This window comes from Leptinotarsa decemlineata, unplaced genomic scaffold (genome assembly GCF_025532065.1).
Source record: "Leptinotarsa decemlineata unplaced genomic scaffold, Ldec_3_MD MMD2_tig00026354_RagTag_RagTag, whole genome shotgun sequence".
Lineage (NCBI taxonomy): Eukaryota > Metazoa > Arthropoda > Insecta > Coleoptera > Chrysomelidae > Leptinotarsa > Leptinotarsa decemlineata.
Genome location: NW_027412702.1, coordinates 5,921,297 through 6,165,089, shown reverse-complemented (window position 1 = coordinate 6,165,089; position 243,793 = coordinate 5,921,297). Strand labels below are relative to the sequence as shown.

Sequence of the window (243,793 nt, the reverse complement as noted above, 5' to 3'; positions counted from 1 at the left end):
AATTTCGTTAATAACTACCGGTTATAGTTTTATAAATAAACCTGATAGTGCTACAAACAAACGCCAAATTGTTTAATTTTTTGTCATTGATTTATTATTGCTCATGACTTTGTTGATATCAACAAAAATATGTTCAATGAACTATCACTGGTGTGAATCAAATCAATTTTCAACTAACGCCAGCCAGTAAATCTAGAGACAGATCTGAATATCGTTGTGTAAAATCAAATCTTGGTAAAGTCTCAATTGCGCGGCATTCAATACTTGTTTTTCACATCTAAAGATCCTCCGGTTCCAAGGTCGAAAAGTTTCCGCGGACAGCGTATAAAATATAAAACCACAAAACTATTAGACTCAAATCCGTTTCGATTTCTGCATTAGGAGATTATCAGTTGACAATTAGATATTAGTCCACAGTAACACCGCGGAAGTTTGCCAAGGATACCTCTTAAGTGCGTGCGTTGATAAAGTATATACTAAAAATGGTGAGTCGATATGAAAATATATATATGTTGTTGATATTTTTCCAGAAAACAGAACTGTAGGTCGTCATATTCATATTTTAACTTGTGGTTGTAGACCCAAATTTTATATAGGTCAAACGGGGAATACTTTTTTCATAGGAATTAAAAACCATGAAAGTATAGACCAATCGAATATGTTCAAACCATGTTTTGGTATAGGGGTATCAGTTCATTTATAACTTTCTTATGTATCGCATGGGAAAAGTTTGAAATTAATTTTTTAATACTTAGAAATCAATGAATCAATAGATTCTGAACATCTACCCAATGTCCAGGTAGAACTCAATTGGAAATTATAAGTTTTTGAGTAAGATCTGAATGAAAAAACCTGGTAGTTTCAATTATCTACTCCTCTTAGGAGTATCAGTTTGATTGGTAGAACTGTAACAACTTCTAGCGCAAAATGATTCTGTAGAAAACACTTTTTCTTTACCCGAACAAAAAACCCTTTCTCGTTAGCATCATCAGATGATACAAAGTGATGATATATCATATCCTGATGACGCACACTTGGTTAAAGAAACGCACATCGAGAGACAGTGTCTTTGTTCTGACATAGGAAAAGTGTTTCCTTTAGAATTATCTGTAATTGAATAATGATTATGAAAGTCATAATTATATTCATTGAGAAGCACTATGTAATAAATACGTTTGAAGAAATTATTGTATTATGAAACACATGGTGTTCTCGAATACAAGAAAAAAAAGAAATTTTTCAAAATTTTGTGGGTTTTACTTTCAATAAAAACTCATTTTATTAGAAGAAATGTGAAATGAGAGACCTGTTTTCCAGTTTTTCAATGCTTTATGTTAATTTCTGTCAAATTAATTAAACAATTATTCATTTTTTTTATATCATTGCAGTAGCAATGACTAGAACAAACTCGAAAGCTTTTGCGTCTGCTCTAGAAAAGGATAAAAAAAAATATGTCTTCCTTCAATGTTCTAGCTGAAATGACGACAAAAATACTTTCAGTCCACTTTCCAAAGAGACCATAGCTGTAATTGTATAAATTACAATTTTATAAAACCCATTTATGAAGTATTTTAAAAATATGTTTCTTTTTTTAAGTTAATGATTGTCTTTTTCACAAAAAGTAAGTGAAAATGAGATTTCTGTGTGACACTGAGACAATTGGCACTTTTGTGAAAATTGATTTGCATATAACCTCTCATTTTGCATTATATTCAACAAACATCTGAATTGAACAATAAAGAGAAAAAAATTGCTGAAGTTAGAGTCGTTACTTCAATTTTTAATGACTTCTTTATCAAGTTCTTCAAAAATATGATTTTCAAATACCTAACTCAAAAGTATATATAGCCCAAAAATCCCTTAAATATTAATTCAAGTACCTACTTTATATCTCATTTCGTTTTGTGAACCAGAATTAATGAATTTATTGTTAACAAGAATGAAAAATTTATTATTCTTCGGGCATTGATGATGTGTCTACTTTTATTCTCAAAAAGGTCTTATCATGTATAATAAAGCCCCTTACTTATTTGATAAATTTTTTACTCACTTCAAAATCCGAAAAAGTATGCCAATTTGTAACGTATGCTAAGGATAACGTCAATTCTCCTGAAAATTACAGATCTGTTACAATTCCATGTAGTTTTCAAAAATATTTAAATATGCTTATTTGGATTGATCCATGAAATTTATTGCTAAACGGCATCTTTCAGAGGAATAAGTCGACATTCCAACCGGTTTGAAACACGAATCGTAATATTTCACACCAGACAGAAAACTTTTCAGCAAAAAATTTACATATGCGAGACTCCAAACTCTCCTAGTTGTATTGGACATAGGACATATAATCAACTTCCCGAATATGTTAAAGAAACAAAGACATCATTTCATTAAAAAATAAATTTAGTTATTTTCTATTGGAAAAATATGTTTCCTCAATAGATGAGTATTTTGAAGAAAAGTTTCAATATTAATTTGTTCTTGGTGAATGTATTTTCATGTACTTTTTTGGGAAACTTTTGTTTTGCATGTACTTTATTTCCTTTCATTTTATTTCTGACTGACTACTTCTATAGCTATCATGTCAAAGGGAAAATTATTATTATCATTAAATTCATGCAAGATATCTTGGAGAAGTCATTATTGAAGATTTTTCTCGTTAATCCAGCAGAATATTATTCAATATCCATCATGGTATTGGCCGGGAAAGTACTTGTTTTTGGCAAGCATTCACCAGAACCTAACCTGTAGAAAATATTAATTTCCTCGAAATGTTTTGAAATTTCTATTTCAAGTTCAGTTATTCTGTTCACCCCCGTAAATATCGACGCAGTTTATTACATGATTTCCTCAACCCGCAGAATTGGGCTAAAACGAATATCTGACCCACTGAATATTCTATATGAACGCGTTTATCAAATAGTTCAAGTTAATTTGGACATGAAAACATATTTTGTTTGTTAAAATTAGCGGGAACTTTCACGAGAAAATTGTTCGCAAATTTCCACCTAAAGTCATTTTATGTGTGTCGGAAACTGAAAGTATATCCTGTTAGATATAAAACCGCTAACTCGGTTGGTGAAATGCGCGTCGAAAAGAGTATTGCAATTTTGATATTTGGAAAAAGTGCTTATTTAAAGCCAGACGCAACTACGGATAGACATGATGGCTAAAACAAGACATAATGTCTTTCATAATTAGGGGTGTCTTTCATAATTTGCGGTAAACTATAGTTCAACTAATTTACCAAATTCTCTCAACTGGGGAAAAGTCCAAAAGATATTGAATGATTCGAAGGAGAGAGTAATATAAATCATGAAATTATGAAACAACAAAAATTAATTGGCGCTCCAGGGCGACTTCATTGATTCCAGTGACGCATTTGCTTTTTCAGCTGCACCCGGAAAACCTGCAGCACCACATCATGTGAAGATTTTGATCTACCAATGTCCTCTCTTTCATAAAACAAAATGTAGGGTGTCTCCAGAGGCTCCAATAAATTCAAAACACTTCGTGACACTACTTTCGTCAAACTCAAACCAGTCCGTTTCGTCTTTGACCAATGCCTAATAATGACCAGATTCAACACCAGAACCACAGTGAACAATGACTGCATGAACATTATTATAGTGGTCTGCTAGATTGAAGTGTTCATCTACTTCGAACTTTCGTAAGAGTTTGGTGCATCCGTAAGAGGTTGAGTTATGTTTGAAGATCATCAACTGTCATTATTAGGTTGACTGATGCCTCAGTTATACTTGTTTTCTTATAATAGTCAATTGTTTTGGCGCATGTTTGGCAATACAGTTGATCATCACCCGTTAAAATTTCCATTTTCGGATAATTTGATAATAAGCTTTGCACGGACTGGTTATCAGTCATATTAGGCTAGTTGAAGTTCCAGAAAATCACATTTACTACAAAGTGAACAAGTGAGGATTTCTCCAGCAAAAGATCTACAAACAGAAGACTAGATAGACTGTACGGAATCATATAATCCAGAGCGGTAAGGAGTATTGATTCTGTTATTTTTTTGCTCACGAAGAGTATTCAACAAGAACCCCAAGAATTAGGAGCAATCCTTTTGTCCTAACGAGTATCTTGTGGACTTCAAAGACTTCAGGAAATCAGTTGGTGGGAAAGATGATACATTCTATCGAAACTGCAACTGCATGAACAATTGTTTGAGTTTGATGAATAAGTAGGAAACATTCTCGTTCTCGTTCATCGTTAAAACCTTGTTCTTGAAATTGTTCGTCATTAACAACACTTGTAAAACGCTATTCATGTAGCATGTGTTTCCTAAATTATCCAATCCAATTTTCTTCCCAAGATTTTCAGGACAACTGTCTACTGATTTGTAAGGAAGAACATGTTTCGCAGAATCTGTATCAGAATCATTTTTCAAGCTACAATCGATCGTTCCAAGAGATGAAGGGTTTCGTAGAGGTCTCGATTCGGTTCTTGTTTCATGAAGCTCTTTCACTGAAAGGTAACCAGAACCACAAGAATTGCAGCTCATATCTGGGGAGCAAGAATGACTTGAGTCCATTGACTGCACTGAAAAAGAGGAAGGAAGGTGGGTCAATCACTTGCGAATTAACCTTGATAGGGGACTGATAAATATCCACATATCTCGGTTTGTTTCGAAGAGATTTCAGTTACATACAGAAATGAGAACAATGCATAATTTCATCAAAATTATGTGAAGGAGGAATAGTTCCAAGGACCGAAGCAGCCTTATCACCAAAAGTTTCAACTGCTACTAGATGGGACAGATAGTTGTTACCAAGATTATGGTATTTTTTTCGTTGCTGCTGCAGTTCCAGCAAACTTCAAACTTTCGGCTAGATTGGAAGCCGCAACCGTGTCAACGCAAGTGAAATCCCATATCACAGATTTACCGTATTTCTATGGTATGAGAGACATACCATCTGTGCGTTTACCATTAATTTTTGTTGTTTCATAATTTCATGACTTGTATTACTTTCTTCTTTGAATCAACACTTAATAAATAGTATCGGTATGAAAGATATTGAATATCCTTTCTTAGATGAAATTGGAGAAATTGCTGAAGCCTTTTTTGTAGAGAAAGAGACGTTGCAAGTTTGCTGTAATAAATAAATCTAATTAAGAGTTTATGTTGAAGGATATAATCTGACTCTCAAAATTATTTGTATTATAGGAAAGTTTCCGATTCATTATTGAAAGTGGTTTTAGGAATACATCCCCTTTACGTTACTGACATTCGATGGGTAGTTCTGAATGAACCAAGTTTAATATTCTGTTTGAGTTGTATATTCCTACTACGCCACGCATTGGTCATGTATCATGTATAAATCTGAAAACCCACCATGTTGAGTTTATACTCATGACCACAAAGTGAGAGTGCTTCAAGAGGAACGGAGGAAAGGCAAATTTAACGGAATAATTTGGCAGATTCTAAAATTGTATATTAGTTTCTGTGGAACTGAACGTATGTGTTGAATAATACAACATATTAGTTGTTCAAACGTAGTTACATTGTGGTAGCACCAATGAAATAAAAGTATGTACCAACTTATGGAAAATGTTATTTTTGCAGTTCAAATGAAAAGTGATTAATTCATTAGAGATGCCAATAAGTCTGAGACGTTGCAAAATCACTGCCAGATGTTCCAAATTCTACTCATCAAGTGAAGCTATCAATAATTTCTCTATGAATTTTTAGATGAATATTATAGAAAAAATGCCACTAGTCTCCACACATTTCTGAATTGTTGAATGGAACGAATGAGCATTTCTCCAAGGCACTCCCTAACAGATTTTTCCGAGAGGTACCTCCAGATTAATGACTCGATTGTGAAGGGAAACACAATCTTGTTGCGCACATTCATGTAGCTGCAGCAAATATCAAATTTTCCGCAATTATTTTAATGTTGGATTAGTCATTAGTCATACAAAAAATTGGTGATCAGACGGTGGAAGTTAAACCGTAATGGATATAGAAACTTGATTTTTCTATTGAATTATTGTACTTCATACAATCAAATGAAATACGGAGTTTTACGAAATAAAATACGTAAGAAAATTTTTTATGGCAAACGGTTTCATTGAAAAATATACGATACTGACCATATTGAAAAACAATAAAATTATTAGGAGTGAAAACTAGGTAAATATGTGAATACTACTCCTAACGATTTTGTATCTAATCAATAGCATAGATTGCTGAGGAGAGTGGTGTGATGACTGCTACGTAGGTCCTTCCGAATTATTTTTTTGTTTCAGTACATATGATTTTTTTTTCACTTATTTTATTTTTGTTTGTTTTAGTTTCATTATTATTCACCATGTTGTGATAGAGATTATAACGTTCGAACCCCAGAGGTCTAATAGAGGGACAAGGTATTACATACAATAAGATGTGCTTAAGTCATGAAGGGAAAAAGCTAACGACATATAATTTCATCCACTTTAATTCCACATCGTTTACAGCACGTTTCAACCTTTTACCTTAACTTGGGTGGTGTATCGCTTGCAACGATATTTGTATTTTTAATCACCCTAACGCCACACAGTCCTCGCCACGATACAAAATCTTGACTTTGGTGGGATATCCATGCTTGTATTCCGATTCGGAGTTGAGAATGTTCTTTGTATAGATCATACTGGATTTGCATATTTTTCATAGTGAACTACTTTAGTATTTGTCAAACCCTGTTACTTGATACCCATATTGAGAAATTTTCTGACCGCGGCCATCTTGTGTTTGCATCTTTTCCAAAGTGTACTACAATTCTACTAGTCAAGCCCTGTCATTTGTTACCCATATTGAGGAAGTTGTGAAAAAATATGTAATCCGCCATTTTGTAGCTGCGGCCATCTTGTATTTACAAAGATACATAATTTGTTAAATTGTATTGTCATCAAAACTGAATGTGTGTACCAAATATCAGATCAAACAGTCAACAGGAAGGGGGTCAAACCTCAATTACCAAATTTGAAGCAAACAAACAGGGCAATCTAAATAAAACTATTTAAAAATATTCAATATTCACCTACAAGCTACAACTAACTAACTTACTCAATCGGACAAATTTATATTTTCAAGGTGAATGTGAAATGCCATTAAATTCAATTTGGTGATGTAAATATACGAGAACAAATATTGATTGTCTTTTTTGACCCACCCGGTTATCAAACAAATTAACTAATATTTTCCTTTGTTGAAAGTTTGTGAATAATTAATAAATTCTTGATGATGTTTGCGTCAATTTGCATAAATAAGCACTTATCATTTTAGTGATTTGTAGGAAAGATTTTCAGAAGCAAATTTAAAAGAACTGAAAACAACAAACTCAACTCAGTCTTTTACCGTATCTAAAATAATTATTAAACCAAAGCAATTTTTTATAATACACAATGCAAAATTCAAACTTTGCTTGCGAATATATAGTAATACATTTATCATTATCACTAAAATTTGTTAAATCCCTCGTCGAAGTTTGTTTCTCAACATTGGATGTTCAAAAACGCCTAGTTATATAACCCGAATATGTTTTTTCAGGTTCAAGAGACAGAGACTGACTGCTATCAAAAATGCAGTATTCGAAGTCCGTGTGAACATCATTTGCAAATTATTAAAAGCGAACTTGGTGAAAATGATGAAAGATTCAGAATTACTGAAAATATTTTGTTCCATTGGATGGATTGCCAGCCTCATTTTCCCAAAAACTACGGTAAGTATGTGTTATTCTTATTGGTGAGTTTTGGTGGACACAACTCCACCAATAGCCAGTACCAGCACAGAACCATGAATGTAGTTTCCATAGTGAAACTGTCATACGATTTAAAAAACTATGGAGAAATGCATGATTTTGTTATTCATTGACAATATCACCAGTTTCATTAAAATCATATAATGTTTCGAATGAAGACAAATAAAAATTTGGTACCATAAATTGTTGTGTATTACATTCGTATCACATCGATAACTTCTTCATTGTTACAAATAACTATTATATTATTTGTAACAATGAAAATGATTATGAGATTTTGCAATTGATATTAGTTTCAAAACACCACAAAGGAATACAAAGAACTAACTAACACGTATTCAAAAAATACACTTCAATGCAAGATTTCCACTTGAAAGTTCACAAAACCACTATACATGTTTCGCTATACAATAGCATCTTCGGGCATCACAATACGGGCATTGTGACAATACGATAATAATATGATACATACAACGATACTCCAATTGAAAAAACAGTATATTATTGAAAATGATTTTTAGATATGTATGGCCACCAAGAACTGTCAAAATTCTCTTTATAATTATTTAAAATGCATTGATGACATTATCAATAAATGATCATTCCGGTGGAGATAAGACAAGATGTTATAAACAAATCGAAACGATATATTTTTAGAAAAGATTAGTTTTAAAAAAATCATTTATTTCGTTTTCTAATTGAGTAACGGTTCATTTTATTGGCTTTATACTAATAGAGAATGATTTTAAATTGTATATTATAATGTATTATATTCATGAAATACTATGTACCTTCTTGTCACTGATTTATCAAACGAGATGAGTGTAGAAAAAATATTATTCAAAAAAGGTTTAGAGTAATTCGACGTGTCTGCTCTTTAGGACCGTATTAATAAATCCTCTCATTTCTTCTGTATGTCGTTCTTGTGGGTTGATAGTATGGGATATCTCCAAAAAGCATACTAATTCAGAGTCACTAACTCATATCGTTTTTATTTTTTCTTCTACAATGCACAGACTCAAAACTTTAGCTTTCACCATTCAAGCCAAATGAACAAATTTCAAAATATAAATTCAACCTTCAAAGGGATTAACTTTTATGCTCCAATAAAGCTAGCTTTTATCAAACCAAGCATCAGTTATTAATAGTCTCAATTGGGACTGAACTAGTTGTTAATTCTGTCTGTGAAAATGGAATGTTCGTTATTTCTGGGAAAGAACTGAAGGTGCAATTAGCAATTGTAGAATATTCCGTCTTTGATCCCTTGCTGCTGTATTATGAATCAAGCGAAGAAAGAGGGAATTTTCATCAGTTGAATAAGCCCTGAAAAATAAGTAACTGTTAGAGAAATATTTAACAATTTGTCTCCGATCTGGAATTCTCCAGACAGGCCTTTGAGGTGATGAAATTGCGCAAGGAGGGTCGCCTGAAAGCATTTACATCGGACCGGAACCTGTCATTAGCATCGCCAAAGAAATATTGAATAACTGAATCAGCTTCGTTGAGAAGCTGAACTTATTTGGTTGACTTTGAATAGGCACGAGCTACAATAAACCCTCATGCGTTTTAGTGGATGGTCGAATAGACCCACTCACTTGGAACCTACCTTTACCTAACCTAGCTCTTTCATTGATGGATTCTTCGATAAGAATAGAATTTATTTCAGAAACATGAAAACATGTTCTCGGAACACATGACACCAAAATACAAGTTCAACACACACTTAATAATAATCGTCTTTATTTTTTCCCAGCTGTAGTTACACTAATATTCAAATAAATTACAGAGATAATGTTATTATCTACCGAGGCTTTGGCTAAATATTGGTGGCACTCTAATACTAGTCGTTACCTGAGGTAACACGTTGCCTGTTCAAGGCTAATAGGGCTTGTCTGCTATCAGTGCAGATTGTTATGTTTTTGCCAGAAATTCCTTTCCTGGTTATTTCTTTTGTGGCGATTGAGATACCACCCAGTTCTGTTTGAACCCCGCTGGTATTTTTTCCCATTCCCCACTTAATCCTGAGGCTTAGTGATCTGGAGTACACTCCACATCTTGAGCCGTCTGTATATATGCATATTGCATTTGTAGCATCTGACTCAGTGTTTCGTTTTATTTGTATTTTGTAGGGTTTATTAAACACAAACCTGGGTTCAATTGCATCCCTAGTTGCCTGCAGCAGAGGTTGCCCAGTAAGCGCTGCGAATAAAGACGATGATGGGAAAGCTCCCCTGTTGATTTTTGCTTTAGGTGAAATAATGAACGAAATCGACCATATAAACAAGAATCTCGTAGAAATCGGAACCATATGAGGTCCAAATTTATCATAAAGAAGTACAAATATTCAACTGATTGAATAAAAAAGTATAGAAAACTATGCCTAATATAATGCCTGAGAAAAATTGCTGTCGATTACTGATATTTTTGAATTACTTTGTTGTATTTATGAGGTCTGTTTCAAAAAAAAATTCCAATGCTGCTCTTCCTCATTTAGCATACTTGAAATTTTTTTTTCAGATAAATCTGTAGTTCGTAATTTTTTACGTGGGAGCAAACACAACATGGACAGGGCGAAGCAAAAGTTGGAGTATCATTTCAAGGCCAAATCGTATTTTCCTGAAATATTCAGTCGTAGGCAAGTGTCGAAAGATCTTATTGATACTCTCAATGCAGTGTAAGTATTTCACTGAAATTTTTTATTAATATAGGTTATACTAACAAAGTAAAAAACCCATAACATAATGCACTATCCCAAAGTTCCCAATGAAGAAATTGCTGGATCCAATTGTTCCTATCAAGGTAAATTTTCAGTATAGAGATGTACAAGTAAAAACTGGTTTAAAAGTTTCATTTGTGCTATACAATAGCGTGTCTATATATCAGCGGCGGTTCGTCAGAGGAGGCAAGGGATACTTTGCCTCCCCATAAAATATGAGGCTATTCATCGCAATAAATTGAAAGATATTGACAAATAATTATGATTATTTTTTTCTAAAAATACTTGGGTATCATTACTTTACCATTAATTTTTAATATAAATACATAATGTGCCCGAAAAAACACTATCACTCACTACGTAGTACGTACCACACTGTATCCTGCATCAACAAACCTCAAATGCACCGCCCACGAACGAATAACGAAGAAACCATCAACCCAAAACAATGAATGCCATACGTTGATACGTTGCAAGGGAGCCAAGCCTCCGACCGCTTTAAAAACACAAACTCCGCGAGACCGATCTAGCCAGCGACATACGTCCCGATTTGTAATTTTAGTTGCAGAAATTATAGCGTTAGAGGAGGCTAGCCTCCAGTTGGTCTTCGTTAGTGTACGACTGCGTTTGTTTTTGATTTAATTATTTGGACGGAACTGGAAAATATTTCGGTATATCGTTTTAGTGTTTATTCAATTCACCTTTCAAAATGCGGGACTCTCACAGACTATATTGAACTTGAGTGACCGCCGATTAATAATAATTTGCGGCTGCCTTGTGAATTCACTTAAACAAACCAGATTTAACCTTCCTTCCTACCCCATCCTTCCTTTCCTTTCCTTTCCTGGCAAGACACGACTCTCACCTCCCCGTTGGTTCTTGATGGACAATAAAATTTACTTTTAGACTTGTTTTTATGAGCATAATTAAGTACTTGTGCTTATAAAATATTTGTAGCAATTTTTAACAAAACTCTTATATTAGAAGAGAAAAGTATTATTTATTGACTGACAAGAGTTCATTTATATTAAATAACTGAAAGACAACCCTTTTTCCTTGTTTTTGTTTTTTTATTGGTCAGTTTTATAAGTATAATTTTAGGCAATACACAATTTTTGTTTGCATTCATACAAATATTACGTATTTTGCTTTAAATAGATGCTGTACCCCAAAAAAGTTTCTCCAATGCACGAGCCGTAACTTCTATATATATATAGTGAAAATCTCACAATAATTTTTTTTTAATACGTTATGGATTTTCATCATGTATCGGCCGATTCCATCACATATTTTTCATTTGTGTTTCGTTTTTCTTTTCAGAAAAATGACTCCTCTCCCTAAGTTAACAAAAGATGGCAGCAGAGTATTCATTCTTAAAATTTCAGAAACAGACAGCGACAAAATTGATTTTAATCTGATTCCGAAAGCATACTTCATGATATGTAAGTAAAAAATATACTGCTCTGGTTGAGCTACTGTAGGTAAGTAGAGAGTGAAATGAAAAACTGGAACCTCTGGTATAGAATAAATCAAACATTTTCATCATTAGTTCGACTACTAATGACGTCAACTTGCTTGATAAAGCGTGCTTTGAGAAAAGAGTTACCTTTCTGGCAATAGCATCTAGGTTGTATATTAAACTTGATATTCACCATTAGAATCTCGTAAAAGGTAAGAGATAGAGAGTGAATTTTGTGGCAATTTTGGCTTTTTGTTCCAAATACGTCAGCTTTTAGATGATTTTTCGATTGATTTATTCTGCTTCTATGTGAAATTCATTTTGTAACGATATGTACTCACAATTGTATTCTTTCAAATACGGCTCAAAAACAGAAATTATGCTAATATGCTGAATTTGATGAAACATAAAAACTACTTTCAGAATTCCATTTTATCTTTTCTAATTTGTTTCGAAACCGGTGAAAATTGTTTGTATACTTTGTGAAATATTTCTAATCTCGAAAACACGCAACTTTCAGTAACTCTCTATCTCTTACAGAATTATCCGATGGTCCTAATTTAACTAATATCAGTAACATTAATGAAAACATCATGAACCAGAGCTAGAATGTACTTTCGGGTATGTGGTATGTTTAGTGAGTTCCGATTTTCTGCATTGATGACATAATACATGAATTCCTCACTTTTGAAATTTCGTTATCCGGCAAAACGGTCGACTGAAAAACGTATAATTCTGCAGATATTGAAAAAAGCCCTGATTTTCTTTCATACTACAAATGATGAACAGTTGCAGTATATAGTGTGAAAGCCATATGGAATAAATTCATTATTTCGGTTACTGTACATATTTAAAAAAAAAAACAAAACACGTCAAATGTAAATTATAATTTGACATTCTTCAACGTAAAAATGCCACCCCTACCTTCAACCCCCTTCAAATCACAGGTACAACCCCCAATTTTTTAAATAGGAAGTATAGGTTTGTGATATATCGTCTGAAAGGTCTTTTCATTCTTTATTCAAAAACGTTATCGCTTTGGAATTTATTGCAATAATCAAGGTAAAATAAATTTAAATTATTTGGTTACCGAAATTCGATAAAATACACTCAAAAACTGAAATGTAATGCAAAACGTAATTGAATGTAGAATACGAAAAATAAATATGGATGTTAACGAAGTAGATGTTCAAAATGTTCACCGCGAACGTCTTGGCAACATCCTAATCTCAAATAAAACTGTCTTCTAACATGCTTTAACATATCAGGCGTGACCGACCTAATAGCAAGCGTTATTCGTTCTTTCAAGTCATTCAAATCTGAAGGTTCACTTTTGTACACTTTGCTCTTTACTTCCCCCCAAAAAGAAATCTAATGATGAAAGATCAGGTGATCGCGCTGGCCATTCAATCGATCCTCGCCTCCCTATCCACCGATTAGGAAATGTTGTATCGATGTATTGCCGGACATTAACTTGGTAATGTGGTGGTGCTCCATCCTGCTGAAATCATATCGTATTCACTGGAACTTGAGGGGTTTCCTGGATCAGGATATAAATCTGCTAAACTTGGAATGAAATCATTTTGATTGAATTGAATTGAATCGCAATTCAAGTTTCTCTCAATGAAAAAGGGACCAATTATATGGTTTTCTTTAATCCCTGCCCAAACATTAACCTTTTGAGGGTATTGCGTTTGTTCTTTTCTCATCCAGTGAGGATTTTCCGTTGGCCAGTAGCAGCATTTTTGCCGATTAGCATGACCGTTAAGAGACAAAGTACACTCATCAGAAAACATAACGGCTTCTAATTAAATGATATTGTTATCAAACATGTCCATCATTTGCTCACAAAAATTAGTTTTTTTTATCAAAATCGTCTTCCAGGAGCTCTTAAGTAGGTATCATTTTATAGGGATGCGTTTTATTTTCTTTTAATATGTTTACTATCGATGTATTGCCGACTTTGAAAGTAGTGGATGCCTGTCTACTCGATGTATGTGGGTTTTCCTGGAGCTCGTGCATCACATCTAATTTGAGTTCAACACTTATTGCATTGCCAGATTCTTTTTTATCTGCCCCACATGACCAAGCTCGCGAAACTGCTTCTCTATTTTGCTTGTTGTTCCTTGAGATATGGGCGGTTAATTAGAAAATTTCTCATGAAATAGGCGAGCTACTTCCTGTTGTGTTCGGGTTTTATTTCCGTAACTAAGCATTTGTAAAACTGAGAATACTGACAACTAATATATTGTAACATACAAAACAAGTTGACAACGCGTTAATTATTTAGTTTTTCAAAGGATACCATCTAAAAAGAACATTGCTATGGTTTTTGTTTTTGCTTACTTTCGCATCATCAATACCTCAACATGAAATAAGTTTTGAGTATATTGCAATAAGTTTTGAGTCTATTTTATCGAATTTCGGTAACCACATGATTTTAATTTATTTTATCTTAATTGTTGCAATAAACTTGAAAGCGATAACAATTGTGAATGAAGACTGGAGAGACCTTTCAAACGATATATCATAACTTATGATGCAATGTTTGGCACCTTTGGTGTAGTATTAAAACTTTCTCCTTGAAGATGATCACGTGTTGATCGAAACACGTGTCGAGGTGTTAAAAATAACGATTTGGTGTTGGGAAATGAAAACTGGGGGTTGTACCTGTCATTCGACGGGGCTGAAGATAGGGGTAGCATCTTTCCGTTGATGTAAAATTATAATTCAAATTTGACTTATTTCGGGATTTTGTTAAAATATGTACCGTAACCGAAATGATGAATTTATTCCATTTGGCTTTTACACACTGTATAATATATGCCTGTCTACTCGATGTATGTGGGTTTTCCTCAAACTCATGCATCACATCTAATGTGTCACCAAGTGTTCTGGCATTGAATTTAGTGGAGCCACTGGAGACACCCTACATTTTGTTTCATGAAAGAAAGGATATTGGCAGATCAAGATCTTCAGATGATGTGGTGCTGCAGGTTTTTCCGGGTTTTCCTGCAGCTGAAAAAACAAATGCGCCACTGGAATCAATTCAATGTTTTTAAAGTATATGCACATATATATGGACTTGGATATTTCTCAGACTGCATGCATTACTTCGCTTTTACCAGGTTGTTTTTGACTTGTTGCTAGAATTCAATAGCGAGTCTACTAGTAGTTTAGTATATAGTTCAACAAACAAGAGAGTTTTTATTTTGCATACGTGGTTTATTAGCAATAAAACGCGCTGAGGCTTTTAAATTATTATCACATGATTCCGAACAAATACAAGTAGGTATTGTAGAGCTGTTCACGTGATTGTATATGAATCACTTTCTTCAACTACTCTTTAGAGCCACGGTAGTCCACATAGAGCAGTCATTTCATCAATCTCAGATGATTTCAGGGTTAGACCCTCAAAACGTACTGCGTTTCTCCGGTACTTAGAAGAAATGGTCGGAAAAGCAAATATAAACGCTCTGATTAATAATGATGAAAATGATGGTAACATAATATAATAGAAAAATATGTGCATGTCAAATTTTAAAAATAATGTGATAAAAAATTATTTTGATTTTTTTCAGATGATGTTCTTCTGAGGAATCCAAATCCAGCTGCAAAGGAAGTGGCAGTATTTGATTGTGAAGGAACAAATGCAGCTCACCTTATGAAACTACTGGGAATGCTGAAAACAATGATCCCTTTGTTGAGACAGGCATACGCTATGCGACTCAAAGAGCTGCATTTTATAAATGCTCATAGTGGAATTGAAAAATGTATTAGTATCGTTAAACCTATTCTACACCCGAAAGTGAAAAATAGTGTAAGTTTTCATGAAATAACATGAATTCGCCAAACCTATACTTGGTCGCCTCCTTTTCAAGTAATGTGCTAGTCTCGATCAAAGTTGTACATGAAAAAGCAACCATTAGGAGATGCCTGCATAATGATAAAAAATTCTGGACTACAATACAAGATGGAAGTTTTCATTCTCTGTAATACAATTATGAAAGATTGGATTTGAGATATGCACTAATAGGTAGCATGAAGGACTCCGATAGCATAGATGGTAAACAGGAAGCTGGATTTGGATCCCAGTCGACTTACATTTTTTTCCACTATATCATAATTATATTACAGGCGATAAAACTTTTGTATTTGTGTTCGGAATTATTTTCAGTCAAACCTGGAATTATTTTCAGTCAAACAACGAAAACTAAATGCAGGTACTTCTAGTGTAAAGAATCTATATATCCTTGAAGATTGTTCAGTACTAAATAATTGAATAATAATCCATGTACTGCTCAATTTGGGGATTATTTGTCTTGAGATTTAACAGAACAATTCACTGCATACCTACTGTTCCTTCATAGGTTTACAAAAAAGTCCGAGATGGAATATGTCTATCTTTGAACGATAAATACCCATTTTAATGTTTGAAATAATGCTCACATATGGAAGGTGTTCTGTCAAATATGATACTAATCATCATCAAATAAATATGATACTTGCATTGAACATTGGATGCACATTTTAATTTCCCTTTACATCATACAATTGAAATTAATTTCTTAGATGTCGAAAAATTTAAATTATCGCGTGGGAAAATAACCTGAAGCTGTTTGACTAATTGGCAAGCCACTGCAAGAAAGGCCGTAATTTCGATTTTTTGTAGTGTTTTCTTTAGATATGTACCTGCTTCAAAATCATTATTGGTAGCTGTGAACATACTTTTGAGTGAAGTTCATAAAAAAGGTAATTTTAGTATTAGTTACTATTACTGCTCTCGATGAGGCATTATGAGACTGGAGGTAGTTGCAATTGAAGGATGAACGTCCACTCCCTATATCTTCAAAAGCAGCCCTTCAGGTAGAAACCGAATTGCTTTTTGGATGGAAGATAGAGGGATACCACACCACATAACTTTCTTGATGGTTCTTCAATGATCTGGGATTGTCCCATATGTTCCAGGCTATATCCAAACATTCTAGAATGTTTCATGACGTTCTGAAATGCTTTTAAAAACTAAAGAATGTTCTGGACTATTCTAGACATATCTAAATGGTGAACATTCAAACCCAAATGTTTTCAAAGCAAGCCCTTCAGGTAAATACGGGAACCTTCTTCACGGACGGGGGCTAGATAGCTACCACACTATATAACTCCATTGAACATACTACAATGATCCGGGATTTCCCCAAAAGTTCCAGACTATTCCCGAACATTCCAACAACTATTATGGAATTTTCTAAAGGGCTGAACTTCCAGTCTCTATATCTTAAAAAGCACACTCTTCAGTAAAAACGGGAACGTTTTCCATGGGAAAGCTGATGTAACAAACAGAAAAAATTAGGCATAAATGTTTGCATCTGGCAATTTTTTACAACTCATACATCATTTGGAATTCATGAACTATAGCAATATTGAAAAATTAAATATTTTTCTGAGATATCAATATTTTTTCAGATCATTTTTCATCAGGATTCGAAGAGCTTGCTAGATCATTTTGGTAGAAATATCATCCCAATCAATTATGGAGGCAAGGCAAAATATTTAAATGAATTGACAGAAGACTGGATAACAATTCTCAAAGAAAATGAACCTTGGTTTAAGGATCAAGAAAGTGCAAAAATTTGTGAATCTGTGATAATGAAACCGCAAAAAGTTTCCTTCAAAGAACACGTGGGTTTGGAAGGTAGTTTTAGGAAATTAGAGATTGATTGAGGAAATGTTAAAAATTATGTAGGAAGTATGAAATACTTCAAGAGTTGTGTTGCATATGTATTTATATTTTTTATTTAAAATGTTGAATTCAATTTTCTTTGTTTCATTTCTCTACGGTTTTTGATTATAAGGCCCTACAGAAATTGAATTATTATCGTACGACAAAATTAGTTTAGACATCCTCTCATTTTTTCAAGAAATAGTTTTTCAAGTTTAGATGGAAATATAGTAATTATTTTAATTGCGTCTTTAGTTTAAATGTCTCAAAAAATTGTCATGAATTATATCAACTGATACCAAAACGACGATTCAAGTGATTGTCTTTCAAGGATTGACTGAATTATTTTTCAAAATTATTTAAAAGGGTGCAGACGAGGAGTTTAAAACTAGCTTCTTCACCAAAGACTTTCAGGAGTTCATCTGGAGTGCAAGTAATCTTGAAAAGATTTTTGCATTTCAGCTAGCATTCTTTTGAAAGATGTATGTTTCAATTCGATTTCGAACGTAGGAAGTGAACCTATAAGAAAAAGAAATTTGTTTGAATTCGCTGTTCATAATCAAAAATAGTGTTTTCAGATGACTTTTTTCCAGTTTCTATCTGAAAGAAATTTCTGTCCCTGACCTACACATATTAGTAGAGTTTTTCAATATATTTGATACAAAAGAAAATTATTTAATAAATGGGTAAAACAAAAAGTGAGTGGTTCGTGACAATGGAAGTCTCAACTTGTGAAATTCACCAAGAAGCATTGTCAAACACATTATAAACCAAAATTTACTGTTCATTACTCTCTAACCTACCTAGTACATATATACTTTCCAATGTTCCTGAAATACTACCCGAGAACTTGAAAATGCGAAAAGAAGCACATTAGAAAGTTTTGAAACGATCTATAATTGAGTTAGATTGACACATATTGAATGTATAAAACATGCAATGGGTTGTCATATGACAGTCGAACCAAGAGTTAATCAATGATTGATTGCGAGTATAGCAGGGAATTACAGCACACAGTATGACACATGGCAGGGCTGAGATCCGCTGCGCAAACGCACAATTTGTTTTTATATAGTTTACTTTTTCAACTCCATCAGTACCTCAATTTGGCAATCAACGTTTGTGTGTACTGTAAATGGTTGAAATATTTTGTTACAATTCACAAATACAATTTTACACCATTAGTTAATTACAAACCTATAAAAAATGTAAGGCAGTATAGAAAAGAAAATCATTAATTAGACAATTTTCATTTTCCACAAATATATATTACAAAATAACTTTAAATACAACAACAAAAGGAAATTGACAGCTTCCCATATTAATGGAAAAACACAGAGTAACTATAAAATCATAATCAAATTATTATTGATAGTCTGTCAGTGAACACACAAATTCACTGCTCCAAAACTATTACTGATAGTAGGAAAATTTCTGTATACTTCAACATTATTTCAATTTCAACTTAATTTTAAACAGTCTTGTTACTTTAAGCTATACAGGGTGTTTTTCCAAAGTTCGCAATTATTTTTGATTCACAAAAATCAAAAACATGCCTCTCATACAGCAGGGTTCAATTAATTATACAATAATCAAAAACGCCGTTCCCTGTCCCAAGATGAACATATAACTGTTCAAACTAATCAGAGATAGATCCTGTTTAATAGGAATCATTTGAATAAACTGACAAGATGAATATCATTTAGATTCAATAAAAATATTCGCATTGAAGAGTAAGCAGTCTATTTCTACATGAAAATATGTATACTCATCAGTGAAGCCAATAGGGCGGTTTTTGCACAACTAATTCATTAAATTTTTTTTTCAGTTTTGAATAAACATCATATTATCAGAGAGAATAATATTCAAAGTTTGAAATGAGTTAAATTTTCCTTTTGCACACTAGTGGTATTTTTTGAGGAACTTAAACATGATCTGAGATATATTAATATCAAACCAAAAGACCATGAACATGTAGGAACACCCATGAAAACATGTGAGATTCATTATTCTTGATATTTCATTCAAGAATGAACAAATTCGTTATTCTGAAATGATCTCTTTTGCAAGAATATTGTCAAATCCACATAAGTAAGCTAGTAAAAATGCTCTCTAATTCAAAACCCTTTCTCAAACAACTATAATCAAGTACACCCTGTATATGAAATATACATCAATATTATATTCTACATGACTAGATTATAGAAAAGTGAGTAAATATTTATACAAAATACTTTCGCATAGTACAATCTTTCTGTAAAACATTTATCAAAAATCCCTATTAACATTACAACAAACTAAAAGTTATGTTTTTCTTTGGTAAAAAAACATGTTATAAAAGTAAAAATTGTTTTTTACCGTTCGATAATACGCTAGTTGATGAAATATAAAAAAATTCTGACCCTTATGAACTTGTAAACTAATGCAAAATAATGACTGCAACGTATACTTTCCATTGATAGTTTCGATACTCCCAAAAACTATCAGTACTTCCGAAACTGAAAAAGCTGTTATCACAGAAAATAAATGTCTTAAATATTAAAATTTCTTTTAAGTTTCGAAGTGCTTGTATATTGCAGTTACGTAACTCATAACATGCTGCCAATCAGGGCGTTCCAACTGGATCATATCGTTGATGTTCTAAAAATAAATGATTTCATTAGTTTTCAGCAATATATAGATATGATAAAAAATAAATCTCAGCAGTCAGATGAAGTGAATCAAAATAGAATCATTAAAATAGTAAAAAACAACCATGAAGTTATCACTTGAAGAAGTCAACCCTATGGTAGATATTTTTTTACTCTTTTATGCGAAGTAAAATAAATGCTTAGTGAACTCTGGGCCTCTAAACCATATATCAGTTGATCTTAATTATCCAGAGCTAGGAAATTGTACCACAATCGAGTTCGGGCGGTTATTTCTTTAGGTTAAGAGAAAATATGGAAGTTTTCGTTTTATGGTAACGACTAAAACCTGAGTAGTAACTTCCTGAATCAATTTTCAGTCCATGAGCTACAGGAAACCTTACACAATGAAAAACAAAAAACAGTGTCGATTTACACAAGCCTTAGCTGATTTTGCTTTGAAAAATCTTATTATTTTTGGAGACTTTAAATATCCTGACATTAATTGGAACCTTATTGCCCCTGTGGATAATAACGCCCAGTCTTCTCTTTTTAACTATACTTTTATCTCATCAAATTTTTCTCATCTAATTGGTCAGCCAATCAGATTCAGAAACTATAACAACCCATCTCTCCTTGACCTTTTTCTCACAAATGACAACAACTCAAGTCAATACTGTTTCCTTTGAACCCCCTACTGGTACAAGTAATCACTGTATTATCCTGGCAACCTCACAAATTCCTCTGAGCGTACATCATGCAATGTTGACAAAAAGTATTTGAACAGTTATATCCAGAAACTTCAAATTTGTAAATTGACCCCATTGAACTGTCATAACAAATTAATTGAATAGTAACATATCCAAAACTTTGGTCTTGCTCCTTCAATTCACTTCGGAGCAAAAATACAAATCCTAAGCCATCACTTACCAGTGTAGTAGGTATTCCTACACTCTCAGCTGCCGTGAATGCTAAAGAAAAGTTTCTCCTCTTCTCCTGTGGAGTCAGGCTGTCATATGGAATTCTATCAGGTAAATACGTGTGCAAGAGTGCACACAAGGCAAGCCCATCATTCCAAGAACTGCTAAAATTTGTGATATCTATATTTCTATAGCCAACGGTCTTATTTTGACACCATTTCAATAAAGCATTACGTTTGGAACCGCCATTCTTCACAAGCCCATTCAGAGGATCCTTTCTTTCACCTGAAATGTATTTATAGGAAAATGAAGAAATATGTGTTCAAATATTGGATGGAACAAAATCAACCTCAATTTAACCGAATCAACTGAATATTATTCATTATGTTCCAATTTTTATTCAGTTAAATATCACCAAGAAGACATGAAAACTTACTGAGATCGGAGTAGCTATTCCTTCTTTGGAAATCAATTCCCTTCTGCAAAATCGACTCTCGATAGCCATCCTCTGTTTTTGGTTTGATTATTTCAGTCTTTCCCATAGATTCTGAAAGAAAAACGTTATTATTATAAGATTTTTGGTTTATGTAATCGGAATTTGAAAAAAAAATGTTTTTCATATGTTTGCACAAATTTTCCAATAGTCCCAAAATAGATACCTGATGAATACAAATAGAAAACCAGAACCTAAACATAACATATTTATGATTCAGACAGCGCTATTTCGACCTGCCATAAGTCACATCAGTGGCGTTAGGCTGAATCACAAACGTCCTTTGAGGATAGTAAAGTCCAGTAATGCATTTGTGGTTCACCATAGCATAACTGATGAGACCTATGGCGGATCTGATTTTCAACTTGTTGCCTTGCAATGAAAGACGGATGACGAATCTTGTCGGATGTCAATGTCGAAGCCTGATATTCGGGGACTAAGTTCTGTGACGATCCCATAGGTAGCGTCTTCATAAGGAGAGATGTCATCCCTCTCACTTACCATATAAGAAGTGGAAGTGTTACTTGTCGACATTTTATTTTTTTTTTAAGAATTTGAAACCATGTGTGAACCATTTCCCTAATCCCACTTCAAATTTTTTTACGATGTTCATCAGAATCTCAGGTCGAAAAAAATTGCTGATTCAAAAAGTCGAAAAAATAGCAAGTTTTCACCCAAAATCTTCATTGATTCTTTGTTTGTTGTACTGTAAACATTCACATAAGTATGATTTACCATTAATTACTCCTTTATTCCAATCTCTATTCAACTTATTAGGCTGTTGCTCCTTCAATGGTGTCTTAGCTTGGGGCACACTGTTGTTTATTTCAGACCAATCGGTCGACCTTAATGGAGAACCAGGAGATGGTGTCGGTAAAATTGAGGGACTAGTAGGACCTCTCATATCAGAAACTGAAGAGTTCACAGAGGAGGTCGAGCTGCTACGAGAAACTGTGCTTGCAACTGGAAAAAAGCAATGCATGAGATTTATATCAAAACATTGAATGATGTATACGAGGTATTCAAATAATAACAGGAATTTTCGTTTTTTGAATAAAATATTCATTCATTCGTCTACATTGATGTTGTCGCTTCCAAAAGAGTCCCTATTAGATATAATGCACTTGTGCCAGTGCTTCTTCTAATCCTCGAAACACTTCTCAAACTCGATCTTTGGGATAGCCTTTAGCTCTTTCAGCGACGTACTTTTAATGTCATCTATTCTTGTAAAACGATGGCTCTTCAAGGTTCTCGTCATTTTTGAAAATAAGGAAAAGTCACAGGGAGCCATGTCTGGCAAATATTGGGGTCAAAAGTTAACGAACGAGCAATGAAGTGTGACAGGTGCACTACAAGCAAATTATTTTTAAGGAAAAATCTTCAAACCCGTGGAATTTTAAAATTCCTGTTAGTTTCTGTACATGTAAATTTCACAGTGAAATATTTTTCGATATGTTCAATTAAGGAAAAAATTACAAAAAACAATACTATCTTGACCATGTAATGAATCTGATACCTTTTATATGAAGAGTTGAATACATACACAAAAGATACTTACTAGTTTTTGGCAGCACTGGTTTACCCTGACTCTCTATGGTCTCAATTAGAGATTTCACAGACTGTCGACTGTTTTGACGAGAGAGGGCTATATTTTTTCTTCGTAGCGCAACGTCATCCCCTGGGAAGCTTGTTGGTCTCAAAGGAACAGGTTCACTTGGCACTGGAAAATCGGAAATAAATGATCTCTTTTTCAAAAGTAATCATAAATGAATAGTATCGTTTTTTCCATTTACGGGACTGCCACTAATAATTTATAAATGAATTTTGAACTGAATTTATTGGCAACTAGATAATGAACGATAATACTTGTTTCTCTGCCACTAATAATTTATAAATGAATTGTGAACTGAATTAATTGGCAACTAGATAATGAACGATAATACTTGTTTCTCTGCCACTAATAATTATTTATAAATGAATTGTGAATTGAATTGATTAGCAACTAAATAATGAACGATAATACTTCTTTCTCTGCCACTAATAATTTATAAATGAATTGTGAACTGAATTAATTGGCCACTAGATAATGAACCATAACACATGTTGCTCTGCATTTATTTTCAGAGATATTGTACATTATCACCTATTTATCTTTCCACTAAGCAGGTGCAGCTTAATCCCATGTCATTACCCTGGCCTGAAGGTGCCAGGGTAATGATTGCACACGGATTGCATTGCCTTAAACTTTTTATCGTTATTTTGTCACAAAATTAGGTACAGTGTAAACTCGATCAGGGTTGTTTAATGAAGTTTGACATGTTTTTTAAATTGGCCTGTCTGTACAGGAGTAAAGCGACATTTTCAGGAAAGAAGGGGCTGCAAGAATAAAAAAACGTGTGCGTCTCAGGACGCCCGACAGAAGTGATAACTAAGTTGAACTATTTAATATTGAAATTGTTCAACTAGAGAAAAGCTTTGGTTATTACTTAAACTTTTATGTATATTAATATGATAATGTAAGGAAAGGTTATTTATTAATAAAATCTTTTATTAATTATTTTGTGTATGAACATATATTATAGCTACCATAAGCCAATTGTTATTTTTGTAGGATTAAATAACGATACTAATAATGTACATACACTGAAGTAGTATCATAATTTTTAAGCTACGTTTCACATAATAAACGAATATTATGTTCTTGCTAAGATTTTTATAATAATCATAAACACTAGGAGAGAGATCGAGAGATAGCGAGAGAGAGAGAGAGAGAGAGAGTTGACTTTCAATCACCAACTTATTTCAGCGTTAAAAACAGTTTTTCAATCATAATTAAACGATTTCTTATGTTCCCTAGAATTTTATCAAATGTGTAAACTCATTCTTGTATTGTTGTAAAATTTTTTTGAGTGGCACTTCAACTCGTAATAAAATGTAGAAAAATCGCCAAAATTACTTCTTCCATCATTGACTAAATGAACGCCATAGCTAGGTAATAATAACTTCCTATTAGTAGACTTGGCTCCAATAGTTCGACGTGTTACGATGACGTGACATATTGCTCACAACAGCACGACTGACCGACCGAAGTTCCGTGCCCACGCGAGATACTTCTTCGTCGCGATAGAGTGAGGAGAAAGGGAAGCCAGACATACTGATGCGTTACGTTACAAAGCGGTTTACCCCCATAAGAAGTTATCACTTCAAAAAGGCATCTTTCTAGCTGTTTTAAAATAATTAATTTGAAAACAAATCTTGTTCGATTAATGACATATTCATTTTGTAGAAATTCATATCGAATATAGGCTAAAGAAAATAACTTTTGTCTGGTTTCTACCAAGTTTTTTATGTGTAACGACCTGTAAAGTAAACTAGTGAATGGTTTACTTGAGTATGGTTTAACAAACCGAAACCGGTAGTAACAAATAAAAGTTAGTAGAAATGAGACGAACGTTATTTTCTTTATCTTATAATGAAAACGAATCATTACTGGACGCTCGTATTACTAATTATAATCACAAAAAAGTTGCTTTTCGTGGTTTTGCATTAGCAAAATTTGTGACACTTTCACTGACTTCAATTTTTAATTCAGATTCAATCCTGATAAATGATAAATATGTTGATCGACTTCGCGACAGTGTTGATCAAAGGTAATTGTCAATTATTTTCACTTTTAAAAATGATCTTTCACTGTGAGCTTCTATTACTGGAAATGTGAGGTAAATTCTGAGGGTTGTGGACAGATTCGGTGACACATAAGTTAATTTATTAAGATACAAGTAATTTAAAATAGCCAACGGCAAGCGGCACAGCGCATACTGTATGGGTATGCGTTGTAAGCAAGCGGCTACAGCTGACAGACGCCCGCGCTGGATGTTTTGCAATGCACCTAATGTTTCATCTCCGGTTCATCAAAAAATTAATTGAGAAAACTTTCATTCAATAAATATTTTTTATTTCTCTGAGTAAAAAATTGCTCCATACACACAGTGAAGTTGTAGTTGATTCTTGCAGAATCTAACATCCTGTATACACACAATCGCAAATTTACCTGCCTAATGACCTATCTCGACCTATCTGGTTTCCGAAGCCAGAAGGTGCGTTTTTAGCCGCAGTACTCAAGTTCAGTGATTGTTTTCTGGTGGATACAATCGTATGAGAAGTGGTACGCATCTCGGTGAGATAAATTCTGTCTTGCGACTGCACAGAGCTTCCTTCGGGCTCTTGGGGTGGTGACGCAGCCTCCCGTCACCTGCTGTCAAATGGCCCGGTAGCTCCAAGAGTTTTCCGCCTCGATGGCAAAAGTAATTGGGCGGGAAAGGTAATTTTATTTTTATTTATTTATACAAAATATCGCTGTTACATCAATTGTTTTACAACAATAGTTTTGTTCTAACGAACACTTGGTTTTACGAATCCTATGCTGAATATTTGGTTGTCGTCTACACAATCAAATGTGTCCAAAATTTATTCCAGAGCTGACTGTAGAAATTTTCAATATAATCAAATATGCCCATTGAAAATTAGTAATATCTTTTTCCTATTTCATATTCAGATAAATCGTAGTGGAAAGTTAAAAATAGATTTTCCGAAGAAAACTACTTTAACTGTATTATATTTTAACAAACAAGATACACAAGTCGACTTCCACTGAAGAAAAACTTGAAATTGAACAGTGAAGGGCACTCAAAGTTACTCTCGAACAGAGACTCTTGTCTATTTATATCGCAATTTTCATGAATTTTTTTAGTTTTTCACACAGAAAGAAATCACAAGAATTTTATTAGTAAATTGAAATAATTTTACCATCAGCTATGAATAACTATAAATCTGCCAAAGGAATTTCTTCGTGAAGAATCTACTATTGAAAATTTAAAAAAATTCAAAATCATATTTCAAATTTCCATCTTTTGATCCATCTCTATATTTTTCAACACATACTGCAAACTTAATTTGGTTTTTGGGTTTGAAGACATTCAAGGACTTTCATGAACAAGTTGAAATTATATATTTCAAATATTTACACCACCGAAATTCATCTCTCAAAAAATTTGAAGGAACTCCTAGAGTACATTTTGAGAATGAAGAGAGGTTAGGTATGTTTAGCAATGATTTTCCTTCTCAGAATTTCGGTGAGGTGAATATTTTCTCAAAATAATATTTTATTGAAAATATATTTGGACTATTATAAAATCTGTACAAAAAATACATTACTATTGGTAAAATACAGTATAAAATCTGAGAATAAGGACTTCATAAAAAAACACATGACTATATTTATGAATTATCATTCTTCGATCCTTCGGAAGATTTTGTCACCAATCCAGTAGGACTGCTTCTGGCAATTTCAACATTACTCAACCTGTCATTCGTAGATGCTTTTCCAGTCACCTGTTTATCAGTCTTATTATCAGACTTTGTTTGAAGATCCTCAAACATTTTCTTAGCAGCTGAAAAGCTGGGTATGCTACTATGATACTTAAGTTTTGCATCTATTTCAGGTTCGCGCTTTCGAATAACATCTTTTTCCTTCTTTGTTCCAGGAGCTGAGCTGAAAATTTGAAAAGTTTTTTCTCTTTCCAGGGTGTTGTAATTCGAATAGTGTTCTTTTTCAAAGACGGGTTTTGTTCCTTCATCTAACGGTACAAAATCAACAATTTTTGGTTTCGAATCTGTTCCGTAAATAAATTTTTTTTCGGCGCTTTCAACTTCGTCAAAACTTTCAGAGTCGCTAACTTCACCTAGGTAAGTGATGTTGAGATATCCTTTCCTAGACTTCTTTCCACTGAATTGTTCCATTGCTAAATCTTCTGGAGTCTTGAACAACTTTAGGTAAGACTCATCAAAACTCGGGGCTTCCATGTTGAAAAGATTAACATCTGATACATTTTCAACAAATGTATCCTCAACATCCTTTTCTGAAGGTTTAGTTATATCCAATTGTTCTGACTTTCCGGCAATTTCTATTGTGGAGTAGATGGTTGAGGTCTGAATATGAAGCAAATGAAACCAATTAGATGCTAATTAGAAACATGAAAACGGTACCAATCAATCTCGAATAATCTTTAGCTAGATATATTTTTTACTTATTGATATATCAATCACAAAGAGATATGGAAAAATTTATTATTGAAAAAAAACATCAAAAGGATCTTTTTTGGGTAAAGTTTTCACAGCCGTAAGTTGAATGTAAACTATGGTTATACAGACTAGTACCTTGGGGTTGATCATGCTCCTCTACAAACAAACAATATGAGGAACAGATGTCCATTGAGTCTCAGGAAATTAGGATAATCCTAATATACATACATTTTTCAACATTGTCGCATATGAATACAAATAATTCCATTTATAGGTGCATATCACTATTTACTGGAATTGAAGCATTGTCTTCACTCCGTGTATACATTTAGAAAACATTAATGGTAATTCATAAAACCTAACAAGAGTATCTTAAACACTCCGAAGTTCACAATCATAATACTAGAAATTACAGCTCTTGTTCGAAATAATTCCCTAAATTTAGAGTCAGAGTATTCTTTAAAAAAAAACACCAAAAAAAGACCATGGTTTCTGTATGATGGTCAACGGCTGGTGTGATTCACTATAACTTTCTGCAACCGGGCCAAACCATCACAGCTGAATCCTATTATTAGGAAATCGATAAAATGTACCAAAAATTGCGTCAACAGTAGGCGACCCTGGTCAACAGAAGAGGTTCAATCCTGCTCCATGACAACGCCTGTCCGCACGTTTCACAAATCACCGTTCGAAAAGTTAACGAATTAAGCGTCAAAGTTTGGCTTCCCCCACCATACTCCCCAGACCTCTCGCCAACTGACTACCATCTTTTCAAGCACTTCGATAACTTTCTCACCGGTAGAACCTTCACCAATCAGGACCAGGCAAAAACGGCCTTCGTCGACTTCATCGAACCTCAAGCACGCAATTTTTATGCTGACGGAAATTATCGACTTGTGCTAAGTTGGCAAAAGTGCGATAATAGTTTAAAATAGACTCAAAAACGAACAAAACTTTTGGAACAACCTAATAAAAGTCTTCTTAGAATTCAATGTAGAATAAAAAAAAATCAATACAGTTTATTGTATGATTTTCACTATAAAAAGGTTTTACAAAAACCGCGACACGTGTTTCGCTATATCAATAGCTTCCTCAAGCATAAACTGAGATTAACTTCTAAATTACAACCATTTTATACTCTAAGCTAGTTGCTAAATAATGAATCTACCTGAAAAGGTCAGGTATGAATTCATTAACAATATCAATAATTTTTTTTTCGAAAGTATACCTGTAAATATACCTAACTATTTTTACCTGCAAATGAACAGATTCAATAATGACGAATGATTCAATTCAGTCATTCAGATGTTGAGAGTTTTTGAATTTGTTTATTTCCATACTCTCCAACAGTTTAAGTTCCAAACCTTTCTTCTGGAAATGGAGGGGTTTGTATTTATGGTTGAACTCATGTCCCTCTGAGATTAAATGACTGGCATGTATGGAATTTATTTTTCCATTCTGAAAACTATATTTGTGTTCCTTTATGCCAGCTTTAAACGTTCTTCCAGTTTGACCTATATAAAACATCGGACATGACCCACACGATAATTTATACACTGATTTTTCTGAAACTGAACTTTTATCTTTGTTAGTCTTAATGTGCATACCTAGGTTGTTGTTGGTTTTTAAAGCAGTATTTACACCTTTGTTGTCCATAAAATCTAAAATATTTGTAGTGAGTTGGCCTAAGTAGGTTAAGGTTCTATAACTTTTATCCTCTTCTCTTCGAATTGGGTAAACCTCTTTCAAAGCTTGACTGTATAACTTTTTTGATAATAGAGAATGTATCAGACCTCTATCGTAATCATTGTTGACGGTCAGTCTGTGGATCATACTGTTGAAAGCTGCTACCTTATGCTGATATGGGTGAGTGGATGAATTATGAATTAATATCTGTATGTGCCGGTTTACAATAAATTGAAAAATCATATTTGTTGTTAACTTTTGTTATTGTCAAGTCCAAAAAATTTATAAAGTCGTCCTGTTCCTTCTCCATTGTAAATGTGATAGAAGGGTGGAGAGAATTGATGGACTTCAAAAAGTTTGTCAACTGTCTGTTCGTTCCTGTGAAACATACCAGGATAATATCAACATATCTATACCAATACGCGAAACTTCTTACCAGTGGGTTACTGTGTATTCTTCTCTCCAAATCGTCCATGAAAATCTCTGCCAGAATAGGACTAAGTGGGTTTTCCATTATGAGACCTTTGCAGGCTGAGTAAAAAGTTTCATTGAATTGTAAGTAATTCTGTGACAAACACACCGTAAGCAAGTCTAATATTTCATTTTTCACTACCGGATTGATAGAGTTTTCGTCCAATAGATTCTCCACTGGAGTAATCCTTTTGTTCGGAGATTTACTGGGAAACAGATTCTTTACATCGAATGAAATCAATTTGGCATTATCCGGGAGTGTAATATCTTGAATTTCATTGATCAAATTCCTCAAACTGAATGTTGATTTGAAATTGGTGTGGTTATGAATAATTGCAATGAGTTTTTCGGATATTGTAACTGAAGCAGCTGTGACGAAAGAAACTACCGGTCTTATCGGGTAGTTATCTTTGTGTAATTTCATCAACGAATACAATTTAGGTGGTTGAATATTTGAATATGAATATTTTTCAAAGTTTCCTTGACTTCTTTCTGATATAAATGGGTGGGGTCGTTTCTGAGACTATCCTACATGACAGCATTTAGAAAGTCTAAAGTCTTCTCCACATATTCTTCATTGTTCATGGCTATGACATTCAGCTCGAGTAAATACTGCTTTAAAAACCAACAACAACCTAGGCATGCACATTAAGAATAACAAATATAAAAGTTCAGTTTTAGAAAAATCAGGAGTGTATAAATTATCGTGTGGGTCATCTCCGAGTTTTATATAGGTCAAACTTGAAGAACGTTTAAAGCCCGCATAAAGGAACACAAATATAGTTTTCAGAATGGAAAAATAAATTCCACATATGCCAGTCATTTAATTTCAGAGAGACATGAGTTTAACCATGAATACAAACCCCTCCATTTCCAGAAGAAAGGTTTGAAAAATTCAAAAACTCTCAATATCTTATGTACGATCAAACTGAATTGAATAATTCGCCACTATTGAATCTGTACATTTGCAAGTAAAAATATTTAGGTATATTTACAGATTTACTTTCGAAAAAAAAATATTGATATTGTTAATGAATTTATACCTGACCTTTTCAGGTAGATTCATTATTTAGGTACTAGGTTAGAATATTACTGGAGTTTTTTTTTTCCAACACCAAATCGTTATTTTGAACACCTCGACACGCGTTTTAATCTTCCTCTTTGAAGATGGTCACTTGGTGATCGAAACACGTGTCGAGGTGTTAAAAATAACGATTTGGTGTTGGGAAAAAACTCCAGTAATATTCTTTACTACACCAAAGGTTCCAAAAAGTGCATCATAAGTACGAGGTTAGAGTATAAAATGGTTGTAATTCAGAAGTGACTCTCAGTTTATGCTTGAGGAAGCTATTGTATAGTGAAACACGTGTCGCGGTTTTTGTAAAACCCTTTTATAGTGAAAATCATACAATAAACTGTATTGATTAGTTTTTTTAATGTGGATTTTCATCAAGTATCGGCCAGTTAGTTCTATTCAATTATCAATGTAGAATGAAAAAATTTAATGGAAAAACATTTCATTCGAAAAAACATAACTTTGATATACAAATTTCAGGGGCACTCTGTATATATGAAAATGATTTTGAAACATGGCACAAGTGATCTGCATATTCGTCTAGCTTCCAGCGATCGTATCGTGATTTTTTACTTTATTTCTTCTCTCAGTGACTCTTTCCAAATAATTATTGTATTGTGAATGATGTTGAATAAATTATTGTCCATTTTTTGTTTGTTTTCGGCATTTAGAAGGCCATTAAAACGCTATAAGTTTGCCCATTCAACTGAATTCGTAGCATCAATAATAACAGAGTTGGCAATGGTGTCGACTCAATTGGGAACACCCTGTATATAGTTTTCAAACTGGGAGGTCACAATGCATTTCTGCCAACTACCCCTGAATATGTCCACTGCAGTTATGAGAAAAACGTTTGAAGGCAATCTCTTCATTGAACTACAGCTACTTAGCTTGGATAACCATAGTTTCTCTTCGATATCATATTGTCCATAAATAAATTGATTTTCGATTAAGTAATGAACATGAATATAAACTTCCCAGTATTGTGAACAATTTTATGTGAAAAACTTTGAACATTAGGATTCAATCAGAAATAAAAAAGATAATAAGAAAACTTTAAAGCGAGGGAGAGTTGTATTTATTACTGAATTATGTAGTTTCTAGCATAAGATTTTATTCTATTTTTTTTTTTTACTTTTCCCTTCAGAAAGGACTTCAGCAAGTCACTTCTAATCCGAGTTCAACTGCTATTGATTGGTACACGTTTATAATGATAAATTAATACAAAATGAATTCTGTAAAACACTTACCCCACTCGCTACGTCTTCTTGGTCATCCACCTCATCCTTCTTTTCAATATTACTTGTAGTCATAATTTTTCCCAAATCCTCTTGTACTACTTCTTGCAATATTTCTGCAGGTAATTTATGAGATTCGTGGAGTCCCGGAACTTCTGTGATCTCTTTTTGGGGTTCTATGACCGATATATGAGGCACGGTATGTTCACTATCACTGAAATTTTTCTGATTTCCCAACATTTTTGTAACTTCTATGTCCTTGCCACTGTCAACATTGTGAGAGATGTCACTTAATCTGACATTAGGTTCACTGCTTGCTTGATCTTCTGATCTTGGAACAGGCAGGGCTTTTTTTATGTTCTGAGAAAAAGATGAAAATGAACTTCTGCTTACACTTGTATTTCTTGATTTTAAATTGTTGATTGCGTGAACCGGTTGAACCTTTTTTCCCTTATCCAAAGAGAGTCTTTCGAAATGTTGAGCAAAAGATTTAACAACCTTGGATCCAGACGCAGGTCTTTTTTTTCGCATCTGAACTGAGGTCTTATTTTTTTCAGAATTTTCTCCTGGCACAGGTTCAACTTGGCTATTGCTTTCATATGAAGTAGTAGTCTGACCTTTCAACTGGGGCGTTGTCCTGAGTTGTTCTGTGTCGTACGATGAACTATTATTTGTCAAAGTTAACCTTTTCTGTTGTTTGTCATTAATTACATTTTTACTTAATATCATTGGGATTTCTTCTTTTTCTTTATATACCATTTCTTGAGTTTTCTTTGCATTTATTCTGCTCCTAGGACCCACTGAGCGGGTCATCATTTTAAGCAAAATGGATTCCAAATCATCAGGTTTCTCTAATGGGTTCGAAGTTGCAAGGTGTTTCTCATTCGTTTTTTCAGAATAATCTTTGGATGCAGGATCTGCTGAAGGTAATTCAATAACGTCTTTTACTTCCTTGATGTTTTTGTCACTTGAAGTGAACAGATAATTTGAAGATTCTGAAGAAATTTTTTCAGGCGATGTAATAATTAGATCTTCAGAATTTTTCTTATTAGGCCTATTTGACGATGTTAGATGGTCACTACATGAAATGTCATCCAATGGAAAAGCTATAGGAAAACTCACAGGAGAATCAAGAGTTAGTGTTGGTAAATCTTTCTGCTCTTCTGAGACCGAATAATTGTCTTTTTTGGCCAATTCATATGAATCTGCTAAAACATAGACATCTTTAGGTTCGTTTTTGTTTTCTGTATCAGAATGAACATTTTGAGTCTCGTTCATGGAGGGAGTATCATAAAATGAACTAACTGCAGATTGGTGTGAAGTTTCAAGCTCAGTGTCGTTGATTTTAAAAACTTCATCATTATGATTCAACACCTCCAATTTTGTTAAGTCTTGAGATGTTGGAAGATTCTCTAAAGAATAATCCATGGATATTCTTTTGATAAACTTAAGATCATTTTCATTGATATCAGATAACGGCCTTGAAGGCCTTTGCTTTTTTTTCGCCTGACAAATGAGGCTTACTTCTTCCTCAGTTAAAAACTCCCCATCATAAAGTTCTTTCCAAACTGAAATTTCTTCCGAGTTTCCTATTTTCATAACAAATTCAGGGGTATTGCTTGCTTGATCATTATCAGACGACTTTTGAAGGTCAACTTTTTCAGGACTATTAGTAACAGAATCAACTTCCGATTGTTGTTCTGAATCTTTGCCCAAACTTGTGTATTGTGTTAACCTTGTATCTGGTATAACCATACTTATATGATTCTCTTGTTGATGAGAAGATAGAGGTGTACTTGTGTGTAAATGTGAAGGAATTGGTACTATTGCTGAAATACCATCAATAGGTAACTCTTCTTTCAGGGGGCTGTTAATTTTGTTCACCTGAACTGAATATGGAAGAAGATTGCCAGAAATATCTGCAACCTCATGTTTATTTGTTTGTTGGTTGGAAATAATGTGTTCTTCAAATTCAGTGCCTTCATTAAAGCTGGAGACATTTACATATAACTGAGAAATCAATGGAAGTTCATAACTAGGTTGTTTATCTTTGGTGTCCTGGGTTGTATTTATTTCATCAAAGGCTTCCTGCTGAGTCTTATCAAAAGGAGTTGAAAATCTGTCGACTTCTGTATTTGTTGTTTTGGGTTCCATAATAAAGCTCTGGATATCGTCTTCATCTTTTATATGTTCTTGTGGATTACAAACTTGTACATCGGAAATGATTGTGTTCTCCAAGTAGACCTTTCTTGGTTTTGGGACGGGAAAATTTAAGGGCGTAACATTTTCATCTCTTAGTGTAATGTTATTAGTATCTCTAAGTTGTTTATTTTGAAAATTTTCAGCAGCTGAAACATGAAGAGAATAGTCTGATGAAACATTCTCTTTTCCAGATGATTTACCTTCAGATTCTTTGATTATAGTCGAAACTCGAGTATGTAAATAATTTTGGAATATATCCTCCATTTCTTTATCAATTTTTGTTACATTTTCAAAATGTTGCTCTTTGTCTAAAGATTCCATACCACATGTTCGTCTAAGAGTAAAAACATTTCTGGAAGTATCAGAATCTGAATCATTTCTTTCACTTACATCAACTCTATGGTCATCAGTTGAAAATCTGTTTTTAATTTGTTTCACCACATCTTTATAACTGAGCCTGTAATTCAGTGGAGGTTTGACACCAAATCTATTTTCTCTCAAAATAGCATGATAATCATATTCAGGGCTAGTTGGTTCATTTTCAACATATATTGCGTCAGTGGTGTCAGAATAGCACTCTTTCAACGTTTCACTGCCAAAATGAGTATTTGTAATATTTTCTCCATTATCGTACAATCCTGGAGTATTAGTCTCAATTTTTTCAGAAAGTAGATACATTTCATCTCCAAGATTTGCATTTTTTTCAGAATAAATAACCTCATGTTCTCCATCGTCGCGTGTAACGAATTCACTTGAAGTTTTATTATTTTCAATTCCATTATTTTTATCTTCGCTGATCAGCTTATGAATAACTTCTAATTTTTCATTTATCTTTTGAAATGTTTCATCATGATCATTTTTCATATCATAAATTTTGGATGCCGTCAAAGCAGATTGGATTTCAATTTCATTTTTCTTTATATTTTTATTTGTCTCCTTTTTAGTCAAAGAATCATATTCTGGTTTCTCTATAGTGTAAATCATTGCGGTCAGGTCTGGTACACTTGGCTTACTTGAAATATCAATAGCACCTGTAGAAATCTCATTAGGGTTTAACAATAGAGTATTTGTAGGTGATAATCTATCTGTATCTGATTTAGTATCAGTTTTCAATTTTTTATTTAAAGTTTCATTGTAAACCAACGAATCATATTGATTCGACTTCATAACTCTATTTTCAATATCAATGAATGATCTCTGTTTTGTTATTTTTGTATCCTCAGATTTACTACGAGGAACATCATTTCTGACAATTTTCCTGATTTTTTCTTGCAATAGATCTACTTTAAGGGAGTTTTTCTTAACATCAGATATTTCTGTATCAGCTCTGTGTTTTACTTTATTCAACGTGTCATAGTATGTCAAAGATTCATCATTTTCACCAATTTTACTTTCTTTTCTTTTTTCTGTTTCTAGTTCTGCTTTTATTTTTTTAGAAGTCCCATCCCGTTTACTTTCTTGATTGGGGTTTGAAAACATACTGTCTTCTTGTTCTGCATTAGTTCCCAAAAATGTGTGGAAATATACTTTTTTACAACCCTCAGAATGATATTCAGCAGACATATTATCTTCAATACCTAAAGAATTATGAAATTGATCTTGCTGACAACCCTCAAAAAATTTTGGATCATACGGACCAGTAAGACCTGTGTCAAGATTAAATTCTGCACTTGAAAAATCGCTTGAATCTAAAGACGCAACTTCATTATTGTATTCATTATCAAATGCTCTATTAGTACCAAATCGAAAGCTAATGTCTTCAAAACTTTTACTATTTCTCAAAACATCGGTGGTGAATGTAGGGGATGCAATATCTGAATTTCTCCTACAAACTTCTGTAATATCAGCATCATGTAATATCTTCTCCAATTTCGGGTTGTTCAGTACGGATTCATATGTGGGTATACTTATTGGCAAATTTTTAGCTTTTGGTAATTTCTTTAAGGGGTATTTTTCCTCATTCAAAGTTTGTAATAGCCTTAAGGCAAATTTCTGCTCCTTGGTAAGTTCTGAATGAGGAATATCTTTGGGAATGGATTTCACTATTTTCTCTAGAGATGAATAGTTCAAATCGGGAGTCAATTTTCTTTCTTTATCTTCATTTACTACAACAGCAAAGTCGGAATATCTCAGATTAGAAATTGAATCGCTGGGTACAATACTTGAATCTCTTGGTTGAATGGACAGTAATATGTCTCTTGTAAGATCCTCAGCCTCAAAAGTTCTATATAATGAGGAGTTATAATCAGTATCGTCTAAATCATACAAATCATCGCAGCTCATGCTACGGCCAATGAGGGATATTCTCTTCCTAGGGCTTAATCTGTTCACATCTTCACTCTTTCCTCTGGCAGTTCTGTCTATACCCTGAATCAAAGTTCTGATTTCGGGAGTATCTTTGGCAAAAGTCGCCATATCTTCTATCGTTCTCACATTTGGGTTTCTGACAATTTCAAACAATTTAGGATTACCAAGAACAGAATCCAAGAGTGGTTTGCTAATAGCAAGTTGATCTTTGGCTTTTGGTGCTACAGGTTTTATTTTTAACAGCTCGTCTTCATAAATAACCTTCAGTTTTCGAATAACTTTCTGTTCCTCTGTTAAATTTTCGTCAGGAATATTCTTATCGATTCTCTGATTATATGTATCAAGGGATTTGAGTAGAGTTTCTTCTTCTACAGAGAGCGTCTTGAGCTTTTTCTGTTTAGATGGTTTGATTTCTCGTTTCTTCACTGGGCGTGAGAATGCATCAAGCGGAACTTTATTGGATTTTGGACTGCTTGTTTGTACCTTGTTACTGTCCCTTCTCTTTTTTGGTTCGACGATAATATTTTTACTTGGACGTTTTATCAGAATATCCAGTTTTTGATTATTTTTTGAGGACAACGTGCTCCTTGTCGTCCCTCGTTTTATTGATTCGCCTGTTTTTATACAAAAAAACAGAGTAAGGTGAAACAACCCTTGATTTATTTCTCCATCACTCACAACACAGACACAGAAAGCGAAATACTGAAGATATCGCTACAACTTTCAAAGCACATAATTAGGCATTGACGACTTCACGAATAGACCGTACCACAAACAATTTCGGTTTAGTTGTAACTTTGACGAACATTAATACAACATTTCTATGCTCAGACTGACAAAAGCCCAAAAAGGAATGACCACTTACCTTTCAATTTCTCAATTTCTGCTCGCAATTGTTTCTCTCTGTCTCTGAAGGCCTTGTTTTCCAAAATCATTCGTTGCAACTCCTGCTGGGCTTCAGTTTTGAAATCATTTGCTACTCGCACTGAAGTAAGCAAATCATCTTGAAACTTTTCCCAATCGGCAGTCTGGATAAAAAAAATGTAATTCAATAAACACCATTAATATTTGTGGTTTAGAGTTTTTAGACTATCGTTGGAATTTCTTCTTCTATCCACCTCTGAAATGACTCAAACAAGAAACATTCTTGCACTTGATATTTCAAAATAGTTTGGCCATGCCTGGTATTAAGATTTACTAAACTAAATCCGTGTTAGGAATCACACGTTAAAAGGTAAGACCTCGTTAATCCTTAGCTCGCACAAGTTTCGACTTCTGAGGGTTGTCGTTCGTAGGGGTGCGACAGCTGGTTAACGGAAAAACAGATTTTTTTAAACAGATTCAACGTTTATTCGGGAAGAGATTCCAAGAGACAGAGGCCTACAAATCCAAAACCACAAACATTTTCAAAATATGGACCCGAAAGCCTGAATTTGTACAATCACTATTTGTGATTCAAAATAATTATGGACGAAATACCCAAACGAATGAAATTCTGGAAACAAATTAACTTATTGCACAAATAGTACCTAATCTACTGAGAATAAATAATTATAGCTATCGTTTTCCTAATAACAGTTCATAAATAGCCAGACACATCCAAACAAAACCAATTATGCACTAACCTCTGCAGCTATATGTTTTTTTAGCTCTTCTAAATCATTCTCCAGATTCTGATTTTTTCTTTCAGCTTCACTGAGATTCCTCTGGGTTTCGGAGAGAACTGAAGATAATTGCCTTTTGTCTTCCAGTTGACACTGACTTTGGACCTTTTTTGGAAAAATAAATAGAAATAAATCAAATACCTTTTGCCTATTTTGAGGTCATACCTGTAATTCATTCAAAGCTTCTTGGAATTCTTGAAGTTGATCATTCATCACATTCTTATCTTGCTGAAGTTTTTCACATTTGTACTCGAGATCAGATTGTGTAGTTTTAGCGTTATTTCTTGTGACCTGCGAAATTACATTATTATTATCTTTATTTTTACCCACCTCTGCATAGTTTTTAGTAGTCTCTGACCTATTTATACTTTTATATGGAAAATGATATTCAACTAACCGAAACTTACGAGTTGAAAGTCTAAGCTATTAATGAGTTGAGTAGGAAAAGAGAGGTAACTTAAGATCAAGTGTATTTGAAAGAATATTTTGAGTCAGTATAAATTGAAAGATGCTTCAACAAATCCATCCACCAGAATATATCTCATCTAACCGTTGCTCTACTGGAAGAAAGTAATGTGTTAAGAGCTTCATCTTGTCAAAAAATGGAGATTTTTCCCAGAAAATATTATTGTTGTCTAATTTTGATGCTACTGTGAATTCCCGGTTATTAAAAATAAGGAGAGGACAGCCGTTTCGAACAAAATTTTTTTCAGTTAACTCATTAACATATAAGAATAACCTTATTAATTGTGTGTGTAGTGAAAATGAATTTTTGTAGGTTATATTTTTTTTTTGGAAACAATATATGTACGTTATGATAATATAATATTTATTTAATTTATGTTGTAAAACTCATGTACTTAAAAACTGGGGATTTTCGTATTTTTTTAATGAACCGCTTCGGCAGATAGGGGTTTCATTTGATCCGAGTAAAGTTGACCAGAGCTTTACTAAGATCGCACAAGTTTCGACTTTTGAGAGTTGTCATTTAATTCTAAAAAGTAATGTAGTTCATCAGAAATAGAAATTGAACCACTCTCCAATTAGGCTTTTCAAATTGTTTAACATATATAATAGATACAATTTTAGAGGACATCCTGTATTTCAGATGGAAACTGATTCATCCTATAAATTAATCTCTTCAAAAGTTAACACATGAAATCATCTTACCTTACATTCCTCTTGTAGGATTGAAACTTGTTCCTTCAATTTTTCAATTTCATTTTTGCCAATTGCCAATTGTTCTTTCAAATGAGCAACTTCAGATTCAAGGGCGTCTTTTTCCTTTCTTGCATTATCGAGTAGTTCATCCAATTCTGATTTGTCACTCAAAGCTCTATCTTGCTCTAATTCACTGATCTAAAATGAAGCAAAGTTTTAAATGAAAACCAAAACAGCAAAAAGAATTGAAAAGTGCTAATAAACCCATCAATTTACCATTATGACACACTCATTCAATTCTTCCAAACGTAACTTTATAAACTGTACAATTTTCACTTGAAGTGCACCCTGTTTAGTACAATATTATAAAAAAATTTGACCAAAAAGTCATGCATTCATAATGTTTCTAAAATCTACAATTATCTCTTCACATAAATTGAACATTCAAAAACCTATACTGTGTTCTGAAACACTCTCTTCTAAATATGGTTTTTGAAGCCGTGTTTATTAATTGACTCACCATATCAGTATATTATTCTTGTTGTTATTGTCATGCTTGTTTTATTTATTTGTTTCATTATGTATTAGACTAGTTATATATATTGTTATGGTTATAGTCTTGAACCATAATCATATGAATTATGGTATTATACAGAACGTTTTTTTGACTGATCCTATTTTTACTGGGAAATTGTAACATTTGCAAGTTCAAAATAAACAGAACTTGCCTATTTGAGAAGCATTTTTTCTAAGATCGCAACTATCGATTGCCGGATTTTGTTGGCTCTACTACCTCCATTTCAAATAATATGAAAACAAGGCAAAGGAATCCGGCTGTTTCTGTTCGTTATGATCTGATATGAAAGAATTTTAAATAAGTTCGGTTCATTGGATACCATCATCCCATTTTTTTCAACTTTTTTCACCAATTTAAAAAACCATCATAACAAATTCAATCATGTATTTCTCTAGAATTCTCTCCAGGAAAACATCATCAGAGTAAGATCATACAATTCTCCATCAGAGATGTCTCAAAAAAGTACAGAACAATATTTTTCGAAAATTAAATATTTCTTGAAAATTTACAGGAAATGCATGCATTTTTTTGATATTTATGCTTATTTTTGCAGTTTTTCAGCCAAATATTGCAAAAAGGTTTCATAGTGAGCCATGAAGTAAAGGAATATTGATATGCCTTTTATATTTGCAAGCTGTTTGAGAAAGGCTCAAAAACAAATATTGAATTTGTTTTTTATATACAATATGAATAAGAATTTCATTTAGTGAATAATACGTATGAACCCATTTGATGTAACTTATGTATTTGTGTGACTTGTTCAGATCCCACAATGTAGTTGGGATGAATAAACTATAAGTAGCATCAATGGATTACTTCAATATTCATTTGCCTCAAACTAAAATGCATCTTAAATTCAACAAAGTTTTTTGTTTCAGTACGACAACATATGCTATACAACATTATTCATCTCCTTGTTTAACATAATATTATTGAAATGAAAAATAACCAAAACAAATAGAAAATTGTCAAAGATTAGGTTGATTTTGTCTTTGAACTGTAAGGCCTTAGGACCGTAACCTCAAATTACTCAAAAGGAGGTAGGGAGGTCATCCATCAGAATTCATCAGCTTCTTATCATGATGGATCTGTACCGATTGATTTCAGCGATGGATATACGAACGAGTCATCACTGATGAATTTAGGAATAATTAAAAGTCAATTGATGTACATTAACTTACAAACAGTTGATTTTAAAAACTTGCACCATCAATTATTCAACATTTCACTAGAGGTACACAAACATTAAATGGCTCTTGAGACTCAGAGTGACATACATGAACACAACCAATGAGAAATCCTCGATTTCGGCAAACTTTCTCTAAAAAAAATTCTTTAAAATTTTTGTGCATGTTCTGTACCTAACCTCACATGTCGCAAATGTAATTTACATAATGTGAGCAAATAAACAATATGTCTAACAATAATCCTCTACGATTTTGTTGATAGGAACATGAAGTCATACATAGTCTTGATTATCACAATAATATATAAATAATAAGTCCACACAGCTCAGTTGAGATATTTGACAATATCATTAAAACCTGAGTATATGTATGAGAAAAAAATATGTGGAAGGTCAATATCTAGTAAAATGAACTTTTAATCACTACTATACCAGACCAGTTTCAATCATCCTACCAGTTATTTTACACAAATGGTTGAACTATTTTTTCTAAACAAGCACTTATGAAATGTTATTTGCTTACTCACCTTGGTTCTTGCATTATCTAACAGATCCGTCAACCTATTAATTTCAATCTGTTTGGCGCTACACTGGTCCTTGGCCTGGGCCAATTCCTGGTCTAAGAGCTTGTGCTCCGCATGTTTAGCATCAAGGGTGCATTCTAAAGTTCGCACGCGATCTCGTAATTGTCCGATTTGTTCGTCTTTGGAAATATTCCCTGCTCTACTTTCCTGAGTTTCATTAGTGAGTTGCTCTATTTTGACAAGAAGGGCTTCCCTTTCTTCTTGGGCAGATTTTAGGAGATCAACAAGCTTTTGTTCACGTTCTACTGCTGATTCGTATTGACCTGTGTCGTCCTTTTCTTGATACAGAAGCTGCTTCAGAGATTCCACTTCTGATCGTGAATCGTTTAATCGTTCGGTTTGCCGACAGAGGCTGTCGAACATCAAGTTTTTCTCGTCGTTGAGTCGTTCGTTCTCCTGCTGAAGCTCTGTAAGTTGGCGTTGTAGATCTGTGAGCTCTTGAAGGGTGGCTTGAAGTTCTTCGTTAGTGCTTGAATTGATTTTAAAATTAGAAATTTTTGAAAACTTTCAAATTACAGTACAGAAATTGCTACAGCTAAACATTGCTAATGCAACAACAACAAAGTTTAGGTTTCTAGAAATACTTATTTTCATATATCCATAAAATAAATAGTTCAGAAAGTCTATTGAAATTATCCTTGAATCAATTTAAATTAGTTTCTTGAATATAAATAAGTCTGTTGAATTCCAATAAAAATGTGATGTTGAAAAAGCATATTTTGTGCAAGATTTGCTGAAGCTGAATTTCTATCACCATTGATCTACACATTTGTATAACATCCTTTTCATTATTTGTACAGTAAGATATTCATAGAACCAAAAAAATTATCAGAAATGATTCGGAGAAAGAATGAACAGACATTTTTTCAAAACATAGTTGGTCAGAATTGTAGCTATACTCACATACAGAGGTGATGGCTAATGAAAATATACTGATCATCGTACTCACCTATAATGAGTTTCTTGCATTTGATTTATCTTATCCTGCAAACAGGCAACGGAAACTTCACTGACATTACTAGAAGATTGCTTATCCCAATCAGGAGTAGTACACGTTGTATCAGGGGCACTTCCATCTTCAACAATCTGAACATAAATAACAAAATATACAAAATTATCATATGAGAGAAGGTGATATGCTTGTCAGTTCATTTGACACATATTTCAGATGTCATTATCGACAGCTAATTGATTGTGGAATGATGTGGATAGTGTTATGGTTCACTTGTGAATAAACAAACAATTTTTACGATTATCAACAAATAAAAGTCATAGACTCAACAGTCACAAAGATTTTATTTTTGTGCACATAGTTATCCAGAGCAAGATGATATAATAATTTCACAAAACAAATAAAAGCCCGATTGTCCAACTCTAAGAAGTGTTTTTTGGAAAAAATAAGCCAGTTTTATTATCTGTTTGCTCAAATCCAATTCTTAAATCTTTGATACCGACTCAAAAGGGTGAAACCAAATGTAAAAACGAAATTCTCCAAACTTTTTTTAATGAAACATTTCATGATCAATTATAAAAATTCTATGTAATCAGTGTTTGCAAAAACTTTAGCCACCTGGTAACAGTGAATAGCAGACTGTCATTCAGTGAATAAACTTCCTAAGAGTGAATTTGGGAAGGTTGAGAAAATATTTGAGGATCCTGGAAAGAGTGCCTGGAAAGTACTAGGTAATTTGTAACGTAAAAATATTTTCATTATTTATGAAGATTAAGAAACTGAGAATCCGGCTGCAATTGTAGGCTCCAATGGAACTTGAAAATAAAATTTAAATCTTTGATAGAGAGGTATACAACCAACAAAACATTCATACACTTACTATTTTTTCAGAACCATATTCTTCTATAGAATGGTTCTCATTATTGATTATTTAAAGTAAAGAATAAAATATCGCCAGGTCGTGAAGAATTACTTGCATTCGTTTTAAAAAAAGTATTAAACAGTAATCGAACCATTGACGTTTATTCTGAATCTATTTTTAGAAATTGGCAAATTTTGGGAGGATTCATTACTAAAACAAACCTTTTTCTGAAATTTTCAAACATGAATTTCTAGAACATCAAGCATTTTTTTAAATGAAGAAAATATCCCCTCCAGATGTCAATATGGTTTCCAGGGAGATAATACATCAATACCTACAGTTTATGATTTTTTTGATAACCTAATAAATTATCTCCATAAGTGAATATTATTGGAGTTTTTTCCCCACACCAAATCGTTATTTTTAACACCTCGACACGTGTTTCGATCACCAAGTGATCATCTTCAAAGAGGAAGATTATAGTTTTAATCTTCCTCGATTTGGTGTTGGGAAAAAACTCCAGTAATATTGAATCACATATAGGTTATGCAATTGCTTTTTGGGGTGCATGCAATAAAAATTTATTACAGATGATCCAAGTTGTACAAAAAAGAGCCATTAGAGCCCTCTTCAAGATTAAGAGTCGCAAATCGTGCAAAGAATACTTTAAAAAGTCACCAAATCCTCACAGTGATCTCTATTTTTATATTGGAAACATCTTGTTTGATTCATAAGCACCGTGATCTATGTAAAGAGGAGTTGCTCTGAAATGGATTTAATCCTTCATTAAGTGTCATTCACAATTCGTTAGTCTCCCTTCTTCGTATATGGGAGTACCGTAAGGTTCTGTTCTTGATCCGGTGTTGTTCATTTTATATATTCACGAATTATCCACCTTCAACTGATAGTAAATTGACAATATCTCATGAAAATCAAACTGTGTTGGAAGAAACGTGTGAGTGATCCTCAACCAGTTAGTTAACTATTTTGTCAGCATTTTCCTCTTTTTCAAGGCAGATTGAACAAATGGCGTATAGATCAAAACTCCTCAAAAGATACCAAAGAGTATGAATATGACCAATAATAGGTGGAAATAATTAGGTTTATTAATAGATTCCTGGTGGGACAGTGGCCGTTTCGGTTGGCGTGAGTGGTTTGTTTCACTCATTCAATCGACCGCCAGGTGAAACGGTGGATCGAGCTACGAGGTTAGACGATAGATTTTCACTGCCTTACGTCCAACCCATACGTAGGAATCGTACGTTAAAAGGTAAGACCTTGTTAATCCTCGGCTCAGAAGTTTCGAATTTTGGAGGTTGTCGTTCGTAAGGGGACGACAGATGGTTAACAGAAAAACAGATTTTCCTTAACTGGAAGGATCATTACAAGTCGTTTATTGCTGAACTATCTTTCATCAACTATATATTAAGAAATCTTAAATTGGTTTCAACTCAGTCACACTTGACTGACTTGTATAACGAATAAGTGGAAATCTACCCAGATACGGAGTGGGATTATGGAGAATTTCAATGTTGTCTTCTGAAATCTTTATTTAACAAATTAAATAATGAGGTGCATTGCTGACCTTAAAAAAAAGAATTGTGTAGAGATACCTTCAGAAATGTGAATCTCTTGATACATACTAGTGTGGGCTTTGGAAATATGCATTATAAAGGTTAATACAGTCAAGCTGCTGGAAAATAATTCCATGAAAATCAAAAGATAAATAGATAAGTACTATTCTGATCATTTCCATATTGATTCCAATTTAAAAGCCACTGGTAGACAGCTGTTTTAGCTTATTGGGCATCGTCAGTACTGGGCAGGCGGTCCTCGATTGAAGACAAAATGTGAATAACCAAGAAAAGTACTTAATAATAATAACTGCGTAAACGCAAGTGAGACATAATTGGAACCACCTATTGGTGTGACACCCAAGTCAACTTGCCAAGTTTTTATGTCAGTGTTGGTGGTTTGACCAATCAACCAACCAATCAACAACTGCGGTAGCAGAAATTTGGGAAGCTAACCTGGAATACCATCGGAAAACTAATCCACATGTTTCTAGAAATGATATGAAATTGGGAAAGGTTAATGCAGTCAAGCTGCTGGAAAATAATTCCATGAAAATCACAAGTAAAATAGATGTACTATTCTGATCAATTCCATATTGATTTCAATTTAATAGTACTGACGATGCCCAATAGGCTGAAACAGCTGTCTACCGGTGGCTCTTAAATTGAATTGAATCATCAGAATGTATATTTATATATAAAAGATCTGTATATATCCAAAATTTTCATTTATGAATTGAATTTTTGTATCTCTTTCATTAATAAATATTCGAAACTCAAAGAATTTCAGATTGTCAAGAATTTTACAGTTTCACATTACTTGAGGAACAGAAAATGTGCTAAATGTGGAGTACTGTACAAAGCATGTTAACAAAGTTCAAATTAATATAATAAGTCAGATAAGCAACCCAATTAATACAGAGACTCATCAAAATATCTTACATACTCATAATGAGGTTATAATTTATATCTTATTATTGACTTTGCTGAATTCCTGATCGAATGACAGTTGAGAAATCATCAACATTGTAATTAGACTCAGTCGCTATCTGAATGAAATAATTAATGGACATGGTTATATTTATATTGTACCTTGTTCTTGGATGGATTTTTCATGCAATTTCTAGAACATATTCAGGATTGCATGTTGAAAGGTTAGATCCTCACCTTCCCTTAGTTGTCCTGAATATGTCTGGAAGTTGTTCATAGAGAATAGATGACTTCACCTGAATTATTTCAAACAACGATTTTAGAATAGAGTAATTATGCCTTTTTAAGATTCAACTTACATTTCCAGAATCCATCTTCAAAGTCAAAACAAAATTCTGTTCATTTAGGAAAACTGACAACTACATGATAATACGTTCAAATGTCAACAAATCAATTATTGTAGCTTATCAATTGCAAGATCTCTACCAAAAAGATATTTCGTGAGGAACCTGATCACATATATAATCCTATTGACAGCTGTAGTCCATTTTTACGGTTTTCTCTTTTCAAGGTTTTGAAAAAATGATTTCCCAAATGATTTCTGTAACCTTACGATAGTAACTTCAGAAAGACAAATGATATATCAGATGATTCTGAAAATTTTAATGAGCATTCTTCACACTCATAGTAGGATTGAATTGTCATTTCATTCAGGTCATGACTCTGTTTTATGGGTACCATATAATGAACCATCCCAGAAATAGGTTCTAATTCTTGAAGAGTGAACACACTTTCAATAGTTTCTGTACTCAATACATTATAGAATATGTATAAAAAGGAAAGTTAATATTTTGAAAAAAATATCAGAGCCCTATGAGCGCATCAGTGTTGTCCTATATTTGATTATAGGCTTTTTTGCATGTAATATGTGCATGTGAATGAAATATACTTTGAAAATAATTTTTATCGCTGAGAGCAGACATTTATTTTTATAACAAACAAAATTTAATATGGTAATTGCATTATAATCATATGATTAGTGGGTAAGGTAATTCATTGCATCATTGTTTTCAAGGCCTAAAAGCCTTATCTTATGAACTAATATTTACAACAAAGTGAACTATCAAACTGCACATATTTGCCACTTTAAACTTTAGGTACTACTTGAAAAAAATTAAAAAATTCAACGCCGATACATTAGTATGTTTCACAAGTTTTGTCCGTTTTATTGTCATGTGTATTTTTTGAACTTTTTTATTTTTTGTAACCTTTTAATAACCTAATATTTTGATCACTTTACTCATCTTGTAAAAATCGAAGAATGCATACCTCCTAGATCATATTATTAATTATTATGATTTGAATATAAATTATAATCATTAATAACCTTGTAACTAACAGATCATCATCTTTGTTACAGGTAGGGAATAGCTCTAATACTCAATCTATCCCTAACAGAAACAAAAGATGAATTCAGAATTAATGTGTTTCTCCATTGAATTATTCAGAGACAGAAACAAATTAGTAGTTACTCACATTGGTAGCTATAGATGCAGGCGCTGAAGAGCTGTGATGGTGTCGATGAGTATTAAAGAGCAGTTGCTGCTTTTCGTTGTCGGACAGCGGTGAGTGGGCAACATCTTTCAACCTTTTCCTGAGCCTGCTATTCTCTTCTGAGAGCTGCTCCATTTGAATGTTGGATTCGTCCTGAAAAGACTAAAAAAAGTAGTTACAAAGACGAATTGTTTCAAAAAATCTGATAAGTTGCCTAGATCCTACCGCTAAGCTGTATGCAGGTTTGATCCCTGGCCGTTTCTGAAGATTATAAAAATATTCGGTCCTATTTGAAATGGGAACTTGTATGGCATGCTCTACGCGAGTACGTGATAAGGGTTGCTCACCTCAATTTCAATCCAGATTACTAAGTAAAATTCTTAACTCAGTTTGAACTTTTGAGTATTGCTGTTAATAGGGATATGAAGTTGTCCACATCCGAAAGTTACACAGAAAAAAAGTAAAAAAATAATATTTTTTTTCTATCAGTTTCTTGTTGATTCTTTGGAGTTTTGAGGACTGTCATAAGAAGTGAAAATGGGGTGTTAACAAAAAAATCAGCATGTCAATTAACTGATATGATATTGTCCATGTCCATAACCATGACTAGTTATCAAGTATTAGTTTTTCAGACCTTCATTTGTAGACACATAGTGAAAAAATTCAATCACAAATATTTGAAATAGGTTGATTAGTTGAAAAAACATTGCTTGAGCTTATCTGAATATTTTACATTTAAGAAATAAAATATCTAATGCTGACTTCTAGCGCTATTTCCACGTACATTAGGTTTTAGTTGAAGCAGTCATAATTTGTAATACTTTTTTCACTAGATATTTTGATCAACATTTACTTTATGTATTCGATTTGAATTTCAATATTGGCATTGTATGTTTATTGCTAGAAATTGGCCTATGTAATTATAAATCGGACTATTAAAGCATTTTTATTTCAAACATGGGAAAGAAATGAATTTGTAGAATAATTTAGTCTCTAACTATACACTAAATGTACTTTCATACTTCTAATTACAAATAAAATGTAGGATATGTATGTGAATATGATACAAATGAAAAGAAAATTAATTCGATTCCTTCATTCACATATGCGAAAGTCACATTACTATTCCCAGTATTAGTGATTGAAACCACATTATATCATACAATGGTCATGTTTGTTTCTCTCCAACTAGTTCAGTAGAATATTAAGAGTATTGATAACAGACTGATTTCTCAGAAACATTGGTGCTGTTGCGAGTATGAAGTCATAATCATCAAGAACTATTAGAGGGATTGTCACAACAAGTTTGTAGTTAAACTTCATGCTAATTGGAAACAGAAGGCCTAGTAGAATGCATTTCCGGATTTTTATATATTTTGACAACTTCTGAATATTCTCAAATTGCCTTTTCGATAAATCTATGTTTTTATGTCAGATTGAATGATTATTTCACTAAGGTTCCTAGTAATTCAGGAGAAGAATAGATCTGGGAATCACAGTTCAAGGAGAAAATTAAAATATATTAATTGATTTACACAATGCCTCAAGCTAGTAAAAGGAACAAGTGTTAACCTAAACACAATCACAAAACATTCCAATAGGAATAGGGGTCACTTAAACATCATTGAAAATGAATTTTGATTTCCTTTCCAGTGCTGATTAGCTTTTGAAAATCAGCCAACTCTTAAAAAAAAAATCCAGCACATTATACTCCAGCTCCCATATCATTTTATGTTTTTCATACTTCTGTGAAATCAGTTCCAGATAAGCCATTGAGCCATCACCATACTATTTACGTCTTTCAAGAATTATCTGTCGCACACAATCCTTACCCCAAGTAGAGAGGATTGAATTCTCCAGGTAGAGGAAATACTAAGAGCAGACAGCTCTTGGTTCAGAGATGGATCAAACACACTTTCAGGTCCTTACATTCGATGTGCCAGATCAAAGATAGCAACCTCCAACGACCCTACGCGATCCTACACTTCATTGATTTGTGTGTGGAAAGATTGGCACCAACCAACTTCTCACATACATCAATAAAACTATTCTCGGGGAGCCTTGTGGCTTTGTAATCACTTGGTTCTCACCAAGCAACGTTCAATGTCAAAGGAAAACTCTGGTGTAAATTACTGGAAACATCGGGCCTGGGAAGTTATAAAGCTGCGGACTACCTTGCAAAAGAGAGCACTTCAAACGTTTTCATAAGACCAGAACCTGTCTTTGGCATCACCTGGACTTTAAAACTTCTGGAAAAATCAACCAGAATTGGCCCATGCCAAGGCATTTACACATTCTTCAAAATATGTCATTAGCCAATTATGAGATTACGGCATGGATGACCTAAGTTATTTAACAGGCCTTTTTACAGCCCCAACTCCCGTTGAAAGTTGGATTGAGCTGAAAGATCATTCACCAAATGTAGTTATCGATTTCGTCAGAAGATTGGATTTATTCAGTCGAGTTTGAATAGGTGTGAGCCACAATAAACACTCGCGGATTGCAGTGGAACTTCGAACAGACCCACTTTAGAATTACCGAACTATTTGAGAAAAATCTTGTTGAACTATACTCTAACCCCATCAACAAAAGCAAATAGTGTCCTTATCATGAAATTATAGTTTCGAAGACATTGCCGGTGTGTTACTTGGAATTATAGACTCACCTTCAGTTTCTGAATTTCCTTCTGTAAATTATTCAATTGGCCCTTTTGTTCACCTAGTTGCAGAGCCAAATTTGTCTTTTCCTGGGCCATTTCCTGTAGTTGCCGCCTCAGATGAAGTAATTCTTCTTCTGCCAAAGAATCCACAGAAGGATAGGTATTCTCACCGACATCTAATTTGTTATTATTTTTATTGAGACCTGCAAAGAGTAGAAACATACAATCGTACAGGGAATAGGATCATCGAAAAAGAGAGAATAAAACTGTTGATTTCCTGTGAGTGTAAGAAAAAAGCATTGAAATCATATCGAATATACAGACAGTGGTAGGAGAATTTCTGATTTTGAAACATATTAATGTCTATGTGACTTTATAACCAAATTTGAATAAATATGATTTGAAAACCTTGGGAAGGTGAATAACCTGCTCGGAGATTTTTTTTTAACTTCACTTCCTAAATTAAACATCAAAAACTATTTAATTTAATAAGAAAAGAAGTTTTTATAACAACGACTTGATCGTTATAATTGCTTTTACGGTAGCGATAGCCTAGCTATTTCACATGTCAGTTCACCTTCATCAAAAATCATAACTGAGGTGTCGTTGGGTTCGTTACATTACAAAAATTAATTTGCGCTAAGTTGCACCAATAGTTTAAAATTTTATTTTAATGAAGGGTTCATTTTTTGCGAATATCTTAAAAAGTATTGCCGTTATTAAAAATTTGAAAAATATCTTCAAGAGCAGAAAATCTACTAAAACAATTCTCGAAACTACACCACCTAAATTTATATGTTTAATGGAGCGTTGAAAATAAGGTAAAAACGAAGAGTTTTGGCCGCGAACGCGATTCTCGATTCGATTGTTTTATAAAAAAAAATGGAAAAATTTAGATACTTGGACAGTACTTGAATGTTTTTAGCAATTTTCTTCTCAATTCCAAATGGATGGTGCTAGGAATCGCACGTTAAAAGATAAGGTCTTATTAATCCTAATCTCATAGAAGTTTCCACTTCTGAGGGCTGTTGTTCGTAAGGAGTCGACAACTGATCAAATCAATAAGCTGCGGAAAATAATTAAAGAATCAGGAAATCTCAAAAACTTCAAACATTTATTACGAACACTCATTTTAAAATGATACTTTATATTTATTTATTTATTTATTTTTCATTTTTTCTAATTTCCATATACACTCTTTAACATTCGAAAGTGCAATCTTTTGTTATAACAATTTTAAATAATTTAATTTCTTCTTTCATCATTTCTTTGAAATCTTCAAAACATTATACTCTTAGTTTCTAAGGTATATCATATTGTAAATTAGGCCTGGCTATTTGAAATAAATTTAAATACTTTTTTATTTACGAAAGAATACGTTCAAGATATGATAATAATGTGATCATTTTCAACCGAATCATATGCAGTGAATCATAAATCAATAATTTTGATATCATTTTTAAAACATTTATGTGAATTTGTTTGCATCTACTCGTCATATATTTTTGAGAATTAAATTTTTTCAACTATGCAAATACTCCATAAAATCCATTGTGAGACACAAGGTTTATAGTAGGAGTAGTTGAAAATTAAAATTATTGCCATTTAACGAACATTATCAATCTTCTTAACCAAAAAGAATACTAATGAGTTTATATGTGTGTCAATTTTAAAACTTACAACTTACGAACGAAAGCTGATATTGAAAAATGCTTGAAATCGTTTCTAGGATAGTAAGGGAGAACTAAAGTGACATGAAAGAGAACTCACCCCCATCAACCCCCTAGGCCCCACCCACCAAAACACAAAAAGTTTAAATTGCAAACCCCTATTTGTGATACACCATTGAAAAGACTATAAAAAATTATATCTAATGGTATAAATAATAATTGTACAGGGTGAAGCAATAATTGTGAAACTTTGGGTTAAATGGAATATTCAATGAGATTTTTGTTGAGCTGCAAATTTATTAAAAATGTCAATTAAGTAAATATCCAAAGTGTGTTCCGTTGTTTTGTAAACAATATTACAGCCAATTTTCAAATTCTGCACGAACTTTGGCAAATGTTGTTCTAGTAATGGCGCGACATAATTGCGTAATTCTTTCTTGAAATTCCCCAAGTGACGCAGGTTGAGTTTTATAAACAACTGACTTGAGGTGACCCCACAGAAAAAAGTCAGGTGGCGCCAAGTCTGATGACCTTGGTGGCGCGACATGTTTGCGTAATTCTTTCTTGCAATTCCCCAAGTGACACAGGTTGAGTTTTATAAACAACTGACTTGAGGTGACCCCACAGAAAAAAGTCAGGTGGCGCCAAGTCTGGTGACCTTGGTGGCCACTCAATGGGACCTGTTCTTCCAATATATTTGTTCGGATAATTAGTTTCCAACCAGTGCCTAACTGGAGCTGCCAGTGAGGAGGTGCTCCATCTTGTTGGAAGTGCAGCACAATTAAACGGTGACGGTGTTTTCCAGCATATCGAGATAAATGTCGCCACTCAAATTGCCTGGTATGAACAAGGTACCAATTATAGCATTGCCTAATATTCCTGCCCAAACATTCATTTTTTCAGGATACTGAGTGTGACCTTCTCTGAATCGATGCGGGTTCGCATCACTCCAGTACCGACAGTTTTGTTTATTTACATTACCATTCAGCATAAAAGTACATTCATCACTGAAACAAATGTTTTTTAACATTCTCGGTTCAACGCGAATTCTTTAAGTCATGAGTTCACAAAACTCAATTCGTCGGTCTGGATCATCATCGCCTAGTTCTTGAAGAATTTGTGTTTCTTACGGGTGAAACTTATATAATTTCAACACCTTTCTAACCGACTCATGTGAAAGTCCTGTCACTGCAGGTACAGATGCAGTAGGTTCCATTGCAAAATTTTCAAGCACCTCAATTTGGGTAGCTTCATTCAGGAATCTTGGGGCATTCTTTTTTTTATTTTGCACTGATCCCGTTTCTCTAAACTTTTCAACTAAATTGCGGACGTACACGTGACTTACATTTTTGTCCGGATGACTTTCATGAAATATTTGAGCTGCTTTTAAATAAGACTTGTTCTGGGAGGCAAATATAAAAATTATCTCCACGCGCTCAGGTATACTGTAAACCATCGTGACAACTACAGCTGAATCACAGTACAGATCGTACAAATGATGACAACTAATGACATTTAAAAGTCTCAAACAAACCAAATATTATTGACTCTGACAGAACCCAAAAACCAGATCTTTCCAACTTGTTTTACAAAAACTGCAAATTAAGTTTTCATTTAACAAAAAAAGTACCGACGGACACTTATCATTTAAAATAATAGTCCGGGAGGTAGCATTACAAATAAAACATGGTAAGCCGGCTGATATTAAAGTTCATGCAGACTTTGACAATAGGCTGTATTATTGTTTCCAAAACAACGGAACCCACTTTGAACATTTACTTAATTGACATTTTTAATAAATTTGTAGTTCAACAAAAACCTTATTAAATATTCCATTTAAGCCAAAGTTTCACAATTATTGCTTCACCCTGTACAATTATTATTTATACCATTGGATATAATTTTTTATAGTCTCTTCAATGATGTATCACAAATAGGGGTTTGCAATTTAAACTTTTTGAGTTTTGGTGGGTGGGGCCTAGGGAGTTGATGGAGATGAGTTCTCTTTCGTGTCACTTTAGTTTCCCCTTAGAAACAATTTCAAGCATTTTTCGATATCAGCTTTCGTTCGTGAGATATAGCCCATTGTTAGTTTTGAAATTGACACACTGTATGTGAGTTACATTAAAGTAAACTTGAAAATTCTAAAATCCAGAACCCTTAGAAGTATTCAAAAAACCTCAAGGACTGAAACTGCTTAAAATTAATTGTTCTATTGTCGTCACCACCAAGTTATTTCTTTGCGTTGCATCGAAAAATTGAAATTGATTCATATGCAGAATTAGAATATATTTTATAGTTCTACTATAACTATTCTCCAACATCGCAATCAATCTTCTATTTGACAAAAATCAAAAACTTATTTGTAATATAGAACATTCATAGGAACTGAAAATGAAAAACTTTGAATTTTAAAAGTTTCGAGAACTTGATTTGTTATCGTAATAAATATGCTCATTCGGGTCAATATTTGTAAAATTCATTTATATCCAACTATTTGGTTTCAATCCATTTGAGTGAAAAATATTTGGCTGAGTGAATAATGATTTCTGGTAACCTTGACCACCGAAGTATTTTTAGCCGTGAAATCGATAATACGGGCTCCTGGGCCACATTCTCAAATGTCTTCTACGTAGCATGTGACAAAATGCGATTTATCACCCTCCTTTGAAGTGACAAAACGAATAATTGCCACTGTGTCGTACTGGATAAATTCAAAATTGAAAATGGGAAGAGAAAATTATCTAGTCCTGCTAATGTATTGAAGTCCATGTGTAAATTTTCGTATAAGAAAAAATACATAAAAGCAGGGTCGGGCTGACCATATGTCGGAATTGCATTTGCCAGCTGGCCCAATCCGACTCTGCAAAAATTAGTTTTGTTCTCGAAGTAAAATTAGGAGTAGTTTTGAAGATAAGTTACTTTTTTGTGTTCGATAAATATTTTATCATCACTCAATGAAAAAATTACCTTTTTGAGAACCTCTAACAATTGATATTATGATTTCTCCATTAATTACAATTGGGAAATACTTGAAAGTTTGCTGAAATGAGAACGAACAAACTTAATCATTTGCAATCATATATTTGAATAAATATCTTGACACCAAATAATTCCGTATTTTTTCCATAGTTTGTTCAAATATTTGAACTGTCTACCAGATACAACATATTTTTATTAAATTCCAACACAGACAAATATATCCCTAATGTATTGTCTATCATGGCTTCTTCATTGTCATGTTCATGGCTGTTTTTAAAATAAAAATAGGCTCTAAAACAAAAATGTTTGGATTATTTTCATAGAACTCTTAAAGTTGAATAAAATTTGTTCAATGGAAAATATCGATATTTGCAACACTTTAGGAGTTATAAATAAAAATAGACTTTCCTATATTCGTCGTTATTTCCTGTTCATAGTCGCGTCAAAGAATATGTAAAATACGCAATCTATGGAAGTCCTCAGAAATTGCTTCATATACGATGTTTTTTTCAAAGTTTGTTTTTTTATATTAACCTTTTGAAGCGGGGACAGAAAAGAATATTCCTATTTTGCATAGCCCTTTTTATTTATTTTTTGTTAATTATCAATAATAATATTGGATATTCACGTAATAATTGTGGCACCTAACGTAAAGTTGTTTTTAATGGATATAATAATGACGGAATAAAAGCGTTTGAGATGAATCGTAGATAACGTTTGTTTTGAAAAAAGTTTCTTCATGATTTAACAGAAAATATGGAAAGTTTTTATTAGAAATCTTCCTTATGGAAGTTTTTCACATTTTTTGTTTAAAAATAGTAAAGTAGAAAACCAAAAAACTTTATCCTAAAAAAGCATTGTATCAATATTCCCTTTTCGATATATAGTTACATTTTTTATTGGAAAAAATTATGCCTTAAAAGAAACATTTACAGAAAATAAATGCAGGTGGTTTCGATTGGTTTTGATTAGTTACCGTTTTGCCAACCGCATTCTTCAGGAGACATTAGATCATTATTTTGCTATTGTTGAATTTGCAAGGAAAACTCTTTTGATATGGTATTTTGTGTTTTCAGTAATAGTTCATGAAAGTTTCAACTGATGTACGTTACTCCTGAAACATGTTTTCACCATCAGGTGCTTAAGTAATCAATAACACCAACACATTAATGCCCTCTACTATGACAACTACTATCTTGAGTTGATTGTATAATCCTGAACATTTTTAGAGAGATTTCGAGCTAGTAGTTCCATTCGATGATGACCTAAAGGCAGGTATTATTGAAATAAATAATCGATCAGAGTATAACTTACGTATCTAAAATTTCAATGACTCTAATTCCATCATCATTATACCCATCAAAAACAACTTTAACGTTAGTGCCATAGGCCATAATCTGAATTTTTTATATACATATCATACGTATTTTGGGAACGAAAGGTTTTGGCTTTCTAATTCTTCAATTTATAATAATAATAATGATAATAATAATTATAATAATAGATGTCTTTATTACCAAATAATAAAAAATAAATTACATTTTGTTTGTGCAGTTAGGACGAGATTCAGTTTGTATTTAATATTGAGTATTGTACAATATGAAATATAATTCAACAGTTAACATACATCTACTATTCCATCTAACCCCATATATACGTATCATACAGTGCATTTCTTCAATGTCCCCCCTTTTATTTTTTGAAGGGGTCAACTCAAAAAATTGAAATTTGGGAAAATGAAATTAATGCATGAATACTTTATTTTGAAGTGAAATTGATAGATGAAACTGGCGACTGGGCACCATCTGGGAAAAAAATTAAATGGAAAGGGTAGTCATGTGACACATTTTTTTGAAGCTCCTGACAAATGCTTCACAACCCTAGAATATAATGTAAATATTTTCAACTACTACAAAATGGCGGAACTTTTAATAATAGCCTGAATACATTAACATTTAACTACATACCATGAGGTAATAAGATTGAGGTCAGTTCAGAAGATGCTCGAAATGGTTGCCTTAAACTTTTCGACATATGAACAGCTTATCCGACATTTCACGCCGAACATTTTCGAACACAGTAACGTTAATATCTCTAAGAATATTTCATCAGTTCGGACCTCCATTGTCTAATATAATATAATCTACAAATATTCATTATTCTCTGCCTTATATCCAATATTGAAGCAGGTTTAATTTCGTAAACCTTTTGCTTAATAACCCCATAAAAAAAGTCCGAAGGTGTCAAATCTGGCGAGCGGGCTGGCCATTCTAGAGCACCTCGACGGCCAATCCAACGATCGGGAAAAATAGTATCTAAATAGTTTCTTACTTGCCTGGAGTAATGTGGTGGTGCTCCATCTTGGAATACAATATCCATAATGAATTAATTAGGATTCGCTTTGACGATTTCAGTGATGAGAGGGTCAACAGTAGTTTCCAGCATATTCAAATACAGTTCCCCTGTTAGTTTTTAATCAATAAATAATGGTCCTACAATCAATGGTTTCCCAATATTCCTGCCCAAACGTTAATTTTTTCTGAATATTGGGTATGTGTTTCCCGGAAAACGTGAGGGTTGGTGTCACTCCAATAACGGCAATTTTGTATGTGAACATTGCCGTTTAAAAAAATGTACATTCGTCACTAAAACAAATATTGTGGAGATAGGTAGGATGCCTTGCAATGGTTTCCGCCATGATTTCGCAGAATTCTGTTCTTCGATCAGGGTCACCTTCAGGTCAGAATAAAGTATTCATGCATTAATTTCATTATCCCAAATTTCAATTTTTTGCGTAGTCTCGTTCAAAAAATAAAAGTGGGGGCGATTCAAAGAAAAGTACTGTACTTATATCGTATATCATACGTAGGTACTGTTTAAATCAAATGTATAAGTCTGTCCCCGACTTAATAGATTTATGATTTCAAAATAATAAAAAATGGAAAGAAAGCATAAACATCGAAGCTGTTTCTGAGAACTTCTGAGAAAAATTAATTCGACTAACTTTGGAGTCATAGAAAAATTATAACCAAATGTTCAGCACTTTTTTGAGAAGAACAAAAAGGTTCCATGAACTTTAATGGTAGTCTTTTTTTTATAAAAAATCTGGTGTGCTGGTTCTCATAAGAGACAATGTGTTCTAGTTTCTGTTTAGAAGTTGTTTAAATAAATTTGCTAGTGTGCCGCTAGGTTAAATGTTACTTTTCGTTTGTTAAACAAAATACATGGATTTGATCAAAACCATTACCAAAAAACAACTACAAATGCACTAACCTTTTTTATCATGTTTCTTGTCTCCTATTTTGTCTATTCGATCCCTGGACGCACTTTTTCTCGGCTTGGCTCCTTTGCTGTTCTTCTGATCGGCATCTATATTAGTGATCGACGAGGTTCTCGACAAATTGTCCCCCAAATTATGTCCTTCTAGTTTGGAGTTCTGACCTCTACGGAATATTGCTTTGATACTCTTCATCTTATGTGTTATAAAATAAGGCACTCTTCTGGTCGATTTTATTAAAACTATAAGGCACTGCTACGTTTAATCAACACCAATTGTTCAATAGGCACATTTATCAGTCTCGAATGTTACAGAGTCGTGATTCAGTCATAATATTATTACAATTCGTGAGCTTGTGAGCTTAGGTAATGTCTTTCTATAAAATCCTTATCTGATGTTTACCTGCAATATTGATAAATATATCAAAACATAATTTGTTACTACCTTACTGTGTTCTCATTTTGTTTCGCTCTAGAAAAGTAAACACAATTACTGTATTGACACAATCTTCAAGGTGGACAAAATAACTTCATTTTATTTTTACCATCTAGATTCAGATAGTTAACAAGAAGCATTATGTATTTTTATTCGTGTGATTTAAAAAGACATTTGTTTTCGAAGGATTGAATCTGTTGATGCCAACTTACTACATATTTATTATTAATTCATTTCTGTGAACAGTTTAGGATATTTTCCAATATGGAACGATGCCGCCGTATATTGATCTAAACGAAGTTTCAAATGAAATTTCAATGATGATCTCGACAATAATTTAATAAACTTTGTTTCAACTTTCAAATGTCGCTTTGAAGCCATCGAGGCTAGAAGTTCTGTCGAAGTCGATAACATTATTCTCGCTGCTTCTAGATTGGTGGGGAATCATCGTACACTCGCGCGCTCTTAGCCACGTCACGCCTGGTTTATGGCTACCAATGGCGGCCGGCGTTATTTTCTTTCGGGCATAATTTACAACAATATCATAAATTAAAAAGAGGTTTGATTGTGCCATCATGCTGAATTTGAATGAAAATGTAAATTGAAGAACTGCAAAAGTATGGAGCCGCTCTGTCTCGAAAATACGAGCAAGATTTAAGCACCGTTGAATTCTGCCAGAAATTCAACGTTTTTAAAGAGAAAGAACTCCCCTTTCTTTCGGTGATATTGAAAAGGCTAACAGTTGCTATCTCTTGCAACATATCTATGCGGATGCTTTGCAGGATGCTTTTCCTAATATTTGTATTGCTCTGTGAATTTACTTCACGATTCCTTCTACATCCGCAAGCTGTGAGCGAAGCTTTAGCAAACTATAATTATTTAAAAATTATTTGCGATCTTCCATGAGCTAGGAACGCTTATCGAGTCTTGCAATCTTAGCAGTAGAAAATCGAATTGCACAAGTTAAATTATGACAAGGCCATAGATTCATTTGCTGAACAAAAAGTTTGAAAAGTAAAATTGTAATTTCAATACACTATATGCACTAATATATTTCGTTTTGATTTTTAGTATACATACATATTTTTATTTTGAATTATATCCTGTGCTAAGTATAAAATATATGTCCTACACGTTCATGTCTATATATCTGTAAATAAATAGGCGCAACACAGAAAAAACAGCGATGGATGCATTATTTCTGGTAGACCTATGTCCAAATATCAATCATTTGGTGAATGTAAAAATAAATATAAGTGGGTGGAGGCGGCATTTTTCTGTTTTTGCCCCGCCTAAAAGGAGGTATTTTGACGACCCCGCTGCTGGCTGCATTGCTCAAGGTACAATAGGGTACAATAATGCTAAGATTCCTGCATACAATCTTGTCTATTGATATATAACTCAAAAGAAAGAGGTTTCGCCAAGGTACATATCGAATGTTCATCTGAGTCGAGCTAAGGACTAACGAGATCTTACCTTTTAACGGGTGATTCCTAACACGGGTTGGACGATAGCAAGTGAAAATCGAGCGTTCAGTCTGGGGCTTGAACCATCGACTCACACATCGGCCTATTGACTGAGTGACCAAAGCACCCACGTCGAACTGCCCGGCAACCGACCAACCAATATACTACGTTTTTTTTTCGAGTACCTTCTCGAGATATATCTCGATATCGTTATTCTTGTGTGCAAGAATGTACATTTAATATTAATTTTCTCTATTTTTCTTGATATGACCCCTTTTATGAAAGATTATTACACAGAGACTATCTATTAATCATTGCAATAAGTCTATTAAACCTCAAACCGGGTTTGGAACAATAATCTCGTAGTAGAAGATTTTTTATACACAACCGTTTTCAGTTTCTAAAAAATATATTATTATTTTGAGACTGGTGGAAACGCATTTCATGAAAAGTATATCGCGAACTTGAGAGAATTGTTACCTTTGAGGTAAATGAATCCAATGAGAATCACTTTTTCCAAGCCCAGCACTGTTTCTCCATGCGGGTTTTCCTAACAAAGTTAACATCATTTCCCGATGATAAGTACCAACTGAGTAAACAAAACGTGCATTTTCAAATTTCGCAAAATGTTTCTGAAAAACTGTGTTTCGAATTCGATTTTTCATATTCAGTGATTAAAAAAGGGCCAGGGGAGCGATTAGCACTCACTTTATAACCAATAAAGATAAATAATCATAAATCTATTCAATAAAATATATGCTGCTAATTATCGTTCTGCTCAGCCCTAACTTGTGCATTTAGATTCTAATTTGAATTTCAATAAAAACAAAGAATGCATTCAGCGTAGCGAACAAGCCGAGTTATTAAAATATTTTATATACATCTAGTTATGAATGAAAGAAATTTTATTGCTGATATGGAAGGTCAAACAGTAAATAATATTTCTTTTCGTGGTAACTAGCGTCAATTATAAAACTAGCTTCATTTTCTATAATGAGCCTATTACAGACAATTATCTACAGAAAAGTTGTACCTTTTGGAAACGAGTATTTGAAGACTGAATTATACTTGCCCAAGAGTATAGAGACTCGAAATTTATACTACTCAATAGGAGGCAACACTTTCTGAACTAAATAATCAACCTTTTTCTGAAAACTAATAATTTTTGAAATATTTGATTTTAATTTTCAGAATACATCTTTATTTTAGGAGAAGTATGATTTATTTAGAGAACGAGACCGGAAAGTTCCAATGACGTTTTACAAAATCTTTTTTTTTCAGTGGTAATCTGTCTGTTTAAAAAAAATCTGTTTGAGATCTGTTTTTCCGATAACCAGCTGTCGCCTCCTACGAACGATAACTCTCAAAAGTCGAAATTTGTTGCGAGCTGAAGACTAACGAGGTCTTACCTTCTAACGTGTAATTCTTAACACGGGTTGGACGACAGGAAGTGAAAATCGATCGTCCGGCTTTGCGGCTCGAACCACCGGTTCACACAGCGGTCGATTGAGTGAGTAGAGCAAACCACCCACCTCAACCGATCGGCTACCGTCCGATCAATATCAATAGAATGTCATATAACCCACGTAGAACACTTGGTTTTATTTTTAAGATATTCTTGAAAGAAATCATTAGATAATAGAATATGAAGTTTCCATTACCCAGCAAGGGATTAAAGAGGTCATATCTACCGTGCGAGTTGTAGCGAGCATCAGTTGATACGTGTTGAATACATTTATTGGTCAACTTATACACACACTCACTTAGAATGTGCACCACATCATCCATCGAGTGTCAAAGTAGGGATCGAATCTGCATTCACAATAGCGGTGATTTCATGAGTTCAACTCACTGACTAACCGGCTACTAACCTACCAATTGGTCTGGTAATGAATGTACTAATCATGAATCTTTTTATTCCTGATTGAACTGGCACATTTTACCATTATTGAAAATGTGTAATCTCCATTTTCAAATTCCAAATTTGCAGATTAGTGGCATTAGTGTTCATACTCTTTCGTTTTTCTTTCATTCGAGTCAATGTGTTTTTTCTTTAATACATGTTTGCGTTTAAATACATTTCGGCACAGTCCTGCCTCCGATATATTAGATTTTTTTAAGTGCTCAGAGTAGCATAGCGTTGCTTTTAGCGGCATAAAAAAAATTCCCAGATCTCCTGACTATTTTACGTGGGGCTATTTCAAGAATGAGATTTATAAGCAGCTCTATAATGATGAAAATATACCTCACAACGGTGACTGGGAAAATTGTATTGAAAAAAATTGATGAAATGAGTAGTGTCTTTGTTTGAACCTCGTTAATCCCTAGCTCATACGAATATTTACTTCTGAGGATTATCGTTTGCGTTTTTACACTCAAATTAACTCAGATAATGACCGTCGATTCGAATAAGGTATTTGATATTTATTTTTGGTACCCTCTAATATCTCCTCAATTATTCAATTCACAAAAAATAACTTTCACTTTTATAATTTTAATACTATGCGTGTAACAAAAATTACATACAGGGTTTTCTATTAGAAAATATTCTATTTCAGTCAGAACAGATATGGCTGTTTTGTTTTACCTTTCTATTATTTTATATAATATTTTCAATATTCTTGATTTGATATTATGGTTACATATTACAGGTTCGGACTTCCATTTCTGAAAATGGTGTAATATTGATATACATATATTAGGTATATTTTTGAAATTGCCTTTACCAAGAAAAATTCAAACATTATGGTTAAACTTGTTACACGAACAAAAGAATTATAGGTGACTTATAGACCGATCACTAGCTAATACTGTCAATTATTGGTATTCAAGATGAAATGAAAACTTCAATTTATTAAACGCAATTTTGTAAATGTGTATCACACCGTAGTCGGTCTAAAAAATAAATAGAGCGAAACAATATATGATAATGGCAACAATCTCATCACATATAAATTTTTCAACTACGTCGTGGAACACTTAAACTACAATTAGTCGTGACTAATTTGATGCTTCCATTTTTATCCTTAGATGTCAGATATGACGAGTAATGTTTATTCTCAGTGAATGTATCGATAGTATTCTCGGAAAGAGAAAGATAGTAAAGTTGAACAATCCGATCGTTGGATGAGGCTATCGTAATTATATTTGCAAAATATGTAGATCTAGATAATAGATACGGATGAAGTGAAAATTGAAAAATTAGCAAACTATTTTTTCCAATCCAAATATGATCAAGAAAAAACCAAGATTTTCGGGAAATATATGGTAACGAATATGAACATTCACTTTTGTAGAATAGAATCGTTCAAGGTTTGCAGTAATACATATATGTCACGCAAAAGTATAAATTTCGAATGCTTCTATGGCTTAGCAATGAAAGGTTTTGACCTTCTAGTCTCCATTTTTAAACAGAAAAATGTGAAGAAATGAAGAAAGCAATTCATTTCAGAATAAACTTTTTACAAAGATGTGTACAGCTGCCGTACTGAGTCATGACCGGTGAGAAGCCCCTCCCTCAAGATGTGCAGTAGATGTGTAGAAATCAGTCTGTTAGATTAATGAGCCGTAAACATCCATACTACATAAAATTGCAAACAAAAGTTTCTATTTCTTTTTCCTAATAGTTTCTTTGTCATTCACCGACCCAAACTTTACGCAGTTACGATTCCTCCCACTGACCATGACTCAGTCCGGTAGCTGTAGATCGTACAAAGAAGTAACTCCCAGAGACAAACTGGAAGAAAAAGCCCTCTTCACTTCAAATGATGAATATACCGACCAGTCTAACTGATGAAACTACCGTGTAGCAAAACGTGTCTTAAATAAAATTTATTGTGAAAATTATTTAGCTATTATCAAAAATATTTTTCTGTTCATCCATAATCAAATGTTATACGTATATTTTAAAGATCTAAGAATAATTATTTGTAAATAATGTTGAAAAAGCCCTGCTGGAATAAATCTAATGTATCGTCGGGTATAGCTGATGTACAGGTAACCTCATTTATAAAGATTGCTGGGGTTATTTAGGTAGAAATCTTGCACCTTGAACATCTAACAATCTCAATTTGGAACAGCCCACTGATGAAATCTCTTTAGTAGGTATGCCGTTAAGGCTGCCGTAGACTCCGTAGAGGATATTACAGATAATGTTCGAGAGGTACGATACTAGATCGTAACATTCCAGCCTGGATAATCTGAGAGGATCATGCAGGAAATATTCTCCCTGAAATATGTCAGAGGAGAGCTACTTTCCCAGCAACACGTACGTGTTGCTTACCTGTCTGATGAAGGCAGTCGCAGAAGTACTGCCGATTCGGTTGCAGTGAATTATTGTTCACGAAAAAATTCAGGCCCTGATAACAGAGCACATACTGCATGCTACGCTGAAGACTATATTTGGTACACTCCCATTGCTGCATGCTGACCTGACAGATCACTTACCAAATGAAGTAATCAGCTTCGTCAAGAAGCTGAATTCATCTGTTTGAGTTTGATTGGGTTTGAACTACAATAAACCCTTGTGGATTACAGTAGTAGGTCGACTTGACTCACCCACTTTGGGCGTATCTACCTAGTTAACGCGCGTGCCAAACATGGGTAGATGCCTTATAAATATCAAGGACATCAGAAGTCAGAGATTTTTTGTGTTTGTTAATTGCACCATTCCAAGGATTGGTGATGAAAGGTGTTCATCAGTTGATTTTTACTCACGGAATCTTAAATCACTTAAAATGTTGAACCATTTCGTATATTTGACGGAACGGTGATTTACAAATTCACGATTTTCGACATCATCGATAGTAAATAAAAAGAGAAGTGTCGAATTTATTGAAACTTTTCTTTCCTATAGCTCATACAAGCTAATAAGCTTAATGTAGTTCTTCTCGGCCATCAGACCACCACGATATTCGTGGTGGAGTTTTCAGCTCCGGGTGAGACGGTTATCGTCCGAAAAGAAGAACAAAAACAGATAAAAAATCGAGATTTTCTCTTCAAATTCCACACACACTCCAGATCACTTTGTTGAGATTGTTGTTCTGATTATTGGAGTCTTTGATGGAATGATGCTCCTCTAAAGATCATGCCGGACAAATGCATTGCATTAGCTTGGGACATATAATTCTCGGACCCAATGGTCACCTACCTCACGGTATAGCGTGCCTTCCCAAATGAATCAGGGCTTCGGAGACGGCGTACAACCAGCTTGTCTATCGAGGAAAACATAATAACAATGTTTACTGCCCTTTGCAAAACTATAAATTGAGCAGGACGTCGTATATGTGAACCAAAAATGGGTCGATGCAAAATCTGAACCACGGAGTACTAGCTTTGATGGAAAACAAATCAGCAGAAACTTCAAGACGTTCCCAAAGAATCTGTATAATCTTAGTCATGAGCTTCAAGATATTCATATATCTAGTGTTGTTTCTGATCGTTACTGAGAAAAATAGAGCTGAATTTTTAATTCATTTCGGATATTTTTATATTGAATTATTGTTTACATAGAACTTATTTCCAGCTCCTAATGCCCTAATGAATTTTGAAATAATTATATTTTTTAATCACAACCTACAATCTAGAAAATTAGTGGAGCGAAACTATAAATGGTAGTAATAATTTCATATCAATTATAACAGTTATTTTGTTTCATATTTTATGAATGATACGCGAGTGGAACACTTAAACTGCAATTGGCCATGACTAATTTGATATTTCTATTTTCATCCTTCGATATCTGATTATGATGGGTAATGTTTATTCACTGTGAATATATTGCTAGTATTCCTGGAAAGAAACATTCAAATGAAACGGAGCGGCCGTTCACAGAAGCCCTGCCGTAAATTACATTTATGGAAAATAGACCACATGTTGATATTTTTGTGGAAAAAAACCTCTCTACTTGATTATCGCGTATGCGATACTTGAATTTTTTAATACCTTCGGATTTGGTTTGACTCATTATATGAGGGCTGTTCAAAAAATAGGGTGAGTGTTCAAATTTTTCGAGTTACGTATATTCGATTAGCGATTTTTTTATTATTATTTTATGTTAGTACACTCGTCTCGTGTTGGGCGATTATCTGCTATCAAAAAAAATAATTCAAATAATTTGTAAAAAATTTCGTGTGAAAATGGAATTGAATGCTCAAAAACACTATAAATGTTGACAGTGGCATGAGGTTATTATACTCTGAGTAAAAAAATCTTTACAAGTGGTAGAAGCTCTTCACAGAAGGTCTAGAAGATGTAAATGACGAAGACGATGAATTGTTATGGAGAATCGTCGAATCACTATAAGAGAAGTTGTCGTGAGATGTCGCCATATAGGTTGGCTCAGGCCATGCCATTTTTTTTAAATTTCAGACATGATGCGTGTAGCAGCGAAGTTCGTTCCAAAATTGCTGAATTTTCACCAAAAACCTCGCGTGAGCATCCCTCACAAATTGTTGAATGACGTCAACAGCAATCCAGATTTGCTTAAAAGGATCATAACTGTTGACAAATTATGGGTACATAATTATGACATCGAAACCAAAATCCAATCGTACCAACTGAGGAGCTCAGGAGAGCCAAGACAAAAAAAAGCATGCCAAGTTCAATCTAACGTTAATATTTTGCTCACTGTTTTTTTCGATTACCGTGGCGTAGTCCACCAGGAGTTTTTGCCACATGGTCTACGGTAAATAAGGAGTTTTATGTGCCACTTGCGAGAAGCAATACGAAGAAAATGTATTGTGGAAAAACATTTCATGGCTTTTGCATCATGATAATGCACATGTACACCTGTCATCGCTTATTCTTTTTTTTTGGCCAAAAAACAACACCGTTATCATGCCTCAGCCATCATATTCACAAGACTTGGCTCCATGCGACTTTTTCGTGTTCCCAAGATAGAAGAGACCCAAGACGCAAGACGGCGTTTTGCGATGACTGAGGAGATAAAAACCGAATCGCTGACAAGACTCGAGGACATACCAAAAAGTGCATTCAGAACTGCTTCGAGGATTGGAAAAAACGCTGGCGCAATATCTGATAGGTGCTACTTCGAAGGGGACACAACAGAAACTAGTGAATAAATGAATTATTCACCTTATTTTTTTAACAGAACAGTATATTGAATAGAATCAAAGTCATGCTGTTTCTGCGAAGAGATTCATTATAGAAATAGCGGTTCAAATGTACTCTCTGGAGCCATAGTGTAAAAGTGCCAGCTTGTCTACACAAAAAAAGTAAAAATAAACATCAAAATCATTGGAACAGTTGTAAATCATGCCCTAAAGAAAATAACGCCGGCCGCCACTGGTAGCCATAAACCAATTGTGACGTAGCTAAGAGCGCGCGAATGTACGATGTTCACTGCCGCTCTAGATGTAGCGAGAATAATGCTACAGACTTCGTTGGAATTACGGCGAATTTTCTACCGCCTTCGATTACGATATATGCCACGAGCATATCGACACAGTCAAGTTGAAGTTATAGTGCGGTAAGTAAGGCGATACACATTCGAATAATAGTTGAAGTTTTAGTTGAAGTGTTTGTCGCATTTAAAGTTAAATAAAGTTTGATTATTGTTCAGTGTAGTCAATTATTGGTCAACCCACCGGGAAAAACGTAACAGAACTAATTGCATTTCCATTATGCACCTATGTCCATTTGCTACATAGTTCTGAGACAATAATCCAAAGTGTTGAGATGTCATACTACAAAACAAATTAAGGTAGTTTTGAAAAGTGTGCTGCATCATTATTAGCTTTGCGTTTGACGAAAAAGGGGAAGTTGGAACAGTAAATTACAATATTATCATCAATATTATCAGAATTTCTTAACGCCCCTAGCGGTTTGAAAAAATACGTTTTATAAATCATTTAAGTTGCTTTGACGAGCTTACTATGAAACAGCAAACCGGAACAAGCTCCGAAATCAAATCTCAATCAAAATCATTTATTGCTTTCAGACAATCAGTACAATCGAATAGAAATCGTAAATTTCACGCTAAAGAAGATAAATTCATAGAATGCTCGTTTTTTTGTCAACGACATCGACAACTATCATTAGAGTCGGACACACTACAACGGCACCGGTTCACTTTGTATCTTTATTTCTAAGCTTCAGATGACTCAATGGCAATAATCACTGAAGGTCTGAGACGAAATAAATAATTCACAATTTAGAACAGTGATGTGTCTCAAATTACTGCCAATCATGCACCGTTGCCGATAAAGACGTGATGAATGGTTGTTCAAAGGTTTCTTAATTTTGTGTTTCACTCCAACTTCACATTTACGAAATGACAACTGAGAAAATAGTGGCACGGTAGCATTAAAAATACTGTAACGATCATTGTAGAAGTGTTGATTGATTCTGACAAAATAAAACCATAATTTAGTTTGAAAAATGACGGAAACACAATTTGACGTTTCTAGTCGTTTAGTTTTAAATAATGAGACAAAATTGGTTTGGTTAACTGAGTATATATAGATTGTCGAACGCTTTTCTTGTAAATCAAAGATGAGGAAATTCGACAGAACTTTTTGCTGTCAGAAACTCTGGAAAAACCCACAAACTGAAGTCCATGCAAATGGAATCGCTGACACCATCTAGTGCTACAACAAATTCTGTGAGGTGATTTATTTTTTAAAATCTACTGGCCATCAAAATTTTGGGAAATTCAAAAAGAATGAGAACCAGACGATACCTAACTCTCTATTTTATGTGAAATTACAGAATTTTGGATTACTTTAACCAAAAAGGGCAATATACAGTGTATTCCAGCTAAAATTTGTCACCCCCTAATTTGCAAACTCGTGAATAAAATTGAAAATCGCCCAAACTCGTCGATTTTTATTTCAGGGGGGAACAATTTCACCAAATACATCATCATTAAGTTGTCAACCCCCTCATCACCACCAAGACCCCCTACTTCAGAATTTTCAATGGTACTACTATACTTGTGACACATCATTTTGAAGGGAGTTCAATCCCAAATACATCGGTGTACTGAAATTGAGGATCGATCAAGTGTCATTGAAGTTTCAATGAAAACTTAGTTTTATCAAGATATTTTATTTTTCATCACCTGAGATGTTATCAAAAGAAAGCTTCACTGTGGGTACGCCACTGTATTGAAAAATAATATGCTTTCATAAATAATAATTCAGAAGGTGAGACAGACGTTTTCATGAACAAAAATTGTCGCCATGTGTTTTTTTATACGCATATCGTTGTTTAAGCATCGGTATATTGATGAATTCGATACATTTCATTAAAAAATTTGAAAACTTTCGAAAATGGTTTATACTATACATGAGAGAATATCCATTGTAGCTGCGTATTTTGAAAATGGACGATGGGCTCGAATTTTCAATGAAATTCATCAGTACCTGATTCAATTGATGAATAAGTTCATGGAGTCGGGATCAGAGCTGAATAAAAAACATGAACGAGAGAAGCCTATGAGAAATGAAAGGGTCACTGTTGCAGTTATAGGACATGCAGTGATGGACAACATTCAATCTTTCAGACAACTTGAGATTATTTCTGGAGTTTCTAAAAGTAGCGTACATGAATTCTGATAGAAGCAAAATTTCATGCTTATAAAATACAGAATGTACAGGAATTAAATGAAGATGATCTTAGACGTACAGAGTTTTGTGAAATCATGAGTCAATTATTGAATGGTGATAATATTACCTCTACAATGTGTGCGTTTCTGATGAACCTTCTTTTTATTTAAATGGACATGTGAACAGGCACAACTGCATATACTAGAGTGACGAAATCCCCATAGGTACAAGGAAACTCATTCACAAACTCCCCATGAATTGAATGTTTGAGTTGGTATTCTGGGAGACCATATTATAGGTCCATATTTTATTGATGGTAAACTCAACGGACAAACTGATACAACTGTGAACCGCATAATCACTCAGTTACTTGAAGACGATGATAGTCTACTTGAAGATCAGCTCACCTTTCAACGAAATGGAGCTCATCCACATTTTGTTGCACCTGTACGTCAATTTTTAGATGAAAATTTCTCAGGAATATGAATTGGAAGGCGAGGACCAATATAATGGGCGCCTAGATCTCCTGATTTATCATCATTAGACTTCTTTTCATGGGGTCTTTTGAAATCCAAAGTTTATATTATACATCCAAATTCTTTTGGTGATCTACGCAAGAGAATTGTTGTGGAGTGTTGTGAAGTGACTCCAGAAATGTTAAGAAATGTGCTTTTCATATGATGATTATATTTTAGGTGATGAAAAATAAAAATATCTTGATAAAACTTAGTTTTCATTAAAACTTCAACGACATTTAATCGATCCTCAATTTCAGTACACCGATGTATTAACCGATTCAGACGATGTATTAGTCTGGAAGCTCCATTGGACTAGTTGCATTTCGGAGCTAGAGCCTTCCTCTCTCTCGAGAGCGAGAAACGTGAAGCTCCGCGTGTGAAAGGGCGCTTAGTGTCAAGATTAAACTCAATTGGTTCCGATTCATTCGACTACGTTCATATATTTCGAAATTTTGTTTACTCCAAACTTTCACTAACACGAGAAGCATAAATAACGTTACTATTGAAACTTGCACATAGGTATCGCATATTTACGATTTCGCCATAAAAAAAACAAGCACGTCCCCCGCAATTTCGCCGTACGTCTCATTTACATTCACAATACGGTTTTTTTGCGTAGGCAGCCTCCTCGACAAATAACTATCGGCGCCAATTCCATTGAATTAACGGAAAGCTATTACGATGGAATAGTTGTCGTTTTTCCGTGATTGGACTATCAATTGTTCTTGAAATTATTAGTCTCGGTTCTAATTTCCGAAATTGGTGCTAAAGAAACTACGAACATTGTCGTTCATTATTTCGAAACAATGATACAGATACCTCACGTACAGTACATTTCTTTAATGCTCCCCCCTTTTCATTTTTTGAACGGGTCAACTCAAAAAATTGAAATTTGCGATACGGAAATAATTCATGAATACTTTATTTTGAAGTACAATTGACAGATGAAACTTTCAAGATGGCGTCTGGGCGCCATCTGGGAAAAAAGATTAAATGGAAAAGGGAGACTTGTGACACATCTTTTTTAAAGCTACTGAAAATTCTTCACAACCCTAGAATATAATGTTAATATCTTCAACTACTACAAAATGGCGGAACTTTTAAGAATTACCTGAATACATTGACATTTAACTACATAATATGGGGAAATAAGCTTGAGGTCAGTTCATAAGATGCTCGAAATGGTTGCCTTGAACTTCTTGACATATGAACAGCCTATCCGATATTTCACGCCGAACATTTTCGAGCACATTTTTTATAAATATTCATTATTCTCTGCCGTATATCCAATATTGAAGCAGGTTCAGTTCCGTACCCGTTTTGCTTCAATTAACCCCATGAAAAAATGTCCAAAGGTGACAAATCTGGCGAGCGGACTGGCCATTCTGTAAAACCTCGACGGCCAATCCAACGACCGGGAAAAATAGTATCCAAATAGTTTCTTACTTGTCTGTAATGTAATGTGGTGGTGCTCCATCTTGTTGGAATACAATATCCATATCGAATTCATTAGGATTAGCTTCGACTATTTCAGTGATGAGAGGGTCAACAGTAGTTTCCAGCATATTCAAATACAGTTCCCCTGTTGAATTTTGATCAATAAATAGAGGTCCTACCTGCCCAAACGGTAATTTTTTCTGGATATTGAGTTGTTTTCCGGAAAACGTGAGGGTGTGGGTCACTCCAATAACGGCAATTTTATCTGTGGCTATTGCCATTTAAAAAAATGTACATTCGTCACTAAAACAAATATTGTGGAGATAGCTAGGATGCCTTGCAATGGTTTCCGTCATGATTTAGCAGAATTCTGTTCTTCGATCAAGGTCATCTTCAGTTCTCACAAACATTCGCGACGGAATAAGTAGACTGTTCAGGATTTACTACTATTTCACCAATAATTTGCACTTGCTGTTCTTCCGGAATGGACGAATGACCTGCGGGCTTTTTGTTATGTACACTACCGGTATTTGTGAATTTGGATACAAGTTCCTTCAAATATTTTATACAGATAGGACGATTCGGAAAACGTTCATTGAAAATCCTTTCGGTCTTGTGAAAGTTACGCGTCGCACCGTAAATAAAATCCGCTTCAATTTTTTCTTCCAATGGACGAAAATTGACCATTTTAGAGATTGTTGAGGTGGTACCTTTCTACTAGTAAAACCGAAAACTAAATGGGTTTATTCTAACTGAACAATGATGTTCATTGTCATACTGACATTTTTTGTCGTTTTTATAAACAAAAAATAACTTAACAAACATTATCGGTTTGTTGGATTTGCCATATGGCAGATGAAAATGAATATTTCTGGAAATATCGATATTAATGTGTTTGTCTTCAGGAAATTATTAAATGTTCCGCCATTTTGCAGTAGGTGAAGATATTGACTTCATATTTTAGGGTTGTGAAGTATTCGTTAGGAGCTTCAAAATGATGTGCCACAAAATCTCCATTTCCATTTAATTTTTTTCCCCTGATGGCGCCCAGTCGCCATCTTGAAAGTTTCATCTGTCAATTTCACTTCAAAATAAAGTATTCATGCATTAATTTCATTTTCCCAAATTTCAATTTTAGGAGTTGACCCGTTCAAAATAAAAGGGGCGAGACATCAAAGAAAAGCACTGTATAAGTTTTTCTTACAGGCATACATAAGTTTTGTATGAGTTCTGTTCCTTTTGGTCGAAATAAAGTGTTCCGACAGGAATATTTTCCAAAAGATGTCTCCCTTCAGTAAAGGATGAAATTAGGGGTGAACTATTCATGTAGATTTCATATTTTTCATATTTTCTAAACATGTTATGTTACGTTATGTTATGATTTCATACTCATTTTACCATACTATAAAAAAACTGTTGAAAAGATGTGGACCACAAATGTATTCCTTCACTCTCAGCACTGGATTAGATTATCTACTGCTTTCACCACTTTTCGATTTTGAAATTTGATTGATGCATTTTCTATCTTAAGTGAATTTAATGACTTCAAATGTTGACAAAATCAATTCAATTCTTCACTCCAATATATGACTACATTTAGAATATGTTTGCATTATAAACAGTGTAAACACTTCAGATGTAATTCGGCAGGGAATAAATTAACATAATAAATATGTGTTGAAGCCCTTGTATTACACACTGAAAATATTGGGTTCGCGACATACATTCCTAAAAATAAATTTCTTGGTAACAGAACAGAGAAAATTTTCCGCCGAAATTGCGAGCATAAACAGACAATAAAAAGAAACACTTGAAGACGTTTTTATCTGATGATTTATGTCAATATAAATAACTTTTTTCTACAGAGAGGCACCATTGAAATCCGCAGATGAAGGTTGAGAAACAATAAATGTATAAAAAGTTCAAAAAGTAAAACCAGCGACTACTGAAAAATCAAGCTCCAAAAAGTATCAAACAAAAAAAAAACACCAATCAGGAATTGTCATGTACAAACTATTCAAATCACACGTAACATATATTATTTAAATTATATTCATAGTGATGGTCAGAGAATAAATGTGGTGGTATGCTGTTCATTCAAACAAAACAATTAATTTTAACACTAGTAAGGAATCATCAGCTTTAGACCAAGTAGCATATGACAGGTGTATGAAGTTAGTTTGGAAAATTCAGAAAATTTAAATTCAATATTATCAAAGGATTGTCCATCAAATGACCATGGAAAAAGTTTGTTTGTCCACTTTTCCATTAATGATTAAATTCCATAAAAAAACTGTGCTAACTTTACACCAGACCAAATTTTTATAATACATCTAAATGAAAGTGATCCATCGTTAGTCCATGTTTCTACATAGAACATATTCGTTTGTCAACGTAACAGAAAAACTATCTGTAATCAAACATTTTGCCTTTTTTCATTTTCGATTTACACATTTCTGAGAATTTTCATTTCATTCTACATCGTTCTTCACCAATAACTAAAGCCTTTGCCAAACTATGAAAACGTTTTATAAATGGTTACTTGACAAGATGCTTTCGATTCTTCATCGTAAGTCCACGTTAGCCAATAGCCAGAAAAACACGTATCCGCGGTTTGCCTTTGTTTTTGACATGAATCTCGCAGTTAGGCATGGCTCCCTACGTGGTCATGTTGAATTCATTCCTACGAATTCTAGGTCTTCTAACTGAAACCACAAATGAGCGGTTGGCTCCTGTTGGTGACTCCGTCGATATATGTTATGTTCTATTTTTGGTAGCAAGGTGTTTGCATCTTTGCACTTGGTTGCACCGCACTGATTAGGACAATACTCAGAAACACGTGTTCGAGGTTTACCTTCCTTCTAGTCTATCTAATCTTTCTCTTTCTCTCTCTTTCTCTTTCTCTTTCTCTTTCTCTTTCTCTCTCTCTCTCCCTCTCTCTCTCTCTCTCTCTCCCTCTCTCTCTCTCTCCGAAATTCGGATTGACCACGTCTGAAGTTTTTAGTTGTTCGACGTTTCGGCTTCGGCTTTGAGATCATTTTCACAAACAGGAAAGTATGGCTACAGTGAGGTCTCAATCTACCACTCAGGTAGTGACACGCTTTGAGGGTTTTGTGACTTGACGCCGGGTCTCAATCAGGACTATCCTCGTTTGGGAAAGTGCGTTCAGATTTTAATATTCCAACTTAAGAACACTATTATTAATAACTCACAGTGTCACATTAGATTGTGACAATGTTATTTAAAACGAATGGTGGAAAATAAATTCAACTTAGGTGTCAATGTTTGATTTCGTATCACCGTCTGTAATGGTCACATTCCAAAATCAATGACATTTTTTACTAGTAATGAGTTAACGTTAGGGTATTGAAAATAGAGCCTGTTTGTTATCAGTAAAAGAGCTACACTTTCGAATTAACAACCTTGCGTACATTCTTAAGTACTCTATTTATTGCTGAAATATTAGCTTTGCAAAAATAACATATAGGACTGGAGGATCTGAGATCTTGGTCAAGAAAAAGATTGCAAAGGAAACAACGCTGGAGTCATCCATTATTTCTCAACTGTGCGACGAATGTTTGACACAAATAGCAGACTCAATTTTCAGAAATAACGATTAATTTTTTTCCACTCACTTGAATGTCATTAATTTATGAGAACTTTCATACATTCCACCTTCTTAATTGTGTCGAATTTCAATATATTTGATGGCTAATATTTTCTTACACAATTCAAATATTTTGAAAATGTTACTCTATTTTCCAGTAAAAACAAATTTATAAAGAAAAAAAGAATTGAAACTTTCTATGTTTTTTACCACTTTAATTTGTAACTAACGTTACTGCAATTTCGTCAAACTTATACATAATGCATAGATGCATTATACATTTTAATGAATAAGTTTGAAAATGTCCTTGTAGGACGAAACTGCAGTAACGTTAGTTACAAGTTAAAGACAGACACTTTCAATTCTCTTTTCTTCATTATGATTTCCTACCACGTAGTAACGGCTACATCCATCAATTTATTAAAAACAAATTACTTTAAAAATTACTTCACTTCCGAAACCTAGTTAACATTATCTAAAGGTTCACTGCCGAAGAATGAATTAACTGAGGATAAAGCTAGAATAATCAAGAAGTGACGTTTCCTGTTGCTTATGAGGAATGCTAAGTATTCGAAGAATATCAAGAAATATCGGAACGATTTGAAACGAAGGTATTTCTAGGACAGCCATTAGGACAAGTTAAATAATTAACCTAACACAAATGCAATCAAGCGTCCTCTCAGCTCGATCGAAGACTAAACTTTCAAATTAATTAAAGCAAAGTAGGTAACCCGGCAAAATAAACATCAGGTTTACTGAGCTTTATATATAGGTGTTTTAATCACAGGTAGAAAGTTTTAATTTGAAGTTAGTAATTTTCGAAGAGATTAATGGAACTAGATATACTTCTAAGCTGACTGTGAATTGGTTCACCACGTTCAAATTATATATCCACGTTTATTGGTATTCAGTGGTGATTAGAAATGATTATTACATCATGGATGTCTTGATGCTCCATGACTTAGTTTTTGTGACATATATATTTGGTTTCTGTTAAACAGGTGTTTCCCCACTGTATAGTACAGGGTTATTGATATAATTTGATAAAGGAATTGGGCTTTTAACCAATCTGTGATATCAACTTTTGGTACTGCGTTATTTTGAATACTAAGGAATACCTCGGTGGCTGTTTTCAATTAAGTTATTAGCGAGGTCGCAGACTTCTTTTAGAATATGGTGAAACTAGCTTCTTTCCACCAAATATCAAATTAATATACATATTATTATATTTATCTTTTTGTTTTCATGAAATTACTTGGTTATTCACATTTTGTCTTCAATCGAGGACCGCCTGCCCGGTACTGACGATGCCCAACAGGCTGAAACAGCTGTCTACCAGTGGCTCTTAATTTGAAATCAATATAGGAGTGATCAGAATAGTACTCATTCATCCATTTATGTTTTGATTTTCATAGATTTATTTTCCAGCAGCTTGACTGCATTAACCTTTCTCGATTTTATATAATATAATAAATAGAATTATCTATAAATTTTGAAAGATCAAGAGAATGTTTATATAATTCATTTAGCTATTTCTTGACGTGGTTTTAAAGAAGGAATATATCTGCGCCTATACCTATATAGCTGTGTCTGAACAGAAAACATTTCGCTATTTGACGTACTCGGTCAAACATTTTTGTATTTTGTATGTAATTTTACTACGTGCCAACTGCACACGTGGTGTTTTTTTTATTTTTGGAGTTTTAGGGTGTGATCTGAGGGAAATCTCTCCTATTTCGGGAATGGACAAGAGCAGATTATTTTTTCTGTTCAAATACATAACGTCAACTATTTCGGTTATTTAACATTAGCATATTTTTTGAGAGTCTTCATTTTTAAGACTTTTTTTATCGAATTGCAGTTAGTGGTTCATTCCTAAACCTAAACATTTATTTTTTATTCATTTTTAATAATCCTTTCTGGAGAATTCTGAAGTTCTCCAATCTTTATACAGGTCTATTCAAATTTGAGTTCAGACATGGGCATCTCGTATAAAGAGATAGAGAGCCGGTTAAACTTTATGGTGCTGACGAATTATACAAAAAAAATCGACTGTTGCTCAGTTCTGGAGATATACGGGAAAAACAAAACATTCCAAAATTGCATTTTTTTATGTATCTTTTTAATTTGCACAGATGAAGAAAATCCGTTTACACTTTGCCATTGAAACTTTTGATGTACTATCAGAATACATTCATAAAACTTTCATACAGGTTGTCATCAAACTTGGGGCATCCACAACTTCTGAACTATATTTACCGACCAGTACTTTTTGTATCAATATTTTTATTCATAATGTTCATATAATATCGTGATATTTATTTTTTCCGTTTGAGTGTATACGGAATTACTTGGTCGAGTTTTTTACGATTTCTTGTTGCTTTTAGTAGATTTTTCATACCTATTTGTTGTTATTCTGTTGTACTGAACATTTGAAAATATTTTTTTTCCAATATTCTCCAGAAATTCAGTAATTTGATGATCATCAAATGAATTTACATTTTTATTATCACGGTCCTGATAAAAAATCCAATAGAAGTAGTTCTTACTCTTTGATATTTCCAGTGAGATTTTCCGACTTCGTGATATGTCCAAAAACTGATTATTTTAATCAAAATCCTCATTCAAAGCTCTTATGAATTTCATGAGAGAAGTTGCGTAATCCAAAAACTAATAACAAAAGTTCAGAAAAGTACTTACTTAATTATCAATATACTGAAAAAATAAACTTCTGGGTATCGGTTTTTGTGAATGATATTCAAAATTTATCAGGTTTCTGTAAATGTATTTACAGAACGAAAATGAAGCAACACTAGACATTACTACATTGAAACCTACCATAGTATCATCAGCTTAACACGAATACTGTGTAGGGTCTCAATTGTCCTTTAAGGATAAGCAAGCTTTTGGTTATAAGTCAACATAAACATCTTCTCTTACGACACCTCTTCTACGGAATTGGTACAAATTCATTAATTGAACATCCAAGATCGACAACGATTCCAATGGTGGTCTGTCGAAGGTCAATGTCAATGTCAATTTATTTAATAATAATGAAACTGTTGGAAATATCCGCCCTATCTTTGAATTTGAATAAAACAAAGGGTGTGCGATAACATCGAAATTTTTTAATTCGTTCGAAAGACCTATTGATGCCATGTGTGGAATATAACATCGTTCAAATGTCCGTCGCAGCTCCTTTGGATGAAGCACATCTGAAACGTCCAATTTTCCATGACTCTAGGGCATAAATCAGGCTGAATTTGACCGATGGCATGGGTTATGTTGACTCCGAGGACCGCTGTGGTTTGTTACTTATTTGCATAGAACTGCGACTTGAGAAAACCCCACAAGAAAAAGTCTAACGGAGTCAAATCGCACCATCTTGGTGGCTAGTTCACATCACCTCCACGTGAGATGACCATGCCCTCAAATCGCGTAGCGCCGTCCTTTTACGGCCTGGCCACGGGGATCGGCGGTGCGTCGAAGCGACGGGTGAGGTGACCATTCGCGCGGCACCGTTTGCAGGCCACGAGCACTCACGTTCGCCGTCGCGACCAATAGTCTGACAGCGAAATGTCTTTATCGAAATAATCTCGATATTGCTTAGAAAGTGATAGTTTTTTGGTTCAAGACCTGATATTTGGAAGAGATTGTGGATGATTTGAATAAGAATCGGGGTTTAGATAGAGAATTCCACAAGAAGTACGAGAAATACAGATTCAATCCAGAAAAATATTTTGGGTATACCAGAATGGGTATTGAAACCTTCGATTATATTCTTATGAATATTCAATCATAATTGGAAAAAAAGTTAATGCGAATAGAAGTTTAAGTGCCGCTGAAAAATTAAGATATGTATTTACCTATCTGTACATCTGTATCTGTATAGTAGGGAGGGTGAGTGTAAGCCCTAGCACTTAGGCCACTTGTGACTCATTGTACATCCTCCCGAGGAGTTGTCCTCCTAGGTCATCGTCCATCCTGTCCTTTCCAGGAAGGTGGACAGGTCGCTGGGAGACATCTCCTTTATATCGGCAGGTATAGGCCAAGACTCGCCAAACACACACTCTCTTATTGACTCTTATTTATTTAGCTGATCATATTTTGGAGAATTACCTATATTATTCATCAGTATGAATAACTTTTTCGAAGAAAGTAATGGTCGCAAACGGATTTTTTATAACAAAATTTTTTTATAACAAAATTTATTTGGAATTATCTTTGCCCAAAATATTATCAGCTAATTAAATGTTACCCTATATATTAATATTTCACGAAATAAAAACACTTTCAGATAACTATGTTATTCATTGAAAAAATCTAAATTATATGACAATAATTTTTCGTACATCTAAAACAAGAAACAACTTTCAACTTATACATGACGGTAGAATGAATAATGAATTTCCAACTTTTTAATCGGTGTTCATTTTTCGCGGAGAAAACAACTAAACTCGTTTGATCACTGCACTATTCGCCGCGACTGCCGCTCGACTTCGTGGCTCGCGCCGTACTGATTCATGCCTTTGTTTAGTTCGCTCGCCGCGCCGCAAGTCGCCCACGCGGTTCGCTGGGTACATTTCGCCTGTGTGTTTATTTCAGTCGCTAGACGCTTTGCCGTTCGCACCGCGCGAATATTCGCATTGGCGAATGTCCCGTGGCCAAGCTGTTGAAACCACATGTCGTTTGTGTCCAGATCATCCAAAGCCAGAATAAGCTGGTAATCATCGACCTATTATGGTCGCCGTTGATAGTGATGACCTGGCGCCTGGCCAACGTTATTGTCAAATAAATATAGATCTATCTATAAGACGCCGCCAGCCCGATAATTCACACCAAACAGTGACTTTTTCGGAATGTATTAGACGCTCTTGGATCTCATGCGGATTGGTATCGTCCCAAATTCGACAATTTTGTTTGTTTATGCAACCATTCATCCAGATATGGGCCTCATTGCTGAAGACGATTTTTTTATGGAAATTAGGATCAGTTGCCAACTGCTCCAGAATCCATTCATACGCCGATGTCTATAGTCGTTTACCCCCAGTACCTAGTTGAATTTTGTACGGGTGCAGGCCTAAGTCACGATGCAAAATTCGGTCTGCGAATTGCCGAGTTCTTGGGTGCGACGCGAAATCGACTGCCTCGGATTCACTTGCTCCCTCTCACAGACAGCAGCTATGTTTTCGATAGATATTGCGTTTCATCGACGAACGGGTATTGGTCGATCGTTTACTAAATCAGTCGACTCAAATCCAACACATTGCGAATATTCCTCTCGGTAGGACGATAATGGCGACCGTAAAATGGGCGAAGCGCGCGGTACGTTGCCTAAACAGAACACCCATTTTGATGAAACAATTTTATTATTTGCATGTGTTGTTGTATACTATATCAGTCCATGGTGTTTTGGCAAAACAGACTGAATAAATGACAACATATTTGATAGGTGTACATTCGACAAGATGGCCGTTATCAATTGTCAAAGCTCGGAAGTCCCTCTGTTGGAAAACCCTAAGGATTTTCGAAACTCAATTTTTTTTGTTCATTTTCAAAACCAAAAGAGCTGAAGTCGAGTTTTTGGTATCAATCAATGGTAGGTACACGAGAATAGGCAACTTTGTGACAATTTAAACAATTTTCTATCTCTTATCGATTACGAGCTCACATTCATTAAGTCGAATTTGAATAGCACTGTATATTGATGAAGAAGAAGAAAGCCCTAAACAGTTTTTTTCACAGTGAAACGGTTCATTTCTAAACCTTAGTATGTAACTGGATAAGATATCAATTTTTTTCATTTCTAAATAGTATACAATATTTAACAAGTGATTCTTGTTGCCCCACAGAAGGGATGGGTGTCCCATACAACATACAAGTGTCGATAGATAGGGGTGTTATTATTATAAGTTCCGCATATAAGACCTATTCGTCTTGACATAACATTTCAAGAGGTATTTCCAAAGTTTTTCGAGAAAATACAATTTCCCCATGTTTCGACAGAACTATCAATATAAGTATTGTTAAACACCTCAAAATGTAATAAGCGATGATAAGATAAGAATGCAGGCATGTATCTGAGTAATTGAATTCGAATTAAACAGGTGAATAACCACAGGAAAAACAATTACCTTTTCAATAATAGCCATGACGTTTTACTAATGCCCTACAGTTGTGTTTCACAGAAATTACAAATGAAAACGTTAGCGGCGTATGGTTTACCTTTACGTTCGACCTCATAAACATATCATTTTCACAATTGAAATTCGCACGAATCACCGCAGGTGCCTATGCGTCATGGAATTTGTATATTTTGCAACGTTTCTGTTCGTTTAAAAGTGCACCGTTTGCGAGAAACATGAATAAACATGAAGGCAAAGTACCGGGCGATTTGTAAACGGTTGTCGATGAAAATGCTAAGATATTAAAAATTGTTATCTGAAATGAGATACACATATCGGAAAGGTCTAGGAATATTTTTATAAAGACTACATGTAATGAATACGTTGAACGAAAGTAATTTTTTGTGGTGGAAATCAAATATTTGATTGACCTTCTTTGGGATTTTTCACCGTCAACAATCTAAAGGAAATATTAAAATTATAATGGAGAACTTAATGCAGATGGCAGATGTAAAAAATGGCAAACTTTTTAGTTCATCCCATAAGTTACTGCGTGGTTTCAAAAGTTCTATTTATCAGTTCCTTGTCGTATTTGATAATTTTGCCCATAAAGAAAATATACTGATACTAATATTAAAGTTTCGTAGGCTAAAATCTGAATCCGTCTTCAGAATCTGCAAAATTTAGCCACCGAAACGCTAAATGCACACACCGATTTTGGACGGCCGATTTTATACCGGTCGTCCAAATTCCAATAGTGAACCACATGTGGGTACGGGATCTGACACACACGCCAACCGGTGATCGGCGTCGATCACCGGTAAGCATGTGTGCCAGGTCCAGTTGCCACATGTGGTTCACTATTGGAATTTGGACGACCGGTATAAAATCGGCCGTCCACAATCGGTGTGTGTGTGCATTTAGCGAAACGCTAACATAAGTATCTGTATAATTCCTTAGCTTTTTTTGATAGACAGAAATAAACATTTTTCTTTGTGACGATTTACGCATTACGAAAGTCCTCCATTAAAGTTTTTATATTTTTCAGATTTTGAAACGTGAAAAAACCCAAAAAAGGTCGATAGTGATAACACTTTTTCCAAACCAGATACTAACTTGCATCATCATCAGATGATACTAACCTGGTTTGCGAAACGTTCGCCTAGAGATAAGGTTTTTGTTCTGATGTGGAAAAACTAAATCGTAGGATTAATTTTACGCCAGAGGTTCCATTTCTACCTGTCAAATTATAGAGACTAACACAAATCAATTCAGACGGTTGTTCAAATTATGTTATTGATACAACTAAGTTTTTTTAAGGACAAAACACAAGCACTACAGGAAAATTATTGAGGCGCTCTAAGAGCGGTGCCTGTGCGAAAGTGGTTATTCACATTGGATTTGAATCGCTGGAGATTAAATCCATCCAACAGTGTTCCAAACTTTTGAGAAGCGGCTTTTGCAATTCCAGCAACACGATTGTGCCAAGATATATTGGCGTCCATTTTAACCCCCAACAAACTTATCGAAGCAGAAGGTGGAATTGGAAGGCCTCGTTTAGTTTTGACCTTTGAAGGTTTTCCTTCGTAAGGAAGCGACATCCAGATATGGATGTCATCGGGTAAAAGTGTGGAGACAATCTGGAAATGTGAAGCGTTCATGTCCAGAAATTCCGAGAGCTTTTTGACAGGCTCTGGACCACAAAAAAAGTTTTATCTTTGTTTCACGAGTACTAACCTTCGAGGCTGGACAGTACTTTTTTTTGTGACGTGACCCCCCACAACAAGTTATCTTATTTCTCTATTCATTAATTTTGAGAGGTTTTCCAGTCACTAGTCAGTAATAAACTTTAAATTTTTCAATTCTGCTTTGGTGAAATATAGAATTCTACATCAAGGAGAGTCTTTCAAGACAGTTTCTGTGACTCCTGGTGACTTTCGACGTTCCAACATAAATTTCGATAGAGTGGTATCTTTGTATGTAGTGCATATCGAATCCTGCTTCTTACATTACTCATTTACATAGTAGATAGTTCCCACAAAACTTTGATTTGACGTGTGCTCAAATCTGTTCCATTTTTGTCACTAAGCAAAGATGACCATTTAGTATCTGGTTTCAAACCCCGCACCCTTGCAAATACTCTAAGACATATCCAGGATATAAATTAAATTTTGGAACTTGTCCTAAGGTATATATTGGTCAAACTGGCCGAACTTTTGGAATTGCACCCAAGAACATCATATGAGCTATGTAAATGAGAAAACAAGTTCAACATATTCAAATTATCATTTAGAAGAAAATCATATCTTTTAACAAAAATTTTCAAATATTGCATATAGAAAATAAAGGTTTCAAGCTTAATCATTTGGAAGCTATGGAAATTAATAAATTTAAAAATTCAAACATTCTACTGAATGACCAATTGGATTTAAATAGATCACCACGTTAAGGTGTTGTTTATGAAATATCCAGGATGAACTTGCAATTCACTGTTGAACTAACATAATGCATCAATCTCGTGATGGAGAGTGGTGATTTGTCATATAACAAAGTAGATATTTTTTGAAACTTGGATAAACTTTGCTTCAAAAATTCAGTATCACTATTGATCGATCAAGTAGCAATTTGATTGTGAGATTTTCACTGAACAGCAATACTAAAACCGTGTTGCGGTTTTGTGAAAATTTGACAATGAGTTACTTGAATATTACTCCAAATAGGAGCAAAAATATTTTCACGAAGGGACTACTTTCTTTGCTACTTTCAACTTGCAGCACTGCATCATTATAGGCTCATTGCGTTTTTCCTTTTTCTTTTTTTCTTTTTCATGACATCCATTCCAAAAAGCATGTTGCCTGTATTATTTGTGAAGGACCTTTGGAACGCAATGGCATTTTGATGTGAAGGAAAACATATTTACGGAGTATCCGAAAACTCAGGGAGAAAAAAAAAAGAATATATTATCATTGGTTGAATGGAGAACCCAAGGTATTAAAATGGTGTATGATAATATCCACGGTAGGCAATAGGAACATCAGGAAGGGTTTAACTGCATCCTCGGGAAAGGGTTGTTATAACAACGCATATAGAGAAGTTCTGAAAGATTTGTTGAAGAGGACTCTCAACTTTTGTTTCTAAGCGAGGTGGAGATTACCACTAAGGCATGACGGTCAATGTCTTCGAATAATGGTTCTTGCAATTAATATTTTTGATTCCTAGAGATTTAGTCATTGGAAAGGACAATGCAAGCATAATTCTCGTTGAAAGAGAAACTGTCAACAAGAAGATGGCGCAGAAATGACATATTAAAATGTCTGTATTCAAAAAACAAAAACCTTTCAGATATGTCAATAAAAAGAAACTTCCAAAATACAAAAACCTCGATATCAACATAAGTTTGAAAATATGTAATCGATGACCTTACAGCGACTTCCCTCTTATCAATGTGAATTGAACGCGATAGAGCATTGTATAGAGTATGAGCATTGAGTATGTAAAAACTCAATACTTGAAGAAGCGTTAAAGCAATGCACTAAATATTTCTGGTAAAAATGTGTTCATCATGTGGTTAAGGAAGAAGAAACATATGGAAATTGTACTACATTTCTACCATTGAACTAATAATAATACAGTTAAATGACACTTATTTTAAAATACAAAAGTTAAGTACTTCTTCATATATATTGAGAATTATAACCTGTTTCATATTTTTCACTTTCTTTGAACATTTTCCAAACACAAATTTGTGACATAACATTTGCGACAAATTACTCGGCAAATAACCTACAAAATCATGTGAATGTAGGACTTACCTATACCTGTGTTGAGAAAAAATACCTATTCTCAATAAAAAATATGTAGGAATAAAGATAATTAATTCGAAGTAAGTATTCTGTTACTGTTCTGCATACATAATAATATTATGTATTCTTTTATTACAGCACCACTTTGAAAAAAAGCCACCAGCTTTCAAAAAATTTTTCGACAGCATGGGCTGAAAAAAAGAACAATGTGTATAAAATAATTGAGGGGTTTTGAACTGTCATATGACAAAATAAGTGTTTCAAAAACTGATAAAAAACAAAAATCGGTGAACTGGCGCAATGGTGGAATGATCAGCTCACCAGATATTTTGTCACGAGAATATATGTGGTTGAAGAAGATTGATTCTGTTACCCAGCTGCATTACGAACAGCCATGATAATCACTAGGCGACTATGAGACTTATCAACATAGCATACCCAGAACAGGAGACTAATGATCATAGTTGATGATTATGACACCCAAATAAAATAAGAATCAAAACAATTCTATGGAGTGAGTAGTACACCAAGGATTCATTGGGTAAATCCATGTTGAGAACCAATCTTTTGTTACTATTTGATAAAGCTTTCGGAAAAAGCGATACACATGTTATATGAAAAAATAAAGTTCAATCTACAGTTGAAAATATTTTTCTATATGGTAAGTGATCTCGTTAGTGATTTAATAAGAAAATTAGTTTCTTGAATTCCTTCACAAATGGCCCGTTTTGGACTCTACCTATATTTCAAATGAGCAATTAATTATCTTGATGAATACTTTTCGAACACTTTCATTGGGGACTACTTCCTTTTATATTTCTCTAATAAGAATTTGGCTAGATGAAACAATTCTCAGTAATAAATGATTATCCCATAGGTACTATTCGAAAGATCTATGTCGCAGATTAGGACACGTTATTGAACAACAGCATTTTTAGTTGTTTCTCTTTGAGATTGCCACCTGAGTATTTTATGATATCAATGTTTCTTGATGTTTTATGAAAACTGAAGCGATAAATTATACTCCACATAGAGCGAAACAGAATGAGTGTCACAATTTACAATCATATTACATAGTAAATTAACCAAATCAGAATAATTTACGAAAGTAGGTTGTATATAGCAGAATATCAACGTAGGCATAGAGAGAGATCTTTCAGACACGTTGTTAACTCACTGCATTTCACTCGAAGACATCGTCGTCAGAATCAAAATCACCGGTGTACTCTTTAATAAACCTCACTGTAATCCGAACATATCGACGCATAGGATTTACGTGATTTTCATCGATTAAAAAACACGCACATAAACAATAAACGTCAATAGACTGATGAAAACAAACGACAAACGCACGTCGTACGAACGACCACCTTGCAAGGCTCACTCGTTATTTCAAATTGTGCTATCAGCGAACGGCGTTCGAACAGTGGTGGGGGGCTTCACTGAAAGACGAGGTAGAATAACGTTCGATCAAGGACAGGGGCGTACCGTGTCTGCGGACACTGGAATATCATCTTTACGGTATGGGAACATGTGACTACGATTTTAGGATGAGATGAGTCATTCAATTCGAAGTGAAATCAAAAATGTAATGGTAATTTTCACCATTCTTGTGAAATATCAAATTTTTGTGATACAAAAAACTGAATATCATTTTTTTTCTTATCGTCATACCACCTCATTATCAAACTGGAGTGTTTATATATATGCCTCTCAACGTTTTGTCATATTAGACAGATTCTAAAACAATTTCAATAGTCACATCAACATTAAAGTTGAATTTCATTAGTTCGGACTTCCATTGTCTAATATAATATGAAATGATTTGAAATATCTAAAAGAACCAATACAAATGGAAAAATTAAAAAGAGTAGCTGAAAATAACAATTATATTAAGCAAAAAAACCTCAAAAGAAATTACAATTAAATAAAATACAAGTAAAAAATAGAACAATTAAATATTGTATTGGTTTCTTAGGGATTTGAAACCATTTTATATAAAAGACAATCGAAGTCCGAACTAATGAAATTCAATCACATTCAATCACCTTCAAACCAACATTGAAGTTACCGAATATACATACGTATTCTTGTCCGATGATCATGAATCTAAAGTCAAAATTTTGTTATCTGGCGTATTATTAGAAATACGTCCACTCAAAAGTCGAATCTGTTGAAAAATCGACTATATCAGGAACTCACTTCTGGTTATGAAAAGTCCTGAAAAGACACACTGTCCTTTAACCATTTTCAAATTATCAAACAACAAAACATTTTATTCAACCAAAATAACCATTTTTTGAAATGGTGTTCTGAACGCTTTTCAAGTTAGCAATTGTTAGCATTATCATAGAAGGTCAAAGTCACTAAATGAAAATTGTGTTATCATTTCTTTTTGAACGATAAAATGATGAAAAAATTAAAGACTATGCCGTCAAAACTGAGTTTTGAGGTGATTATTCATATGTTGTTTTGGACACGTAAAAATGTGTTTTGACAATCGCCCAGAATTTTCCGTAACATGTCTAATGACTGGGTTTATCGAAATTAATATTCAAGTTGAATAAGTTCACATCTCAAATGTTTTCTTAACTACCGAACCCTGAGAAATAGGTAATAGATACTTCACTGTTTGAGAACTCTCGTTGATGTTTATAAACTGATTATCCTAATGTTGCATTTTCAAAGGGGTGGACTGATTTTATTCATAGAACGCACCGGGCCAGTCCATCCCCGATCCCAGCGATAATCTCCCACTTTGGCCTTTCGAAGAGAAGAAACATCGCCGGGTAAGTTTCTTTCCTTACCTCGGAAAGACATTATTTACGCTTGCAGCTTGCAAAGGCATTCGAGTTCGAGACTCTCAAATAAAAAAAAACGAATGTGTGCATTACATATGTCGTATGGCCTGCTTTTTCTTCTGGAGACTGGAGGTTACGTCTCGGAAAAGAGAGAAGAACGAATGCCGTTACGAATTTTTGCCTTTCATGAACTAAATTGTTATTGTCTGCACTTGCGAGCCAAGAAAACCGGTCAAATTAATGACCAGTTCCAGAATTCATTTCAAATTTATGATACTTTGGCAAAGTTAATAACTCAAAACGTATTTAAATTCTCGATTTGCGACTAATTATTAATTACCTATTACAAATTATCACTATTGCAAAGTGAAAATCCCTGATGAATCGTAAAACACAAAATTACATCAACGGTGGTGTATTTTTTTTTAATGTTTGTACTCAAAAATAAGTTCTTTCATGAAATCCTTGTATTATCTACTGAAATATTTTCACTTAATAAAATTCCTCTACCCACATCCAGTGTTGTTTGAGGTTATGAGTTACGTTTGGTTCATTACAATGTTCCAAAGTTGAAACAATTGAACAATGTGACGAATTTTTCTAATTTGTATGGAGTTGAGATGTTGAGAAGCTTTTTTGGGTGCTAAGACCATGTATGTATTGATGCCAATGTGGTCATGGGTCATAAAAGTCTCTGTTTACAAAGTCGAGCCAAATATATATGTAGATCGCAGTCGAACAAAATGCTCTCAAAAAATTTCAAACGCATGCGCAACGTTTGACGTCTATCTGTCAATTTTTTTTTTTGATTATGTTATCCGAAAGTTTGGCAGATATTTATGTTTACCACAAAAATAATTTCATTTTTCATTATGTTTACATTCGTATCGAAATAATATTCAAGACTATCAAGTATCCGAAAAACACTGCGCCGCATGTGCTTATTGCGTGTTCTTCCATCTTTTTCATGACACACAACTAGCAACTTTGCCCTCTCTACTAGTTTGTACAAGTATATTGCTGGATTCATGTCATATCCTTCTGAAAATAATTTTCATGAATTGTTTGACTCCTGTGATCCAGTGCCTTACATTCGCATAAAATATGACGAGCTGTATTTGTCCCTTGCATTGTTAATACCTTAGGTTTGCGTTATACAGCCCTATTTTGTTCAGGTATCTTCTCAATGAACTGTATCCAGTGAGTAGTCCAGTGTTTGCTCTGAGCAGCTTCCTGCTTCGTTCAAGTACTGCCCAATCTGGTTTTGTACCAAATAGTTTGCTACCCCCACAGTTAGTTTAGGGCCTATATCTGATGTTGATGATGTGTGCCTGCGATGCCTGAATGCACTGGCACCTGGCATATAGTCAATTTGTTCCTGTTCGCCAGTCTTCTCAGTTCTTCACGACATTTCCAGACCAGTCTCGATGTCACTTTCAGGTTTATCAGTGCCCCAAGTGCAACCTGGCTACCTTGCATACAGTTCAGCATGGAAATTCCAGCAAATTACAACTCCCGTCCCATGTTTCAGATGGAAAATATGTTTTTTGTTCACATAAGCTGTCTTCATTAACCATATTGGAATGAATTGATATATGGCTGAGACCCGTACATGTGAGCAGTATTCCAAAGCTGATCGATTCTGAGCCTCTATAAATCATCATTAGAACCCTCTGAGGAGTGGAATAACTTCCGGTGCGAAGAACTTAATTGACTCTATCACATACACATACTGCACTCCCAGGCCTTTCAAAGAAAAAATTATTCGATCAGATCTTTTACTCTGATCGGGAGAGCCAGAAAATAGACCGCTAACTTCGAAGTTCTGGTATCTGTAGAGTAGGGAGGGTGAGTGTAGACTCACAGCACTTAGGCCACATGTGACCCATTGTAGGCCAAGATTCGCCGAACACACAAGCTTTTTGGTAACCCTGAGGTGTCTCACGGTGGCCTCCGCGAAGGTTTTGGAAGGTGCAACGATATTATTGTCGTTGCGCGGCTTCTTCACCTTCTTGGGGTTCCCTCCGTGGAGGTGCACACGTGAGGGAGCTTTCCTGCAGAGGCAACCGGTTCCTTGCCTTTATTCAAGGCGCCCGCTGCAGGAGGTACTCTTGCTCTTGGAGGTGATCTGCTATGTCCAGCCTCATTCCAAGCGGTAGATTGGAGTGGACATTTCTGTTCATCCCCACCCACCGCCTTAGATTGAGGTGAGCACTTCTGTCCAGGCTCGGAATTGGTTTTTCTTTTTGTTTTGTTTCATTCATGTGTGTTCCCACGAGTAGCGAGGAAAGAGTTGGTCACCCCTGACAGAGCCCCGCATTACCAGAGGTAGCCTGATTGAAATGAGGTTTCGCCCAGTTCCCCAAGGGGATCGTTCCTGACTGCATATTACCCTGCGGCCATTCAGCTCTCGGCACGATTCCTTACACCTTAGCTTAGGTAGGCTGGTCCACGGTGGCATGTTTTGCAAAGGCTTTTGAGAAGTTTTAGTTCCCCTCACCCTACTTATTCCTGCCACTGACTAGGAGTCCGGCAACCCCGTCTGTAAGGACACATTGGCTTCCCGAACAGGGCTTCCAGTCCCCTGGCCGTTCTCCTATTCGCCACCTGTACTGTACTGTACTGGGGACGCGCCCGATAGGTAGTCCAACCCAACTTCGAAGTTATGTGGTCCAGAATAATGATTCACAAGCAGTTAAAATGTCTGTAGTCCGTTTACGTCACCAACCGTCTCAAGCTTGGATAACAATCAAGAAGAATATCCATCAGCCGGCAATATAATTATTGAAGTTGATCGTTCAACTTGACTCAAGTTATCGAACAAGATATATTCGCAAAAAAGTGCATCGGCAGCAATAACTGAACTCAATCAATTGAAATTATGTCTGTAGATACTGTGTTCGGTGTAAAGATCTACATACTGTAAAATATTTCTGTTAAAAAGCTGGAAAAGTGTAATGGACTTCGACAATATAATACCACAGGAACAAATAAAAGGAACATTCCAAGTTACGAAACTATAAGTGAATAAAGCAGGCTTTTTTATTTGAAAATGTGATTATTCTTCAGTTTTGATCTCCATCTAGCTTAATTCACTTTTTCCAGCGATTATCCAACATTTCGATTCCCTTCGAATAAGGCGATTTCTCAAGGTCAGCAAAATAGGTCTCCATCTGTGCGATGACCTCGGAATTCGAGCTGAATATTTTTCCCGAGGAATTTTTTAGGTTCGGGAAAAAATTATAATCGTCGGGGGCCAAATCTGTCGAATACAGTGGATAGTGGACCAATTCGTAGCCTAACTTGCCCAATTTGACCTTCGATTTCATAAATAGATGAGTAAATCAGTACGTTATATTGGTGGAACAGCACCTTTCTCTTCAGTTTCTTGGTCCAGCAGGTCGAGTAAAGCAACAATTTATTCAAAAGATACTCAAGTGAAGTAGAAGTAACAACGAAAAGTAGTCTAATAACTGACGAATAAAAGAAGGCAGGTAGATAGATAATGAAACTGGACAAAACCCAATTCATCGAAAATGAGGATGATCAGAAAAAATAGCAGTCAATAATGAAAAAATTCAAAGATCAATGTACACAATTAATATGGCACAGAAGATTGTTCGTAGTTCATAACCTACTAACAAAAAAGAATGAGAAAATCGCAAAAAGAATAAGATTTCAGTTGAAATGCAAAAATTCAATTAAAAAGCGATCCCTATTACTGAAAACAGTATTAGTATGTTCAGGATATTTTTGTGCAATGCTCCGTCACTTATTTGAATTCGATTATAATTCAATTTCCGCAAACACCGCGACTTCCTGTGGCGATAACGGAGTGTTTGATCGATCCAAACATATGTCAAAGAAAACAAATATAAGTCGTCAAAGTGAATTCGTGAGGTCGGCGAACGGGCGAATGAGAATCGTATAACCGAACATGGATATGTAACTCATTATTCATTAATTATCATAAGTAATTTGTTTGAACCATGTACCTACCGGATAATTTATTCGTCGCAATCCTCGATTGGCTAAAAGCGTGGGTTTGTTAGTAGGATTGGCGAAATGACATTAATTAGAGAGATGTGAAGACAAATCTGATTCCAGTTATATATTTGAATTTTCAGATGTCACTACTTATTTTAACCATCCGTCACAGTCATATTCTCATGGCACGAATAAGCTGCTCATCCTATTTTCAAATCAACTGAACTCTCCAACTTTTAAGAATCCCAGGTTACTGAAGACGCCTATGACAGGGACCCGATAAAATTTTACACTTAAAAAAGATCACCTGTACACAATTTGATCAATGTCTTTTATACATTATTCAAATCAATGCAAGTCTTGGGAAGGTGAAACTTCTAGAGAATAATCAATCAGTTTTCTGAGGGGTAGGGGCATCAGTATTATTTCCATACGATAGGTAGAATTGGAAACTGGCGTGAAACGAATCTAAAGAAAACACTTTTCTCATCCCAGAGACGCGTTTCGCTAACCAAGTTAGTATGAAGAGTATATTAGGTATATCAAGTTAGACCTAATCATATGCATCATTACCTCAGGTATGGGGGTCATCAAATGAGGTTCATCAAATGAATTACTAGTATTGTGTTAATTTGTCATATCATCTCAATTCCTTATCATTTCACTGAGTACTAGTCATTTACGTAATATTTACCTGGTTTTTGTTCCTAGTTATCATATAAAAAAAGTGAACCTCAGGTTGTTTGGAATGAAACCTTTATCTCTGCCCTCAAATCGCATTCCACATTTTTCGATTTCTAAACTTTTATAGGCCTGCCTATTGGCACGTACTGGTATCAAAAATTTCAAGCATTTTGCACTTATTCTATGGTCGTTCTCTAAGGCGTGACATTAGACATCTCTGGTGTACGAAACCGAATATGTGAAATATGTTCCTCAAAACAAGTTATTATAGTTCGCTCAGGTTGACCAGCATACATTTTGTCGCAATCCTCACAGATCATTTCGTGAATCTGAGACTTTTCCTCCGCCCTGTTCATCTAGTTGGACAACCAATACTATACGAGCAGAATACCAATCCATTGGTGTTTGTTGTTTATATGGAAGAACTATAAACTTTTATTCATCATTTCTTTGAAAACTTGAGGATTTACGAAGAGGCTCTGAATTTTAATTTCATTGTTAACTCATTGAATTTGAAGGATACACGTTGCATTTAGCTATTTCCTTAATAATTTTCTACCGATGTTGTATTTGTTTTTGCTTAAAGGGAACGTGACCAACAGATGGACAAGAAAATATTCTTGAAAGTGCTAGTATTATTTTTATATACATCAAATTCTCAACCCTTCAGAAATGGATATGATATCCTGATGATACTAACTTCATTAGCGAAGCGCGCGAAACTTCAATTTAACCAATTTGAAAAATGCGAATGAAGAAGTCAATAATACCTCATGAGATTATTCTCTCTACTTTGAAATGAGGTGAACTATGATCATGAACCATTTTAACTTCTATCTACTAGATAAATCATGGAAACTAAAAAAATACTACTTATTGTGAAATTTGATACCTTCGTTCACATATCCATTTTATCGTGACCATAAACATCTACTAATGAAACGCAATATACCCTTTTCAGCAGAATCCGTTTTTTGTAATTCAAGAACAGCCATACGTCTCAATTACACCAATCGATATAAAATATTGACAAGTATTTCCCAGACAGGCGGCACGAACATAAATAATATTTTGAAAGTAAAGTATTCACAGATAAAATATGTTTCAAAATAATATAGATAATTCATGTTTATAAAGGTACCTGCATGTCAAATGATTCATAATTCAAGTGAGATAACCTTGAGAGGCGTATGATACTGGCAGTAAAGAATATAAGACAGCGATATATATAAGAATGGAAATAATATTTCTAAAAAAAAATTCCGGAAACGTTTTGTAGTAAATGTCAATCATCATTATTTCCGTTCAATATCACGGAAACTGATATTATTGCTATAAAAGCAGTAGGTATATAGGTATTTTCGATACAAGTTTCTTTGGATTGGAAACTCCATTGAATAACGTTAAATATTGGACATACGAGTGTCTTTTGTTTGGCTTACCGTGTTATTTTTTGGAATTTCATTACCATCAGCAAATGACTTTGATTCGAGTAAAAGTCGATGCAGTAAATTTCTAACTAGAATATGTTAATACAGCCTTCAATCATATATAATTTTATGCATTTTTACATATTTTGGTAGTTTTTGCAACCCAAAATACAATGATGAAAATTTCCGTTACCAAGATACTCGACTTTGAAACTGAGCGTTTGTCGATAGTGTGTCTTCACGAGATATGTGTGATTATTGGTTCAGCGTCTGAACCACGTCTGAACTATTTTAAAGTGAAGCAAACGTGAAAGTGAAGCAACTTATTTACGTGTATTGGTGTGATTGCGTTATGAAGTTTTGTCTGCTCTGTTCAATAAAAGGTACAAACGCATTTATTTCGTTAATACTTCGAAATACGAATTTACATCAAAGTGATCCTCGTAACAAGAACAAGTTCATTTAACGAACTTGTTTCTTCGCATAGCTGTTTGGAAGGCTTTATTAACCGTTTCATTTTTTGTAACAATTTTTCAGTCCATTACAAATAATAGTTTCTTGGGAATTCTTTCATCTTTCATAGTATCACAACATATGAAAATTAATACAAACAATCAAAAAATAATTGAACTTGCACACGCTTTCACAGAAACTTTTTAGCAGGTTCCTCATTTCATATATCTGCGCAGACGTCACATCCCGTTTTACTGAACCGCTTCTTTGAGGCTGTTTTCTGAAGCATCGGATTCACTCAGATAATTTTTTAAGCAATATTCTTAAATTTTCGATTTAATTTTTGGAATTAAAAACATATTGAAAATGAGCCTATTCAATAGGTGTTATTTACCTTCAATCATGAGTGGACTCTATTCCAAATAATTATTCAGGTAAAATGAAATACTACACAAATTGAACTTGATTTGTTTGTTACCTGCTTGGCAGATTCGCATATTAATGCCCTCTGAGAGTAACATAAGTGTATTTTCCACTGTGACAGAAGCTTCAATAATATTCGCCATCCTTCAAGTTGCTTGATTTCCAGATAAACAATTTTATGACAAAATCAAAATTTGCTTGTATATAAAGCAAAAATTATTTTTCGAATAATTCACCATTGTCAGAGAAGGAAAAGAACACCATACTGTGAACTAAATATGGTCATCTCTATTATCGCTCAAAAAAATTCTTTTCTTTACCATAACGACGACCTATTCACTCGTTTCTTCCAAACAAAAATATACATATTGTAAAATTGTTACTTGAAGTTCAAATATTGATTTCAAATTTGAGACATATCAAAATGATTTATTATTCGTTAACGTCACAAGTCTGTCCCACTCATATACAACTTGTCAAATCTAGGAAGCGACTTCGTCTCGGCTTAGGACTTTCCCTGATGCGCGTTTGTTACGAGACTGTGTGAGAGAGAGATAGAATTCTCAAGTCTCTTCCTAGTTTTGACAAGCTGTACCCCTTTTTTAGCTTCCATAGTGGTACTTGCAAAACACGGTACCATAAAGTAAATAATAAAGTAAATCATCATTTCTGCAACAGAATTTTTTCAAAGAACAGCAAAATTATGAAACTTCCCAACGTAATAGTACAAGTGAATATTACTGGAGTTTTTCCCAGGTGTTGGGTTCTAAACAGTTCATCACAAGTGTATAATAGTACAAGTGTAAACATTAAGAAGGAATGATAGAATCCGACTGAGTGATGTTGCCAAGCTGATGGGATATATAACCTACAAAAATTTTTGCGCTACTCAGCCAGATTTTGACATCACTATAAGTTTGAACGCATCTATATTTACAATGCAGAAAAGTGGCATCGGAGGTCCTCAAGAGGATTATGGAAAAATCGATATTGCTCTCATACACCTTGGGTCTACTGGCAAAAATCCTTGACCTGGGGAGATCTGAAGGAAGTTAGTTTATAATGGGACTTCTCATTTAATGAGAATATTAATTCGAAAAAGATTAAATATACTATCATTGAGTAACTTTCATACGACTGACTCGACAGCTATCAAATTATAGACGGTCAGTGAGGGAGGTCTTAAGGTAAAGAACCTACCTTCATAAATACGAATGTAGGGAACTTATAGTCGTAACATTAGGAACTATATTCAGAAATGGAACAAGCCTAACGAGGAAAGTTGTTTGGACCATCGATATATAAATATAATACAAACAAAATATAATTGTATAACAACTGCAGACAATGAAACAAAGAAATAGAAACAGCTGGTCGTGAAGGTAACAATTCATGGACAACCCAAATTATGTAAAGAAGAAAGGAAGTTCAAAAAAGGTCCTGTAGAAACTGGTTCAGGAAAGAAGATTGTTGGAATAGATGTCATTAGAAGATGAAAGGGGAAAACACAATAAGTCCTTGAAGCTGCAGGATTTTCCGGAGAGTTAAAGAAATGGACAAGACAAATTTCTTTCAAGTAGCAAAATAGTGACTCTGGCGACGTTATAATGTATCAGGAAAATTTAAGGTATTTACGTCTCACAGCTTTACGTCTCACAGCTGCAATACTCGTGGTATTGGTTCAGTGGAAGAGCTTCATGGAGCAAGAACCGAATCGACCCCTCTACGAAACCCTTGGAAGGATCGATTGCAGCTTGAGAAATTGTTTTGATGCAGATTCTGTGAAACATGTTCTTCCCTACGAATCAGTAGACAGTTGTCCTGAAAATCTTGCGAAGAAATTTGAATTAGATAATTAAGGAAACACTTGCTACATGAATAGCATTTTACAAGTGTTGTTAATGACGAACGATGAACGAGAATGTTTACTACTTATTCACGAAACTAAAACACCTGTTCATGCTTATATATCTTTTTTGCCACCAACCGATTTCTTAGAGTCTATGAAGTCCACTTACTTAGGACAACAAGAAGACTGTTACGAATTCTTGGGGTAATTGTTGAATACTCTTCGTGATCAAGAAAAAAGCAAAATCAGTACTCCTTTTGCTGGAGAAATCCTCACTGATTTACTTTAGTACATGTTCAAGAGGTAGCAAAAATATATGTGACTTTCTGAAACTTCAACTTGCGTTTCTTAATATGACTGATAACCAATCCGTGCAAAGCTTATTGTTGAATCATCTGAAAACAGAACTTTTAACGGGTGATGATCAATTGTATTGCCAAATATGCGTCAAACTAACCGACTATTATAAGACAAAAAGTATATCTGAGGCACCAGTCAATCTAATAATTACACCGATGATCTTCAAACATGACTCAACCTCTGACGGAAGCACCAAACTGTTACGAAGGTTCAAAATAGATGAAGATTTCAATATAGCAGACCACTATTATAATCTTCATGCAGTCGTTGTTCACTGTGGTTCTGGCGTTGAATCTGGTCATTATTACGCAGTGGTCAAAGACGAAACAGACTGGTTCAAGCTTGACGATAGTCGTGTCACTGAATATTCTGGCAATATCTTGAATCCGGAGACACCCTACATTTCATTCTATGAAAGAGAGGACATTGGCAGATCAAGATCTTCAGATGATGTGATGCTGCAGGTTTTCCGCGCCACTGGAATTAATCAAGTTCCTCCGGAGCGCCAATTAATTTTTGTTGTTATTGTTTGATAATTTCATAATTTGTATTACTTTTAATGAAACTTCTAAATTGATAAACAAAAGTTTGTATTATACCTTTTATATTATACTTTTTCGAGGTAATGTTTCACAAAACATTACTTCAAAAAACGCTTTACAAACGGATTCACGATAAATAAGAAAAATAAACATAGTTATCGTGTTATGGTGTCATAAAATATCAAACCAAACAACCCACACGTTTTCAAAGGTAAGTATGTAGTTACATGTAGATTAATGACTCATATCTCTAGATGTAAACTACTTACGACCTCTTGAATAATAACACACGCATAACATCAACAACTGGTGTTGCATCACAAACGGACCGTTTTTTTTGTACGTACGACATTTCGAAGGGAACAATAACACATCTTTACGATGCGATGGTTGTTGGTTGCACATGTTTGTCATTTGCTTGTCCTGAAAAGGCAATCAATCATTCTGGAATTCAAACGTTTTTCCTCATCGAACACATTAGAAAGTGTTCATTCGTCTTTTTCTATAGTAATGAAGAAATGTTGGAGGAATGCAGAGGGATCGGCCTAAGATGTTGATTATCTTGAAAATGCAGTTATGTGTTTCAGTTATATATTTTTATATTGAAATTATTATGAGTGATTTATCATACAGAGTCAGAGTAAAAAATTTGAGCATAATATGTTGTTGGAAGGGAACGACTTTAGTATTTTTTCATGGACATTTTTTAACTCTAGAAGAATTTTGTAAACTAGTCCATAAGATTGAAATGATGAAACACCTGCCTTCATATTTAAAAAGTCAATCAAAAGTATTGCTGGGCCATTGTGCGAATTCATCCCTATGATTTGAAACACGCCGTCATTAAGCCATGTCTTAAAAAGGAGATCCTGATATATTTGATATAATCATCGTCCAATTAGTCTGCTCAGTGTATTCTCAACATTATTTGAGTTGGCTGTGTATTATAGAATATTTAAGTGACTTAGAAATGAACAACTTTTCACTATATGATCTTAATATACAGGGTGTCAATTTGAAAACTTTCCTACCTTAATATTTTCCTCCCAGTAAATAATATGACAAAACAGGTCAATATTATAGTCAATGGGGACACTTTCAAGGAACGACAATGCGACCTCTCACACATCGACTCAAACAACTGCATTTTTGAGCACCAAAAACATCAATTTGATGAGTTATTTGTCGTATAGTCCAGAGTGGCAAAAATGCTTCGACAATTAGTTCAAACGCATGCAAAAGTGTATAGATCTTCATGGGAAATATTTTGAAAAACAAAGTGATTTTTGATGATTAATATTGTTTTTGTTCTTTAATCCCGAAATATAAAAAGCAACCCTCCTAAAGTGTTACTTGAATGAATATCACAACACAACAAAGTTTTTGTTTCGGGGTTGAAATTAGATGATTTTAATGTATTTCCACGTGTTAAAACCGAAAGTGACCATAAAAATTATATATTAGCTCTTGTTTTCAAGATATAGTATCATTATATTATATATATGTATATTGAGTTTTCAACAAATGAAATATTTCATCACCAACAGTTGGTACACATGTTTGTTTACATAACACCCCTCTCATCAGCTGTTCTTAAGTAGTAAACATAACCTATGTGAGTTTGTCAATTGTACGCACGTGGTTGCTATTGAAATTATCGTGTGAAGTTGATTTTTAAATTAATTTAAGTGCTGATCTGAAATGCCTCGAAAGTGTGTGAATTCTGTCGATAGCTTTTGCTATATATGTGGTGAAATAACATTTCATGTTTCATCATTTTCCAAACAGAGGCAACACACTGTTTTCCGACAGTTCGAGACTATGCATATGATGATTCAAATGACAGTGACCTGTAAGAAGGCCTGTTGGACATCGTAGTTCATCCCTACTGTTGTCCAACAACTGTTTGGTATCAAGATTCGAAAGGTGAATAAACGCCTTGGAGTGGGCCAATCCTGGAAGATTCTGCCAGAAATCCATAAATCTTCTTCCCATTCAGGTGTTCAGTCTTTGCAAAGTCTTGGCAAAGCCTGAAGCGATGCCAATGACAGGTTCTGGTCCGATGAAGCTGCTTGCAGGACCCTCCTCTGCAAGGGAGTCAGCAGCCTCATTGCCTTCCAGGCCAGTATGACCAGGAATCCAGACCAGAGACAATCTGTTAAGTCTTCCGATCGAGGAGAGTCGTTTTTGGCAATTTGCTACCAATTTAGACGTTGCTCGGTAGGAGCCAAGAGCTTTCAACGCCGATTGACTGTTCGAGAATATTTTTATTGACTCGTGTGCTGATCTGAAATGCCTCGAAAGTGTGTGAATTCTGTCGATAGCTTTTGCTATATATGTGGTGAAATAACATTTAAGGCTCAGAAACGTAAAATGACACCTATCGTTAAGACAGCCTATGAACATTATTTTGGTGTGAAAGTTAGGGACCAAGATAAATCATGGGCTCCTCATATATGTTGTAATTCTTGTTCCGTCATATTGCGAGAGTGGCTGAAAAATAAAAACCGGGCAATGGCTTTTGCAGTACCTATGGTTTGGCGTGAGCCTACCAATCATACAGACGACTGTTATTTCTGCTTAACTCCTCCCATTAAGCAAGGTTTATCTATGAAGAAAAGAGGAACGGTTAAATACCCTAATCTCCTATCTGCTCTTCGGCCTGTACCACACTCAGACAATTTGCCAGTCCCTTCTCCACCCCAAAACTATGAAATTTTAGAGGAAGGTGATGAAGACTGTTTAGAAGGAGCAACCCATCCTTCTACATCCTATGACCCTAATTTTGAGGTAAGCGATAGGTCTAGTGATCCGCACAGAATTAGTCAAGCAGAGTTGAGTGACCTTATAAGAGATCTTCGCTTGTCTAAGGAAAAGGCTGAGCTGTTAGGGTCAAGACTACAACAGTGGAATCTTCTAAAACATGATGTGAAAATATCTCAGTACAGACAGCGTCAAAAAGATTTGCTTCCTTTTTTTGAGAAAAAAGAAAACCTCGTAGTTTGTTCTGATGTTAATGGTTTGATGGACTGCTTGAATTTGGATCACACTCCATCTGAATGGAGACTGATTATAGACTCTTCAAAACTAAGCTTAAAAGCTGTACTTCTGCATAATGGAAATCAGCTACACTCTATTCCTATAGGTCATGCAGTTCACATGAAGGAAACGTATATAAATATGAAAACACTTCTCCAATCAATCAAATATGAACAACACAAGTGGCACATCTGTGGTGATCTGAAAGTCATTGCTATACTCCTAGGAATGCAATTAGGGTTCACCAAGTACTGTTGTTTTTTGTGTCGTGGGACAGTCGGGATAGAAAATCTCACTGTAAAAAAATGAACTGGCCTACACGAGACCTAAACCCTAATGAGAAAAATGTAGTTTACGAGCCTCTTGTAGATCCTAAGGATGTTCTCCTTCCCCCATTACATATTAAGTTGGGACTAATGAAAAACTTTGTGAAGGCCATGGACCAGGAAGGACAAGCTTTTAAGTACTTGAGAGCAAAGTTTCCCAGGTTGAGTGATGCTAAAGTCAAGGAAGGCATCTTTATTGGGCCTCAAATCCGTGAAATCGTAAATGATCCTGCTTTTGACATGATTTTAACAGGAAATGAAAAAAGAGCCTGGGAAGCCTTCAAGGGGGTTGTGCATGGGTTTTTAGGTAACAAAAGAGATGATAACTTCACAGCATTGGTTAAAGAGCTTCTTCAAGCTTACCACCAACTTGGATGCAACATGTCCTTAAAAATTCATTTTCTTCACTCTCATCTTAATTTCTTCCCACAAAACTGTGGAGCTGTGAGTGACGAACATGGAGAAAGATTCCATCAAGACATTGCCTTAATGGAACAGAGATATCAGGGCCGTTGGAATGAAGCAATGCTTGCAGACTACTGCTGGTCTGTGTGTAGGGATGCTCCAGAAGTGTTTTATAAAAGACAAGCTAAACGACAGCGATCTTACAATGAATCGGATGGACTTAATTGAAATTTGGTGGTACAAACTTCTTTTATTTGTCAAAACACTAAGAATAATGTTTTTTTTTATTAATTTTGTACTTAAAATATTCTAAAAGAAACATAACAATATTGTTTTATGTACTTTCACTTTTCACGTATAGTATAACTACTCTTTAAGATTAAGTACTGTGTATCTCAGAAACCAGAGCTAATAAAAATTTTTCATTGTTATTTTCGTTTTTATCACCCCAAAATTAGTAGAAATTGACTAATTTAGTGTAGGAAACATTCAAAAAATATTTTTTTGTTGTGTTGTAATTTGTGGCTTTGGAAGCCACACTTAAATGGCATGTATTTAATTAAAATGTACCTTATCACCATCAATCTAGTACTGAAAAGGTACTGCATTGAATTTTATAACCATTAACCAATTATTATCAAGAATAATAGTGATTTCAATAAAATACAAACATTTATTTTTGAAACTCTCATAGTCTTAGAGCCGTATTCAGGTTAGGTATATAACTAACATACTCACTTGTTTATAAATTGATGGATGTAGCCGTTGTTACTACGTGGTAGGAAATCATAATTAAAAAAAGAGAATCAGAATTGAAACTTTCTATGTTTTTTATCACTTTTATTTGTAACTAACGTTACTGCAGTTTCATCCTATAAGGACATTTTCAAACTTATACATTAAACTGTTTAATTATTCAACAAAAACTGCCAGTGCAGAAAAAACTAACAGTGTCGTCCATTTAAAAACATTTACTACTAATTGAATAAATTCTACAAATCTAAAAGACCTGCGACAGAGAATTGTTCGGGAATGCCGATTTCTGACTCCGGACATCTTCAATAATGTAAGGAACACTTTCGAAAGTAGACTGTATTATTGTACGGAACTAGATGGAGGTCATTTTGAACACTTTATCCGTTGATTGTGTTGCCATTGATATTACTTTTGTTGATTTCCTCAATAAAATTAGCGACAATGAATTTTCTGCTTTTTCTTAAATAAAACGTTCAGCATTTAATTTCTTATTAACGAATGAACCAATTTCGAAAAAAAATATAGAAGTAATAGAGGGACGAAAGACCTTTCAAATGATGTATCACTCGACCCCCCATGCCACTGAGAAAAAAATTGGGGGGTTACTGACCGCATAGAAATAAAAATTAACGTATTCTTTAAAATTTTCGATTATACGTGCGTTTCTGACTCACAGGGGGGCCAAGTTTTCGTTGGAACGCCCTATATATTATAGCTACCATAAGGCAATTGTTACTTTTGTAGGATTGAATAATGATATCGATAATGTACATACACAAAATTAGTAACATCATTTTCAAGCCACGTCTCACACAATGAAAGAATATTACGTGTTTGCTGGTTAGATTTTTATAAGCTTGTCAACAGTATATGTCCGACAAGAGAGGAGGAGCCTGCCTTCCGCTGACGTATGTGTGACAGAAAGGAAAGCCAGGGAAACTGGCGCCGTTACGCGTTGGATAACGAAGCGGTTTATCCTCCCATAAGAAGTTATCACTTCTAAAACGAACATCGTAAATATATAAAGAGGAGACATATTGGGGACAGCGAAGCAAGTTCACGAAATAGAATGAAGCAAAAGTGAAATTGTGACCAAGGAACTCAACGAAAAATGTGTATTTTAATCAACTCTGTCGAAAGAGTTCTGTATATATGTTCATGTTCATTTTGAGAACGGTAAAAAAAAGTAAATATATACTTTTTTTCAGTAGATTACTTAATTCGCAGGCCAAATTTGTGAATATGATAATTTACTGACTAATTGGACTCTTCAGTGTTTTATATTATACAATAACAACTTCTCTATTTAGCTTCGTTCATTTTTCAGATTGTGGACAGTAATAAATCCAAAAAACAGTAAAAAGAAATCGATGTTTTGAGTCTGGTGTTCATTTAGCTAATACATTATTTGACACTCATTTTATAGACGCATGAATATGTGATATTTGATTATGAAGTCCTAGGTACTTACAAAAAACAACTCAAAAAATTTCAGAGTTTGGAAAAGAAAAATTTTACAATAATTTCTTTCACAAAATTTTTCAGGAACACTGTGTATGAAGGGGTATAATTTTAACTCATGCTCTCAGTGAACCGCATTGTCTAGTTACAATACATTTTCAGAAATATGTTTCGCGCCACAAGAGACCGTCCCGTTACTCGTAACTCACCCCGTACAATAGAAATGTATGACTGTTCAACATTTTGAAATCGACCAAAAGATGCCTTTTTAAATACAAAAAATTTAACTCACCTCCTATAAGTCACATTAGAACTGAATAAACTAGTAGGCCTTTTCTTCCTCTCGTCCACGGCTGACTTTTGGACGTTGCTGGCTACATTTAAAGATGCTGAGGAAGACTTTATCTGCAATACAATTCACGTAAACAACATAAATTATATTATCGAAGTATGTATTTCGAATCGTGATAACTTGTTACTATCTCTCTATACGCTTTGTTCGTTGGCATTATTTTAACTATTATAATACAAGATAGTGAAGCTAGCCTAACACTGGTAAATAGAATGAGAGAAACTAATGGAGACCGTGAATAAAAAATATTTAGGTCGAATCAGAGCTCGTTCTCCACTATTGAATTGGAATTGCCATTAAATCAGTTATCTTTGAGAATTCCTACATAATCAAATTTGCTATCAAGACCGGTACCTACACTAAGACCACGTATTCACATCTTTATGTTGAATTTATTGAATTGGGTGTAATAACACATTCTTTCAACTCCTGATGAATTTGTATGTGTTAATTATAAGGTTTCAATGTAAACAGATCAGCACAGAACTGTGTTGATCAAATTCGTCATTGTCATTACGTATTATGAACAAAGTCTCCCACCGCGTATGTCTATTTGAATGTGATAAACTCAAAAAATGCCAAACGGATTTTCATGGTTCTCACCAATGAACGAATTGATTCAACAGGAAGGTTTATGTTTATGATTCTGTGCGAAATCGGCTCGGTGGTGCTACCAGTATGAAGCAGGGAGGCTACATATTGTTATTCTTTTAAAGGTATATAGGAAAGTACGCCATGGCATATGTCTATATGTTGAGGATAGTTCGCTAGGTATACCTACCATTTTAATGTCCAATATAATTTGGTGATTGGGAAGCTATTCAGCTATTTTATCCCTTATCAAATCAAATTTGTTAGTTACCTAAAGCATTTGATGCAAGTTATTATTGGCCTTCACACCATATAATTCAAAATAATATTTTAGGAGTTATCACAAACCGATGCGACATGCGTGATGGAAAAAGGTAACAACTGCGTTAGTTTTGCTTCACGTAGTGAATCAATTTGGTCACTATATTATTAAGTTAAAAGCTTATGTGGCAATATGAAGGAAAAAGTGTAAGTATTCGTTTGCTCCACTACCTGTGCGAAGCCGGGTCGGTAGCTTGTTTTATAATAAAGTGAAATACTGCCAAAATGGAATCTGTTTCGAAGGAACAATTTATAATTTTGAGGAACAAGTTATATTTTTGAAATTTCCCAAAGAAGTTATGAAAAATCCAGTGACATGAAATCGTAGAGTTTTGTGCGTGAATCATTTTTCACAGGTATACAAAAAGCCCATCACAAAGCTTCATAGAAGCTATGTAATAATATTTCATGATTAATACTCCTGACTGATTGATTATCTATTGCCTTTATATTTTGCTGATATCGTTCTGCAAGTACTTTTGGTGTTCAACAATTATCCGTGCGATTTTCAAGAAGAATAATTACTGCAATAAAAAATTATACAATTTGGAACCACCTTCCGTAAAAGGAAACATGTGTTGTTACGCTAGGTGAGGTCATAGTATACTTGGTGACTTCTGGCCAGGCCTCATATGATAATCTATTTTTGAATACTTGTGAAATTAAAGATAATTATTTGCAAGGTGATTCGGTGTTGATTTTTCAATATTCCCGCAATAAAATTCAGTTCCTTGCCTGACACTGTTTTATTCAAATTGGAACGTGAATGAATATATTGAAAGTCAATTTTAGGAAAATGTCACAAAAATGTTTGAAAACGTTTCTGGAAAGAGTGTTACAGAAGAAGAGGTTGGACAATGAAGGTTCATACTTTGACCACCTCGTTCACCAGACAATGCTCCTGATTTTTTTCAACTAAGTTAACGAAAATGTTTACAATTATCCAACAACTACGAAAGATGATATAAAAGGAAATCTCAATCAAATGATTAGATAGATGTACCACAGATCCGTTACTAAAAAAATATAAATATCTCAAAAACGGTATGTAATGAACATTGAATATCCTGAGTAAAATTCTATTAGAATCGAATAATGAACTAAAGAAATACCAAATACACAGGGTATTTCATTTGCTAACTTCCGATATAGCCGACAATGAAGGCAAAAAATAAAGACAGTTTTGCAAAATCAGAGAGAGATGGTTGCAAATAGTCATCTGGTTTTCGTACAACGGTAAACAATGCTTCAGTAATAAAACTAATTTGTGAGGTCAAAGTTTCTGTATATGTGGGATAAGCGATTCAGAAATAATAAGTGCTGCAAACGCAGCAATTGCGACTTAGTACTGAAAAAGTCAAGAACACTATGCGAAGTAACGTACAAAAAGTCTCAAGCTTGTCGCCCACTAGTCCGGCACAGCACAGCACGGCCCGTTCCGTCAAAATACGGATAAGATTGGAACAATGAAAATGAATGGACAATCGTCCACTAGCCCGCTACGGTACAGCCAAGAGCGTCCGCCGCCGGAAAGGATTCCAGCTCTCCGATCCTGCCCGGCAAATAACGGTACATGCTGTGACGGACTGGCCAAGTGAGCGCGTCGCCGGCCAGCGCTTGCCAGCATCAACCTGTACAAAAGTGCTTGGGAAGTTTCTGTCTTTCTGTTTTGCTATTCCATCAGTTGACAGCACAGTGTTTGACGGTACCTATTAAAATGGACGAGGAAAAATTGAGTTGCTTATAAAGACAGGCTCTAGAATATCCAGAAGTTCTGAAAATTTGCCTGGAGTCATTCGAGAATACTAGAATAATGTCTCCTCGTCTTCTTTCAGATCGTTGAAAAGATGATGAAACTCTCCCAGATGTGCCCTCCTTTGATTAATGGGATGGACGCACAACATTCTTTTTTGTGACTATTTTCTTCTACATTCAATAATAGACATGTTTCCATCACCGCTCATTGTCAAGTGAAATTCTCTTGAAATCGAACGAACAGCACCTTCAGTATGCTATTTGTAGCTGGACAAGTGGGCGATGCTACTTCCCATCGCCATTATGCAACGGACAGCGCCGTGCTTTGCTGTGCCGGACAAGTGAGCGACAAGTTTCAACCTGGGGAATGAAGAGAAGGTGGAAAATGATTTGAACACTAGTGCCTAAAAGTTACTTCAGCGACAATCTGAATATCTGATATCTGAACATTTGTCAAAAAGAACAATTACTTTGTCACCGCCATTGTTTCCTTAAGCTTGTCGCCTACTTGTCCGGCACAGCACAGCACGGCGCTTGATGGCGACAGGTAGTAGCATCGCCCACTTTTCCAACTACAATCAGCATACTGCAGGTGCAGTTTGTTCGATTTCAAGAAAATTTCAGTTGACATCGAGCGGTGACAGAAACATGTTTATCACTAGCAGTTCTGACGAAGAAATCGTCATTATAGTGGCCACATTATTGAATGTAGGAGAAAAAAGTCACAATAAAGAAGGATGTGGGTCCATCCCAATAATCAAAAGGAAGCAAATCTGGGAGAGTTTCATCATCTTTTCAATGACCTAAAAGAAGACGGGAAGAAATTTTTCCAGTAATTCTGAATGACTCCAGGCAAATTTTCAGAACTTCTGGATATTCTAGAGTCTGCCTTCACAAGCAACTTAATTCTTCCCCGTCCATTTTCATAGGTACCGTCTGACACCGTGCTGCTAACTGATGTAATAGCAAAACCGAGAGACAAACTTCCCAGGCATGTTTGGACAGGTTGATGCTGACCGGCGGCGCGCTCACTTGGCCAGTCCGTCACAGCACGTACCGCTATTTGCCGGACAGAATCGGAGAGCTGGAATCCTTTTCGGCGGCGAATTCTCTTGGTTGTGCCGTGCCGGGCTAGTGGGCGGTTGTCCATTCATTTTCATTGTTCCAATCCCATACGTATTTTGAGGAGTCGGGCCGTGCCGTGCTGTGCCGGACAAATGGATCACAAGCTTTAATATGAATATTACTGGAGTTTTTTCCCCAACACCAAATCATTATTTTTAACACCTCGACACTGTAAAAACTGTTTTAATCTTCCTCTTTGAAGAAGATCACTTGGTGATCGAAACACGAGTCGAGGTGTTAAAAATAACGATTTGGTGTTGGGAAAAAACTCCAGTAATATTCATTACTACACCAAAGGTTCCAAACAGTGCATCATAAGCTTCAACATATTGCGGCATTAAATGCTTTTTATTTATTTCATATGAAACCGTTCGTAAGTCGAGAAAATATTAAGAATGAATGAAACGCGATTTTAAAAATAATGTTAATTGACAAAAAAAGTCAGGTATTTCCTTATGAATTGACTATGCATAAAAAGTCTAGAAATCAAATTTACCCGAAATTATTGGCGTATATAATAATTTTCCAAAAATATTTAGTCTGAAGTCCTGTACGGAAGCCACTCAGTGAAACTTAAAAAATTCAAAAAAATGGCTGGTGATACTTAAAGGGCGTGTGATAAATTTCTTCAAAAGTTTATGACGTTATCATAGTTATGATTAAAAAATATTTTTTCCAAAATTTCAAAACCCTGTAGCTCGAAAGTTGAGAGGTTTAGGAGATAGAGTATTAGAACTTATCTTCGACCCAACAGTCCCATTAAAAAAATTGGGGGATGACACCCCGTTACGCCATACATCATCACCTGCTACCTACAAAGTTTCAGTGATTTTGGGATGACAGAAAAAATAGATACTCACCGGCTCTTTCTTCAGAAGATTTCTGGGAGGACTTCTGTACCAAGGTCTTTTGTCCTTGTCTTTTTGTTTCTCTGGTGGTTTGCTCTTCAATACCGATACTGTTTTCGATTTTCTTACATCGTTGCGTTTAGGTGCTGGGGTTGCACCTTGAACCCGTTTCAACGATCCAAAAAACGAGGAAGTTTGTGTAAAAGTCCTGAAATATGATAAGAGAAATTATTAACATAATTTGTTGTTTGGTTGTTCAGATATGAATAATAGATAACATTTCACAAGCAAACTCGTTGAATTCACTAATTTTCCAGGTAAATATGCCAATATTTATGCCAATAATATTCCTGAAATTTTGTGAGGATTCTTCGGGAGAATGTGAAACAAGCCTTTTCTGAATATAAATGCTATGGTGAGCATGAAGTTTTTTTCGCTGGGTTGAGTGTGGTTTGGACAGTCTTCGATCTTATTTCAAATCACACTTGTTGAATTTCTTCACGTAGACATCTGAGCTTTAATCTAATTCTGCAAGATCTATCATCTAAGTCAAATCCAATTTGGGAAGTTTCATTTGACTTCTACAGAATATAATAAATGTTGTTTGTTGTTTGTTTTAATCTCAAATATGTTAGTTAATTAGGTATTTTCAACGAAATAACAACACATACTGTTTCTGTTCCAAATGTTGTTTTAATGAAATGTAATCGTAGAATCAGATTTGTCTTTCAACATTTCATTCCGCACTTTTCAATTTCAATCATAGGTATTATCCTCCGATAAAATTTATAATGAATATTCCTACTTATTGAAAAGGAATACTGGTACAACTAAGACAGCAGGAGTCGATTAAGCCAAACCTTATACAAAAAGTCCCATTGGCTTAAATCAGAATTGAAGTGAAATTAGTGTTGCAGGTTACGTGTTAAATGATTACCACGACACATTGAAGCAGGCTCTTTCACATTTTTTATTTTCACAGTGGTTGGTTGATGTAAACATTTTTTAAATTTGATGACGGTATCCATTTTTGAAGTAAAACTTCTTTACTCGCGCTTGACTTGGGGACTAAGCTGGTGAATGCGTGACGAGAGCATTACGAAAAGTGTGATAGGGTGAGGCGAACGGAAGTTAAGAGGGTGGTATGAGTTAGTGAACATAGAAAGAGAGAGTTACGTTTCGTATATTACTATAGGGGAAAGATATAGAAGTGCGAAGCACATATTTACGGTTGAGTAGGCTCTGAAGAATTAGGAGAAAACTATCATTCGTTGCCGGTAAAGCAATTGACGACGGTAACTGTTGTGTCTCAACTGGAAATGAATGTCTATATATCTAACATGTAGAGGTAATGCTGAAAAAAATCGTAGTATGGGTTAGGTCGTCAGTAGTGCCAGTCAAAATGGCTGCCTTTATGCAAGGTTAGAGCACTAAAAGTTACAAGGGAAAGACTGCCGGAAAAAATTTAAATTTAAAAAATTGCCGAGGGTAGATAAGTGAATATATTTCAGTTACACAAATTGAAACTGTAAGTGAAGCACTTCCTCCATAACAGAAAATTAAAGACTTTTTCCGCTATTTGGCTGACTCAGGATTGAAGTTCTGGATAGGTAAAAACACAAGAGTGCACCAAAGCAGTTTTTCGAACAGAATATTGCAGAAAAGGTGGATATATGTATCAAGTTCCCTGAAAACAACTAGCGGAAGAAAGTAAATAGGTATGGCTGCAAACTAAATCGCAGTCAAAAATATAACGAAGTCCAAAATGATAGCGATGAATAACAGATAAGGTGTACCCAGTATTAAAGTACAAACTACATGTGATGGTTCTGAGAAATTCACAAGAAAGTATCCAATATTCGGATTCTGTGCATGACAATTGAGAATACATTGCTTTTGACAGATGAAGGATATATTTATATAGCCTCACCCTATGGTTGATGGTTCCTTATAAAAAGACGGTGATGGTTACTCATTTCTACTTTTTTCGGTACAGAAGTTAGTGGGTCTAGTGGAGAGTCTTTTTCAAGAAGTACCTCTTGTTTCTTCTACTTATTTTCACTACCCATGCCAGTATTTGTTTAAAAAATGATAAGTTCATAAAATAAAATATACCCTCCCAACACCAAACAGTTCCACGCCAATTCAACTCTTAATACCATATTGAAACTTAAAAATGATGCAATTCCTCTTTATGACCGCCTATGTATGGATTTGCATTTCATGCTGTTTTCTGTGGACCTAGACTTCGAGTGGGAGGTTATCGGAAGACGGGCGGTTATTTTTCTGAGAAGTAATGCCATTCTGCCTCTCCTGCTATGGCGTTTTCGATTATAATTGAGACCGGCTCGGTATATACGGATATGGGTATTTGCGGTTTGCTGATTTGTTTATGGTACTGATTATGGAATGATATTATATCGTGATATGGTAACATACGGAGTACAAGGAATTTTTTGGAAGCAAATCCATTTGTCAATTTCCCTCATGATTTCTCATATTATCCTAGCATTCTTTTTCTACCATAACCTTTTTTAGTTCTGGCAAAACAATTATATAGATACTAATTCATAAATTATGTTACTTTTGCAACTTGGAGTTTCGAAAAAAATATATAATCGCAATTGAAAAAGTTATAAGGAGTTGGAAGTGGGCGCTTCGTCTTGTAATGTTATCCAGATTGATGCAGAAGAGACAGTAAGGCAAGTGACTTATTCCGAATCATCTATGTCCACCATTTAGGACGACAGTGTACCATGTAAGTGAAACTTTATCTCTTTCATTTACTATATTGTGTAAGGATCCTATGGATAATATCCGACTCAATTCCATAACGAATGTTTGGAATGCAAACGAAATAGTGCAAAATGGTGTTTTTGTATAATTCAATAATCATGAAAGTCGTTTCGAAAATATGTTTTCTTTCGTTTAATTCAATGTTTATATGAAAGTACTTAGTTGATTCGAGAGGGTTTTTCCTTCCCCATCTTTGAGTAGGGTTTATTTTGAAATCAATTGCTTGTTCCTAAAAATACTATCTTCTGAAAATTTACCCCTTTCAATCGAAATGAATTTCAACTTGTAAACTAAACTAAAATCATCACTACTATGGTGAAGTGGAAGGAAATTTTCAGATCAGGTCACAACTGGAATGCTCAAAAATGCAGAGAACAGTAAATGTTGACAGGTTCACAACAATGAGCCATATGAATAAAACAGGAGCACCTGCTTTTGCTCTCTTTTTCTCTCACTAGATATTCAGAGTGTAAACTTATGAAATTTTTACTTTATCTTTATTCATAAGACCCAATGTGTATATAAAATCATAGCTGTGGAATTGGCCGCAGTGGTAGTGCACCCGAGTCACGATCGGAAGGCCGTGGGTTCGATTCCCGCTTCGACCAGATATTTTTCTCGAGAGAATTTATCTGGTTGAAGCTGGGATGATTCTGCTACCGTGATAGGAATCACACGTTAAAAGGTAAGACCTCGTTAGTCCTTAGCTCGCACAAGTTTCTCAACTTCTGAGAGATGTTGTTCGTATGGGGGCGAAAGCTGATTAACGGAAAAACAGATTTTTTTTAAAACTCGGAAAGTGGTTATTCATCCTAGTAACACCATCAAAACATTCATCTCTTCCAACTTTTCTACACAGTAGGATGTGATAGAAACACGAAGGTTTTATACATGCAATTAAGTCGCGTTCAAATCAGTCGAGTCCCAGGAACATCGATGTTTGGATTGGATCTTCTCTACACTAATGAGAGGTAATACCTCGAAACCGCTCTATAGGTGAATTACTTGATTGGTTTTAGCGTGGTACTGCTGCTGAATGAACGAGAAACTTCTGCAACATTTTCCTCTGTGTGGCAACTTACATAAATGTCTTTCGTACATTCAATATTCATCATAGTAATTACCGGAGAAGTAACGGGTCTTCCAACAGAGACTTCCAAACTTGCTACATCTGTCAAATTAGTTGTCATTTATTCAGTCTGTTGTACCAAATCACCATGGACGTATATATCATTCAACAACACCTGCAAATAATAAATTTGTTTCATCAAAATGGGTGTTCTGTTCGAGCAACGTACTACGGGCTTCGCCCATTCTGCGGTCGCCATGGTCGAAAATACCATCGCAGAACTAAATCATAATCGTAAAGTTCATGTCGTGCTTTAGACATATCGAAGGCCTTCGACCGCGTATGGCACGAATGTCTTCTGCACAAGCTAGTTGCGTTCGACCTGCCTCGAGGCCTGAAAGACAGAACATTTCAGGTTAGAGTAGAGAAATCCTCGCTGGAGTGCCACAGGGGGCTGTGTTCTATCCCACGCTGTAATCTCTTTACACCAGTGATCTCCCAAGGTCCGAGCGTGTGAAGATATCTCTATACGCCGATGACACGGCTCTCCTCTCATCTTCCATGGGTCGGGAGCTCGGGATCGTCCACATGCAACGTGCATTGGACAACCTCGAGCGCTGGTACCTCGAATGGAAGATCCGAGTGAACCCGGAGAAGACTTAGGCGATAACCATGGAAATAACAATACCTTCTCCGGCCAGAAAAGTGAGGATCTCTGGAAGGGAGATTGACTGGTGAGCGCGGGTAAAGTACCTCGGTCTTCTAATAGACCGTAGGCTCTCCTGGAACTCGCAAAGATCAAGGGTGATCAAAAGTCTGTACCCTCTGATCAATAAAAGATCCAAACTAACTCTAAAGAACAAAATCACGCAGAGATTTGCAGCTGCCTTCCATTTAGCAGTCCACTCAGTCGAGAAATCGGCAAGTCTTTGATTGCGCGGAAACCCACGATAATCCGTTAGTTAGGGAAGCTATAGATAATGCTGTAGACGACCCCTCCCGATATACAAGGCCCAGACACTCTGTCGAATGAGGCCCTCATGTCCCCCGTTAACAGATGAACAATCTCTTCACCCATAACACCCCAGCCAGACAGAGGTTCCACCGTGAAAGGCGGTACTGATGTCTGAGGACATTTATGCCGCCATCCCATGATCAGTTACCCATTACCCATTTGTCCTTCTGACAAACGCCAGGCGTAAGGGAAAGGGAGCCAGGCTCCAACCTGTCCGAAATTAAGATGAAATTGGTGCGGTCGCCGTAATCGTCCTACCGGGAGGACTTTTAGCAATGTTGTGGATAAATTTGAGTCCACTGGTTCAGTGAACGATAGACCAACACCAGTACGTCGACGAAACGCAAGTTCTGCAGAAAACATTGCCGTTGTCGATGAGAGTAAGCAGGATGATCCGAAGCAGTCGATTTCGTGTCACTCACAAGAACTCGGCCTCTCACAAACCACAACTTGGCGAACCCAGGAACCTTCAGTTCCTGAACTGAAGGTTCCTGGGTTAGTTGAATTTTGTAGCCATTGACAAAAACGTGTGTTCGCTGAATGAGCTCTGAAGCAGTTGACAACTGACTCTATTTTTCATCGAGAAACCAACTTCAACAAAAAAGTCACTGGTTGCTGTGAATTTTGGGCTGGCGGCGTCATCGGTCCATATTTCTTTGAGAATGATTTTGGCCAGGCCATCACTGTCAAGGGCGAGCACTACAGGTTGATGATTACCAACTTCTCTTGGCCTGAATTGGATGATCTGAACACCAACAACATGTGGTTTAAACAGGGCGGCGCTACGTGTCATGCCACATTGGATATTCTGTACGAGCAATTTGGGGGCATGGTCGTCTCACGTGGAGGTGATGTGAACTGGCCAGCGACATCGTGTGATTTGACCCGGTTAGACATTTTCTTGTGGGGTTTTTTAAGTTGCAGGTGTATGCGAATATGCCACTAACTACAACGATTTTCAAAGCCAACGTAACCCATGCTCTCGGTGAAATTCAGCTTCATTTGTGTGGAATTGGCCGCGGTGGTAGTGCGCCTGAGTCACGATCGGAAGACCGTGTGTTTGATTCCTGCCTCGAGAGAATTTATCTGGTTGAAGCTGGGATGATTCTGCAATCGAGTTAGGAATCACACGTTAAAAGGTAATACCTCGTTAGTCCTTGGCTCGCACAAGTTTCTCAACTTCTGAGAGTTGTCGTTCGTATGAGGGCGACAGCTGATTAACGGAAAAACAGATTTTTTAAACAGATTTATGCGCCAGAGTCATAGATGTCCTCCACTCTGAAAAGTCGTTGCGGACATTTGAACGATGTTATATTCCACACATGGCACCAATAGGTCTTTCAGAAGAAATAAATTCGATATCTCACACACACACTTGGTTTTATTTGAATTTAAAGATAGCAAGCGCTTAATGAAAGACCTTCTTCTAGTTGTTTTCTGACAGGCATTCACTAGATCCTCCTGTGTAGGAACTTTGGGAGAGTTGAATGAACATACTTATTTTGATATCTATTATGTAGAAGAACACACTGATATTAAAATCAATGTTACAGTGGAAAATGTGGAGGTTGGTCCAAACAAAAGTAGGAACTACTCCAAACTAGATCTATATACAAATTTTATGTATCATCCATTTAATTTTTTTTTGAAAACTTTTCCAGCGGCTCACTTATCAATGATTTTCACATAAGTAAAAAAGCCTTCTTTATTTTTGGGTGTTTCATTAGCGTGGATAGCTATAGCCGTATAATTGAAAGGCCAAAAAAAAAAAACACGTTGCAGAGAAAACTCTATCCTTGGAGTGCGTCTGTAGTCATTTACTCGAGGCTGGTGCGGAATCATGCCAATTCAAGTTTTTTATTATCGAATCTCAAAAGCCACTTCACGAACCGGATTGATTAAAAATGGCTTGGGAAGAAATAAACCAAAATGTTAGTAGGCCATCATTGACAGAGCGGTAATCAGTATATTTTGTGCTGACCGGCAGTGCTGAGTAAAGAATAGTAAAGAATAAATTCACATTTATTCGAAAATTTGTGAGACCCTTCAAATTTTGAAGCAGATTAGACACGTTCAAGTATTGATACATGTTAAATGATATTTTCGAAACTTACAAATCCGCATATCGATGCTTATAAAAGTTATAAACAATTGGTTCTGTAATACTACTGATAATATAGACATTAAAAAAATTGTATAGGAAAAAATTCACTAAAGAAAGTAACTATCAGAACTTCTTCTTTATTATATTTAATGAATGATTATCTCGTAAAAGGTAAGAGAGAGAGATAGAGTGAGTGCGTCGGTTGAATTGTGGCAGTTTTGCCAAAATTCATAATCATTTTGAAATTATATTTTTAACTATATCTTTTTATTATCAAATATTTGGGATATCCGTTTATACTTTGCCACAATAAATTTTAATAGACTATCAGAATATATTTGAACAATTTTTATACGGAATGTCGTTCAACTTTGGCCATCATCGAATTGAAAATATAAAAAACAGACTTGAGAAATTTTTATATCGTATGATAATCAGATATTTCTGTATCGTGGCTCATTGCACATTCAAGTCAACGCCAGTGATTCTTTCTTATTTCTCAATAGGTTTTGGATGTCATTACTTACTCAAGAGGTCATAGCCTATAGGATTGTTACTGCGGAAACCGAAATGGAATTGGGACGTTAGTGATGTGAGATATAATTTATTGTCCAAGAAAAATACGTTTCAATAGACAAAAAATCTGGTATATGAAGTGAAGCACTTAAAAAATGAAATAAAAGAAAAATTTAAAAACATAAATAGGTACCTAGAAAACACAATTTGGACAAAAATGGGTTCACATGTCAAGTACTTACATAAAATATAAACAATTGCAGCAATATAAAAAAAAATAATAATTTAGGGTGGTACACCTACCTGTATGATGATGTACCTGATTAGTATAAGTAGCTTTAGTTTTGAGTAGTTATTAGTTTTATCTTCCTCTTGAAGATGATCACTTGGTGATCGAAACACGTGTCGAGGTGTAAAAATAACGATTTGGTGTTGGGAAAAAACTCCAGTAATATTCACTAATGAATATAGTTTAAACAACTAAAAAACACGCTTTTAAAGAACATCGAACTAAAGAGTTAAAAATATTTTTTCAAATAAGCTTAAAACAATAACGAAGGAAAAATTTAGTATTATTGTGAAAAAAGCGTGGGTGCTTTGTACTCACGTCGATTGTTTTAAACTTATTTAAAAAAAATATTTTCAACTTTTTAATTAAATGTTCTTAAATGGCGTGTTTTTTAGTTTTTTAAACTATATTTATTTTTCATTTTTCAGTTTCGTATGCTATAAAAGCGTGTTTCTTAGTCTTTTTAAACTATATATATTTTATCTAAACTTTGGGATCAATCAGCCGTATATTGTTTAGAAAAATCACCATTGATATTTTCCGATTCCGGAGAGGGAACCTGAAAATCAGCTACCAAGCTCAAGACAGCAGGCGTGCAAAGAAGGGTTACAAATAAGGCAGCAGACACGCGTGTTAATAAAAAAAAATACTTTTTTTAATGAAGAAATACATGTAAAATGAGTTCGAATTATATCAAGTAGGTTACGTACAGCGCCATCTGCCCGCGAATAGATCAAGAAATATCAAGTAGGTTACATACAGCGCCATCTGCCCGCGGATCGATCAAGCAATAATATCGATAATTCTGTCAAATTCAGATCCCGAGCTTGAGAGTTACAAACAAACATTCATACATAAATACATACAGGTGAAGCTAATAAAAGCGTGTTAATAACTAATAATAAAACAAAAATGAATAAAATATAATATTTACAAAAAAACATTTCGCTTGGAAAATAAAGGTTTTGGCTTTCAACTCATTAATCTTTATATAAAACAACTGAATAAAACAAGTGAAAATTTTTGCTTTTTTCAATATTCAAGTGATTATTAAATATACGAATTTGCAAAAGTTTTTGATCAGATTTACTTTCGTCAAAAATTAATCAAATTAAGTAGACTAGACCAGTTTACTTCATCCTGTAAAGACGCCAACTTGGTTGGTGAAACTCGCGTCGAGAAGAGTGTTGCATTTCTGGTGTTTGAGAACAGTGATGGTTTTAGATTCATTCGTCGCCAGAGGTCCCAGGTTTACCTTTCATAACTTTCATTGAAAAATTCAAATATTCCTTCCAGTAATCACTGTACATAAACATATTAGTATAAATAAAATATTAAAATATATAGTATCCAGAAGGATGAAAAATGAAATATCACTAAAATGAAAAAAACAAAATAGGGGGCACCCGGGTTTGAACCGGGGACCTCTCGATCTGCAGTCGAATGCTCTACCACTGAGCTATACCCCCGTTGAAATCATGAATTTTATGTAAGTTGAAATATTACACTTTAGGAATCAAAATCATACATTTATAAATAGAAAGTTTTGACAAAAATGCTGATAAAAAATACGACAACCGTCATCATGTTTTGATACGACGAAGAAGTGCAACTTCAATCTGGCAGCATAATACACTGCAGACAACTAGCTTTTAAACTTTTGACACATCACATGAAAACCGCAGGCACTGCCTGAAGCGTAGATAACCCACAAAACATACTTGTCAAGAGGATTGCAAACATTAGGGCGTCGTGATAATTACTCTGATAGTGGAGTCAGTTTTTGAGTAAAAATATGTATATTATCTGTATGTGATGAATATAACAATTTCCAATTCAGGGCCGGCATAACCATTATCAAATAATATTGAACAAAAATGTGGAGGATATATAATTTTTATTGGTCTACTCTGAAAAACTTAAAAATTTATGATGGAGAACTTTTTACAGGTATAGATTATTGTGTAAACTCAATATAATTTTTTCAATGAGTACTGTTTTTTTTTATTAGTTACTCGTCTCATTCAATAGTTAGCTATGAGAAAAAAGGGCTAAGAATTTTATGGGGTAATTATCTTAACGTTTTGGATACATATGTCTGGCTCCGTTTTCAGAACTGAAACTCAGTTATAGAAATATATTTTGCAGTTCTGTTTTTGAAAGTTTTCTCATTTTCAAATTTCTTGACAGATATCAAAGATAATTTGAATATATCCTAAATTAGCTCTTTCTTTCGATAAGCAAAATTGTTGAATATGACAAGTTACTAAAATAAATAAAACATACTTCCTTGAGAGGGTGAAATAGAAGTTTGCACCTGTATAAAATTTTCCCCTACATTTTTTAATTTTTTCAGATTGTAAACGTTGAAAAGTCCCAGAAAAAATTATTAAAAACAAATAAAATACGCTCCTTTTCCTTTACACTCACCGATTTTTATCAGTTGTTTGTGAAGTTTTCTCGGGATCTTTTTTCACTGGGGTTGACTTCGCGGTACGACTTCGAGTTGTTTCTTTCTGTAAAAGAAAATATAAATTATACTACACATAAGAGAAAATGAGAATCCTATTGGATCTCCTTCATTCATCTGTATTAAAATTTATATGGAATTGTTTAAATGAATTATTAGAAAAAAATAGCCACCTTGAAACTATCTATTTTGCGAAAGACATCTCTTCAAATGTACGGGATGATCTGAGATCATTCGTATCTTGAACGATTTAAAAAACTTAACGGAGAATGATTGTGAAAATTTGGGGTTTTCATGAAAAACATGCTCTATTCATCCAAAATATTGTGAGTCTGGTTACATATATAAGCTACTACAGTTGATATCGACAGTCTCATTTCAGATGACATACTGTTAAATTGAATATTCAAATTGCTGTCTATCAACAAAAAGATATCTAGATCAAGAATATTTTCCATCAACGCTTCAATATTTTAATCTGAATATTCTGAAGGAGTTGAATCTGGCAATCTTTCTGGCCATTCAATAATTCTCCAGTACTAATTCACTGCTAAAATATGATTGATACAGATGTATTCCCGAACTGGACCTGCTTACTATGGAAAATACCATTTTGCTGAGATCAAATTCTATAATCAGGTGATTCATGACCTTTTGCATTGAGGAATAATTCAGCAAATGAAGGAGTTCGTTTGGATAGTGTTTCATTGAAAAATTATGATCTAATATTTAAAAAAAACACCCACGCAATGAGCTTTCATGGATACTGTGTTCAACTCTTGTCATGTCATCCGAAGAAAATGTTGCCTTAGCAAAAAACATATTTTCAGCTAAGCAAATATTTGCATTGAGAAATTCCATTTTCAACTCACGAAGTTGCACTAGTTGATAAAAGTGAAAGTATTGTACCGGGGCAGTGTGAACGAGTGAAATTTATGATTTGTTTTCATTTCGAGCCACTAAAATGTTGATTTATTCGATTTCAGTGAGTTACATGTTTTGTCTTATTTATCGAAGATGGAAAATAACGCGCTATATATATATATATATATATATATATATATATATATATATATATATATATATATATATATATATATATATATATATATATAGAGGAAGGGTAGTCGTTGCTGACTAGTTAAGAATAAAAACTATTGGATAGTGGGGTATTGCAGCAAGTAAATGAGTACTCTTTTAAGTTAGTCCAAGCTTTCGGAAAATTTTATTTCCATCTCCCTGATGATACTATATATATAATAGTACTCAAATCTATAGCTGCCCTTATAGGAACTGGAATTTTGAGAAAAAAAATTGCTAGGAAAGTGAAAAAATAAGAACGCTTATTGGTAAAGAAAACAAATTATGTTGATATGAAATGCAAAGGAATTAATGAATGGGTTTGACAATAAGTGAAATGCCAATTAAGGGCAAACAAATTAGTGTTGTAATATTCTTGAATTCTATACTCTTTTTGTTTTTCATTTTTTTGGTCGTGTTATAATATTTCAGACGTTTTCATTTCATTTTTTACTTCCAAAGATTTCAAATCTGGTAACACCTTTTGAGACAATGGCAAACTTAACCTTTAACATTCACAATGATACATTGTAGCGTTGATTTAATTTATATTATATTTATTATACAATTTTTGTAAATCCAAAAACATATATTGGCTTCATAATAACACACATGTGTATAATTTATTTGAATTCTACTCATACACTTCCGGTGTTTCATATAGATACGCCAATATTATTTTTATACTCTACCCAGAAATTAATTTTTCATTAGTTCAATTTTCCCTTGGGAATTGGGTATTATCTATATGTCGAAGAGTCGAAGGGAGTTTTTGACGACTTCACTGTATTTACGATTGTAATGTATAAATCAACTTTTTCACCTACAAATTAAAAATAAAATTTTAAAATGCGCCAATCATAAAAATATTAGTGAATCCACTAATACGCGAAAAATAAACTTTTCGTTTCAAGCTAGCGTTTTATATTTCCAGCAAATTACACACCAACAACTGATCCAGTATTAAAATAAACATAGTTATCAATGTTTATTGTCTTTAGCGTTATCAACAGCAAACACAAATATTGTTTTGTAATTTGTTATCACAACTGAAAGAGCCGAAGCAGTGTTCTACTTTTTGGAATTGATATTATTATATGCCTTCTAGGAATATAATCATTCATTTAATTGAAAATGAAAAATTTATAAAAGAGATTCGTTTTTGGAAAAAACCTTTGAATTTTCCACTTCTCCATCATTACACGAGTAGGTTTAAAAAATGACTATTTCGTGAGAAAACACAGTATGTATGTGAAAAATTGATAATTTATCTAAGAAACAAAAAAGGTAACAAAGATTAGATACTGTAATTTGATTATGATATATTTCCGAAAACAATGAATGTGCATGAATGTACAAATGTGCATATGATTAATTTTTTGTTTTTAAGTCAGTTACTGTATTTTGAAATGGAGTAGCGGAAACCACCTTAAACTTTTTTGTTGGAAATTATTATTCACCAAATGAAATATATGAATTATTAATGTTTGAGAAAGAATGATTTTGGCTTTCTATTTCTTCATCTGTATACATCGGATGTCTGCCAATGAGGATGACAGTGTTCCCTGTAAGTGAAATTTCAACTTTTTCATTTATTATATTGTATAGGAATTCTGTGAATAATATCTGATTCGATTCCATAACGAATGTTTGGAATATAAACTGAATATATAAAAGTTTTTTTTTGGTTACCTATTCAGTGTTCATATAAAATTATTTGTTTCGAAAGTATGTTTCTTTCGTGTAATTCAATGTTTATATGAAAGTATCTATTTGTTTATAGAAGGCTTTTCTTCCAGTTTGTGTCTGAAAGTTACTTCTTTGCATCATCTACACATCTTTGTATAGAATTGTCTTTTTTGAAATTGATTCCTTCCTTCTTTTCTTTCGAAGATTCCCACATTTTTTTGTGTATGGACAAGTAGAAAGCCAAAACATTTCTGTCCCAAAAATTGTTCTCTCCTAAAAATATACCCCTTTCAATTTAAACATGAATTAATGTGTTCTTTTAGTGATAAAATTTACAAAACGAGGTTACGAAAATGTTTCCACGAGTTTTTCAATTCAAAGTTGATAAAAATAATAATCATTGCTTTATTATTGTTACTCAGATAGTAGTCGGCTGGTTAGCGCTATTTATTCGTTCTACTCATTCAATCACAGCAATGTGAACTGTTTTATTTTAGCTGGGGTGTTCTTATGATGTAACCGGAAATACCTTGTTATACATTAAAAGAAAAACCGAACTTTCTCTGAAATTACTATTTGTTGAAAATTAAAAACAAATACAGATTCACACATACAATCTGTTAAAATTCCAAGTCAATGTTCCAAGTTGGAAATGTGATTTAGGGCAACAGATGAGGAATCTATTGCCGTTAGGAAACGTAACCTCAAATCGATGAGCAGCCACAGTCCGTCGCGTATTTCTGATACGTAACGCTCTTGGTGAAATCAAACCCCCAACAAACTTATCGAAGCAGCAGGTGGAATTGTCTGACCTGACATTATTATATCCGGTTCGGAGACATTTATCTTTTTGGAGAAAACTGTTGCCTAGGTTTTTGTGGCATTGGATTGATCCTGGTTACTTATACCCCAATTCGAAATCACTTCTACATACTCATTGAGATATGCAAACTCCTGCTGCCGGTGAAGATGTGTATCCGCCCGCAGATGTTTTGGAATCCAAATGGAATGACAAAACAAGAGTGCTGTCGTCAGCAAAGCAATATATTGAGTTCTTGGTTTTTTCCAATAATTCCTTGAGGGTTGGAGTAAAAATAGATCCCTGGGGAACACCAGTGTTGATGATAAAGGTATTCAAAAGATACCTGTCGATGGCAAATTGCAGGGAACATTCTTTTGGGAAGCTGGAGAGCCATACACAGAAATGATCCGACAAGCCATATCATCGAAGTTTGGTCAGCAAACCCTCGTACCACACACGAGCCTTAGAAATATCAAGCGCAACAGCTTTTGAGTCTTCATGTTTCTCGATTGTGTTATTCAAAATATAATAATAATAATAATAAATGGTCTTTATTTTACGTGGCGGAGTTTAGCAAAGCGCAATTCTTCCACTCAACCACCATATAGGTGACAAACGATAAAAGGGCGCCTGTTGATTTTTTTTTCCGAAAGCCATATTAATAATCGCTCAAGATATTGAAGCCCTCCAAATATTTAAGGATATGGTGGTTTACCGCTAATAGTATCTTTCTTTTTTTGGGATAGCACGCAAGATGCAGAGACTAAAAAAAAATTGTATCTGTTCTGTAGATTAACCGATATAATAGAGCAAGTCTCGGGAGGTTTGACATAAAAACGGTTTTCCAACCGACAAGGAAATCAGGGATCGAGAACGCCTAAAGGTTACTCGGGATCCCTTGTCTGATCAGAGTTTATATCGCATACGCTTTTCTCGTGAAAGTTTATACGTCGAAAAATTAGGGTAAAACAAGAATACCAGAATACAAGGCAAACTGTCAGCCACGGCATAAGTCATATACTGCCTGAATAACGAGATTCATCGTGTCAAATTTAAGGACAACTAAGTATATCTACATACCATATACGAGGAAGTTGACGAAATTCATAAAGATACAAATAATTTTGGAAGAGAGAACCCAAACGGTCAATAGAGCTTTTGGCTACATTCTCTAACTTTTGATGGATCATCAAAAAGGCCATAAGGAAGTAACTGAAAGAGTTATTACAGAACTCTTTATGAAACCCTGCACAACTCTAGGAATATAAGCTCAAAAATAAAAAACAGTATTTGTGCCATTGAAAATAAAATCACTCATGTCGGTAACAAACAACAGTTGAAACACCTGGAAAATGACAAATTAATGGAATCTAACTTCTAGAAAAAATAAGCTCTTTGAAAAAAGGTTGACATTTTAGAAAGCTGTTCCTTTTCTTTATTTTCAAAGCTTGGCTTCCTTATTGAAATTGCAAAAAATAATTAAAAACATTGAGTTTCTTCTGACAAACGTCATACGAATGTACTTACACATAAACTTCCTTCGTAAATTTAGTTCATCTTTCCTAACGTAAGAATATATGCTGATTCTTTTCGTTTTCCGTCTTCACGAGTGTTTTTTTGTCATAATTTTTATTTATTCAAGGATAATATGCATCACCAAAGCAAGCCAAAAATTTCCTTTTTTTTGTTATACAGACAAAATTTACTACCAGGTACACTAGATGGACAGACTCTTCCTTTAGAAATGACAGTTATTTTTCAATTTGCTTTGATCTGAATACCTTGTTTAATATTTGACAAAACCCCGTAAATAAAGCCATTAAATAATTCCAGTAAAGTATGACGATTTTATTTTGTAATTGCCTGTTATCTCCAATTCGAAAATGAAGTTGATAACATAGTAAAAGTAAAATAATTGAAACACATATACGTTCTTCTTATGACAAATTTTGTGTGGTTATATGAGATGGCTACGGAATATTGATATTGAGGAGATACTAACCAGTATTCTAGTCAGAATTAGGTTCAAAGACTTTACAAGGATTAAGTATGATTAATAACATGGACGATCAGTTTGTTAATCGAATACTTATTATTATTAGTAAACAAAATAATATGCAAGATCGATTGTATGGTTTCATTGGAATGTCTGGTTTCCAAATCGTGTTAAAGAACTTAAAGACAATCCCCACCTTCTTAGCGAACATCTCATCCAGCAACCCCATTTTACACACACTACAGATTAAAATACTACAAAACACAAATTATAGAACTCAGTTCACTATTTTACACTGGGTAACGTTATAACACCTCTACACCGAATAAGTACTATCGTCATCTAGGTAATTTAATCTTATCTCGGTCACCTTATCTGGAGAATGTAAATTACCCTAAAAAAACTTCTGTGTATATCTGCCATAAACAATAAACAATATGGCAGAGTGAATCAAACAAAAAAGTTATGGAGGTGTTAACGTGTTAATGAATTTAAATACGTAAATGTAGAATGAAATATGTTAAAAAGAAAATATATTTCATTTTGATGTCTTCATTCGAAATATTTTAGCAAACTAAAGAGACTACAGGGAAAAACAAAAAATTAGTGTTCATTAACGAAAAATTATTTAAAGCTATCAGTAGTAGTTCTCTTTTATTTAGTACGGTTCAGAATATGAGAATATGAGAATTTAATGTACACACTTAATATACTAGGATAAGTTTTAGGAAAGTAGGCCCTACATTCATTTTCCTGTGAATCAGAAATACAGGGTGTGATATAAGTACGTAGAGATATTCAAGTGACGTATTCCTAATGAGACAATACAAATAACTAACATTGGAAAAAGCTTATGACAAAAACGAACCATGTTTTGAAAAATTTCAACAATTTGTATCTCGATAAGGAATGATATTTCGATAAATATTTTATGAGAAAACGTTTATTTTGACGAGATCCACCACATACTTAGTTTTTGTAATTTTCTCAGCAACTTAGCGCCCTAGGAGCTAAGTAATATGTATAGATATAGAAAATTGTAAATATCTCGAAAACGACCACGTCCAGTGTTACTGAGGAAGTGTACCTTTTTTATTTGGAAAAGATGTGGGAATTAGGTTTTTCATGAAAAGTACCAAACGTTTACAGTCAAAAAAGTTAGGGCAATTTGAAATAAATAATGAGAGCGTACGCAGTGCCTCTAGATGTTACATGAAAATTAATATGGAATTATGACTTCCTACGCCAGAAAAAAACCCTGGGTACCCAATTTCGTGCAGATAACTTATTTTTTGCAAAAGTTATTTTAAAAAACGAACAAAAAATTCAACTTCAACACCCTGTACTGTATCTCCGAAAGGAAGCATCCCCGGACACAAGTTTATACAGACTTTTTTTCTTAAAATTTTCTCATGAATACGTCACTTAAATATTTCAACGTACTTATGTTACACCCTGTATATTTCAAAAACAGAAGCGAACTTCATCTGAATACTGTGCAATTAGGCGGTGAGAACTTGTTACAGGAGATATAAACACGTTCTATTAACTTTGTTCTTGGTTTTCTATTCAGCTATTTCTATCAGTAATGAACCATGAAAAGTTTACAAAACCGTGACAATAGCTATACAATAGCTTCCTTAGGCAGTATTTGATAAACTACTTTTAGATTGAAACAACAACAATATCGTCAAACATTACTATGATCTACGGTTCCATCAGATAATATTAAATCTAGTCTAGACTCAACTACCTTGTATTTATTCAAGTAGAATACTAAAAGTAGTTATTCAAATTCGGTTTGAGGATGCGGTTTGGTAAACCTTTTATAGTGAAAATCAAAATAATTCTCATTATTGGTCGTTTCAAAAGTTTTGTCCGTTTCTATTTGTCTACTTTAAACTGTAATATTTCAACCACTGTAGTCGTAGAAGATCCACTTTTTATCATATGTGACGTTACGATCCAAAAAAGGATCGTTTCGGTTATGCAAAAGCAAAGAAGAACAGACCTCGATGGTTCAGATCGTGGGGCACCCGCCTTTCGAGCTTTCTGACCTTTCCAATACGTTTCAAACCATCAAAAACAGCATGGAAGCTGATGACCAGTTCTTCCGCCATCCCAAGCACCGTTTGTGATGTTTCAGTCTTGACCAGGGTCCTCAAATCACCGTCCTGGATTACTGTAGGTCGACTACGTGGGGCTCATCTTCGAGTCTAAAATCTCCGGAACAAAATTTCGCAAGCCAACATCGTACAGTGCGGTAATTAATAGTATCATTGCCGAATGCCTGGTTAATTTTTCGGGCTGTTTCGGCAGCGATTTGGTTCAATTCGAATTCGTAGAGGAAAATTAGCCAAAAATCCCTCAACGACAACATACAGTCTCAATGGACCATTAGTTTTCTCACACCCCCATACGACTGAGAGGAATGATATTTGAACTGACTTACCCAATAACCAATGAAGGTTATCCGGATATACATCCAGTGGGGTCCAATAATTAATGGACCCAACAACATACAGTGTGTAAAAGCCAAATGGAATAAATTCATTATTTCGGTTACTGTACATATTTTGAAAAAAAATCACGAAAATTATAATTTGACAACCTTCAATGTAAAAATGTCACCCCTAACTTCAACCCCTTTCGAATGTACAAACCTCGATTTTTTGAATGGGAAGTATAGGTTTGTGATATATCGTTTGAAAGGTCTCTTTATTCTCTATTCAAAAATGTTATCGCTTTCTAGTTTATTGCAACAATTAAGATAAAATAAATTATAATCATGTGTTTACCGATATTCAATAAAATACACTCAAAAACTAAAATGTTATGCAGAACGTAATGAAATGTAGAACACGAAAAAGAAGTATGGATGTTAACGAAGTATATATGTTTTGGCAACATCCTAATATCAAATCAAACTGTCTTCTAACATTATTTAACATATCAGGCGTGACCGACCTAATCGCAAGCGTTATTCGTTCTTTTAAGTCATTCAAATCTGAAGGTCCCCATAAATAGAAATCTAATGATGGAAGATCAGGTGATCGCGCTGGCCATTGAATCGATCCCCGCCTCCCTATCCCCCAATTGGAAAATGCTGTATCGAGGTATTGCCTGGCAATAACTTGGTAATGTGGTGGGTGCTCCATCCTGCTCAAACCATATCGTATTCACTGGAACTTGAGGGTTTCCTGGATCAGGATATAACTTTTCTAAATTTGGAATGACATCATTTTGAAGTAGTTCCAAATAATTATCGCCATTCAAGTTGCCCTCAATGAAAAAGGTACCAATGATATGGTTTCCTACAATCCCTGCCTAAACATTAACCTTTTAAATGTATTGCGTGTGTTCTTCTCTCATCCAGTGAGGTTTTTCCGTTGACCAGTAGCGCAATTTTGCCGATTAGCATGACCGTTAAGAGAGAAAGTACACTCATCGGAAAACAACGTCTTCTAATTAGATGATATTGTTAACCAACATGTCCATCATTTGCTCACAAAAATAAGTTCTTCTATCAAAATCGTCTTCCATGAGCTCCTGAGTAGGTATCATTTTAAAAGGATGCATTTTATTTTCTTTTAATATCATTACTATAGATGTATGGCTAACATTGAATGTAGTGGATGCCTGTGTACCTGATGTATGTGAGTTTTCCTCAAACTCAAGCATCACATCTAATTTGAGTTCATCACTCATTGCATTGGCAGCTGCTTTTTTTATCTGCCCCACATGCCCAAGCTTGCGAAACTGCTTCTCTATTTTGCTTATTGTACTTTGAAATATGGGCGATAAGTTAGGAAATTTCTCATGAAATAGGCAAGCTACTTCCTGGTGTGTTCGGGTTTTATCTCTGTAATCAATCATTTGTAAAACTGTCATCTAACCTAACTGAATCTAACCATTTGTCAGACTTGAAATTAACGAACTTAAAACTTAGATTAAAATACTGACAACTAATGTTGTAACATACAGAACAAGTTGACAAGGCGTTTTGTACTAACGTTGCCACAGAAATTATTTAAACAGTTTTTCAAAGGATTCCATCTAAAAATAACATTGAAATGAATTTTGCATACTTTCTTATTATCAATACCTCAACAGGAAATAAGTTTTGAGTATATTGCAATAAGTTTCGAGCGTATTTTATCGAATTTCGGAAACCACATGATTTTAATTTATTCTATCTTAATTGTTGCAGTAAATTCGAAAGCGATAACATTTTTGAATAGAGAATGAAAAGATCTTTCAAACGATATATCACAAGCCTATACTTCCCATTTAAAAAATTGAGGGTTGTACCTGTCATTCGACGGGGGTTGAAGGTAGGGATAACATTTTTCCCTTGAAGTATGTCGAATTATAATTTAAATTTGACGGGATTTTGTTAAAATATGTGTAACCGAAATAATGAATTTATTCCATTTGACTTTTACACACTGTATAGTAATGACCTATGAAAAGGAAAGAATATGAAGAACATCAATATATATAGAGTACAAAATTCTCTATCGATCAGTGTATACCACAGTATATATCAAACTAATAGTTATTTTAATACAGATTTTCAGCAAGTATCTGCCAGTTCCATTCAATTCCTGTCAGCTATTTTTGTAATGAACTATGTAAAATTCAAAATGTAACGTAACAAAATGTAATAACAAAATGTGACGTTGAATGAATCCAAAACTAGAACTGCAGCACTCTTCTCCTCAAGCACTTTACCAACCAAGATGGTGCGTACAGTTCTTATTTAGGATATATACGACTTGACAATATCGAAATTTTTACTCATAACATCACGGGCCGTTCACTTTGGAATTCAATCAGTTTAAATCTAACCATCTAACATTCTAACATGTACGTCGATAAAAAAAAAGTTCCTACATAAATTTGCATTTCAATCCTAATGAGTTGAAAAAAATTATACAACGAGCCTATTATCCCTTTAGAATAACAAGATGACTATGTCCCTTCTTTTAGAGAAACGGTACGAAACTTCAGAGAGGGTGATTTATTGGGTCGTTTTAAGAAAAAAATCAAGTTCCTATGAACATATGTCCGGAGTTGCTTCGTTTCTGAAAAACATGGCGTTGAAGTTTGAAAAAAAACGGTATTTATAAAATAGCCCTTACACCGATTTGGTTAAAATTTGGTAGTTATTTGAAGTGATAAGGCGCTTATTTTTCTCGAACTAGATTGAAATTATTAGCATCTCAGTGGGCAGCACGGCCAACAATATTGAGAAAAAAAGAACGCCATCGACTTTTTCTTGTAGTTTTAATTTTTTTAAATTAAGCAACTGAAATATCAAGCTTCGTTTTCGAGAAAAAAATCACTTCTAAAAACTATCCATGGACAACATAAAATAAAAACCAAAAATAAATGATAAACAATTTCAAAATTGAAGTTAATGAAAAAAATGTCTACCTTCTAATAAAATACACGACTGCAATCTATTCATCATTGATTGTCTGACACGTTTAATAATACCTGGAGTATTCCTTATGACATTGCAATCGTCAATTATTCCTCAAGTTATTCATATTTAGTACAGGAGTTTTATAAACAAGAGCCTGCACATGACCCTATGAAAAGACATCATATCAGGACTGTGAGCTGGCCAATTTTGAGCTCCTGCACGTCCAATCCTGCGATTAGGGTGGGTGATGTCGAGACGCTGACTAGCAGAAACACTCGAATGAGCTGGAGCCCCATCGTGAATAAATCACATGTTGTCTGTTACAAGTACCGGCACTCCTTCTAACAAAATTAGTAAATGATCTCGCAAAAAGTCCATGCAAAATTCACCTGTTGATGGTAAAAAAATGGGCCAATTAGGTAGTCACCAACCATTCCTACCCAAACATTCAGCAAAAATTGTTGCTGAAAATGACTTTCTCTAATAACGTGGTGATTTTCGTATACCTAAAAGTGGCCATTGTGAAAGTTCATAATAGCATCTCGTGAAAAATTTGCTTCATGCGTAAAAAATATTTGGTAAAAATTATTATTGTGTACCATCGTATGAATCAACCACCTGCAAAACATAACTCTTTGGTGAAAATCCCGAGGCAGTAGAGCTTCTGTTTTTCCGTTAACCAGCTTGGATTCGGTGTATCTGATATGTGTATAGGATGTTTCTGTTTAGAACTGTCCTTACGGTTTTTGGGCTGAATTCCAGTTGCAGTGTGATCTTTTTAGTATTATTTGAAAGATCTTCTATCGCATCAAGAATAGCTTTAGCAAATTTCAACCAAATCGGATATTTATGATATTTTATAAATACCGTTTTTTTTTTAATTGCAATCCCCTATATCTCAGAAACAAACAAACTCCGGATATATGTTCATGGGAACTTTTTTCTTAAAACGACCTAACGAATCACTCTCTGAAGTTTCGTACCGTAATACACCCTGTATAGATAAAACTAAAAAAAAATAGGTGAGCAATTCCATTAGACGTTCACCCTCTAGTAAATTTCCCATGGTGAATGTAGAACATTAAGAGGTTAATTTCCTGACAGATATGATGAGGATACAAGAAATAGGCAGGTAAAAAGTAAATGCAAATATACAAATGAATAAAATATCTGCATGAGATATTAGGATAACAATTTGTACAGCTTACTTTATCGGCCGAGTGAATACCGCTATGCATATTAAAACAAAAAGGGGAAAAAACGGCGATCGGTAACCTCACTGAGCACAGTGGTGTAACTAACTGTATGTAAAAAATTGAAAATTTAATGAATAAAAAATTGCAAAAACAACACCAACTTCAACAGTAGATTTATACAATAGTTACACTAGACAAAAAATCTCAAATAATTATAAAAAAAACCTAGATTTTTCTGTTAAAGTTGTCCTGATCACATGAGGCTTTTTCTGCCGCAATAAAGCGGAGATCTTAGGCATTGTAAATGCGAAAAATTTGCTTATTGACCGAAGGTACGAAATTCCATTATTTATCCAAACAGTCTTACTATCCTAACAAAGTTAAGACCACCTCTCAATATTTTTCGATTATCTTTGTACCTTTTTTGCATAATAAGTTTGAAATATAAAAACAGAAAATATATGAAACAAATTTTTCAAGGGATCAAACAGAGGTCCAGTAAAAAAATCAACAAACTCATATTTGATCAACAGGAACTGAACTTGTAGAATGTAGAATTATCATGGGAAATATGAAAAGAAATTATTGAATTGCTCTTAAAAGTATGAAAATGATATTATTGTTGGGAATGAAATGTTTTGGCTTTCATCTTCATACAAAAATTGATTTTTCCTTCGTTTGGAAGTTTCCCACAAAAACTGATCTCTCCTAAAAATATTCCTCTTTCAATTTGAACAAAATTCCTATGGCTGGGGTTGAATAAAATAATATTGTTGTCTAATAAAACTGGGCAATGGATGCATAACCAAGGATAAGGCAGTACAGAACTTTGAGTTCCAAATTCACAATATACGACATAGTATATAGATGATATAAAAAAATGAGGAAAAATCATAAGTGAATAAATAACAGAAAAAATTGTTATTGAATATATGAACGTTGGATATATCATAGAAGAAGTGTACAGGTGAAGAGCTAGTAATATTCTTATTCTGTGAATATTAGGAACTTCTGTATCCTCAAACGAAAAAGAAAAAAAATCAAGAATTAATACAGGATCTAGATAGAATCGTGGTACCGAGCTTTTATTATAATTCAGTTGTAATTGTATCTTATTGGTGAAAAAGAACTACAATAACTTCTTAGATATACCTTCGCCTTTTTTATCTAGCTAGATGATCAATTTTGATCATGCAATGATTTCTTAAGTACTAATTAACGGAAAATTTCCTTGGAACATTTTTGCTGATTTTTATATCTTGAAAGCACTGTTTTTATCGAATTTATAACGTATTAGCGGAACCTCTTCCACCGAAATTGAAATAATACAAAAAATGCAACAATATACTGACATACCTAGCATCATTACAATGATGTTATTGCTGTTTCTTTTCTAAATAAAATTGTAAAGACTTTCTGATGGTTGACGTCACAAGTCTGTATACGGCGCATGCCACATCGTTATTTGCCATCAGTTTTACAAAATGGTAACAAATTCTACTGACATTGAAATGGCCTTCACAAATATCTTGGTTGATATGATACGTCACACTGCTTCCAACCAAACCTTCTGTTCAATATATTCATACAGTACTTTGTTGAACGCCTTTGTACGAAGATTATAATTTTTTATAATGTGATTCGTGAACCATTACTTCTTCGATAAATATTATTAATCTGAAGAAACTATAGCTTCAGGGTATGCTTAGGGATGGAGCTCTATACATGAAAACAATACTCTAAAGAAGGTAAGATATGCGATCTCCTGCTGCCGGTGAGGCAGCATCCGCATCCGATGTCCTAGAATCCAAATGTAATGACGAGACAAGTGTGCTGTCATCAGCAAAGCAATATATTGTATTCTTGTTTTTTTCCCAATAAGTCGTTGATATACAATAAAATGAGGGTTTGACACAATATGGATCCCTGGGGAACACCAGCGTTGATGGTAAAAGTATTTGAGAGATATCCATCGAAGGCCACTTGCAGGGAACGTTCTTTCAGGAAGCTGGAGAGCTTATATCTATATTGTCATCAATTTTGATATTTCCCAAATTTGCGTGATTGTTTTCGTAAGAGAAAAATGGTAGCTATTGAATTCTTTCTATATTTAAAGTAAATTCACTATCTGGAAACCATTTCCTTCATAGATAAATTGCGGTGTTATCAGCAAAACTATTATTGATAAACAAATACTTGAAACTGATACGCCTCTGGTCGGACCTGCTGAACGGATTTTATGTCTTGGGGCAAGGTGAATTTTCAGGATCGCATTTTTTGGAATGCTAACGATAGTAATGAATGGTGTGGCGATAGCGCCTAACGGGATGACACGCTCTTGCTTGAACAAACTGGGTCTTCAACGTGTGCTTGGAATCTACATAATAAGCGATTTGCCCATCTTGATGATTTGCCAAACGATCCACTGATATAAACTATAAATGTAACGACATAAGATGTCAATTAAATTCTTAGATTCCTGTCAGAGATCGTCGAACGTGTAGGAATATTTTTTGTTTTTCGATTAGCTATTCACAATTTATAAAATCATTAACTGAGGGCCCCGCCCCGGGGTTTTGTCCGTTTTTATGAGTCTACATCAAACTGTGATATCTCAGTGAATAAGTTTACAATTGAATCGCCATTTGAATCACTGAACTTTCGACGAAGTCGACGAAGGCCGTTTTTGCCTGGTCCTGATTGGCGAAAGTTCTACCGATGAGAAAGTTATTGAAGTGCTTGAGAAGATGGTAGTCTTCTGTTGACCAGTGACGGCTGCTGCCCACGCAATTTTCGGTACATTTCATCGATTTCTTCACAACAACTCTCTTCAGTGATGGTTTGGCCCGGTTGCAGACAGTTATAGTGAATTGCACTAGCCGCTGAGCTTCATCCCGAAATCATGGCCTTTTTTTGTGGGTTTTGGTTAGTGCCTGGGTGGCTCAATGGTGTCCATCAACTGTCCTGAACGCCTCCTGTTGTTGTAGGGGATCCACTTTTCAACACATGATCCGATACAAAAAGGATCGTTTTGGTTGCGCAAAAGCAAAGAACAGATCTCGAAACGTAACAGTTTTTTCAATCGTCCAAATCGTGGGGGACACGCCTTTCGAATATTTCGACCTCATATCAAAAGTATCCAGTTTTTTCTAAAAATAAAAAGGTTGTTCTGTGGTGGAGCGATAATAAAATGGGATTCCCCAATATTTTTGTGCAGGAAACAAGTTTTTCATGAAAATGGTGATATATATGATGCTTTTACGGTAACTTCTACTGAGCATATTGTGTTTGCACCATAACCTGAAAAAAAATTAATAATACCAATAAAATAGCTTTGTATTTGAATTATGTCATTTTCCCGCTTGCAATCTGAATTTTTACCATTTCTTTTCAAATTCCTGTCAAAGAATAATAAGATACTTTTATATTACTTTTATTAAATCGGCAACAGAGGTGTATTTTTTATGTGTAGAACTTCATCGGTCGATACCTTTAAACGATAATGATATAATCGACGATAAAAATATTATGATCGGTCGATCTTACTTATTTACCTAGATAATTAGAAAATTGATAATGTTTCTACTGGTCCCAATATGAATTATAAAACAAGCGTTCTGTTGAAAAAATCGAGTTGTTGATGTTAACATGATTGAAAAATGTGTTTTCCCTTACGAACGACAACCCTCAGAAGTAGTAAATTGTGCCTACTAAGGATTAACAAGGTAGTTAGTTCAACGTGCGAGTGCTCGGATGATAAGCAGTGAATATCTTCCCACAGATGATTGAATTTAGTAGAATGAACTATTTACGCTTCTAATATAAATTGGTATGATTAGGAAAAAAATCAGTTCTGAATGTCAAACTTACTAACCAATTTCAAGTTTTCGTAATAAAAATGTATATCAGCTTGTCACATAAACTTATACTCGACTGTGTGGAATGTTTCGTTTTTAGTGGGTTTCATGGAATTTTGGTGTGTAACGTGTGAAAAAAAATATAATAAAAGTTCACAAACTGAGTGGGCATACTTGGAGACTGGCTTTAAATCAAATTATCTAGAAAACAATTCATTCAGGCTACTGTCAAATTACCTACACTGTAGGTAAATGGACTGACACCTATCAGAAAACAACTACTCCCCTGGCTAATACCACGAAGGGCAAGGATTATATCCGACAGGTATCAGTGAAGGATTCTTCACTGAAGTTAGTTCTGCATATGCTGTTGGCGATTCAACCGTCAGAATTGATTTTCAATTATTGAAACACACTTGCACACCGGTTTCGGGCTGTTTGGCCACGCGTCAGTGCAAGGTAGTGTCTATCGTCAACATGAAGTCGATGATTACCCATTATTGAAAATCGTGACAGTCATCTTGAGTTCGGACAGGTTGGAGCCTGGCTCCCTTACCCTTTTGACTGATGTTTCTCAGAGGGACAAATGGGTCATAACTGATGGAAATGATGATGGGATGACGGCATGAGTGTTCTCAGACATCAATGCCGCCCTTCGCGGTGTACCCCTACCTGGCTGGGGAGGGATGGATGAAAAGATTGTTCATCTTTTAACGGAGGACATAGGGGCCTGATTCGACAGAGTGTCGGGGCCTTCGATATCGGGAGGGGTCGTCTACAGTATAATTCATAGCTTCCCTAACTAATGGGTTTTCATGAGTTTCTGCGCAATCAAAAACTCGCTGATTCCTCGACTGAATGGACTGCCGAATGGAAGGTAGCTGCAAATCTCTGCGGATGGCTTCATTCCGCACGAACCAAGGAGCATTCACAGTCATCCTTATTAACTTATTTTGCAATCTCTCCAGAGTGGAGATATTAAATGTTGCCGCTTATCCCCAAACGCCTGAAGCATACATGACAGGCTTGAACATCGTATTGTAGAGGGCAATTTTGTTTTTGAGGCTCATTTTGGATTTTCTGTTGATCAGAGGGTACAGACTGGCTATCCGACCCTCGATCTTTGTTTTAAGGCACATGATGTGCGGGTTCCAAGTGAGCCTACGGTCTATTAGAAGACCCAGGTACTTTTCCCGCGCTTGCCAATCAATCTCCCTTCCAGAGATTCTCACTTTTCTGGCAGGAGAAGATTTTGATTTTCCCATGGTTATCGCCTGTTATTGAAGATCGAATTCTTTTCAGAGTATTATTTGTCGAACCTATGCAGAAGCGAACGACAAACAACATGTTCGTCAGCGCCCCATCTGCCCGTGAACGAGGTAACCAACCGCATATGCCCACTCATTTTGTGAAGTTTTCTACTTTATACGAGGAATTGGGCAAATTTTGGATATGCGGTTGGTTACCTCGTTCACGAGGAGATGGGGCGTTAACGAATATGTTGTTTGTCGTTCGCTTTAGTCTAGTTCGAGTGATGATACTCTGGAAGGAATTCGACTTTCACTTATGGAAAATCATCGGTCTGCAAGTGCGTTCCAATACTTGAAAATCGATTTCGGTAGTTGTATCGCCAACAGCATATGCAGGACTAACTTCAGTGAACGCCCTTCATTGTATTAGCCAGGGAAGTAGTTTTTTTCTGATAGGTGTCAGTCCATTAACCTACACTGTAGGTAATTTGAGACTGGCCTGAACGAATTGTTCTTTTAGATAATTTGATATAATAAAAAAACATAATGGATACGAATCCTTTTCTAGCCAGGTTAATAATAGGCTGGACATGTAATTTATATTTTTTTGATTTTCCAAGTGCAACTGTTATGTGAGTGAAACAATACGAAGGCCATTAGGCTGAGTATATAATTAGTGTTGAGACCGGGCTTATTTTTTCGTTTCATTTTATTAGGGTTACTGGCTGGGTGGCAATGCATCTTAATCGCTAACAAGAATAAAATAACTGGTTAATTATAAATAAAGGCCGCTCTGATCTAATTAAACCATTGAAATAGGACACCAAGAACTTCGAATATGTCTACACGGTATTTCAGAAGAGCTTAGCGTATAATCATCTCTCAAATATAAAACAAGCTAATTTATTTTGGTAATCAACACAAAAAGTTTCAGTTAATTAAAAATCACTTTTGACTCCTTACTACTACTTTTGTTTAAATATATGTTGTATACCCGAAAATTGATTAATGTCTGTTGTACCACTATTATGGGATTGTGCCGGTAGTGTAAATAGAATATTATTCATTTCACAAAAGAGGGTTATGACGCTGATTTTTAAATACATTCAGAAATTTGATAATTTGATGTTTTCCATATTCTTTGTTTTCGTATGTTTGTATTTAAAAGTTTTTTTGAAGTTATGTGAAGTTGAAGATCAAAATAATGTTTATCTGAAGTACCTACTTATACTTGTGATGAACAACACCAAACCGTTATTTTAACACCTCGACACGTGTTTCGATCACCAAGTGATCATCTTCAAGTGGTTTGGTGTTGGGATAAATACCACTAATATAACCTATCCAATACTCGTATCATTTTGTGATCAATAAAGGCCTAATAAAATACTATTACATTCGACTAGATTCTTGTACAACTTACCAGTGACGCCAAATAATTTATTTTCTTCGGAACATTTTTGATACTTTGAGTTACATTATTGCAATTTCTAGATGAATGATCCTTGATGTCTTTAAAAGTATTTACAGACCATGTTACTGGCTGGTAAGTTATTGGTGAAAGAATTAAAAAATAAATATTGAGTAGTTTTTTAGTTCATCGATTACAAAAAAACTTTTTCCTATTTAAACATAACAATAGATATTTCTTCTCGAATATTGAAAATTATGTATGAAGTAATTTATAAGAAATATACATTTTTTTTTCATATTTACAATATTCTATTCAGAATATAACAATCTTCCCCTAATCATTAGGTCGTGGTTTTTAATGACACCTCATTGTTCAACGCCAAATTTATCAATTGTACTGATGCTCATGAATATATTATTATAGGGTTGTTTTCCATCTAAGCCCAAGTTATTCGAAACAAGAATCACGGGAGAAACAAGCAACTAGAGAAAGCGAGGTAAATCCAGTGCAATAAATGTAAGTAGAGAGTGTGTTGAGGAAGTGTGGTATAAGTACAAGTACCATGAGAAGTATTTCAAGTTGTTTTTTTTTTGTTAAATGATATTTATCAGGCATTCCACTTGTAACTGAGGATCCAAAAAAGCAACAGCATTTACGAGTATTACTTTACAGTGAGCACTACCAAGAAAATTCGAAACCAATACTGAATTTTCAACAATATTACCTGTTAAAATCATATTATATAGATTTAAAAATTCTGAACAATGATCCATCAAATATTAACATTCAATAAAAAACGTCGTTCACGTAATAATCACTGATTTGGAACTTTCAGCTAAAGTTTAATAGAACTTTCAGCTGAAAGGATGAAATTTGGTTTTTAGCCAGTGGTTACTAACTCATCAAAGTGCAAAGACTCCTGAATACTAACGATATTACTTTAATTCCTGTTGCATTTTACACTAGAAATATCAGCACAATACTTGATCGGATTTATATCTTTTAAATCTGGATGATAAGTTAATTAGAACATGACAATATCTTCAATTATCAAGAAAATTAATCAATATCTGTTGTTGTTGTCCTTCCTCATGGATTGTAATCCAAAGCGGTAAATAATTTATTATTAAAATCATTTCTTGGAAACGATGATATATTTTTCATCATTTCTTAGAAACGATGATATATTTTTCGTTTTGCAAGGTATTGAAAACCTAAACAAGAAAGCAGTTTTCAAAATTTTGTGTACCCCACAAGGAGGTGCAGAAAGCAAGATGTCGAAAACTATGAGACATAAAATTTGGTTGGGATGATTGTGATAAATTAGTTAAACTGAACGTGTCATTAAAAATTTATTTCAAAGACAACATTATAATGTATTTGTCCTAAAAATGGACGAACGAAATCAGTACATTAATTCACTGATGATAACTTTGTTGGTGAAGTGTGCGTCAAAAATAGTGCTTTCACATTTACTTCTTCCGAGCAGGACCCTATTATGTACATTGCAACACAAACCTACGTTTGAAGTGTTATAGAAATTATTTGTAAGTTGGTATTACCATTGGTTAAAACTCGTTCATTTAAGATTGACAATAGGTCATGCTTTAAGAATCTCGATCGTAAGAAGTTCACAAATGAACGACCACATAGTTACCTAATATAATACTTCTATGTATTGTTAATTTAATAATGGATATTAAGAAAATTTCTGAAACGGTTTCCATGCACTAAACACTTTAAAGAACGGCAGTTTATGAAGGCACGTTTCACCAAATTGTTTATTTCCTAGTTAGAGTAACGGAAACCAGGATGATGTAGTTAATTACTTCCATAATTAGTATTTTAATAACAATATTCTAAAGCTGCTATCTTTCAACGGTAGCTAATGTGTGGTGAATCAACCGATAATAGGAAAAAAGTTTGTGCCCCAGATGCTCATTATAAACATTGATTATGTATACAGTATAAAAGTGGATTTTTAAGCCATATTTTAAAGACGCCCAATTGTCGTTGATGCAATACTTTGAAATCATGAATCAATGAGGATGTTCTGTCGACAAACTTGTCGAAGTAACCCGCATCTTTTTAAAAATCAACAAGTTTTAAGGAAATAGTTCAAATAAAATAAAATATTGAAAAATTCGTCAGTTTACAGATGTATGTATAAGATGGGAAAGAAAGTTTTTGACTTTCTACTACCCCATCTTGATACAAAAAAAAATGTGGGAATCTTCCAAAGAAAGGAAGAGAGCAATCAATTTGAAAATAAGTCTCTATACATGGATGTGTAGATCATGCAAAGAAGCAACTTTCAGACACAAACTGAAAGAAAGCCCTCCTGAAACAGCTACTTTCACTTGCCTTAGGGCTCTTCAGTACCAATCTGGATAACATTATAGAAAATACACACAATTCATTCATGAATTACGATTTGTAATGCCAAGGAATAAGTTTGACCTACTTATGTCATCGATGACATCGTAATGACATTCATTCTTACGGCGAAACATCGATGTCTACATGTGAGGATGACAGTGTTCCTTGTAAGTGCAATTTGTTACCATTCATTTAAAGTAGAACTCCTGGGAATGATATCTGATTTTATTCCATAACGAATGTTTGGAGTAGAGAAAAGTATCTTCTGTATAATTCAGTGTTCAATATAAAAGTATTTGTTTCGAAAGAATTTTTTCTTTCGTGCAATTCAATGTTTGTATGAAAGTAGCTGTTTCAGGAGGGCTTTCTTCCAGTTTGTGTCTGAAAGTTGATTCTTTGCATGATCTACACATCCACGTATAGAATTACATATTTTCAAATTCCTTTCTTTGAAAGGTTCCCACATTTTTTTGTATCAAGATGGAGTAGTAGAAAGCAAAAAACCTAATCTTACTCACGGAGAGTAGCTAGAACCTCCAGATATTATTCTTTATTGTCTGTTTGCCCTGCAGAAACCCAATTCACATATAGAATTCCATGGATGTCGAAAAAACTATCATCATGGAGTTGACTTCTGATCTGGATATTCAAGCTTTCTTTGATCGTGGAGACTGTGGACTCCAACAATGCATTGCATGGCGCTTAGTTTCTGGGTTATAGTAAAAAAGCATGATTCTTTATGTGTAATTTCTCATTCCAACAAGCTGAACCATTCAAATGTCCTATAAACCTATAACTACTGATGAGTTCTAGGCGTGTTGAAACTGCACTGTCTGGTGTTGGATCCCAAGTTCATCTAGTTGCCTTGCAGTCAAAGAATCTCGTTTATTTTTCACATAATCTCAAATTTTTTGTGAAATATGCAAATAACGAAATTTGGTGAAAACTTACATTTTCATGTCCCAAATACACTGTAATTTATTTGATTTAAAATATTTATTTTTCCACCTTATTTTGACTTAATATCAAAAAAGCAACCTAATTTTCAATCGAAAATTCTCGCCTCAAAATATCAGCTTTTTTCAAAAAGTCGATGTTCTTTTAGTTCGTTGAAATGTCTGATGGTGTAAAAAAATTACATTATTATAGTTAATGTTTTCAGAAAATGCAAAAAATCGAAAAAACTCGTATTGGATTTTTTTTAATCATTATGTACAATTCCATCAAAAAAATGTGATTGTTGCAATTTTATTCAGTTAAAAAGTTCATTTATTGAATTCTAATTATATTCCATACAATTACATTACATTTTTCCTCTTATTTTTATCATATTCCCTTCCTTTTCTAATGGGTTTCATCCTACTATAATTTATTTCTTCACTTTTTACTATTTTTGAAGGCTTCAGCCCTGTTCTAAAATGGGTTGGGAAGTGTCTTTCTTCTTTAAATTTTTATAGGAAGTGTTTGACTAACTTGGCAATTTTGATACTCCCCAAAACTTTGCGTATCAGAATGATTGTGTATCACATCAAGCTTCAATACAACTTGAATTACACCTTTTGAGAACTCCTGTATTTACTTTGAAAAATTAATATCGAAAGAGAACGTAATGCTAAAAAACGAAAGTACAGATGCACTGTATTTCAACAATTTCTCTAGAAATGAATCGCAGGTGGTTGCTATTAGTAATTAAGTCATTAGATTTAAAAAAATTACGACCATATCCTGCTGATGCCAATTGGTGCGGCGAAACGTGTATTTTTATATGTCATTTGGAAAGTATTTCAAATTCCACCAAACGGAACCCATTAACGCGTCTCTCACGTACGAAATTATCGAATATCATGCTCGCCGTCGAATTGAGGTTAGGCGTTTATGCAATTTCAGTGAATAAAATCTCTCATCCAGAGGACAACAACCTCGAGTACCACTACAACACCCACCACTTGTGATGATACTAATTACACATTCAAAATAAGTACCGATTACCTAATGAAAATTATAGTGCCGGTACTCGGTATGGATACAAATAGTCGATGATGATTGTTTATATTCTAATGATTTCCGTATTTGGAGCTATTTTGGTATCGCGAATTTTACGTCGTCTCGATTTGTTGTCCATAAGTCAGACATGCCACCGATTTCAATCAAAATAGCTGTAACTGACAGTTGAAAGGCTTACTCAAGAAGAAACATTAACAAAAAAACTGGCAAGTTTGAAACTATATGAACATTGTTGAAAAATCATTATTTTCATTATTTTCTGTGCAATCAGAATCATCGTGTCTCAAGTACATCTATGACATTGTTTCGAATTATTTATACATTGGCATGCCTTCATATTTCAATTATAAAATGTAAAAAAAATATTCCTGCTGATTTCGGTGGATATTGACATCAATTTCACAATCTGGTTAACAAGAATTTATCATTTAGGATGCACTGTTTGAAACCTTTGGTGTAGTAATGAATATAACTGGAGTTTTTTCCCAACACCAAACCATTATTTTAATACCTCGACACGTGTTTCGATTACCAAGTGATCATCTTCAAAAGGAAGATCAAACTAATCATACTTAAAAAGCTATCCTTTTTTATACCATAGATACCTACCTGTTCTAGGTACCTGCGTCTTGAGTGTCTTAAATTAACTTTACATTTTGCCTTATATACTTGTCTTAAATTAATTTTACAATGTGTCCCTATGTAAGAGTTAGGTAAATCTAATAATTGAAATTTTATAAGCAATATATAAAATTAATTTCACAATATTGCCCTATCTACTATTTCTACACTCTCATAAGCATCTAGATGCCTGTTGATATTAACTTGTCTAACTAATGTTAATGAACTAAAGTCTATGGAGTGGTTTTGTTGCAAAATATGATGGGCGACTGCTGATTTTTCAGGTCTTCCATTAAGATTAGTTAGATAAGTTAATAACAACAGGCAGCTAGATGCCTATGAGAGTGAAAAAATAAGTAAACATAATAATATCATAACGATGATAGACCAATACCTAATAGTATACTATATAGCTTGTAGAAATAATATTTATTTGTTAGATTTACCTGACTATTACACAAGGACACATTGTAAAATTAATTTTATATAGCTTATAATATTTCAATTATTAGATTCACCTGACTATTACATAAGGACACATTGTAAAATTAATTTAAGACAAGTAGATAAGGCAAATTAGTTTCAGACACTCAAGACGCAGGTACCTAGAACAGGTAGGTATCTATGGTATAAAAAAAGGATAGCTTTTTAAGTATGATTAGTTTGATCTTCCTCTTGAAAATGATCACTTGGTGATCGAAACACGTATCGAGGTGTTAAAATAACGGTTTGGTGTTGGGAAATAACTCCGGTAATATTATTTAAAAATTTATCAATTAAACGTTCTTACGATGTATGCTTTGTTGGCTGTTTGTGATTCTCTTCTAGACTAAATTCAAAGAATTGTTCCTAAGATCAAGGGCCTCACATAACAAGTTGTCTCTACCACTTTGTTGCTTTTTCTACTGCTGAAGAATTCGTTATAGAGGCTTATTTTGTTTATATTCTTAGGATGATGATGTAATCTGGTTATTTTTTATTTTCGTTCCGCCACATATTCCTAAATTTATGTTTTGACCTCAGTTCATAGCTTGTTGAGTTTTTCAGTTTGAACTGACCCATTTGCTTTCTACATTTCACGTAATATCAGAAAGGTAGATTCCAATGCTGCCATCCAATGCTGCTGTTACTAACAAAGCTTTGCAACATAACTATTTTGTTAATAGCGGTCGCTTTTTCCATCTTTGGCCACATAACCGAATATGTATATATCATCAAGGGTTTCTAACTAACATTGATCATTACCTTATAACAATAGTTGTAAACAACCCGTCTCGAGAACGTATTTACATGGATCAAGCTTAAATAACTAATTTTACTAACAGATCGTACAATGAATTCAAGGGGTTATATATTTAGTAGTGATCAATTTTTGGGAAAGAAAGTTTTTGGCTCTCTACTCCTCCATCTCCATACAAAAAAATGTGGGAATCTTCCAAAGAAAGGAACGAAGTAATCAATTTGAAAATAAGTAACTCTATACATGAATGTTTAGTTCATGCAAAGAAGTAACTTTCAGACACAAACTGGAAGAAAGCCCTCCTGAAACAGCTACTTTCATATTAAAATTGAATTACACGAAAGAAAAGTTTTTTTTCGAAACAAATACTTTTATATGAACACTGAACTATACAGAAGATACTTTTCTCTACTCAGTTTGCATTCCAAACATTCGTTATGGAATAAAATCAGATATCATTCACAGGAGTTCTACTTTAAATGAATGGTAACAAATTGCACTTACATGGAACATGTACCAAATTGGTACTGATGAACCTTAAGGCAAGTGTCTTACGGCGAAACATCGATGTCTACCAGTGAGGATGACGGTGTTCCATGTAAATGCAATTTGTTACCATTCATTTAAATTAGAACTCCTGTGAATGATATCTGATTTTATTCCATAACAAATGTTTGGAATACAAACTGATTAGAGACATGTATCTTCTGGGGGGCTTTTTTCCAGTTTGTGCCTGGAAGTCACTTCTTTGCATGATCTACACATCCATGTATAGAGTTACTTATTTTCAAATTGATTACTTCCTTCCTTTCTCTGAAAGAATACCACATTTTTTTTGTATCGAGATGGAGTAGTAGAAAGCCAAAAACTTTCTTTCCCAAAAAGATCGTAAAATGTTCATACAATCTCTCACATTATGCCACAACTAATTCTGGCGAAAAAAGTGAAAAGCCAGCTTCAACTTTAATTTTTACTGTACATATTTGAAATAAAACCAAAAATTTCTACATTGAATCTAAACTTACTCAATACACTTGCGTTTTCCTTAATTAGTTACGCAGGCAATGAGGTCTCTATTGAAAATAATTTTCCCACATCAGAATAAAAATAGAATCTCTCGACGTGCGTTTCGTTGACCAAGTTAGCACCATCATGAGATAATCTAATCTCTAATCTCTCCCAGATACTTAACCTACCTCTCACACTCACACCTTTTCAACATAAGGTTTTAGTGTTCCTATTCCCGCTGTCTTGGTTCTCTTTGCGAAGTCATAGTTCTCTACTATAATCGATTTCATTGGGCCCTTCATCCCCAGTCCATCTTGTTGTAATATCCAAGGATGGCTGCATGCGTACGCTCACTATTTTATATTTAGTCTATTGATTTCATACAGGTTTCAGAGTGAAGGAGGCTCTTACTGGACTGAGTCATGGCCGGTGAGAAGCCCCTCCTCAAGATGTGCAGTAGATGTGTAGAAATCTGTTATCGGTCTGTTAGATTATTCGAGTCGTAAACATCCAAATTCAGGACCGTATTCAGTTAGTGATGGAGTTTGATACTTTCTTTGTCATACACCGACCCAAACTGTCCGCAGATACCATTTCTCCCACCGGCCTGACTCAGTCCGGTAGCTGTGAAACTTATTAACCCGTCGAGATATTTTTTTTTTCTTGAGCGATCTCTATATTTGAACATGTGAAGTTCACTAGGGTGCTGTTGTTAGTTGTTCTTATCATTACTCACATATATTTTGTATAAAATTAAATTGCCATAGTAACTGGACTATGAAATTTCGACAGCTATATACAGAGAGAAAACATCGAGCTTTTATTAGAAGTTTGAGATGAAAGAGTGGAGTTATCAAAAAATGTTTCATATAAAAGTTTTAGACGAAAAAGGTGTTAGCAGATTCGAAATATATGGGAGAACAAACAAAATTAAAATTACTGAAATGTTGAATTATAAAAAAAAAAACTAAAATTACCGGACCGAAATGAGCAAAATGAATAAACAATGAGTATAAAAATTCAAGCACAAGAACGGCTTTTTTTTATAAATCAAACAAATTATTGTGACGTAAAATGAAAATTCGAGAGAAATTAACCAACTTTTTCAGGAATTAAAAAAAAAGAGATATTAATGGTTATTTGTTCAGAAGAGTCCATTTTGATATCGTAAAGACACAAAAAAACCATCAAAACTATTGAAAACCTCCTTACGGAAATGATCTACATCAGAGTTCACAATTTTTTTTTTTGAGAAAAATACGTTTTAATAAAAAAGGTCTTACTAAACCGCTACGTGTAAGTATATACTAATAAAACTCCCCATTTTGAAAAAAAAATTTACGGATGAATCAAATATAAGACAAAATATATGCCTTACTATCAAGTAGATAAATAAAAATTTTTTTCGAGCTATGTTTCATCCAGTACCAGAAAAGATATTTTTTCTCCACAATTTTTTTTTGAGAAAAATACGTTTTAATAGTATAGGTCTTACTAAACCGCTAGATAAGTATATACTAATAAAACTTCCCATTTTGAAAAATAGTTTTTTACGGATGAATCAAATATAAGACAAAATATATGCTGTACTATCTGAATAGATAATACCATTTTTTTTTGATCTGTTTCATCCAGTACCAGAAAAGATATTTTTTGTTAAATTATAATTTGATAGTGGAAAAAATCAAAAAATAGATCGACTTTTTGACATTACTTTTGTAACGACTTGTTACAATCTTATGTTTTTCGAAAGTACTTTTCTGGCAGAACCGTATATGTTAAGCAATATTTTATGTCATTTCATTTTTAAAAACACGCTTCTATTCGATACCCTGCATATTGAAAAATATTTCAAAAAAGCCTAATGCATTGCTATCTAAAACTTCTTTATCTCAAACTTCTAATGGAAACTTGACGTGATGCACACTGTATATTATGAAACGCCTTGTATTTAGGGTCAATACATCCATTACCTGCAGTTCTCCCAAAGCATATCCGCAAACTTGAAATTTCACACAGGAACTAATGAAGTATAGGCAATAAATTCAGAGATTAAAACACCTCAAATGAAGTAGCAACATAAACCCGCATTACGACAGAACAAAAACGTGGTTTCATTATCATGTAAATCGATCAATGAAATGATAAAGTTTCTCCAGTGGCGCAGAAGGGGTTGAAATTCATCTGAAGTTTCATCTAATGTTGAATATATAGGAAAGAATACTTATTTGAAAATTCATAACATAATTACACAATGGCAAATTTTAGACAATACGATATTTTGGATTAAGTACTTCAAGTGGAGTGGAATAATTCTTCAGTTTTTAGGACAGGATTCACCAACTAAATTGACATCTTCAGGGGATGGACATATACATTTTCTTACTTTTCATTATATGAATGAGAGAAAAGAGAATGATCGCAGAAATTTGTTGAGTTTATATATTTTGCAAAGAGGATTCAAAAAGATTTGAAATCTTTCGATAATTTTCTCAAAAGGTACTTAACTCAGTGTGTCAGATTTCTTGCAACTATATACAACGATAAGGAATCTTAAATATCAAATTTGCCAGTCCCAGAATTGACAGTCTACAAGATAAAATGCAACTGCTAATTCTCTGTATATATCCTACATAGAATAAATATTGTAGTATATTCCCCAATTAGTCTACCACATTTGACTACTGGTGCCCTTATTTGGCCAGTGACAAGATATATGGGTCGGTTTCGACTTTTTTCTTGATCAGTTGTAAACAAAAATAATAAGCAAGTCTCCGAGGAGAAGTGAGGTCAATATCACACGACCTCCATTAGGGTTTTCTGATTGACAGCCCTGTTATTTCGAAGCCCTACAATTGCCTCTTTGCATTCCAATTTACGGACAATTTCAAAATCCTCAGTTCTTAAGCACCTGTTAATCAATTTTTTTTGAACCATTGACTTTTGTAATTGACCAATTAGGGTAGTTATTTCAGGTACAGAGTAGAAGGAACATGAATGTAGTAGTGTCTTGAATATTGCACTTAGAGAATTTCCTTCAAATTCCATAAATTCTGTAGAAAAAAGTACGTTTTATTTACTGCAAGAATACCTTGAGAACCCAATGAATCATTTGAAATTTTTCAAGATGAATATTCACCTAATGTATTCCATTATTAACTTGTTGTTACATCAATAGATCCGAAAGATTCATTTAGAATTTTTTCATTTATTAGAAGCCCTGCATACTGTCATAGCCATTGAAAAACATAAGAAAGCGAAATAATTTTACTTCAATTTGGCGATACTCTGAAGAATTATTTACGAATATGGGTGAACATGTCACTTTACATTGTAATTCCGTTAAAAAAAGGCTGATATCACTTCAAATTTTGCTATACTCCTTCTCTTGCCATTATTCTATACCTAATTATAATTATTGCTTTATTCGCTACAACGAAATTGTAATAGGTTGAAATAGACGGTATTCAATGATAAAAAAAACCCGAAGGCAGTTTACTCCAAGAAGATGAATGTGACAGAAGTTGACATGATAATTTGAGGTACACAATTCCACCGACTGAGTGAATAATATTTATTGGGTATCAAATTATATACCGACATGTCTTGGCACAATCACATGGGTGGAATAGCAAAGCTATAGCTTCAGCAACTTGTAACATTACTTTGAACTGGAGAGTTTTTCATACTAGAGCAACATTTATTGCTTCATAACCTGAGCCTATGAAGAAAAAAGTCATCCGACTGATTGGAGACGTAAACATCTAATGAAACCTTGAAAATCTGAGGACATCGAAAGTGGGTTGACAGTTTGTTTTTTCCCAGTACTTTTTGTGTATATTCATAAAAAATATCATAATTCGACCATTGATTCACCCTCATTTTAAGGGTGATCACATAAAACTATTGTTTTATATTACACCTGATTATCAAATTATTTATGAGATGCCCTTCATTATATTTACAATCTGGCACATCGAATTCATGTTGGATACTTGTGTCTCTTCTGTAAATACTTTCACAGTAAGTGAAAGTATGTCTTAGTCCATTTGGTTTTAATGAAGAAAAGAGAATTTAAACTTTCTATGTTTTCTACCACATTTATTTGTAACTAACGTTACTGCAGTTTCGTGGTAAGTTTCAATTATCTTTTCTTGATTATGATTTCCTACCACGTAGTAACGGCTACATTCATCAATTTATTCCATTTGGTTTTCTTAATAGAAATGGGCTGCAAACTACAGCTGCCTATTACTCCAAATTCAACTCAAAACACCTCGAATTTGGAGTATGTCGTCCTTGTGGAATAAACTTCTTTTGAACGTTTTTTCAAATGGATAATTCTTACAGCGATTTAAAGTTGAATTCTGACGAACACTAGAGGAATGCCTCGGAGAATGGAAGCTGTTGTTCAAGCTTGAGGAGTCAACACCCGATTTCAAAAAATTGGTATACTATCTTCTTTTTCAACAGTTCGCTTTTCATGTTATTGTTCAATGGTAAGAAAAAGAATGAAGAAAACGTAATGCTTTCTTCAATAATTCATAAATTGGTAATGAATTGTGATATCAAAATGAATGAAGAAACAATGTATAGGAACCAAGTTTACAGAATGATTTTGAGCGTCATACAAAATCTGTATTTCACCACATGGTGTCATGAACCTAGATAATAGAAAAAAATCTGTTTAAAATCTGCTTTTCCGTTAACCAGCTGTCGCACACCTACGAACGACAACCCCAGAAGTCGAAACTTGTGCGAGCTAAGGACTAACGAGGTCCTACCTTTTAACGTGTGATTCCTAACACGTATGATTCCCAGAAACATAACTTTATTTTCCCTTATATAATGTCTTTAAATCAGGACTTATTAGGAAATATATTTATTGGGACTTATTGTAAGATAAAACTCCATTTATTTAAAATATTAAAAAAATCGGATTAAATATGAGAAAGTTATTCAAGATCAAAATTTGTTAACATTTTGATGTGGCCGTTTTTTATGCACTTGAATGTAGAAAGAGAAGCTTCAATTCACACTTGCTAGAAAGGAAGATCATTTTAATAATAGTTGAGCTCTTTTTTCAGTGTATGTATAAGCAAAATTTTACATCTCAAATCTTCCGGTCGATAACCCTTCCCCTACGCCTATGGACGTTCGTTAGATGCCATTTCTGGGTCTTTCAATGCAGTTGTCCCGACCGTGCACTTGACTGCAAGAGGGGATTGCGTAGTAAAATCAATAATGGAATGTAAAGGGCATTCACAACCGTCGGCACGTATTGCCGTATTTGCTGTTATGATGTAATTGATTTTTTTATTGGATTATTAACGGGCGTTTTCTTGCGCGTCGCGGCAAAGAGAAAACCATCATCCAAACAATAATGAATCACGGCTTTATATTAGACCGTAAATTGGATGACAGAGAATTCAAATGACGGATTGTTTATACAGTACCATATAAAGGTCGAAAGTGTCACTCGAGGTGTCCTTCGATGTAATGCGAATAGAAACAATCCAATGGTTTTATTCATTCAAAAAATGTTTTTTAACTTCCTTATACTGAACATTGAAAGTAAACACTTCTGTTCTTGATCATCAAACTTACCAGGGCTACATTTTCGTGGGACAGAAAGTTCAACAAAACAATGCTGGTTCAATTAAAGCCGTATTTGCTTGTAAAAAGGATAATCCATTCAATATTAACTATTTTCTATCATTCAGTGGTGTTTAGATAATATTGTGACTTGTGCTGAGATAAAGAATGTTCAACTCAGTTTGTATGCTAAATCACCTGTTTGACGAGTTGATTATTATATAAAAAATATGTATGATTGTGTGAAATGTTTTTGAGGTCAGTCACTCTCAAAAATTTGATTTTGCAAAGTTGATCAGGCATAATATATAAATAATAAAATATTTATGTGGTTTTCTCAATATCTAGTTTTATTGTTGACTTCTTTACTCTACTGAAAAATTTTTTGCTGCTTGTTTTGAATGGGCTTGTTTCATGCTATTGAAAATGATACTGGTTTACTTATAGACTGATCGAGTTAGGGGTATATTATACTTATCGATCCTAATCGGTCCCAATACCTCTTTATATTTGCAGAAAAAAGAAAAATTTGAGAAGCAAGAGTTTACATTGGCCGCGTGTGTGTTGACCAATAAAATTGATCGTGTCTACAGCGGTGTTCCCAAGTGCCAATCAATTTAACAAAAATACTAAGTTATGAAACATTCAAAAGAGATAGCTGACTGGAGTAACTGGGTGGCAATATGGCTAATTTACAACGTTGAATTTCTTATTTTAGGTGGGTGGCATGAATACATAATTGATTTATTTTATTAGGGTTCATTCAGGTTCAACGGGTTCATATACAATTCCATTTTTTAGATTTCTGTGATATCAACATGAAAATGTCTACTGCCGAAGATATTTCAAAAATAAAGTTTTCATTACGTTTTGTGTTATTTGGATCCCATGTATAATTAATTCTCCCTTCCAATGCAATTCTTACACTTTCTTCTTAGATTTAGTTGTCTGAAGTGAGTGTGATTTTACTTTGAATCACGAATGAAAAAGAAACTCTTTATAACCTCCATGAATTTTACAACTTGGCAATGCTCATTATTTGTATTGTTCCTATTGGTCAATCGAACAAGAAGCGGGACTAGGCCCGTGACGTCACGAGCCTAGAAAATCCAATTTTTAATAATTAATTACGGGAAAACAACGCTATTTAGGGAGCTGAAACAAAGTACACTATTTTTCAATTTGAAATTACTACCAAATGAACTGTACACCAAAAATCATAAAACAAGCCCATTGACTATTACTCGACTACCTAATGCACACACAGCCGGCAGAATCGTAATTTTTTTTTAACAACACATGGAAAATCGGCGTTAGGAAGAATATGAGCATGTAATGAGCCCAAAATTATTGTGGATTCCTAATTTTTGGAAAACACATAGAAAATTGGCGATATGATAGAATAGGAGCCTCAAATTATGACGTATATAGTTTTTTGCGTTTGGGTTCTCCTTAAGTAGATACTTGAGAAGATCAAGACATAACATGACAAACATTCAATAAATGAATTGATTGACGTAGTAAGAAATCATCATGAAAATACAATAAAACTGTTTTATTATATTAGTTTGAAAATGTCCATATAGGACGAAACTGCGGTAACGATAGTTACAAATAAAATTAGTAAATACATATAGTTTAAAAAACTAAAAATCACGCCTCTAAGGAACATCGAACTGAACAGTTAAAAATATATTTTTAATAAGCTTAAAACAATAACGAACGAAAAATACTGGTATTATTATGTAAAGGGACGGGCGCTTGATATACAAAAACAAAGCCCCCACGCTTTTAGTTCGATGTGCTTTAAAAGCGTGTTTTTCAGTCTTTTTGAACTATATTTATTTCATCTAAACTTTGGGATCAATCAGCCGTATATTGTTTAGAAAAATAACCATTGATATTTTCCAATTCCGGAGAAGGAGCCTGACAATCAACTACCAAGCCCAAGGCAGCAGGAGCGCAAAGGAGGGTTAGTCTAGTCATTTTAGGGGGTTTGCCTAGGAAAGTGGACATACCCAGCTGTAAATTTGTATAAACTTTATATTTTGGCATCATAAAAGTATTCTCAAAATTCACATATGATTCGACGGCCGCAACTTCAAAAATTGGGGGTCAAAAGTAAAAAAAAAGACTTTTTGCACGTTTTTTGCCAATATCTCGTTTCTAATGGGTTTTATGCTAATTGTATTTATTATCAATATTGTAGAAAATTAAATTCTCTACAACTTTTGTTCCAAACATTTTTTCATACGTTGAATCGTTTTTGAGATAGAGGGCAGCGCGAGCGCAGATTAAATATTATTTGAAATCAACTGGTTGTCCCGATCGAAGTCAGCTCATTTATGATTTATGAATTATTACTTATTGAATAATTATAAATTATTAACAAATACATTATATTTAAATATTTTTGTCATTAATTATTTATTTTCAATTAGGTATCAATTTATTTAATAACACTTAACTGCCCGTGTAGTTATAAATTTGTAGAGGGAAAAATATATATTATATTATGATTTAAATCTAATCTATAGTAATTATTCTTTAATGAATAAAAATGAATAAAAAAAAAAATTAAATAATATTTTTATTAAACAAATCTCATTTGATACATTTGTGAATGTCAAAATTAAAGAAACAGATAAAATAATTAAAAGAATAATGAGTTTTAATTTCAATTTTCTTCTTCTTAATCGCCTTCGTCTTCTCGCAGCTGTAAAAATTCAAAGGCGTCATCATCTTCATTGTCATCTTCACCCAGATTCGTTTCCAATTCTTCCATGATTTCTGGATCAAAGGACCTATCTTCGTTAACATCGGTCTCATATGGTACAGCATTGAGACAAGCTTGCCCATTACACTGGCCACAAGCTAAAGAGCATTGCAACTCCGCTTTCCTGCATCCACATCTTGAACCACAACCACTTTTGCAGTTACAGAATATCGTATTGAGTACCTCATCTGGAGCAGGTGGTAAAATGGTCATGATAGGTTCTGGCAATCCGTTACGCATTGTCCAACCCCATTCCTGGGGTTCCAAATCATGTCCTAACCAAGTTTGAACTTGGTAATAAACACGATTAAAATGTTAGTGAGCTGATCCACTTATTGGTGGGATATTTGATAACTGCTTTGTTAGCTTTGTTAGCTTGACATATTGTGCATAACGAAGATAATCGATAGTATCTACAGACTTTGGAGCATTATAAACAGCTGATAAAGTTTGCAATCCACTAGCAAATAATATTTGAACCGGGCAGTTTTCTTCTTCAAATGCTGCGGCAAGGTTCATCCAAATTAGATAGTTTCTCGAATGTTCTTAAAAAGTTTTTTTCCTTTTTTAAAAACTGCAGAAGTCGTATCACAGCCGCTTAAAGCGTGAAGGAACAAAATGTGTTTTTTAGAACTTGAATATTTGTCGAAACTCTCAGAGAAGTATATTTCCGTTTTCACATTTACTTTGCCAACTTTTTTAAAGAAACTTTATTTTTCAAGAGATAGTGTACGCCCAATTAAAATCACGAGTGAATCAATATCTTCACCGACTATAATTGCTGTTCTTTGACGTTTAGATTCTTCAATAGCTGTCTCAAAAATGAGAACATCCGCATCATCCCTGAACTGTTTAGTATTGATGTATTTGTTGATAAAAAATGAAAATTATTTGTAATTATTCATTAGGTAATAATTTATAAACCTTAAATGAGCTGATTTTGATCGGGACAACCAGTTGATTTCAAATAATATTTAATCTGCGCTCGCGCTGCCCTCTATCTCAAAAACGATTCAACGTATGAAAACATGTTCGAAACAAAAGTTGTAGAGAATTTAATTTTCTTCAGTTAGCATAAAACCCATTGGAAACGAGATATTGGCAAAAAACGTGCAAAAATTCGGTTTTTTGACTTTCGACCCCTAATTTTTAAAGTTGCGGCCGTCAAATCATATGTGAATTTTGAGAATACTTTTATGATGCCAAAATACAAATTTTATACAAATTCACAACTGGGTATGTCAACTTTCCGAAATACAGGCCTAAATCGACCTTAAATGACTGGACAAGGTTACAAATAAGGCAGCAGGCGCGCGTGTTAATAAATTAAAATTATTTTTTCAAATGAAGAAATACATGTGAAGTGACTTTGAATTATATTAAGGAGGTTACGTAAAGCGCCATCTGCACGCGAATAGATCAAGCAATAATGTCGATAATTATGTCAAATACAGATTCCGAGCTTGAGAGTTACAAACAAACATACATACAGGAGAAGCTAATAAAAGCGTGTTAAAAGATAATAAAGATATATCAAGGTGGTTACGTACAGCGCCATCTGCCCGCGTACAGCGCCATCTGCCCGCGTACAGCGCCATCTGCCCACCAAAAGATCAAGCAATACTGTGGATATATCAAGGAGGTTAAGTACAGCGCCATCTGTCCGCGAATATCAAGCAATAATGTCGATAATTCTGTCAAATACAGATTCCGAGCTTGAGAGTGGCAAACAAACAAACATACATACATGTGAAGCTAATATGAAGCGTGTAATAAAAATAATAATAAAATAAAAAAACATAGATAGTTGATTTTCTCTTTTTTAATTCAATAAATAACTAATAAAGGAAATAAGGTATTGGAACGGGAGTCCACGAGGCTTAATTATTTTTCAGAGATTTGGAAAAACATACAGTTTCCAAACTTCAAAGGAAGTGGATATTACTGGTGATTTTTTTCTTTTTTTTTCCCAACGCCAAATCGTTATTTTTAACACCTCGACACGTGTTTGGATAACCAAGTGATCGTCTTCAAAGAGGAAGATTAAAACTGGTTCAGTTTCAATCTTCCTCCTTAAAACTGAAACAGTTTTAATCTTCCTCTTTGAAGATGAACACTTGGTGATCGAAACACGTGTCGAGGTGTTAAAAATAACGATTTGGTGTTGAGGAAAAAAAACTCCAGTATATTCATTACTACACCAAAGGTTCCAAACCGTGCATCATAAGTTCAAAGGAAGTGTACAAGCGACCTAATGAGTACCCTTCCAAAGAGTTTTAAATATACATGAGTATGAGTTAAGATTAAGCAATCGTCCACTGATAATGACGAAACTATGGGCGAGAAATTATAATTTGGAATGCTAGTATTCACTTCTCATTGTACTTTAGAAAAAAATATTCTCGAATTTGCAACGGAAATACCATCAGAATACCTAACCTACCTGGAGTATTGTTCATTACATCATTTGATACTTATAACATTCCGGTTCCGTCTTGACGTACCGTAGGTATAAAATGTTCCAACGTTCGTCGTCTCACAGAGATTCACTTGGCATGGATATCACGAATATCAGATAACAGATTCTATTTTTTATGCACCTGTTACATATGATACGTTTTATTTATTTATAGTGTCAAGTGCTCATGGCATGACATAATGCACGTTGGGAGTTTGGTTTAAAACAGTTTTCAGCCGTTTCTGGAATTTGCATAAATAGATAATTCGTTGGAAAATTGGTAGACGCTTGAATGAAATCTGGACAAACCATCACTTTACAAATAGAGTGCAACTAAATTTATTATTTAGTATCAATTATTGTGATATTTTGTTATTGTATTCTACTTCCAAGTTTATATGTTGATGACTACCTGTTATTATAGTTCAAATAAACGTACCTTTCAATAGTTCCCCTTTAATAACATAGTTAGGGAGGTAACTAATTTCGTTATTCAATAATCATTTCTGGAAAGTAGGGATTCAAATAACAGGGTGATGATTGAAAATACTTCTGAATACTACTCTACTACTACTCTACTATTACTCCTATCCAGACGCAACTCTACCTGGATCGTATCAAGAGTAATTGTGTTGGTTCAGACGGGATATCCATCAAAATGATCAGACTAGCCGAGAGCTTCCTAATCAACCACATTACCCACATTTTCAACACCGCAATTGAAATTAATACCTTTCCCACCCTCTGGAAAAAAAGCAATAGTATTACCCTTGCCTAAATGTGACAATCCTACAGAATTCTCGCACCTTAGACCCATTAGCAAACTACCTGTATTGTCCAAAGCATTCGAGCTAGCTCTTAAGGGTCAGTTAGACACATTTGCATATACTAACATTATTACACATGTTCAGTCTGGTTTTCGTAGCTCTTACAGTACAACAACCGCTCTCGTCAACATTACTCAGGATTTATTCCAGGCAGTTGATAACAATGACTTATCGCTTATGGTCCTTCTTGATTATAGTAAGGCTTTTGACACCATCGACCATCAACTTCTTTGTAGAAAACTAAAACACTTTGGTTTTGGAGCTAGTGCCGTTACTTTGATTGAAAGCTATCTTAAAGATCGGAGTCAGCTAATATGCCTAAATGATCTATGCTCGAATACATTACCTATAAGGTTCGGAGTCCCTCAAGGCTCTATTCTGGGCCCTCTCCTCTTTTCACTGTATATTTCAGATTTTCACCGTATTATTAAGAACTCTACTATTCATCATTATGCTGATGATACACAATTGTATTATTATTTTTCCAAGAACAACTGGCATGATGCTGTTGCCTTGGTTAACGAAGATCTTGAAAATCTGTCGAGCTTCTCTATCGCGCACAACTTAAAATTAAACTCTAAAAAATCTCATCTGCTGCTGATAGGTACTAAACGTAAAAGGGCTGAATTAGTGAACAAAATAGATGTTAGAATTGGATGTGACAAACTTACTATTGTTAATGGATGTAAAAATCTTGATCTGTGGTTATACTCAGACCTTAGATTCAATAAACATATTAGTAGTCTATGTCAAAGCTCCTCCTCCATATTACGGCATCTGTATCGCAACCGGGATATTATGACTCCTAAACTAAAACTAAAACTTTGTGAAACTCTTATTCTGTCTAAAGTCTCCTACTGTGACATCATTTACGGACCGGCACTGATTCTATCTGACACGAAACGCCTGCAGAAAATTCAAAATAACTGTATACGATTGCCATATGGGGTGAGGAAATTCGACCATATTTCACTGAAATTCGAAGAATCAGGTTGGCTAAAACTCGATAAAATCTGGCAACTTCATATCCTTATTGCTACGTATAAATTCCTATCCGAGAGAAAACCATCGTATATTTTCAAAAGGTACAGCACATTTGGGTGCCGTCAATCAAGAACGAGAAATCGGGATACATTCATCATCCCTAAACACATTTCAGAAAAAAATCAAATCTTATCTTCACTGATTCAGATTGATCTAATGTGAAACTCATACCTCTGTGCATCTTCTTGGTGATTCTTTTGTTTATACATCTGTGTGTATGTATATGTATATTTGTGTGTACGTATGTATATGAGGACTTATTGTGTATCTATATATGTATATATATATATATATATATATATATATATATATATATATATATATATATATATATATATATATACATATATAGATACACAATAAGATACACAATACGTGAGATAAATTATGTTATGTTTGTTGGATTTGCTTATTATTTGATGGTTAGTTGTTAATATTATTTGCTATTTCATAGGTTTTTTTTAATTTCATAAATACCTAGATTAAGTTGAAAAACAGCATAAGCTGAACTTCGCCTTTCATCGATTGTTACACTGTGTTTAATTTGTAATTATTCGATGAATAAAGCCGATTATTATTATTATTATTTATTTTTTTTTCACCGTAGTGTGCGCTGGTCAGGCCCTATCCCCCGAAGCCCCGATACATTCGGGAGGGCGCGCCAGCATAATCAACCAATGACCACTCCCCACACCGTGGGGTATGTGATCATTGGGTCCGAGAATCATGTGCCCTGAGCAAACGCAGTGAGCCAAGAATGACAGCCTTCTGCATCTGTGCGGCTAAGATTTCTGCCTTAGTGCGGCAAGCCGGTATGATTTTGAGATTCGAGAGTAGAGAAGACATCATTCCACCAAGGACTCCAATAATCAGAACGACCATCTTGACAGAATGATCTGGATAGAGTCTGCGGAGTTCGAAGAGAAAATCTCGATATTTTATCCGTTTTTCCTCCTCTTTTCTGACGATATTCGTCTCGCCAGGAGCTGAAAACTCCACGACAAATATCGTTTTGGTCTGGTGGTCGAGAAGGACTACATCAGGCTTATTAGCTTGTATGAGCCTGAGGGTGGAGAACGAATAGTTCCAATAAATTCGGCACATCTCGTTCCCCACAACGGATTCAATATCCCCCGGAGCGTAGGGCAACACCGGTGTCTCGTCAATACCGTAAGAGTGCCGTAGATGGTAATATAGCACTTTTAGGGCCGTGTTATGTCGATGGATATAGGCCGAGACCGCATATGCTGGACATGCTGATAGCAAGTGCATTAGGGTCTCGGGCGCCTCGTGGCAGGCCCTGCACCTTGTGTCAGGAACCTCTATACCCATCACGCGACTACGGTAGACTAAGGTGTTGAAGACACCATCCTGGCAAGCCATGATGAACCCCTCAGTTTCCGACTTCAGCCCACTCGACCTGAGAAAAGCGAACGTCAGGCGCTTTGATAAGCCAAGGTCTTCAATGTTATTGAAGAAGACCCCATGCATCGGCTTATCCCTCCGCAGAAGTAAGGTGATCTCTGCGGCTTTTATCTGAGCTTTTTGCTGAACGGGTTTCAACTCCGTGACAGAGTTGTAGTCACCGCGTTCAGAATCGAAAACTATACCGAGTTCATCAGCTGCTCGAGCAGCTGCCCTAAGGAGAAATGCTCCAATTCCTGCTCTCTCATGGTCACGGACCATGCAGAGAAGGGGATCCGAACTGCTGACGACTTTACAGGCTGTAAAGTCCATTCTGTCATGTAGACACTCCAAACTCAAAAGTCCACGACCTCCCTGTTGTCGGGGGAAGTACAACCGTGGAACGGACGATTTGGGATGCAAACTTCTATAGAGATGCATCATTTTTCGGGTCCTTACGTCGAGTTGATACAGCTCCTCCCGAGTCCACTTCACTACTCCAAACGAGTAGAGTAAGATTGGAACGGCAAGCATATTTGTTGCAGCTACTTTGTTCTTCCCCGACAGTTCCGATGACCAGATCTGTCGAAGTTTGTGCTGATACTTGCCGCGGAGAGAGTTTTTCACTGCAGTTACCTCTTGTGAGTGGCGTTGTTCCACCCCGAGGTAAGTATACGTCTCTCCGGCATCCAGATGATGTAGGATGCTTCCATCTACGAGCTGCACATCCTCTCCGTAGTCCCCGCATCGTCCTCTTTTGAGATCAACCATTGCACATTTGTCTATCCCGAATTTCATACCGATAGCGTGCGTGTACTCTTCCACCACCCTCAAGGACTGATGGAGATCCTTCTCTCCAGAGGCATAAAGTTTAAGATCATCCATATAAAACAGATGGGTGACCCTGTGCCTCCGGTTTCCGGGGTGTCACAGTTATACCCTCGAGTATTTCTGAGTATTATTATTATTATTACTCACTCGCATATATAAACAATCGATCGCTTCAAAAACACTTCACTAACTATCTTCGAAAGCTTCTGATAATTCCTCTTCCATATTATCTGTTTCATTATCACTGTCGTCATTTAAATCATAATATGGTGTGTCCATAGTTTTCAGCCATACTCAAGGGCATACACTTTTTCAAATGTTTTTGTCTGTAAAACTTCAAGTAGTTGGTTTTTGGTACAGTAATCTTCAAAATACAAATTGATATCCATTAAAAAACTTTGTATTTCATCTTTCCTCGAATTTTTATTCGGTACTTTGATGAGCTGTCACGAATGATAGGAAGCGTTGTCAATAACTATTACAGTATTTGCATCCAAATTTGGGATCAATGTGTTTTGAAACCATTTCTCAAAAATATTAGCTTCCATGTTCTTATGATAGTCATTATTGCAGTCCTCAAGTTTTTTTCCACATAATTTCAAAGAATTCAGAACCAATCCTTTACTTCCTCCGCAATGCACAATGATTAGTCGCGATCCTTTGTTTGCAGGCATGTTAGGCGTACACATTCTCGAACCATCAGTCCACCGTTTCGTAACTATGTCATGAGTGTCATACCAAGTTTCGTCCAAATACAAAATTTGCCGTTGTTCTTGTCTATATTTAGTTATTTGTTCTAAGTACCTATTTGTTACGCAATTCCACTTTTCTTCTGCTTTCCATAACTGCTTGACGTTTGTTTATTATTTCAAATCTAAATCCTCGTTTCTTTATCCAATTCTAAAGAGTTTTGTCACAGCAGCTCACGTTATGGCCGTAAGTATTCAATTTTTTCCTTATGATTTCAGTTGTAGGAATGTCATTGCTTTTGTAACAGTCGTGTATTGTTTTTTCCAATGATTTTATTAGATGAACATCTAAAGGTTTTGGTAATCCCGTATCACATCGTGTCTTGCGTTCATAAGGTATGTTTTTGACTATTTTGGTCAAATCTGATGTTGCTTGTAATAGTTTGTTTCCCTTGAAACCAAACTTGAGATGTAGATTCTTATATACGTTGAAACATAATCTCTGTGTTTCAATATTCAAATGCATCCGAATCTTATTCACTGGTATCTCTTTTTCACATTGTTCACCATCGCTATTGGAATCACTACACAGGAAAAAGTCTGCGTTGTTATCGCACTCGTTATTACTATTAGTACTTGTCCAAGGACGCCACATTTTGAACAGAAAACTAACATTTCAAGTAATTATAACTGCACCACTATCGAATTTCAACACTCAAATCGCGATCAGTTCCTGAACTGAACATTAACAACACAACGGCTCGCATTCTATTCGTCACCGTAACATGACTTCAAATTTAATTTTATGACTCTTCAGCCAATCATAACACTCAGTTAGTAAAAATCATCCAATACGAACCGCTAATTCTTCAGTCCACGTGGACTAATTGGCAGCGGCTTTATTTCTCTGTATTGGTTTTTTGGCCTTTGAGAACGCCGACGCTTTAAGTACGCATAATACCATTTACTTTGACTATACTACTTGTTACGTAACAGATCAAGCAATGGGCTGATTAAAATGAGTCATTTGTCGCCATCATAAATGTAATTTCACATTATTCGATTTCTGAACCTTCAAAGAGCTCTAAAAGCCTGTTGTCACGACATATGGATCTCGAAAATTTCAAGCATTTCTCAATTATTCTCTAGTTGTTGCCTAAAGATACGTTGAGAGATAGAGCGACACTAGATTTAACTGGTCTATCATCACTGCTGTGTCGCTAGTGTTGCTCAATATGCCTTTAGAGAATGAGCATGGAAATCAAAAAACGTTTACTTTCCATTATCAAACAAAAACTTTGGGAAAAAGAAAATAACTACAATAAAAACTCTTTACAAAGATGTTTAGATCGGGCACAGAAGTATTTTTCAGGTGCAAACTTCTGTGTACATCTTTGTAAAGAGATTTTATAGTATAACTTGAAGAGGATATATTTTTAGGAGTGACTAATTTTTTGGGAAAGAAAGTTTTTTCTGCTACTCCATCTTGATACAGAAAAATTTGGGAATCTTTCAAAGGAAGGAAGGAAGTAATCAATTTTAAAAGAAGTAACTTTATACATAGATGTGTAAATCATGTAAAGAAGTAACTTTCTGACCCAATCTGGAAGAAAAAGTTTTCCTGAAACAGCTACATTCATATAAAGATTGAATTATACGAAAGAAAAATTTTTTCGAAACAAATACTTTTATATGAACACTGAATTATACTGGTAGACATCGATGTATAAAGCTACTTTTTTTAAAATTGATTACTTCTTTCCTTTCTTTAGAATAATTGTGGAAATCCAACAAGCTGTTTTCAATAACTAATCTATCCTGAAAATACTCCCTTTGCAATAAAAAAATGTGTAGCTTGTTTCAATGATATATAAAATAAATTATTTATTTCGCCTTATGTAGCGTAAAAATATTGAATATTCCAAAAGTATATCAGTAACTCAGTACTTTTTTGCTCTGTGTTTTCAATACACAAAAATACCCAAAAATTCTCATAATACTCGCTTATCTCTTCAAATCTGCGTTAATGGTAAATATTGTTCAAAATGGGTAAACCTCTGCTTGTATGATAAAACTTACGATACAGAATTTGATGCTAAATGACATCACATGAGTGACATAAATATTTTATGATAACTAATGATAACTAACTAATGAGTTGCTGAGTAATCAATTTTGATTAACAGAATGTATTTCTGTTCGAATTAATTTCTTTTGATAGCAGCCACTTATCTGGTCGATACCAAGTCGGAAGTTAAGGCAAACCTGCACGTTTTTTTTTTATCTAAAATCATTTTTCATTGAGTTAATATATCTTTATCACTGATATGAATTCAATGACGGAAAATACATTTGGTCATACAGGAAGTTCAAAGCTGATTTTCTCAATGGGTTTTTTTGTACAGTGTACGTCGGAGAACTGTTTTCAAATCGATACGGATGATTTCTTTTATAAATTCATCAGTTGATATGTTATTCTGGGTAACAATATCCTTTTTTTGCAACTTCTGTCCAAAGGCACCGAAATTATGATACAGGGTTCCAAAAGTTATAAACAATTCAGTAAAAAAAACGGGGGTTTGGTTTTTTGCAAATATCTCGGAAAATATCAAAGATATCAGAAATTAGAAAAAATATCCTTGAAGAGGAGAAAATTTCCTAAAAAAGTCCTACCGGAACTCTATCACTAATATTTATAATTTTAATTTAAAGGCGAAAATAGCTCTAAAAGCAGGCGATGCACGTCCCGCGCGCGCTGACCGATACGGAACAATAAAAATTATTTCAACCCAATAAATATAATTAAGAAAAAAAAATTCACATATCTTCTAGACACTTGAATAAACGAAAATCAATGAAAAAAAATGTTTCCCATGATCATTTTATTAGATATACTTTAGTAAATTAACTAATTTTCACAAGTTTTAAATTTACATAAAAACCCAATAATTTTTAATTAAAAACCTCAAATTTTTTTCACTTCTTGGAGCTTTTCTTGAAAGCCTTAAAAAAGATTCTCGTTGGAAAAACTGAAAAATTTTGATTTTCCACTTTGTTATTAATAGATAATCAAAGATGTTAAAAAGGAAAAAATTCAATTAAAGCAATGAAAAATTTTTTTTTCCAATATTAAAATTTATTCATATTCTTACTATTAAAAGTTACATAAACATGATTTTTCATAATTTTCAGTTCTAATTATTTAAAAAATTGTTATAAACAAATGTAGTGTTTGTGTTTGGTTGTTTTGTTTTTTTGGTAGTATTTAAAAAAAATACTTGAAAATTAATTTTATTAAAACAAATTGTTCATTAAATAAATCGAGAATATGAATTAAAAAAAGTTTTTTTTCAGAATATCAACAATTGTTCCTTAATATTCATATTGAGTAGCAAAACAAAATTATTGATCAACAAATGCGTTTTTAAGCAATACATTTTTTTAAAAACGATTTTATATTCAATAATCATAATATTCATCACAGACTAAAATCCCCTCAAAAAAATTCAAATATCTTATAAACAATACATTTGTTTATAACAATTTTTTAAACAAATAGAGCTAAACATTATGAAAAATAATTTTTATGTAACTTTAAATAAGGAGAATACGAATAAATTTGAATGTTTGAGAAGAAAATGAAGCCAATTTTTCTGTTGTTTGTCCAAAATATGTTAAAGCTCTATAATTTTGATATCATCTAACTTATCAATAGGAAAAACGTCTCGAATCGCTTTTGCGTAGACTTTTTTGGAAAGTATTTTGTTTATTAATTCAGCTTTAAGTAAACCCATTGTTTACTGCAATTTGCTTGATGATATCAAGTTCTTTATTGAAATTATCTATTGAAAGAGGAACATTGACTAATCTGTGAATCATGCTATTGCTATATTCCAAAGTAAATTGGATGTTTGTTTCTTAAAGTAATCTTGAAATTTTTAATGATAAAATTTTTTGTTAGGTTGTCCCATACACAGTACAACATGACGATAGTATCAAAATAAATTTTAATAAATATTTGTAATATATGAATAAACTTAAAAGAATAATAAAATGAAGCCTAGCGAGAAAAATTGAAGTAACTATAACTTCTTACGTGCGTACATGAGTACACTCTTTTTTTTTTCAAAAAAATGATATGCCTCATCTTTTTGTATTATCCTTACTCGGTTACATTTTTTTACATTACAAACTATAATCATTCACTTCCAATATGTGTTTTTGAGTTTCAGGTGGTAATGATATGTCAGTTAAATTCCCGCATAAATATATTGTGGTGACTACAATTATTGTAAAAATTTCTTAGAATAACCAACTTATTCAGCTGAAAAATAAATGCATATGTACAACTTTTTTCGAGCCCACCACACGTTCGAAAACGAGTTCGACCTCTGTTATAACCATATATCAGGATGTAATGGATCTGCTCATTTGCATTGTGAATCTCCCTATACATAGAGGCAATCTACAATAATTATTGAACACGAACATAACATTAGCCGGCATGCAATGTTAATTAGGTATTATTAGCAATACTTATTACCCAACGTTATCTAATACGATTTTTCAGCGAGTATCCATTTCCCAGATTCAATGAGAAGATATTTCCTGATTCAACTTCGTATTCATCGACGATTCATTGTAGGTAAACATGTACAATTCCACCGCATTTTGCGTAGTGAATTCGAACAGATTACGAAGATGGGTGTTGACCGAGGAAAGTTCCATGAAAGGGAAGACAATTTTGTTGTACGATAATATTTCAGCCAAGATTTAAAATTATCCCAGAATCAGGCTAGAAAGAACGAGGACAAAGTGAGTATTTGAAGCCCAGAAATTTAGGAAGCTCTGTATTTCCTACACATGGATTGAATACTTTCATTTCGGTATTGAAATGAATTGTCTATAAAAAATTGGAAACAGATGTCAAACTTCACATCGCTTTCATTGATGAATCTTCATACTGAGTATCCAAAAATATAATTAAGCGGAGCGATGAGCAAATATTCTTAAATGAAAAAAGTAGATAGAGGAAACAACCTTTTGTACTTGAATTAGAATACTCGTAGGAACAAAAGCGAGAACAGAAATCAAGGAAATTATTGACAATTATTAGTTCGTTTCATGTTACGATTGCGCACGGCTGGTGTAAACCTCGAAGTAGGAATGGGTCAATTGAGGCTAAGCCTATGACGAGAGGCGCTTACTGCTCAACCTCTGATGCAGGCAGCCAATGATGCAATTAAACCCAGGTTTGTGTTTAATAAACCCTACAAAATACAAATGAAACATAACACAGTCAGATGCTACAAATAAACACGCATATATATACAAAAAACCAAAGAAAGCTCAGGATGTGGGGTTTACACCCCACACTAGGCCTAAGGATTGAGTGGGGAATGGGAAAAAATACCAGCGTGGTTCAATCAGAACTAGCTAGTATCACAATCGCTACTAAAGAAATAACCAGGAAAGGAATTTCTGGCAAAAACATAAAAATCTGCACTGATAGTAGACGACTCCTATTAGCCTTGAACAGACAACGTGTTACCTCAGGGATAGTACTAGAGTGCCACCAAGATTTAGCCAAACCCTCGGTAGATAATAACATTATCCTGAGGTGGGTTGAAGGACACGACAGGAGTAAAGGTAATTATTAACTCTTTAGCCAAGAAAGCGGCTGAACTAAGAATTTAAGGACCTATTGACACCTATGGCCTGATGACTTCGACAATTGCGGAACTAGCCAAACGTTACACCCATGCTCAGTCCCCAAAGAGATGGGATGGAATCAAAGAATGTAGTCTTGGCAGGATCACCCTGGGCGATCCTGGACATTTCTGGGAAAGACAGGATGGACGATGACCTAGGAGGACAACTCTTCGGAAGGAAGTACAATGGGTCACATGTGGCCTAAGGACTGTGGGCCTATACTAACCCCCCTACTCTACAGATAGGTCGTTTCAAAAGTTTTGTCCGTTTTAATGTCATATGTTTTTAAAGCTTCATATCTCAATGAATATTCATTCTACTGAACGACAGAGAAAACGCTGTCGAAACAGTCCGAAAAATTAACTAGGCATTTGGCAATGATAGTGTTAATGAACCACTGTTCGAAGTTACTTTACGAAATTTCAGCTTCGAAGATAAGCCTTGAAGTAGTCTACTCACAGTAATCCAGGACGTGGATTACTGTGAATTACAGGAAACCAACCAAGGTTAAATACATGTCTGAAGACTATCGGGGAGAGATACATACGCATAAGAAAATTAATATTTAGAAATACAATCTCGAAGTATTCAACTCTCCCAACTTACCTACACAATAGGTTGTGGTAAATGCCTGCTGGAAAACAACTACTTCTCCGGCTGATAGGTTAATTCACACTTCATAATCCTTGTTTGGACAACTAAAAACAATATGTAGAAGCACGAAACAGGTTTCGTGCTTCTACATATTGTTTTCGAAAAATAGAGTTTCCGAATGAGACCTAAATGTCTTGCTCTTTTCCACCTCTTAGCATATTGATGAAACGATAACAAAACCAGAAAAGGTAGTCTTCTGGTTGTGGAGAGCTGAGGTACTAACCAATTTTTAAAAAACGAAATAAACACCTTCTAAAAATTATAGACATATCGCACTTCAGTCTGTCATCTCCAAACAGAGGGCTTACCGCCCCTCTGTTGATTAAACTGACCTGAACAACAATAATAGCGCGTTTTATTTATTCGCCTGAAACCCATAAGAAATGAAAAAGAAAATAAAAGATTTAGAATTCACTTCTGCACTGGTTGGTGTATGGAATCAGGAACCAAAACAAAGGAAAGCTCCGCTATTTGGCAACGAACAGTAACTGCATTTACGATAAAGAATGAGATGTAGAACCAAGTTGACACAATCGTACTCTACCAGCTGCAAAGAAACTTATGCCAAAGAGATAATGAATTAATATAGAAGCCTATAAAAGATTTAGTTAGAATTCGGGTGAACATTACGAACTGTTGTGGTGATTGTAGTCAGGGCTATAGCAACACAAAAATATGAAAATAAGTCTGTTTTACTGGTACAGATAGGCAATTCGGCAAGTTCATTAAATATGCCAATTCTATCCACCCGTCAATAAAATTCACGACTGAAGGGGGGGTGAATAATTCAATGAATTACCTTGACTTGACCATTACGAAAAATAACAATAAATATAAATTTGCAATTTTCTACAAACCATCGTACACGGACATTATCATACACAACTCCTCCACACACCCTTACCAGCATAAAGTTGCTGCATTCACTAGTATGCTTCAAAGACTATTGAATATTCCATTGCCTGTGATTAATTTCCAGAGAGAGCCGAGTTTGATCAAACAAATCGCGGTTAACAACGGTTACAAGATAGATATTATAGACTCAATTCTTTCCAAAAAACTACAAAAGCAAGCCATGGACCTGGCCTACCCAAATTCAAGATGCGATAACGTCAGTTATAGGACATTTCATATTTGGGTGAACCAACCAATAATATTGCCCGTTTTTTGAAGAAAGAATGCGTAAACGTAGCTTACATAACGAATAATAGTCTAAATAAATTTATTGAAAACAATAAAGACAAAACTTCTGTGTCGGATAGATCAGGAGTACCTATATAAGCTGACTTGTGGCTCTTGCTCAAAACTGTATGTTGGCCAAACAGGAGAAACATTTTTCCCAATGAATTAAAGAGCATAGAAGTAGTTTTGTAAATAGAAAGACCAATTCCACATTTGCAAACCACCTTTCAGCTGCAGGACATGAATACGATGTATGTTACATTTAGAAGAGAAGAGTTTGAAACTCGATCTTCTAGAATTTTGGAAATCAATAGATTCAGGAATTTGGGTAATTTAATGAATATACAATTAGAATTGAATAGCTCCCCATTACTAAATATTTCTCCAAATGTTGGAAATTTCATTACAAACTTAAGTAAAAATCAAGTAGGTACTTGAAACGTAGATACTTAAAATTGTAGAATAAGGTATATTTAGCATCGAATATGTAGATTAGTTAGTAAAGACACACCTGAAGAAGCCATTGTATGGGGAAACACGTGTTTGGTTTTTGTAAAATCGTTTACTGAAAATCTCACAATGAAGTGTTTTTTGAATACGTAAGTTTCTGAATTCCTGAATTGTCCTTGTAAAACGCATGCTTTCAAATACAATGATGAAAGAAAAGTTGGTTAGCGCGGTTTCTTCAGTAGTGACAACGATGATAAAGATGTTATTTCAGTAAAAATAAACTGTGAGGAAAGGCAGTTTAACGAATCATAATTATGTAATTACAATTGAGCTTATGCGTGCTCTGTTTTATGGAGAAATGTTAAGTCAGTGTTTTCAATTCTTGCCAATTGACAGACTGATCCGTCGTTTGATTTCCTAATTCTCAAATTAGTAAGCCTCATTTTGTCCTTTCAAATACACAAATTTTGCTATAATATCAGAATGATCTTTTTAACCCTCATCAGTATACGATTATAATTATGAAACGTGTAGATTCTGATTTCAAATAGATGTCCGCCAGAAGTGTTTGAAAAGGAGTGTTTCGTAATGAAACATTTTATATATACACTTCAGTCAAAAAATATTGTTTGAATCCACCAAAGAGGAAGTCAATTCTACTGAATATCACACAGTCGAAGAATTCAATCCAACTTACTACTTTCTTTCTCAAAACAAAGTTAAGATTTTCTCAGAATGCTTTTTTTCAATTATGAATATACTTACTTATTCATTCTAGAACACGTTTAACGATTCTTCACAAGGCATATTCCCAAGATAACAATTATCTACGCCTGAATAATCGCACTGTTCTAATTATTCTTATTTATAGTAAGTAGGTTGAGGTGAAGATGGGAAATATTTAAGAACATTTAGAAGAGCATATATTTTGATATCTTCTGGTCCATTTATATAACTCGACTCGTTTAGTAAGCCCCGATTCACATAGAAAGGACATTGCTGTGACGAGGCGCGGATGTGCTACGGACGTTTATCCATTCCGCGTCTTTCCTATGTATACAAATGGTTCACTGGACACAGAAGCGATATGACGCCACACCGCTTTCATGTGCATCAGACCCTTTGTTTACATAGAAAAGATGTGTAAGAGACAGACGTCCACGCCACGTCCGCGCCTCCTCTCCACTTGACATCTGTCAAGTCAAACGACAGTCGCTTAAAGCCCAATTCACACAAAACGGACGTCTGGCAGAGACGAGACGCGGACCTTTGTGTATTCTGAGTCTGTACTATGTAAACGAATGTTTCAATGTTCACAGAAGTGGCATGGCACAGGTGGTCACCCTCCCACCCTCGCCCTGTCTCTTTACCGTCTCTCGTGGCGTACAAGAAGGGACACGCCAGTTCCTTGACATGTGTTTCCCTGTGTTCATCCTCAAAAATGCGGATGGAGTTGATTTCAACACACAATTTTGCGAAGAAGTTGGCAAACATCCTTGTTTATTTGATTTTGATCGTGCTGATTATTGTGATAGGAGTGCCCAAGACCAGACCTGGCAGAAAGTTGCCGATAAATTTGGTTCGCTGCAATTAGTTAATTTTTTTTCCAGGCCGTTCTTCTCGAGGGGCAATATTTTATGAAAGCACTCACGAGACATCCTATAAAAATTCTGAAACCTTTCTGGGTACATTTTCACTTTACAACACCAACAGGTTACTGACGTTCCTTCTCCCCTCTGTGTGCATTACATACGCCACAATACCACACATCCGTCCATGCCGAATCCTCGTTTCCGCCAGACCTCCGTTCGGTGTGAGTTGGGCCTAAGACCAATGCTTGAGTGCATAGCCTGCTTTTCTCATTTTTGGTTTTGTACATTTTTTGTCTTTGTGTTACAGTTGCATATCGACTAGGACAAATAGGTATTTCACATATTTCACCCTACAATTTAAGTCAGGATTTTTCCGGTGACTATTACGTAAAAATTTTCGTATCAATTGATATTTGGGTTATCAAATCCATTGGGTCAAGGTACTTGTAAACACAACTATCTGTAAATATAAATTTGGATTTATCAAAAGCTCTTCACATGAAAATAGTGAGATTCAATAATGTTCATCAACAGATCAATGCGAAACAGAATATCTACAATTTAAAAAAATAAAACACTAGCAACTACACAGGCGAATATAAAAAATACTTTATTCAGAATCTCATCGAATGAGATGGTTTTACATATTTCTAAAATGTAATAAAATAAAGGAGAGATGTTATCATCAGTCTGAATTTACTTATCGGTGAATTAGGATTGAAACCTTAGAATATTCTAAGTGAAAATGAGGAAATAAATAAATAAAAAAATTAGCAATTATGAAATCTGTTTAGGGCACAATGAATGGAACCTATAGGACGTGAGAGAAAAAAAAATGATTATGAAATGTGAAAAATCATGAATTTTTATTTCTCATCTATTTTGTTGTTGTTCAATGTTGAAAAATGTAGCTGATTTTTTAATAAAATCAGGAAGGCGTAAAAGGGTTACAATTAAATAAATGTGTTTGAAGTGTGAATTGAAGAAATACCACTTTCAATTCGAAATTTTCTCGAATTTCAAGTCAACTTCTATAATTTTGTTTGGAATTTGATTAACTTTCAAACCTTGTTCGGCAGTCCTCGAATAATTATAATCTCAAATACTAATAATTCCCAATCGTCATGAAAATTATAGAAAGTTGGGGAACAGATATCACTTAATATCAAATGTTAATATTCGTATGAAAATCAAATAAAAGCCACCTACCGCTTGATTGAAAAAAGCTACTATCCAAAATCACTAACCGTTATTCCAACCAAACAACAAAGGCCCAAACTACCACTGTTATGTCGCTTCACCCCCAATCAAGGGTGTAATCCGCGCACCCCTCTGAACCGCTCTAGATAGAACAACAAATATTACACGACAACCACGAAAACCTCCAAATATTACCCTGATCAATCACAAACGAGAAGTATTCACAAGAATCACGAAGTATATTTTTCAAAATCCGGCTTTTTGGATTTGGTTCCGACACCGAAAACAAAACAAAAACAAACGTGAATCGAACGCAGCGCGCGGCTATTCCTAGTTGGCCTAGGAAACACATAAGCAGCTGCAATGTGACTACGCTAATGCGTTGTTGCCAGATAGACGTAATAAAAGTCCGTGAACATGAAATAATATTTTTGAAATGCAAGTTAGATCATGATTAGAACAGAAACATAGAAAACTGCAGTTTTCTCCAGTAGACTGTCAAAATTTCATATGTCCATGAATAGCTGATATTCATCTTATCTTCGAAGGTGAGTTACTGTGAAAAAGGGTCAAAAACATTCGATAAAAAAATTCTGAAAATTGCTTCACTAGGTATTACAGGATAAAAAACGAATCCCCCATAATTATAGCAAAATAATCAAATGATGAATTCACACCATCTTCTCCTTTTCCCCACTAACCTACATAACATAACATTCACTCAGACATTAGTAAAATTTGGGTACAAAACGATAAACCGTTGTTTGTATTTGATGCGGATGTTTATCGATATGAACTAAAATGTGGACATTTGGCAACGCTGAAAGCGAGTTGACGCAGGCGCCGAATAGAATAGGTTCTGCACGGAAGATTGACCAATGAGACCGTGAAAATTAGGCGCGCTATGAAAGGGCAAAATTGAACATCGGGTAAACCTCTCATCCCTAACTTATACCGAGATTGTTCAAAAATATTTGGGAATGGCCTGAGTGATAATCGATTATATGAGATGTTTTGAAGCATTGTTGGAATAAAAGTCGACAAGTTTTTTGTGCGCAACATAACAGCATCTATAAATAATGCACTGTAATAGTAGATATAGTTATGTATTGTATAATATAGCACAAGAATAAAAATCAAGTAATTACAAGCCAATTGATGAATTTCTAATATATTTTGTTTTTCAACAACTACATACATTTTCAAAATGACTCAGAATTGCTGTTACTTTGGTGCCAATTGTTATAAAAAATCCATTTCCCTAAATTTCCTATGCATCCTTTTGTATTAGATTATTTTTTGATGCGTCTCATTTCAAAAGTATTCGTCATTTAATGTCCTTATTTTGAAAACAAAATTTCAATTTTTTTTTGCAGAACCAACAATCAACTATATACCTACTTGTTCCCACATGAAATTTCCATTATCTTTCATTACCGGAAATCATAAAATAAAAAAGAAAACATTTAACAATATTTCATACTACGTAATAGGTTCCTCAATAAGGTTTAGGTCCTGAATAATTTTGTCTGTCGGGCAAGTTATCTAATTTCGAATAAATTCTTGATTTGAATTCCTAATTTTTGAATTGTTGATAACATTCTAAAATACTTGCAGACTCGATACAGAAAGAACAGGTGCCAATAAATTCATTTTTCCGTGAATCAACAATAAAATCATTGATATCACCAATGAATCTTCTAAATGACAATTCAGTTTCAGTCATTTTTCGTTTTTCTCAAATGAAAGTTTCAAATGAATTAAAATAAGTGAAATATATTCGTAACAAAATACTCGTATAGTCAGTGAACATTGCGGTTATGGTTTATTAAAAGTATTTTTGATGAGTTAGATTTCTGAAAAAATACAGCAGGACTGTAAAACTTTTTCGTTTCGCCTTTCACCAAGTTTTTCGAAATTGACTTCACAAAAAATCTGACTGTTTAGATCAGGAAGTCTTGGCGGCCATTCAATGAATCGTAATGGATACGAGGACGAGTCAGTGTGAGAAATCAGTAGGTAATTGAATGAATCAATGTGGGGTATAGCCTATCTCTTGAACGGGCTATTAACAGTAGAGTTTACTCACCATACAATCGAAAGTGAATTAAAAGACATCGTTAATCTTCAGCTTGCAGGTTGGTATTATAATACCTACCAACCTGCAAGCTGATTTTAACGTTTCCACGCTGATTTTAATTCTATAAAATACCAAATCCTTCTTAGTAGATAAGATAGTTCTTGGACTTATTTTTTTTTTCATAAGTATACACCAATGAGTTCACTAGAAATGTATCTATAAATGTGTTTTATAAATGGAATTTGCGTTACTCTTTTTGTTACTCTTTCCGATATGCCTGATGGAACAACTTTTGAATAAATTCTAAATAGTTAATTCAACAAACTGCAACTCTTCAAGCAATTAACTATAAGGAATTTCTCATTCAGGATATGTTTTGACACCTCCTAAGTGAAGTTGATTTTATGTTATAATAAAATACCAAAGATGTATATTTTCTTGTGAAAATACAAAACATTTTTTGACATTAAGGTTTAAATTATTGTTGCGGCATCATGCAAATTAACTCAACATTTCTTTCAATGTTTTGGCATTCTTCAAGAGTCAGAATTCTCAAAAACATTTTTGGAGAATTCTCTTGGAGATATATACCAAGATGTTCAAAGAAACTCCCGATGAATTATCTCAATGGAAGCTGAGTATGTCGCATATATAAGTTTCTGATCAAATTAATTAAGTGTAAAACATTCAAGGAGGTGATTCCTCATCGAAAAAAAAAAAGGATCTTTCATATAAAGAAATTTCATTGGAGCATCCCTTGTTAAGATACAGCCCCTTAAAGGGGGTACATAAAATTTGTATAACAATTTTTTTCACAAGCACTGAAAAAGTTACAATATTGAAATTAACCTGACGTTTTGTACTACCAAAATGACACTTGTCCAGTAATTTATTTGGTTTACCCCATGGTTGGAAAATGCAACCCCTAAAATTTATTTCCAATGTAACTTTTTGTCTTATTATTTCTTTACCATTTAAAAATCTATTTCGGATAGCCTGTTTCATTCTAAACAAAAAATGTCTCTTGGGTTTTTTGCCCAAAATAAACCAGTTCGCAGCAAAAAATTATTTTACGAACAACTACAGAGATACATCGTCATAAATGCGAACTGGATTTATAGTTATTTTGTAGTTAGTACCTGCATTAAACTATTGAAGGGTAATAAACAAAACGTATTTATTAATAACAAAACACACAACATGTAGAAATCATAGTAAATGTTCAATATGTCTACCTTCAGACATTACCCATGCGTCTAGACGTCGGCGCATTGAGCCACGTATTTGCTCAAATATTCCTGGACTCTCTCTGATTACCGCATTGATGATGCGGTTTCTCAAGTCCTCTACATCGCGAACAGGAGTACGATAAACCAAATGCTGTAAATCGCCCCAAATAGAGAAATCGAGAGGATTGAGATCCGGGGATCGAGCGGGCCAGTTCTGTGGTCCTTCTCGACCTATCCACTGATTTGCATATGTTTCAGTTGAATGCTGACGTGCTACTTGACTAAAATGGGCGGGAGCCCCATCATGCATAAAAACATATCCCTTCTAACGCCCAAAGGAACTTCCTTCAGCAGTACTGGATGCACTTCTCTTAAAAATTGAACGTATGCCTCACCATTTAATCGAGAAGGTAGAAAATGAGGCACAATTAAATCATCCCCAATAACTCCGAGCCACACGTTAAGAGAAAACTGTTCTTGATGGTTAGTTTCGACAATAGCGTGAGGGTTTTCATCAGCCCACATGTGGTAATTATGAAAATTAATCATTTTGTCCCGAGAAAAACTACATTCGTCTGTGAATTCTGTCCTCTTCAGAAAGTCACAATTTCTGCTAATCATTCTCAGCATCCAATTGCAAAATTCAAGACGGTTCGGAAAGTCTCGCGGTAACAGTGCCTGTACACGTTGCAAATGATGAGGGTATAAGAGTTGTTCCTTTGAAATTCGAAATACCGTCATATGATCAACATTTAGCTGGAAAGCAATCTTTCTAGTACTGGTAACAGGTTGTTCTTCAATTAAATTAAGTACTGCTTCCTCAAGCTGTGGTGTTGTACTTCTCGATGGCGACCACAATCCTGCGTTTTTTTGTCGAGTGAACCATATTCTCGTAATCGTTGATGAAGTCGAGCAAATATTCTATGTGAAGGATGCTGTCGTTGAGGATACATTTCAGCATATCCTCATTTGTGTATGTCATTTTAATAACAAGTGAATTATTAAAGTAACAAATTAAGAACAGAACAACAACACACAATTAGTATTAATTCAATTTCAAAAATTCACAAACTGACAGCGTTATACCAATTCAATTGTCACTATCGCTAATAGCGACCTACTAGATATATTAGTTTCGTATTTTCGCATTTATGACGATGTATCTCTGTAGTTCTTCCTAAAATAATGTTTTGCTGCGAACTGCGAGACATTTTTTGTTTAGAATGAAACAGGCTATCGGAAAAAAATTTTAAAATAGTAAACAAATAAAATAAGACAAAAAGTTACATTGGAAATAATTTTAGGGGTTGCGTATTTCACCCCTTACAAGCATAGGGTAAACCAAATAAATTACTTATTTAGTTACACCCTGTATTGGCAACCTTCAAGCTTCAAGAGACATAAATTTGGAAGTATCTATTTCCATCGTGCGATCATTTATAAAGAATAACAAAGGTCCATAGATTGATTCTTGAGAAATTTCCGTGTGATAATTAAGAGATATATCCTTCGTATTCAACAATGAAACAGAAACAATTCCAACATCTTCATCACTGAGTTTTTAGAGAAACCAATAGCACTCAGTATACTCGTAAAGTGCTATGTTTATATGAGCTGCATAGTTGAGGGGCTCATTCTACCTGTACCGTGCCAGTCTAAGTTGATTGAATTGCTACTGTTGGATAACAAGAAACATCTACTTCTGCAAAAGCTAGAGAGAAATAAATCATTTCTGCCAAGAGTTTGCTTTAGAAATACTCTATCAGGAAAAAATGAGCTTCTTTTTATGAGCCTCTTGGTTTATGTAAAGCATCTCCTCAGAAAGGAAATGAAAGCCAAACTCTTGAATACCCAATTTATTTGGGGTGAGCTTAAGGAGTTTTCATTTTTTCTTCTTTTTGATTCTGTTTTAAAAAAACTTTCTATTCCCCAACAACTATGTGTACCTACAGCTGAAACTATGTTTTCCCTTCCCTGAGATTACCAATGGTTTCGAACTTTAATTTAACGAAAAACAAATTTTGTATGTAATTATCTTGATTTTTTCTTTTTTATCGAAAAATAACACTAACTAAAGCAAACGTGATATTTTGGTATTTATATTTTCAATATGTGGTTTCAAAACTTTCATTTTTAAGAAAATGGTGTTCGGTGTAAAAAAACACCGGATATAGACTTTTTCATGGCATATTTGAACAACAAGTAAACAAAGTATTCGATTTTTTCTTTCTATCTATCCGTCTCTGCCTCTTTCTCCAATGTCTTTCTCTTCATCTTGAAGTATGAAACATTCTATTTAAAAACTTTCAGGTCAATAGATTTTGATTTCCTTTTTCCATAGTCCAGCTAAAATATTTCCCCATTTTACATTCGAGATTTTACTTTCTATCTAGGGGACCAATGATCATACAAATCCAGAAGGACCATGAAAATCTTCAAGAAATGGGTTTGTGATACTTATAAGAGATAAATATTTCGATTTTTTGTAAATTTTGTATGTCAACAACAGAGTGACACACTGAAGTATCCAAAAAAAATCATTACCCTTTTGATGTATTCGAAAAAAATGCATTCTTTCATATAATGAATCACTAACATGTTCATCTGACAGCGTAGGAAGTTTATTTCAATTCTTGAAATATAGTGTGGTTTCCTCGAGTTCCTTGAATATTCAAACGAATACTAATTCTAATTACATCGCATGATTACTATTAATCAAGACTTCCATGTCATTCTATGAAGCAATCAGAATCAACTGTACTCTCGGCTGGCTCCTTTTTCAACGACTTTTCCCTTATACCCATGCAAATATATTCTCAGAATATAAAGCCCAAAATGAGTGATTTGGACCTACACAAAACATATTTGAAGTTACTGTGCGCAGATATATATTTCAATTTTTTCCCTGCCTTTCAAATTTTGTTGAATGATATTGTTTTTTTCTATCACTATTTTTACTTTGATTTTTTTATCGAAATGAGAAGTTACCCACATTTTTTAATAATTGTGAAAATATTAACAATTGATAATAACAAAAAATTACAGAAATCTAAAATTATAAATGTAACAGAATACTACCTATACTTCATATTTCGAAACCCGAAAATACAAATTTCAAGATAAATCACAAGGAGACTACAATATTTTTTATATTCCATATACTCGAGTCTATGAGTAAGTGTTTGCATTAATTTATATCAAATCTGTTGCATCCTATTGACATTTTCGTCCAAGGATAATAAATCATTTAACGCACTCATTTTGTTGAACAATCCTGATTCGATATCAAGTTCATCTTACTGAGAGGAGTTGGACAAATCAATTGTGTTGGTGAATTCCAATTACTTTTGCAAAGTGTTATATCTAATGTTATGTCTAACAAGATATTACATAAAACAAAAATGTCAACAACCACCTCTTTTTTCAATATTCAGGGCGTTGACTCTCAGAATGTGATACTTTCTCACTTTCATTTTTGAAAATTTTTTAGATAAGAGTACTTGGCTTGGTATAATTTCATGGATGCAGTGTCACGACGGATTCACCTATAGTTGTTCTGGATGATAAAGATGGTTCATTTGTTTGTCTATCGTCAACCCCCTCGTGAGAATGAACTGCCGATTCAATATCGCTAACTTACATTCTCTTGTACACAAATGGCGATATTTTCTAGTCTTTGACCCAAGTGCCATCCTCCTTTTTTTATCGAATTAAGTAATACACAGGTGAAATATCCCTGATTTTTTTGTCGTAAATCTTTTGTGAAAAAACTTGCAACTCTTTCGTTTTCTTTGCAGTTGATGTTTTCTGAATTACCAACATCTCCTCTTCTGTCAGATGGATTCCTTTTCCATCTACTTTCAATCGCAAATAAACAACTTGTTTTGCTACAAATTTATATTAGTCAACTTTCAGACTACTGTTCAAGTTGACACCAATGTTTCTACTATGTAGATTAAGTTATTAGGGTGATCTAATTATAGACTGTTCATTTTCTATAAAATACTTACTTCTGAAGATATTCCGAAAAGTAAACGAGTCAGTCCTTCAACCAACCAAGTTGCAAAAACTTCCGCGTTAGCTAACAAACAACTTCATTGGGTTGTCTGCGAGCAGCACGTGTCACCAGTTCATCCAAGTGCGCTTGGATCAGTAGGTTACACCCAAGTTGACTAGGATAGTACCCAACTTACTTGGATCCAAGTGGTATTTGTTCGTGAAAAAAAATGGCGTCGGTGTGTGACAAAAGAAAACTGGAAATAAACACAAGAAAAAATGGTCCGAAAGGGAGAATATTAGCTTCATGGAGTTATAAGAAGCTGAGGAAAATTTATGAATTGTGTGTTTAGCGGAATATAAAAATAAAGATGTTAGAAATTCGGCTCTTGAACTTGCCAAGTAACGAAGGGCAATTTGTAGTTTTGATCTTACAGGTAATGCAACTCTCATATTTGTATCAACTTTTTGAATTTTTGGTTTTACACTTTCCAATAGTTGCTCAAACTGTTCTGTAGTTATTCTCAGATGGTTTTTGAATGTAACTTCATCAAGGAAATTGGAGGATACTCTAAGCGCCTGATGCTTACGAGTCCAAATCTTTCTTTTTTCTTTTTTACCTCTTTTTCCTGCATTTCAAATTCGTTTATGAACAAATCAGCAACGACTCGCACACCTTCCAAATAATACAGTTCTGCCATATTTGTATGTTTATCTGACATACAAGTCATTTTGCCGTGGAAACCAACTTGGTCCAAGTCTACGTTGTCCAAGCACACTTGGTCCAAGTTGGTATCCAAGTGTACTTAGATTGTGTCAATCCGTTTCAATCTCAGCTCAAATTCTAATGTCTCTATTAGATTTTAGTACTGGAACGATTAGTAAGGGCCACTCTCAATATTTGATAGTTGATAGGTTCTCTATTTCCGATAATCACCTATGTCCAACTCTTTGTAGATTTATTCCCTCATGGCAAATAAAGGTAATTCCCGAAACGTTCATAGGGAATATTTTCCATTCAAAAGTCATAATATTCTTTATAATTTTGTGAATTAATTTATAATAAAAAAATAACGGATGAGTTGGATGAATCCCTGTCTAAGATGATCTTAGGTTCGATATCATCATATGACGAGGAGTGAGGGAGGGTCTGATCATATCGAGCAAGGAGTTTCACAGAATGATGACTCAATTTCACGTAAGTTGATTCATTTGATCTTAATTCTATTCATATCTTGATATCAATGATCAGATATGAAGATGTTCAGAGCACTTGAGATCCCTCTATTATAATTTGAGGATAAAAAAGTCTGTGCATTGCAACATTTACTTTCCAAACATACTCATTCAGAATAGGAGGTCGTAACTGTTATAATAGTAATAATAAAAGACTCATGTAAGTAAGAACCCTACGAGCGCAAATAAAAGAAATTAGTCTGATGTTACAACTGACATGATCTCTCCTGAAACCCAGCAAACGTTTTGTGGTTTATGGCTAGTTTCCTGTACTTTTGATTATTTCTATGTTTATACCTTTTTATATATGATGGAATTGGCCGATACTTGATGAAAATCCACAACTAACGTATTCAAAGAACACTTCATTGTGTGATTTTCACTCTGAACAGTTTTAGAAAAACGCAACACGTGTTTCGCCATACAATGTCTTCTTAAGTGTTTTTTGAATAACCTAGCATTGTGCACTGAAAAAACGTTGGTGTCAACTCCAATGTTTTTAGAGTGCATTTGATTCACCTGCTGATGATCTGAATATAGGCTGAATGTGTCAATCTGGAGGCTCATTGTTCTGCCCAAATACAACTTCAATTCATTCTAGAATGTTTGTTATAGCAAGATATACAATACTGGTTTCAGTTTGTTCACGCTAACCGTTTTGATTCTATGAATTTCACTAGTTCCGACTTCCATTGTCTACTATATAAAATGATTTGAAATCCCTGAAACAACTAAAAAAGAAGAATTAAAAATGAATAGCTGAAAACAACAATTATATTAAGCAAAATAAACCTGAAATGAAATAATAATGAAATAAAATACAAGTAAAATAAAACAATTGACCAAAAAATAGTCATCTCTCGGAGGAATCAGTCCAGTCATCACCCGAAGACGATTGTAGATACTAACAGTCGAAACGTCGTGAACTAATGTGACTTGGAATCTCTCAATTTTTTATTTTTATTTTTTTCTTCATTTCTTTATTTTTATTTATTTTTGTTCAATTGTTCTATTTTACTTGTATTTTATTTCACTATTATTTCATTTCAGGTTTATTTTGCTTAATATAATTGTTATTTTCAGTTATTCATTTTTAATTCTTCTTTTTTAGTTGTTTCAGGGATTTCAAATCATTTTATATAGTAGACAATGGAAGTCCGAACTAGCGAAATTCATCATGAAACATTGTCAATCACCTTCAAACAAAGTTTTGATTCTATCTCATAGTTTCATCTCATAACCATCAGTTTTATGTATGACCTTATTCAGTGCCAATAACGTGGCCAACTTGAATGCTAACTGTTCAGAGATCAGACCCTCATTAGGTTATGAATAATGTAAATGAGTGACAACTATAGCAGGATTCACCATACCTTGATGCTACAAGTTGCACCATTCGGAAATATTTTCATCTAATATATTAGGACAATTAAGATGCCCAGCTTACCCTTCCCCATTTTTTTTCTACCACAAGAAATGCCAGCCTTTCCAAGAGCAGTCAAACTTGAGGCTATCAATTTTTGAAATTTCACAAGTCTACCATCCGTTAAGCTTTCAGTTCGGGTTTTAACTTAGGAGGTGCTATGATAAGACAATTTTTAGCAAAATGATATTTTATTAGTTTATCCTAAATTCCGTCTCAGCGGTTTTTTCAAAATGCACTCTCATTGAAGGCTCACCTCTTTATGAATATGATCTCCTTGGCCTCCTCCTTTTACTAATTCGATATCGAAAGGATCCTTGCTGTCTCTGTACTGTCTGTGAAAGGGTGCAGATCTCTTTTTTTACTTATAAAATAATAGGTATACTATTATTCAACACATAAAAAATTTAAGTTTTACACTATCTACAAACTGAATTTGATGAATATGACGTCGTCCTAGAAAAAGTATGGTATTTTACTCAATGAACTTTCCGAAGTTCGACAACATTAATAAATGAGACGAAGTCCAGTTTCGTTTCCAGAAAATGTTATTTTTGCCACTGGCATCAATATACTATACACTAAAACTATATTTATTGAAAATATATTTGGAATATATTTATTTAGAATATTCATTTGGAATATATGGTCAAATAATAAATTTGTGATAGCATCATTATTCAATATGTACTAACCGTTTTTGACTGCTCCTGGTAACGACAGGAAAAAGATAAAAGGAAGTAGAGCGAAGAGGAAACCGGAGAAACCTTCCGCGGTACATACTTTGCACGTAATTGAGTGTGAATACAATAATGGATGAAAGGAAACATTTCAAAATCTGGTTTACAGTTCTTTCACTTTTTTACGTTATTAGATAGTGGCATAGCAAATGCTGATAAATAAAAACTTCGATTACGTTACCTTTAAATTGAACAAACCCATTCAAAACCTCCGTACGTAACCTGTAATGACTATTTTTACTATAAAAACAAAGAAAACCATGTTGGGCCTCATCACTGACAATCAAATGGCACATTTTTTATTCCCCATCATATTATAATATATACTTGGTTTTTAGTTTCGTAAAATAAGATTTTTTCTAATTATCTAAATAAAGTGCTCTTTGTACTAGATGAGTCCAGAAAGTGCTTCCTATTTTTTTCTGGAAAACTAGAATATTGTTATTGAATACTGTGGAAATTTTGATCCCATAATAGTCCAGGCATGAAGTGTTTTTCAACATTTCTTAAACGATTTAATAACATCTCTGTATCTGTAGAGTAGGGAGGGTGAGTGCAGGCCCATAGCACTTAGGCCACATGTGACCCATTGTACATCCTCCCAAGGAGGTGTCCTCCTAGGTCATCGTCCATCCTGTCCTTTCCAGGAAGGTGGACAGGTCACTCGGAGACATCTCCTTTATATCCGCATGTGTAGGCCAAGTCTCGCTGAACACACACTCTCTTATCGACAATAACTCTGGACACTCGCATAGGACATGCCTGATAGTTTCATCTTCCTGTTTACACATCCTGCATAGAGGTGTGTCCAATAGCCCAATATTATGGAGGTGTTTCCTTAGTTGACAGTGGCCAGTCAGAAATCCTACTGTTAAGCGTAGATTTTTCCTGAATCGCCAGATTTTTCTTCGGCGCCAGCTTCCCAGGGTCGCCAGGGTGGTCCTGGCAAGATTGCATCCTTTTATTCCATCAAATCTTTTTAGGGATTGAGCATGGGTGTGACGTTTGGCTATTTCCGCAATTGTCGAAGTAATCAGGCCGTAGGTGCCACTGGGTCCTAAAATTCTTAGTCCAGCCGCTTCCTTGGCTAAAGAGTCGGCAATGTGATTACCTTTACTCCTGTCATGCCTTTTAACCCATCTCAGGATAATGTTATTATCTACCGAGGCTTTGGCTGAATCTTGGTAGCACTCTAGTACTAGCCTTGAGGTAACACGTTGTCCGTTCAAGGCTAATATGCCTTGTCTGTTATCAGTGCCAGTGTGTTTTTGCCAGAAATTCCTTTCCTGGTTATTTCGCTTGTGGCAATTGAGATACCGGCCAGTTCTGTTTGAACCACGCATCTGACTCTGTGTTCTGTTTCATTTGTATTTTGTAGGGTTTATTAAACACAAACCTGGGTGCAATTGTATCACTGGCTGCCTGCAGCAGATGCTGTGCAGTAAGCGCTTTTCGTCATAGGCTCAGCCACATTTGACCCATTACTACCAGCCGTGCGCAATCGTAATATGGCCATTAACGCAACCTCCTCAACGTACAGGTCCATTGGGGTCAGACCAGTAATTAGTTCCATGTTAGCTTCCTGTCGAGGATACTACCAAGGTATTTTAAGTAGGTTCACAACTATCAATTTTAGTTTTGAAATAGGTATCTTTTAACCGAAAACATATAACCGTCTATGTAGCTTTCCATCACCACATTATATTTGAGTATTATTTTAATGAATGAAATGGGTAGGATTAGTGAGCTATCCTTACGGTAAGCAGCTTTTTGAATGTAAGCTCGTACGAGTAATACCACCGTCCTTACCTCATACGAATAGCATCATCATATTTCAATCAATTCATAAATTATACACATAAACGCCCATCTATGAGATCGATAGAGAATTCAATCATCGAATTTAAAAGACAAAAGAGGCTCCCCAAGACGGTCAGTTGCGAAGCCTAGCTTTCCAGCTTTATGATTTAACACCAGACGGAGCTGGTATCATCATCGGTGATATGTCGATCCCATTAGGGTTAGGTTAGGTTAGGTCCAAAGTGAGTGGGTCTATTCGACCCTCCACCGCAACCCGCAAGCGTTTATGTGACACATCTATTCACACTCGACCAAATGAGCCCAGCTTCTCAATGAAGCCGATTAGTTTGTATGGTGAGTGGTCTCTCAGGTCAGATGGTAAGAGTACGGCTCTGCTGAAATCTAAAAACCTGATTCGATCCCCAGCGGGGCAGGCACAAAGTATGTGCTCTGCTGTTTCATCATTTTCCAAATAGAAGCGACACACACTGGAAGATTCTGCCAGAAGTCCATAAATCTTTTTGCCATCCAGGTGTTCAATCTTTGTTTGGCAAAGCCTAAAGCGATGCCAATGACAGGTTCTGGTCCGATGAAGCTGTTTGCAGCACTCTACTTTATGAGGGAGTCAGCAGCATCATTGCCTTCTAGGTCAGTATGGCCAGGAATCCAGTCCAGAGACAATCTGTTAAGTCTTCTTATCGAGGAGAGTCGTTTTTGCTACCAATTTAGACGTTGCTCGGTAGGAGCCAAGAGCTTCCAAATCCACTTGACTGTCCAAGAATATTTTTATTGACTTCTGTATGAGATTGGATTCTTCCAATCTCTCCGCACACAATTCAATAGTGTGAATTTACGCTTGAAATACAGTTGCATAGGTTCCTAGGCAGTTTTGATATCTCTGTCCTGGGTCTGCGACCGAATCCCATAAGAGAGATGCCATCGCTCTAACTTACTCAAGCTTGTCCTTTAAGGACAGTTGAGTCCAGCAACGCATTTGTGGTTCAGCACAACACCACTTATGAGTCCCGTGGCTGGTGTTGAATCAATGATGCGTTGTGTTTGGGCTCGTTTTCAGAAGACAGAGGATGAATCTCATCGGCGCGGCGGTCGATGTCGAAGCTTGGCTTTGCAACTGACCGCCTTGGGGAACCTCGTTCATCTTTGATATTCGGGAATTGTGTTCTCTGCCGAGTGATAGTCCAGCAATGCATTTATGGATCAGCCTTGCACCACTGATGAAACCAAGATTCATAGAAATACCTTGATGTAATCACTTGTGAAATATTTTGATAAAAACACTCATCTATGGCACTCTTGATTCTTCATAAAATAATGAGATCGAACGTACTTTGGCATTTCATTCACATAGGCGCTAAGTGCTCACCAATGTTAATATTTGGATACAATTCTTGTTCCATCTAACGACATGTCTACAAAAGTTAGGTCAATCTCATTTCTTGCGTCTAGAGATTTTGAAAGAACAAAAGCGAATCGGTGAAAACACCAGGGCTTCTATACATCTTTGATGAAACTTTTGGCGCTGTCTGATGTTGAATCATATATGTGTTGTGTTTGGTCTGGTTTTCAGTTTGTTCACCTTATTCGAACAAATTGATTGATCAAGTTACCTAATCTCAAAACTGGAGGCCACCAAAAATATATAGAATAATCAGTACTGAAATAAGTTGACGTATGTCAGGATTTTTGTCATTTGCCAAATAATAAATATGTCTCATAGGTATTTGACTGAAAAATGTGAGGTGAGGAATTGTTATCATTGATATGCGATACCTCCAGAATAGAGAAGAAAGTTATTAATATAGAAAAGTACCGTAGGGTGATAGAAAATTATGCAGCAAAAATGTATTTTTTTTGAGGTAGGTAGTTAAAATCCATTCAAGAGGTTATTTTTTTTTTGTACAGAGGAATTCTAATTCGAGTCTATGCAGGAAGATATCATAAATCTAAGAGCACGCAGCACATACCTATCTGATTTCAAAGACCAAAAAAATCTAGTGTCGCTCGACACGCTTTGGCGAACGGCTATAGAATAAATTGTTGAGATCAGTACATGACACTAGATTTTTGAATACTTTCAAAAGTCTGGAAATACTTTGTGGCATGAGAACTATGAACAGTGACAAAGGTCCCATTCCAAACAGCCCATTGTATTCCTTTTTATGAATCACTCCGTTGAAATTTGCGGAATTTTTCACGAAAAAGTATCTTTCCAGTGATGGTTTCCTACGTCGCGTCGTACAACTTCTAGAAATTTTAAAAAAACTAAAACTTTTATGCATGGCACTCATTTTGCTTATATTTTCTTGAGAGAAGTTGCAAATTCCAGTAACCCATTATTGAAGTTTCGACAAATTCTTAGTTTCGAAGTTCATTCGAGGGGGTAAGCCTTGTATATGGCCGAAAGTTTGAGTATAATTATTTGTTTATTTAGCATTTTAGGAGTGTATCGATCTTTTTTTAATTATCATCGAAATTGAAGACGACAAATTTTTCTGTCATGTTTACATACATGCACATGTTTAAAAAGAGGTGGGTACTCAGTGACCTGAAGTGTTGCCAATGATATAATGAATTTTATGTTTTCATCATATACCTAAAAAGTAAACAATAAATAAAAGTGATTAGCACCCTTCAATAATGTCACTGGAAAAAAATTGATGCACCCTCGTCAATAATTTTTTTGGATGCCTCAATGGTGTAGAGTGATGAAGCAGACCCTCGTAAAGAAGGGTTTAACCTCAGAGAGTGACAGTGAATCTTTCTGCATCTAGCACTGATGTGAGGTATGTAGCTAGCTATAAGACTCATCTAATTTTAGGACCGTTTTAAAATAACTTTAGGGCGGATACAAATCTATTATATTAAGATGCTTTATGGGGGTATTTTTTAATTCACTAACATATTTATCATGATAAATTAAGTAGGTATATTACTATTCGCGGACAACAATAAATTTTCGAGCAGATGAATAAAAAGTTTGTACTTACAAGCATTTTGATCAAAATAAACCATTTCAGAGGGCCATCGCAGAACCAATAACTCTTATTTTACTCTTGCACGTTGACAACATACTCATGATTGTTTCTACAATTTCACCTCGCCGCTGCATTTTTTTCATGCAAAGTAATCAATCGCGAATATATTAATAAATAAATATATTTAACACCCACTTTGTAATAACTATACTTGCAGTTACACCGTACCTACCATAACACGGCACATGCACGAATTTCGCATCTTTATTCAATGAAACTCGGTCCAAAAATATGTCATAAAGCTTCACTAATTCTTTACGCAACACGAAAGCACATTTGTTACTTAGATCAAGTGGTTTGAATAATTGTTTTGTCATAAAACCGAGTAATTCGTTCAAAATGTGACACTATTGACACACTTTACTGTTTACAAATTTTTAAAAACCTCGCGACAACGCTTATGTTTGTTTTCCTTGTTTGATTAATCACCGACTCGGTCTTCGGAGACTGAGAAGTACGTCGTTGATATTGTTTACGTAATGCATGGTCGAATGTCGAATACACATGTCTCAAGCACGAGAATGGAAAACGGTATATGCGTTTTTAATTTTGATTTTTTTGTCGTTAGCGTATATAAAAAATATTCATGAAATGAAATGAATTGCATTGTGCATATAACTTTCAATCCTGACCGTTTTCAACTAAATATAAATTATTAGTTCTGCGTTAATATCACAAGCATAAACTTTAAATACCTATACGTTCCAATATTCTGGACCTATATTATATTGTCTCAAAATTTCATATAAAAGGATAGGCAACTAACCGTGCATTCATGTTTCTAATTCGCTTTGATCTAGGACTCTAGGAGATGAAAACATAGGTTAATGAAATGTTTAGTTGTTTGATATAACCTTTGTAAATGGACTGTATTAACGTATACCAAGTTTTGGTTGTTGGTAAATACGCATGTAGTGACGGGGCAAATAATATGTTTTCGTTACTTAAGGAAACTCAAAAATGTGTCTTATCCCGCCCGTGTGAATATAATGTAAATCAAAATCCTGACCCATATTCCAGGTTATTATTGAGGATGAACTTGAGAAGTATCTTCGAATTTTATATTTAGAATTCCAACCTACTTTGAAGTCTATCAATATGCTGTACTTTTCTTCTAATTTCAATGCTAGCGACCTTGGATAAAAACTAGCAACACAGAAAATACTACACAGTATTGATCCCGATTGGCACTTGGGGGAAAGGTGTTCTTACGATTATATGCATGAGTTTAATATAAAAGTTTGTCAGTTGTTATTATAAACTCTTGAATATTTTTTTACGCAAAAAAGAAATTATTTACTTTCAGTTGAAGATAATCAAAGAAGTCATCAAACAAAAACAACCCAGTAATAACCAACGATAAAGTCATAGTCACTGATAATAAATCACTCACCAAACGGAGAGACATATCAAGATAGAGAGGAAAGGGAATCTTGTATCTCTTCGTTGAAGAGATACAATAATTATTGTCAGGGAAAGCAAAATGTTCATGAGTAATGATGACCTAGAAACAAGAAGGTTGCATTGATGGTGTATATTGCTATACACAGTGTTAGCAATATATGACATCATATGCATCTTCCTAATATCTTGTAATGATAGGAGAGGCAAGGGCAGGGCTAATTTAGACTGGAGTGTTCACAGACCACATTACACCGAAGTACACAAACTTCAGTCAAGGTATAGAGACAGGTTGAAAACCCAACATGAGAAATAAGGTGGGATATACTGTGCAGATAGAAATTCACATTAAGTGTATCCCTTCAGTCAATATATATTGTTCCAAAAAGTATAAGGAATATCAATTTGAGGCCTCACAAAATTTATGTTCAATCCTTCTTAGAGACCTTCTTAGAGACAAACAGGCTGAACTTGGGCCATTTGCGAACTCAAGACTGATTATTACAAGTTGATCGAAATTAGTGAATCAAATATTGGAAAAAAACTATTTCGTTGTTATTTCAGAATAACATTTACTCTATATGACTTTGCCGTCCATTTTAGATAAGAGTTTCCATTTTGAACGCAGGCATCAACTGTAAGATATTCCGCGATTAATAGCTGCGATTTTCTTTTCGAACTCCGCAGACTCTATCCAGATCACTCTGTAGATGGTTGTTCTGATTATTGGAGTCCTTGGTGGAATGATGCCCTTTCTACTCTCGAATCTTAAAATCATACCGGCTTGCCGCACTAAGGCAGAAATCTTAGCCAAACAGATGCAGAAGGCTGTTATTCTTGGCTCATTGCGCTTGCTCAGGGCACATGATTTTCGGACCCAATAATCACTTACCCCACGGTGTAGAGAGTGGTCGTTGGTTGATAATGCTGGCGCGGCCTCCGGAATGTATCGGTGCTTCGGGGGATAGGGCTGACCAGCGCATACTTCGGTAAAAAAAATAATAATGGTCGTTGGTTGATAATGCTGGCGCGCCCTCCCGAAAAAATAATAATAATTTTCATTCCAGTCAGATCATATTTACATGATATTGGAACCGTCACGGACATTATGTATACCTACCTACATAAAATCAGATGAAATGACAATATTGGAAGTTTTGAAGGTATAATAACCAGGGCATAAGAGTGTCATAGCTCACGTTATCTTTTTGCTCATGAATTCTGATATGTCATAGTAACATTCATTACATAGACATTTTTCAAGTTTTCTTTTGAAAACATTGATGTTGTCTTCCAATCTTATACAGGCAGGCAGATGATTTAGAAATTCAATTCCTCTGTATATTGGGCCTCTCTCATACAGATTGGTTCCGTGTTTAGGAGGCCTAATAAGTTTCGAGGATCGAGTTTTGGGTAGTCGTGATAATCAGAGTTGAGAGAAAAGTTATGATAATTACTTTTTGCATATAGAATGCATTTGTAGATGTAAATAGAGTAAAATGTAAGAATTCCATGTTCTTTGAAATGATTATGACATGTTCGTCTTCAGTTTAGGCCGAAAATTAATCGTATAATCCTCTTTTGAGAGACGAAGAACCTGGATGCTCCCACTGCACACCCCATAGAGTAATATTATAATAAATGTGGGAATGAACAGTTGCAATATAGCAAAGTAACTACTATTGAATTTCTTCCAAATGTGATTGACATTGCTATTCCATCCCATATTATTGTTCACAAATTTGATGAATAGAAATTTGATGAATTTCGCGAAAGGGACTTCACTATCATTAACTGAGATTCTACTATTCTCAGATATTTCATTTCTGGTGAAAAAGTGCATACACACTGTTTTAGCAGAATTTACATTCAGAGAATTTCTTCCACACCACGTGGAAAATTCCTTTGCCAGTATATTCAATTTTGCAATCAGCTCTTCAGACGTTTCTGCTTCCGTTGCTAAAGTGGTATCATCAGCATATAGAATTAGGTGTTTAGTGCTGATGTATTTGGAAAGATCATTTAAATATACTAGAAGAAATATAGTAGTAGCGGACCAAGAATCGATCTTTTAGGTACACCAGCCTCCACATCATGTGGGAGAGATCTCTGATTGTCAATTCTTACAATAATTTTTCTGTCCTCAAGATATAAAGCCAGCCACGAAAGAAATTTGCCACGGAAACCCAGTTTACTTATTAATTGTAATATGAGTATTGATTGAGTCAAAAGCTTTCGACAGGTCAAAAAGTACTCACATTATAAGAATAGTGTAGGAAGGTAGTGCTTACTTTCATTTTGAGAAGTATTTGGATCTATAGTAGCTTCTCAGTAGTGCTGACAGTATTGAAATTGTAATTATTGATATTTATGAAAACTGTACCCTGAAGAAAACCGCTACATCTTATGTATAACCAATGCATGTGTCATGACGCCTTGTATTAGGTTGTTTCTTGTTTAAAAAGTTATGTCCGTTTTAATGTCATGTGTTTTTGTAGCTCCATATCTCAATAAATATTTATTTTACGTGCTATATACTTATCGGTAGAGAATTTAGTACAACATATATTGATGCTGTCGTTGAGCGATTTCCGGCCAATTTTTCTCTACAAAATCAACTTGAACCAAAGTGCTGCCGAAATAGCCCGAAAAATCAACTAGGAATTTGGCAATGATAGTGTTGATAAACGCATTGTTTAACGTTGGTTTGCGAAATTTCGTTCCGGAGATTTTATTCTCGGAGATGAGCCCCGAAGTGGTCGACCTACGATTAACCAGGACGAGGATTTGAGGATTCTTGTGGAGACCGATCGATCACAAACGGTGCGTGGGATGGCAGAAGAACTGGGCGTCAGCCCACAAACTATTTCTGACGGTTCAAGACGTATTGGACAGGTCAAAAAGCTCGAAAAGTGGGTGCCCCACAATTTGAACGATCAACGGAAATTATCGAGTTTCGAGATCTGTTTTTCTTTGCTTCTACGCAACCAAAACGATCCTTCTTTGGATCGGATCATCAAGTGTGATGAAAAGTAGATCCTACAACAGGAGACGTTCAGGACAGTGGTTGGACACCGATGAGCCACCCAAGCCCTTCCCTAAGGCGAAAACACCCCAAAAAAAAGACCATGGTTACTGTTTGGTGGTCAGCAGCTGCAACCGGGCCAAATCATGTATCGAACATTGCGTCAGTAACAGCCGGCACTGACGCGCAGTAACAGCCGGCACAGAAGAGGTCCGATCTTGCTCCTATGGACGCCTGTCCGCAGGTTTCACATATCACCGTCCGAAAATTGAACGAGTCGAAGTTCTGCCTCACACACCATACTCGCCAACCGACTACCATCTTTTCAAGCACCTCGATAACTTAAATTGAATAATTATTAACTGAGATATTGCAGTTTGAAATTGACTCATAGAAACGGACATAACTTTCGAAACCATGACGCACAAGGACTTGAATGGACATCACTGGAGGGATTTACTTGTAATGTATCAAGTACCCTAGGGGATTTTCTAGTTGTAACTTGATTAAGGGAGGTGTCCCACTTGGTACCTCATCCCGTATATCTCAAAAGTAGGGGTTATTATACGATATATCATTTCCAATAAACTTTTAGTAACTCTGGATATAAAAGTCTCATCAAAGGTCAAATGGCTCCTGACTGAAAATATGACTGGAAAACGTAGTTTGTGAGTTTCAACGACGAGCTCTTAGTGAAAAAACCATTTGAAATAGATTGCGAAGTGCTTCAAAATGACATTCGTTCCAACCTTGCTTATGAAGTATCTAAGTTGAGACATCATCATAGGTCTTTTATGAAAAGTTAATTGTGGCAAGAAGTAGGTGAAATTTGTAAATCTGACATAAAACCATAGCGTTGCTTTCTATGTTCCTCTACCAGTTAGCCAGGCAATCCTCAATACAGCATTACTATTGAATAAGCTGCCTATGTACAAGGCAGTTCTTATCTATAAAATAATATTAAGAGCGTCTCATTCAGTAGTGTACTACCGGTTCAACTGAATGGAAATAGTATGGAATATGATTACCTTTATTGTACGAAAAACTATAAGTTATCATTCTGAATGGTAGTAACATTAGGAGATCGTCACCAGTTTTAATTCAGCAGGGGAGGGGTTATTGTTTGTTATGAAGAATTCGGACAATCAATAGGTATATATTGTATAATAATTCAAGGGCCGATATTTGATTCAAGTCAAAATCCATATTTTCACTTTGTAAACTGTCGCACACAACTGAGAAGCAATCGCGCAAAACCCGGTCAATCCACTTTCTGTAGTTCTGAGTAAATCAAGGAAAACGTGTAGGATGCAATCGCTGATATATTTTTGAGTACTTTTTTGGCAAATTACGTGAAAGAGGTTGATCTTTGGAATCCCGAAATTTTGATGTAATTGATTCTATAGAATAAATTGATGGGTATACCTAGCCGTTATTGAAGCAACAACAAGATGAAAAGTTTTCACACAAAATAAAATCAAATGACAAATCAATACTGCTGACACCAACAAATGCAAACGAAATTTTAGAAATTGATAAAAAAATGAAAAGTGAGACATGATTAAAAGTAGTGGACATGATGAAGTCCACTCAAAAATTATTAAATTATGTATAGGAGAAATGATAGATCCGATTGTATATATTGTGAACAATTCCCTAAAATACGGAGTTTTCCCAGACTCACTCAAGCTGGCATTAGTCGAACTCATATTGAAAAAGGAGGATCGCTCTAAACTGGAAAACTTTAGACCAATTAGTCTACTGTCTTCATTCTCAAAAATTTTTGAAGCTGTATTATGGAAACGGGTGATGGATTTTTTCAGGCAGTGTAATCTTATCAGTAAGTGGCAACATGGATATCAGAAAGGGAAATCAACACATACAGCAATTTTTCAGTTCATTAAAAATATCTTGTTACAGCTTGAGAACAATAATTTGGCATTGGGACTATTTCTAGACCAGTCAAAAGCTTTTGATTGTTTGAACCACACAGTTCTTCTACAAAAGCGGGAATCATATGGCATATGTGGCCCTGCGCTGAAATGGCTTAAATTTCATATATCAGGTAGAAAACAAATGGTGTTAATCAACAAGGAAGGAATCAAAACTGAATCAGATATAAAATCAATTGATACTGGAGTGCCACACGGTAGTATAATTGGCCCAATGATGTTTATCATTTTTCTAAATAACCTGGAGGAGATTTGTGTGGGAAATTGCAAAATGACAAATTATGTGGATGACACAAACTTGCTGGTCAATGCAGTGGACTATCCCGGCCTGACATCCATAACTGAAGAGAGCCTCTGTAAGGCAGATGAGTGGTTCAGGAGAAACAAACTTATAATGAATGACAATAAGCCCAAAACTGTAATGTTCAAAACAAACCATGCAGGATTTGACTTACCTCAAAAAATTCGGCTGACGAATATTTCACTCAAAATAGAAAATGAGTGCAAATTCTTAGGACTGCACATAGACAGCATACTGAGTTTAAACAGTCATATTCAAAATGTTTGTCAAAAGTTGAACTCAGTGTTGTATTCAATGATAGTTATTGGTCAGTATGTCGACACAGATGTAATCCGAATAGTCTTCATTCAAATTTTGAATCTGTTTGTAGGTATGGTTTGTAGGTATGGTTTGTAGGTATGGTTTGTAGGTATGTAGATTATTTTTTATGGAGGTAGTAGAAATGCAGAGCAAATTTTTATTGTACAAAAAAGAGCCTTGAGAACTATGCTGAAACTAAACTCAAGAGAATCATGTAGTGGCAAATTCAGTAGTCTTGAAATACTTACACTTATAGAAGTGTATATACAGGAACTCTTGTTATTCTTTTTTAGAAGCAATCTTTTTGTTGAAAACAGTCTACCACAAAATATATAACACAAATATATACCCGAAACAAGTTACAGAAAGGAGCCCGTTCTATGAAAGCATGAAAATGTTCAACAAACTTCCCACCAGTATCAAACAAATGAATAAACTTGGTGAATTCAAAAAGGGAATTCATAAGATTCTACTGAATATAGAACCCTATACTGTTGCTGAATACTTCAGCTTTACTGTCTAACATAATCTTTCTTGCTGGTGACGTTATTTCTGTTTTTGTATCTTTTTGCGATTATTCATCAGAAATAAAGATATTTATTATTATTATTATTACGTGGTAGGAAATCATGATGAAGAAAGTAGAATTGAAACTTTCTATGCTCTTTACCACTTTTATTTGTAACTGACGTTACTGCAGTTTCGTCTCATACTCATACATTAAACTATGTATACGTTTGTAAATGTTGTTATAGGACGAAACTGCAGTAACGTTAGTTACAAATGAAAGTGGTAAAAAACATAGAAAGTTTTAATTCTCTTTTCTTCATGATTCTATAGAATTTTTTTTCAGAAAGATATTATTGGATTCATCGGTTTGTGCACGAAACTCAAATTTGAAATGGTGTTTGTACAAAATTACTCCCCAAAAAACATCCCTTGTTAACCCTATTAGTATTGCTCATGAGAATAATATAGTCATAGTAACAACACAAATATTTTGAATTTTGTATTTCACCGTCATATTCTATACTATTATAAGCGAAATTCGGTTTTGTTCACTCAAACATTGTCTAAGGATTACTCAACAATACGTGTATAGCTTGCGCTACTACACAAGAGGTGACAGTGCAATACAACACAACAATAACGATTTATCGGCATCGGTGTTCCGTGATTCATCTAAAGTCATGCATCCAAAGCATTCGACTATGTGAATGATGGAATACTAATCAGAAAATTCTTTCATTATGGCATTGGCGGAATAATTCATCATATCTCACCGGCAGAAGTCAAATCGGTAAAACATCAACCTCTTTATCGATTTTAGTTAGTATAAATAGTGGAATTCCTCAAGGGTGTATTCTAGGTCCCATCATCTTTCTTTTGTATGGATATATGATCTTACATGTGGGACGGTAGCCTGGTGGGTTGATGTGGGTGGCTTGCTCCACTCACTCAACCGACCGCTGTGTGAACCGGTCGTTCGAACCGCAAGGCCGGACGATCGATTTCCACTTCCTATCGTTAAACGCGTGTTAGGCATCACACGTTAAAAGGTAAGACCCCGTTAGTACTTAGCTCGCACAAGTTTCGACTTTTGAGAGTTGTCGTTCGTAGAGGGGTGACAGCTGGTTAACGGAAAAAAAGATTTTAATAGATTTCAACATCATTGAATATAACGGGAAAATTCACGTTATTCGCAGATGAGACCACCTTTCTGTGACACAGTAATAATTATTACTTCAGATATCCAAAAAATCATATTTTCAGATACTAGGAGTATCCAGGACTGGTGCAATGGCAGCAAAATTATATTCTTCATTTATGTACAAGAAACATCCTCATAGTATTATTAAGCACTTTTATAGACCTACTATGGTGATATGGAAATCCAATATCAAATCTTGGTTGTATATGATTGGTTGTCGAGTAAGGTTCTGAAGTAAAACATTTAGTTGAGGTATAAGAAAACATCAGTTCAAGGTGCGTTTCAACTGAGATGAACGGATAGCAAATGATTCACAATTCAGATTTGAAGATAGAGAATAACAAAAAGAGATTCAAAAAACGTAGGAATATTTCATATCCAGAATACATTACTTTGTTGACAACGACCTTGAATGGATGCATTGAAATTCAATCGTCTTCCAAAAACGACAAGTTTTTTAATCCAACTATAGATTGTTAGCATCCATAATCGTAACGTCGTGAAGTAACTTGGCTTGAAATCTTTGGATTTTTAATTTATCATTTCATTTTAATTGTTCATGTTAGACAATGGAAGTCCGTACTAATGAAATTCAACTTTGGTTCTGATAGATCTAAATATTTTATGTTTTTGCTTGCGTTGTTAGTTGTCGACAAAATGGCATTGTATCACGATGAATAGTTTGATATTTCAGAGGCTAATCAAATGTGACCTTTCAAAAATTCCAATCTATCTATGCGTATGCTCAGGCATATGACTATTTCAGAGAATCCAGAGAGGGGGCTTGTTTTTGTCTTTGATATATCAATCACTGTCAAAAAAATGTGAATGATTCCGTGATGACTCATGGTCCAATGAATTCATCTTTCCTGATTCTGAACCGGATAATAAAAAAAGGCATTGTTGCTATTAGGAAAACAAAATTCAGAGTGGTAGGCCGTGCTCGAATGGAACTTGTAGTACCAAACGTTCGTTTGCAAGCTTCGGCAGACGTTATTAGTGTATTGATTGTGAGCATGAAGATTATATCTCGGAGTCCCAGTAACGACTGACTGGCGACCTCAATACTCATTCGTATTTATAATTTCAGAAGATGGTGGGGGTGGTTATTGAAATTGCGGTAGGGGTGATCCTGGAGGGGGGGACGGGCTGTCCATACGAATGCTCACTCCTAATTGGACTGCACTTTTGCTCGGTTGTTTTGATTGGTCTACGTTGTTGCCGGTACGCTGCTGGTATGATGTCGGTTTGAATTGTATTCCAGCTTGTTTCTGGCCTTCTTGGGTACTAGATTAGTACTGTATGACGTTCCGATGACTCGAATTCCTTCTTCTTTTCTTCTAAAATTGTTAGTATGCTTATAGATCTCAATGGTGGTCGAGGTTGGAAAATGTCTTCTTCCAGGTTTTAGAGTACGTTTGATTTTCTGATTTGTAAATAAATTGGCCTCTAGAGCCTGATATAGATGACGAAATTCTCATTCAAGGTGTGGCTTACAAATCCTGGTGGCAAGATGAACAAGGGGTTTTTATCTTAACATACTTTGGCTTTCATGATGGTTTGAACTCTTATTGAGATTCCGATCAATATGAGTAGGCTTGCGATACACTGTATAACATTGTTTTCTGTCAGTTTTTCTGTTGACCAGTCAATTCAAAAATGATATATTTTCCATAGGAACCCTTCTCAGCCTTGTAAATACAAGGCTGAGAAGGGTTCCTATGGCAAGTCCATTCATTGGTTTTTGAAAAACTGTCATTTCATTGGAAATATATAGTGGTGAGAATATGGTTGAAAAGAACTGTGAAGTCCTCTAAGAAAATTTGTTAGGTCTGCTCCTACGTCTCGTTGACTGATACCATGACGAGGAGAGAAACGACATCGAATCCAATCAGAATGAAATTTCAAACCACGGAGAGTGGAGGATAAACAGTTATTGTGGTATACAGCGGGTTAGAAACCGAACATGGAATGGGAGCTGGAATTTATTGTGCGGGGGGAAATTTTGATTTCAGTTACCCACTTGGTAAGTACACATAAGCCTTCCAGGCTAAAAAAGTGCAATATTGCAATGCGCAAGCAACATCAATTTGAGGTATCAATGGAATGAGCCGATCAATATTTTCACGACAGCCAGGCTGCACTTCGAGCACTGACGACCCCAAAAGTGACATCAAGAAACTGGCAGACAATAATTGATAGACTATATATTGTATGCCAAAACACTCAGGCATCACAGGCAACTGAAAAGCTGAAGAGGCGGCCAGATATGGATCATCAACTCCATACATGAGCCCTGAACCAGCAGTGGATGTACCAAAGTCTTTGGTACGAAACCAGACCAGATCAATAGATACTGTCCATTGAGAAAATATCTGAACAAAAAATGCTGTCCCCAGACAGCTCTCAACTGGTAGAAAAAAGAAAATTATTTGGCTGCAGATCAAAAGTACTTATTATCTCGATGAAGTGAGTTGAGTTCATGATATAAGATTATTCGTTACCTACGTATGGCTGTAGTCGGTTTGTTGGGTATTTCGAAAGGGAATGAGTAGGTGAAATGATGGAATTAATTGGACGAAGAGGAAGGTTTAGCTTGTGAATATCAGAATGGTAGTAGAGTCATGGTAAGGCTTCAAACTTTCAAAGGTAGCATTTGTCTTCCGATGGAATTGAAGAAAATTCGATAAGTTGTTTGGTTTTCCTCAGTATCTTGATTGTCCGGTCAAATTTGAGAATCTTGTAGATTGCTTGGTTTAAAATATCAGGTATATTATGTTGCTAATCCTTAGTATACAGAATGCCATGGCGTTGTCCTTATCCGCAAAGAGTATGATAATCTTATTGTCAGCATTCATCTATTCAAGAGCTGCACATTCTCTTGCTCTGATATTCGATTTGTGCGATTTGGCGTGTTGGAGGATACGTGCAGATTCCCTTCTCATTTTTTCTTCTTCCTCTTGTAGCAATACTCTAATGTATGATTCGATATTGGCCTCTATGTCTTCCACTAGAAGTTTGAGAGGAACCCCAGTGAAATTTCACCGTTTGTTAAGAACGGAATATTCATTTTCAGTTAGAATCTTGTCCCAGTCCTCTACCTTCATTCACTTGGTCGAAGACAGGTGGAGACACAACAAATCTTGATCTATTCTAGATAGCTCTATGTGAGTATGGTACTACAAGTTCCATACGGTCATGTCTTACCAGGCCGGAATTTGTTTTCTTCATTCGTGACTTCAGCAGTGGAAGCCTACGTCCTGATACCGTCATTACTGGCCAAGAAAAAAATCTGTTCAATACATCACTAAAAAGGTCACCAGATACATTTTAGTATTGATTTTGGCGAGAAACAATTAGATTTTTGGACCGTTTTCAATGATGGCATCTTGAATGGTGCAAGATGTTTTTGGTTCATGATGGGGTATAGAGACACAATCTCCAATTTCAGGAGAGTATTACCTTGTGATGAAATCGTTCAAAGATAAATAGTTAGGAACGCATAACCCTACTCAATAAACTCTTGACCACTGGTTGTTTTTTTGTGAGGTTATTTGTAGAATCGAATTTGTAAATAACTATATCTGTTGTCATACAGCAAAAAATAACGGAATAGAATACAGCTGAAAAGTATTCGAACACTTCGACGAAAAAATAACGAGGGATGATTTTATCACCAAGAAGCTTTATCAACAGAAGCAGTGGTTAATGTATAATCTTGCTTTTGGTGGACCAGTTGTTTTGATGACTGATCAAAAGCATTTTCTTCTATATATAATGCTATGAATTGAAATTATTTTTTATTATTATCTGAATTATTTTATTGATAATGCAACCAGAAAAAGAAATTTCAAATTATTGCTTATTTTTTTCTGTTATGCGTTGTCTACTCTGTTCAACAGAAGATCTGATGGAAAGATAACTATTGCAAATTCTTCGAATGAGAAAAAATATGTAACCAGTTTCAGTGATATTTGAAAATACAGGCTTTTGTTGCCAAAAATAAATGAATTCACTAGGTTCGACATGTTTGAAAGTATACTAATCTTCTCACATTTCTCTTCACTTCACAGCCTTGTCAAGGTTGTCCAGTCATCTTTTCCGAAGAGGATATTCATCTGTTCAAGGTTGAACACTAGACATTGTAGTGTATCTGGGTGGGTTTAAGGTGTCGACCTCTCAACTGCCAGTAGAAGCACGTACCTACTCATTTAACATGTGAATTGCAATTACTATCCAATTAGTGGAATTTTGGATGAGTAAACAAACCTTCTATTCTTGATTGCCATATCCTAGATGTTAATATTGATAGTTTGTCGTGATCTTTACAAGGGCAAACTGAATTAGGGAGCATTTGGAAAATATTTGAATTCACATCGTTATCGAGGTTCAGGTCCGGACTGGAGAATCAATTCAAAATTTTTGAGTTTGGGAATCAGGAGGATTCGGCAGATGTACTTCTTAGATAATGAAAAATCGATGAAAAGAATAATTTTTTCAATTGAAAATATAGATTCTTCGAGAAAATTATTTATATGGAATGAAATTGGTTGAATAATCGATATATGGAATGTAGTTTAATGTTATAATGAACTGAAGAAATCAGGGAGAATGCTAATCCAAAAAGACAGTTCACCACATAATTCCCCAAAATGCTCGAAATGATGAAAACATGCAAAAGTAAACTTCAATCAGCAAATTAGAATTTGATTATAGATAAAGACATCGAAGTACGCCCTAGTTGAAGTGGAACTGTGGTTATCTTCTTGAAATTATTTGACGGCCCATTGAAAGTTGCTAAATAGTAACTTCCCTCTTTAATACCACTCGCTTCTTCACTTTGTTTTTTCATATTTCTATCCATGAGGGTAACCAATGTGTAGAGTTACGAGATTATTTTGACTTCAAACATTTCAGTGCTGTTGCTGATTATTTTCTTGGTCCTGTGTCGCCTCTTTCATCAATATTAGTTCGATCCGTATATGATTACTATGTTTCTTTGTTATTTAAGATCATTTTAACTGAGTCATTTGATAATTTTGATATGAATTCTCTCAGAGTTATATACAACATGTTCTGCATCTACAGCGTTACACCTGGAATAATCTCCATCTATTTTGTGGAACGCTCACAAAAATAATTTATGTAGGGTAATTTATTGAATTTAGGGATGAATACGGTGGTTTGCTTTCAGTGATTTTAATTCAATTTCAGCAAAGAGGACAGCCGATCATGTGATTTTTCATGAGTTGTAATGGGTTTTCCGTTAACCAGCTGTCCTCATATGAACGAAATATCTTGAATTCGATACTTCTGAGAACAAAGAAATAACGAAGTCTTATCTTTCAACCTACGATTCTTAGTAAGGTTCAGACGGTACATGGTGAACACCATTGGTTCCAGAACTACCATCTGTTCGTTCTTGCAATAATATGGTATTGCAGTTACCGTTTCTTACAGAAGTTAGTTTCTGGTCGAGTATTGCGTCCCATTATTTCACTTCTTGGGAAAAATTTTAACCAGTACTGTTTTAGGGTCAGAACTACAACTTTCAGTCCTTAGTAAATAGGGCTAGTACTGTTTTCTTGGGACCAATCGTAAGGTTTCGAATTCCTACAATATTTTTTGTATTTCATTATGTCTGTGGATTGCTTTTGCTCATTGATCTGTTTATCCGACTCATAGAGGTCCTAAGGTAGCTTTTATATTTTGTAGAACTGTTGCTAAGTTATTGTTGTCGGTGGCTCTATGAATGTGACAAAAAATAGTCCTGATAGATTAGTCTGCTGCTGAAATGTCAGGCATGGAATTGTTGATAGAAGATCTGTGGATATCAAATATTGTACAAACATATTATTGGGAATGAGCTTTTCGAGCTTTTTATATTTCTGATTCGTTTCATCAAGGCGGTAAGTCTTGAATTGGGTTAGGATACTGAGTACAACACATTGAGCAGTTCTCTAGTACTCGTCAAATATACGTTTCACTAATAACTCCTGCGGAGATTAAAATAATTTCTGACATGGAAATGAAATCAGATGCTGACTAGACGATATTTTCCACACACGTATTCCTCAAATCAATAGATAGTAACTTCCAGCCTGAACAATGATAACAGCACCACCATTATTGAGTATAGCTTTTTCGACATTTCTCGGCAAAAATTGAATTGGTAGAATAATTGAATCACCATTCTTTCTGATCCTTGTTGATGAGGTTCAGTTGATTGCTTTGATGGAGAAAGTGGTCGATGGAGGAGCTTTACATTTCTAGACAGTAGGACATGTAATGTCATCTGCAAACATTTTTAATCAGCGATGACTTCGCATTAAGCAGATTTTTTATGAAAAGCTGAATTTTGAAGTTATTGATTAGCTTATGGTAGTCAATTCGATTAGCCACAACACACAACACTCTTTCCTCACAGAGGGAAAGTCATTGGATGTATTTCTTGGTTGAAAATATATCAGAGATCATGATGGAATCGGTCAAAACATAAAATTCTCATAGAATTCTTGAGAAAGTAGAATTCTCATTGAAAAAGTCACATCTATGTAATTCAATATCCTCACGGGGAGGTTAAAGAATAATTTTTGTTGAAAATTTTATTCTTTCAATTATTATTTTTTCAATCAAAGAATTTCAAGAGAAATTTTCGAAACAAAAATTTTCGAAATGCGAAAGAAATACTCTGATTTACAGATTGTAGGAAAGATGACTACGTGTTTGATAAAAAGATCATCTCTTTTTTGAACATAAACTTGAGTGGTAGGTGAGTTGTTATCCGCCTTAAGATGTCCGGTATAGTGAAGGACAATATATAAACAATTTGATAAATGATGTGTTTTTACGTCGGCGCCATGTGTATGTAAAGCATAATTCAAAATGATGCGCTAATCAATCAGCGTCAAAGGAAAAAATATGCTATTCATTTTCAGATCTGATGTCAATATCATTTGATGAAATTAGTGGAAATTTAAGGATTATGATCCAATTTTATTTCTTCAGTAGTAGATTTTGATAAAGCAATATATAACTTACTGTGTAGATAGATTGGGAGAGATGAATATTTTTAAATTTTATTTCGAAATATTTAATTTTTTATACGTATGTATCCCTCTTCGATACAGTCTTCAGATTTCTTTTGATTTCTGTAAGAGTATTGATACATGGGACGTTTCTTTTTCGCTTGGGAATTTGTTCACGAGATGGAGCTGTTACTAGTTAATAATCTTTTTCTTAGATGAAGGTTTCATATATGTAGTCGAGCCGCGTTGAAAATATTCGAGTCCCAGGCACTGTGCTGTTTGACTCGGATTTTTCCTGCACTGATGAGAGGTAATACCTCGAAACCAGTTTGTAGATGATCTACTCGAATGATTTCTGGATGAACGAGAAAAATCTGTAAGACTAACCTCTATGAAGAATGTTGCATAAATATCATTCGAATATAATTCAATGTCCAGCGTGGTATTAGCCAGCGAAGTAGATGTTTTCTAGCAGGTATTCTATCTGTATCTGCAGAGTAGGGAGGGTGAGTGTAGACCCACAGCACTCAGGCCACATGTGACCCATTGTACATCCTTCCGAGGAGTTGTCCTCCTATAGGTCATCGTCCATCCTGTCCTTTCCAGGAAGGTGGACAGGTCACTAGGAGACATCTGCTTTATATTGGCAGGTGTAAGCCAAGACTCGCCGAACACACACCACACACTCTCTTTGGTAACCTTGAGGTGTCTCACGGTGGCCTCCGCGAAGGTTAAGGAAGGTGCAGCGACATTACTGTCGTTGCGCGTCTTCTTCATCCTTCTTGAGGTTCCCTCCGTGGAGATGCACAAGTGAGGGAGCTGTCTTGCAGGGGCAGCCGGTACCTTGCCTTTATTCAAGGCGAAGCTCTTGGTGCCCGCCGCAGGAAGTGCCTTTGCTGTTTGAGGTGGACTGGGAGAAGAGTGCACTTATAGTGGCTGCCACTCCTGCCTCTTTTACTCTCTTTCTCTTTTTGGCCTCGGCGCCACAAATGTGCCTAAGCCTAGGCCTTTGTATTACATCACGAGGTGATCTGCTATGTCCAGCCTCATTTCAAGCGGTAGATTGGGGTGGACATTTCTGTTCATCCCCAGCCACCGCCTCAGATTGAGGTGAGCACTTCTGTCCAGCCTCGGGATTGGTTTTTGTTGTTCCTGTTTTTAAGTTTGTTTCATTCATGTGTGTTCCCACGAGTAGCAAGGAAAGAGTTGGTCACCTCTGGCAGAGCCCCACATAACCAGAGGTAGGCTGATTACAATGAGGTTTCGCCCAGCTTCCCAAAGTGTTTGTCTTAACCGCATATCACCCTGCGGCCATTCAGCTGTCAGCACGATTCCTTACACCTTAGCCTGGGTAGGCTGGTCTACGGTAGCATTTTGCAAAGGCTTTTGGGGAGTTTTAGTTCTCCTCACCCTACTTATTTCTGCCACTGACCAGGAGTCCGGCGACCCCGTCCGTAAGGCCACATTGGCTTCCCGGACAGGGCCTCCAGTCCCCTGACCGTTCCCCTATCCGCCACCTGGGGACGCGCCCCAACCCACGGGCCAGCAGGTATTTACTAGAACATACATAATTTTCTAATATGTATTTGAAATAGGATATTTGGTGTGGAAATTTGGGGTATACGTATATTTTCTGTTGTCGACTGAACATTTTTAAAATTCTACACCTTTTTCTCAGTTCAAACTAGAAATATCCATTGATCATTCTCGGTGTATTAAAAGCTAGTTGCTATAGGATCAGGTAAGTTGATTTCACGAAAAAGTTTTTCACTTTCATTATAGAAAATACTTATTTCACTCATACCCTACACATCTGAATATTGCAGGGTGAATATAAAGTGCAGAATAGTCCGTCTAAATAGCTTGTGGAGATCGGCAAATGAATAATAAATGAAAAGTAGCTCGCCAGATCAAGATGTTGTTAGCGTATATCTTCCTTTAGTGTATATCTTCCTCTACTGGATTGTTCCTTCATTGAACCCTTATAGAGGTCTGACCAATTCATATATGGTCTTGATGACACTTGTAAATAATGAACTTCTAATTACTAAAGACTTCGTAAAGAAGGTTACGATTCAAGTCAAACGTAAAAAGGAAACACGAAAGAAAAAAAAAGGGCTGATAAAAAGTATGGTTATACAAAAAAATCCTGCCTCAAGTTCAAGTGATATTGAGGAGAGGTGTTTATTGAAGACATTTCGTGATTGAAAGTTGTCAAGCCAGCGGCAGGCGTACCTTTAGATGATGGGTGAAGGATAAATACAGATAGATATACGTTTTTGACCGTAGTACTCCCTTATTTTCTCAAGAACAGGAATATTCAGATCTTAATTTGAGTTTATATAGTAAATATTTCAATTCATTTCCAGTCATATTTGATAGGTAAAATTGGAAACTTTACATCCGAAAAAATACTGTCTCTCGACGTGTTTTGCTAGCCAAGTTAGCATCATCAGGAGATGAGTAATCCAACTTGATTAGCGAAACGCGCGTTGGGAGACATTATTCTGTTCTGGGAAAAAGTGTTTTCAATATGAAATGTGTCGTGACAATAAAAAATAGAATTTCACTCTTCCCCTGATTTGGTGACTGAAACTTTGATCAACAATTTATATTCATAATTTCTGAGATATTTGCAAAAAACTGAAAATGACAGATTTTATTGTTTTGCTCTACCGCATTAATTTTCAATAGTATCAAAAAAGGACAGAAACACTTTTTGCTTAAAAATCTGGTTCAACCCATTTTCCAATGCGATGTTTCGTTAATTGAAATCCATCATCAATATATATTTTTTAAGTACGGACCTGTATATTTCTCTATAAATTTTGGTAGTCATTGTAAATATAAATTCATTGATATATTACAAATATATTGTATTTTTAATGTTTTTTTCCATAAACACATCATCAATATTCTATAATTGTTTTATTAGGAGCTCAAATATTCAAGTGTAACTGAAATCTAAACAGAGTTCTCCCGTCGGTGATTTCTGTCAGGGTTGTCTTGGAAAAGAGAAACCAATTATCTATTATCTTTGTGTCAAAACCAAGCCATTCCATAATTTCCAAATGTCTCTTGAAAATTTGTAGCTACCCAAATATTTTTGTTCAGAAAATAAGTATATCAACAACAATAAACTTAAAAAATTCTGTATCAAAAAATCATATATGATATTCAGGAGAAACATGACTTTTTTTTAAGTAAGCCATGAAAAACATGAATGTGAATGTCAAGTTGATTGTCAAACACAAAATAAAACAGTTATTCAATTTGGTAAAATAAATTTTTCCAATGCCGAAAAAGTGGATATGCTTATTGTTTGAGAAATGTTACCAAATCTCTGGCAATGTATCATGAATTGTATCCTGAACACGACGACAACATAATCATAGATATTTTCAACGTATCGAAAATAGTTTATGGATCCACTTAAAAACCTTCCAAAAGAAAATGTACGGTTACTGAATGTGGTGGCGATAATGAAATCAGCGTTTTAGGTGGGTTCTAAAAAGATCCACAATAATAATAAGGTGACATTCATTCATTTTTTGATTTGCGGAAAATAAAAAAAATTAGAACAATGAAGTATCTCTGAGGGGGATTGCTTATAATTCGCCCATATCCACTACGTCTGTAAGTGAAATTTTAAAGAAAAATAAAGCCTAATCGAGTCAAGAAAGTCCATGATTTGCGTTTGACGGACTTAGATTTACCAATAACGGATGGTTCAACAGGAATTGACATTATCACTGGTGACAAGAAAATTAATATTTACGTTGAGATACCAATTTTCAAGAGAGACATGGTGTTAACGTATGGCTTGGTGTTCTTGTTAATAAAATTATTGGTCTCCATTTTTTTTAAACATTTTTGACCGGAGAATTATACTTGGACTTCTTATCAGGGAGTCTAATTAAGTTTCTAGAAGATTTGCCACTTAGCCTTATGAGAAAATATGAGTATTTCCACATCGTAGGAGAATGTGCAGATATTTCCTCAATACAACTATGCCAGGAAGATGGATAGGAAATAATGGTCCTATTGAATGGACACCACGTTCACCGGACCTTCCTTTTCCAGATTTTTCATTGTGGGGCTTCATAAAAATAAAGTATTCAGAACAAATTTTGAAAATATTGAGGAAATGAAAGATTCAATCAGGAGAGCCTGCATGGCTATCACTCCATAGATATCAAAGAAATGCCACAAGCACGCAAGTATTTGCAAGTATTTGTTTAAGAAATGATAGAAGACAATTTGAACATTTGTTGCGGTATCGCGTGAGACGGTAAATTTAAAAATGTTACGTGAGGCATTTCGTTATAATCTTCAATTTCTACGATTTATTATTTCGTTACAATTTCTTTCGTAACCGTTTCTTTTTCGATGTGGTGTATTACGATACTGTTAACTATTGGCTTGCAATGATATTTAGAAATGTGATATCTTATTGTGTTTTTTGGAAGAAACGTCAAGAAATACATATGTTATAATATGACAATGAATTTGTAATTACAATGACTACCGAAATGTATAAAAAAATATACAGGTTCATAATTAAAAAAAAATACTGATGGTGGATTTAAATGAACGAAACGTCGCATTGAAAAATGTCAATTGGCGATTTTATCGATATTGCCATCATCTTGCATCCCTGAAAAGGCAACTTTTGTTCCATTTAACCATTCTTGTAGGACCTACCGTTTCCGAGATAGCAATAGTGCTATCAGATAAAAAAGACAGCCTGTATATGTTGGAAATCTGTATGTCTGTGGTGAGTGATATGGTCTGGATTATTCAAAACTTTAACCCCGTAGTTGGAAATCAACTGACTACGTCTCATTTCTCAATTCAAGCTGACAATTAGTAAACTTGTGTTGTTGGTAACTCGAATGGTGGAATTATTGGTAGTAGGTAAGTACCTCATAGTTCATCGCGATGTTTCGTGCAAATATGTAGCTTCATTTTGAATTTTTTTTTGGATCATTTTTATATATTTTTACACTTCCAGAATTATGAACATTTTTATATTCTGGCAGAAATATGAACTAGATAATTGTTTATAATTCTCAAAAACGAGATGATAAGCCAAATTTGCTAAAAAGCTTCTGACAAGTTTCTATTCATAGTACCTACGTATTTCTGATTTATATCCGTTGCTCTTGATATATTTCTGTACCCATTTATTACATTTTTCTTTATTTGTGAGGTAATATTCATTGACACTTCGGATTTGTTTGCTGATAATTTCAAATTCTCTGGTAAAAACAGAAAGGTGTGAAGGAATTCAATAATCAAATTATTCGACAATGCTAAATGAAAGGCAAACATTTTGGCAAATATTGTTACGCTACTGGAAATCCCAAATTCTTCAGACTGGTTCCTGTTCTGGCAAGTTGAATTTCAAAGTTATTAACATATCTGGCATGTATTACAATCCCCCTATATCACACATCAAATATTTCCGGAACAGTAATTTAATCGGTGACTAGACAAGAACATTTGCATAAAGCACATATATTTTTAGTTGACCTCTTAGTTGCTAAGGCTGTTGTTGTCTCCCGCAGCTGGGCAACTTCAATACAGAATATCTTCATAAGAGTTACTTGAAAAAATACTTTTTGTTATATTTTCCACATACACAGCGTGTCCCAGGATTTACGTTACAAGAGGTGTGATGGGCTGAAAATTTTGAATTTCACTTTGAGATTTTTTTTCAAGGACAAAACTCAAGCATTACAGAAAAATCCTCAAGGCGCTCTTAGAACGGTACCTGTACGAAAGTAGCGATTCAAATTGGATGTGAATCGCTGGAGATTAAATCCATTTGGGAAAACTTTCTCAGGAAGTTTATTCCACATAAACGCAGTTCTCCAGATGAAGGAGCTCTTGAACAGTGAGGTTCGAGGTGTACTGAGTTGAACTTCAAAACGATGAGCAGCCACAGTCTGTCGCGTATTTCTGATATGTACCGCTCTAGGTGGAATTAAATATGCCAAGTTACTTGAACACCTCCCGTAAAAGTATCATAGAAGAGAGGCAAATCTCCAACCTTTCTTTGATGTACCAAGCTATCAATGTTGCACGTGATGTTCGCGTCTCCATTTAGGTGGATGGCTCTTTTCTGGATGGAATCCAGCAACTTCAAGGTATGTTTGGGGGTGGAGATCCATACATGAAAACAATACTCCAAAGAAAAAGGTCTGATCTGAGCTTTATAAAGCATCAAAAGTTTGTACAGTTTTCTGGTTCGGAACAGTGTTTCAAGCTTTGGAGAAGCAGCCTATCGCAGCATATTGGTGTCCATTTTAACCTCCAACAAACTTATCGAAGCAGACAGCGGAACAGTCTGACCTGACATTATTATATTCAGTTCGGAGGCATTTATCTTCTTGCAGAAAACCGCTGCACCCCAATTCGAAACCACTTCTAGATCTTCATTGAGATATGCAACCTCCTGCTGCCGGTGTAGATGTGCCTCCGTAGGTGATGTCCTGGAACCTAAATGGAATGACGAGACAAGTGTGCTGTCATCAGCAAAGCAACATATTGGATACTTAGTTTTTTCTAATAAGTCGTTGATATACAATATAAAGAAGTTTGGGGGCAATATGGGGAACACCAGCGTTGATGTTGAAAGTATTAGAGAGATATCCATCGACGGCCACTTGCAGCGAACGTTCTTTCAGGAAGCTGGAGAGCCATACAAAGAATGACCCGACAAGCCATAGCATCGAAGTTTGACCAGCAAACCCTCATGCCAGTAAGTATGAATACTTAATACACACAAGAATTATATCAACTCTTGTGAAAACGTAGGATAAGAAAAATAACTGGCAAGATGTACTGTAGACAAGACAATATTTATTCTGACTGTACTCTTACAAAGTTCAAAATGTAATGAATATGATTTTACAAATATAATATTTCATCTAGCTAGTTATAGAGGGGGGTCAGTTTGGTCATTCCAGGGAGAGAAAGAGGTTCGGATTAATATAGGAAAAGGTCGTAATAGAAGGTAAGTCCCAGAATTAGGGGCACAAGGAACAATAAAGGAATTGAAAGTCTAGCTATTTGTTTCATACAATATATACATGGAAAAGGCCTAAATATACGGGTTTCTCAGGTATAGCGAAACTAATGCCAACTTTAGAGATCATTGTTGCCCACTTTTTAATCATCTTGAAATTATGCCGCTTCCTTCAGCCTGTATATATGAAACATTGATTGAAATTCATAAAAATAGATCCAAATACATTTCAGACTAAGATTCAGACTAAGCACCTCACAGAAAAATTTATTGAATTTGAAATTTTATAATAAATTACCATGTCACATAAAACAACTCAGTTTCTACCGTTTCAAGCAAAAACTGAAGTATTTTTTTTCAATAAGTTTTTATTCCACAGATAAATATATGTTATTTAACAGAGACAATTCTCATCTTTCTTCGGGGACATGTTTGGGCACTTTTCATACTGAACATTGGTCGGTTGGTAGCCAAGCGGTTCGGCGTGGGTGCTTTGTTCACTCACTGCTGTGTTGGTCGGTGGTTCAAGCCCTAGTCTGAACGATCGATTTTCACTTGATATCATCCAATCCGTATTAGGAATCACACGTTAAAAGGTAAGATCTCGTTAATCTTCAGCTCGCACAAGTTTTGACTTCTGAGGGTTGTCGTTCGTAGGGGTGCGACAGTTGGTTACCGGAAAAACAGATTTTAAACAGACAGATTGTGGTATGGGGCGTAGTCTGTAATCAAAACGCTTTTTTTCTGGAAGATTGAGAATTAACATTTCTTGCAACCACTTTCTCTAATTGTCGTAGTTCATTTCGCTATGATAGTCGCCTGATGTTGTGTTGGATTTTAATTTTAGATATGCATTTTTCACAAATCCATTTTGTCCTCCTGCATTCACAATTAAAATTCTGCTTTTCCGAAACTGGCGCAAGCCATTCAAACCATACAAGCCATTCAAACCATCATTCCAACTCTTCTCATGTGTATGTGAAGCATGGATATATGTTTCATCCATATAAATTATTGCCGACCTTCTTCTGCTTTTTACTGTGTTCGAAATTTAACGTTTCTGTTATGAAAATTGCTCATCTGAATCTCAGGTCAATTTTTACAGGTTTTAATGACCTTATTGCACTTATACATGAGAACAAATTTGACATTGTAATGGTCTCTGAAACGTGGGTGACCGATCAGTTTGATTCTAACTTGATTTAAATTTATTTATGGTTACAAGTTTATACGTGAGGATAGAAAAGGGAGAGGTGGGGGTGTCGGAATTTATCTTAGAAATGATTTGAAATACAACAAAATAACTTTTGATTTTGTGGTTGAAGAATCTCTTGAATTTATCTTCATTGAAGTGAAATTTGGATGTAGGAGTCTGGCCTTAGGGGTATTTTATAGGCCTCCAAGTACTAATTTTTTGAGCATGATTGATGACCTTGATAATATTTTATCCGCTGTTTGTCCTGTTTCTGATGATTTGATATGCATGGGAGATTTCAACGCTGACCTTTTCAAACTACCCCCACTCAACTGCTTTGAATGTTACAATTTAGAACAAAATTTTAATGAGCCTACTAGAATCACCAACGTTTTTAGCACGCTTATTGACCCAATTTTCGTTAGTATAGTAATAATCATGTTATAAGATCTGATACTTTATCATCCCAAGGCATATCAGATCACAGGCTAGTTTACGTTGAATATTCAATAACGAAATTCAAAATATAACCCAAATTTGTAACATACCGCTGTTTCGACAATTTCACTTTGCATACTTTTTTATCAGATTTATACCAGTTGCCGTGGTTCGAAATTATAAGTGAAATTGATATGTATAATAAATTGTACAATTTTCATTCATTTTTAATCTCTACTTTTGATAGACTTGCCCCTCTTAAAAAATTTAGAATTACCAAACCTCCCGCTCCTTAGCTCACTCAAAATCTCAGACTTCTTATGAAAGAACGTGATAAAGCCTTTCGAAAATTAAAAAAAAAATCTCTTGATGATCGTATGAGGTATAAAGAATTGAGAAATTATACCTTGTCAATAGTTAGAACCGAGAAAATGACATATCTCAAGTCTGTCTGTTCTGAAAAAATACCACGCAAAACCTGGAATGCTCTTTCTAACCTCAATGTTTGTTCAAAAAAACAATATTCATTACCCAATCAGAGACAACAGATCAATTAAATTTAATTATTTATCAACTCTCTTTATATGTATAAACAAATTATTATTTTTATTTACGTTTCTCATTTCGTTGTACCATCAGTGTTAATTGTCTTATTTTTGTATGTTTTCGTGCATTTTGGAGTGTTGCTTGTTGTGTTTGAGTAGCTTTGAGCTAGACTTCGCCAAGGAGTACCAGAATCTCCTGTAACCTATTTTCATTTTCAAATGTATCTTTGTATTGTTTTTTTTGTATTATCAATAAAGCCGATTTTTTATTATTATTATTTCTTCATGCCTCTGAGGAAATTTCTTAGCAGCTGATGAATCGCCGGTTTTTCCATGATTAATTTTCTATTTATTTTCGTTTACCTCGGAGACTCATAAGATCCCTTGTAAACATTTTCGTCAACGAATTTTTTATGTATGCGGCGTAAGGTGGGAATTTTTTTCTCAGTAATGTAATAATTGATTTTATATCGTCGAAGAAGGCTCTTGTTGAAACCATCAAAATCTGATTCTGATGCTTTTCAATGTATTTTTTATTAGGCGTTGAAACAGAGGATGACTCACCATTTTCAATTGTTTTCATTTTACGAGGTATTCTTTTAATGCTACCCAAATTTACAGACTTTTATCACGTACTTTTCTTCACCGAAGTGTACACTACAAGATTGTCATTAAGACTGAGCTCCGATCGTCTTTAAGGGCTTTCTACCCCGCGCATCTTAGCAGCGGTCCTAAGCCGAGACTTTGAAGTCACTTCCTAGATTTGACAAGCTGTTAATCAAATAAAACTTGCCAAGACAACGAACAAATAAAAGAGACCGAAATGGAAAAAGAATTGCCACATTTCACCAATGACCAATGACCTCACGAAAATGAGACAACACTTCTTCAATCTAAATTATATCTTAAATACCATAAATTTATAAATGATATTCAGAAATATCAATATCTCAATCCAAACCTTTTGGAATACCAAGATATTTTGAGTAGAATGCTGTCTCTGTGGTCCCTATCAAGGTACGATAGATTTTAACAATAAAATCCTATTGCTTTCAATAATTGTACTTTAAAACATATTTTGAAATTTATCATTATTCTGGTGATGAAATTGATTTAATTCGAGAACTGATAATTTGTTCTTTCATCCATTCATTCAGCTGAGAATACAGGGTGTAACTAAATAAGTGTAAAACATTTAGGGAGGTGATTCCTCATCGAAAAAAAGATAGGATCTTTCATATAAAGAAACTTCATTGGAGCATCCCTTGTTAAGATACAGCCCCTTAAAAGGGGTACATAAAATTTGTATAACAATTTTTTTCACAATCACTAAAAAAGTTACAATATTGAAATTAACCTGACGTTTTGTACTACCAAAAGACACTTAGCCTGAAATTTGTTTGGTTCACCCCATGGTTGTGAGGGGTGAAAAACGCAACCCCGAAAATTTATTTCCAATTTAACTTTTTGTCTTATTATTTATCTACCATTTAAAAAATTATTTTCGATAGCCTGTTTTATTTTAAACAAAAAATGTCTATTGGATTTTTTGCCCAAAATAAACCAGCAAAAAATCATTTTAGGAACAACTATAGAGATACATCGTCATAAATGCGAAAATACGAAACTAATCTATCTAGTAGGTCGCTATTAGCGATAGTGACAATTAAATTGGTATGACGCTGTCAGTTTGTGAATTTTCGAAAATGAATTAATACTAATTGTGTGTTGTTGTTCTATTCTTAATTTGTTCTGTTCTTTAATAATTCACTTGTTCCTAAAATGGCATACACAAATGAGGAAATGGCTGATATGCATTACGTTTACGGTCTGTCGCAGGGGAATGGGTTAGAAGCTTCTAGGAGATATGCTCGACTTTATCAACGATTACGAGAATATGGTTCATTCGACAAAAGAACGCTGAATTGTGGTCGCCATCGAGAAGTACGAACACCACAGCTTGAGGAAGCAGTACTTAATTCGATTGAAGAACAACCTACTACCAGTAATAGAAAGATTGCTTTCCAGCTGAATGTTGATCACATGACGGTATTTCGAATTTTAAAGGAACAACTCTTATACCCTTACCATCTGCAACGAGTACAGGCACTGTTACCGCGAAACTTTCCGAACCGTCTTGAATTTTACAATTAGATGCTGGAAATGATTAGAAGAAATTGTTACTTTCTGAATACGATAGAATGTAGTTTTTCTCGGAACAAGATTATTGATTTTCATAATTACCACATATGGGCTGATGAAAACCCTCACGCTATTGTCGAAACTATTGTCGAGACATCGCCGACGTCTGAGTAGACATATTGAACATATACTATTATTTCTACATGTTGTGTGTGCTTAAAACAAGCGCTGTAAGTAATTATATTTTTGGCAAGTAATTATGATTTTCAGAACTTAATCCGTAAATAATATCAATATGTATCTCTCGTATGTCAAGCTCAATACATCAAAGTGCAATCCCATAATTACGCAAACATTTTAACTGATCGAACTCTGAATATAATCTTTCATTATTTTATCATTTCTAGCCAATGAGAAGAAACGATTTGCTGGGTTTGTCTTGTATAATTTTGATTATATAAGCTAAATTATGCTCGATGATAGAAATTATTACAAACTTGAAGTAGAATATGAATTTAAAATTCTTCAAACTTACTTTTCTGGGATTAATTTTCTATGATTCTGATTCTATGACATATTTAAATTGCATACTTTTTAAAAGATGCATTTTTAGCGTAACAAAATAATGAAACATGAAAATGGTTTATTTCGACTAGAATATAATCCAACCTACATTTCTTTTTCTCCATGGTAACTAATTGATATTGTCAATATGAAGTCGTTTCAGATTGACATAATAGTCCTTCTTCACAGTCATACTGACACTGTTATTGATATATTACCCCATCACATCGAAGGACATTTCATTCCTCAGACGTGTCTAATAATATACGTAATTAATCAATTGTTTATTATTCTTCATGACTAGTTGTGATTTTTTAATCTGGTATGTGCAGAACTTATTATGAAGTTATAACTTATTAACAAGATTCCTATGGCTGGGACGAAATCAAATAAGCGAATGAATGTCATTACGTGCTGTCATCGATAACGTGAGTAGATTTAACTCATTCAAGGCATACATACATAATGTTATGAATGAATTGAGTGTTTTATCTTGTAATATTAACCAGATTGGTGCTGAAGAGGCAATGAGGCAAGTTTCTTATTCCGAAACATTGATGTCCGCCATTGAGGATAACAGTATTTCATGTAAGTGAAACACCTATCAGAAAACAATTACTCCGCTGGCTAATACCACGAAGGGCGTTGAATTATATCCCACAGGTGTCAGTGCAGGATTCTTCACTGAAGTTATTCCTGCATATGCTTTTGACGATACAACTGCCGCAATATATATTCAATTATTGGTACATACTTGCAGACTGGTTGTAAGGCTGTTTGGCAACTAGTCAGTGCAAGGTAGTGTCTATCATCAACATAAAGTCGATGATTTTCGATAATTGAAAATCGAATTCCTTCAGAGTAACATTCTTCGAACTAGGCTGAAGCAGACAACAAACAATAAGTTTGTCATCGTTCCATTAGCCTGTGAACGAGGTAACCAACCGCATATCCGAAATTTGTCCGATTCCTCGGATAAGCAATGAAATTTTTCAGTGGGCATACTTGAAGACTTGCTATAAATCAAATCATCTTCAGCCTAGTTCGAAGAATGATACAGTTGTATCGGCAACAACATATGCAGGAATAACTTCAGTGAAGAATCCTGCACTGACACCTGTCGGACAAAATCCAACGCTCTTCGTAGTATTAGCCAGGGGATTAGTTGTTTTCTGATAAGTGTCAGTCCATTAACCTAAAGTATAGTGAATTGTTTCTCTAGATGATTTGGATATGATAATGCCACATTAACAATGAAGACATAAATACATTGAATTCATAATTATCCGAATTACCAAGGTAAGTCTCGATAATCACACTTTCCACAAGTCACGACTTCGAATATAACGTATCGAATTACAATATCATTAGTCAGCGTATATCTCAAATTGTATACGCATAATTACACAAAATTATTTTGAAATAGAAATATCGCAAAAAGCAGAAAGTATGATGCATGATTGGTATGATTGGTTCTATACTGTAGACACACAGAGAAGAAGATGAGAATGAAAACCCATATAGAGGTTAAGGTTGAACAATGTAGGCGCCAGAATGTTGAAAGTTTACACAATATGTTACAAGACTTAGAATCTTCGAACTATTGCCCTCGACTTGAAATAATGTTATGTTAATGAGTTCCACCTGTATGTGGAGAAAAATCGATTTACGATTCGATGATTTAATACGTTATTATGGCATCATATAGCTAGAACGGTTATCAATTTTGTTTTATGGCGAATTATTCTTCCTGATATCAATCACTGCCTACCTCATGGACTATGAATATGTATATATTCATGAAGATTTAATTTCCTTCTATCTAATATTTTATATAATAAAAAATATTACACATGAATATGCTCTAATAGTGAATTTTTTATATTTTTATGTTTAGGAAAAGAGGAATAGAAAATTGTTTAGAATTAACTATTGATAATGAATGAACATTTTTTTGCAATGGAGTAGTTTGAAAATTAAAAAAATACTAGTTTTTGGTAATTTCCAAGTCATCTGTATGACCTGTACGGGAAAATACATATTTATTTCACACCTTTCAGTCTATCAAGGAATAATTTCCACTGGTGTGTGTGAAACTTCCCAAACAATTTTAAACATATTCAGATTTTTAGAGGGAGATCAATGTCCAGCCCAAAAAAGCTCAAATTTGATACATATGCACCTTACAACACCAAGGCAAGAAGTATAAAGGTATTTTTTTTAATTCCACCCTTTAGTGGGTGAAAAGGGGCCTAATCCCTCGTACCCTCTTACAGAACTAACATTCCACGCATGAAGCTTGATATTTTGCATCTTGGTTAGATATAAACTGACAGCTACATTTGGGTTTTTGAAAATTTCACCACATTCGTTATTTTTAACGTTAGAAAACAAAATTTTGCAAATATAAAATGACGGGAGTATTAAAATTTCTATCTCAAAGGTGACGAGAAGTGGGTTAGACGTTTTCTTCCGGTCAAATTAGACCAAAAATTAAGAATAAAGCTACCTGAATTCCCACCGAGCTGAAAATCAGTAAGATTGTTCAAAATATGATCAAAAATAAAATTTGAGAATTCCTCATCTTTTCCCTGTAGGTATGGAAAAAATTTATTCGAGGTCAAAAGTAAAAAAAAAATAGTTTTTCGCGATTTTCAGCAGAACGGTAAGTTTTATCGTAAAAATACTTCAAACAAAAATTGTAGATCATTACATTATCTACAAAAAATGTATCGATACTTTTTTTCCTATGATCCACCGTTTTTGATATTTTATAACGATTCAAAAAGTTGTAAAAGTTGGAATCGTCATAATATGCACACGTTTCCACGCCACCTCTATGAGGTAGTGTACTTAGCACATTTTTTTCAACGTGGTTTCCCCAGTAGGCCTATTCCAGGGGCCAGTTGTGATCCTGTTTGATTTAAAACTATTGCAAAATAATATTAGCAGTGATTGGAAAGATAAAAGCAATTTAAGTTAAAACAAAGTAGTGAAATTTAATCGTCCGAGTCGTAACTTTCAAATTCTTCTTCTTGTTCTTCTTAAAACAAGGAAAAGCTCAATATCAGTCGGAAATATATTCATCAAAAAGTTTATCTACTTTTGCAAAACGTCAAAATCATGTACTATTTTTACACGCAATAACAAACTGGCTGTGATACGACATCTGCATTTTACAGCAGGGTAAAATATCAGCTTTCAAAATGTTTTGAAAAACAAAATTTAGTTCAATGTGCTGAAGTTTTTAAAAATAGTAATTCAACTCCACAGGAAATTATCACTAACGGCATTCGCTTTCTTCTTTCTATGTACGGAGCTCTTAAAAAAACTACCTGCTCAGATAAGTATAGATAAGTATGTATGTTTCGTTAAAAATACCAAAAGTAAAAAACAAGCACAATTACCTTGCCTTCCTCCAACCTCAGTTGCTGCTCATCAACATCTTTTTCGGGTATATTACCAATTCCAAGTGTGGCTTGGTTATCAGCTAGACTCTACAGACTGGGGTTGGAAGTTGGTCAACAATTCATTAGAACCAGTCCAAACTTTACTTCTACCTGCGCCGGAAAAACTTCTGGTCACAATTTTATGCAACTTCAAAAAGGGATGGAGTGCTAAATGTGGTTGCAAAAAAGCCGGACTGTTTTGTTATCTGGCATGTACACATTGTCAAGACCGGTCGTGCTCTATTATTGAATCACAAACAGTGGAGGATCCGTTTGATTCCAACGAGGCGACATGCGATACATCGCTGTTAACGCAGTTTACATGTAGTCAGGATGAAGATGAAGATGAAGAAGAACAAGAAGAAGAAGAAGAAGAACAAGTTGAACAAGAACAAGAAGATCAAGAAGAAGAATTTGAAAGTTACGACTCGGACGATTACATTGCTGTTAACGCAGTTTACATGAAGTCAGGATGAAGATGAAGATGAAGAAGAACAAGAAGAAGAACAAGTCGAACAAGAACAAGAAGATCAAGAAGAAGAATTTGAAAGTTATGACTCGGACGATTAAATTTCACCACTTTTTTTTAAATTGAATTGCTTTTATCTTTTCAATCGCTGCTATTATCCATTATTTTGCAATAGTTCCAAATTAAACAGGATCACAACTGACCCGAGGAATAGGCCTATTAGGAAAACCACGTTAAAAAAACGCGCTAAGTATACTACCTCATAGGTGGAAACTTGCATATTATGACGAGTAAAACTTTTACAACTTTTTGAATCATTATATCTCAAAAACGGTGGTTCGTAAAAAAAGTATTGATACATTTTTGTAGATAATTTTATGATCTACAATTTTTGTCTGAAGTATTTCCATGATAAAACTTACCGTTTTGCTGAAATTTGTGAAAAACTCATTTTTTTTACTTTTGACCTTGAATGAAAATTTGTTCATGCAGGAGAAAGATGGGAAACTTTCAAATTTAATTTTTAATCATATTTTAAAGATTCTTACTGATTTTCAGCTTGGTGGGCTTTTAAGTAGCTTCCAATGTCTATATTGACTATATAACCACTTAACATAACACCCTACTATTATTAGATATTTGAATACCATATATTCAGTGAGGTCCCTAATTACACTAATTTAACCTACCCTATCCTAACTTAAGCCTAGTTCACATTAATTCAGAAGACCTAACACAAAAGTAACTAAAGGTCAATATATTTGTTGGTTTGCTCCAAGGGAATGTGATAAGTAAAAGTGTTTGTTTAAGTTTAACAAATTGAAACGACATGGTTCAGATATGATTGTGAAATCAATTAGAAGAGTTGAGAAATACTATGCTGACTAACAGTAGGTACATCAGACTTGATTTTTTATTAAAAGTTGAAAAATGTCCTATTTGAACTTATAATGAGAGGTATTTATAATATCTGAGGGCAATGCATTCAGGATACTACCTATATTATAAGAGAATGAACGTTTAAATGAGCTTGAATTATTCAATTTTTCTGTTGAATGTTTTTACAGAGTGAATTTTCGACCGAAATGATATTTTGTTTTTTAATTAAAATTTTGTGAAAGGTACATGCACTATGAAAAAATATTCTTTTCTTCATATTCAGTGAGCCGAGTCCCTTCAGTTTAACCGATACATGAGAATATCTTCTCAAACCGTATATGAATCTAATACACGAATTCTGAATTTTTTTTAATCGTGACTCATCTTTTACAGTCAAACAAGGACCATAAATTACATCGCCGAAGGTAAGCTGGAATAATATTAATAATTCTGATAAAACAATTTATGTTCGCTGATTCAAAATGTGTCGACATTCATACAAGAGTTTAATTTCACCGTAAGATTTTTTGAGACATGTGCCATGAATTGTTAGTCCATATACTCAGTCTTTCATTGGAAGTAGGTCGCAATTTGTAAGAATGACACATTAGACTCTATGGAAAATGCAAAACATAGTTCATTCAAGATAATAAGGTTTTTGGTATAGTAATCTTCAGAATACAAATTGTTATTCATTAAAAAACTTTGTCTATAATCTTCCGAATGATAGGAAGCGTTGTCAAGAACTATTACACTATTCGAATCCAAATTTGGAATCAATGTGTTTTCAAACCATTCCATATTAGCTTCCATGTTCTTATGATAGTCAACATTGCAGTCCCCATGTTTTTTCCACATAATTCTAAAGAATTCGAAACACATCTTTTACTTCCTCAGCAATTCACAATGATGAGTAGCTATCCTTTGTTCGCAGGCATGTTAGGCGTACACATTCTCGAACCACCAGTCTACCCTTTCGTAACTGTGTCGTGGGTGTCATACCAAGTTTTGTCCAAATAAAAAATTTACCGTTGTTCTTATCTAGATTTAATTATTTGGTTCTAAGTATTTGTTATGCAATTCCACCATTCTTCTGCTTTCCATAACTGCTTCACGTTTGTTCATTATTTTAAATCTAAATCCTATTTTCTTTATCCAAGAGTTTTGTCACAGCAGCTCACGTTATGGCCGGAAGTATTCAATTTCTTACTTATGATTTTAGTTGTAGGAATCTCATTGCTTTTGTAACAGTCTTATATTGTTTCTTTCAATGATTTTATTAGATGAACATCTAAAGGTTTTGGTAATCCTGTATCACATCTACATCTCGTCTTTCTCATACGGTTTGTTTTTGACTATTACACGTACAGATGAGAAAGGAATTAAGGTCTCTTTGTTTCAATATTGAAATGCATCCGAATCTTATTCACTGGTATCTATCTCTTTTTCAACGTCGCTATTGAAATCACTACACTTGAAAAAGTAAGTGTTGTTATCACACACGTAATTACTATTAGTACTTGTCCAAGGACGCCACATTTTGAACAGATAACAAAAATGTTTATGTAACTATAACTGCACCAATATCGAATTTCAACTAATCATATCGCGATCCTGAACTGAACATTGATGACACGACGGCGATAACCATCTCCGCATTCCCCGATTTCTATTCGTCACCGTAACATGACTTCAAAATTAATTTAATGTCTCTTTAGTCAATCATAAAACTCGGTTAGTAAAAATTATCCAATACGAACCGTCAATTCTACAGTCCACGTGGACTAGTTCGCAGCCAGTTCATTTTCATGTATTGGTTTTTTTGGCCTTTGAGAGTGCCGCCAACTTTAAGTGTGCACAATACCGTTTACTTCGACTATACCACTTATGACTCCTCCGTGTCGAAAGAGCGTCTGTGATAACGTATTCCAAAAACACTTTATTGTGAGATTTTCACTAAATTGTTTTACAAAAACGCAACACGTGTTTCGCCATACAATGGCTTCATCTGGCGTGTCTTTCAACTGAGTTGAGTTGTCTTTCAACTGAGTTGAAAGACACGCCAGATGAAGCCATTGTATGGCGAAACACGTGTTGCGTTTTTGTAAAACAATTTAGTGAAAATCTCACAATAAAGTGTTTTTGGAATACGTTAGTTATGGATTTTCATCAAGTATCGGCCGATTCCATCATATAGCGTCTGTGATCTTGTTTCATGCATTTAAAAAAAACTGAACCTATGTTGACATTGTTTTGGGAAAAACAAAAATTGACCCATTGATTTTGGGATCGTGATTGTTATTAAAAACTGTTACAAGCTTGTAATGGCAATATTTCTTCTTTCAATATCATTACGTTTGTCTGTCCATATCTCATTCTCAGGCAAATTAGTATTATTAGCGATTGAAAGAGTAGATAACAAATATTTGGGATGACGAAATTGACCATTTCATACTTTTGTAAAGCTACCTTGGTCATTTTAATTGTTCAGGCGAAAACTTTTGAGATGATTATGTAAAACAGCATGATATTGTGGAATTTTTATTGCAGATTAAGCAAAGAAGGAATCGAATGCGAATGAAATTAGCCTTTGACCACACTCTCGGTTTCTCAATTGTTTTGAATCTTGAAATGAATTATTGAATATTCTCAGCTGTTTCAGTTAATTTGAATTGACATAATAAATTGTCTAAACGGATCATTCATCTTGACCTGATTCAATGAAATAATGTAAGGTACCCAAAAAGTTAATATTGAAGCAACTTGCGAATCGTGGTTGATTATATAGGACTGGAATTGTAAAAGATGTGCAATATCACTCTACCAAAAACGACCTGTTAAAATAGTGAAAATACTTTAGGCAATAACTTAACGTAAAGTTTTTGAAATATGGCAAAAAGGGTTTGTTTGGAAAGTAATTAAGATATGAATAACTATAAGAAGTTGTAAATCATGTTGCTTGGCTAAGATGAGATTCGTATATCACATAAACTAACTACCTATATTTCCAACGTGATTACATTAACAATCATTGAATTTCTCAAAAACTACGTCACCCTCGGCCTTTGCATAAATTGAGATAGCCAGAATGCTGAATAAATCAAGGCGGACCAGGTAATCCGAAGATAATTGAATATCGGAGTATATGAAAAAGAAGATTGGAGAAATTTTCTTTCGTCAGTCGGTCGTAAGCAGGAATCACCGATGTAATTTATGACTTTACCTTTTTATGAAGTTATAGTGCAATAATAACAGGTCAATATTTTAGAGCCCCTTATCTAATCTTTTGAAATAATTATTTAAACAAACATCAAGTTTAATGAATTGTATGAGCTAAAATATGTAGAGAAAAATCGAGAGAATATAGAAAGTGGATGGGGTTTTCGTTTTTCGTCTGCACAATTTCGCTACAAGCCCAATCGGATGGTTCAATAGTAACAAAAGCGATAGATAGAGCAAATTTACATTCTGAACAATTTGCAACTTACAGTTGCAACAAGGCACCACAAAAGTTTTTTATTGACATAAAAGTTATGCATTGATTTTGAATTGAAAGGGGTGTATTTTTAGAAGATATTAATATTTGGAGAAGAAAGGTTTTGACTTTCTACTTCTTCATCTTTATACATAAAAAAATACGGAAAAATTCCAAAGAACGGAAAAAAGCTAATAATTTTAAAATAAACTCTTTACAAAGGTGTGTACAAGGCCATAGCCAGAAAACAATTTCGGGGGGGGTTTGGTTTGGTGGAACAGTAGAAAAACATGAAATATAAAAATCACGAAAGAAAGAAAATGGTGTTACTTGAAAATATATATTTATTAGAAAATCATTACAGAAATATTAACATCTTTTTACAAAATCATATTTAGTTTTCTAGCTTTCTTTGCAGCGAACATATCAATTATCTCCTCGGTGTCGATGTCAATTCTATGGTGGATTGACATTAACGCCAAACCGTTTAGTCGTTCCTGGCTTGTGGAGTTTCTTGAATAAGTGTCGCCAAAATCTTTAAAAGTTTATACGCACATTGCCGTAAGGTTTTTTCATTGTGTTTCGGGGAAGTATTTTTCAATATTCTCTTTCAAGCACTTGGTTCGTTTTGCCAAGGACTTGATAACATTTCTAACGGATTTTATAATTCCAATAATATCTGTATCTGTAGAGTACGGAGGGGGGAGTGTAGGCCCACAGCACTTGGGCCACATGTGACCCATTGTACATCCTCCCGAGGAGTTGTGCTCCTAGGCCATCGTCCATTCTGTCCTTTCCAGGAAGGTGGACAGGTCACTAGGAGACATCTCCTTTATTTCGGCAGGTGTAGACCAAGACCCGTCGAATACACAGTCTCTTATTGACGATAACTCCGGGCACTCCCATAGGATATGCCTGACAGTTTCATCTTCCTGTTCACACATCCTGCATAGACATGTGTCCACTAGCCCCATATATCGGAGGTGTTTTCTTAGTTGACAGTGGCCAGCTAGAAATCTTACTGTTAAGCGTAGACTCTTTCTGGTCATCGCCAGATGACCAGAAAGCGTTGCCGCAAAACAAAAATAGCTATTGGGAAGACCATAAGAAATAACGAATAATGCCGTTATCCAATCCTTTTGGACCCCCGTCGGTACGAGGATATATTTAATTTTTCTATCGATATACCGATGGGGGTCCAAAAGGATTGGATAACGGAATTATTCGTAATTTTTTATGGTCTTTCCAACAGTATTTTTTGTTTTGTGGCAACGCTTTCAGTTTTCGAGTAATTATAGTACGAGAATATATTTCATTTTTCCATCGATATACGGACGGGGGTCCAAAAGGATTGGATAACGGAATTATTCGTTATTTTTTATGGTCTTTCCAACAGTATTTTTATTTTGTGGCAACGCTTTCAGTTTTCGAGTAATTATAGTACGACGATATATTTAATTTTTCTATCGATATACCGACGGGGGTCCGAAAGGATTGGATAACGGAATTATTCGTTATTTCTTATGGTCTTTCCAAAAGTATTTTTTGTTTTGTGGCAACGCTTTCAGTTTTCGAGTAATCATTGCACGGGGATATATTTCATTTTTCTATCGATATACCGACGGGGGTCCAAAAGGATTGGTTAACGGAGATATTCGTTATTTCTTATGGTCTTCTCAATAGCATTTTTTGTTTTGTGGCAACGCTTTCAGTATTCGAGTAATTATAGTACGAGAATATATTTCATTTTTCTATCGATATACCGACGGGGGTTCAAAAGGATTGTATTACGGATTCATCCGTTATTTTCTATGGTCTTTCCAATAGTGTTTTTGTTTCGTGGCAACGCTTTCAGTTTTCGAGTAATTATAGTACGAGAATATATTTCATTTTTCTATCGATATACCGACGGGGGTCCAAAAGGATTGGATAACGGAATTATTTGTTATTTCTTATGGTCTTCTCAATAGTATTTTTTGCTTTGTGGCAACGCTTTCAGTTTTCGAGTAATTATAGTACGAGAATATATTTCATTTTTCTATCGATATACCGACGGGGGTCCAAAAGGATTGCATAACGGAATTATTCGTTAGTTCTTATGGTCTTTCCAATAGTAATTTTTGTTCTGTGGCAACGCTTTCAGTTTTCGAGTAATTATAGTACGAGAAGATATTTCATTTTTCTATCGATATACCGACGGGGGTCCAAAAGGATTGGATAAAGGAATTATTCGTTATTTCTTATAGTCTTTTCAACATAATTTTCTGTTTCGTGGCAACGCTTTCAGTTTTCGAGTAATCATAGTACGAGGATATATTTAATGTTTCTATCGATATACCGACGGGGGTCCAAAAGGATTGGATAACGGAATTATTAATTATTTTTTATGGTCTCTTCAATAGTATTTTTTGTTCCGTGGCAACGCTTTCAGTTTTCGAGTAATTATAGTTCGAGAATATATTTCATTTTTCTATCGATATACCGACGGGGGTCCAAAAGGATTGGATAACGGAATTATTCGTTATTTTTTATGGTCTTTCCAATAGTATTTTTTGTATGGTGGCAACGCTTTCAGTTTTCGAGTAATTATAGTACGAGGATATATTTCATTTTCCTATCGATATACCGACGGGGGTCCAAAAGGATTGGATAACGAAGTTATTCATTATTTTTTATTATCTTTCCAATAGTATTTTTTGTTTTGTGGCAACGCTTTCAGTTTTCGAGTAATTATAGTACGAGAATTTTTTGTTTCGTGGCAACGCTTTCAGTTTTCAGGTAATTATAGTACGAGGATATATTTAATTTTTCTATCGATAGATCAATAGTTGTTGAAACTAGAAATATTTCGAGAATTTTATTCGAAATGTTATCGGACATAATTTTTTTTTTTCGCTTATTACGGCCAAACAAATTGATTTGACCCTGTATATATGATTTCTCATATGTCACCTTTCCTACGAAGCCTACTTATTTTTGGCACTCGGAATATTTCGGGTACTTTGCTTGAAGTTTTGTCAGACATTATTTTTCTCTTTGCTTATTACGGCCAAACAAATCGATTTGACTTTGTATATATATGACTTTCTATACATCTCCTTTCCTACAAAGTCTACTAATTTTTGGCACTCGAAATATTTCGGATAGTTCAGTGATGATCGCGTCGAGAAATTATTTTTCTCTGCCTATTGCGGTCAAACAAATTGTTTTGACCCGATATACAATCTTTTTTATGTCTTCCTTTTCGTGAAAAATAAGAATTTTTGACATTCGAAATATTTTGGTTAGATTACATGATTTATTGTAGTTAGAGTATGACTTTATGTTGAGCATTGTATAGAACAAACACATGATGTTCCCGTAGGATAATATTACACACCGAAAGGACTTCAATCATCAGTAACTAAGAAAGTAGAAAGTCTGACAACACCGCTCGCGTTTGCTCCTCTATCCCACATAAAATATTCCCTACGTCAGAAAGTGTCGCCAGAAAACTGTGGCTAACTTCACATTAATGAAAAAATTGTAGTCGGTTGATGTGAGGTCTGGAAAGTATCGTTGATGAGCCAGAACTTCGACGCTAAATTCGTTCCGGCTGTTGCTGACCAGCGCCGGCTGCTGCTGACGTAATTTCCGGTACATTTTATCGATTTCCCCACAATAGGAATCTGCTGTGATGGTTTGGCCCAGTCGCAGAAAGTTATAGTGAATTTTATCAGCCGTTGACCACCATATTGTAACCATTGCCTTTTTTGGTGTGTTTTCGCCTTTAGGAAGTGCCTGGGTAGTTCATCGGTATCCTGTTGTCGTAGAGGATCCACTTTGTATCACACGTGACGATGCGATCCAAAAAAGGATCGTTTCAGTTGCGCAAAAGCAAAGAAGAACTGACCTCGAAACATGACAATTTCTGACGATCGTTCAAATCGTGGGGCATCTACCGTAACGCAGAACGTAAGACATTCATGGCTTCTGACATAGGAATGTAGGTTTTCACGGCTGGCATCAATGTTTTGATTGACTTTCGGGTTTTGCCGTAGTTTTCTTGGGTTATAACCTCCAAATGTTTCAACTGCAACTGCGGCAGTCATGACGTGTCAACTGAAACTGTTGACACGTCAAGAAGAGTACTTCGACCACGCCACTGAAGATGACTGCCGCAGTTGCAATTGAAACGTTTGGAGATTATAACCAGAGAAGACTACGGCAAAACCCCGAAGCCAATAAAAACATTCATAGCCTCTCTACGAATTCTATTTGATCCAATTTCATAACGAATGCTTGGAGTACAAACTGACTGTGAGAGAGATTATCGTATAATTCAAGGTTCATATGACAGTAGTTGTTTGGGAAGTATCTTTTTCTTTCATGTAACTCAATTGAAAATCTATTTCAGTGTATACAGAAATTATTCTGAGATGGAAATTTTGAAGAGAGTATATTTTTTGGCCATTTGATAGAATATATAATTCACTTTTCAACGATATAACACAAGAACATTTTTTTTCCAAAATGGCACCGTGGAAGCTATTTTCACAAAGTTCAATATGGTATAACAAACTACTATATTCTCGAAAATCTTAATAAAAAGTTTGTTTTTTCGTTAAATTTAATATTGAAGTACAGCTTTTGCACTACAAAAAATTGTTGAAGATACATAGTGATATATTTTTTTATGCCAGTGAAAACTAATATTCATACTCAATCGGTTGAAATGTATTTTTACCAGTTTCAAGCCAAAATTTTACCTCGAAATTAAAATTATGAATAATACAGATAATATTTCAGATTTCTCAAGTAGTTTTTGAGACATTTCTGGATAATCTTTTCTTGATAGTTCGTACTGGAACCTCTGGCGTAAAATGAATCTTTTGAAAACACTTTCCCAACACCAGAACAAAAATTACAGTCTCTCGAAGCGCGTTTCGCTAACCAAGTTAACATCCTCAGGAGATCATTATGACTGCGCGTTATTTTATCACTCAATCATAAGACAACTTTTGGATACAAATTCTGGATACAAATTCTCAAACTTGATAACTCTATGAGCCTCAGTACAAAAAAGTTGTTTTAAAAAAAATCTGTTTTAAAATCTGTTTTTTCGTTAAACAGCTGTCGCACCCCTACGAACGACAACCCTCAGAAGTCGAAACTAAGCGAGCTGAGGATTAACGAGGTCTTACCTTTTAACGTGTGATTCCTAACACGGGTTGGACGATAGCAAGTGAAAATCGATCATTCAGACTAGGGCTTGAACCACCGACCAACACGACAGTCAATTCGAGTAAGTGAACAAATCACCCACGTCGAACCGCAGGCTACCGACCAAATCGTGAGATTTTATTCTGCAGTAACGCTAATTGCTGAATTACATTTAAGTTATATATTTCGAATAGCAAGAGCCCTAAAATTTTTTTTTCAAAGAACAAAAATATATAGAGGAAGGTTTTAAAATTTCAATATACCAGTGGACACTAGTGGACGCCGCATATGCTGGACAAACTGACTGCAGGTGTATGGTGATACTAGGCGGCAGGCCTAGTTAGTGTTAAAAACTTCTATATCCATCATGAGAGTGTAGTAGCCCAAGGTGTTAAAATTATCTTTGAATCAATAATTTCATTTATTGCAAAATACTTTAGTACCATTTCAAAATGATTACGTCTTTAGTAGACAATGAAGTTTAGTTTCATTCACGATGTAGAAAGAAAATAATCGTGTGGGGCTTCTTGGGTTACAACACAGTTTTCATACACTTCAAAAATCATTACTCAGATATAATGAATATATAATATGTTGTTTTGCTCGTGATATTCAAATGAGGAAAAATATATCCGTATGTTTTATGAGAAAGAAATTATGGTTTAAATTCATTTTCAGAATAGACTTACATGGAATTATCAAACCACATCCTGCTAGTAATGGCAATTTGTTTTAATAGAATTCCTTAATTGCTTTGACCTAACACGTTTATGAATGAAATATGTAGAATATTGGTAGTATCAAAATATTGAAGTTATTTTTAGAAACACTATTAATACTATTTTCCAAACAACAACAAGATAATACAAATAAATAAATTTGTGTTGAATTTGAGAAAAACGGATATTTTCAGATGAAATCACTCGCTGCATTCACGGTATTCTCCAAAAAATTATTTGAGGTATTCAACTATAAAGCGTCAATATTTCTGACAAAGATTAATAATAATAATAATACTGAAAGCGTTTATAGAGAAACAATTAATATTTCAATTTTAAAATTATATGGACTATCATGAATTGAAAAGTAGCATAAAAAACGAAAACAACAGACAGTGTCCTGGAATAAAAATGAATCAAAAATGGTTCAAACAACAAAACGAAACTTTCAGTATTATGCAATTAATAGAAGTAATGAAGATAAATGAAAAAATTCAACAAACAAAAGTAAAATAAAAATTATTCAAAGTTAATTGAAGACGTTTCGATTATTAGTATTTACAGTCATCTTCGGGTGATAATTGATATTTCTTATACACTGAAGTATTAAACTTGTGTTTTGCATATCAATTTCAGCACCAATTCTAATAGTTTATTGGTAATTTTGTCCTTTTTAAAGATGGCGAATGGTTCACTGTTTACCAGTATATCGGTTTTCACTTGCTATCGTCCAACCCGTGTTAGGAATCACACGTTAAAAGATAAGACCTCGTTAACCCTTAGCTCGATTCGATTTCTGAGGGTTGTCGTTCGTAGGGGTGCGACAGCTGGTTAACGGAAAAACAGATTTTAAAGTGAATCGGACGGTGAGACGACCATTCTGTATACAGTGAACCATCACTTGAATTACCTACCTTTACGGCATATTTAAACATATTTATTGATGGAAATGACGTTGAATAAAATTATAGTAATGTGAATTTTAATAACTTTTTTATATATTTGTATTTGTATATTTATATATAAAATCTCAAAACAAACTATTCGGCACTAATTTAACTTAGTTAACTAGTTAGGAACATTACAATTACCAGTATTACTTACAAACAGTCTTTAACGTTATTAACAGTCTCAATCTCAGTCAAATTATAAAAGAGTTAAAGGTTCTTATATATAAGTTTTCATTGAATGAAATTAATTGAATGGAATGAACCTAATCATCGTTAAAAAAAAAAAACAAATCAAAATAAAAGGCTACTTGTGAAGTAAACTCAAAAAAAAAAACAAAACCAGCATGAAGGCCTACTTTTGACATTAATAATCTTTAAAAAAATATCAAAATCTACATAAACTTTCATAAGTTTCCAACAAAATCAAAAAGGAAAAGACAAAAGTGACAAATTTATTGGGAATGTATATGTTGCTTGCCGGCGACAACTGCCTTCAACTTTAGGGTCAGGAAGTATAAATGTTATGTCATTTTTCTAAACTCCTGCCATATCTGATTCCAGTGGTTCAGCAAATTAGTAAAAAACTTTACTTTTCAGTTCAAAATAGGATACAAAATCGTCATATCCCCGTTCATCAGACTCTTCTAAAATATTTGCGACGTAATAATATTTTCATTTTCATTTGTCCCTATCAAAATAACCACATAGTCACCCACTTTAGGGTTCCTTGGCAGATGTTTGGAAATTATGTCATTATCCAGAATCAAGTTTCGAATTCTGAGGGTTGTCGTTCATAGGGGATCAACAGCTGGTTAATGGATAAAGAAATTCTAGACAGATTTTTTTAATTGTTGCGAAGCCGGTTGAATCCTATGGTAGCAAACTTTTTTATGGAAAAATTCTAACAGCGTTTGGTTGTGAAACTATATTGTTACGTTGATGATACTTTGGTGATAATGAAGCGAAAAAGAAAAACTGAACATTTTTTATCGACATTTTTGGGAGTTTTCAACTCCCACAATGTTTAAATAAAAATTGTGATGGAAAACTTCTTACAAATGCAGAAAGGGCAAACTTTCTGGGTATTTTTGATCCATCTGTGAACCAATAACTATCTGCTCTTAATATTTCCTTTTCCCGGAGGATCCAGTCCTCTACTACTCGAAACAGTACTTTATGAGACAGTTCGTAGTTGACAGTTGGAGGCCATAAAGTCAGAGGTCATTCCCAGAATGCTGTGACTTTCAGTGTCAACCAGCAGTCTGTTGTACCATGCATTAAATTGATTTGTGCAATTGGCAATGTGCACAAGTCTATATGCAGTCCATCTATCCTCTCTCTCATATAGAAGGATCTCTATGGCCGTTGACGATGTGGTACTGATGGTACCACTGATGGCCAGACAAGCCTGTCTCTGTAAGCAAGAGAGCTTCGCCTGAGCTGTTTCTGTAAAGCCTTCGGCAATTATTGCATTGATCCGATAATCACATAAAAATGGATTTGTTTGGGACCTAAACCCAAAGTTTTACCAAAATCCTTCGACATATCTATAGGGACAGTTTGGCTTTGTGTGAAACTTTTTGCAAGTGAGCGTTCCAAGTGAGTTTTTTTATCAACGACAATGCCAAGATATTTTATCTCCGTTCCAAATGGAATGACCTCACCATTGAGGGAAAGTGGCGTTAAATCGTCCAATTTTTCCTCCTAGTGAAGGGGATTATCACAGTTTTGCTGGGGTTGTAGGATATTTTTATTTAATTTATTACTTTGTATCATGAAAAACGAAAAATCTGTGGATGTTTTGATTAATATTATTTTATAAATATCATTATAAATATCGAGGTCAGTATTTCGAAAACATTGTTGAGAAACTAAATTTCAAATTTCAATGCGTCAAACCACAGGAAGTGTTGTTTAAAAAATATGCTTAAAATACGTTTTTTCCGTTAACCAGCTATCGCACCCCTACGAACGACAACTCTCAAAAGTCGAAACTTATGCGAGCTAAGGACTAACGAGGTCTTACCTTTTAACGTGTGATTCCCAATACGTACAGTAACATTTTATGAACAGCAGAAGTTGAAACTGAAAATTGATTCAACAAGGATGAAAAAAAGTAATTTTCAACATCCATCTTCACCCTTGTTGAGATTGTGTCTTGAAATCCACAAACAAAAAATATGGAAAAATTTCAATATATTAGTAACTATTTCTTAAATTTACAATGCCTTGGAGATAATGATTTTTACAGAGAACTATATGGGACCCTATTCAAATGAAATCTTGATCACAATGTTCAAACATGAGTTCTTAAAAATGTTTCCACAAGCCAGGTCAACCGTATCTAATACACCATGTATTCAAATTACCACAGATGAATAAAATTTACTTTGTCATAAATATACAAACCATAATAATTCACTTGGAGATGTCAATTTCAAAATATACTACAATGAAAGCATTACATCAGCATAATCACTGGTTAGATTAACATCTGAAACCCTAACATTTACGAATTTTTAATTGTCACGAAATACTTTCGTAAAAAGTAATCAACAACAAAATTATATAATAACACATTCTCAGAATAATATTAGGTCTGTATTTGAAACATATCATAAGATTACTAGGTATAATTTGTCAGTATCAGTTGGTTTTTAATTGTCACGTTGTGCAATAGCATATTCTCGACATTCGTCACTATAAATGATTGAGAGATTTGTGTTCTGAGTAAGAATTTTTTCTAATTTCTTTGATTCGAAAAAACAGAAAATGATTGAAAATAATAATTTCTCTCTTTCTTCAAAAATTACTGACAGCATATTCATCGATGGTATAGGGTCTTCGAACAGGAACTTCCAAATTTTGACAATTCATAACAGCCATCTTGTTGAAGCTACATCTGTCAAATTAGCTGTCATTTATTCATTCTGTTTTGCCAAATCACCAAGAACTGAAATACATTCAAATAATAAAATTGTTTTATCAAAATGGCTATTCTGTTCGAGCAACGTACCGGGCGGATCGCCCATTTTACGATCGCCATAATCGTCCTACCGAAAAGATTATTCGCAATATGGATGAATTGGAGTCCACTGGCTCAGTAAACGATCGACCAAAACCCGTACGTCGACGTAACGCAAGATATGCCGAAGCATCGCCGCTGTCTGTGAGAGTGTGTAGGATAATCCGAGGCAGTTGATTTCGCGTCGCTCACAAAAACTCGGCCTTTCGCAGACCACAACTTGGCGAATTTCGCGTTGTGACTTGGGCCTGCACTCGTACAAAATTCAACTGACCCAGGAGTTGAAAGAAAACGACCATAAACAACGACGAGTGTTCGCTGAATAAACTTCGCAGCAGTTGGCAAGTGACCCTAATTTTCATCGAAGAGTCATCGTCAGCGTCCAATGCATCCCGAGAAAGTCATTGTTTGGTGTTGATTTTTGGTGTCATCGGTCCATATTGCTTTGAGAATGACGTTGGTCGATGATTACCAACTACTTTTGGCCTGAATTGGATGATCTGGACACAAACATGTGGTTTCAGTATGCTACGCTACGTGCCACACAACTGATGCCACATTAAATATTCTGCACGAGCGATTTGAGGCATGGTCATCTCACGTGGAGCTGATATGAACTTCCCATCAAGATCGTGAAATTTGATCCAGTTAGTTTTTTGTGGGGTTTTCTAAAGTCGCAGGTGTATGGGAATAAGTCGCAACCCACATCGGTCCTCAAGGCCAACATAACTCACGCTATCGGTCAAATTCAACCTGATTTATGTGCCAGAGTCATAGAAAACTGGACGTTTCGGATGCACTTCACCCAGAGAAGCCGTGGCGGACATTTGAACGATGTTATACTCCACACATGATGCATCAATAGGACTTTCAAAAGAATGGAAAAATTCTATGATATCTTGCATATGTTCTGTTGTATTCAATGGCCCTACAAAATCGGTTTCATATATTTTATGGTTGCATTGTTGATAGCGGGGCACTTGAGCAGGATATCGTTCAATGAACGTAGGATCCATTGGAGGAAAAAATAGGAAATAGTTTTCAAACCAGTCGATTATTTATGTGGCCACATGTAAGGAATTGGAAAGCTTTGGTAAATCTCTTGTTTTCTATATTGAACTTACTTCATAATAAAAAAGGCATATAGCTCAGTAGACCCCACAGGTGGGATCAATTGAAGCACCCCAAAGGATCATTTATGCCAATGTGATAAATAAATCTTTGTACATTAAATCATATGGAATAGAAATTAGACACAAAAAGATACTTTACAAACTTTTAATTGAAAAAACTGATTTTACCAGTTCAGTCACTACCACAGTTTTTGTAAACAGAAACTATACTGACACCAGAGTCTTTATTTGGCAAGTACTGCATTATACCCAGTTTTTTTCTTAGGAGACTGTTTGAATAGGATTGGGCGTACACAGAGGTTGTGCTTTCTTTACGTGTTCCTCCTAAGTCTTCCTATCCACCCACTCCTTGATTTCCTCAATAGAGGGATTCTTTTCATCGAATTTTGTGAAACTTTAAAAAATTCCTTTCTTCACTGCCTTTTTTTGGACTCTTTCATCTTTTTGCTAGTTTTACTTTTTCTTTTACATTGTTCTGGAGCAAGCACACTTTTCTTCTGACTGTTTCTCAAAACAGCGTTTCATTTTTGTTAGCATTCTGAAATGAAAAGAACATCCACTTAGAAATATTCAAGGTACACTCACTAAGGCCTTAAACTCTTGGTAAGCATTTATTTGCTACAGGGTTCAAACCACATCAGTCAAATATCACAATAAAAATTAGGAGTCACTTGAGGATGGTTCATTCTACCCTCATTATTTTGACTCAAATATCCTCTTTCCTGATTCACTTTCAATATGGTAAATAACCAGAAATCAACTGAGAATAATTTATTTTTCAATAAAAGCCGCCAACAGTAATAATGTTGAGGGCAAAATACACTTACTCGATGACCTTCTGACGACATTCGTAATTTTTGAAAGAAAATAAAGTGGAGCGTAGTTTTTCCACTTTTGGTGCCAAATTTGCATCATTATGTACTTCCACCCAGAAGGAATGCAGGCCGGGGCTACGTTTTCCCATCCCCGCCTCGTCTAATGCATGATACTGAAGATGGCGTATGTAGTCTATTTACTGATTATTACCCACATTGGAAGTGTTGATAGTTTTGTTGAAGGTGGTTTATTGATGTTTGCTTCGAAGCATTCTGGCGATTACCATCATGAAGACATAAAAAGCAATGTGTTTGAAGAATATTTTGAGCATATGTTGGACCTCTTTCCACGTAACTAAGTGATTGTGATGGATAATGCAGGAAAATTTACTATTCCAGAAAAGATGAAGGAAAAGCAACTAAAGTGATATCGTTGAGTGGCTACGACAAAAAACACACAATTTGATGAAAGTATGGTGAAAAAGAACAATTTTTTACAATATACTAAAATAATGTTCGTTTCACGGATTATGTAGTCAACAAAATGGCACATAAACGAAATATTGTTAGCGTTGCAAATTTGATTCCATCAAACTCCTTTGGACTCAAGGAAAAGGTTTTATTGCAAGAAGAAATATGACGTCCAAAATAAAATATGTCAAAATACTGTTCAAGGCGCTCTTACAAACATTTTGATAATGAAGAATGAAACACAGCTTCACAAATCGAATCTCCTGCTTCTGATTGAAATGTTAATCTCTAAAATGGCACACTGATCCATCCACATTTGTAGCTATAAGACAGTATTCATTGATAACTCTTTTTATTGTGTAGTTACTTATCGGAGAAACTGAGTTAGGAATATGCGATTTTCACATTTTCATAAGAGTCTTGAGGAAAGTAATACATTGATGTAATATATACAGATTTTGAAAGGCGTTTGACACAGTTGATCATGATGTACTCTTGTGTAAATTGAGTAAATTTGGGCTGTCATATAATCTTCTTAAACTGATAAGGAGTTACTTGCAACACATATATCAAATGGTAAAATACAATGGCAATACATCGGGTAAATTTGAGGCCAACTCCGGAGTTCAGCAAGGCTCTAATTTGGGGACCCTTCTGTTCGTTCTCTTCATTAATAATAATTATTAATGAAGAGAACGAACAGAAGGGTCCCCAAATTAGAGCCTTGCTGAACTCCGGAGTTGGCCTCAAATTTACCTCAAATTTAATAATTATTAATGAAGAGAACGAACAGAAGGGTCCCCAAATTAGAGCCTTGCTGAACTCCGGAGTTGGCCTCAAATTTACCCGATGTATTGCCATTGTATTTTACCATTTGATATAATACTGACCTACCATCAGTATTAAATTATACTGAAAATGCTTTGTTCGCTGATGATTTCAAATTTTATAAGAGAATACAAACTGTTAGAGACTGTGTATTATTGCAGAAAGATTTAAATAGCATTTTCGAATGGAGCATAAAAAATAAACTGTATTTTAATTTTTAAAAATGTAGTATTTTGTCTATTACGTGATTAAAAGAACCTGTCATGTTCGAGTACAGAATGAGGCCCTAAATCGGTGTTCTGAGTTAAAGGATTTAGGAATTACTTATGACTATCTACTGTCCTTTTCTACACATATTAAACATATAGCTAAGTCTGCAAACCGATTGCTAGGTTATTTAATCAGACAATCATTTAATTTTACCAATGTACATTCCCCTAAAATTTTATGTTATAGTTTAGTAAGGCCCAAATTAGAATTTGGTGCAATAATTTGGCATGGAGAATACCAGACCACATTATTCTTGCTAGAAAAAATTCAAAACAAATTTTTAAAATACCTATTTTATAAAAAACATCATGTATATCCCGATTATAATGTAGTTAGAACTATCCAACTTAAACATGAATTCAAATTTTTATCTTTGGAAGATCGAAGGGTGCTTAACATATTGATGTTTTTATTTAAAATTATTAATAATAAAACTAATTCATCAACGTTACTTTCTTTACTGCGATTTAATGTATTTCCAAGTAGAATGCGCTCTTCTATTACATTTAATATCCCTGTTTTACATAGAACTACCAGAGCTCCTCTTGCAACCATGTGTCGACTAACAAATTATTATAACACACTTATTAATCTGGATTGGTCAATAACTCAAAATATGTTTAGAAACATTATAATCAAACAAATTATTAATTTATCATCTCAAATCAAATAAAATCTACTCAAATAAATTTTCTTATTTGTTAAATTGAAACTAATATTGTAAAAATCGTAGTGTCAATTCACTTATACTTTTATTTTCACTTTTATTTTTACTTTTATCATGTTTATGGCTTGTAAATTAATATAAATTATTTGTAATATTATATATTTCTATATATATCCATGTAATTAGACCAGTAGGTCTGTTTGGATACAAATAAATAAATAAATTAAAGCATTCATCTACATTCAAATATTTTTGGAGATTTCAAGCATACGAAATGAGATTTTTAATGAAAAAAAAAGATGTTGTCTTCGAAAGACTAAAATACTTAGCGAACGCTTTGTATCCAACTTCCAGAACATTGAAAGACGATATCTTTATTTGAATTCGTATCACTCGGTCATGAAGAGAATAAAAAAACTTTTCAAAACTGAATAAAGTTTCTGTATCCAAGAATCAATCAATCAAAAATCAATCAACCGGTACTTGAAAGAAAAATACATATAAGGTAATCAAAAATTAAGAGATTATTGATTGAAATCGTTAAGTTAGAAGTGTTCCAATTCCTTAATCTAGGTATCAAAATGTAATTTTCATTTTGTGATTCTTGAGTTGCATCTCAGTAGGAAGAAAATAGTATTGAAATCACACTTTCAAAGGTATTATATCGATCAAAAAATCAGTATTCCAAGTTTTTCACTTATTCTTAGTTCCTTTCACTAATTTGTTTCACGACCGGAATATTTGTTGTCGTGATTGATTGAAAGTGAAAAAATAACCAAGAACTTGTTAACCTTCTTCATTTAGGAGGTGATGATCATTTATTTATTTTAATAGCTATACTCATAATTAAAAAAAAATATTTCTATTGATAGATCAATCGAAGAGGAAGCATTCTTACTATTCACTTTGAATACGTAGTTATATCAAACTTTATGAGATGAGTAATGAAATCAATTGAAAATACGAATATAATACTGAAAAATTAGAAATAAAACTTTCTATGTATTTTGCCACTTGTATTATAACTAACGTCACTTACAAATACAAGTGGTAAAAAAAGATAGAAAGTTTTATTTTCCATTTTTTATGATAATCGTTAACCATATAATAACGTCTACATTCTTCAATTCATTAAAAATATTATTTTTCATGCCATGTTCTCGTCGGATCAATATTTCTTCTACTCCATTAAAACATTTACTTTTAACTATTGCTAATACTTACCCATTCAAACTAAGTAGCTTTCCAAACCACAAAAACTGATTGTCTATATATTGTCTATAAATTTAGTATTAAAGAAAAAAGTCACTCGAAAATTGAAGAACTTATAAACATTCAGGTATAATTGATTTCCAAATATACATAGATACTATATAAATAAAATCGCGATTTTGCGATACCGCTGAACATACTGGATTAATGTGTACCCCTGTGTACAAACTGGTAACTTCAAGCGTAAATTTCCGCCGTGGTTTGACAATGAAAGTATTCAGCAAATTTGTCTAAAGACTAAGTATTGGCGGCTATTTAAAAGCAGCGGTTGCTGCCCGGAAGCAATTTGTGCGTCTGAGGGCAAAGATAAAGTCGGACGTGGAAAATGCATACAATATTGATAAATATCTGCATCAAAACTAGTACCACCCCAAATCTATGGAAATTATCTAAAGTTCGGCTGATTTATAAAAAATGGAGAAGTTTGATGTCGGTAATTATAGACCCATATCTATAATATGCAAATTCGCCAAAGTGTTTGAAATCCTCATCTATAGCAGGTTATATCCTCATTTGAGTAATGGAATTGAACCACTTCAACATGGTTTCATGAAAGGTCGCTCAACAATCACCAACCTTTCCAATGTTACCCAATATATTTCTGAAACCATTGATAGGAGATCCCAAACTGATGATATATATACGGGCTTGTCTAAGGCGTTCGACAGACTTGTTCAAGGATCACTGACATCGAAATTGTCAAGGACGGCTTTTCTCTGACCCCTATCCAACTGTTTGTATCATACTAAACTGACAGGCGTTTGTTATATTCAATTGCTTCATGTCTGTGGAATATGCAGCTACTTCGGGTGTTCCACAAGGAAGCAACCTAGGTCCTCTTCTATTTAACGCCTCCATGAATGGCATAGTTGAGGTCAATGGCATCAACTGTTCGACATACGTGGATGATCTGAAATTATATTGTGAGATCAATGGCATCGAGGACTCTCTTCAACTCTCCCTCAATCTGAAATGTGTTGAGCAATGGTGTTTTCGTAACAATCTTTCTTTAAACGAGACTAAATATAATGTAATGACGTACACACTAAAAAATCTTCCATTTTCATATCAATATTTAATAAACGATATTTCCCTTCAACGGCCTCTCACATTCACCGATCTAGGTGTCACCTTCGACAAAAAACTTTCCTTTGGATCAGAGATTGAAGCCACTTTGTCTGCTGCAAACAGAATGTATTGATTTATTGCATGAATCTCCAGAAATTTTTCGGATCCATCTACATCGAAAACGTTATACTATACTTTCACCAGATCAAAATTAGAATATGCAATTTGATGCAAAATATCCTGCTTTTGGGGTGGCGATGAGTCGATTTCTATCTCCTAGGCATTATTAATATCAACAATTGAAGAATTATGAAGTTCTTGCTCGATGTTGCGAGAGGACACCCGCTATCACTATTGTTAGTGACACTGGGTGGACTCAGAATCACGGGATGCCTATTTCCAAGTGTGATACTTCACTCGGCACGGACATTTCGACACTCTCCGTTGCAAAGTCGGACCCCTTTGCCATATCCGCAGAAGATTTCTCTTAAGATAACACTACACAGGGTGTAACTAAATAAGTGTAAAGCATTTGAGGAGCTGATTCCTCATCGAAAAAAAGATAGGATATTCCATATAAAGAAATTCCATTGGAGCATCCCTTGTAAAGATACAGCCTCTTTAAAGGGGATACATAAAATTTGTATAACAATTTTTTTCACAAGCACTAAAAAAGTTACAATATTGAAATTATCCTGACGTTTTGTACTACCAAAAAGACACTTACCCAGTTATTTATTTGGTTTACCCCATGGTTGTAAGCGGTGGAAAACGTAACCCCTAAAATTCATTTCCAATGTAACTTTTTGTCTTATTATTTATTTACCATTTGAAAATTCATTTCCGATAGCTTGTTTCATTCTAAACAAAAAATATCTCTTGGTTTCTTTGCCCGAAATAAACTAGTTCGCAGCAAAAATTATTTTACGAACAACTACAGAGATACATCGTCATAAATGCGAAAATACGAAACTAATTTATCTAGTAGGTCGCTATTAGCGATAGTGACAAGTAAATTGGTATGACGCTGTCAGTTTATAAATTTTCGAAATTGAAATAATACTAATTTTGTGTTGTTGTTCTGTTCTTAATTTGTTACTTTAATAATTCACTTGTTATTAAAATGGTGTACACAAATGAGTAAATGGCTGATATGCATCACGTTTACGGTTTGTCGCAGGGGAATGGTTTGGAAGCTTCTAGAAGATATGCTGAAATGTATCCTCAACGGCAGCATCCTTCACATAGAATATTTGCTCGACTTCATCAACGATTACGAGAATATGGTTCATTCGACAAAAGAACGCAGGATTGTGGTCGCCATCGAGAAATACGAACACCACAGCTTGAGGAAGCAGTCCTTAATTTGATTGAAGAACAACCTATTACCAGTATTAGAAAGATTGCTTTTCAGTTAAATGTTGATCATATGATGGTATTTCGAATTTAAAAGGAACAACTCTTATACCCTTACCATCTGCAACGTGTACAGGCACTGTTACCGCGAGACTTTCCGAACCGTCTTCAATTTTGCAATTGGATGCTGGAAATGATTAGAAGAAATTGTGACTTTCTGAAGACGATAGAATTCACAGACGAATGTAGTTTTTCTCGGGACAATATTATTAATTTTCATAATTACTACATATGGGCTGATGAAAACCCTCACGCTATTGTCGAAACTAACCATCAAGAACAGTTTTCTCTTAACGTGTGGCTCGGAATTATTGGGGATGATTTAATTGGGCCTCATTTTCTACCCCTTCGATTAAATGGTGGGGCATACGTTAAATTTTTAAGAGACGTGCATCCACTACTGCTGGAGGAAGTTCCTTTGGGCGTCAGAAGGGATATGTTTTTCATGCATGATGGGGCTCCCGCCCATTTTAGTCAAGTAGCACGTCAGCATTCAACTGAAACATATGCAAATCAGAGGATAGGTCGAGGAGGACCACATAAGTGGCCCGCTCGATCCCCGGATCTCAATCCTCACGGTTTCTCTATTGTGGGCCATTTAATTTGGTTTATCGTACTCCTGTTCGCTATGTAGAGGACTTAAGAAACCGCATCATCGATGCGTGCAGATTAATCAGAGAGACTCCAGGAATATTTGAACAAATACGTGGCTCAATGCGCCGACGTCTAGACGCATGCGTAATGTCTGAAGGTAGACATATTGAACATTTACTATGATTTCTACATGCTGTGTGTTTTGTTATTAATAAATTAGTTTTTTTTATTACCCTTCAATCGTTTAATGCGGGTACTAACTACAAAATAACAATAAATCCAGTTCGCATTTATGACAATGTATCTCTGTAGTTGTTCGTAAAATAATTTTTTGCTGCGAACTGGTTTATTTTGGGCAAACAACTCGAGAGACATTTTTTGTTTAGAATGAAACAGGCTATCGAAAATACATTTTTCAATGGTAAACAAATAATAAGACAAAAAGTTACATTTGAAATAAATTTTAAGGGTTGCGTTTTCCACCCCTTACAACCATGGGGTAAACCAAATAAATTACTGGCTAAGTGTCTTTTTAGTGGTACAAAACTTCAAGTTAATTTCAATATTGTAACTTTTTCAGTGCTTGTGAAAAAATTGTTATACAAATTTAAGTACCCCCTTTTAAGGGGCTGTATCTTAACAAAGGATGTTCCAATGAAGTTTTTTCATATGAAAGATCCTTCTTTTTTTCGATGAGGAATCACCTCCTTGAATGTTTTACACTTATTCAGTTACACCCTGTATTGTGCAAGTATCTGAAGTTATATCAAGGGATTCTCATGCACGTAAATAGGGTTTTATTTCATCAGACTACTGTGGTTCAAAATATTGTACAAATGAACTCGCACCAATATTTTTCAACCTGTCTTACAAGGAAGGAAATTTTTCTTCTTTTTGGAAGATTGATCGCGTTAAGCTTATTCCCAAAAAAGCAAGAAAAATCAATAGACTAGTCGCTTTGCTATCAGTGATATCAAAAATCATGGAGAAGGTCGTAAACCGCCATATCCTTGGATATTTGGGAGACTTCAACATCTTGAGCGACCATCAATATGGCTTTCGGAAACAAAGATCAACAGGCTACCTTCTATCATATGACACCCATATTTGGAATAACGCAATCGAGAAACATGGAGAATCAAGAGCTGTGGTGCTTGATATTTCTGAGGCCTTTGACCGTGTGTGGCATGAGGGTTTGCTCACCAGCTTCCTGAAAGAACGTTTCTTGCAAGTGGCCGTCGATGGATATCTCTCGAACACTTTTAACATCAGTACTGGTGTTCCCCAGGGATCCATTTTGTCTCCAAACCTCTTTTTATTGTATATCAATGACTTATTGGGAGAACGAAGAATCTAGCAAAGCAATAGTTGCTGACGACAGCACACTTGTCTCGTTATTCCATTTGGATTCCAGGAGATCTGCTGCGGATGCACATCTTCACCGGCAGCAGGAGGTTGCATATTTCAATGATAATCTAAAGTGATTTCGAATTGGGGTAATTAGATTCAATTCAGGACAGACAATTCCACTTTCTACTTCGATAAGTTTGTTGGGGGTTGCAATGGACACCAATATGTCTTGGCACAATCATGTAGCTGGAACAGCAAAGGCTGCTTCTCAAAAGCTTGGAACACTGTTCTGAACCAGAAAACTGTACACACCTCAGCAACTTTTGATGCTTTATAAAGCTCAGATCAGACATTCTTTGGTGTATTAGAAATAGAAATAGGAATTGTTCCTATGTATGGAGTTTCGCCCCTAAGCATACCCTGAAGCTACAGGATTCCATCTAGAAAAAAGTCATCTGCCTGATTGGAGACACGAGCATAAGTTGCAACCTTGATAGTCATGTAACATTGAAGAAAGGTATGGGATTTATCTCTCTTCTTTAGATATTTTCACGGGAAGTGTTCAAGTGACTTGGAACATTTGATTCCACCAAGAGCGGTATATATCAGAAATATGCGACGGACTGTGGCTGCTCATCGTTTCGAGATTCAAGTCAGTACATCTCGAACTTCACTGTTTAAAAATTCTTCCATTTGAAGAACTGCTTTTATGTGGAATGAACTTCCTGAGAATGTTTTCCAAATGGATTTAATCTTCAGCGATTCAAATCCACCGCGAATCGCTACTTTCGGACAGGCACCACTCTAAGAGCGCCTTGAGGATTTTCCTGTAGTGCTTGTGTTTTGTCCTTGAAAAAACAAAATTGAACTCATCTTTTCAGATATTCTCTTCGGCGTTCAATAACTTTTGGGAGATTTTCTGCGTTGGGAGAAACACTATTAATAACTTAATGAGCTCACGCTGTGGTTATTCGAATAAAATTTTGGAATATGCCTTCTGGTGCAATACCTTCATCATCATCCACCCTTTAGAATTGACTTGAAAAAATTAT

General features: G+C 34.6%; 2 protein-coding genes and 1 non-coding gene across 7 annotated transcripts; 1 reads left to right on the top strand and 2 right to left on the bottom strand.

The window, feature by feature from the left end:
• The first annotated feature begins 316 nt into the window (after positions 1–316).
• LOC111502137 (alpha-tocopherol transfer protein) lies at positions 317–17,748 on the top strand. Its single transcript, XM_074184186.1, has 6 exons — positions 317–485; positions 7,550–7,721; positions 10,278–10,434; positions 11,797–11,918; positions 15,517–15,755; positions 17,399–17,748. The coding sequence occupies exons 1-6, from the start codon at positions 483–485 to the stop codon at positions 17,654–17,656; spliced, it is 951 nt and encodes a 316-aa protein (XP_074040287.1). The 5' UTR covers positions 317–482; the 3' UTR covers positions 17,657–17,748.
• A 1,152-nt stretch (positions 17,749–18,900) lies between these two features.
• LOC111502138 (cytospin-A) lies at positions 18,901–187,394 on the bottom strand. 5 transcript variants are annotated; one of them, XM_023156133.2, is made up of 18 exons: positions 124,877–125,079; positions 119,074–119,159; positions 108,867–109,062; positions 104,155–104,267; positions 58,383–58,552; positions 50,464–50,660; positions 47,781–47,960; positions 42,876–43,012; positions 41,870–42,395; positions 39,589–39,777; positions 38,584–38,709; positions 38,380–38,523; positions 37,620–37,782; positions 23,253–23,414; positions 22,430–22,657; positions 21,638–21,748; positions 21,212–21,486; positions 18,901–20,294 (listed from the first exon to the last, which is right to left on the bottom strand). In XM_023156133.2, the coding sequence occupies exons 1-18, from the start codon at positions 124,907–124,909 to the stop codon at positions 20,205–20,207; spliced, it is 3,126 nt and encodes a 1,041-aa protein (XP_023011901.2). In that variant the 5' UTR covers positions 124,910–125,079; the 3' UTR covers positions 18,901–20,204. The 5 variants fall into 5 exon arrangements, with proteins under 5 accessions (XP_023011901.2, XP_074040285.1, XP_074040283.1 ...); XM_074184184.1 differs by lacking the exons at positions 18,901–20,294; positions 21,212–21,486; positions 21,638–21,748; ... (1 more) ...; positions 23,253–23,414; positions 124,877–125,079 and adding exons at positions 26,850–27,682; positions 32,258–37,368; positions 187,007–187,394; XM_074184182.1 differs by lacking the exons at positions 18,901–20,294; positions 21,212–21,486; positions 21,638–21,748; positions 22,430–22,657; positions 23,253–23,414 and adding exons at positions 26,850–27,682; positions 32,258–37,368 and having other exon boundaries at positions 124,877–125,160.
• On the bottom strand, positions 118,041–118,112 carry TRNAC-GCA (transfer RNA cysteine (anticodon GCA)). Its single transcript has one exon. It is a non-coding gene; the product is annotated as a tRNA-Cys (tRNA).
• Positions 187,395–243,793: the final 56,399 nt, after the last annotated feature.

What these genes read in the sequence shown, in the direction of transcription:
- LOC111502137 (XM_074184186.1), top strand. An exon ending in TCATTTTCCCAAAAACTACG is followed by an intron (nt 7,722 to 10,277) that starts GTAAGTATGTGT and finishes TTTTTTTTTCAG; the next exon opens with ATAAATCTGTAGTTCGTAAT. An exon ending in ATTGATACTCTCAATGCAGT is followed by an intron (nt 10,435 to 11,796) that starts GTAAGTATTTCA and finishes TTTTCTTTTCAG; the next exon opens with AAAAATGACTCCTCTCCCTA.
- LOC111502138 (XM_074184182.1), bottom strand. Translation starts at nt 124,909, where the DNA reads ATGGGGTTGCTGGATGAGATGTTCGCTAAGAAG. An exon ending in AGGAAATTCAGAAACTGAAG is followed by an intron (nt 47,961 to 50,463) that starts GTGAGTCTATAA and finishes TACTTTTTTTAG; the next exon opens with TCTTTTCAGGACGAATCCAA. An exon ending in AAGAAGACGTAGCGAGTGGG is followed by an intron (nt 27,683 to 32,257) that starts GTAAGTGTTTTA and finishes CTTCATATTCAG; the next exon opens with ACCTCAACCATCTACTCCAC.